General features: G+C 38.6%; 2 protein-coding genes and 1 long non-coding RNA gene across 10 annotated transcripts; 1 reads left to right on the forward strand and 2 right to left on the reverse strand.

Annotated features, from left to right (window-relative positions):
* Nucleotides 1–396: 396 nt before the first annotated feature.
* KCNT2 (potassium sodium-activated channel subfamily T member 2) lies at nucleotides 397–118,337 on the forward strand. 8 transcript variants are annotated; one of them, XM_063407704.1, is made up of 31 exons: nucleotides 402–1,459; nucleotides 29,706–29,785; nucleotides 35,237–35,336; nucleotides 38,065–38,121; nucleotides 38,793–38,841; nucleotides 40,129–40,188; nucleotides 43,418–43,492; nucleotides 43,990–44,073; nucleotides 44,650–44,744; nucleotides 64,155–64,335; nucleotides 66,437–66,601; nucleotides 68,236–68,372; nucleotides 70,176–70,239; nucleotides 75,326–75,434; nucleotides 80,683–80,791; nucleotides 83,045–83,101; nucleotides 83,817–83,966; nucleotides 85,080–85,309; nucleotides 86,536–86,746; nucleotides 87,960–88,065; nucleotides 88,289–88,461; nucleotides 90,102–90,173; nucleotides 93,346–93,480; nucleotides 97,691–97,802; nucleotides 101,544–101,645; nucleotides 104,357–104,440; nucleotides 105,760–105,888; nucleotides 108,143–108,163; nucleotides 112,078–112,378; nucleotides 114,238–114,322; nucleotides 114,658–118,337. In XM_063407704.1, exons 1-31 carry the CDS (start codon nucleotides 1,365–1,367, stop codon nucleotides 114,767–114,769), a joined length of 3,540 nt encoding a protein of 1,179 aa, XP_063263774.1. In that variant the 5' UTR covers nucleotides 402–1,364; the 3' UTR covers nucleotides 114,770–118,337. The 8 variants fall into 8 exon arrangements, 7 of the variants coding, with proteins under 7 accessions (XP_063263776.1, XP_063263774.1, XP_063263778.1 ...); XM_063407709.1 differs by having other exon boundaries at nucleotides 403–908; XR_010081485.1 differs by lacking the exon at nucleotides 114,658–118,337 and having other exon boundaries at nucleotides 397–1,459; nucleotides 108,097–108,163.
* LOC134555764 (beta-1,3-galactosyltransferase 2-like) lies at nucleotides 118,334–122,768 on the reverse strand. Its single transcript, XM_063407711.1, has one exon. It carries the CDS (start codon nucleotides 122,631–122,633, stop codon nucleotides 121,557–121,559), a length of 1,077 nt encoding a protein of 358 aa, XP_063263781.1. The 5' UTR covers nucleotides 122,634–122,768; the 3' UTR covers nucleotides 118,334–121,556.
* A 387-nt stretch (nucleotides 122,769–123,155) lies between these two features.
* LOC134555402 (uncharacterized) lies at nucleotides 123,156–143,041 on the reverse strand. The gene is made up of 7 exons (XR_010081420.1): nucleotides 142,906–143,041; nucleotides 136,614–136,706; nucleotides 131,612–131,713; nucleotides 128,628–128,797; nucleotides 126,343–126,432; nucleotides 125,945–126,226; nucleotides 123,156–123,771 (listed from the first exon to the last, which is right to left on the reverse strand). It is a non-coding gene; the product is annotated as an uncharacterized LOC134555402 (long non-coding RNA).
* Nucleotides 143,042–288,358: the final 145,317 nt, after the last annotated feature.

Genomic DNA, 288,358 nt, shown 5'->3' on the forward strand with positions numbered 1-288,358 from the left:
GGCACATGATACACTCCAGGCTGCCACACTTGAGCTGATCCTGCATGCCCAGCTTTTAACTAGCTTACTTCCCCACAGAAATCCAGCTGAATTGAAAATACAAGGTTCACTCTTCAACACACCCAATGAGTCCATGCAAGCCCCTGATTAAATATATGGTGCTTAAACCACATTTAGGAAATAAATTCTTTTTTATCACTTAGCTCCTGATCCAGCAAAATATAAATCTGAATCTAAAACCTGACCGGTGTTAAGATTAAGCATTACTTAACACTAGGAAACAACTGCTACAACTGAATAGATTGGGTGAAGCAAAGCAAGGAAAGCAAATCAGGACACGCTGCAGAAATTACAGTAATGTCAGTGTTTACTAAAACTGTTTTTAAGAAGTGTTTAGTAGAACATTAGATGATTAGTGTGACAGTCTAGATTAAAGTAACCCTTTAAGGGCAAATCTAAAACCATTATTCTCTTAGTGACAGTGCATTCAATCAAATCACCATATCGGTATTTTGTGCCTCATCAGTCAAGCATGGAATTAAAATACTTTTAGAGCACCTCACACTTTCAGGCATCACCTGCAAATCTCAACCATGGGAGTAGTTCAGTTTCTCTGTGCGGTTTTTTTGTTTGGTTGGTTGGTTTGTTTTGGTTTTGTTTGTTTGTTTTTCTTTGTTTTTCTCCCAGGGCCCGCACCAGGTGCTCCGTCCAAGAGCAATCCCGCCGTTCCGGATGAAGCGGGCGCAGGAAGGGAGCGCGGCTCAGCCCGCGCAGCTGCGGCGGCCCGGCGGGGCTGCGCTGCCCAGGTGCGCCAGGTTAAGCGGGGCAGCAGCGAGGCTGCGGCAGCCCCGGCCGCGCTCGGATGACCCCACAGACTGACACAGGGAGCTCTGCGCTCGCTACCCACGGTAAAACACGCGTTTCCCACGTTTCGGGGCCTACAGAAAAGCACCCCCGGGGTAGCCCCGGGAGGCGGGGAGGAGGCAGGGAGCCGCTCGGGGGGCGAGGCGGCCGCCCAGCCCGGCACAGCCCGCCGCGGCACGGCCCTTTGTTGTGGGCCGCGGCGGCGCGCTCGCCGTGAGGGCGAGGGTGGGCGTGGGCGGGGGGCGGTCGCGCCGAGGCCGCCGCCAGCCGGCACCTGCCTCCCCCCGGGGCGGGACTTGGCTCCCGGGGCCGAGAGGCTCCCTGCGAGCCGCCGGGGACGGCGGGGACAGCCCCGCCGCGCCTTTGTGCGGGGCCAGCCCGCTCCGCGCCGCCGCCGCCGCCGCGCCGGGCTCTGCCCGCTGCACGCCCGGGCGGGTCCGGCCGCTCCTCGGGCAGCGTCCCCTCTCTGCCGCCGGCCCCCTGCCTCCGCTCCGGGCAGCATGGTGGACCTGGACAGCGAGGTGCCGCCGCTGCCGCCGCGGTACCGCTTTCGGGACTTGCTGCTGGGCGACCAGGGCTGGCAGAGCGACGACAGGTGAGCGCGGGGCGCGGTGTCCCCGCGGGGCGCGGGGCCGGGAGCGCTCCCCGAGGGCTCCTCCGCCCGCGGAGCGCAGCCCCGGGGGAAACTTCGCCGGGAACGGGGCGCGGGGGCCGCCCAGGGGCTGCGGGGCCGCCCCGCCCGCAGCCGGGCGAGCGCGGGGCATCCCGCAGGCTCCGGAGCGCTCCCGCCGGCGGCGGAGCCCGGCCCTGCCCTGCCCTGCCCCGCCGCACGGCAGCAGCACAGCGGGACAGGTAAGAGATCGTCTCCTGTGGTAGCGTTCTTGAGGGAGCGTCCCAAACAAAACATGCATTTCCCCGTTTGTCCAAAGGCTGATTGCTGTATGCTTTCGCTGTTCTATACCCAGGCTTCTTCACATGCAGTTTCTTTCCATGCTGGGATCCTAGGCGTGGATGCAACTACCATGATTTTATTCCTTTATAAATTCTTTCAAGTCTGTCAGCATCTCTAATCGCACCCGACAGAAAAAGATTTGTTTGTTTCAAGTCAACACCTGTACTTAAAAGCCACAAACAAAGAGCCCTTTACATTAGAAGAAACAAGCAAACCAGGAATGTGTGGTCAGTTTCAAATTGTGAATGAACAGCACCAGCATCATTGCACTTGCTGGACCATACAACCTTGTGTCTCAGTAGACTATTACATGATCCCATCTTGCAAAATTATGTGTCATATCCACTTTGTACTAACACTATCTTGCAGTCAAGTGTCAGAAAAGCAAAATCGGCAACATATTGGATAGATTTGAATTCAATATATTTGCACTGTCAGAGTATGTCTTTAACTTGGCAGTCAGAAACTTTGATTTTAATGCTGTTCTACATTGTTCAGATTTTCACTACTTTCCTAAGGAAATATGGATTCTTACTGGTTGATAATCACAAGATCATGCAAATATCTAACTAAATATTACCTTTTTTTAAGAGAATAGGCTCTACATTGAAGCAGTTAAACAAATGGTGTTTATTCAGACAGTTATGAAATGGTTAATGACATCTTACTATAGTCACAAAAAATGAATGCTGGTGGTTGGAAATGACAGCATTGTCACTACTTAATGGAGAGTTAAATAAAAGAGTTTATCAAAGCATGGTTTTACTGCTCAAAAATTTTTTTAAATTAAAAATTACAAATTAATTTTAATTTTTAATTTTTTTAAAAAAATTTAAGTATATATGATTCTTTGTGATTGTAGAAAATTTCAACTTAGCATCTTATACCTGCATCTTATTTCCTGCTGGAATAGGAAAAAACTCCACAACCTTTCTTATTTTAACAACTTTATTTATTTGCTTTGGGTTGTGATGGCTAAAATTTACAAAATATGTTTTGTATATCTTTTTGCATTACTCTGCGGCTTAACACTTTTTCCACCTCTAGTTTAAACTTCTGTCAAGCACTTCCCTGATACCAATTGTTTGACTTGCACTTGATGAAGTTACCTTCTACAGAAGAAGCATGATTTAGTCTCAAATAGCAAATAGTGTGACTGCACAACCCAGAGCATCCTTTTAGCTATTGTCTTTTTCAGGTCTATGAGCACTTAACAAAATCAAAGTAAATAATCCTTAAAACAATCTTGATAGCAGAATTACAGCACAAAATTCTTCTGGAGCATTTGAAAAGTGCAGCGAAGAACTGGTGAAAAATTAATAGTTAATTTTATTATTTCATTAATATTCCAATGAGCATTACAAGAAAGATCTCTGGCAGAATTTGAAATATAAAAATGTAAATGGCTTTCTAGATCTTTATGCGCTGTCCTGTGCTGAGGCTGGGCACAGCTGCACAGTGGTAGGAAGGTGTGCAGGGGATTCCCCACAATGCACGCAGGATTGTGTTTTGCATGAGGCTGTGATAGCAGCACTCTCTCCTCCAGCTCTGCAAGTTACCATAGCAGTATTTTTGGATACCAGCTTTCCAGTAACTGAACAAGAGCCATTCTTACAAAGACCTTGAGCGTTACCTGTTGTCTGTCTGAATTCCGACTTTTCTGAACAGAGGTTATCATGTGTAATACTGAAATATTCATTCCTTCCTCTGTTGCTGGAATATTGCTGCTATCCATATAGAAAAAACATGCAGGCTCTGCATAGAAAAAGTGTCACATGGAATATATAGAATATTAGACATCCAGGAAATACTGAATGAGAAAGCCTGCAGACCTATGGGGAGCCTGAGATCAGCTTCCTATTGGTTGGCCATGATTGGTATTACACAAGTATATTTTATTTTTGTCTGCTTTATTGTCTTGTCTTTGCACTCCTAGGTAAATGGTTCTTGGTTGGTTTTGGTGAAACACATCCTTTGTATTCTAGTCTAAGCAGTGTGCAGTGTAGATATTGCTGGGGGTGTTGTTTGTAACCCCTTCAGCTGAATGGATGTTAACTATGAATGGAATATCTGAATACTGAAACACAGTTAAAGTAGCCTCACAGGATGGCTGCACACAATCAAGATAGCTCATCTCAGTTATTGGACTTTGGCTGAGATACTGCAACTGTTTTCCTGCCTATTTCCAGTTCACTGCAACTTTTTCATTCCACTTGCTCTCAGCTCTGGTAGTGTGATGTGTGCTATGGGTTTTCCATCTGTGAACTGTGAACTTCAGGTCTGTTACCAGCCAGACTCTGGGTCTTGTCTTAGTTCCAGTCTCTTTTTGATCTTCCCAGGCTGTTCATCCTTGGGGGATCTCTTTTCTCCTTCCCTTGTGCCATTTCTTGGTATGCTGGCTTTTTGCTGGTAGGGTCCATCTCCTGGTTTTATGATGCCTGTTCGTTTTTAAGAGTGGAGAGGAGATAGAATTATTTCTTTTATCTGCCACAGCCCACCCAGGACTCTGTGTTGCCAAATCAGTTTTAATAGCATAGTTTGCCCTTACATGTCATATGGTAGTATTTAACAATAAATATGATTGAAATTATGTGACCTCTCCTCTTTTTGTTGGAAGATGTATTTCTGACATAATCATTGTTCAATTTTGAAACCTTAATGGTTATGTTTCTTTATGGTGAGGTTTTGATCACCTATTTCTTTTAAATGTTCCTGTTAATTTATAAAATGCACATATGCTTAAATGCTTAGCTGATTGTAGCAGGACTCTCATTCAGGAATTTTGTTCTTAAATCTCTACCTGATTGAGGACAGATTACTAATTTTTTCTTTTCTTGGGGACTTCCCCTGTAATGGAGCCTCACTCAGACTTTTTTTTTGCTGTCTAGAGTTCATGATCCATTCCTTACCTGTATTTCTTCAATACAGTGACATCTATCTCACTGCTTCTACATTTCTGTCCCCTCCCCTCAAAAATTCTGCTTTCATAGCTGAGATTCATAGCCAGCCTTGCAGTTGGCTTCAGTAACAGATGGGTTCTGGGCTGTCATCTTCCACAAACCGCCAAATTGGATTGTAGATTATTTTTCAGAAAAGAAGTTGCTGTGTGCAGAAGAATATGCTCAGTCTTTGACAAATGATTTTGCTCAGTAAGAAAGCTACTTCAAATAATTGTTGGCATTCCTGAATTTGCTGAGCAGTTTTTTTTTGGGTTTTTTTTTCAAAAAAAGGATATTAAAACCAGTTTTGTTTTTTTGCAAAGCTAGGTTGTCAAAGGAACCTGGTTACCTCTGAAAAGTGGAGATGAAGCTTGATACTTACACTACTCTCATTTTATGTGAAGACTTCTACAAGGCAGCATGTGAAAAAAAAAAAAGACCAGCCCAGCTAGAGCATGTGTGTGTGTGTGTGTGTCAAGTGGATGAATTCTGTGGCAATAGGGCAGTGGTTCAGGGTTCCTCTGGCCATGGAAATATCCCAGGCACTGGACTAAGGGTAAAGAGAAGATTGGATCCTTGACTTTTTCACTTGTGTAAATATCACTAATATCCCTTTGTGAATCTTACATTTTGCTTTCATGATTGAAAGTATCTGAAAATTAAACAGATTGTTTTGATTTGCTGGATATTTTGAGATGTTTAACAACCACCATAATGCAATTTACCTTTCAGTTTGGCTGCTGGGAAGTGAGCAGAAATAAAGGGAGAACTCAGTGATTAGCACAATTATTCACCTGTTAATTCAGCCAGATTTTACTAAATCATGATTTTAATAGTAAACTGTGTAATGAAATGTTTCATAACCCTACATATCAGTCCTTATTCTTACCAGCTGTGTTAAAAAGCTACACAAATAAAATTAGAAAACGCCCTACCTGGTGAAGAGGTGACATGTTCAAAGTTGATAAATAATTTACTGCAGAGGAGGGGAGAAAAGAGGATGTTTATTTTAGGTTCCCATGTAAGTTTGGGAAAGCCACAATGAAGAGGTTTTTGTGTACATAAATAGTTACCACATGCCTCAAAACAGCCAAACCACAGCACACTAGAGGTGTAAAGAAAGAATTGTAAGTTAAAAATTAAAAGCATTTACATTCTGTCCATATCACTGCCTTTTTATTAAGGCCTTTAGTATCTTGCAGAGCACGGTTTACCTCACATTTCTTAAATCATTTATGTCCAGACATTTAATCCTTTCTTTAGATGCTTCTGAAGATATAAAAACTGCATTTGGTTTAGTGAATTCTAGCAAGACAGGAATGTTTCTCACCATTGAAGCATGACTGCTTATTCTGATGAATTGTTCAAGTTCTCCTCTGCCTGCTCTGACAAAAGTGTCTTGAACTGTGCAGGAATGGTTCAGCAGTTGGAGTGTCCAAGGAAACAATATGAACAGAGAACTTGTGGGTAGTCCAACCCCCACCTTCAAAGCATCCGATTTCATAACTTTTCTATATGCTGCTGCAAGATATTTTTACAATTTCAGTCATGGAACAAAAATTTACATTTTCCAATTCAGTAGGGTTTTTTTTTTCTATTCTGTACAGATATAACAAGAACATTAGCTGGTACTGGAAATTCATTTCCAAATCCTGTTTCTGTATTGAGATTAAAATTTGAGTCATTTTGCTACAGTATATACTTTAATTTTAAAACTATAGAGCTAAATTTTACCTTTGTGAAAGAACTGTTCTTACATGGAGTACTTTTAGGATTAAATTAAAATCAGCCCTCCATTCTGTGCTTTCTGCATAAACGCACGTTACCACTTATCTGGAAAGGAAGGAGAGTCACATAATACAGAACACCTCCACACATCACTTGGACAATTGTATCCTGCTGGCTGTCATGTTGACTGGTGACTTTCAAGGAACAATTCCCCACAGTAAATCTCAGAAGGCACTTTAATAGTCATTTGTCACGGTGTGAATTAGTGAGTAAAGCCCTCCCTTTGCCTTTCCTTTTGGAAATCACCTGAGATTGTTAAACTAAAAGGGGATAAAAAGCCAGAGTGTTTCTGATTCAAGTGCTTTAAAATAACTGAGTCTAGATTCAACTTGTATAAAAATTCTATTATAATTTCCTCAAAAGAAAATTCTATTACAGTTTCTTCAGTATAATCCTCCTCTTTCCTTCAAGAAATACTTTAGTCAATTTGGCCTCATTTTAGAAAACACGTTCATTTACAGGAATTCTTTCATTTAACAGAGGCTACAAATAAAAGGACTTGAGCAGATATTGTCAAATTTATCTTGATTTGCCCAAGTAACTAAATTTTTAAAACCCATAAAGAGATTTAGAAGCCTAAACTCAAATGTAAAAGCTTGATGTTGATTGAAATTGCTCAAGATCTTAACAGTCTAATTGTCTAAGAGTTGTTCATATCTCACAGTGAGACTCTGCATAGTAATAGTTAAAAAGTTTGAGTAACCCTAAACCCTGAAGAAACTTACTGTGTGTACAGGCCAAGCCCTTTCTCACTGCCTAAAAAAAATTAAAATATAGACATTTGTAAAACTGCTGCATTTACCACAGCAAGAGGCGCAAATTTACACTCTCACAGCAAGTTTAGGAGCACAGTGTCAGGAAAGTAAACTGTTAATGTATTTCCATACTCACCATCCTTCTAAATTTATCTTGACTGGGTCCCTAGCAGGCAGTGCTATTAGCCTCATTCTAATTTGTGTTTTACCATATTTCTTGCAACAACAATGGAGGCCAAAATGTGTTGCTTCTGTGTTTCTATATTCCACTTACACTAACACAGTGTGGAATTGGGAAGGGACATGGAAGGGAAAGAGTAATTTCAGTGCTGCTGTGACTGATCTGTCCAAAGAAGATGTTGGTAGCACATCCCAGCAGAAGTTTTATACTGCGTAAACCATTTAGATGTCTCATCTCGAAAGCTCTCACAGACCCTAGGGAAAACTCTAGTTTTCCTCCTCTGGGACAACATGATGCGCAGTTTGTAAATGTACTTGGTACTTCACTCATTACTTAATTATGAACTTATTGCTAAAGCTCTTATTTTTCCATCTACAACTTGACACCTACTACTTTACATCTGTCAGACTCTCTAATACTCCATGGGGAGCTAAAGCAGTTCTTTCCCTCCTAATTTTGTGATTATTATTCTATCACATCCAATGATTAAGACTATTTATTTTATAATAGTAAGCTCTGTGCTGCACTCTGCCTTTCTTTCATAATGACTCTGCTATAACAAATGGTAGCATATTTCATGTTGTCTTCCCTTTGTCCTGTAACAAAGCAATAGACCACTTGGAGCATCACAAATGTCTGCACTTTCTTTTATAGAAAGAGTAAAGTTGTAAAATCTGCTAACCATTTCTGCACTATACATTCAGTTCCTAGACTTCACAATCAAAGGTTCTCTTTATCTTATTTGAGTTCGAACACAGTATGCACAAATGCTTATACTAGTCCACTAAATACTTTTAATGTGGATTCATCACCTTTTTTTCTGAGTAAGTGAAAAAGTTTAGTCCTTCCTGGAGGCCTCCACTCCATAGTCCCATAATCTGTGTCATTGAAGAGAGAATGCCATTCAAGAGCTGTAAGTGTTTCTGCATAGAAAATTTGGTGCAGAATGCCTTAAAACAGCTGTTAAAGATTTCAGCCTCCTCCGTGCAATCCTCTGCTAATTATGTTAGCAGTCAACTTCCTGGTGGGAAGTAGCAATAAAACAGAAACAGTCATTAGGAGACAAAACCCAGTGTTTATCCTCACAGATAAAAACAGTGATATTGTTATTTACTCAGAAGTATCTTGAGGGACAAATCCTGCCTCCACTATGGGGGATACCTGGTGGGAAGTGCCATATTTTTGTGGTGGAAAGCAGCTTGCCAAATCTGTCATCTCTATGGCTGCCTTACCAAATACCAAGCTATGGAAGATGAAGAAGGAAGGCATTAGGTGAAGATCAGTCCAAGTTACCTACTGAGGTAGGTAAAAAGCAAAAAAGAGCAGACTCTGCCTGTTGCAGCAGCCCTCTTATTACAGGGTAGAAATAAGCCGAGGCACAGACTTCATGTTAAACACAGCATAAAAAGTGTCCTGGTTAATTCCTCTTCATGGCTTAGTCATCCATGACTCCAGCCATTCACTGCCTCTGGCTGCAGCCTCTGACTGCAGGCTTTTACATAGCTAGACTGTGACTGCAGACCCAGACTGACTTCACAGCAGTGATTCTCTCTCCCCAGGATCCTGCTTCATGATTCTGTCCTTCCTGCTCCTCAAGGTTCCTCTTCCATGGTGATCCTCCCCTTACCAGCTCACCCCCTCTTTTATCTCACTGGTTCTTATTGGATCTGACTGTGACTCATCGGGGGTGAGGCTGTATTGGTTAGTTACCACAGCTGTTACTTACCAGGGCTGAGGTCACCTGGATTCTCCTTTCCTTCATTGCCTACCCCTGTGCCTGGGTGTGACAAGTCTGCCACATTTAGCCATTAATTAACCACATTTTAGCCAAAAAAATAACTGCATCTCCAACAGCTGCCAGCACAAGGGTCATGTGCCTGGCAGGGACAGTGACACAGTTTGAGCAACAGTCCTCACTATGGGTTAGCTCTGCCAGGAAAGTCTGGCCCGCCCTCCTGGATTCTGTACCCTGAGTCACACCCCTTTGGCATTTTGTAAAGGGGTTTGCCCTTTAGCTTTCCATGATGTTAAAGTTAATGGCATTTGCTGTATTTGTAGCTTAAAGTTACAGAACTCCTTCACAGCATGGTGATTGTTGAAATATGTAATAAGGAGTAAACATTATGAAATAGCCTTGCTCATTCGTTGTTCCAAAACCCGAAAATGTTCTAGGGATATGTTTTTCTCACTTTGTGTTCTTTTGCCCTCGTGGCACAAGAAAACTGCAGTACAGCCAAAACCAGGGTTACCAAACCTAATCTGAATCAAATGCTGATGGGAAAAAACCCAGCAAGCTCCACTGCAAATGGAAAACTGTGGTTATGTTTGTCACTTATGAATAACACCTGTTGATAAACAGCATTCCCTGACCCTGGAATGGGATTTAGTTTCTCATCTTCACACCAAATTCAAAAGAAGCTGAGGGCAGTGGTCACTTATCACTGTTGCCCTGTAGCTCTCACCTTGGAGCAGACAGCTCTAACACAAGGACTAAAGGCTAAGCTCTATATTTAGCTGAATGTACCCTTTTGAGAAGTGAGCAAGCTATGTTTTCACTGTGTGCAGCAATCTAGAATTTCATCATTGTTCAAAGGGGTTTCAGTTCAACAAATATCTTTTGAAAAGCCATTTTTGTAGATAATATCCAGTCTTTAATTACTGTTTTGCTCTCTCAGTAGTAATTCAAAGAACATAATACAAACACAAAAAGTGGAGCAAACTACTCTGTAATGTGCAGATGTTGATTAGTCCACCTGGTTTTATAAAGACCATCAAAATCTAAGTAGATTTTTTCAGCCACCTAAAATCACCATAAAAGAGAAGCTAATCTCACAAGAGCTGTTTTAGATATTGTGTGTTTCGTTGACACTGAGGACTGCATCCAAACACAGTGACCCACATGATCATTTATTTTTGTACTGGCACTGACCGCAGATTGCATGAAAATTACAATTTAGCTGAAATGTTACAAACAGCATTCAGAATGCACTGGATTAATTTTAAAGTCTTGATTAGCTTTTCCTTCATTTTCTTCTATTTTTTGGCAGTTCACAGATCACAGTTTGAGTTCAGAAAAGAACAACAAAATGAGTTAAATTCATGCTGACATAATGAATCCATTTAAGACAATTAATTGTGGCAGTCACTGTGACCAGCTCAGCTGGTGATTCAGAATGTTGGGATTTCAGTGTGTTGTTAGCAGAGCATTTCATGTAGGAAGAACAAGGCTGGCTCCTGGGAATGTTTCAGATCATGGAGGAAGTACCTCTGAGCATGTAGGAGAGAGGAGAATTTCAGGAGCCTCTAAAAGGCAGTCTGCTGTGCTATGGCATGGGTTGTGGAAGACCTCAGATAATAACTAAGCTGCTAGAAGATCACCATTATCAAGATTATGAGGTGAATGACTTCTGGGATAGATGAGGGGGCACAGAGTCGTGTAGCACCCTGCTGCTACTTGGCTTCAGGCTAAGCTGAACTGAGCATTTAGAAATTCCTTTCTAAGAGGCCAGAGCCACTTTACAGTGACAGAAGTGGCCAGATGGAGAAAGCTGGGAATACTGGGAATATGACTGTGCTTTCTTGTATCACCCTAGACATTGGAGAATTGGCTGCCAGACCTGGCATCCACACAGCCAACACAGACCTCTTCTCATTGTATTCGTGTATCCCACCTAAATCTGATCAGCGCTAAGGTCTGTGTCAGGCTTGAAAACAAGGTGACAGAACAACTCCTGTCCTGACCCACCTCACTGATACAGCTAGCTAAAGAGATTTTAAATAACTCGACTGTCAAAAAAGCCGTCAAAATCTGAAATTTATGCATTTGTTTTGGAAGTTACATTTAAGGGAGAAAAGATAGTGTTTCCATTGACTAGGCCAGTATTCTGAAGGCTCTTGCTAAATGATTTTCTAAACACACACAAGACACATTTTGAAAGTTTGATGTCATTATTCTGAAAAATTAAATACCAGGCAAACTGTTCTGCCAGCCATAAAACTGGTGAACAGCATTTTACTTCAGAGACTACTAAGTCTTATTTAATATGAATAAAGATGACAAAATTAAACTTCTAAAATATTGTGAAACTTGATATTTTAAATTTTTCTTAAAGTAATGAAGAGGTAATTAAAACCATGCCTTATGATTAATCAGGAAGTGTAATAGCTCACTCTGAGTAAGGAGACTGAGATTTATATGAAGTCAGTAATTATATGTACCCTGTTAGCTGTGGAGAGAACAGTATCAGACAGGTGACATTTTAGAGATAATAATGACTTTTAAAGCACTTGTTCAATTATGCGTTCAGAGTTTTTGAATCATTGCCACTCCTTAATGAGACATTTATAATTTATATGAAAATTTTGTAATTTTTTTCTTTGTAAAACAATAATCATATCTGGGCATCAGGCTGCATTTGAAAGGAAGAAATCAATTCCAATCCACTGTTAGATATATGGCAATGTATGGTATGTTAAGCTGCAACTATTACTTCAGAAATCCTATATATTTTATCGCCCACCTGGATGTCAACACTGGGGCCAAAGCAGATTTAAATCCTAAAGAATGAAGATATATATGAAGGTGCAATTCTTTTGGAAGGAGTCATCAGCAGGAAGTGTTATCAGCACTCTTCTCCTGATGATTTGGTAGAGGAAATGGAGTCTCCACAACCGTTCCTCTGTGGGAAGCGTCAGCAGAGACACCTCCTGTCAGTACCGGGCTTTTGGTTTATGCCATTTCCTGAGTCCTTGCCTGAATGCTCCTTCTCTTTGTATTTATTTGTCAAATACTCACCTTTTGTAGCTGCTGAACGCGTGCTTGTGGGAGACTGCAAGTGTACACACTCCCATCATTTCAGGAAAATCGCTGTAATCTGATATTCAGCCCTGTGTCACTCCTCAGAGTTGTTGGCATTCTAATGGCATATTTTGGGGCGTTGTCTAAGTGTTTCCAGATTGCATATGTGGACTGTCTCAATATGTAACTTTAAAAAGACACTCCTTTTTATAAAGTTACCCTGGGCATGTGTAAAAAGCATATGTGGTATAATTTTTTTTTTTCTTTTTCACTTTTTAACACTTCAGCTATAAATGGAATCTCAGAAAAGTTCTTTCTAGGCTTGTTAAGGTGTCTGTGGGAAGTTCCTGACAAATTTCATTTGACTTCTTATGACTTTTTCCCTTCCAGATCAGGCATGGTTCCTATCATTTCCTGCCCTGTAATAAACAAATATTGTTAATTTAAGTAAACCTGTGGACAGGTGGGGAATCGAGCAGAGAACAGGAAAAAAAGACTTAAGCTTTTAAACTAACTTTAACCCTTTTTTAACTTCAACTTTTTTTGCTTTTGATGTCATTGTCTTGCATCCTACCTAATCCTTTCCAACTAGAATGAAAAATGTAGCTTGGTGAAGAAATAAACACAAAAGAAAAAATTAAGTGATCTGATATAATGTTATTCCATGCTCCTGTGTGTTTTGTGACAATGGTCAGTATATAATTTTGGAATATGATCCGAAAGATAATGGTGTAATATTTTTAGTTACTAAAAACTCTAAAAATAGTAAAAATATAGTATCATTATCTTTAAGAATGCTGTTATTAACGAGTGATATTTCTCCTTTGAGAAATACTGCTGGCTATAACTAGAATCAAGAAAGAGCTATATAAATTAAGCTTCGTTGTGTATTGTTTTGGATGTTTTTCCTTACAGATAAATAAAAACCCCCAAATAGCAGCCCTGTTCCTTATTTGCTGTGCTCTCCTCTTTTCCTAGTCAATCCACCTCCAGATTTATGGTTTATAGAAACTATACTGTGAAAGCCAAACACCAGTGTTTTATCTGTGAGATTGCCATGCCACCTAAAGTGATTTGTACAAATTCTCCATCACAAATATACTTCATGGTTTTGGCCAGAGTTGTATTCCCTACGTGTCATTTAAATACTGTACACCTACTAAATCTACATGAAGAAAGTGTGCCAGAAAGTGTGCTGACAGTTATGGAGGATTGGGGCACATATAAACTTCTTTTTAAGTAATTTGCAGATTTTCATCTTTTCATGTTGAGTACCACCTTCTTCTAAAGAGGAGTTCATTTCATGGGTCTCAGTCTTGTAGAAGAGATTTTTCCCATTGAAGTGCCAGCAATACAGTATCATGATTTTTAATTAACTTCATTTATTGCACCTTGATCCAGAGTAACTTATTAAAGCAGCAGATATAACTGCAGAAATTTTGCAATATATGGAAAACTCAAAGCTGGCTTCAATTGCCCTTATCACTAGAATAAATATAGGCATAATAGGTAAAACAAAAACACAATCAAAACTAAACTCCAGTAAATTCTGTGCTGAATTTTTCACTATCAAATGTGAAATGATGGTTTATTACTCTAAGTCTCAGTTTGATTAATAAGTCATGATAAATGCATGACTACGTTTTCAGCCCCTGCAGAGTTGGGATGTGTGTATAACTAGTAATTATTGGAAACCATCCTGTGCCACCCTGTATTGAGGTTCATGGAGCATTCTGCCAGTGTACCCCTCTTATTTTATATATTTTAAATGGCAATGCATAGTGTCAGTCCCTAAATAGAATATTTCAGGTGACAGCTTAGCAACCAACCAGTGTCTGACAATCTAAAAATATTCTAGGAGATTGAGAGGTTCACAGATAAGACACATGTCTTATCATCAGTCAAAATGTTGAAAAGAATATGCTAATTTGTTGTTATTCAATATTTTAAGGATGGGATGCTTTGGGTGCTTCTGTAAATAAAATTTCTCTACAAGTCTGCTAAACAACAAGCAGATACAAAAATAACTGTGTACTGTAGCCCTTGGCTTTATTGTAAACCTTAGCACCAGGTCCCATTTCAAGTATGATTTCAAGAGAATGTAAACTGTCTAATTTGGGGGATCAGGAGTCTGGGAAATTAATTCTATTAAGAACCAAAGCATGACTGGTATTTCTTTTAATTTCACTTATTTTAATTTGGAAAGTACCCCAGGCTGAAGTTTACAGTGCCAAATAATAAGCTGAAATATTCTTTTTTTTGTGTGTAAAGCTTTACTTTAAAATGTAATTTATCATCAGAGATAAGCTAGCATTAGAGTAGGTGGCATTTAAGTAGCCAAGAGGAAGTTCTGCTCTCATTAATCTTACCAGGAAGTCTCTCATAAATTACTACATAGCTCTCTAACCAGAGACAGAAGATCTAAATCCTACTCTGAAGTCTGACTGAGATTTTGATGTTACAAAGATAAGCATAAAAAAATAAAATTACATGTCAAGTTGATCTTCAGAATTTAAAAAAATGTGGTCATATGTGTTTAAACTTGAAATTCAGTGGCTTCATTGAAAATTTGGTGATTTTTAAAGGCATGATAGAGAGAAGCCAGAGTGGTATAGAAAATTTCACATTGGTATCTGATTATTTCACCCATTATATGGCAGCATAAGTGGGATTGCCAAATAAGTGCTGAAATAGTGGGATAAATAGACTCCATAAATACAGTAGGAATGCTATTTAACAGTATATTTGAATATATCTGAGATACACTTTTCCATTTCCAGAGGAAAAATAGTTCCATACAGCCAACTGGAATAAAATTATTCTGTTGATAAATTATACTAATTTCCTTTTCAACTGCGCAGAATTGAAAAATAAAAAAGAATCTGAGGAAAACAAAACCAAAACTCCAGGTAGACTATTTAATCTCTGAGTCTAGACTGAATTGGTACAGCTTTCTCATCAAATTCCCCCAAGTCAGCCATTATTGCACGGCTTCATTAGTGATAAGAATCTGGAGCGTTTTGAAGACAAGGCATTTTACACTCCGTCATTTTAACTGAGGTTGTTTCATTCCCATCTTAGTGATTATGATGTACATTTCAAAGCACTCTGAGTTATGAGAGCATGATTTCATAACTTTTATCTATTTGTAGTTTTTGTGGAAACCTTTTAGAGCTGAAGAGTAGAGTGCTGAAATAAGCAAGTGACCACAGACAATGCGAGAAGCCCAGGCTACAGCAGGGGTTTGAATCAAAGACATGCAAGAGAAGGGCATGTTTGCTCTTAGTACCTATGATAAGATGAGTGGATTAGATGTGTAAAATGTAAGTAGCAACATAATTGTTGTCTTCCTGCTCTTCCAGGGAAGCTGGTAAACTACAAGTCCTAAGCTTTGCATTGCCCTTCAGGTAATTTTTCAGACTTTCAGCTGTAAAAATGCAGTTTCAGACCCTTAGTTCAGTCACAGAGGTACCAGGAGGGAAAGATGGATAGAGCTATTAGAAAGGGAAGAAAAATTATTAAAGACCTTGGAACTGTTTGATTTTCCAAGTTGCACAATCCTGGAAATTGTTCATACTTCTTTTCCCTTCCCTTGTTAAAAATATATACCCTCCACTTGCAGTACAAGATAAAATCCAGGGAAAGGGTGCATGCAGTAGAATATCAGGAAACCTGAGCCTGAAAAGTTACTGAAGCACACTGATTTCCTTATAACAAAGGGATGAAGATTGAAAAGTGAGCACAAATCAAAGTTCTTACCTCTGCTCCTGCTTTACAAGATACGAATTCTTAGCCTGTGATGAGATAAATAACAAAAATCTCCTTTAGTGGAGCAGGATATATGTCTGTTTAGGGAGGAAATACATATGGGTCTTTTTAGCATCTCCATGACCACATGCACAGAGGTCAGAGTCTGGTTAATAAATATTGATGAACACATTTTTACATAAACAATTAATACATCCACACCATAGAAAGAGGATAAACTATATGGATTTATAATTCCTTTGAGTTCAACTAAGTAGATGCTTAGAATTTGAAAAAATATTTATTAAATGCTGTTAGTTTAGTGTTATTGTCTGGTTTCAAGGCAAATAAAGATGAATTTTGCTTTGCTTTATTTCTGCTTTATAGGTGCAACCAGCCTCTGCTTTGCTCTGTCAGTAAGGAGTTACCTGTTTTATTCTGTTAGAAGTCTCTTTGTTCTATCTGTACATTCCTTTATGAAACAAGGATTTGTGCTGTTTTTTTCAAGTTGTTACCTTCTTATTCAGTAGGTTCTTTCCTCTGTGACTTTTAAGCTGATTTATTACATTAAAATAGGAAAAAATGTAATGTTTCTACAGTTTCTACAGTATTTTTACTGAGGATAGGCACTCACTTTATGTTATATCATAACATGTTTATTTTACTTTTTTGTGTTGTTTACTTCTTTTCCTTTGTGCGAGCATGTGATTTTTTACCTTCAGTATCAATCTCTAGAGACCCTTTTGAAATGCCTTATAAAAATTTTAGTACATGTTGTTCACTTTAGACTTCCCCCTTATCTATCTCTTCCAATTATCTCATAATGGAGCAGAGTGCTACAGCTCATAGTCTATTTATATCTGTCATTTGCTTCATTCTTAGTTTGTTCCCAGGCTAATCCAACTTGTAGATCTTGGCATGGGTGCCATTTATTCCTTTTTTCATCTCTTGGTGACACGTACTAGTACTTACATTTTTGTCATTCTCTTTGCACGTTATGAGAATATTTTGGTTTGCCTTTTGTTGTGGTTTTATTTACCTGCTATTTTTAACTTTACTCTTATCTGTAATACTGTGATTACAAAATATGTCAACTCAGTGTCTGGCATTGGAGCCTAGTCACTGCAGAGAAACAAAGCAGCACAGGATTCCCCTCTCAAGAAGAGTGGGGCAGAAGTCGAGCCATGTGCAGCGAGTAGATGGGGCACAGGACCGGGATGTATAGATCAAATATGAATTGAACAATGAAAAGTTCAGGGTGCTGAACTACCCTTAATCTGGAAGATATGCGACACTTGAGAGGCAGTGTTGTAGGGGTTTGTGTTTGGCTTGCTTTTTGAAAGACATTTGCAGTCAGCAAACATGAAAATGGAAGAATGAGTGCAGGACAAATGGCCAAGATTACAGCAATAAATGGGACACAGCCTTCCTCTGGGCAGAGCAGTGGCTCGATAGCCTTCAGGTGTAGATTTGTGTTTGTGCAGTAGCGTGGGACAGGGGATTTAGCTATTGACTCCGGGTAACTGCGGCTTCTCCAGAATCAGTTTAGCACAAAAATATGACCCCTAAAAGCCTCCTTTTGGGAATACTGTGTTTGTGCAGCTTCTTACTTGTATGTCTGACTTGCACTTCTGACTATGCCTGTAAAAGGATCAATTTTGATTTTATCAACACTACGAATTGAAATAGGGAATTACAGAATGCTTTATTTTAGTAAGCTAGCAGTGTATAATGCTGTTTCGGTTGATGGTGTAAATTTACACAGCTGAAATTGAGGACTCTAAGTTTTCTAAATGCCATTGTTAAAAGGCTGAAAGCTCTTACAATATATTTTTTTTTTGGTCAGCCATATTTGTCTTTGCTCAATTAGGTTTCTTTTAAAATTGAAGAGTGTCTGCATAAAGGCAGACTTAGTCTGTTACGTAACAGAATGAACTGGTCTGTTTGGTCATTTATTTAGCAGACAGTGGTAAGTGATAAGAGGAAATAATGTAAGAGCAAAGCAAGTAACGCACTTGCTTATTTTAATATAGCCTCATTCTGGTATACTCCCTTTTGGAACATTTCCCTCCATCAACACTTATTTCCACACATTTCCATTTTATCTTAATTTTGTTCTTACCATCAGTATAGTTATTATTGAAACAAGTCATCATCATTTTCCCAGTGACACCCAAGGGGTCCAGTTGCTGTGTTCTGAAATGCTAAGATGTGCTCTGGAGCTTTTCTATTAGTTAACATTTACAGGCAGTGTCATTAAGGAAAGGTTGCAGAGAAGCATCCGTAGCATCTTAGACAGGAGTAACTTGTGTTTGTGAGAAGGGCTTTAATGGATGATTATTAGCATGGTCAAGTAACAAGGAGATGTGTTCTGCATAAACTGCCTCTGTGATCACAGTTAGGAGTGCAGTTCCATGGACATCACCCTGTACAATTGTAGAGCAGAGCTTTTGCTTGTTGTCTCCCCACCCATCCTTTCTTCTCGTTGTATTTACTTGGACATCTAAGTGTTGGTCCATTTAACTTGTGGCAGCCAATTTCTGCTGTCTTTTACACCAGTACAAAGAGACTGCAATCACTTTAAGTCAAACAATGCAGGTGCAGTAGGGCCTGCCTTTGCCACTGGTCCAGAGTGCCTTTGCATTAGGTGTAGGAATCACAATGGTGAAGATAAGGCTGATCAACAAACTGATCTGACTGAAAATCTCCAAAAGAAAGAATATAAATTACAGCAAAGTTCCAGTCAGACTAATTTAGAAATCACCCATCTTTAAGGGTGTGAGCGAGACTCTCCCTCACTTGTACAGACAGCAGCTTCTTCCACTGGTCATAAAACAGCATCCTAACTTGACAATGTGCCTACTGCTGTCTGCCAACATTCAGCACAACATGATTTGGGTGATTTGGAGTTTATATCTAATTTGTACATGAATCTGCACTGGTGGTTTATGTGGTAATGAGCAAATCAAGTGTTGGTTGGTCAGTACTGATAGATTTAATGATAGCTGTCAAGCAACTGTATTGTTGACAGCAGTGAACTACGTGTTCATAAATAAACAACTGTCTAGTTACAGATGTAAATCAAACAGCTACTGCCTCTGTAAACGAAAAACTTGCCTTGATGACTGTCCTGAAAGCCTGATAAGCATCAAACAGATGATTAAATGAAGGCATGCAGCTGACTATTCCTGAATGATTTTGCTGCTTCTGCAGAGATCTTAAATCTACAGTTATAAATGAGTCCATACTGAACACACACACATTTCCCAAGTTTTGTATACCCTTGCCTGCAAGTTTATCAGTCATACACCTCATGTTCACCCCGTGAACTCCTCTGCATTGCCAGAACTCCTCTGGCAGCGGCTCTCTAATAGCGAGCTCAAACTAAAGCCCAAGGCTTGGCCCTGTCCTCCTTTCAGGGCTGCTCTTCACTGCTCTGCAGGCTGCAAGAGAAAGGGAACTTTGTGCCCCTCTGTTCCAGCAGCCTGAGCCCAATGACACTGTGTACTTGCTATTACAGACACTGAAATCCCGGGCAGCTGCTTTTATTTGCCACATCATAAGGCTTTGCTACTGCTTCCACCAACCTGTGGTTAAGCCTTTTTGTGGTGGCTGCTCACTATGACTCCTTTGTAACAGTTTTTTTCTTGTGCTTTTATGTTTCTGTTTGTTTATCTTCTATTCTGTTTGTCTATCTTCTTTAAAGACACAACTGGTGAAATAATAAGTGCTATCATTTTGGCCTTTGTGGATTACTGCTGCAATAGTGATTTGGACCGTCAGACTTTTATTTACACGCTGTTGCACTGCAAGGCACCTGTCAAGCACAGTTTTCAGGCAATTTCTGTGGAAGTACAGTAATTTTTACTTGTCAGTCCTGCATAAATAAACATATTTAGATTGCAATGTAGATATGTACAAGGATTTACCTTCCACATAGCACATCTCAGCCAGCCTTGTTTGTGCTGTGTGAGCGGCTCTGAGCGACTCTGCTGCAGAGGGCCCTGGAGAGCAGCTTTGGCACTTATTCCACACTCATCATATCCCTCTCTGGAGGGGATGAGGAGGTGACAAAGCAAACTGTGCTGACAGCTGGGGGGTGGCAAGAGGAAGTTGTGAGGATTAGGGATGGGAGGAAAGGAGTGTGTGGCAAACGCGGTAACAGGGAGTGAAATTGAGCACTTCTCTTCCTTCGCTTCTCCTGAGCTGAAGGAAACAGGCAAGAGGTCAAATAATCGGAATCAGAGATGTGTGTGTCACAGGTGTGAAGATGTACACACAGACTGCAGATGAGAGCACTGAAAACTAAAACTTCATTCTGGTTAAGTCAGATCTAAATATGTGAAGGTTATTGTGTCTTAGGAATTTCACTGCTTCCTTTGCTGTGACTTGGCAGTAAATCCACTGGTTCCTCAAAACATAGCTCGTACCTGGATTGCCTTTGCACAATGGGCATGGGTGAGCTGTCAACCACGTACCAAACTTCCACTGGAAATGAATTTTACCTGCAAGGTTTTTTCTGCAGAGTGAATAGTTTTTGAGGGAATTACGTGAGTCATGTTTTGAGGCATCATGTTATTATCACATCACAGGAAATATAGAAGACACGTTCTGTTTTAATTGGGTCAAAAATCCTAGGTAGTATGAAATAGAAATGAAAACAAATCAATACTTTGGTTGATGAATGCATTTTCATTGGAAAAACTGAGTCTATTTTCTACTTAAGGAACAGTAAAGAAAATATAAAATATAATTACCTCATTGAAGGGAACAAATTTTAGAGGGGAAAAAAAGGACATGTTTTTGACATGGCATGTTGACATTTCTATCTTAGAACATTGCATTTCTGACACTTCTCTCCTTATGAAATGTTAATCAGTGGGTAAGACTCCATATAAAATCATGTAAATTCACATTGAATGCTGCAGTTTAAGGCCATTTTTTATATTGTTCCATTTCCTTTTGGGTAGGTGCAGCTAATATTCCCCTATAATTTACTATGTCATTGGTAAAAATGTATATTAATTTATTAAATTGCAATATTTGAGTTGAGAAAAAAATGCCAAAGCCTTTGAAATTTGTTTTTCTGACTTGATATAATTATACTGTGCATTTGTTTCAGAAAACACTGAATAAATTGTTGTCTATAATTGACAACTGCCAAGTATAACTAGCACAATACAGTAAAAAAGAACAAAAGAAGAAAAGCTAGCAAACAGAAGTAATAATAGAACAAGATGGTGACAATAAAAAGCTGTGGAATTATATTAGAGTCAATATATAGATATGCTCTATTGAATCTCACATTGATCTCCCAGTTTTATGTAAAATACATTGTATGGTTGACATAGAAAGAAATCATTTTTGGGGAGAAAAATACTAATTAAATGCCTAAAGCAATAGGAAAATACCTAGCTTGAATATTTTTACTATTTGATTATTTTACTCAGCTTTAAGTGAATAGAATATTCCATTAATCTCAGTGTGCATTGGATCAAATCCACTAGGAAGAGGGTTCTGGTTTCAGATAACATATTTTCAGGTAACATATTAACGAGTCATATATAAAATACACTTGGTCATGTGATACTTAAAAAATGACAGATTTGGATTCACCCACAAAGTTTTTTTGTTCATTTTTTTGATTTTTTCTATCCATCTGCTTTTTTACTTCTTCCTTCTGCTTCAATTTCATAAAATTAAATCTCTTAATTTCAAAGTAAAAATAAAACTGGGATTAGCCATGTAATCTGTGAGGATACCAAGGCTCTCAGCCTTGTTCTACTTGCTGTTTTTAAAAAGATGAAATCCTGAAAAGTGAGAAGTAAAAGATAACATACATAAGAGAAGTAACAGAACAGTCAGACACTTGGAGATGAGAAGTTGGGTTTAAATAAATAGTGATTTGAATTTCTGTGGTAATCAGGAGCTAACTTGAGTCCCCTGCAAGGGACCAAAGTGAGAAGAGTTTGCTCCACATTTCCTCAAGGTCAAAACATGGGCTTATCCTTTCTCTCGTTAATGGGAGACCAAAGTTCACACAGTGGCTTTTGCTGGTTTAACCTCTGGACTATTACACCTACACCAAAAAAACCCAAACCAGCCAAACCAAAAAACAAGCAAAGATGGCACATTTTATCATGGGTATTTCTTTTTATGTAAGAAAGGTGTATGGACCTGTAAACTGCCATATCTAAAGTAAGAGGTGAGTCTCCAAGATTTTTATTCATGTAATTCTTTAGACATAACAAAATCTACCAGAACAGTTTAAGGCTGTTATTTCTCTGAACACCTGTTTCTATCTTTGTGTGGATAATCTCCATGACAATGCCCCTCATCATGTTTACTGCTTGCTTTGTAAGAGAAAAGTGTTAAACAGGAGCATTGAATCAAAACTTATTAAAATAAAATCTACAGAGAAATCACATCACATGTTAAGTGTTTGGGTAGGAGTGACTCAACTGCATCACTACCATCCACTTTGGACATGGAGTGGATATTTTCACAAGTGGTCACCATTAAGTTTCTGGTGGGCTTGAGGAAGAAGGATTTTTAAGGTCATAGCACCAAAACTGAGATGCCCATGTGTCATTTAGGCAATGCTGCAGAGTTAATTTATTAAAGCCTTGATATTTGTTGGCTGCCCTAATGTGCAGTAGTGGAAGTAGACTGAAAGTTGATGGAATAATTCAAGAGGAGAGAACAGGTAAACAACTCAAAAGACAGATTTCTCAAAGTCATAAAATGATAACTTTAGGAGTGCTAAAGTCCAGAGCCTGAGTTACAATTCCAGATGGTGAGAGTATAAAGAAGAAAGATATGTTGAAGGCAAAGGTCTGTGTAGGGAATTAGAGCAGAGAAAAACTCCATGGGTAGGACAGTGTGCCATTTGCTCAGTGTTTTCAAATCAAATAGTGAAACTGTGTATTCCACAGAGAAAGAAAGAAAGAAGGGGTAAAATCTGCAAGGAACTAGAGAAAAGGAACCATTGACAACGGGACTGGAAGTTTTCTTAAAATTTGGATGGAAGAACAGGAAGAAGGAGGAGGTGGAATGAGAGGACTGTGGACAGTAAATTGTGGACACTGGGCATGGATGAAGGAGCAGGCAAAAGGTTTCCGAGGACCAAAGAGAGAAACTGAGGGCAAGGAGGCAAATAGGTGGAGTGCTACCAAACTCCTAAAACTACCCCTGACCCTGCAGACTGTCTTCAGGGTAGACACAGATGTGTCTACCTGGGAAAATAACAGGGGTTTTTTGAGAGAACAAGAGTCTTACTGAGGCAACAATTACTTGACGACATTACAACATACAGAAGTTTGGTAAGCAAAAATAAATAGCTTCAAATGAAAGGTGTGCAGTGATCAGCATTTAAATCTTGTAGTAGAAAGTACAGTTAAATCAACAACTTGAGATGTGTTGTTAGTCTAAGAACAGTAATTTCTGCGTGTGAGATGCTCCTGCAAACTGCCTGACCTTGTGTGTGCCTCACCTATGACGGAAGGGACGGGGAGATTGCTGGAGTTGCAGGGAAGGATCTTTGTTTTAGCAGATCAGCAACTGATAAGGGACCAGCAGTTGTGATGCAGAGGAATAGAGGACAAAGAAATAGCAAATTTCAATGGGTTAGTTTGTATTTTGATAGGAATGCTCTAACACAGAGTTTAACCCAGGCTGATGGAAAGGAGTTTTCACAGAACGTTTGATTTCTGTGAGTTCGTTTCAAGTCTCTTTTTGACAAGTAGTTGCCACTGCTATAAAAAGAAAAAAAAGCAACAAATTAACCTTCCTGCTCTTCAGGTCTGGTTAATTGGCACAACTCTATAAAACTGAATAGTGCCTGGAATCAAACTCATGGAGCATATCTCATTACTCAGACTTACCCAGTAAAAAGCCTTGCATAATGGATTTTCATTACAGCAGCTCAGTGCTGTATATATCCTACATGTGAAGTATTTTTGCCCAGAAGTTAAAAAGAGCTATTTTTATATGCAATAAAAAAATGTTAAAATATCCATTTCCTCACTTTGTATGGAAAAAAAAAAGTTTTTATAAAAGTCTACTAAATTTATCAAACATCTTCCTTCAGAGGTTTTCTTTCAAACTTTAGCTGCAAAGTGCACTATTTCTTAATGCGTCATTCACATTTGTTTTATTAACTTTCTCACCTTAGCTAATAGACTTGCAACAGAAAAGTATATTTGCAGTAAAAAGTCAAGTGTGTGAGGGAAACTACTTAGAGATTTCTTTTTCCCATAGTAAAGCATCATAGTATTTTCTCTTTAAGAAAATTTCTAATGGCAATTAATACAGATTGCAAATTCATTATTTTTATTACTGCACCATTTCTAGAATGGTGACTTCTTCATGGATTTTCGTGAGCACAGGAATGCGATAGTAATTTCCTTTTTGAATATGCAAATCTGTGAATAAGAGATTAAAAAAATGTATTATTAATTGATTGAAAAGCATGCATACTACCTGATGCTGAGTCTCATCTCTTGCTGTTAGTCTTCCCGTAAAAATCTTTCCCTCAAAGGAATGAAAAAAATAAGGAATTTTTTCCACCGAAATGTTTGATAATGTCATTTCCTGTCTCTGTTGCTGTAATATTAAATTGCTGCCATAGACCTGTATCGGTTTCACAAAGACAGTTTTATGTAACTGAGGCCAGCTGATTGCAAAAAGGAGCATGAAGCTGGCTACAATCAGATTTTAAGATACATTTCTATTTATATCCATAGAAATACAGACACACACACACTATTTAAATTGTAAGGAAGATAATTTTAATTACGGGCTGATTTTTTTAGCATTTTGATGTTTGAACAGTTCAGTAAGGGAAAAGTTTGCCTTGACATAGAAGGTATTTTTTTGTGGTTGCAGATACAAATTTTTACTTTGTGCAACCTGAAAAGTTTGGTGTATTGGCCAGTTTTTTTGATGCTTAGTTTTGTTTCCATCAAAGCAGCACTTATGGAAAGGAGGCACTAAAAAGAATTTGAGCACAAGATACAGTTCTAATCTCTAAGATTATTTATGCATCCTTAATCCTTTATTTTACGGCTTGTTATTAACTCAGCTTGTGCTATTTCTGTTTCATCAATGCAGAGAATTATTTACAGAGACACTGGTAACATCTGGTGTCTATAAATCTATTAGTTATGCTAACATCCAATTACATAATCAGTGGATTATAGGTATGTCTGGAAAAACATCACAAAAGACTAACTCAGATTCACTGATACGAAAGGGAGCTTCTGAGAAAAAATTCCTGTGGAACCTTGTTCTATCAGGTACTTCACCAGTGTGAGATGTCATAAAGAATCTAAAAGAGAGTATTACACAAACACAGTTCTGCAGAGTTCTTGGAAATCTTTATTGGTTTGTTCCTACTAAACTGATAAAAATCCCATCAGCAAAAGACCTCATACCTGTCAGTTTTAAGTACTCTGCCTTTGTTAGAATCATGTTTAAGAGAGTGCAGGACCATATTGCAAAAGTTAGATTGCATCAGCAGAGTGCATGGCAAACACCTTCAGTAAGTGTGCTTACTGTGCTTTTAAGACAGAGTTCTGAGTGTTTCAGAACGTGCCAAACTTCAAATAGAAGTGTTACCCATGGCAGTCATGCTTAAAACACACCAATCCTTTTAATGAAAGCTATAAGAAAAGAAATGCCTATTTCCTTTTTTATTGCAGTAAAATAAGAGCTGATAATAGCAGTTCACTTTAGCAGTTCAGAAGCTTCATTTTTAAGCACCCATCTATGCTCTACATAATAAGCTTTCAGGTCTGAAATCTAACGGGATTTCACATATATTGAATTGGCAAATCCCAATAAAAAAACCCCATACTCTTTATCTATTACAAGGCTTTCTTTGTAGGAAAAACATTCAATGTCCTTTTCTAAAATGATGCATTTAAATAAATGTAAGTATTTTTCTTCAGATTGGCTCTGTTTGTACACTTAATACCTTTTCTTGATTTCAACATCAATAAATAGTAAGCATAAACATTTACAGCTCTTGGCATGCACATAGTGAGAAATCCAGCTCATACTTTCATTTGTGAAGTGATTATTTTTGCCAAATCTGTTTTTAACATGAAAGAAAGACAATTTGTAGGTTTGAGGGTGCAAGATAATATTGTTACTACAGTAAAGTGTGGCTATGGGGTTAGGATGATATTGTAAATAGTAATGGAAAAATGCAGGAAAAATTAGTTAAGTAGCCAGAGTGCAGACAGATTGGTCCCAGTGTTTTACAGCCACCAGCAGTGCTCTGCATTAGTGTCCTTTACAGGAATTAGGATTTTCCTGCTATGCTTTGTATTACATTAAAATACACTTCTCAAATTGCATTTTAACTGAATTACTACAATGCAGTGTTCTTGGACTTGGGGTACTTCAAGATGATTCTTACAGTTTGAAAGATTTGAAGTTATTTCAGTGACATCACTGGCCTTTGGGTTTAAACTGGTGAAGACTGCTACCAATAGTATTTTTAACACACCACACTGTGTTTTCAGCACAGTAATATAACTAATATAAAGTAGTTATGCTGCTACAGGTGTATCGGGTATTTGTGCATTTCCAACACAGCTGAAGTAAGAGTCAGTAAAGCATAAGACCCATTCTTTTAACTTCCAAAAGCAGTTTTTCATGGAATATTCAATGCCAACTACATGCACTGAAAAATTCTGAAGCTCTTAACTGACTGCAAAAACAAAATCCTTACATTCATCAACCGTTTCTCTCCCTGTAACCACCGTCAAGGAATAGCATTTTAATCCTTCAGTTTGACTTCCTTCTGCTTACGGTGGACTGCCTTTTACAGGGAGATAAACATGAAGCACAAATTGTTGAAACGACACTTTCAAGTTGCACTATTAATACAGAATAAATCCAAATCTATTCTGTAGGCCAGGTGATCTGCATGTAAATGTACTATCACCCTGATCTGCGTGGGGGCCCTTTTGTCAAAAGGACATGTCAAAGCATTTGCTTGAAATCAAATTTCAAATATCCTGCAACAAAGTAATCAAGTTTTATATAAGTGTGTCACAAGAATTTCACTCCCTCACTTGAAACATCCTTAATAACTTGTACTAATTCAGCCCAGAAAAATCTTGTTGAACTGCTACTGCTACAAAATGTTCTCAATATTTCAATGGGGGATCAGAATTTATTTTTCATGGGATCCCAAAAACCTCCTTTTCTAGACTACACTTCATAGTGGGAAAAATACAGAAAAGAGCAAATACTTGAGGTAAAATATTAACCATTAAAATATTGTAAGAAACATTCAAGTAGAATAAGTGTTCTTAGAAATAAAAAGCAGTCTTGGGAAAGTGCAGCATCTAGAAGCTTCTGTCCTTGCCAGGGACTCCTTCAACCAGACTTAACTTAGTAAATAGCAACCTTCAAGAAACAAAGTGAACCATTCTGTGGTAGCCAGAGTATCAGGAGAGTGCATTGATTATAGATGTGCAATAATGTATTTTTCCAAATGTAGAAGGCCACTACAGTTTTCACTAAAGTTTAAAAAAGTCAAGGGAAGGGGAAGGAGCCACAGAAGTGGCATTAGCAGCATTCGTAAGCCATTTTGCCATGGAAACTGTTGCACTGTGGAATCCCAGTCTGCCGTGAGCCCAGGTTTCTAAGAAAAGCCAAGTAGACAGCTGTTAGAAGGCTATCACAGCAATTCATAGTGCTGGTGGTAAGAGGGGGGTTAGCTCCCACATCCTCTTCCCTCTTTATCAGTAAATCAGGGCCCACTGTTAACGTGTTGCTTTTTCACAGTAAGCGATTACTGAAGTTTTCTTACCAAAACTCTGATAGATTAATTCAGAATGTGTTAAAAAAACCTCAAAACAACAAAACACCATGCCTCTTTTCAGTAACATGCCTTACTTCAATAGCTTGTGCCACTTTGTTTACCTCCTGAAATATATCCTTGAAGATTAAGTATGTACACTTAGCATGTGGCAGCTGCCAAATCATGGGAGATGTTTCCCACTAAAATTGTCACTGCATTAAAGACAGTAAGTACCTTGGAAAATAGATTCTTAAAAATAAGGTTATGTTTGTTCTTCCTCTGAATAGGAAGTAGTATAATTACCCATCCTACAAGGAACACTACAGTAAAACACACCAAAGGCAATGACTAGTTAAAATTAACTGACTCCACTGAGTGAATCACAGAATCTTCTTTTTATGACCCTGTCCTACAAAGTGATTTATGTAAATTTATGGTAATAAGCAGGCATGAAAAGTCACATTGCCTGAGATGCCACCCATTCTAAGCCCATAGGTAAATAACCCTCCAATTCCATAAATGTATGGAAATAGCTGGTGTAGACAACTATTTGAGAGACACTACTGTTGTATATCATACAAAAATTGTTTCAGCAAAAGGCTTCACATGCAAGAAGGGAAAAACTAGTCAGGATTCTGCTAGAAAATTGTGACTAAAACCAAGTACTATACTATATTATAAAACCAAGTAGTTGAAGTACAGTTATTTGATGAAAGACTATTGAGAAGAAATGCTGATTTAAAGTTCAACCATGCTTATGAACAGAAAAAGTACATGCAGCTGTGCAAAAGGTGATGCTCTACAGAGAAAGGAGACATAGGGAGGTAGCGCACTTATGTGGTGTTACTTTATTCTTTAGCAATAATAGATCTTCTCCAGCTGAGTTCTGACTTCTCAGGAGGGCACAGATTTCCTGGGGTAGAGATTCATTGCTGGTTGAGAACTGGCTTGGGGAGGGAGATTCAGTGAGTTGGGTATAGCTGGGACTTCAGTGAGAATGAGACTAATGCTGCTCTCATTTCCACAAGCATTGGAGCTCCACAACTCTGAACAGCCTGAGTTTTTCTGCAGAACTAACACACACCTTCCCCCGGCCAGGCCCTTGCAACAGTTCTCTCTTCTAGTCTATAAGTATTGCATGAGGAGTACTCAGGCTGAACTGAGGGACAGAAAGATGGAATACATCCAGGCAGATCTGAGGGAATGGAGGAAGGACACCCCTGTTGCTTTAATATAATCAGAGGAAAGTTATTTTCTGTACAGTATTTTGTGATTGCAACATAATTTTGCTTTCAGCATTTCACGGTAACAAAAACAAGTTCAGAGAGGGTGGTTTTGTTTGGTACATGAGTGTTTCATCATAGGTGAGTACAAACAAGTGGGCTGAGACATGAACATTTAACAAAAATGTGAACAAGATAGAAAAAAGAAGGATCATCAAAATGTCACTTTTACAGGAAGGGAGTTAAACTGAGATTGGAGGCTTAAGCTGGACATCAAGGAAATCTTCCCTACTAACATGCAAATAGGAGAGTGGCCAACCAATGAAAATCCCAAGAGCACAGAGCCTTCTTATTTTGCAGCGTAGACTGTCCAAGTCATATGAAAATGATTCTGTGTGTAGAGGGGATAAATGAAAAGTCTTCTGCTTGGTGGTGGGGAGGGGTTTGTTCATTTGGTTTGGGTTTTTTTTTAACTTTCACATTAGTCATTCAAAGCCAAGTGAGCTTTTGGCTGAACACTCACTCTAAGTGCCTCCAGTTTTATATCAAGAAGAGATCATTAAAACAAAAAACAAATTACTTTGAAATATTGGTTCATTATCTTTCACAGCCAATCTTAATACTTTCTTTTTTATTTCAGAGTGCAAGTTGAATTCTATATGAATGAAAATACATTTAAAGAGAGACTAAAGCTCTTCTTCATCAAAAACCAAAGATCAAGTAAGCAGTTGGATTAATTTCTGTTAAGCATATTTGTGATACTTTAGGTAAAATCAAATTCAGTTGAAGGCAACAGTGAAGTTATTACTACTTTTCCTCTGAGTTAAAATATTTAAACTTGAAAATAATGTGCTTGCGCAGGATCAAACATTTAGTGACATCACGAACTGTTAAATAGGATCATTATTTTACTTCTGTGTCGTGATCAAGTTGACTAATTTGCATTGATCTGGCAGCAATGCTCATTGACAAGTCGTGACCTTGTGACTAGGAAAGCAACGGCACTTAAGATGGTTAAAGAAAAAAGCTGCAAAAGTACCCAGTTTTTTGAAGTGTTCTATTTTATTATTATTCCTAAAAATTCAAACTTTATCTGCACTGAAAGAAAAGAGTAATTGGAAAGGAGTCTATTGGGGATGTGGTACTTCAGAAATGTAGTCCTTATCACTAGCCTATAGTCTAACTTAATGTCTTAACCGAAATAGTTAACCTAAACCTTAACCTAGTTTAACCTAAATATATCTTCATTGACATATATGCTTAAAGTCATCATTCATCATGGAAGAGAATAATGTGAAGGAACTAAGATATTAATCGTTTCAAATACATCCATGCAGCTTGTCCAGGAGGGTGGAAACATGGAATATTATCCAATCTTGGTTAGAACAGTGGAGTTCATAGGTCTGAAGGGCAGTAACTGACCTCGTTTTTCTTCTGTGTAGCAGGCTGAAGTTACCTCTTTGCCTTTCATATGTAAAGAACTAAAATTACAACAGCTTTATGCATAAAGCTTTTAGACTACAAAGAATAATTTTGTCCTTTATACAGTTGAAATTGTTTCATGGTTTTGTGTCTGGAAAAAGACAGAAAAAAGAAAAGAAAGATTTTTTTTATGTCCTAGTCTGAAAATACCCAGACAAACAAAACTGAGGAGACTAGATCAAGCTTTTAAAAATAAGACATACCAAAAAATCTTCTATCTGTAAGAACCAGCAATAAATAAATACTAACTTTACATCACTGAACTTCATATTTTTATTGGCTAAGCTTCTTTTACTTTCCAAGTGTAGGAAGAAAAATATTTATCTGAAAGGAAAGAAAAAAGAAAAAGGCCACTGGGCTGTGAATAACTAGCATTTTCAGTATGAGCTTTGGAATTAATTGCTGTTTTTTAGCTAGAGAATCAGGTTTAACAAAGCTTCTGGAGGTTCATCCATAGGGAATGCATTACTTATTACACTTACCTTGACACACATGGGAAATTCATTTTAATTCAGGTGCCTAAATAGCATAAAAATGATGTGGATAGCCATCAGAGCACTGAATGAAACAAGAAAAATCCCCATGCCAAAGTAGTCAGTACTAATAAGTTCAAACACTGCTCCTGCTTATGCAGATCTTGATTCTTGTCCAAGTACTCAGAACCAGAATCTTCCCAAGGAAAGTCTCCCAAAAGCTGCTGCTGGCACAGTAACCTTCCTCTCAGTCCCTTGAAAGAGGGGGAGTCTCTTGCCCAGAGGTACCAGGGAGCTGATAGACAAAGATAACAGATTTTAGGCAGTGTTCAGAGAGAGCACTAAAAACCTTCCTTCACATATTAAAGATGGACTTGCCCTCATTGAGAAAAAAATTGTCAGTAGGATCAGCAAATTTTTTGCATAGTGTTAACTAAATCAAACCTGTTCACCAAAGAGTCTTTGGTAATATCACATGGTTTTGCCAACCACAGCAATCAGGTCTAGAATTTATAAGAATTTTCTATAGAATACTATCCTGATTTACATCACATTTGGGCCAGTAACTTGAAATATCAACAGTTTTATTAATTACTATCCTTTTTTAAACTGATAAACTGATAAAACAAGCCTTCATCCATATCTCATGTCAATCTAGTTTCCACTCAATCTTCTGCAAACAAATGTCTAATCAAATTTAAACAGTGTATAAAAAATACCTTACGAAGGTGTCACTCAGCACCCACTGTCCCCCCAAAAAAGGGTGAAAAGCGAGAAAGAAAAAATGACATAGTCATACAGACATGACTTGTTTGTACTTGCCAGGACCAAAGACTGCATTATCACAGCCAACAATAAGTCTCAGAGGGAAAAAATAAGTGAAGTTTCTAGTCAGTAAAGAGGGAATAAAGGACAACTATCACTAGGATATGAATTATTAAGAGTATATTTTGGTCCAGCTCCTAAAGCCAGGTGCCACTGAAATGGTTTTGCTGAAAATCAACAATATATTAGTGACTTATGGGAAAGGGATAATGGAAGGTGATTCTAAAATCCTCATCTAGTATCTGTCACTCTGTTTAGACCAACTCTCTAAATCTGACATTTAATCTACAAAAATGTGTGCAAGGAGAGCATCAAGAATTTATAATAAAAGTGAAAGCCACAGTCAGAAGTGGTAAAATATAATGTATCACTCTATACTTAAAAATGCCTGCAAAAATAGCTAATACTAGATTAAACTCAGAAGGAAATGTTAAGATTTTACATAATTATATTTAGTTCACAGAACAAACAGATTTTGAAATGTTATTATCAATTCTTCTTTTAAATAAGACAAGAGTACGTAACATCTTTTTTTGCATAGACACAGTGAAATTGCATTCCCATTAAACAATACATAACTATGCATGATGAGTGGAGCAGAATACAAGTTTCAGGCACCACTCATATTCAAAACATTGATATACTCTGTGCCAATGACCTTGCTACTTTAGCAATCTGGCTCTGAATGAAGAAAAAGAAATTAAGTCAGGCAGACCATGTTGATCCATTGACAGCATGTGAAATACAGAACAAAAATAGCCAAGAAGCAAACAAATATGAAGTGCTTCCTTTCTACCAGAATAATAATTGAAAACCTGTTTTAAATGCCTTCTGTAGTGTTTGTGCCCCTCCTTCCCACATTTGAAATCCTACATCTCTAGGATAGTGGAACACATGCATTGCTTCCAACTCACACGTGAATCCCCAGCTAGGAGGCTGCAGAATCTTTCTACCAGAAAAAAATGCATCTGTAAGGCTGCTTTAATTATCCAAACTGGGGTGGCTGCATATGGTACTAGCAGCTGAGGCATACAGAGCAAGGAGACGTGACCCAGGGTAGACTTGAAACCTGTTCTTCCATATTTATATTTTAATAACTGACCCAGTCATCTACAGTACAGAACCTGTACTTTGCCTTGCTTTAGAAACAACCTCAGCCACGAAATGCGCTCTGTAGAGATGCTGCCTGGAGCCTTTAGATGAAAGCATGGCTGGTTTGAAAACCCTGCTTCCCATTCTCTGGGAAACAGCAATTCCTGTGGAGATATCCAGAGCCTGAACTCCAGATCTATCAGAACTAAGATTTGAGAGTTAAGGATTTAGGGCAGCAGGCTGGAGCATCAATCTGCTATACTGATGTAGCTTTTAATCAGAAAAGAACCATTTTCTTTTGACATTTAAACCAACATATGATCTAATCAAAGGATGGTTAGAAACCAGGCCGTTATCAATGCAGAAAACCAGTGTTGCATACCAAGAACAACATTTACAAAGCTAAGCTAAAAAGCAGGAGGAAAACAACAGGCTTTTGTACTTGCCCAAAAAAGTTAGACAATACAAAATCGGTAAGCCTTCTTTTGTTTGTTTAGGATTAGGGTGGGTTTTTTTAAACATTATCTGCTTTTCTAGCAGTAATATCCCGGTTGTTAGGGCAACCATTCATATTCCAGCAGACTTCTACAACAGGCTTAGGACAAACAAATAATTCACGTTTTCTTCAACAGTTAAAAAAAGCTGCAAATGAGGATCCATCCTACCTTCCTTCTGCACCTTCCCCTTCACTCGTGTTGGGGGAATAAATATTCTGTGGCTAATTACCCTTGAGAGAGGAGCAGGAATCCTTAGGTTAATGTCCTCAAACCCAATTGCCAGTAGCAGCTGTGGGACTTCTCATGGACCACAGGATTTTTACCCTTAGTTCACAGAAACAAGGTGTTGTAAAAGTCCATCCAGTTCTTCTGTGATAACTGCAACTTCTCAGTTAAAAGTAATAAACCAAAAGATTTTGCTCAGAAATCACATGGTAAAATATTTAAGAACCCATTTTCTATTTTTCTCTGTTTGTAGTAGGTGGAGTTTTAATGGGAAAGGAACTAGAAGACATAAAAACTGATTCATCAGGTTTATCTATAAGGTGCTGATTTTGAACTTAGGACTGAATAAAGTTAAAAAAAAATAATATTATCATAAAATTATTGTGATTCTCTCCTTAGAAGGGAATGTATGCACACAGCTTTGGGTATGCATTATTTGGGTAGTTCTTTAACCACAGAAGTAATTACATTGAGTTCAGCAGACCTGCTGAAGTACTTGCAACACAACAATAAAGGGCAGTGTCTTTGCTGTGTCTGGGGCAAGGGAAGCCACATCTGGGTAAGACTCAGAGTATTCTGCTTTGGATAGAAGGGCTCAGCCACACAGAGCTGGACTCTCAATTTGCAAGACTAAAATTATTGCTAAAGTGACTTCCAGTAAAATTAGTCAACTAACAGTTTTAACTTAATTAGTAAATGAATGCTTACATCTAAGAGTCAGATGCAAATATTGACAATAGTAAAAAAGTTTGCTGAATTCAGTACAGGTACGGAAAATTTAAACCTTAATCCTCTAATGACTGCAAAATCACATAAAAATACAAAAAAGTTCCACTTTAGTAGATAATGTCTCCAGTTGCCAGTGAAATAAATTGCCCCTGTGGTAGAAATAAGTGTCCATGTGGATCCCTTTGAAGGAATACTGTCTTTGTGCATTAAACCTAATTTAGTGTTTATAAAAATAGTGTAATATTTTGTGATAGTATTTGTGGCATATCTATTCAGCTGGAACTAGAACATCTCAATATTTACATGGTCTGTAGAACAAGATGTTGATTCAGTTCAGTTGTGCATTCAGCAAGACTTTTAGATGTCCTGATTCTTGAATGCATAGTTGTTCAACTTCAGCATTAAATAACTCCAGTTTAATATTTTATAAGTCGGGATAGAAGTAATATATTCTGTATATGAAGCTACTGCATGAAAACTTTTTTAGATGTTAATATTTAAATGCTTGCCACTGCATTATGGTTGAAAGTGTGTCTTTTCATGTTGCTGTATCCTGTATTTCAAAAAGCATTGGAAGTTCTGGTTCCCCTCCCAAGAAAGTGAACTTTTCAACCTACCAAAGACCCAAAGAATGGCATCAGTAAGGATTAACAGCATAGAATGGTTTTCAAACAAGTGACTGCATGGTTCTTTACATTAGAACAGGCTGAGTCTTAACCCAGACTGGTTATATAGATACTTGCACTTTACTACAGGACTGTTCTAGTTCCTTTTAGTTTTACCTTGAAGGTTGGTGAAACTATAAAACCCTGAACTTATTTCAGTATTTTCTTTTCTTTTCAAACTAGGTCTGAGAATACGATTATTCAATTTCTCTCTCAAACTACTAAGCTGTTTCCTATACATAGTTCGTGTGCTCCTGGATGATCCTGCACAAGGACTTGGATGGTAACCTTTGGGGTTTTTCCCTCATTTCTGCTCTCAAAGCATTATTTAAGTTATAAGAAATAAATAAATGAATACATGAAGGGTTTGTTTTATCTCTTCCAGATATTTTGAAAGAATTACAAAGCTGGTCTTATGTTGTGAGTGGAAATAAGAACTAAAATAAGAATATTATTTTTTCCCTTTACAACTAAAATAATCCTGGTTCCCTCCTTAGATACTGTGCATCAGATGTAATTGTGCAAATATATATTTTAGATGTATTATTACATAACATTTCTATGTAAAACTGCAAACATCTGACTCCCAGTTTATGCAACAATTCTTTTTGGATTTTGCTTAAATAATGTTACTTAAAACCCTAGATCCTGGAAATAGACAGACAAATGCAAAAAGAGCTCAGAAACTGAGCTTTCATGCAGATATTAATTTTCTAGCCTTCTGCTTTCTTTAGATACTTCAGGAGAGTTAGACCAAAAGTGCATTCTATACTCACAATGATTTATGGATATAATGCATGATTTAGCATACCCTGATTACCAATATGGTATTTTTTATGACCCTTTTTTAATGTGTTACACAATTAATCACCAGATGTAGAAGAAATTATAATTTATTTAATCCTGTACTTCTGTTGTATTTGTATCCTGGGAATATTGAATCTCCTCAATTTTTAATGCTAATAAGCATCACATTTTATTAATGTACTTCCTTTCACTTGATTTGATTCTTCTGTCCTTAAATGCTGAAAGAAACAAAGCACATAAAATACTAAGCCTTGGATGATAGAACCAGCAGTCTTCACACAATATTAGGCAGGAGACAGTGTTTGATTTCTAATTTTAATATTTGGATATCAGTTAAATCTAGGAAGGTAACACCAAAAAAAGCTAGTGCACAGGAGAAATACTCTACTTTACAAGAATGAAATCCAGAGCAAAGAGAGGTAAAGAATATTTGCTTTATTCAGCAATGCAGGAGAGAAGGATACATGAATAGGAAGTACAGAAGATGCATTTGAGATTTTTTTGGTCAAAATTTATCATGAGAAATTGTAAGAACTGAAAAAGGGCCATGAAGAAATTTCCCTGAAAAATAAGACCCGTAAAAAACTACTTTTGACTCTACATGTAGTTTAGAATGTCTCTTCAATAAGAGGAAAGAAGCAGTAAAGTTTCCATAAAAAGTTGTGGAGAAGAGGAAGCCCATTCTTAGAAATTTAGGCATATTAGCAACTCAGGGACTCAACATTTTCCATTAATCGTGGTTTCTTGCATGCTGCAGTGCTTTCATTATGAGACCCCTGGTGAGCCCAAACGAGTGCATTGCACTGCATGGTTCTGTCTGGGTCTGCAGGACAGGTTAGAATATCAGACCTTGTGCCAAATATACTTTTGTGTTTATATGCAAAGATGCATATTCATATACATCTGCAGACTGCCTCACACCTTTCCTGGCATGTCCTGCAATCCAAGTGTTTTACAATTCACCAGAGAGTGTATTTATATTTTCTGTACATGTTGTGCCCTTACATGGTGGTGTGGTACATCTAGGAGAGTAGTTGGTGTGTTCTGTCTCTGAACATTTGTCTGCCTGGGAAGATTCAGGTAAGTCCTTCTGCCTGCTCACTAAGGCCCTAATCTTACAAGCTGTGCCAGACAAGCAAATGGCACCCCATTAATGCCCTAGGGATCCTGAGGGCTTGATAGCAGAACTCTTGCTTGAATGCATTCTTAAAGATATGGTGATATGAACGAAAAAATAATTTCTGGGCACTGTGTCACAGCCCAGTGAGAGAAACTACTCAGCGTGCTGTGGCTGTGACCACAGGAAACGTTTTCACCTGGTTGGTTTTAAAGTGAAAAATCTGGGGGAATCTTCTTTTCATCAGACTTATTTCCTGTTTTTCAGAAATGCCTGCACAAATTGGTGTCTTTCATTTACTCCCTCAGGCACAGTGGATGTACAGGAAAGAACTTAAGGCGTAAAGCTTCCTTATTAATGGGTACAGTTTAGCACTGTCCCACTCATGGTCGCTACAAATACAGTTGTTGCCTATCTGTGGGCTGCAGATCCCTTTATTGTCTTCTGACCTTGCCTGCCAAGGATGAGCAAGGATAATTTACAGATTATATATTCCCACATCCTTATATGACCATTAAAAAAAAAGACTTGTGCCAGCAATTAAAGGCAAGATAACATCACGTGTGCAATGGCCAATACATTTACTTGGGTATCACCAGTTTTGTCTGTGAAATATTGCTGTGTGCATCTCCAGCCCTCCTCACATCCTCAGAAGAGGTTATCAAGCAGTTTGCTGCAGTCTGTCCTGTTGAGAATGTGCTCTTTGTATCACAGCCTATCCATGGATAGGATTTCTAGGGTCTCTGACCTTCTGTATATATTTTGTACATAGCTCAGCTTTACATAATAACATTTGAGTTGTCTTGTTTTTAAATTTGAAAAGAAAACTTTAAAAAATGTAAACTGGAATGCCTCATAGTCCTTTATCTACAGATATGGAACACATACAGCAGTACTTTCTAAAAGTTACTTTACTTTTAAAAATGTCTGTATTGATTGCCTTGGGTTTCAAACTATTGCATGCATTTCATAGACCACTTAATGATGTAATTAATATCCCTTTCCTCCCGTATGTTTTTATCACTCTGTTCCCATACACATTTGCTAATGGAAATGGACTTTGCGTGGATGGTGTGGCAATTGTCAGTAAGGAATTAAACCGGAGTTGTTCCAATCAAAACTACACACCTGGAACAATTGATTGGTGAGTTCCTAAATTAAAACAGCAAACCAAAAGTCCACAGAGTGGTGGGAAGGGAACACAGAAAGACAATCCATTTCCATCTGGAATGGTGGCATTTTAACATATAGTAGGGATGTTTCTATAAACCTCTAGCCATTACTTATCTTTCTGAATGCTCGAAATGCATTTAATATTTTAATTCCTTCTCTTGATTGCAAAGTGAACTGCTGGTGTGAGGTCTGGGTTCCATCAATGCTGATACCTTGCAGAAATAAAAAGGGACGCCCTTAATTAAAAATAAAAAAAAATTCTGAATAGCAGTAAATGATTAACAGGAAATTATTGTGCCATTTACAGTGTCCCACTCCAGTGGTGCTGTATCAAGTGCCCATTAGCATTGATAGGATTTTCCCAAGGTATGACAGCCTAAGAGTTAGATACTATTTATATCATTACACAGGTAGCAAAATGGTCACACAAAAGGATTGCCAGTTTCCCACAGGAACCCAATTATTTGCTGAAATACAAGACATGTCAATACTCACTAGATAACTACTGATTTAAAGTTTTTATTTCTGAGAATCTTTTTTTCAGTAAGTCTGCTCTAATTTTCATTCACATGTACAATTTGTTGTTGTTGTTTGAAACACCAGATTATGATTAATTTCATATTTTCTTACTGTAATGAACAGGTCTCCCATTATTTGGGTGAATCGAAGCTTACCTTTGTGGGGATTACAGGTAATACAGAAATGTCCAATTCAATTATTTCCATGTAAAAACTGCAGATGATACTGATTTACAGAACTGTAGCAGTGTTAAAGGATACTTGGAAATGTTGATGTCAGCAAGGAAATCTTGAACACCAAGTACAGCAAAAGCATAAAGATCAGCTGATCTGTAGTGATTCTCTCTGTGAAATGCAGTTTTTTACTAAGAAAAAAACAACTACATAAGTTTTTGGATTGGTTATACCATTGTATTCTCTCACCATGATTGTTGCAATGCCAATGCAATGATTGTACTTCTACATAATTCACAATTTTCTAAGAGAATAAGCTCTTGAAAATACCTTTAGAATATGCACAATTTGAATAATTTTTGACCTAGCGTTCAGATTACTTTATTAAATTTAATTTAAAAATACTGAGCTATTTATTTGCCTATGGATTTATTTGCCTACTTTTCTAATATATCTATTGGGTAAGGGTAGGAATTTATTTGAAAATAAAGCCTGAGTTTATCTAGTAATAATTATGCAAGGAAGCGGATATATTTTGATTGCCTATTTTAACAATTTTGTATATTTTAATAATTTCCCAATTCATAGCATCTTTTTAACCTCTAGGTAAAGACACTGGGCACCCTTCAGAGTTTTCAGCTGTTGTATGGAGCATTAATTTAAAATTTTAAATCCTGAGGCTTAACTTCCGGCTCCAGCCTGATAGAGTCCATCTTGATGGAATAATCCTATGATACACATTAAAATACAACTTCTTTCTATGCAAAGAACTTAAGTAAATATCTATATCGATTTAAGTATTTTGTTTTACTATTTTGATATTTGACTATTTAGATATTTGAAGCTAATTAATACATACACTAACTACATATAATCTAATTGGAGGCTGGTAAATAGAGCTCAGCTGCATTTAAATCTTAAAATCAATAATGATTCAACTGTATCATTTTTTGCTGCTTTAAACTTTCTGCATTATACACAGTAAGAAAAACATTTGCTTTTCCACACATTCATAGCATCTCCACAAGGAAGTAAAGAACTGACTGACTTTACTTATTTACAGCTTCCTTCTCCCTCTGTCATGTGGGAAGATTTTGGTACTGTTTAGGAATAAATGAAACTCAGAAAAATAACAGTATCTAAGGTTCAAACAAAATGCTCTTAGCTGAGAGGGTTTCAGAGGGTTCATGGAAAAGCTGCTTCATATAATCTTTTATTTTCATTGTAATGTTAATATCTTCTGTAGAAGTTAGTATTAATACACATATGTTTTCACTTCACTTAAGGTGTCTGTGGCAGTAATAAGTCTCTTTGAAACTCTGTTGCTAAGTTATCTAAGCTACAAGGTAAGTACTCTTTGTTACTTTTAAGTGGAATTCATTAAAAAATAATGAGATAAATGTTTCAATATAGTTTATGTACCTGTGCCCATGCTGGTGTACAAGCAGGGACTTGTGAAAAACACACTTTTCGAGGATGGCATATTTTCACACAGGCAGCCCTATTTCCCATTGAAATTATTTATGAGCAAACTCTAATACCTAAAGAGTGGAAGTCAGCAATTAAATTGTCATTATTTTCCGTTGTCCACTGGCACATTGTAATTTGAAAAAACGTTCTCAAAAGTGATGTTGATTTTTTGACACTGATTTTTCAGTTGTGCAGTTTTATTTGTCTCCCCATAGTGTATTGGACACAATTATCATTGATGTCAAAGCTGTAGCTGCTCAATACATACAATTCAAGGTGTAGCCCTCTAAATTTGTGCACAGAAAAACTAGGCCAAGACAATACCTAAAAAAAAAAAAAAAAAAAGATATCTACATGTGTTATTCATCTGTGTGATGGATATTGGAATATCTTTTCAAAATGTCTTGAAATAATTTGATGTGAGTACAATGTATTTTCGTATTTGCATTCTCCTTTAAGTTATTTTTTTCTAATATAATTATTCTGTTTTCTTCATTCCATTTTGTTCTGCTCTATTCTGTTCTGTTTGCATTTTTAGTATCTTTAGGAGAAAAATACTAAAAGCATTTGAAATCATTTACCAAAGAAAATATGAAATTATTTAGTTTTTAAAGCTGAAAATATCTTGGGAGATAATCTTTTTTGTTTTGTATTATATTTGGTATTACTGACATTGAGTAGCTATCAGAGCCCCCACTGAATTTAAAGACTTGTATTTCAGTGTGCTTATCGAGTGATTATGGCATAAATGTTTTCCTTAGTGCCCAATAAAGCTAACAGGCTTGCAGTTGTCTGCTGTCTAAAAATTATTATTCTTAATCCTTGGAGCATACATTATTTAAGTGTTGGGGGTTACAAGTGCAAATCAATTATGAGCAGAAATAGTCCAAATTTTATATCCTGGTGACAAAACAGCAAAGGACAGTCACAGTTTGTGCTGCTCCTGAGTTTATTGGGCAGCACATTATCCTCATCCATTCTGCTTGTGATTTGCATCGGTTTCAGCGGGTACAAAAGATGAATTCTTGGCAAATCACCTTCCATGAGGTGATCCACTACTCATTAGTGTGGGATGGATGAAAGCTCCACTACCCTGATTTGCTGCATGCTGTGACACCTGTCACAGAGGTTGAGGCAATTTTGTATTCTACTCTCCATAAGAGAAGGAACTAAAGGACTAATCTAAGGGACAACAAAATTTGTCACTCCCATCAATCCACCTGATGCAAACACCTCCTTCCCTCTGGTCCTGTTTTCCTAGTTTTACACCATTCTCTTGAAGCTAAGAGTGTTATTTCACCCACTGTAAGGCTTTTCTGCACAGCCAAGGTGACCAAAGGTGCCTTGGTTCATGTAAATCTGTGACAGATTACTTATTTTACAGAAACATTTTCAAAACTTTCACAGTTTAGGTAACTAACTTTTACAAGTTAGAGAATTAGTGAGCGAGAAAACAAGAATAAGATGATTGTGTTTGCATTGGAGTGCACATTACTAGGATTTCACAAATAACTTGTAAAATGAATAAAGTAGTCTCTTAAGAGAATACTCCAAGAGATTGACCTTTCTGATACCTGGTTCATGATATATGAGAAATGATTCAACCTGCAGAACAGTGAAGACAGAGTAGCATATCATGCTACTATGATACAGTGAATTTGCATTTTTTATAGAGAAAATAAATGGAGAGGAATGCAAAGGATGTAGCGCTGTGTTGTGATGCTGATCACTTGGATCCTGGAATGGAAGGTTTACAATCTGCATTCTCACAGCCTCAAGTATTACATGAGGGTTTGTCCTTGGCCGGAATTCTGAAAGATGTCTACATCAAAAATCTCCGTTGTCAAAACTTGCCACAGACATCTGGCAATCCTGGTGCTCAGGCGCTCTCAGGGCTCTGAGCAGCACCATCCATTCTCACTGCAGAAGGCAGTTTTGCAGAACTCATGATGCATTTCCATGTGGAAGCCAGAATCCTACAGCTGCACACATCCCTAATTACCTGGAGCCCATCCATACCGGCATTTTGCCTTCACAAGTAAATTATGTGACATTTCTTCTCTGTAATATAGAGGAGGAAACTCCCAATGTTGAAAATGAGGAAATTTGTGAAATCAGAAAATGGTTCAGTTTGAAAAATCAGATTTGATTTTGATTTTCCTCTTGATCCAAACCCCCCTCACTTTACAGCCTCATAATTTCACTTATATGTCTGACTCACACCAATTGCAATTACATAGAAGACAATAATCCCTGTCTCTGAGGTACAGTGGCTTCCAGATGTGAAGAGTTAAAAATGCAGAAAGAATTTTATATGATATGGAGTTTGTATTTCATTTTCAGTGGCTGTGTCAGGCAGTTATTTTTTCAGGGAAGATGAACTTGTCATTGCAACTGAAAATATAATGCTCTACTGCAAATTCTTGTAATACAGCCATGTATGCTACACTATTACTGCATTATGTATGATGGAGTCCTGATACACAGCATTAGTAAAGCTGTAAGTCACTGAAGTTCAACTACCTTCCTTTTTTAATACATGGATTTTCATCTCAACATTTAATCATTCACAGCCACTGCGCAAATTTGGAAAAAAGTAGAGTTATCCCCGTCCTGTTGCTAGCAGTAAGCAAATTAAAATGATCAATACCACTTCACTGAAATATGTGGGAAGACCTCTCACTTCATGGAAGCAAGATCAAGTTCCAAAAAGCCCTGAAGTGTTCTGAAGTGTTGGTGGCAGAAATAGAGAACTTGTAAACACCTGATTTCTTCCTTAATTCCCTCTCCAAAACAGTTGGGAAAGAAAAAAATACAAAGTAAAGATAAAAGATAAATGCAAAGTATGAAAGGAAGGAGATTTAAAAGGAGTTCTCTTTTACTTGTGAAGTACAATATGATAAACTGTAAGAAAAAGGAACCATAGTGATCTATATTCTATATTCACTTTTGTCGCATGTGTTTAAATCTGAGATGAAAGATATTCCTGAATTTCAGGTATGGGAGAGACTCCCTGTGTTTCCTTGGAATATCACTTGTATTTCTTGTCAGAGCTGTGTGTAAGCTGACTGTGATATTGTGGGCTTTTTTTTCTTTTCTTTGAAGGGAAATATCTGGGAACAAATTCTGAGAATACCCTTTCTCCTGGAAATAATTAATGCCGTCCCTTTCATCATCACGGTAAACATATTTGAATTAATACATTTGCACATTGCACTTTTAGAGCTGCACAAATACTCTTACTTTTTTAAAGTAAATTTTATTCTTATGGGGATGATGAGTTTGTGCCCATGGGAACAGAAATTAGCCAACAATTAGATGATAGTTTGTTACTGGAGTGAAGTCATACAGGTAACTTTCCACTTCCTCTTCCATGGGCACAATCAAAACCAAAACCCTCTAACTCCAGCTACAGTGCAATCAATAAAATAAACCAGCTGGTTATAAAAATGTAAGAATCACTCATGTCTGCAGTGAAAACTGACTGTGTTCCTATTTTATCTAATTATCTTGCATGTGGTTAATCACAAGGGAAGACAAAAATGTTATTTAAAGCCAAATCTCACGCAAGAAACACATTAATAGTATTTTTCCCAAGTGTTTCATTGCTGCTTGAATAGTAAAGCTCTATTCCTCATCAGAAAAGCTTCTAATGAATTTGTTAATTTTTCTTTCAGATTTTCTGGCCAGTCCTAAGAAACCTGTTTATTCCTGTATTTTTAAATTGCTGGCTGGCAAAGCATGCTTTAGAAAATATGATTGTAAGTATGCAAAGGAAATAAATATTCTAGAGTTGTATTTTTTTAGTATATTGTCTTTAGTGGGATTTTGGCAGTACAGTCCAACCCTAATAGGAAGCTAACCAGATCTGTATTTAGATTATACAAATGGTCAAGCATTACTAAACTGCTTTCTGAATCAAAATTACAAAAAAGTGAGACATGAAATGAAATCTCAATTAGTATAAATTGTTACTGTGCCAATAAAGGAAATGGCAGTGGATGGTTCTTTTGCTACTCTGCCATTCATACACAATTGCAGGGAACTCAACTGTTAGGCCATAATTGGGCCTTGCAGCCTGTAATTTGTAAGCTAGACATGAGCAGACCTCAAGGCAGCTTGCAACGGGATCGGAATTGTGCTGGGATGAACAAAGAACTGCTTGAATGATCACAGAATCACAGCTGGCGCTTCTGCACCTTCTGTATTATCAGCAAACTCGTGAGTGCATTTGAGTGACTGCATTGCTGTCAGGGTACTGCATAATTCCTGTGCAGAATCAGATCCTGAATTACTGGTTCAAACCCAAAAGTAACACCAGTTTTCCATTGATACAGAATGATCTTCACCGAGCCATCCAACGCACACAGTCTGCAATGTTTAACCAAGTCCTCATTTTAATATCTACCTTGTTATGTCTCATCTTCACCTGGTAAGTGGCCAAATCCCCTCTGTTTTTATTAGACATGTTGGCTTCTCTTTCTCTTCTACGTGGTGATAAAACAGGCCTGGTGGAAAACATGCAGTGAAATAAGGAGGGTAAAACACTTCAGTGGAAGTGTTAACTAGCATCTGTAATGCTGGAGGCTGGATGCACTGGGCTTGGAAACTGAATGTGCATGCATGGGAAAAGGAATCCTTCTCACTCTAAGGAAGGAAATACAGATGATGCAAAAACACAGGATAAAAGCAGGGGGAACTTTACATGAGTACCAAGAGTGCAACCTCAGCAGAGAAGTCACTCACATGTAGAGAGTACCAACAGAAGTGTATTGACCCACACCAAGGTCACCTCCTCTGGCTGCTGGCACAGGGAAGAATGTGCATTATCTTAGCCTTAAGATTTCGACTGAGCCAGGTTCCCCTAAGGATTACAGGGAGTAGCTGTTAATAATACAGATTACAGACGGTGTAGAGTGTATTAATCTAGAGTACTGATGGTACTGGATGGTGGGTTCAAACACAAAAATGTATTACTCTGAAGAATGTTTTGCTGCAGGACCTGAAGAACTTAAATTTGCATCCCCAGGAAACACCACTCGATCGCCCCATGTTTATACTGTGCCAGAGCAATATGGCGTTAGCCAGGGCTGGAGGCAGATAAAGGAGACTACAGGATTAATCTGGCCATACAGTAGCTCTGCATCTTACATAACATACAGAGTTTTCTCATCAGTAGTGCCTGAGAATTGAGAATCATACTCGGGGGAATACAGAACACTGTACAGTGTGATACAAGCTGGTGTACAAGAGGACAGTGAAGGGAGAAGATGGCTCTGTGTGGAAAGGCTAAATCACCTGTATTTGTTTTACCAGACAAGATGTCTTTAGGTCAGCACATTGATAAAGTTTGCTCTGTCATTTTGGAGACAGTAATTGGATTTTTCTCTTACTTTAATTCTCTAGCTTGCTTTTCTGATGGTCACTAGTATGAGTGACTATAGATAGTCACTGCTATGTGCTGCCTAACCCTTTTGGTAATAAGTGTAACATAGCACACGGCTTTTTAGAAGAGGAGTTTGCTCTAGCCAGTGGCTAAATTAATGGTCCAATTTTACCCTTTGTCTTAGGGCCACACACCTACTTAATGACAAATACTGCCTGTTACAGACAGCAATGAATTTTTCTGATATTTAAACTCCTATTGAACATTATGTAATTTTATATTGATAAGGACTTGGACATTTTTAATTTTGCTTTTTTAGTTTTTTACAGTACATTTACTATTGAGTAAATATTCCTTCACCTTTTTTTTACCTACCTACTTCAATATTTTACTGAAATGCTGCACAAATTATGCATCCTGCTCACCAGCAGGCATTGTGATAACTGACAGTAAAACATGCAGGAAGTGGCAAGCTCACCTGTAATTAGAGCTGGGCTCAACAGCTTCATTATAGTTCATTGTCTACTGACCTGGGACTGACCCTGCTAGACTTGAAAATAAGCTAAATAAAATACAGACAGCCAGTAATGCAGCAACTAAGTAAACAAAGCACTTTTTGACCAAGAATACAACATCAAACATCTGCAGCTTCTCTAAGACTGGAGTTGTGTTGAAGTGATTGTTACTCTTGTCTATGTGAACACACATACTGGCATTTTTATACATTCTTTCTTTATACTACTGATTATACATTCAAAATACCCCAAAAAACCTCTATCAACAGTTCAAATCAATTAACTTCATGTCTTTGATTATGTTACAACTGTGGTGAATTCAAGAGAGCATTTAATTTTATAGACATCATTTAGAGCTTACATGAGTTCTTCCTGCTGAAGGAGGAGCCAAGTCCATTCCAAGCTGGAATGTGTCCACCTAAAGGTGCCTTTTACCAGACTGATCTTTCATGGTTTCTGCAAAGGCAAGCAGTACCCAGGACCATACCCCCAAACATGTTCGAGAGCCAGCACACAAAACTTGCACAACACACAAAACTTTTCAGGCATCACCTGTCTGTTTCCATAAGCGTGTTTTGATTCCATTTAGAAACACTGCCCTGCTCCATGTAGAACCATGGCTTCAGTAAAGCAAAATTACTAAGCCTGGATTAGTAGCTTGAGTACAGTGCCTTTGGTTGCAGAGCACTTTCCCCTAGAGGATGGAGGACATGCTCAGGGGGTGCTTTTGCACCGCTGACACCTGCCCTCATCGAGCCTCCCTGCTCACACTCAGGCCCTGTGTGGATTCAGCTGAAACCCCACAGTGCCCTTGGCTCCAGGCCTGGGCCATCTGCTGCAAGAGCAACATCAGCACTTGTGAAGGTAATATAACTTTAAAACACAGTTTTCTGTTCAAAGCCACCTTTTTTTGTCAGACACGTAGGCAAAGATGGAATGGAGCTTTTTATGGGAATTACATGATTTTGTAAGAAGTCCAAGATGGTATGCAGCCCAGAAAGATTCCTCATTGGCTTTGTTCCTGTCTGCATATAATAAGTATTTTCAAAATAGTTTTACCATAACTAGCAGGAAACCCACAGAAAATGAATTTTACCTCGTGCATGATCTGTAAAGCCATCATTTACATCTCCACATCAGAATCCTATAAGTGGTGGTTACACAGATAGACACATTCCAGCTTATGTCTTACAACTCAGGTGGAAGCTTTCCAGTGAAAAGTGAAAAAATAAATTATCTCAGGTTACAAGTGATTGGCTGATCACACAATTTCCAGATACCATTATTCGGTCTGTCCTTTGCACTCAGAGTGTAGTAGATAAAAGCTCCATCTGTGGTTTTGTATACAGCTCACAACTTTCAGTGTTACTACAGACAGAACAAACAGTAATCACAACAAAATTTATGTTCTCCTCCTCTCTTTGATCTTTGGTGATAATTGTTTATGGATCTGGGGGTGGAACTCATTTGCAGGTCAGTAAATCTATAAGACTATTTTCACTTGTCTGTAATCTATAGATTACATACATGGATTTTTTCTCTTTTTTTCTGGCTTCAAAGACAGATTAGGCTGTCCAGTGATTTTTCGTTCTTTAAACATCTCAGTGGCTGTGTAACCAGAGCAATTTTACATGTACTAAAATGTGTGCTTCAATATGACAGACTGTTCAGTAGTTACTCTTGAGAGAGTTCTAGTGAGAATTACAGACCTAGTCATAATATGTGTTGTGTCATTAAGCTAATGGATGTTTGCACTTGTTTGTCAAATGGAATACTAATTATTTCTGTAAACTGTACAAGAAGACAAATAACAGTGAGTGAGTATTTCAGGCATCTTTCTGTGACACAGTGAATCAGCTATTAAAAGTTATTTTGAATTTTAAAGCAGTGTTAGTCATATATCACCAGTGTAGAGTGACTTGGTTGTGAAGGAGGTGGCTACAAATTCTTTGAGATGGACAGTTATTTTTTTCATACACAAACCTGCACAAACTTTGCTTATGTTTTCATGGGAAGCTCACTGAGGTCAATCTTAACGTTTTTTACACTTCAGTGCTTTCAGTGTCAGAAAATAAGGATGTTTCCACACAGTAACTTTCAGAATACCTGTAGAATGCCAGTACTGTAGCCTCAATGGCAATTGCCCACTCACAGTTCTCATCCAGAGGAAGCAGTAGGAGTAAGTTCCTTGAAAGGATGAAGACAAATCCCAACAATCATCTAGTCCAAACAAGACAAGTCAAGACCTTATGATTTGGAGCAATGTGTCATAGAAAAACCCACCCAACAAAGAAAGCATTAATCACAGAGAATTTTAGAGAGAAAAAGGTATCTCAGTGCTCCAGTTCCCTTTATTATCAATAAGTAGATATAAACACCTCAGAAGGTGATCTAAAGGGAACTAAATACCCCATGGAGGTCTTGACCTTACCTTTCTGTGTTGATTTTGACAGGAGCCTACAATGTCAGTTATCCAAGAAAGATGTCTAGCCTTAAGTGGGATGAAAAGTGTTGGTGGATTATGTAATGTAAAACAAAATGTAGATTTTTGGATCTGCAGTTCTTTCTGTGATGTTACGTTGTACAGCAGTCTCAGTGTTCAGGACCAGTCTCAGTTTGATTTAGAGAGATTTTCTGCATCCTAGGACAGCACAAGATAAGACCGTGCTTCTGTCTTTTAGAATTGTAAAGTAGTAAAGCATGTGAAGCTTCAGGAGCTAACAGAAACAAAGAGTTGCAGAATTTGAATCCCAGAATATTATTCAACAATAATTGAAAGTTGTAAGTAACTGTAAATAATACAAAATAAATTATTCAGCTATTACAAGAATCCCACAAAGCAGTGAAGTAATAGCAGTGGTTCTTTGCTTTCTTTGAAACGAAGCAGATCTGTCCGGAACCTGCTTGTTTCAAACATGGGATCTCTGTTTTCTGTTTTGACCTATTCCTGTGCAGGGCTCTCCAAACATCAGCAAGTAGATCTAGGAGCAGGCCAGGAGCACACACAGCACCTTCCACATCCCTTGGCCCAACTCACACCCTCGCCTTGTCCTGCTCCTCAGTTCCTGGAACCAGGGCAGCATGGATGGGTGCTTTCTGTGCATGTGTGCAGTGAAAATTGAGGTCGAGTTCAGGCACTGCTTTAACACTTCCTTAAGTGAGGGGATGATGAAAAAGCTGTGCAGCTCCTGGGAGGGCAACAGCAAAACATTTCCTAAAATATCCACTTGTTACTGGTGAGCAAATAATCTATAAACTCAACTAGAGTTTATTGAAATACTGCCTTCTGGGAAAAACTGTGTGCATGAACTCAAGGCCAGCATTCTTATGAGCTTTGCTAGGAGAAACACATTTTGAATACAGAGTTTATATTTTTTAAAACCAGAAATTTCTAAGGTGGCTTTGCTGAAATCTGCTGTATAAGACCCACGCATAAACAGTATTGCCAAAAATAATTGTCAATTTAGATTATTTAAATGAAACAACTTCAGATGAAACTCTTAGAGTTTCTTTTGGAATACCGATTTATGGGATAGCCACACTTCTTTCACCTTTGCTAGCAATGGGATCCATTTGCTTACATGCCTATGATTAGTATTTAAATGGCCAAGGCTTTTCAAAAGGTGAGTGAGCAAATGTAATGGAAAATTACAATGAAAAAATGTAATAAACCCCACAATTGTTTCTTTGATTAATGCCTTTTCATATTTTTATGCAACTGTAGATTCGTGACAACACAGAAATATTACCATTTACAATTTTCTTTGTTGATAGCTCAGTATTTGTAATAATACACTTTAAAAATGTTTTTGCATATTTAAGTTCAAGAGTTCAGATCTGAGAAAAGCATGTGGGTGATTAGTGCTGTTGAGGAGTGCTGCTTAAAGATTGTAGGAATAGGATGTATGCTGGTTAGTTTGTGAAAGGCAGATCAGAAATCTGTATTATAGGGAGAGCAGAAGTATTGAAGCTCAATCAGAAGTCTTTTTGGCTACCCATCAAAGACAGTTTCTATGGAAACCTAGATAATTATACAGCGATTTTCATGCTATTTTAGTTATTAATTTGGTAGTGACATAATATTTCCTTTGTTAATCTTTTTAGATGATTCTACATAGTTATTTCTAAAATAATTAGGTCAGCATCTTTCCCATGGCTCATGCAGGGAATTCTCTGTGCCACTGATGTAATGGAATATTTAAAACTAGACACAGACACCAGTGAAATTAATAACAATTTCAATAGTCTATTTACTGTGGTCTGTGGAAAAAAGTAATAAAGGTTAGAAGGTTCAATCTCCATTATCTTCTTAGTGTGAGAGATACATTTGTAGTCATCTTGTTTGCTTAAAATAAAAGATAATCAGACTGATAGCTCAGAAAGCTGCCTTCACAAGGCCTCTCTAAAATAGAGTGTCAACAACACTATTTATAAGCCAGTTCTACTATTTGGAATATATACAGAAATATTAAATTAATCAATTAAACAGTGTCATTGAGAGATTTCTGTTGTTTTATTTCACCCTGGAAAATGTGTCAGCTTCATGTACTTAGATCTTTTCAAGTTACAAACTTTGCTAATTTTCTAGCACAGGTTGCAGGTCATTTATTAATCTGAAAATCAGTAGTTCCAAACTGAATGTAGATAAAGGTGGGCAAAGTTAAGTTTGTATTAATTTGAAAGACAAAAGTAACTTATGCACATTTTTTGTTCTCTCTTGTAGCACACAATATCTCAGTATTTCAGTACAGTACAGTGTGTACCTCTGCATTATAGGTCAGGTAAATCATCCTTTGACGATTAATGTAATTGCAATTCACAGTCTAGTACTATACTCTATAAATCAATATTTTAAATTGACACAGGAAGAATTTTCAGCCTGTTTTGCAAGGCCTTTACTCTTGGTGGGAGTTAGCCATTGAAGTACTTACCATTCTGAAAATTCCAGCCTCTATGCTCTGAAGCATCTTTATCTTTCTCTTCTAGTAATTTTTTAATGCCATGTGAAGGTGTTGAAACTTCAGTAATCAGAATATGCATATTTAAGGAGAGTGCAAATCATATGCTCAAAACCAAACCCCTGCCCAAGAAGGAGATAAAATGTCACTCAGATTCTTTCTCAGTATCATCCCCAATAACTTCCATGGGATGTAAAAATGTCTCTCAAACACCAAGTGCTGCTAATATTTACATCAATAATCTTAACAACTTTTTGTTCAAGATGCATTGAGAATATTAGGGAGTCACAATATTTTGGAAAACATTATGCACTCTGAATATGCCACTGGGAGAATTTCAGCTTTTATGATCATGACATCTTGCAATAGAGTAATAATATTACCAGATACCATGACAAGCAGAGCTTGTTCTGGCAGCAGAGACCAATTACCATTACAAATGGAAGAAAAAAAGCAAATGATTTTGAGTCATATAACATTTGGACTGTTACAAATACAATTCTGCATCTCCATGTGTCCTTTCTCCAGCGATCGTATTTTGAATTTTGTTAGAGATAATAAAATCAAGTTTATTGCTAATAATAACTAATTATGGCTTGCCAACACATATAAAGCAGCATATAAAATTCCTCAAAGTTGGTCTAAATGCATTTCTGTCCTTGTTCCTTTGCAGGAACAAAGCACAGAACAGAGTGACTGTGAGGAATATGTAATGTCTCAGTAAAATTAAAAAGTTAAATTAGCAAAGTGTTCTTTCTGTGTCATAAAATGGGGTTTGGAGAAAACCTAGAAGTGGTTGTCCAAAGAGCAAGGGTAAATAAGGAATAACGAAGAAAAACAGAATGCCATATTCCATAAAAAACCCCAAACAATTACAGTATTTTAGTATGTGCTATTGCACATATTAAAAATATGCATTTGTGATGTGCATGTCTCCAAAGTTATCAACACTTGACAAAGATTCATAGGAAAAATGCAGGCAGATAAAAGGATTTGACATAGGTAGCCAGGGAAATGAACTGAGCTGGCATGCAGGTTATTAGGACAGGCTTGTAAGTAGATCCTCGTGTGAAAATATAAATGTTACATATGGAAAAGATGTTTGTTATATTCAGAACAAGGGTGACAAGAATAACTTCAGGAAAATAAAATGCTGGAATGGCAGTTGATCTGGAGTGTAACCAAAGCCTGCAGGATGTGAAATACTGTATGATTATACTGGCAAAATAAATCTTAGCTTTTGGTTTGGTTTTGGGAAGACTTAAATAAAACGAAGGGGGTAAAGTTCCCCTGAAAGGGTCAATTTGATATACAAAATAAGTGTTAGACCCCTCAGTCTTCCATCTCTTTCCTTAAAGGAAGGCATTACATTTCACAAGCTTCATTTTGTCTTTGCAGTAAAAAGAAAAGATACTCACATGCTGTCTTTGAAAATATTCTATCATTTTAGACAGTAGCAAACAGAATGCCAAGTGTAACAATGTTGAGTTACTATGTTGAGAATGTTTCTTCACCATTCAGGAGCTGGCATCAAACCATCATCACTCACAATTCCTGGCTCAAAAATGAAGTTGTTATTAGCATGTAGATTAAAAAAAATAAATATATCTTTCATTGACTGATTTATTAGGCTGACAAACCATTTATTTTACTTGACAAAGATTTGGTGTTTGTGGTGGTTTATGCTAACACGTTTAACTGTATTACCCAATGCCATCAGTTATGTAGGTTCTCCAGTGAGCAGAAACTCATTATGGTGATTGGGATCAGCATAACTTTTCAGTGCTTTGTTGACTTTTGTTGCCTGTTTTGTGTTTCTACTATAATTTAAGGGTGTGAAGTTTAGCGAAGTTCATATTTCTCAAATCAGAAAGTGAAGAGTTAAAAAAGTTGTTTGGTGTAACTTTGGCCATACAAGCAGAACTTGACACCAACCTCCAGGAGCTATTCACTCACTCTGTGTCTGTATTAAACATAACTTTTTGGCATGTTGAAAGCACATCTTAGAGGCTTTGGCAGAGAACAGGTTGTGATACGAGATCATCTAAAAAGAAATACTTTAATGCACTTACAATGGTTTTTAAAAGAAAAAAAGTCATGTCTAAAATGCATTTTTAAAAAATCTATTCTGTATAGTTGGTATTCCATTAGAAATTACTATAATGTTTAGACAGGTGTTTTTCAAAGCAGTAAAGAGGCAAAGTCAGCAAGAGAGTGTCACACTTGGGTGATACACACATAAAACAGTAGTCTGTAGATAGAGACTCTTTAGGGTATAATCCAAATAAACACCACTCTGATTAGTGAGTTCTGTACTTCCACTGGCAATTAAAACCTTCTAAAAAAAGTTAAAAGTAGTAAATTAGCTGAGTTGTGTTATCTCAACCTCAATACCTTAAAATAGCTAACTGTGTACTTAAAAAGGAGCTCAAATTTATGCCTGAAGCTGAACATATGCTCCCATTCTTTGCACAAACACAGCTGTATTTTTTCACGTTTCTGGAAGTTGTGCATTTCTACCATACATAAGTGTATATTATATATACAGAGTGGAAGTGCCTGAGTCACAGCGATAAGGAACTGAAAATAATCAGTGTTCATTGGTGAAAACTTGAAGAGCAAGCCATGGGTTGACTTTGTGGACTGCAAAGGCAACAAGAGGCATGAAATGCCACTGTGAGTTCCTCTGGGCACAGAGCACTGTCGGTAGTGATGCTGCAGAGCAGGCAGGGTGTTCCCTCGTGCTCAGTGAGTAGGGGATCCTACAAGAGACAAGGCTGTTTAAAGGTGCCCAGTACCAATTATGGTCTGCTGGAACTGCATGCATTGTTCAGAACAAAAGTCTTTGTGCCATCCCATTTCAGTTACTTTTAAAATATATTTTTAGTATATTTTAGGTGATTATTACCATTGGCTTTCATACATGACAAGCCTTAGTCAACTGCTGAGAATGAGCACTTAATCTGCTTTTTGGTTTAAATACAGTCCTGTATTTTACAAGTTTCTTTTCATTAGAGATGAGCAGAGGAAAAACAAGTAAATGCAAATATCTTATGCAAAAAAGTTAAAAATAAAGTTACTGATGAGAGGGCACAGCTACATATGGGCATGTACTTGCATTTACTAAAATTGGATAAATCACTGAATATTTCAAGTTGGAAGGAACCCATCATCAAGTCTAACTTCCTGCTCCTAACATTTAGATTTACCTAAAACTAAATCATATTACTAAAAGGTTTGTCCAGATGGTTCTTGAACTCTGACAGGCTTGGTGCCAGTCCTGTGGGACTCTGTTACACAGCCCAAACACCCTCTCAGTAAAGAAATTTACTTCTGTTTTAACTTTCCCTGTGGCAAAAAGAATGATTGTGGGTCATCTTTAACTGTACTCCTTCACTTGATCTCTTTTTGTTCACTTCACTAATATTCTAAAACTATAAAAGAAAAAAAAATGCACAAAACTTTCAGCCAACTTTAAGGCAAATATGAAATGCTTCCTTTTGAATATTCAGAGTGAAAGTCTAATTTTACAAGTTGTAGGGCGTGTGTAGTAAGAATAAAATCTTACTGAATATTCTCCATGGGCTAAGCAATCAAGGGGAAAACATGCCAGACAAAACACAGCAGAGATTACAGAATATGCTGTCAGTCCTGGTAGGCGCAGTGATCTTCCTTCTTCTTCCTCTCTGCCTTCTTCTCCCTGGTGTGGTGATCATTAATCCCATTTTCCTGGCTGCTTGAGAAAGTTCCCCTTTTCACTCAAGTGTCTCCTGGTTTTTGGTCATTGTGACACCAGCTGTGCCCTTGCTTTAGATGATGTGTATTAATCATGTACATGATTTTTTTCCTAAACATGCTTGTGTTTGTTAAATAGTCAAACCTCACATTTCAAGAGTCCTGTGAGGTTCTGGATTTCAATAATTTCTTAAAAGAGTGATATGTATAGATCCAGTTGAATTCCAGCCAAAGAAATTATTAGATGTGGAAGTTTTTCTTCAAGCAAGCACGTTGTCAAAACAGGTGTCACAAAGAAAATTTCTCTGACTTTCAGAAAATTCTTTAAATATATAAGTTCAGGATTTTTCACTCAACTAAAACATTACATTGAAATCACCAGATTTCAATGGAAACCAGTGTTAACAGCAGTGAGGAGCAGGAGGAAAATGATGATGATGATGAAGTCCCAGAGCTTGCTGATCAACCTGAACAATACACAGAGAGTTCAAGGTATCCAAGCCCTCTGGCACTTAGCTAGAAGAATTGCTGGGTTTCCAAGCAGGAACTCAACCCATAAAGGAGTCTACCCTGTAATGCATGATAGAATATATTGCTTTTAGCTCCTCACAGATTATCTCCTGTAATTTTCACCCCATTACACAACCTCTATTTAACACTTCCCCCCTTTCTGGTGTTTTAGCAAACCTAAGCATTAAGTCTGGTGCTCAATTATATCTTTTTCATAGGCCAGTTGTTTCCTTGGTCACTGTCCAAAAGGTTGTCTCTAGCTAAGACTGTGGGTCAACAAGGAGGTGACTCTGAAGTAAAAATACCTTTCCAGAAGGAGCACAAACAAGGAAAATTTGTTTATGTGGCACACATTTTCATGTGTGGTCTTGTTTTTTTAATAACAATTTGTTATGAAATAAAAGAGCCCAAGCATACCATACAAGTATTTTAAAAAGCCTCAGGCTATATTTTAGGTCACATTGCAGTTTCCATTCATCCCTTTGTATCTTGTGCTCTGCAGTGAACTTTCTGCTCATCATGAATCCACAGACAGTGTTCTCAGCAGGCAGACTGGATGTGTCAGTGCGCTTTTCTTGGTCTGCCCATACAGCCACCCCTCTAGGCAGCTGTGTGGAGCTCCCCTCGTGAAGCTGCAGCACAGCAAAGGCTTCCATTCAGCTGTTGGCACTGTCTTTGCTTTAAGACTGCCATGGAATGCAGCAGCCACTTTGAGGACAAACTAAGCACACATGCAGAAAGTGTGCTTTTGTAGCCCAGATCAGCAAACCTTGCTGGCAAGCTGCAGAGCTCTCTCTGTAATTATTGGCCAGATTCTCTGTTTCTGATGTTGACAGGGAGGTTACAGATCTGGCAGTAACTGGTGGCCTTTGTTCTTACCTGTACAGGTGACCTCACTGACAGAGGTACCAACACTTAAAACACCTATGCATATGAAAGAAGCTTAAATGATGCCAAATTGTACAAATGTGCACATAACAGCCAAAATATTGAAGGGAAACACTCACCATGAGAACAAAGACCATTGATGAGTCAGTGTTTTCACAGGACAGCCCAAAATGCAAGAAATGCTGCTGTCCTCATGTGATCTGACTACAGCCTTTTATCTTAAACACTCTTTCTATATTTACATTTTTCAGAAGGGAGGACCGTAGAAAGTTTCCCATTACTCAAAGCCTATGAAAATTTAAGCTGGAAAGGAAAATCCCACACATGAGCTTTTCAAAGGGCTGCATGCCTCATGGCTGCAGTTACAGGTGATAAGACAAGAGGCATTTGATTTGAGTCACTTGCAAGTTTTAGAACACCACAGCCTGTATTTGTTACTGGTCTGATCTGAGCTTCACAGCAGACTAAGTACTGCAAGAAACTCCATTCTTCTTGAATATTACTTACCTGTTATTTTCTAAGATATTCTTTTTTGTTTATGGTGTTAGCAACCATAAAATGTTGCAGCAGGAGTAAGGTGACTCGGCTTGTCCTGAAGCAGTTGTTTCAATAGCAGCAATGAGAGCAGCTAGTTGCACTAGAGCAGAAGTTGCATTCAAAATGTAGACAGATGAAAGGCTGTCAAGGAGATATAAAAATGGATGTAAGTGTAAGGAAGATCCATGAATATCCCTAAAAATAAAATGAAAATGCAAAATCTGATAAGGAGAGAATTTTGTCTTAAGAATAAAATTAAATCCATTTGTCATTAAAATATGCCATGACTTGACTTAGGTTAAAATTAACAAAAGGTTTCTGTCAGTAGCTAATAGAATATTCTGCACGCTGGGTTAAGCTTTTTCTTATGCACATTTAACAAATATTCAGATAATGAATCTTTCAATTGTTAGTTCAATTTGATTGAGGGAGTGTGGGTGGTTTGCATAACAACTGTTACACCCTAAGCGTGTTTCAAAACTATTGCAAGAAACATTAAACATGATGTTCTAAAGTATAACATATCGGGTGTATTAAATTAGAGGTTTGCATTTGAATTTTCCAGCACAACACATATAATTTTTAAATATTATAAATAGATTACTTAATTATTCTTCCCAAGGCAGGACAGGGATATAGTGCTCATTCTGTAGGACCCTGCAGGTGAGGAGTATCTGGTGCTTAAGCAGTGACTGCATGATTCTGTTCCTGACTCCTTGTGTGAGCAGTCCAGAACCTCAGGCTCCAGCAGGCTCTTGGGTGCCCCAGTGTTGACACACCGAAGCTGGGCTGCCGAAATTCACTTTGTTTACCATCAAAGCTCTGGGGCAGACTGAAAGCACACACAAATACAGGTGTTCCTCTGGGCTTAGAGGCTGACGTGTGGGCAGAGCTGCCTGTGGAAACACACTGAGTTGAAGGCTGCCCCCAGAGGGACCCTGCTTGTGCAGTCTCAATGACCACAGCTCTTTAATTGCAGCTCCATTTTTTACCCCACTAAAGGCAGCAGCAGGACTAGAAAGGTTCTCACTCACATTCAACAAATATTTATATACACTTGGTCATTTCATAATACCCTATTCTGCTTAACAAGATGTTCTGCAGTTGCTGGAAGTCACATGAGTTCCTATGGGAAGAGTTTATTTTTATAAGTTGAGCTTTTGCAACCATATGAATGGGGTTCTTTTGTTTATATATAAAAATGTTCTTTTGCTGCATATAAACGTTCTGAGCTTTGGGGAAGGAAAGTGCTTATAAAGGACACCATGGGTAAGTAATAATCCTATCATGAAACAGCATAATTTAGGATAAAGATAAAATTGGAATACAAACAAAAATGACCTTTCCATCTGAAGAGAAAGTCCAAATTAATTTCTGACATGGTGGAATTGCTGTGTAGTGAAAGTAAATTCATCACCCTTACCTCAACTTGTGTTCAAAGTCCTACAGAACTGAAAAGTTTGATTCAAAACCCATTGAATTAGTCCATGTCTTCCCCTTCCCTATTGTGGTTCTGAAAAAAAAAATATTAGAAAAAATCTACTGATTTTAGAAAAGACCTGAGAAAAGGCACAAGGCTTGGAAAAAAATGAAGCATTTGGTTTTTAACAAATTAAAAACTCGTCTTCAGAGCTTTTGGATGGGATTAACATTTTAATATTGCTCAGAGTATTTTGTGGTTGTTGCTTACTCTTTTACTTGCTGCAGTTTCTGCTCAGCCCTTGTTCTTTTTTGTTTGCCTCTTCATTATTTACACAAGAGTCAGGGTTTCTCTCAGAAAGCATCAGGTTTTTAGGTCACAGTAGGGTGATTACCAACACCTTCACATTCTACATGTACTGTCACTCAGGAGTCAACAGACAATATTTCCATTTGCATCTGATAGAGGGAATGAAAAAGAAATGCACTTTAATGTCACTCCAGTTATATTAGTATTCAACCCAGAGTTTTTGAAAATGGCATGTTTAATGATTATATGAATACTAATTCTCCACACTGAGAATTACTGTTCCATAATGTCTAATTTTAAAATATGGGACAAAACTGCATCTGGTTCTACATGATGTTCTAGAGAAGACTGAACACCCCACAGAGACAATTTCTAGTATGAAAAACTGTTTTCCTCTATAAAAAGCAGGACATTCTCCAAATACAGCACTGGTCCCAACACCACATTCATTTCAAGGACTTAAGGCTGGCACCAGCTTAATATTAACATCTTTGGCAAGTAGTGAGCACCTTTTGCCAGTTTTAAGCAAGATCTCTATACGTTTATCAGACTTCTATGAGATATTACATATTCTAGAGTGAGACTGAAGAATGAACTGTTCTGTAGGTATATTGTATTTTGGTGCAGAGATTGAGGAAGATTCCTTAAGCAGTTACAGTCAATGTAGTGGTAAAATATGTCTCAAATGCTTGTCTGTATTTCCTGGAAAGTCAACATGGTCCTTTCCTTTAGTGTTCCACTGTATTTCTACTTTACCCCATGAATATTTGCTACAGTTAGTGGTCTGTCAACAATTTTGTTGACTGATAATTCATTCCAATTTTTCTCTTAAAGAAAAAAGAAAATATCTGTGATACTGGGCTTAGAAATTGTTAAGATAACATGAACAGCAATTGGCAATATAGGACAATCAAATAATAAGAGTTTAATTTCTAATTTGTTCTAGCATCACCATTCTCTGGTAGGATATGAGGAAATTGTGAAGAGTTACAGATGTGAGAAACTCCTGAGGACATTTGCTTAAGCAGGATTGCTGTGCCCATGAATTAGCTCAGGTGTAACTTCTGTAGTACAGAAGCACTGAGCCACAGAATGACACTGAATCTGATAAAACAAATCCATGTTGATTTCAACACATTCAGTAGCCAGTCCCTTCAGCCAGTAAATATGCTGTAAATATGGCAAAGTGATTACACAAGGTGGAGCTCAGAGTTACAGGTCCAAAGAAAACAGTGCTGTAATTGCTGCTGAGGCAGCTCTGAGTTTGGCTCAGCCTCTGGTGCAGTGTATTAGACCTCAAGAGCTCGTATGTGTAAACAGTAATTTTCTCTAGAAGTGAAAATGTAGACGTCAGATTAATTTGTCAATGCTGACAAATGAAAATATAAACTACTATCAAATAGACTCTAAACAATTGGTTATAAATAAGGATAGTTAATGTACAGAACTTGCAAAATACTATCCAAATGGTTCTTGTTACATCCATTTCTGTGACATGCTTCTGCAGCATGACAGGAAACTGACAGTCTCAGGGATTATTTTACTCTGTAGTATTTATTTCTGTAGTGCATGTTGAGACAGCCTATTTACAAAAAGGAGTTAGTTTTGGCACATAGGATACTCAAGCAAACAAAGATTCCTGGAATTAAAAAGAAAATTTCCTGTAAAACAGAGACTGAACTCTCAAGAGTTCAAATAATACCAAACTAAACATTACCAATCTTCAGAGATTACATGTTATTCTCTTTACTTTTTGTTTTTCAAGTGCAGTGGTAACAGAGTGTTTGGAATCATACTCTGCCCTCTGGATGTTTGTAATACATTTTCTCATACTACTTTTGCTTCAGCAGAAACTTAGTTTGGCTTTCTGTGGGATTTTTTAGAAATACTACATCTCTGCATTGAGGCAATTTTGTTTTGTTGTAACTGCCTCCCTTAGATCCACTGTGAAAAGACAGCCTTCCTGAATTCACAGGAGTCCTAAAATTGGCATAGAAGGTGCTGAATTGGCCTTATGTTTAACTAGGGACTCTCTGTGTACTGATTATTACAGTGCTTTATTTTCTCCACCAAAACCAGTAGGTGTTAGCATTGCCTTTACTGTACATTCCTTTCCTGCTTGAAATCATTTTGTTCATCCAAGGATGACTAAATAAATTACTTATCTTCAGGAGATGAAAGAGGAAGAGGAAGCAAACAAGGAGATAAAAATATCACCAAAAAAGAAAATCAAAACAGGAAAAATATGAAGCCCGAATTACTGCACATTTCAATATGTCAGGAAACATAAGAAGGCAGACAAGAACATGTGTAGTTTTACTTGCAGAATTTATGCTAAAAGTAATGATTAACACTTCATTTCTGAAAAAAAAAAAAAAGCTGATACTACTATTTGTCTAAGGAATTGGGATGTATTAAAAGATGTCAGGGATGGGGGGAATGGAATAACTAATCCATCTGGACTTGGCTTCTTGGGCATCCACTGGTGTTCCACTGCGCTCTCTCTGCAGTGTCATCAGGTAATTCCCAGACAGATGGGAACATGCTATCAGTGCTGAGTAACATTTCTCTAAAGGCTTTGTTGGTGGACTGAAAGTGTAATATTCTTAAGGGAGTAGTCACAGAGGTAATATTTTATTTTTTAATTAGACCCCAATAAAGCTGTCTCTTTGAAAATCAGGGTTTTTTTGCATTTTGATGCTCTCTGGCTCCAGTAAAGACAAACAGCAGGGCACCGAAACACCCAGACTTGGTAACCTTATTTTGGATTTATCATTCCCCTGTATGCAGGGTGAGGGCTTCAAGTACAGTTTGGTAGAACTGCAAATGAGGTGCAAATAATTTCGAGGAAAGAAATGAATATGATCAACAAGTTGTTAGAAGGACTGGATTTCTTCTTCAGCAAAGAAGCAGTTCCCTTGTCTTCTTGACTAACATTGTTTACTAAATGTGGGAAGCTTTGGCTCATGCCCACCAAGTTCAATGAGAAACATCTCAAATCCACAACATTTTGGATCAGGCACATTATTTTGATGGCTTCAAGGAACAGGAATACATAAAACTATAAGGGAGTAGAGCTGATGAAATGAAATCCTAATTTCAGTTCAATGGGAATTCTGCTGTTCACTTAGAAAAGGCTGAAATGGTTCATGGTATATTACCTTATTTCAATTCAACTAAAGTATGATTGGGTGGGCTGGCTATGGAAATCTCAATAACAACAACAACAGCAATACTACTACTACTACTACTACTACTACTACTACTACTACTAAATTCTTCAAGACCTGAGTTTTTGTATCATCAAGCTATTAAAAAATGTTAAGGTTTGACAAAAAGAGCAAGAAATAAACAACAGTTCTAACTCCTTGAAAATGAGGAAAAAACCAGCCCGACAGTACCAAATTTTTATATTTCAATCCATCCTGTCAGATGCAAGGAGTAAAATGGATCCTTTTGCATTTACAAACACCAAGCAATTTCACAGGCATGAGCACCAGAAAAAATACATTTCTGCCAATGGCTCATGCATTATGGTTCAATAGAACCTCATCTGCAGATATTTAATCTGCTGAGGGCAGTGGTGTCATAGGCCTGTTACAGAGGAACCACATCCCTGCCTCAGTGTAAGTGGTGCTTTCCTGGCCCTTAGGAGTTTAATTCCCCAAGTCAAGGTTATGTGTTTCTGGGATATATCCACAAAAGGTAACTAGAGAGAAGAAAATGCACACAGGTGATTAGGAATAATAAAAATAAAGAATGAAAAACCCATCTCCATTCTGCTTTTAAAACTACATGTAATTTTTGTGAATATTGATATTAAAATAGCTTCTTTTTCCATGCTTCAGTGCCTTTACAATATCATTCATTATTTCATACTAAAACTAGAGAAGGCTTTAGCTGAGAAATTTCCTTGTCTGAGACCAAAAGAAAGCTTCATTAGCATAATTACTTACAGTCCTTCTGTTAGTATTTTCAGGGACAAAAATATAATTATCTTTATACTAAAAAAAAAAAGGAAAAAAAAAAAAAAGAAAACCCAGTGAAACTGTGAACATAGTGAAATAATGGAAGATCTGGATTACAACTCCAGTGAAAAATGTGGGATGAACTGGATAGGAATATAAATATCAGTTCTGACTGAGGCATGAAACTTAGGCAAACAACAGGGAAAAAACCCCACCCTTTTTAGAACATTTTGAGATGTGTGAAAACTACAAATGCTAGAACTGTGAAAAGGAAACTGGGAATTTGATCCATATGTTCTGGAAATGCCACTGCCCACAGCTAAATTATATTTGGAGAACAGAACAGAGAACAGAACAACTGCTAACACTGTTATAAACACAGGGTCTCCCTGGTGATGCAAAGGTCTTCCCATGGCAGATATTAATGAGGGATTCTTACCATCTGAATATCATACATGAAGAAATAATATTTAGTATGTTCTAGAATAATTACCAAGGAATAAGATATGATTTATTAATTATTTATCTAGTTCTCTGAGGAGATATCTTCCTGCTAGCTCCAAGAGGGAAGAAGCACTGTTCAGGGTGGTTCACACATTGTGGGGTTTTTTATATAGGTGAATGTAATTTAAAAGCCTGAACTGATCTAAGTAATTCCACTGTATCAGAGAAGATAACATGCTTGGAAAGCTCTTTGCCGTGGTATATATTTACAAAGTAAAGTGTTTTTGGAATCTGCAATATTTGAGATAGCAGGATGACCTGTGGGGAGATTCTGTTACAGCTTCTTAAAACCAAAAGCAGATCATGCTGATTCCAAGAAAAATATTTACCAGTTAACTTGGGCTGCCATTTGCTTCTTCTCAGGAATGTGTGACTGGAAGGGCTGAACTCCACCAGCTCTGCTATTACAGACCCAGCCAAGCCCTGTATTTCTGCTGTGTACTTTTAGTGAGCAGAACCTCACCAATTGCCACCTTCCACTCCCTGCCTGAGGGCTGACCCTGGATGCTCTTTCCTCTGATAGCTCAGTAGCCTGCAGTTCTCACATTCAGTTCAGTGCAGACAGTCATACCCATTTGTACCAACAGAAACCTCCCAGTATGCATCGTGAGCTCTCCTAACTGGTTCACATCAGTAACTTTCTCCAAGAAAGGGCCAGAGGCCAACATAAAGAGACACAGATTTAAAGGAAGCTGTATGTGCAGTTTTCTTGGCCGTGGCAGCAAACCCTTCCTGAAAAAGTTGAAACAGATCTATAAAAAATGTTGAATGGTGGCAGCTCTATACCATCTGTTTTGTTCTGGTTTAGAAAGGAATTGCATCAATCCATGATGTTCTATATACCACCTCTCCTTCACAACAGCCACTAAGCAAAACCTAGCAACAGTTGTGCCTATATTAGAATAATCAAAAATGTGTTTCTTTTATTACAAATGACATTTGAAAATTGTAACAATATAGCACTTCTGGTTTGATACTCATTTTTACTTTTCTTTTAAAAAAATGTTTTTGCTAAGCAATTTATGAATTCTGAAAATAGTTCTCTGCAAGTATAATCATCAAGCTTGAACAGTTTTTATTTTTCATGTCTTTATTCATTCTTTTCTACGTAGTATTTGTGGAATTCAGCATCTGGAACGAGCAGGAAACAGGTTGACTCTCTTTGACTCCCTTTATTTCTGCATAGTGACATTTTCCACTGTGGGCTTTGGGGATGTTACACCCAAGATATGGCCTTCAAAGCTGCTTGTTGTCATTATGATCTGTGTTGCTCTTGTGGTGTTGCCCATACAGGTAAATGTGGCTTTTCTTTTCTCTTTAGAATTGTTTTTGAAACAAAGGAACAATAACTGAAATAATTTATTGTTACTATTATTATTGCACAGAAAATGTCAGAAAAAAGAACTGTCTAGCTCTCCTATTGTGGTTTTTTTCCTTTTTGCTGTATGTTCTCCTATAACTCTAGATTTATACTATAAAACAGGGCACTGATAACAGTTTTCAAGTGCTGATGAAGGTTTTCTGTGCCAGTCATGTACTGCAGAGGACTTCCTTTATCCCAAGATATGGGTTTGTTATTAATGGAGCAATTACAAAAAACCCCCACAACAGTAGCCAGCACTTTCTTTATGAATACAGCTTTTCCTCTGCAGGCTCTCCCTGTTTCTAATCCTGGTTCTCTCTACTTCCTCTCTTACTCTTGCAGCTCAGTGCTAACTTGAAAAAAATCTCATTAAATCTGCAACTCAAGCAAATTGGGTTCACAGCTGTGTATGGAACACATGCACACAGGGCGAGCAGCACAGTTAGGAACTTTTCATGCCTGCCTAAGTTTAGAACTTCTAACAGTTTCAACAGAGAAAGAGCAATTTATGAAAATCCAAGTGTTTCAGGGAGTCAGTCAGCTTTATGAAATTTGTACCAAGCGTTTTCCAGCTCATTAGGTGAGGCTGGATGACAGAAACCCCGAGGTTACGTGGGAAACCCTGCCAAGATGTTCACTATTCCACACGTAGTGATCACTCAGCCCTTGTTCCAGAAAAAGAGGATGTGGGGACACACTCTGCATTTTTATCAAAGCTTACAGTGGACCTGCTAGACCATGGAGCTCCAAAGTTTCTCACACAGCCATGGTTCCCAGGCCCTGCTTCTCTGGCAGAGAACTAAAGCTCTGTGTGTGAAGACAACACACAAGCCCTGGGAGGGTGGAAGCTCAAGCTTTTAGCATTAATTTTCTTGAAGTAATTTAACACTCTAATTAATTATTGAATGTATGTATTCATAGCCGTATGCACTAACACAATTATATTCTCACTCAGTGAAAAATTAGTAAAATACATATTCTATTGAAAACTAAAACGTGCTCTGTTTAAGAAATCTGGCATTTCCTTGGAAATAGAAATTTCATCCTTAAGATAGTCCTGATACATACTTCAAGCCTGAGAGCTCCACATGAGCAGTAAATAACCTAGAATCTACTGGAATTTCACATAGATTTACCTATTATTAGCTACCTTATTTTATACCTTTGTAGTGATAATGGGGCTTCATATAGTTTTCCATATACATAATGGCGTGGGAGGCATTCTCTCCTGAGCTTTTGCCCTGCAAAGAAATGAAATCAGTTCTTATTCACGATCCAGCCTCTCCATCAGTGCAATGTGGATGAGGAAAAGACACTATCACACAGCCATACACCTAAATTGAGCTCAGTGTTAAACATGTGTGACCTACAAGAAGCTTTGAGCTGGTGTTTGAATGTTCCTTTGCAGACTGTCACAGTATTCTCGTAGCTCTGGAGGATTCAGAGCAGTAATGTTTGCTGTTAACCTGCCTGTATTGTTCAGCTGACAAAGGCAAACTTGCTCTCTTAGCAGCTGCTGTGTATTTAAGTTGTATCTAAAATTATGTGGCAGATAAGAGAGTTTACAGAACATCACCTCCAGAACATTATAAAATCTCTGAGAGTGTTACTGCCCAAACTAAGAAAAAATGGTGCCTCTCCAAGTATATTCAGAGTTTGTGTGTGAAAACTTAACCTTTCATACAAGGGAAGCAATTATGTCACAATACTAGAAAAAGAGAGCTCAGAGGCATAACATACTTAAAGGAATAAGGTACCAGCCTTCATTCTTTCCTAAATTCCTGTGATTTAGTGTATTCTCATGGTATTTTAATGAACTCTCACTGCTGTTTGTGTATGTTAGATTCTGGCACTACTGCCATGGTTTGTGATCACCTAATTAGAGAACATTTTACAAAAGAAAAGATACTGTGGGCTAAGGGCAGCTTTTCACAGAGGCATGAGCTGAACGATGCAACACTGCCAAGTCATTATAGGGCTGTAGCGCTCACCTACTGGTCTCTGTTTCACTGACAATGGCATCTCTTGCAGTTTGAACAGCTGGCATATCTGTGGATGGAGAGGCAAAAGTCCGGAGGAAACTACAGTCGATACAGAGCTCAGACGGAAAAACACGTTGTGCTGTGTGTGAGCTCTCTGAAGATTGACTTACTCATGGATTTCTTAAATGAATTCTATGCCCACCCCAGACTGCAGGTACTGAGAATGGGAAAAAAAAACAAAACAAAACAAACCACCCTCACTGCCCCACCCCTCCCCCCAAAAAAAAAAAAAAGGAAAACCCCTGAACCAAGCAAAAAAAAACCCCACCACTCAAAACACTGGTTTGCTTTGGTTTGTTTTTTTTAAAGAAATGTTTCTGAAATGTTTTTTTAATTAATAATTTAATTAATAATGTTTATTAATTTAATAATTAATTTAATTGATTTTGGGAATAGATAAGAGAATTGGGATTCTATACCTGCAATAAGAAGCTGAGATACAGGGTTTGGAGGCATTTTACACTGAGGTATTGAGGTGAATAGACCAAATAGGTAGAATGCGTGTCTTGTTGAATTATGTTAGTCTTTTTAGAAACAGGTATTTCCATGCAAATTCCTTAGATTCTACCCTAAAAGAGAAAATAAATGAAAGCTACTCAATTTATTTTTTCCCGTTGTTTTGGGACTGGATCCCAAAATCCTCACAAGTGAAAACATCTTTTGGCTTTCACATTTTGTTTCGTTTTTTGCCAGTGTTAGGAATCACAGAATGAGGCAGGTTGGATGGGACCACCAGGGGTCATCTGGTCCAACCTCCCTGCTCAGGCAGGGTCATCCTAGAGCACATGACACAGGATTGCAAGGATTAGATCCTCTTGGAATTGTGGAAATTAAGAAATAAATACATTTACTTGAAAGGACAAAGAGCCTGACAGAACACACAGATTTTGTTAGTGTACACATATTCCCTAGGTAATGCAAACTTGTCATATAGCTTATTTGGAACATCTAGAAGCTTATTTCCATGAAATATCAATTTGGATTTATTATCATTGCCTTTGGTACAGACTCTCCCTTTTAGTAAACCTTCTCTATGTCTTTTACTACGTTACCTGTGATATCATGCTTCATTACCTACTGCAAGAATCATGCAAATACAATCCTCAAATGGCTGGGCAGTAATTTGCTAAATCCCAAATCCAAAATATTCCCCCAAACAATTAGCTAGTAAGAGGCATAAGCAATTGCACAAAGAAATCCAGTTCTTTATAGATACAAACACAAACTGAAACTCAACATTTAGTTAACTAAGCTGAAGAATGACTCAGGCTCTGTGATACACTGGAGACAAAGAAGAAAAGCCCTAATACTACACAGGTAACTTAAAAGGGCTTATATACATTCCCTTCACAGTTGAAATTGAGTTGGACTCAATGATCTCGGAGATCTTTTCCAACCTTAATGATTCTGTGCACTGAGAAGATGAAGGATACAGCTGGTGCACTGCATCCAATGCCACTTTGCTTTCTGCAAAAATCTGTGTTGCAGAAAGAAAGATTTCTGTGAATAGCCTGGCCTAAGCTCTCACTCTCCTCTCCCATATTCCATTTATCCCTCCTTTTCATTTGTGCACTTATGGATCCTTCAAATCATCCTTACTTTTCCTCTTCCAAGCAGCACAGGAAGCAGTTTGGATTGGCCCATTAATGCAAAGGAAAAAATTTTGAGGAAATGAACTCTGTCTGTCAGCATCTTATCTGAGACATTTTTGACATCCCAAGTCACCATTGACTCATTCTCCAGCAACTATAACCATGATTATTTCCTCTTTTTCTTCTATTTTGACAGGACTATTATGTGGTTATTCTGTGTCCTACGGAGATGGACGCTCAGGTCCGAAGGGTGTTACAAATCCCAATGTGGTCCCAAAGAGTTATCTACCTGCAAGGCTCAGCCCTAAAGGATCAAGACCTGTTGAGAGCTAAGTAGGCAAATATTGACCATTCTTTTTCACTTTTTTTCACTCATACTTATTTTGATAAATAGTTTAACAAGCATCAACAGCTGTGCTAGAAGGAAAGTCATGTTTATTCAGAAGGCAAAGCAAACCTCTTTGATATAATTTGTTTTTCTTAATATCTGAAATTTTGAACTCACTGTACAGTGTTTTCTTACATTCAGCCTGGTAACATTAAGCAACTATTCTGCTGTACATACCTGAACTCTTCAGGGCTCTCCACAGACTTCCACCACTTCTAGGAGATGCTCTCTGCCAATTAATAGTGAATGACATTTATCAAAACACAGTTCCTTACACACACGTCCCCCCAGTGCTCAATCTTTTGAGCTGCAAAGGAACCCACAGTGGAATTAATGTAGAAGGATCATCTCTTTAAACTCTACAAACAGAGGGGAAGGTGATTCTTAGCAAATAACTGATTTAACTCATCTGCATTACTCTGTATTGTAGATAACTAAAACTAAGCAAATACCTTGTCTGGCTATTTGTGACATTCTTTACCTGAGGGGAGTTATTTCCAAAATCTCATCTCTGAGAAGCTTCATGAGCAGTGTTATCTTCCCAGACTTCTGCCGCTGAAAAAACAACTAGTTCTATAGCTGTTGAAAATTTGACAAGACAAGAAAGCTTTTTTTGGGATTAGAAATTTTGTTTTGGAGAGATCTGTTTTTTTTTCTTTTTGTGTTCTTTCTGATTTCAAGAAGGAATTCATGTGTGGAATTAGCTGACATTTGTTCTACACATTACAAGAATTAAAACAAGGCTGTTCCCTGAATATAATCTTGAATTTCACTTATAATAACCTGGAGGTAGTCAGCTATGGAACTGTGCTTTTTCCTGCAGAAGAAGTAATTGAATGTACCTGTCACAGAATAATTTTCAACCTCTCCTGAGGGAAGAAGCATAGTGGGAATTTAATAGAACATTGATATGAAATATAACCCAGTACTCAAGATGTTTGGTGTATTTCTTTTTAATGAGAACATGATGTACTGAAGAGATAACAAGACATATGATAAAATTCTTCTAATAAATAAAGTAATGGTTACCAAAAGCAACAAAATAATCAAGAAGGGTCTCATTATCATAATTTATCCATATATTATATGTGAACCCAATGTCAAAATAATATGATAAAGATCACACCAAAAAGTAAGGAAATACCAAATTTGGGTGACTGCATCAGTAGTGAGTAGCCAATTAACAAAAGACTGCATTTTTGCAAAAAATCTCATCTAATTTAACTGAATTTTCTTTCCTGTAACTTTAGTAAAGACCCTGTGTTCCTCATACTGATTCCATGCTTAGCTGAAATTCCTCATAGAGCTCCCATGATTTCTTCCTAAACAAAGACACCATGAACTGGAAATAGTTCATTTAATGCATATATACACAGAAATGTCTGTTATTTATCCCAAGCACGTTATTCTTGTACATCTACCCAACTTTCTGCTCTCACTAGGCAAGACAAGTCTATTGTCTGCCCCCTCTTGTTCATTCTTAGCAGTAATGACTTGTGCATGTTGCACTCTTACACACCAGGCAGACTGGTGCTATTTATTCACCTTCCATACTCATGGCAGATAAATGCTTTGCAAATTAAGTTTGAGGCCTCTCTGCTTTCACTACTTCAGCACAGCTTTTACCAGGGTAGGAAACGAGAACAGACTCAACTTTGTGTTCTGTTTCCTGTGCAAGGCTCTGACTGTGAGACACGAGTCGGGGAGTACCTGCTTGGGGAGTGACAGGTTTGTCTCCTCTCTTCCAGGATGGACAATGCTGAAGCCTGCTTCATCCTGAGCAGCCGCTGTGAGGTGGACAGGACAGCAGCTGTAAGTGGGGAGGGAGAAACAAGAGGATGTACAGGTTTTACTGCCCTTCTCCCCCTCAGTTCTTTTTTATGCAACAAGGGCAGAATAGCATAAAAGTACTCTCATAGTACCTTACAGATACATTGATAATTGGTCATTAATCACTTCCAAGAATGGTATTCTGTCAATTTTCAAAGTACCTGAACTGCTCTAGATATTTAATTTAATCAATCATATTTATTAAATCAGAAAAGAGACAGGTATCAACTGACTGGTATATTCAGAACTAATGAAGTAAAGCCTGAATTCAAATTTATAAATAATTTGTGACTAATTCAAGTAACCAATATATATGAGACTATTTGACCATTTTTCATTCTGGCCAATTTTGAAAATTAAAAATGGCAAGATTCTTTAAATAAGTTTCTGTGGGTTTGCCCATGCTGGTAGTTATTTGCAGTCAGGTAAGTTACTGTCCACAAAGGAACACTGCTAATACAAACCTCTGTGCAGTGCATCTGTGATAAAATAATAAAACTGTATGAACTAGAACTCTTCCAGCTGGAGAAATTATCTACTGATCACAAATATCCAGAAAAAAAGTCCACTGAGGATGGATTTATGAACATAACTTAAAACTTTTCATTGTGTGCACTACAATAAATTATTGCAGTCTTGCTTCATTCAGTTCAATCTTGAACTCCAAAGTGGTTCAGTATTAGTCTGACTATCCCTGAAGATGCTTACAAATTGCCTAACAAGACAGAACCAGTATTTATAATTCAGTAATTCGTTTCAATACCCATGCCATCAAAAGCCTCCCTAATATAAAGAGCCACCCCTCCATCTTTTCTCCCTTTCCTGTCTCTTCTGAAGAGCTTGTAGCCATCCAGAGAAGCACTCCAATGACGTGACTCATCCCACAGTGTTTCTGTGATGGCAACTACAGCAGCTCTGCTGCTCTACCATGGCTTCCAGCCCCTCTTGTTTGTTCCCTGTGCTGCGTGCATTAGTGTCCATGCACCTCAGAACTATTTTTCTAAATGTTGAAAACAGATTTAGTAAAAACAGGAAATGAGAGCTTTGCGTTCTATCTGTAGCATTACTTAATGTGTTCTCTATCACTGACTACTTCATTGCCATCAGAACTTAGCTAAAAGATCTTAGCTAAAGATCCTGTTCTGGACCCATCCCTTTCAGAAAGTCACTGAGCTCCCTGAGAAATAAACTTCTGCTCCTACTATAACATGTAAACTTACTGAGCTAAGGACTTTGAATTTGATTCATCAGCAATAGACTCCTGAAAATACAGCAGTGAAAGGCCCTGAACTGGCAGTAAGCAACCCCAGAGTAGTCAAGCAAGGCAGACTGCTGCTTGGAAATGACAGAGGGTCTGGGGTATTTAAAGGTAAGAACAAGCAAGGGTTCTTGCAAATACCTGGAAAAATACCTGTAACTTCTAGGAGACTGAAAAATTCCAAAACAGCCCAAGTGTCTTATCTAAATCAGCCATGAATTCAGAGTGAATCAGCTACATCTCATTTCACATAATGTACTTGAGAGTTGCACAGTGGTAACAAATGAGAAATCCCATAAAATCAGCGAGTGATTTACACTGCACTGGGAAGGTTTATGCAGCATTAACTACAGCAACACCGCCAGTCAGCTGTTCATCTCTGCTGATAACTGCTTCAGAATTTATGCTAAGAAAAGATCATTTTCAGCTCTGCTGGACTGTGCTGTAGGGCAGGCAGTGGACTCTGCATGGAGCTGCCAGCCACTGTGGTGCAGGGTTGGCTCTGGAGCCGTGGCCCACTGCAGCTCTTCCTTTCTGCACTCAGGAAATGTCAAAATGGCACCTGGCACACTCCAGCTGCCACTACAGACTTGTATCAAATCTCATTTCTCTTTGTACCTGGAGCACACAAACAGGCACATCTCACCAAAGGCACTCTGCTGGTACCTTCCCCTGGGCCCAGGGATATCTCAGGGTCAGTGGGATCTGAAGCTTTTAAACAAGCTGTCACCCCTCTGCCTTGTTTTCTCTTTTGCTGTCAGATTACCTTTTCACGTGGAATCCAGTTATTTAGCTGCAGGTTGAAAAGTTTGTTTTTTTTAAAAAACTATTTAGTCTTACTGCCCCCTAGAGCTGTGAAATGCAATGTATTGAATTTCCTCCACTGCTCCAGCCTCATGTTAGTATACAGAAGGCTCGTTTGTCTCTGGGCTGGAGGAAGTTCAGCTGTCATCCCAGTATCAATCTTTATAAGTACCACTGATTTTCCACCCTGCTGTGGTTGAGAAGCTGACAAACTGCTAAAAGAGCCTTGGATGCTCTCCTATGCATGACAGCTGTCAAAATAAAAGGAGGAGATTCCCGGCGAGAGCAGCTGTTGCTACTCAAGTGATTTTTGAAGCCCATGAGTGTTTTTGTTCCCCCAGCTACAATCCTCAAGCAGAGGATTTACTCATTTGCCATGGATGCACCTGGCTGTTCATTGCTTGCTATTTTGTTAGTTAATAACTTCTAGTGACAACATTTCTGCTGTTGCTGAGAGCTTTGTTCTGAGGCTTTCTGAAAATTCAGGGATGGTCCTATTCAAGGTTGCACCATTTTTTACCCTCCTTTCATTAATCAAATTGTGTAACTCTGCTGTACTGGCAATCTAAATTACACTGCCTTAATGGCATCACAATATGGATGCAAACATAGCCGGATATAACCAATTTATCAAGTTATGTGTGGCAAGAAAGAGATTCCACTAACAGAACTACTTTAAGATACATATTAAATGCATTTCCTCGAGTTCTTATGATTTAAATACACCCACTTTAAAACTTCCAGCTTTTCATACATGAACTTAAATATCACCTCTATATTAATCACCGTTTGTATCTGTGGTAATTTTTTGATCACTGACTGCAGTTCATTGTGTGGAGATCACATGGAAGAGAATATATTTTTTCACTCACCTTCCAGAGAAACATCTATTTAATAATGGGAGCAGAAGCCTAATTTTGTTACCTCTGTTTGTGTGTATATACCATATATATACCATTTATTGGGAGAAAGGTGAACGTTTTTTGAAGTGATTGCAATATAGCACAGGAATTGCTACATTTTTAAAACAGAGAGCCACAGTACTGTATGAAGAGACTGATTCTAAAACATCACTTAAGGTGCCTACCTGTGTTTTTCTTTCTCTCCCCTGGAGTGCTTCTTCAGAGTGGAATTTGGGAGAGTAATGGAGCAAAAAACTTGGGAACCAAATAACCAGCTTCTGTACACAGACACATGGATATACCAAGTGGAGAGAGAAAAAAAGAAACAATAATGCAAGGTTATGAGATTAACAGTGCTTACCACTGAGTTGATCTTACAAAGCTATTTAGGGCATTTAAGCACACATTTTATATATATATATATATATTACATATTTGTGGACTGCTGCTTCAAAGGAGAACTAGAAAATGGAAAGCGAGGCATATTTTGCAGTGTTAAAACTGCCAGTGGGCCAAATCATCATCAAGAGATTTTAATTTTAAAGAGTCCGTTTTCTACAAAATAATATTAAAAAAATATTTCATGTTGAGATTCATACTTTTAGTTTTACAACTCTAACTTGTATGGTTTAGGTTTATTTGAGTTTTTAACAAAATAGTGTAATTTGAATCATTTTATGACGAAATCATCAGTCTTATATTTAACAATTACTGCACATTCTGATAAAACCAGGCTTTTTTTGGCAAAATCATACTTTAAAAATCCAAGAAAATATCTAACATAGAGATAACTATATTTCTAGGCATGTAACATATCTGTGTGGTGGCCATCTAGCACATTACCCAGCCATTTGCTGCTTCTAAGCTGTGTTGGCATGTCATTACCTTAGGACAAAAGAGCAAAAAACCTAACACTGCACACACACAAAATATCCTGAGGAGGGTAATTTGCCATATGTCATAGAAAAGTAAAAAAAAAAAAAAAAAAAATGTGGCTGCATACAAGGAAAACCTACAGCAGGTTATACCTAAGCTCTTAAATCTCCTGACTGGGCACAGCAATCCTACATCTATAAAAATACCAATAAGAAAAATGTGAAATAAGATACTTTGCCATCCTCTTATGACTCCATCCTAGTTTTTCTAGTAGAAAAAGTACTTGCTAACATCTCAATTGATAATGAAATATTATGGTTTGAAAATGTCAATTACACTGTGTTCCAGGCAGAGATTTTCCCCTGTGTTCATGAGTTTGAAACCTTTCCTTACTGCTGATGCTGCAAATGCAATGAATCATTCTTTATATTCTTTATGTTTTATCTTTAAATGCCACCAATTTCATGACTAGGCAAGGCATTTCAATGCAGGCATAGCTTCCTGTTCCCCTGAAATATTTCTTTTTGTTTTGAAATAAATAAAAACTGATGGATGATACACTGGGATTAGTCTTACTTCACAAAATTCAAAATATGAATGCATTATCACATAGATGACTTCTATGGATAGCAGTATTCACCCTGCAGTTAACTCATTCTTGCCATGTGGTAACAAGAACAAAAACCAACAGCCTGAAAAATCTCTTGGAATCTTTGGTTAATAGCTGGCTAAATCCTGACATCAGTTGTGCAAATGTTTAGGTCCACAGAAGTTCAGATCTGCTTTTAATTAAACTGATATTTTTAGAATTACCCACAATTTTAAACTCTTAGCTCCTGAAGTCATCATTTAATGCTATTTTAATTATTAGTCTCTTTGGAAGGACATCTATGCTACCAAATTCTTGATTAATTAGACATGACTAATCACTGCCATCTTAAGTTTCCACACAATCATTCCACATCCAAATGCTACCCGTTTCCAAGTGACACAATCATTAGCATTTGCAGAAAGATAGCAGAGGTTCAAAATACCTTATTAGTGGAAGATTTCTGGAAATTAATAAGTAATAGTAATTATGTAACTTGCACATAAACATCCATACCAGCGGGTGCCAGCTGGCCTTAAAAAGAGTTTTCTTAAACAGAGCAAGTCTGATGAGATTCTTTTTCTAATCTGACATGGGTGTTTGTATTTCATTGGCATCCCCTCGTACTCTTTCTTCCAGGATCACCAAACCATTTTAAGAGCGTGGGCAGTTAAAGACTTTGCTCCAAATTGTCCTTTGTATGTTCAGATACTGAAGCCTGAGAATAAATTCCACATCAAGTTTGCAGGTAAGTGGAAGTCTGCAGTCATTTGAAGCTCTCGTTGGTGTTTGACAGTTTGTTTTATCAACACAAGCAAAATGAGATCCCTGGGCATATTTACTACTTGAAACTGATTAAGTGTGCTGTTTGTAAAATAAAACACATCCTAGCATGGTAAAATACTTATTTACATGCACTTTTAAGAATTAATAGTCTTATGCTACATAATATAGAGAGCAGAATTATTTGATGTGTAACTACTCCTTAATTACAGATCCAGGCAGATCTCCACCTTACTGTACCCATGTCTGTAAGTCATTTCTGTCTACTAAAACATAGTTACTAAGGGGTATACAAGAACATCCATTAATATTTCATCCAACTAATTACTGAGGCAAAAATCTTCTCATTGGATTGTTTTTACCAAGTGGTATGGAAAACATTATTTTAATTACTTGCAAATATTTTGGAAGGAGACATTTAATTTATCTATATCCAGTAAAATGCGTGCCTTAAGAAACCATGGTATAAAATGCAAAATGATGTTAAGAAATGTGAGAAAAAATCCACTCCTATAAGAAGAGATTACCATCTTTTATTTGACAAACTATTTCTCTGCATCATATGTTTCTCTTTCTTTCTGTCCATACCCAAACAGTCACATATGTTCATGTGCAAACCCACAAATGCTTTTGGAGAAATAGCTCTGAAGTAGAAGAGAAGCTTACCTTTTCAGCTGCAGTTTTGAAAATTCAATTTTCTTGAGTGATATTCGAAGGAAGAAAAGACTGCTGATTCATGCAAAAATAAAAACAACTCTATGGAAAAATATTAGTCTCCTCCATCATCCCAGAATGTGATGAAAAAGTAAATTCCAGCAGAACAGCTCCAGAGCAACAGTTAAAGCTGTAATTTTAAAAGCTATGGAATTTACCACTGGGTTAGAAAGATGAAAAAAACCCATCAGTAGCAGTTCTGAAGTTATAAAAGTGTAATCTCAAGCTATGAGATGGCACAGAGGGGAATAAGGCTCATGCTGTGATGAGAATGATGGCACTTTTTCATCTCCCCCTTAAAACCATCCAGCACTAACAGAATCCCTGCTCCCTTAGCCATGGCTGCTTTTCTTTGTCTGTAACTGTGTTAATTTCTTGTTCCAAATTGTGCTTTTAAGAGAGTTTCATTATTCCTAATGGCTTGTCTCTCTGTAGGAGCTTATATATAACTAGACTTGTAAAACAGAGGCAATTTTTCATGTCTGAAGTATTGGAGAATTTAGACCATATTTTTTTAAAAAAACCCCAAAAAACAACAATCAGAAAATCCAGAAAACCTCTTTTGGTAAAATTTCCTTCACCTGAACTTCAGCATCACCACTGGATGCTCACCTGCTGTAAATGGTTAGGCACTGCTGGAGCCACAAGAACAATATTTGTTGGCATACATTTTCCTAAGAGGATCCCCCTTTGGTATTAAAACCATCCCACACTTCATCATCCTGAAACATGCACCCAGGGGGCTGCAGACTGCAGACCTGTCCAGAGTGTTTACGAGTGGGATTTGTCACAACCATCTGGAACATTTTTCCAAGTGCTTTCCCTATCATGATTCAGGGCTGCTTTATTACTGCCTTAATGTAAAAGCTTCTTTTAAATCTGATATTCCTCTTCTTCTAGAGGTTTCCCAAAACAATAATGGGCATTTTTATGAACCTGAAATATTCAGTTATAGGATTTCTTCCTCCTTTTATTTATTTTCCCTTACACACAGACTACAGCTGTCAAAAATAGAGTTTTTCAATTTGGAAGTAATACAACCAAATAGTCCTCCTAACTAAAGTTTAACTTTAACTACTTTGAAAATGTATAAAGCACTAGAAGCCCAGTTTCTCAGCAGCTTGTATGAGGTTGACCAGTCCTCCTAGATTGTACGAGGCAGTCCTGAAATTCAGACACTGACTGCATGTTCCCATGGAGGGTAAAGCCTGATTTTGTGCATCCTGGAGCTTTCTGCCTCAGGCAGAAACAGTATATGGGAAAAGTAGTTGTTACAGTGTATTCCTATCCAGTAAACATAAAGACTTGAACATCCTTCCTGTCTTTAATGAAAGAATGGGAACTTATTTATCTCCTCAAAGGAAGAGAATGGAGGCACCGTGGCCAGGCTCATATGACCCGTCAGAAAGTCAGATTTCCTGACTTTCCACCTGATGCCAACACACACATCCTTGCATTCTGTGCTTTCTGATGTGTTTTACAGTGGATTTTAACTATTTTGTCTAAAATATTAACCTACTTGCTAGAGTGGCATAAATGCTTGTCCCAGCAAAGCCCTTTGCAAGTTTAAGGCGTGAACACTTCAAATACACAACCACTCTTAAAATGACAGTGATCAGATGAGCATCTATCTTATCTCTTCAGCTGAAATGCTTTGATTTCTCCCTAGTAATCTGCAATATAAAAATGCCTTGACATGCCCAGTTTTTCTTTCAATAATGCTGGCAGTTACATTCTTAATCTTCCCACTTTTCTTTCAAACACACAAGGCTACAGAAGGCCATGTACCTACCCTTGGTGCATGCTCCTGGCCTTGCATTTCAGCACAAATGGAAATAAAGTGAAGATTTTCCACAGCAGAGCAATATATTTATGCAATTCAGAGACTATTTCCTCAGCTGAACTTAAAACTTCTATAATTTTTATGTGTGTGTATGTACATATATATATATATATATATATATATATATATATATATATATATATATATATACTTTGAATATTTAGAAATTATATATAATTACAATTCCAGGAAATGGGGATACATTTTGACATTCTCTATTCAAAATGCACACATGAATTTCACAGATCGTTGAAGTCTGACATCAAAGCTTCAGTAGTTTGTTTCAAAGAAACATAGTCCAGATTCACTGAAATGGATATTTGAATGCAGCAGATGATTAATCTGTCCAATTACACATAAAAATAGTCTAGAGGTAATGGATGAGCATTTTTTTCTATCAGATCTGGTAGTGGTCATGTTAACTTATCAAATTGACAAAAGTAAGATTTCTCAGAATCATTGTGCCAGGTCTAGGTCATTCTTACCACATGGCTGCTGCTGCAGGCATAAATCAGTATTTGGAGTCTGTTTTATCCTCAGTAGCATCACAGAAACCATAACTCACCCCACTGCATTACTACATCCATTTGAGACAGACTTAGCAACAAAACTCCTGTCAAAATATATTTTCAACAGAAACAGCAACTTACAGAAATTCTAAATGTAGTATTTCTTTAGTATAAACTCAATCAAAATACTTCTGTTTCTGGGAAGCTGATTTGACATATTTAATATTCACTTCAAGATAAAGTGCAGTTTCCTGGCTGCTTTGCTGTCACACTGGATGAGTAATTTGCTGGTTGTGGTACCTGTGTCAGGGGACATGACTGATGTCCCAGGCCTGAGTAGGGGAGAGCTGTCATCCAGCTTCCTCATGCTCACTCCAGAAAAAAAGCAGCAGATAAAATTCTGTGTAATCCTCACAGTACAAGTCCTGAGCATACAGAGAAAACACAGCAATGTTATAGGAAAGCTATAAACTGTCCAATCATTGGAAAAATGAGCGTGGCATTTTTGACCTGCTCTGTGTCTAATACAGGAACTTAACTGCAGAAGGTCAAAGTCTCCAACAGGTACAGAAATAGTCCACAAGCCCAGCTCCAGGGCTCTGATGTGAAAACACTTGACACCACCCTGTGAATCTCCTGCACAGATATGACTAACAGGGTGCTGTAGGACAGCAATCTCTGTTTGCTGCATGCTATATTCTTTGGTAACATCATATTTTACATAAACATCTGCCAAGAAAGTTCACCACATACATCAGAGAGTAGAGTGCATGTGGAGGATTTGAGTTTTCATCTGCATTGTGCCATCCGTGATTTATTAAATTCCATTTGTGTATATTTAGGCCAGCATGTACAAATGGGTTCAAGTACAAGATCTGAAATAACAGATGATGAAATCATTACCCTGTGTATTTTTTCTTTCTCGTATTTTTGAAATGTTTAGCTATAATGTGACAACATTTCAAACAAAAAATAAGGGAAGGCTATTTGGCAAAATCCTGTACAAATTAAAAAATATGGAGAATTCTCTTTCTTTCAGTGTCAGTTGGTATTCACTTCATAAATCTTTGCCATCTGACCAATGGCAATGGACTGAAGATATTCCACAAACTACGCCTCACCCTCAAAATCCCTGGTTTAAAATTCAAGTAGGTTTATTAATGGCATATGGTCAACTAAAAGAACATATTTCTGTCTGAAATATTTTCTGCAGGAAATATTTAATTGCTATAGCTGAAATATATTTACAGGAAGAAAAATCTCATTTTGTCCTACATTTGACAGTGTCTTTCTATAACTAAATTCATCCCTTCCCTATGACATTTAAATAGGCTCTGATCTTCAGAAAATGAGAGAATTAATTACTCAATTCAGTAGTAAATGATTCTGTTACTGAAAAGCCTCTAGATATTTCAAACTAAAAGGAACAGAGAAAGCACACAAAATATGCCTTCACTTCTATTTCCAGGGAGTGTCATGGTTATAGCTGTGCTATAAATTCTGTCAGAAAAGCAGCTTAGAGAGGAAAGGTGGTTCTAAGGATTTCAGTGACACCTTGGTGAAGCCAGAAGCAGATCACAGAGCTCAGGTCTGGGTGGGGAGTTTATTTTCCTACCTTTACTCAGCAATTTTCATGTGCCTATGTTTTGATCAACTGTACTACTTGTAATACTCTTTCTCATTAGAAGCAAATTCTGCTCCCATTGAAGGAACCAAACACTAAAATCAGAAAAAACTGACTTAGTATTAAATGCCTTCAGGATTTACAAAACCTCTCTGACTTTTATGTTTCTACACTGACAAGCAGTTACAAGTTTTGTGCTTGTCCCTTTTCATAGCCATTTCAATACTGCCACAGGTATATGGGAATTACATCAAAGAATAATTTCTGTTTCCTTTTCTTGCCATCAGCAAGCACTGGAGAGCATTTAACTGTGATCTGGATTTAAAACAGTAGCAATCCATGTTAGCATAGATAGGGAAGATCATACACAGCTGATTTCCAAGGTTCAAGCAGAAGATGATGGTCTTGGGCCAACTTTTGATTGATCCATCTTCAACATTTTCCTAGACAAGGAAATGATAGTTTTTGTTCAATCTAAAGTGTTTTTGTAAAACAATTTGTATCCTTCTTTTTTTCCCTACAGATCATGTTGTATGTGAAGAGGAATTCAAATATGCTATGCTAGCTCTAAATTGTATATGTCCAGCTACTTCTACATTAATCACTCTGCTGGTTCATACATCTAGGGGACAGTAAGTATATTCTACAATAAAAAAATCCCAAACAACTTGGAGAAGTCATAGCTGATATTCTTTGGAAAACAGCTTACCCTGAATTGCCACACAACTAAAGTTTTAAAAAAGAAAATGGAACTTTCTGCACAATAAAAAGCATCCAAATGCTCAAGGCAGTATAGACTGAAGAGAACACCCCCTCCCCCCGGTATTTAAGAGTTTGTTGCATGCTGTTGTGCCACTTCTACAATATAAAACATGAAAAAATCGTATTTCTAGTTTAGCAGATTGAAGTGTCTCTATCTATCACAAAGTTCTACTTACAAGCACTAAAAAGTCCTAAGAACACCTCTCCTGATAGGTTAATTTGAAGGTCTGTTTCAATGAACTAAAAAGACACGGGTTTTTTGATGACATATGGTGTTTGCTCTTCTGTGCCTGTAAGAGGCAAACAAACACACATGATTTTAACATGACCACACTGCTGGAATGGTGCAGAATTATGGTGTCTCTGCAGACTGCACAGTCACAGTAGAATTCTCTGAATTCACTAAAATAATTTTACCACATCTAGTGAATCTCTTTTAGGCTGTATTCTTGGAATAATAAGGTATTCTTGATTGAAATGTTGTGGGCACACAGGTGCAATAAAGAGTGAATCTCTAAATATATTTGTAGAAATGGAATAGCTCCATATAGACTATGTAAGCCTTGTAACATGCTAACTTCTTTTTCAAGTAACCATGAACCAAGTATATATATACATATTTATAAGCAGAGTTATTTAGCGTTCTGTATGACATATCTAGTATTGCCCTTTGCTCAGAGTGGGGAAAACAGAAATTCTTCCTGGAACTGTTACTACTGAGAACAACAAATGTCAAGATTTTAATGGCAGTGTCTGCACTAGAATCTCCGAGTAGGAAGACAGCAAAACACAGTTTTGATACCTGCTGAGCACTGTGGTGAAATACATTCTTTACACATTCTTTATACATTTTTTATCTGCCTACCTTTCATTCTGTGACATGCACAGAATCCAGAGCCTTTTCCAGTTATTTCATATTCCATGTGAAAGAGGAGCAGTGTTCCTAACAGCTGTCAGGAATTTTCCATCAGCACAGAACCAAACACACAAAAGGGAAATGTTTGCTGCTGTAATGAGGAACTTCAGCATTTCATTGTTTAACACAGTCACATTGATTATTTACAGATTCACAACTGTGATGCAAAGTAACTGTCCCAGAATTCAAAAGTGCTTAAGATTTCTCTTGCAATCAGAATAAGTAGATGTAACCAGCATGATAAAAGTAACTGTTTTCTAGTCTGGTCATTGTATTCTAGGAGCAAAAAAAAAAAAAAGCTTTTTGCACAAATAGTTATAGCATTACTTTGAATCCTGAAGGATTAAAGTAATGTGTGCTTCTGTAAGAATGTACAATGTATGTTACTTTAAGAATACTCTTCTGTATTTACACAGAAAGACTGTAAAAAGAAAAATGTCTAGTTACTATTTACTTACTGTAGACAGCACTCTTCAGAGCATTTATTCTCAGACAGACTCCAAAATAAAGGCATTTTTCATTGTACTGCAGGCATAAAACTGCTTTGGATTTGACCAATTTATAGTTCAGAGGGGTTTTTTTGCTTTTCTAGATGTTTTCTGTTTTTGAACAAGAGGTAAATTAACTGCTAGTAGTTAAAATCTGAAATTGCCTTTATTTATGAATATGAAAGATGAAGTCAGATGAGCAGTTGAGTTTGGCTAGGTAGAAAGATTAGGTGAAAGCAGATTATTTAAACTACAAATAAAAATTTATATACATATATTTATAAACCAAGCCAAAAACTGAATTAGATCTACATAATGAAAATAATTTGTTGAATAGACTTCCAATGTTTATAGTGAATTTATTTCCTTTACATTAGTTCCTGTTTAATTATCCTTTTATTATCATGGTTGCTATTAACACCTGCATTAAACCTTATGTAGGACTCAAGTTTTAAATACCTGTTAAGGAGGTGTAAATAATCCTGATGTCTTCTCAGCTGCTTATGGAATTCAAAAGTTTTGTCTGTGAGACACCAAAATTCTACCTTGAATCTTATTTATAATCTCATTATCGATCTTAATTAATAATCTTACCATTTATCTTTAACTCTTACCTGGTTATCCAAACTAGTAATACAACTTTGTTAGGGTTTGTTTGATGATACAAAATACTGGAAGAAAATAACCTTTCTGACTTGAAGCTAATGTGATCTTTACAGTACAGCCCCATGGGAAGCTTTCAGACAACTCACTGGAACCAAGCAGACATTAAACAGGTGACCATTTTATTTTAGGGGGAAAAGTGAAATAAGGAAAAATGTTCTGAAATGGCATTCGTAGCTCTGCTGTTCTATACCTAGTATACTATTTAAAGTGTTGCAAAAAAAAAGGTTTACTTCTTATCTTGAAACAAAATGTTTTCATGATGAGAGTGAATAAACATGGTAAATTGAAGAGAAAAGAAGCTGTATACTTGTAATACTCTACAAGACACAGGAACCAAAAATACCCAGAGGGTGAAGATCACTGATAAGCAAATGCAGAAAAATCTTGCAGATCAAATGTCCAAAGACAAATTACTCCTTCCTACATAAGTTGTTATTAATGATATTCAGGCAGGAACCAGAGAGTCTGCCACAAAGCATGTGCAGAAACTGTCTTTATGAATATAATGAGAACTGGTTTTACCTGTCATCTTCAAATTGCCATGGATCTGCTTATTATGTTGTGATTTAAAAGTAATTGAGCCACCTCTCTCTTGCTATTAAAGTACATACTCTTATATGTCTCTTACTTGGCAGAAAATGCTCTTTAACACATTAAAATAATCTCTGTACTTACAATATTACCAAGATTTAATCTCAAATACTTCTTTCAGATAAGCCTGTTGGACCTTTTCAGTAGACATTTTTAGTTTCTATTGACATGAAATATCATTCTGATTAATAAGAACTTTGCACTAAGTATTAAATCATTCTCTTCATGTTTTAGGGAGAGTCAGCAATCACCAGAACAATGGCAGAAAATGTATGGCAGATGCTCTGGTAACGAAGTGTATCACATTAACCTGGAAGAAAGTACTTTTTTTGCGGAGTATGAGGGGAAGAGCTTCACATATGCTTCTTTCCATGCCCATAAAAAGTATGTTTATTTTTCTCATCAACCTTCAAAAGTTCAAAGAAATAATTACTTGTTTTGCCTGCAGTGTAGCTCTGCACTGTAGGCACAGGACTGCACATTAATCTGTTCCTGGGCTTAAGTATCTGGCCACTAATAGGATATATTTCTGTGAGTTGGAGCTGGTCAGGTAAAAGCTTATGTTCATTCTGTACAGCCCATCTCAGTCTAAGAGAATAGAATATGAAAGATAGAAAGGGTAGGCTGAACAACCAGAAAAGAAAGGCACCTTTTGGAGGTTTTCCAAGAACACCAATCTTTTTTCAAGTACAAAACAATCTGGAAATGAATGGGTGGGAGGGTGTGGGGTTTTTGTATTTAGGACTCAGCTGGAAATCTGGCTTCCTTTGTGGCATGTTCATATTATGGAAAATCGTCGATTTAAAGGTGTCACATGGTACATTCTGTTCAAACATAAAACGCTTCTTTCTGAAAGATGATAGCATACCTACTTTAAGGTCCAGATGATGCATCACTTATCCAGTGCTGCTCTGTAAGATGAACATACAAAATAAACACAAATTATGTATGCTTGTTTATATTTGATAAAATAAGCATTTATCAAATCCTTAATGCTGGGTTTATTGTCATATTTAATCAAATAGAGAAAGAGGGTTTTTTGCTGTAATTCCTTATTTTCTATCACTAATCAAATACATTTTTAAGAGTGAATTGTAGAAATGAATTATGAAAATGGTTTCCATTACTTATAAATAATGGAACAATTTAACATGATTAATAGTTTCCCATAGCGTGTATCTATTTTTCTACCAATATTTTCCCAAAAAGGACTATTCATCTGATAGAAAAAACAACTAGAACAACATTAGGAGAATATTATGGGCATCACAAAAAACTCAGAACTGCCTAGGAATTCATGAGCTCATAAAATCTGCTTGATTTGATGTGGCCTATTTAGCAGGACACATTTTTCAAACATCTTTGTCATCCAGAAAGCTGCAAATGTTCATAATGTGCAAAGAATAAAAATATACCTGAGGTTCATTTTTGACAATGGAAATTCTGGTGTTTTCAGGACTATGCCAAATGAACCATGCCTTTCCTTTTCTAATTAAGGTTTGGAGTCTGTCTGATTGGTGTTAGAAAGGAAGATAACAAAAACATTTTGCTGAATCCAGGTCCTCGATATATCATGAGTTCTACTGATATATGCTTTTATATAAATATCACCAAAGAAGAGAATTCTGCTTTTAAGAAGCAAGAAAAGCATAGAAAAAACCATGAATCAAAATTATCTTATCATGGAGCTTCTAGGTTGCCAGTACACAGTATAATAGCCAGCATGGGTAAGTAAAAAAAAAAAATATCACATCACAACATATTATTTTTTAATGAGTAGTACATTTTAAAGCATCTTCCTAAACTTCTAAGAAACTATAATTATGAATAGAAAGAATATAAAAATGTCAAACATTTGCACTGATATTTAAAAAAAAAACCCACAGACAAACAAACAACAAAAACCAAACCAAAGAAAAACCCAGACAATAACAAACAAGCAGACAAACCAAAACCCCCAAACAAATAAATGGAATTTGATTCTCTTTTACTTGACAATGAGGAATTACACCACTTAAGACTGTGGTATAAAAAAGTAACAAGTGTATGCAAAGTGAAACAAGTGGGTAAATCATATGAGTTCTTCTTTGTCATTCATACCTGTTTGTTTGTAAGAAGTTTTCATGAGCTTCTTCAATTTAAAAAACACCATAAGTAAAATCTGCAGGTTGTTGATGCATATAAATATGGACTGATCATATAGGATATGATTTTAAAGAGGTGGTTAACAAGAAGACATTGACTAATTGTCAGGAAGTGTTACTTTCCTTGAGTACAGTTTAAATAAGTGTTTTATTTTGTTTGCCTTCAGCAGAGCAATCTTACCTGTCAACAAACCAAAGACCAAAGTTTGGGGATCAGTAGTGTTGTAGAATTCCTTTGTTCGGTGATAGTTTAGGGGAAACATGGGGTTCAATCAAATGTTATGCTTATGCTTTTTACTTGCTTGCTTTTAGTAATTTGCAAATTTGCCAGTTAGGCAACCTAAAACAAATGTCTGGGTGGCTCTAGCTAGTGCATCAGGTTCACATACCACATGTCTGTCTAATACAACCCCAGAAAAGACATTTTCCACCTGTTCAGTCAGCATGCCAGTAGATGCATGGGGCTGGTCGGATCCTCACCTTCCCAAGGCATCTCCTGAACCTGAAGAATTAGACATCCATGGCTCTGTAAACATGACTTTTTGGGCCAAATTTAGCCATACAGAGAAAAATCAGTCTTCAGTCAAGAGTGTTTCTCCCTACCACTCTCGGGAGTGGGTAGTCCAGAAAAGCCATTCTCAGCCTGAGAGTTGCTTGGCTGAGCCTCACACCATTGTGGAGAGAACTCTTGAAAATCAGCAAACAGCTGCTGTCAGTCCTTTGCCATGCAGCCAGGCAATCCCCACTAAACGCAGGAATCCTTTCAAACGTTCTGGGAGGCGCTGAGGAGATGTTTTCCCTGTCCCCAGGAACCGTGGCCATCGATCTGCAGGACACGGGGTGCCGCAGCGGGGCCACCCTGGCCCTTCCGGCCGAGGGGGGCAAGGAGGGCAGGAGGCCCAGCATCGCCCCCGTGCTGGAGGTGGCAGACTCCTCGTCCCTGCACACCTGTGACCTGCTCAGTGACCAGTCAGAGGATGAGACCACCCCGTCGGATGATGAGGCCTCGGCAGGCTTAGAGTACGTATGGTAAATGTAAAATGAAGGGAAAAGTTAATACCATATAAAAAGCATCCATAATCTTTTTTGAAATGCAGATCAATCTGAGGACTTCTAGGAAGCAAGTCCCATGAAGCCCAATTATGGAATTATTGCCATTGAAGAAATGCTAGCAGAGTGACATAAGCCTACTTTGAAATACAAAAACATCCAGCAGATTTACTCTTCTATTTGCTAGAGATTTTCTCTTTGCAGTTATAAAAGCTGTAGTCATGTATTGCAATGCATTCATAGCATATTCTTTTACTTTCTGTAATTACTAATTGAGCACTCAACAAATTTGTAAACAGATAAAGCTTCCTGTCATGAGAATGCAGTGATAATCAGATGATCCAACAGGCTTTTGAATGTTTGGGCTGGGTATGTGACTTCAAAATGCAGGAATGACAAAAAAGCAGTATGAGATGAATTATCATATTTAATTCAAAACGCTTGTTAGTGTGTTACTGAAAGTAAAGATGCATTACTCAGAAAAACCCAGAAGATTCAATCCTGCTGTGCATATGGGATTGCTGACAGGGGTGTTAAAACTGAAATACACAACTGAGCCAGTGCCTCAACCAGCAGAGTTTCCCATCTCCACCAGTGGCAAAGCATGAGAAGCCCCAGGGACGATTATCAAGCTCCAGAGAAAAAATTAGTAGGAAAAGTCACCTTAAATGTGCAGACTGAAACACCAGGATTTAAAAGGCCTCTTGTAAAAAACCACTAAGGCCGATTAGAGATTTCACCTCGTTGGAAAGATGATTTGCAATTTAGAATTTATTCCAGCCATTTTGAAAGTACATTATTAAAGCTAAAACTCACTCATTCTTGGTAAATGTTTGAAAAAGAATTGGAGAAGGAAGAGCAGAAGTACAGTTATTTCTGTTTTCTTTCTTTCGTTTTTCAACTTAGAAGTTTCCAGTTCAAAACCCTATGACGGCACAGTGTGATACAACAGATTGTATTCAAAAACCCAAGCAAAAGTCCTTCAGTCCCACAAGTATGGTAGCTTTCACTAAGTTCTGTTGAACTGGCTGCAAAATGCATTCTTTTGACCTCTATTAAAGAGTTCATTTTGTGGACTTGACTCTAAAACTTGGACGTATGTCTAAACATCCTATAAAACACTTGTTGAGGCAGCTGTGTTTTGGTAATTTGTTATACTGTAAAATGTTTTTTTCTGTTCCAGGTATGCCAAAGGCTATCCTCCATACTCTCCTTATATTGGAAGTTCTCCCACCTTTTGTCATCTTCTGCATGAAAAAGTACCCTTCTGTTGTCTAAGGCTAGATAAGGTAAAGGGGGGTTCTGCTGCTGGATAACCCTGCATTCTCATTTGTCTCTTGCATCTGAGCTGAGCTAAATTCTAATTTCCCCTCAGAGGTGAAGTTTGTGCAGTGTTTGCTATAATACTATATTTTCTTTTCATCACCAAGTGTTTATGTCTAACCAGGTCTCTCTTGGGTCATCTGATACAATATTCACATCCACTGAACTTGTTTCTCACTTTGATTTTAGGGATGCCAGCATAACTACTTTGAAGATGCCAAAGCCTATGGATTCAAAAACAAACTGATTATAGTTGCAGCAGAAACTGCTGGAAATGGCTTATATAACTTTATTGTCCCACTCAGAGCTTATTACCGACCAAAGAAAGAACTAAACCCCATTGTATTACTGCTGGACAACCCGTAAGGAGATTTTTTCTTCCCCCTTCTCATAAGTTTTAAACTCATTTTACCATTACTTCCATAGATGATCCCTTCTCATTTGGCCAGCTGAAAATCAAAAATATTATGGCACACTTATCTTTGAGAAAAGTTCGTGACAAAAATCATACTGGCATGTTCACTGCCATATACAAAATTGAGCTTCTACTGACTGTTAATAGCCATAGTAAACCTTAATGTTATTATTCTTCTTGGCCAATGTTTCAGCTAAGTTTTTCTTAAAATTACCCCCAAAAACGTGAATGTTACTGCTAAAATTAAATAGCTTAATAAACACTGTAAAAAGCAAGCTGTGTAACAGATTCACAGCTACATGACAGCACTAACCTACTTAACACAATGCACCTACTGGCCTGGACCAGTTAGGTATATTTTTAATAACTCTACAGTCAAAGATAAACAGTTCTTTAAGCCAAAAGGACACCCACAGACACACTTTATCTAAAATTATTTAAAGCCGTGGATGAAAATTAAAACCTGCAGTATTTTTTGTTACTTTTATATCTCTCTGGTGACTGCTGAATTTTTTCACATTTCTTGCTTTTAATATTTCAGACAAATTTGCCTATGTCAAGACTTGTTCATTTATAATCTGATAATTAATAAGTTTTTTGGGGTGTTTTTTGCAACACTTCGGTACAGCTCAGCTACTTAAAATCACACTTTTAAGAAAGACACGGAAATGGAGGTTAGCTGTACACTGAAAAGTAGAACAAGCTAAGAAAGCAAAAATGCCTTGTAGGTTGTGATTCCAGGGCTGACGCTTCCCTTTGCGTAGATCTGTTGCAGTTTAAGTGATTTTTTTTTTCTGCAAAGGCCTGCTGTGAAGTGTCCCATTTTCCCTCAGGCAGCTCCTTAGTCACCTGTGTTTGCAAAACAGCAGGTTTTTGTGTGGGTACTATGGCATACAGTGAATTACACAAATTGAGAAGCCTAAATGAGGCTAAATCATTTTCACTGGCTGTATGAGAGCAAAGCCGTGGGCACAGGGGGCCCTCTAGTGCCAGCACAGTGCCCATCTTCACACACTTCAGTGCTGCTGTGACACTTGAGCTAAACCCACTTTTGATTGATTAATGTGAAGTAAAAGCTCTGCCTGCTAATTAAACCAACACCCTTGGTGTTGTCTCTCTCCATGCAGCGTTTGCAGTGACTCCTCTGAAAGGGAGTAGGCTTGAAAGCAGTAGGTGTCACAAAACCCAAATGAAGATTTGATTTCCACTTTGCATTTTAATTGAGAATTGTTGATGCTTATTTTAAGTCCTCCTAGGACATACACTGGAGTATAACTTGGTAGTGTGTCTTTGACATCACTCATTTGTTCTTATATTTGGAACTGTCCTGTGCCGTAACAGTTCTGATTTTAGAGGTGCATTTATTAATAGTAGCGTGTTAATTCTGATCGTTCTGTATGATCACAGCAAAGAGTTGATTCACAGCTTTCTGAAACCTATTTCCTGCTTAAACTGACATTATAAGGCCAAACTTTCTTAAAGTTATTTTTTTAAACAACCCCACACTACCAGTTGATTGAAATACTTTCGAAGAAATGCTGCTGTTGTGATACTGTGTTTCATTTTGTAATTCCATCTGCTGCTTAGGCCAGATATGCATTTTCTGGATGCAATCTGTTGGTTTCCAATGGTTTACTACATGGTGGGCTCTATCGACAAGTAGGTGAAATAACTGTTAGAAAACTTCCCTTTGTAGTCTCAGTGGTTTGTTGTGTGTATTGTCATTGCATGTTTCTGTGTGTGTGTGTTGTAGTTGGAGATGAGCTTTTTGCATGCACAGTCTGTGTCTGTGTGCTGTAATTTGAGATTTCAAATTTCTGACTTTTAAAGGAGTGCGTTAGTGAAAAGCATGACAGGGAGCACAAGTTAATATCTTAAAAAACCTAAGATTAACACTTACTTAGGTGACTTCATGTTTCTACAAATAAACAGATTATAGCCCTCATTCTAGTGTCAGTCTGTACTGAGTTATAATTTGTTGGAATTCATTGACTCCGGTTTTGTAAAGATAGCTACAGAATGTAAACAGTCTTGAATGGATCCAAAAGTCTTCCTCTTCCACTACTTAAATTATCACTTACTCCTACATTTCTGTCTTCACCTCTGCTAATACATGCTTATGGATATAGGTTTAGCAACAGAACTTTAATGTGAAAATCAGGCAGAAACAAAAGAGCAAGGACTCATGAATATTTTAGTAGACTCCTCTGTGTAGATTGTAAATTTAAAGAAAACTGCTTCACTGCATAGTGAATACTGAATTGGGGCTACAAGCCCATGATATTAATTCCCCCTGTAGAAATCAAAAAACTTATTTCCTGCTTATAATAATGATAAAGTCACAGATTTACCTTGGTGATACCAAATCCTTGCAAGGTTTACAAAGAGCCCACAGAAATGTTGTTTACTTCACATTTTTTCCTATAAAGCAAGAAAGGGTCACAGGTTATTAATATCTACTACTTTCTTAACTCTTAATTACATAATAGTTATAAAAAGAACTCAAAATAGAGGCAGAATAATTAAATTGTTGCCTTTTTCCCAACCTAGAAATGAAACTCAAGATCATTTTAGTAAGAGGCAATATAAAAGGAGATCTTTATTTGAAGGCCTTCAGAGGCAGTTATGGAAAGATGTCCACAAAAGCCTGCCCCTGCAGGGGTGAATACAATCGTATAGGTTTTAAGAAAAAATTGATTAAAATTTAAATTAAAATTAAATTTAAAAAAATTAAAAATTAAAATTGATTAAAATTAAAATTAATTGATAAAAAGCACCAATTAGGAGGAAAAGTGGTGGTACGATTTCCCCCAGGCCAAGCCCCTTCTGTGGAGTTCCCCCTTGGCACTGGCTGCACTTTGTCCATGAGAATTTATCTGGAAGAGTTCTCAGCCTTGGTGCCCAGGAAGAACCAAGAGAGCTCCTGGGGCATGGAGCTCTGGAATTTGTCTTTCTGCTTAGGGAAAGGCCATGGAAAATTACTGGGAAAACTAATCACTAATACAATAGGCTACAGAGCTACAAATACATGTGTGAAGAATACAGATAAAAGGAAAAAGGCAAAACACAAACAGCATCAACATGTATACTCAAGAAGGAATACCCAAAGTATTCAAAGTAATTAATAATTCAGATGCTAACCTGTTTTACTAATGTAGAAAATTAAACTTTGTTTAAATTTACTGAGTTTATTCCAAAACAGAAATCGCCAAATCCCTCCCTAATGGTGTTTTGTTGTTCTTTCATAATTAAATGCATTTTTAAATAAATGAAGCATGTAATCTTTGGAATAAGTGATTATTCAGAATTCAGAAGGTCAAAGTAATACCAGCATGAACTTCTGCATCTTTTCTGACACTAAAATCACTTTAATTCCTGGTGCAATAAGCAACTAGAGTTTGTAGCAGGTTTTTTTTGACATCTGTTATCACCAATAAGAATACTTTTAAAAATATACCTCATACATATTCCCTGTATTTCCCTCACCATGTTTTTAAATCATGTACAACTAATAGATCTGATCATTTGTAGAGAAGAAATATATTGTGAAATATGCAAATTTTCCTTTCTTATTTAAGGGATATAAAATACATTCTCAAAGTACCACGAACTATCTATAAGTATCTAAAATATATATCATTTGTTCACCATCAATAAAGTATCATCATCTCAGAGAGAAAACCACCAAAGGATTTACTTTAATTTACCATTCATTTTTTTGTTAGAAGTAGATGGCTCACAGAAAAACATCTTTACCAAAATTCATAGTAGAGATGCACTTTATCAAAATAAGTCAAGCAGTACCTGTCCCCCAGTCCTAGGGTAGGATTTGAAATCTGTAATTGAACAGATTTCACAGTTGTGTAGAAATCTAGTCAGTCTTGAGGAATCTTTAGCTAGAGGCACCTGAGAACTAGAATTATAATACTTCCACATTAGCATTTTTCAAATTCTCCACAAGCCAAATGTAACTGCTAAAATAAGAATAGCTGTTCAGCTTATGAAACATTTAAATGCAGAAAATCTGGGTATTTCAGAATATGCTGCTATTTTCAGGGATCAACTGAAAGTCTGAAAAAGCAGAAATACAAGTTACTCAGAAAAAATGCATTTCTACTTGTGCACTGTTCAAAGCCCACATAAAATCAGTTTTTCTTTTGTTGTAGTCAACCATCAGTGATGTTACACAGTTTCATAAATAATGGTATATATTCTTCCAAAATAAGTTGTTAAAAAAACCCACCCCACTTGTCAAAAAGTGCTTAGGATCAGTGGAAATTGTTGTTGTTAAAACAGCTGAAACATGCTTCATTTTTGAGACAAAGCTACAAGGCATGATGAGAATTGTAACTTAGCTGTCTGTGAGCATTTTCTGTGGTTGGGCTTCACACAAACATCGTCCAGCTGTGCACAAAGTTCTGCTGCTCTGCAGCTGCTCCTAAAATCATGCTGAGAACACTCCAGCTCATTTATTAGCATTTTGAAACCAAAATAAAGCTGTGGAAAAGAGCAGCCTGGAGCATTTATTTGGGTTTTTCTATTGTCAGAAGTAACTGCAATAGAGCAAGTTGTTGGATAAGGCCAAAGTCTTCCCAAGTAACTGTTAAAGGCTTATTAAAAAAAATGGAAATAAATTTATCATTAACAACCAAGAGGGACTGTAACAACCTACTGAAGTAGACTCTATATTCTATCCTACCAATGAATTGAGATGTTTTCCTAGATTATATTAGTTGTTGTGTAGCTGATCTGCAGATGCCAAGCATGGCTGATCTTTCAGGTGTTCCATATTTAAGTTGCTCGTTTCTTTCTCCCTCTCTCTTCACAAAAGCCTAGATGACTTACTAAGGTGTGGGGTCACCTTTGCAGCTAACATGGTGGTGGTGGACAAAGAGAGCACCATGAGTGCTGAGGAAGACTACATGGCAGATGCCAAGACTATTGTCAATGTTCAAACCCTCTTCAGGTAAGGCATTTTTGCAATCTATCTACACATCCTCATTAACTGTGAAATACTTGATGCCTCTTGTGCCAAGAACTTATTCTTTTTTTATTTTACTTCAGTTTTCACTTGCATGAATTTGTGTCTTACATGGGCAAACTTTTTCCACCCTGCTTAGCAATTCACTTAGAATCCTGAGGTATTCCCCTGAAAGCCCAGATGAAATACCTTTGCATCCCCAAACTAGACACTTATTTTAAAAGTTAGCTGTCAGGTTTAAAGGAAGGAAAACAAAGTTACTCCAGAAGACTTAGGATAAAAGATAGTTGAGAACAGAAAATTCACAATAATGCTAGTGCCCATATGAAAAGCAGATCCTTCTACTGCAGAAAGGTAAGCAATGCATCGCTGTGAAGTTAGTAGTAAGTGTTCACATTTTGTATATCTAGTTTTGCACAAAAGTTAGGTTTTTAGGCACATATATACAACATTACATATGACAGCAACATGGTAAGAGTCATGAGAGTATAATACGATTGGTCTAGTAAAGAAGATGCTGTGATGAGAAGCAAAACACTGAGATTTGCTGTTCCTTTTGGGAACTCTCCTCATTAAAGCCTTTGTGTTCAACATCTTGGTTCAATAAGTATGAAAAAACGTATTTGCCTTGAGCTGAGAAAAATATTATTTGCTTAATAAAAATACCCAAAAAGTCTCACACAAACCAAACCACACTACACAGTCAGCTATGAAATGCCTCCCTGATTTGGGCCTTAAGCCTAGCACTTCCTGGTCATTCTAACAAGACCTGGAAGAAAATTGAGTATGATTCAAGGTTGCTTTTATTACAATTACCTGTTTTCTGTGTCAGACCTTCCATAAAAGACTAGAGGGAGATGCGTAATAAAAGTCTTTTGAATCCTTTAGTGGTTTAGAAAACTGAGCTCATTAAAATAGCTTTTTTTTTGTAAATGCAGCTCTGTGAGAATGCAGTTAAGTGCTCTTTGCAGTTCTGCATGTGCTCAAAGGAAGCAAATCTGCATTGCACAAGAAATGTTAATTCTGTCTTTTTCTAACATTTCAGTTTCTGAATTGGTACCTGACACTTTAACAGGTGTGTGTTTCATACTCACACCTATGAAATTCGGGTTGAAAATATAATTGAGCTTTATCTGTGCATCACTCAGATCTACTCCTAACCTTACAGAGTTAGGGCATCTCACCAAGGTCTGTTATGTACACCAGTTTTTCAGAAATACAGTTTACCTCCAGATAGAAAAAGAAGTTGTATCACAATAAAAACTTGCAAAGTCCCTTTTTTTTTTTTTTTTTTTTTTTTTTGGTTTTCCCCTAGTTGTGTACTGCTTTGTAGAAGAGAAACTACATATGATAGGTATGCCATTAAATGTTACTGTACACTCCTTCAGTTGTCTTGCACGTTGTTTGCAACTAGATGGCAGCTTTAACTCATGTACAAATTCTGTGTCTCATTCAGTCTTGTTTTAACACTGCTTATTTACAATCAAAGTAAATTAAAATAAATACCTTGGTTTAAGAGTTGACAACACTTTTTCATAAAACTTTGTTGACTTTCACAAGTACTGTACAAATTTGGTTTCTGTTTTTCCCCCTAGAACATATATAATAATTTCACTGCATTTTTATCTTATATAAAAGTTGTAGAAATCAATAAGCTTCGGAAAGAGGCATAAGGTAGTGGCATTTACCTGTTCTACAGAATAAACTACATTCATTGCACTAAGGGAAATAGTTATGTAAATGCCCTTTAAAATACATTGAAAGCTTTTTCACTACTTAGGAATAGCTAATAATATCAGAAGTAATGAAGAAAAGACCGGACATGGTAGAGAGCAACAGCACTTGACACCAACTGTAGTATTAAAGATGGATTTTAAACCAGTGGATTTAATATGCTGTTTTCAATGGTATCAGGCCATTGACAGAGATTCCACTTTAGTCTCACCAGGTGAAACCTTTCCGAGGATCCAGGCTGATGTGAACACCCCTGATGTGAGTTACTCAGGCCTGAAAAAGCCATGGGAGAGTGCTGCAGTGGCAGCCTAGGCTGGCAGATGTCATACACCAGTTGTGTCATTATTACCTGATTTACATAAATTAGCAGTCCTGGCTCCCCACCCTGGAAAGCAGGTGCATTGTTTATAAGGACAGGGTTATTAGCACCTTCAGGGCAAGAAGCTGTGCCATCCCAATTAAAACTGACACAGCACTGACTTACCTGACATAGAAGGAGCACAGGAGTGTGACTCAAATGGGCACACTGATGAAGAAAGAACAAGTTTTCACAGCTTAAAAATAAAAAGAGAAATTAACTGTCTTGGACTATACCTTAAAATGCTTTTCACTTTTTACAATTAAATAGGAAGCCAGCAACTGAGTCCCTCTAGACAGGTGTGAGCTCACCTCAGAAAAACAGCGAGTTTCCTCAGGCACTAGGTCTGTACTACTCTAAAGTTTTCTTAGTTAACCTCTAAAGGCTGTGTTTCACATCCTACAGGAAGCCCTTGCCAGCAGTGCTGGTAACGGCAGTGTTTTGCCTGGTATCTAGCTGTCAGCACCAATGCAGAGATAAAGCCAAAGGAGGTGCTATGATGGCATTGTATTATTTTCTGGGTTTGTCATTGTGGTTTGGGAAAGAACTACATGTCTCTCTTGCTTGTCTGATTTCCAAATGCGAGTTCAACAGCAAGCCATGCCCTCCATCAGGCTGGTGGGGCCTTCTCTTCCCCATCCGGTCCTTTCTTGCCAGAATGGGGTAGAAGAGAAGAATCTGTGCCCAGAAGGAACCTGCTCCAGTGCTAAAAGCTGGCAGGCAGTGTGCCTTACACCCAGGGCAAGATGCAATCTGCCCCTGACTGCTGGAGAGTAATTTCCCCTAATTCAGCTAAAAGGCACTAGTAAGTAAAATATTTAACCAGTGCCAATTTTGAAATTGATTTCCTAATATAAATCAGAGTTCATATCTTGGTGATAAACTAAACCATCTTTAAGAGAAACATAGCAGCCTACATTTTTTCCTTCTGTGTCTATTTTATCATGAGATCAGCTTTTAATTTCCTATTGCTCCTAATTCTGAATTCTGTAGTGTTAGTTTTCAAATACAGTGTGGGATTAAGACATATTGGCAGACAGTCTGGATTTACAGGTCCCCACATTTAGGCTCTTGCGTTGCCATTTCAGTGATGTTTCTCCCTGCAAAAGTGAGGGAAAAGGACAAGACTTGCAAAAAGATGCACTGAATCCCCTTTGACCCTAACTTACCAAATTGTGTTTCCATGAAAAGTGAGACAGAAGCCACATCAATGATGTAATTAGTACAATAATTATCTATTGTTAGTGTAGATAAGTAGCCTCAGGATCAGCAAAAGAAGCTACAAATGTATATCTCATTTTCTAACACGGATCTGTAGAGGAAAGATTTAAATAATAATACGCATTCTATTCCAACTTCTTTAGTATTTAAACAGTGTAAACTATGATTTTCTTTCTCTTCCCTGGAGCCCTTAGTGCTGAGGAGGAGCTCTTTAGTCCGCTGCTTGAAAATCTGTGTAATTCAGCCAGTTCACAGTTGAGCTTTCTTCACTGCTTTTACTTACTGGAAGCCTGAATTGGTGTTAAGTCATAGATATTTTGTATATGTAAATATTTCAAAGTGAGAACATAAGTATACATAAACATACATTTTCTCAGCAACTCCCACAAGTGTCACTTTTCATCTATATTGCTCAGACTGTAGTCACAGCATGCAAACAGACCTCAAGAAAGAACAACCAACTGGAAAGGTTGAAAAAAAACCCCTACATAAATCAGTTGTATTTTACTTGCAACCAGGTACTAAGTACAAGCTTTAAACTTTTGCATTTTTTATTGTTTCCTACAGATTTGTGATATTGTACCAATTAAATAAAACCTCTGATAATGAAATTAAGTTGTTTCTTTCTAGCATTGAAGTATTTCTTGAGCTCAGTGGGTGCTTCTTTGTGCATTCTACAGAGAATGTGTTGTAGTTTCCTCTGCTGCTGGACCAGCATTCATTCATTGGGCCCAGAGCCATCACAGATTTCAGGATTTCATTAAAAACATGGACATGAGCACAGGCTGTAGCTATACGTAGAGCCTTACATTTGTGAATTGTTATATTTATTGTCAATTGTTATAATTAGAAGTATAATCACCACATTCTTTTAAAATGCAGGTTGTTCTCCAGCCTAAGCATTATCACAGAACTAACTCACCCAGCCAACATGAGATTCATGCAGTTCAGAGCCAAAGACTGCTATTCTCTTGCTCTGTCCAAACTGGAAAAGGTAAGGACATTTGCCTCCCCCCATCTTCCATTTAAATGTTATATTTTTATTACTTTTCCCGATTTTTGTAACAATAATTTCAAAACAAGAGGAAACAGTGAAATGATTTATGGTCGTAGAGCTAACATAAAGATTTTTTTTTCAAAATCCTACCCTCATTTAAGAATAAAGTTGGATTTAATTTAATCAATTTACAATATAATATTAATCAACTCTCTGGTGGAATTTGCTCAAGGAAAATGAAATCTTTTTTGATAATTAAATATTTAGAGCTAATGTAGTTATCCGAGAAGCTGACACAGACAATTAACATGGAACATCTTTGAACTGACTAAATGCTTAAAACATACAGCTTTCATTATAATGTATTTTTTAATTTTAAAGGCACTATAATCATGTCTTCTGTACACATTTCTTTGCATCTGTGAGAGATAATGGCATTACTGGGATGGTTTGAGAACAGCAATTGTTCTCTGTCAGAATGATGAGAGGGACAGCGACAACTGAAATGTTAGATAAAACTTTCATATTCTATATGTATATTTGGCATTTTCAAACTGTGGAGCTGTGGCGGTATGGAAATAAATTTAATCTGCTTCTTCAAAATGCTGTTACTTAAAACAGGTGAAGCATAGGAAGTAATATTGTGCATGTGTTTAACTCTCTAAACTCAAGGACAATCCCCTTTCTCACAAATCTTCACTGGTGATCTGACCTACCCACCTCTGCACTCCCTGGAAATTACAGTATTAGTATTACCATGACGATCTTTCAGGCCATATTCTGAGTTTGTGAGAGACAAATAACACCACTGGGACACTCTTCAAGGGCAGAAATCCTTCACTACATTCTTTTCTTTCTCTCTATCAGTCTATCAATGAGTATGACCACCTCAGATATCTTACATATCTTGGTGAATTTGAATTCATGCTGAAATCATTACCATTATACAGACTTAATGCATTATTTCCACTTCCTAGTTGAACCGTAAATTTCCTAGATTTTGGGGATTTCAGAGTTCACTATTTACTGTATAATATTCATGTAGGTAATTTTAATATATACTTAATGGAAAAGAGCCTTTCCATAGAAACTTACCTTCCCAGTCCGATTTCTTACAGAGGAATTGTCCCAGTCCAGTTTCTTACAGAGGAACTGAATGCTGCAAAAATTCAGCCTGTATAGATGAGACAGGTTGAGGATAAGGATAAATCTTTACTATCACACTTACATGTCAAACACAAGATGCAAATATCTGGGTGGCCTTTAGTGACTTGTTACCTTTGCCTGCAGTAGCATGAAGGCTTGATCCTGTGTTTGGTGTTGTGACAGAGAGGTATCCTGGAGAGCTGTGAGGAAACCAGACCCAAGTTGTTGCACAAAGAGGGGAGCTGTTTGCAGCAGGGGGCTCAGCTTTGTTGGGATAATGCCACCACTCCCACTACCCTTTAAGGTTTGCACCCAGGCTCTTCCATTGTAGCGCTTCCTCCCTCTGTGGTGAATCCATGAAGGATAAGCTAAAACTGGCTGGAATCTGCATTGCCAGATCTGTCAGGGCAACAAGGGCCAGCTGCTGGCTGGGGCCTTCAACACTGTGTTTCAACCTAACCTAATGTCTTGGTGTACTATGACTGATAAGGTTTTGAAATTATTTGTTAACATATTCCCTTAATCCAATTCCAGTTGGATTCTGGAATTCTCTGTCGGCTGTCTACTTCCATGTAGAGAAACCAGGATTTTTATCTCAGTTCTTTCTTTATTTACATATGCTCCTTAATTTTTCAAGCAGATATTCTGGAAAGACTTAAAGATATTTTAACTTCTAGACTATCTTTATTAATGTATTGTGCAAAAGTTGTGAAGATAGGTTGGAAGCTGAACATTTAATGAACTATCCAAACTATGCTCTGCTGAAACAGAGGTAGATAAATTATCTTAAAGAAAGAACATTTTCTTCATTGCTCTTGCAGTTGCCTGCTGTTGATATTTCCCAGTCACTTCATCTTAACATTTGCAGGGGGAACTTCACAGGTGGTGCCATAGTTCATTTGATGTTTCAGAACTCCCTCATGCAAAATGAAAGGCAATTAAAAACTCCAGTAAAAATTACCTAAAGCAGTCAAACATACAGTTGCTTGTTATTTCTGCATTAAGCACCTCATTTTCAGAACGACTGAGAATGTCAGGCAAGTTGCCTTGAGGTAGCAGTGAAACACACTTGCAAAATTGGCTTTTCAGCCTAATGGGCTGCAGAAGACAGATACACAAATCAGGTGTCCATCTGCTGTTGCAGCTGCAACTTTTCTCATTTTAGAGATAAATAAATCTGACAGTTAACTCAGCACTGACACAGGAGAAAGAAGTGGCCTTTATACAACACAGAAAAGGAAGAACAAAACACACTCTAAACTTGAAATGTGTGTTCTCCATTTGTCTTGCATGAGAAAACAAATGAGCTCACCACTCCCTCTTTCTTGAAGGGGAAAGGGTTTGTAATGTTTTGGATAGGATTCAGACTTTAGTTTGCTAGGTTTTTTTCCAAGTAAATATTGCAGGTGTTGGTAAAAATTCTAAAGCTCTAAGTGATCATTTTGAAATAAGTACAAGTTCCCATATCTTTTAATCAAACCCAATCTTGTGGTTTTTTATCTTCCACAGGGATAAGCACACAGATGTTAGGTGAGCAGAAATCTATCTGGGGTGGCCCAGTATATTTGCACTGATTTAAACAGAGCCAGGCTGCTTTTTAAACCTTCAGGATGGGGCCTCCTATTTCCTGTCTCCATTTTTTTCCTTTAATATAATTCAGGTATTAAGCAGATTTAAATTAAGGTTAAGTAATAAAAACCAATAATGACATATAAGTTATAAAAAGAGATTGATGCCTCTTATTATTGGTGTCTTATTTTACATAGATCTCTAACAATTTACATAAATTCTAATTAGCACACAAATTTGGCTGTTGAACTGACAGGTTTTTAGGAAGTTGTTCCAGATCAACACCAGAAAATTAATTTGTTCTTGCCAAGAAAGTAGGATTATTATTCTTTGATGCAAGAATAAAGGAAAAGCAAGGCTGTAAAAGAGATGGAAGGAAACTAAATCAGCCTGGTCCAGTCGTATGAGGGTCAGCAAGGCCAAGGGCTGGGCCCTGCCCTTGGGTCACAGTCACCTCCTGCAGCACTGCAGGATGGGGCAGAGTGGCTGGAGAGCTGCCCAAGGATGGGGGTGCTGGTTGGCAGCCTAGGCCAGCATGTGTGTGTCCAGGTGGCCACAAGGCAAATGGCAGAGTGTGGCCAGCAGCACCAGGGCACTGATTGACCCCTGTGCCATTTCTTCCCTTCTGTACCAGATTGTGTTCATGGTTCATGTTCCCTGTTCCTGTTGCTAGGACAATTCTTGGACCAGGATGACAGTCCACTGCCAGCACCAAGGAACTGGAGCAGGTTAACAGGAACTAAGCACAATTGATATCCCTCCCTCCTTTTGATCTAGTGGAATATGCCCATGGAGTTTGAGATGTGATGACTGAAACAACAAATACACTGATCAATGTCTTTCAACCTGAAAAACTGTACCTACTGAACAAAGATGCTCCGTACTTGTAGGAAGAAGCTATGTTGAGAGGAAAAGGGTTTTACACTTTTGACTTCTTTCAAGATAATATCTATTTCATGTTTTTGTTACAGTGCTTCCAAAACCAGCATTAAAAATGTTTTCCATTGTTTAATTCCTTAACAGAAAGAGCGGGAGAAGGGATCTAATCTGGCGTTTATGTTTCGACTGCCCTTTGCTGCTGGCAGGGTTTTCAGCATCAGCATGTTGGACACACTGCTTTATCAGGTACTGTGAACAGTAATGTGACTTAACACAAACACTGCCACCCATTTCATTGTGCTTAATTGCTGGATGACCCTATTTTCTGACATGGGATCCATTAAAGTGCGTCTATACTGGGACCAATCAATGGCAAAAGACAACGGAGTGTCTCCATGTGTTAATTCAGTTATCAATCCCAACCACCCTGTGACTGCACAAAATCTGATGTTACACAATGTAATACTGTTTATGTACCTCTCCACAATCAAATACTTTTGATAAGGCCTACATAAATTGCAGATTATACAGGATAATAATGCCTGTACTTTGCAACAAAAAAGGCAGTGCCCATTTCAATGGCATTGTGTTGTGTTCCTAACAGAAAAGAAGATAATTACTTTAATATGTAATTTATTAGTCTCCTGCATTTGCTGATAAAGGCCTCAATTACTTCATAGTGTCCTCTCCCCTTACTCATGTGGACTAGACCTGCAGAGGCCCAGTCCTTACCTGGTAAAGTAAGCCATGCTTGCCCTTGCAAGGAGTGCACTCAGTGGTTACAAAGAGACAGTGAGGGAAGGAAGGGCAGCAATTCAACCTTGTGGCTCAGAATCCAGGAGGCAGTGATGACAGTGAGAATCAGGGAAGAGCACAGCTTCAGAGAGTTGAAGAAAAAATATCAGAAAACACAGTCAGGGCAAATGGAGGCAGTAGTTGTTAGTATCAGGGTGGAAAATAGGCCAATCCTGCCCACTCTTCAGCAGTGCTCACCTTTCTGCACACTCTGACACACCAGGACGCCCAAGGAGCAGCCCCCAGCACCACCCAACAGGGATCAAGGCACACAGCACAAGCAGGAACACCACCATGGCCAGATCATCCACTCACCTGAGCAGCCCCTGCTTTGCCTCTATAGCCTGTGGATGCTTTAGTACTCAGGTGGAAAACATTCTTGCTGGGAAATTAATTTACTTGGTAATTTGGTGCATGAAAGGTGTTCCTTCATTGCAATTCTACTTCCAAATAAATTTCCTGCAGGCAAATCCAACATGAATAGAAAAATTCCTGGAGCTAAACTTTTCTCAAGAAGTCATTAATATATAAACCAGTCATGTATATGGGCATAAATATCTTAAGGTTCTAGAAATAAATGTATTTGCATATAAAACATCTTCATAATCATGCCCCAGAATATCAGTGTCACATACCACAGTATTAAAAAGAAGTGAAAATAGCTAAGACACATATATAGAAACAGATCTATCAATCATCAAGAGCTCCTGCCAGCACATAGGTAACTTCAATGTTTTATATTTGCTCCTAGACATGAATAATCATGCTATGACTTGACAGAGTAACACCATTCACCAGAAAGTGTTTAAAACAAAAAGCCTCACATGCTCATTCTCATTTTAATTCCACCTGTCCTTTTGAACTGCTACTGATTGTAGGTGAACTGTCATTTTTCTAGAATTACCTTTCTTTCTCCAAGCTAGAAATTCTATAACAGCAGCTCTTTGTTCTTTTTTATGGTCCCATTTTCTGTATTTTTCTTCTGCAAAAAACAGAGCAAATGACATGGGGAACATTGGGGTTCAGCTGGTGCTTCCCATTATAGGCTGAAAGAAAAGCATTTGAATTATCTTTGAGACAGTGACTGAAAAATGAAAACTTGGTCTTACAAATCCTGCTGAATAAACCTGTTAATCTAAGAAAATTCCATGGCAGAAATGATGCAGCCAAGGTAAAAAATAGGTTTAGTTTGCAAACATTTTGTTCAAGATGCTCCTTGGCATTTAGCCCATCACAACTGGGAGACTACCAGTACAAAAATCAAAATAGTTGAATCACTAATGTATCAAATGAAATCCATCTGAGTTAGAACAAATCCAGATTCTAGAGCTCTAAAGGATTTCTGTAATACTTTTGTGAGGTATTTCTTTGTGAAAACCTCTTTGTTAGCTGTGCATTTGCATGAAGCCAGCAGAGCTACAGTGTGTGCTGCATTCCGAGGACTGCAGTGCTGCCCTGCCACACCTGAGCACAGGTGGCAAAGAACAGCTCAGCCACAGCTGGCAGGGCTTCCACATGGCCCTCTCATTCCAGCAGCCCAGGAGGAGGAATATTTGTGATTTTAGCTGATGTAATTTTAATCTGTTCCTGGCCTTAGTCTACACTTCTACACTAAACTTAATTCCTACCTTTTAACCAATAGCAACACACTGTTTAGCAGAGCAACAAGGCATATCAACCCTTAAAGCCCCTTCAGATTACCCATTTGAATAAAATAATAGTTTCACCTCAGGGGACCCACTGAGGACTGCAGACCCATCTGACATATGCCAGCGTTTCTTTTGCTCAGAAGAGTTCATTATAATTTCACACCTCGTAGGGCCAACACCTCATTTCCACTGACACTTCCATCTTTGCCTTTACCGTGCCTTAGTCCCCCAAATCTTGTATGTACATTCATGCACATGCAGAGCCAATTTAGAAAAACTTCCTTTATATAAGTAAATTCAGCAAAGAGAAAGGGATAGGTATTCCTACAATGATTAATACTTAATACTACAATGATTCCTACAATGATTAAGATACTTAAGATAAGAGATGGACTGTGACCACAGATCTGTAATTTCTTTGGAATTTACACATGGTGCTAATGGTTGCCTACTCATCTGTTCATTAAAACTTTTTTCTTTCTTTTCTGTCTCTCCTGTTAAAAAATCTTGCAGTCATTTGTGAAAGATTATATGATTTCTATCACAAGACTTCTGCTGGGACTTGACACCACACCAGGATCTGGGTTTCTTTGTTCTGTAAGTTACTAAAAAAAAAAAAAAAATCAGTACAGAGTACCAGAGAAGATTCTGTGCTGTCTGCAAAATACTTCTACTTTCTTTGTATGGCATTTCCTTTTGTGAAAGTTCAAGGAAGGCCATCTGTTTCCTTTCTCATCAGGAAGAAGATGAAGAAATTAAACAGAAAACATTTTTAGTTCTATAGCAAAAAAAACATCTCCCCAAGAAAACACAATGCATTCTATTCAGCAGAAAATTGGAAAGTCAGGAAAACACTGGAATAGTGCATTTTATATGAAATACCAATGGCAGGTCAGCAACCAGTTTTAAAATTAGGTATACAAAAACCAGGAAGTGCTACCTGTGCAACCTGGCCAGAACTATCTCCCAATCTCCATTCCTATGGGCAATAAAGAGTGTAAGTAGTTTTTATATAAAGATCAGATGTATTAAATGACTGGGAGTTGGAGTTAAAAAGTCGTTTTTTTATTATATATGTCAATATTGCCCAGTGCAATTTAACTGTATGTATACACACATAAAACCATAGACAACAGCAGTAATTTTTACTAAAATAAACCCCACCTTTTTGTTTTCTCCCACACCCATCATACCCTGGGCAGCAAACAGATCAGTACAAGTTGAGTTACTAAAAGTTGCTTTGTGAGGATCTATAAAGAACAGCGGGGAGGTGTCAGTGATGGTTTAAAGAAGTTTAAATAAAAATTACGTATTTCTTGGTCAATCATTAAGCTTCATTACAGTGAATGTAAGAACACTTGAAAGTACAATTGAATCTCTAAAAAGGAACTCATACATCTCAAAATAAAGCTACTAATGAAATAAGTGAGCTTCATGTAAGACTTCTTATACCACTTATGCTTAGTATATTACTTCCTCCTCACTCCCTTGTCCCCACATACTCAACCTGCAGTCTGGTGGACAAAATTCAAATTCAAAGTACTTATGCACTCCAGTCTGTCCATACCAGTTTCTTACTGCTGACAACATTTAGTTTACTCATTTGTATTTCAGTCAAATATAAACGCTGAGTGAAGGCTGCCATGTAAATTTTCAGTAATCTTAAATCAAGACCAGAAGTTCATAATACTAAACTGCTTCCACTACAATGTCTTCTAAACAGCGAGAAAGCAAAAGAAACAGTTTGAAAAATTCAATTTGTTGAAGTTGCAGATTTGTTGTGGAGCAAAAGTGCAACACTACAAAGGGATAATTACCAGCTAGTGTTTAGTTTTTATTTTTTTTTCATGAGTAGGATAATGAACAAGCAATAAATGCTCAGGAGTTAAAAGTCTTCCCTCCTCTTATTTGTTTAGATGAAAATCACAGAAGAGGACCTGTGGATTAGGACATATGCCAGACTGTATCAGAAGCTTTGCTCCTCCACAGGAGACATTCCAATTGGAGTCTACAGGACAGAATCCCAGAAGCTCATGACATCTGAGGTGGGTCAGGTCACCGCGCTGTCTGCGGGTTGGACTGCAGAGAGCACGAGGCCTCTGCTGACACGGGGATGGTCACACTGACCCAGGCCGAGCCCCAGGCTCCACTGGACACCTGGCCCTTGGCTCCTGTGCTGGCCTGCAGGGAACGGATGGATGGAACCAGGGCAGCACCGCTGGGGAGTGAGCTCTGCTCGGACCCGCTGTGCTCACCGAGGGCAGGGTTTGGAACAAGCCCTGTAACCAGGGCCTCTGCCACGTGTGCCACAGTGCCAGCACTGTCTCAAAACAGGCAGCATTTCCCTGCTCACGTGGCCTTCTAATTCATTCTCTTGTTGCTCGTTTCTAGTTAGTGTTATTCAAAGTGGTGTGAGATCTCTCTAAATTTAGCTGCCAAGCAGTGGTAATATTTTATATGTGTATTTCTGTGTTTACCACATAAATAAGTGTACATTTCTCCAGTCCTCTGTTTATAAAAAATTACAAAAATCCTTTTTCTTGACTATTTCACATACGGTTTTTTGTTTTGTTTGATTTCTGTCATGTGTTATCCATTTGTTTACATGACCATTAGTACTGCCATCTCATTAAACCGTGGCTTTAAAATGCAAAAGTGAGCAACAACTCTCTCCTTTCTTCTGAAATACTCAGACATAGTTTACACTAATTTCCAAGATATGTAATTTATATTTTCTTTTCCATACTTCAGAAAAATACTAGAAAACATTCAGGTATATAATGCTTAACATCAAGATTTGCTCTTGAGGAAGTACATTCAGCTGAAGTTAATTTTTAATAAAAAGGTGACAAAAATCTGTGCAAGATTCCACCCAGTTCAGGGGTATATCTCTTTGTGGACCACTGCTGTCTCTGCAGGTGGCTTTTACAGCTCAGCCAGTGGACTCTGTCACTGCAATAATGTCTTTTGAACTGTAGCAGCCTTAACATAATCCATCAAAATCATTCCTTGGAGAAGAATGTAGCCAGCCTCACTGCTAATATGAAAAAAAGGTCTGTCACAGCTTTCCATAAAAGTGAGGACATACCGGATTCTAAAAATTCATTAAATAAGGATAAGATAAAATTCATGGCAATGCTTTATTTTCACATTCAGGGCTGGCTATTTAACTTCAGGTCCAAAAAAAAGAGAATTAGGAGTTCTGCTATTACTTTCTACCAACTTTCACAGGTAATCTCACAAATTTGAGATAAATAAGGCAGAGGATTAAGGAAGGGATGTTGGAGAAACCTCCTAGTTAAATTTTAAAAATGTCAAGTGTTGGACAAATGTGGGAGAATGCCACTTCTCCTTTATTACGTGAAGAAGGAGCAGTTGTTTTTAAGCTGAAGGTTCTGAATGCAGACCCTCAGTGGTATTTTCACAGAAATACTTGTGCAATTTCTTGTTTAGTGAATCAGAGTTTGTACAACCTTTTCCCTCTAGAGAGGAGCAGGGTAATCTGCTCTCACCTACCTCTACTCCAAAATACAGAAGAGCAACATCTAGCTCTGCATCTGCAGCCTTTATGGATAGAGACCTACAAACACAGAGATGCTGAAGGCTCTAATCTTTCTGCAAATGTTTATTTTGGAGTTACATGATTTTTTTAACTTATTTCACTAATGAAATACTAGCATGGGTTATCATTTTAGCTTTTCAATACATTAAACCAGAGGAATGTCCTTAGGTAAGATCTTTAAAATGAAAATAATAGAAAAGTACTTCACTCTTTTTACTCAGGAACTATGAATTTCTAACCATAAATTTGAAGGTTTATAACTCAGAGAACCTTCAATATGATTACCCATTTGAGTTTAAACAGACACAAGAAACTAAATTTGTACTGCACATACCTGGATGCTGTCAGGTAATAACATAGGTAACTTGAGTCATGAGGACAAAATATGCCATATTAATATTTAATATGTGAACTTTATCCTTTGGCATTCCCTTTTTCACTATGCAAACGAGAAGCCCTCCCTTCACGGACAGATTCTCATAATTTCTTTAAAAATAAAGCAGGTTTTCAGTGACCCAGTAACTGACTGACAAGTGAATGTAGCCTGCCTCTCAATGACTATCACACCTATGACCCAAACTATTTCCATTACATTCAAAAAATATAAAGAAGAGATATTAAATCTGTTTTCATTCCCTGTATGGCTGCTTTTCTGTGGCTCCTGTTTAACAGTCCATCTTTGTTTCCCTAGGTTCACTTCTGTTTAAATTGTCTTTTGTTTTTTTTCCCTTTGTCAGTCACGAGAAATGGCTTCACAAGTAAGTATTTGCTCACTGTCTGCCTCTTTCTGGGTGTGCTGGTTGAAGCAAGCCCCACACGCTGCTGGCTTGCTCCCCACAAGGTGGGATGGGGAGAAAACTGAGAGGCTGAAAGGGAGAAATCTCTTGGGCTCAGGTAAAGGCAGTTGGATCACTTAAACAAAAGCTGTGTGTGAAAGCAGAGCAAAGCAAGGAGTTTGCTCATCCTTCTGATGGCCAGGGGGTGTTTGGCCATCTCCAGGAAAGCAGAGCTTTCCTCCATCAAGCACAGCTAGGAAGACAAATGCCTCAAGTCCTCTCATTCCTTCAGCTTCCTGCAGTTCCTGTGGAGCACAGCACCCTTGATAAGAGAGATCACTTTGGTCTGTTGGGATCAGGTGTCCTGGCAGTGTTCCCTCCCAAATTCTTGTGCTCTCCCGCAGCTCACTTGCTGCTGTGGTGGGTGTGAAGCAGAAAATGCCTTGGCTTGGTGTCAGCACCGCTCAGCAGTCACACAAACATCCCCATTATTAACACATTATCATCACAAATCCAAAACATAGTCCCATACAGGCTGCTGTGAGGAAATGTAACTCAATCCCAGCCAGAAGCTGTATGTTAGGTTCAATTCTGGGAGTAAGATCCTCACAGAAAAGGAAACTATGCAGTGGAAACTATGCAACTCATCCTTGAGTAAACAGATCTTAAAGCAACATTGTTCTGTACAAAACCAGCTTGCTAAAAATCTGAAAGCTGACAGACTTGGAATTTCAAAGCAGCCCAGTGGAATTCTGGTTCCTTTTAGGCCTGCTCCTGTTGAATTCTGAAGGTAAAAAATCATCTTTACAGTGAAAAGATCATCTGGTGAAAGCCTTAAGCTTAAACACATTAAATGCTAGTGGAGCAAAATCCTCAAGTTTATTGCAAAAGGAAAATGTGGCTGTACTTAGCAATGGTTTAGACAGCTTTTAGAGCAGAAAAGCATTTCTAGGACCCTGGATGCAAGTAGCATTCTTGATAGCAGAGCAGGAAAATTTAGTTAGGATAGAATTTGCAGTAGGTAAAAATAAGGCACTGCTTCGTAATGGAACAGATGAAATTACACCTTCAAACTATTTCACATTTTACACAAAGCTCCCAGGGGGCAGCAAGGCAAGGGAGCAAAAATCTAAAGTTAACAGATATTTGTTATTATCACCACAGATCTCTCAATCACCATCATCTCAAATATGCACATTGGTATGTCCATGACTACATTCCCATTCGTGCCATGCATTGACCAGCCTAATTAGATTTTAGGGCATGAAGCATTCTATTAGAGCACCATGCCTGAGTGGGTCACAACTATCTGGCAGCACAAGTGAGCAGTCACACCCCTCAGGGCACAATGGGATGTGTGACAGGGACCTGCCTTTAAAAAACAAAAAGCAAATAAAACCAGGGGGTTAAAGGCAAATATTTGTTCACTGTGTGGCACAGGAGTGACACCAGGTCATCCGTCATGCTTCTCATGTAACAGATTTACCTGCTGTGGAACTAGGAAATGAAACTCAATGAAAACAATCAAACCTCAAACTAATGATAGTTACGAAAGTCTTTTTAAATGAAGTTCAAGACTGGTTAAAACAGAGGGGGCTGCACGGAAGTACTTTGCACTGGAGTTTTATCTTCAGTGTGTTTAACAGCTGTCACTGGCAGACACTTTTGTGCTGCTTTTGAAAGAGGCTTTGGGCTTAGATTTTGCTTTGTCTTTAAAGCTGCATTTTTTCCTCTTGCATACAGCAAAAGGCCATTGTGCACAGCTTTCTCAATAGACATGATAAAAACTTCATCACTGCTGAAATAAATATTTAGCTTTATCTCCTTCCTTGATGCTTTCAGCTCACCTGTGCCAGTTTTTCAAGTTCAGGATTTACAGAGTCACAGAAACAAACAACTTGTTCTTTCACTTGGCTTCTCCCATTTAGTCTCTGGCTCCAAAAGTGACTAACCCTCCTGTAGTGATGATGATTGGTTTGTGCCTTTACGCTACTGCTGTCAGCAGGCCTGGTTATTTTTTTTTGTCAGGGGCTTAACACGGAAAGCTGCCAATGCAGGCAGGAAGAAAGGCAAAACAAGACCATCCTCTGCACCTAGTTTGTATCAGATTTGTTCATACCAAACAGCACCTTTTCCTATGGAATGTACTCTGCCTACTTTAGTCCTTGCTGTAAAATGCACACAAACCTAAACTGACAGTCTAACAAACATCGAAATCAAATTGCACTCCTGTTCAAAGGGATCCAGGTTCTCTCTCCTGCCCTAACATCAGTGGAGTCAGTAACAAAACTTTAAAAAATCAGGTTGTTAAAAAAAATCCAACAAAATCCCTTTTCTATTGCAGAGTAAGCTGAAGAGCCTCAACAAATTAGCTGATCTTTACTTGAGGCTTATTGCAAGATCTGACTCTAGAATATTAAAAATGTGATTTTACTTGAAGTGCTACAACATAAACATCTGTAGTGTTCTTTTTAATTATGGTGTTTGATTGGGTTTGTTTGTTGCTTTTTTCTTTTACACAGATAAAATCTAATTTATGCAATAGTGAAAAATACAAGTATCTTTCACACTGTATCCAGCTTACTCATATCAAATACTATTTTATGGACTCCAGAAACCTCACAGATTCTGTGGTGAGCCCCTTACAGAAAGGTACCTTACAGAAAGGTACTGATGAGGTCAACAGAATCTTGCTTTCAGATTTTACATTAGTGGGAAAAGGGCATTCTGTAGCTCCTCCATTAAATTTGCTTTATGCACTGATCAGTATCAGCACAGTCTGTCAGAGGGGATTCACACGAACTCAGCCTGTTCACTTACATCGTCTTTGGTTTACACTTCATGTATTTAAACACTCACCACAATGACATCTGTGACCAGTAACTTGGTAATGTGCTTGTACTGACACCAGCAAGGACCTTGCTATTTCAACATCAATAAAAGATATTCAAATAGCACAAGAGGAACTCAGGACTGTTAAGGAAGTGGTTTTGAAACTAGAATCTAAAACTACTTGTTAAATCTCAAATACACATTGAAACAATGTATCTTAAGAAAGTTATCTTCTGAAATGTCTCCTCTTATATTCTCTATGAACTTTTGTGTGTTAGAAATGCACCTGTAGTCCATCCACTTGTGTTATTTCAGTACTTGCACATACCATTGGTCTTATTTGGGTGGCATAAACAAAACACAGCAACAGAGCAACAGATTTTGGCTCTTAATGATGGGGGGTTGTTGTCACTATATGAGTAACATCACTATTCTTTAAGGTAGGAATCAAGTACTGCTTTCACAAGAGGTGCCCTGAACCACACTGAAGGTTACTGCATCCTCACTTCATGTGTGCAGGAAGGTCAAGAAGACCTGAGAATTTGGGATACAGTTAACAGGCATGTTCTACCTGTGGTGTTAAGAGAGTACTGACAACACTACAGCCAAAGTTAACGAATTTTAAATAAAATTAACCATACTTAATGAATCCACAACGCACATGTAAAAAGCAGCTACACAGCTTAGATTTCTGAAAATGTGCAGATTGTAAAGAAACTGGAGAGGTCATTCAGAACTGGTTCCTAGATTCAGGAAGGGCAATATCGGAAGGCTAAATTTGCTCTTCTCAGAATCCCAGTGCAGTTGGGCACAAAATAATGCTTATCTGATTTTGCACTTGATAAAAGTATTTATATTATAAAAGAGCTTTTTACATGAAAAGTCAAAGTCTAGTAAAGGGTGCCCAGCTCAGGAGCACTTGCTAAGTTCAAAGCTTAGCGATGCCCTCAGCTCCATCGCAGCCAAACCCCGTGTCCAACTGCACTGTTGGAAAGAGGAGAGAACATCTTTATCTGCTTCCTTTCAGCACAGCCCTTCATCTCTGTTGTCATTTTCCTTTCAAGTCTCAAATCTCCATCAGCGTGGAGGACTGGGAGGACACCAAGGACACCAAGGAGCAGTTCAGCTGCCGCGGGAACCACCGGAACTCCACGTCCAGCGACCAGTCCGACCACCCGCTGCTGCGCAGGAAGAGCATGCAGTGGGCACGGCGCCTGAGCAGGAGGGCCCCGAGGCACTCCGCCAAAACTGCTGAGAAGATCAGCCAGCAGAGAATGAACCTCTACAGGAGGTCAGAGAGGCAGGAGCTTGCCGAACTTGTGAAGAACAGAATGAAGCACCTGGGCCTTTCTCCAGCAGGATACGGTACCACTTTTACAGTACTTCAATAGCACGGTGTAAGGTGAATTTATTTGTAAGAAATGATGGAGCCAAAAACAAAATACTGAGTTTATCATAATGCTTCTTGGTTTTTTGGCTTAGGTTTGGGTTGTTTGGGGTTTTTTTAATTTATCAAGAGTTACTTGGAGTGTTTTTAGTGCATTCCATTATCACCCATTCCTGTGCTGAGATGGAAGGCTCATAAGACAGCATGTCAGTCACATTTCTATTTAGTAGGTGTATGCTGTGTATGTTGAATTTATAAACATTCCCTGATCATTGAACAGCTGCACCATATTTCCACAAACCCCTTGAAATAAAGATGAAAAGGGCTGTTGTGAAGTTCGCTCATATATCAGGGCAGAGAGTTGTTTATATGTGAAGGATATTGCCTTTTCCCCGCAATTTTCAAAAATACTGCCAAAGCATGAAAGTCATTTTTAGAAAGCATATTTCACTAGGCCTTTAGATGCCATTTTTATCCATCAAGTCATTCTCCAGCAAGGCTGATGTCAGCCTGCTTTTTAGTCTGTAGGATTGTTTTGGGGTTTTCAGGCTATGGACAAGAGCTCTGTAACACTTTTTAACACATGCACCACAGCTGGCTAGGTTGCCTTTCTCTGGCCTTGGCCCTGTAGCATGTTGGGTGGAAACCCCAGGACTATGGGTTCTAATTTCCTAGAAATATCAGGAATTTCTAGATATGTAAATACAGGCTCTTTATTCCACACCCTATCTGGATAATTTCTATGCCTTCTTTCTTAGATGTATCTATACAACTCTCTGCAGAAAGATTCAGGGCTAAATATTTTCCAGGGGTTTCACAGGCCACAGTAACATTTGATCAAACACAAACAAAAATGTTTTGTAAATTTAATTCATATTTATATTAGTAACAAGAAAACTTTGCTGTATTCCTGCTTTTCTTTTAAAATTCCGGTTAAAAACCAAAAGTAAATATTCATTTCATTACTCAGATTTGGGACTATAAGATACCATCTACAAAGCAGCAAAATCTTGGTAGTTAAATGCTTTACCTGGTTGCATTTATCTGATTTTGAGTTATACATTTTCCTAAAAAGCTAAAGAGGATTTAACACAGAAGCACTGCCTCTCCTTTTGTCTCTTCTCTTTAGTCAGATAAGATTAAAACCAGTCTCATTGCAGCAGCTCAAGGAATGTGCCAAAAGAAAATGATACAAAAGATATTGCAATGGCAGCTACAAAAGTGTAGCTTAAACCTTAAAAATAAAAATGATCAGCCTTCATTTCAACCCATCATTAGAACAGCTAAAAATGCAAGAGACATACCAATTTCCATTTATAAAACCTTCACATTCCAAGCCTTTGGCACAGGTGATAAAAGACAAGTGCTTCCTAGATAAATAGAAAAAGGGGAAAAAAGGGTTTATATTGACCAAGTGTGGAAATGGATGAGAATGCCATACACCTACATTTAGCCTTGGTCATCCTTTGAATTTGATGCCACCCAAGCACAGGAGTCCCTGCTCACCACAAACTTACCTAAGCTGCAGGACAGATCGGTAAATCCACTGAAATCGGGTTACATTCAAATTGCTATGACTGAAAAATACCAGAAGGTTTTTAAAACATTAGAAAATAGGATGTTTTTAGAGCTGATAACTCAAAAGTTAATAATGTCAGGTACTTTCAATATGAGTACAGTTGAAAAGAAATTGCTAAACTTACTTGAAATCACTGTGACACCAGACACTTTTTTACAGCGCTATGAACTTTCATCAAATTCATATGTCAGAAGTAATGCTTCTCACAATTAATTTAGAAATGTAATTTATTTGGTACTTTTTTCCCCTGTCCTCTAGATGAAATGAATGATCATCAGAACACCCTTTCTTACATCCTGATCAACCCTTCTCCAGATACAAGATTAGAGCTGAATGATATCGTGTAAGTTAAAGCACACAGATAAAAAAATAGTCACAAAACCTGCAACAAATAAAATATGGAGACTTCTATTTAAAGAGACATCTAATTATACTATATATGTATAGACTTAAAATACACATATAAATACATAATACATATATTTGTAATGCTATAAACCTGTCATCCTCCTCTTACTCTGTATTTTAAATTGGAAAAAAATCTAACCAATGCTACCACAAGGAACTAGACCAAGCACTTTCTAAGTCCTGCTTAGGTCTTTTCAACATTACAGCTCCGTGCACTTACCCTGGCTTGCAGCACATTGTTCTAGTAACAGCTGTGATTTCTTTTTGTAGATACTTGATCCGACCTGACCCATTGACTTACGTTCCCAATGCTGGACCCAGCCGAAAGAACAGCTTCTGCAATACAGTGGGACAAGACACCAGGGAGGAGACACAGCTTTGATATGTAACTCACCACAAAATTCAGAGACACTTTTATACACGTGTTGTTTCCACTAACCGTTTTGCGAACTGAGTGGTACGTTTTATTCAGATTTTTGGAAACAAAATGACAGTGGGTAAGTGACCAAATGCAGAAATGTGGTGCCTACAAACTCTGATTTCAGGGACTGTCAGGTTTGTGGCCTGTTCAGTACAGTAGTTGAACTTTGTCAGCCTAACAGAATGATGACACCTGTTGCTATTTAACCCATAAGAACAAATGTCAGATTCCACCACGTTTTGCTTAGATGCTCCTAAGCGTATTTATGCAGCTGGCAGCCTGTCAGTGACTGAGCTTCTGACCAGCATCAGATTATCTGATGCCCACAGCGAGACAATGCCTGATTTGTAGTGGCAAATATGTTAATACCTAAAGCTGACAACAAGGCTTTGCGTGTCAAGAATTCAGTCTTTGAAATAATTATCAATCTCAGCCTGTCGCCCATTTTTATTAGTTTCAGTCCCATTTTAGCCTGCAAGACCTGGGCTTTTGTTTCTTGGGCTTACACAGATCAGGCTCACTGCCACAACCTCGTCACACCTCAGAGGTTGAGATCGAGACACACCAATGAAAGAAGAGCCCAACTGCAAGGAGGTCCCTCTCACCTCACACAGGCAGTTCCTCCACACTGGGAAAAACTGGAAAGGTACTGTGTGAAGCTGCAGACAGTGGCAGCTCAGGTGAAACACAACCTTTTGAACCTTGGGGAGATAGATTGAAGAAGCCTGAGTAGATTATAACACAAAAGTGAGAGCACCCCTCTAGGGAATGATTCCTACAACAGGCCCTTAATATTTTCATGAATATGCCAGAACTACAGTTGCCAAAAGCATTTCATGCCTAGTCATCCAGATTACCCAAAAGTGATACATTTTCACATGAAATTATATATATCATTGAAAATTAAAGAAATTCATAACCCATTCCACAAAATGAATGTAATTCCACCTTGTGTGAAAAAGCATTATGGATCTAAAACCTCTGCTTCGGCATGATGTACACAAGAAAGCATCTGCCTGTGTAAGAACCAAACTACAATTGGTCAAGCTTTCTACAGAATGAAGCACGTCTGTCCATGACCTTCCAAGATCACTGTCACAAATGGGGAAGAACATACTCAAGGTTTTAAATGCCCTTCTGTTGCAAGTATCCACACTGAACTAGTACAAGCAATTTTGCAGGTAGTCTAATATGGAAAAATTGATTATTCTCTGAGCTCTCTTGATGTCCTACTTGTACAAAAAAAACAGTCAAAATTGTTCATATTCTCTTCTATATTAACTGGTAGAAGTACATTCTATTTCTGAGACAGAAACCACAACCAAGTTGCCCAGTAAGCAACTCAGGATGTGAACGTGTTTATCAGCATTGCAAGGATACTGAAATCAAGTCACGTTCGTATTAATGACAGCAAATCTGCTTTTACCTCCTGCCTTCCTCTTAATGATTCCAAGGTTTAACAATTCAGTGGTTCTGCTTAGAGTCCATTATTGCTCAGTGCTTTTCCACACATTAGTCATTCACATTTTTATTCACAGGTAAAGTATTTCAAATGGGCACTGTGGGAAACAAAGGAACAATTGAAACAGCTGCACAGACTGAAGTCTACATATTTTCAAGAAACAATATATGGTACAGGATCTTATCCAAGACCTGTCATAGAAGATACCCAGAAGAGTTTGCATGTGCAGTGTGAATAACTTTTCTATTTTTAATACCTTCAGGGAGAAGACTCTATTCCAGTTGAATATTTTTTTAAAAAATACAAGTTTCTTTAAAATGTTAATTCCAAAGTATTAGGAGGATCTGTTGTTTCATACTGAAGGCTTCTCTAATGCAGTCTCAAGGAGGCAGAGAGGCTTCCAGAACCATGGCTATCCTTCAGCAGGCAAGCTGGATACTCTGCTTTTAGTGTGAGTCACAGTTCACAGGAATTCCCTGTGTGTGTGTGTAGCACACACCACTGCTTCAGGGACTCTCTGGCAAAAGGATCCATAGCGAGGGCTGGAGTCCTCACATTTAACAGCCCATAAAGCAGCAGAAACAAGCAGTCAGGTGTGTCCATTTGCCCACTTAACTCAGCAGAATTGCTGCTTAGCTAGATTGGAATAATAGCATATAATGTGACCCGGTATTTCTCCAGGCTTAATGGATTTCTAATTGCTCATTAGCCCCAGAAGATTTGCCAAAACAAACACAAAGACAGCTGGAGACACTTGGAGTCCCTATAATGAATGCAAGGCAATCTTTGTGAGCAAAACACTTAGTTCTCTTCAAAATCTGCTGGAAGACAAGCAAGGTAGTAAAAACTAACAACAGCTTCCGATGAAGCAGGAAGTTCTAATAGCCCATGAATAATGTACCCCAAAGTCCAGCTATTCAGAATATTACTGTCTTTCATGTTGAAAGCAGAACAGGTTTGCTTCCTCTGGAATATCTTCACATACAGACTACCTTCTAGTGGGATTGTGATCTTCCAAGACCAGCCTAAGCACCACTGCATTAACCCTGAATGAGACATGCACAGCCCCTCAGTGGCCAGGGAGGTGATTCTTTAATGGTCATCCCACAGGCAATCTTATGTTCACACACTTTTTTCTCATGATTATCAGAAATGTAGCACAAGCCTAACTGGACTGGAGACCAGACTGAGGAACAGGAATCTCAAGGCTCAGTGCTGGAGAAGGGATGATGAAGTTCTAGAATGAGCAGGGTCAAATGACTGTTGAACAGAGGAGTTTGAGCAGGCAACAGTTCACTCAGTAGAGAGAGAAATGTGGAGCTGTGAAAAAAAGATTACTTCTATCTGTGCTTAACTGTATGTATTTTTCCTCCTGGCTCACTTCTATCAACAGCCCAAAGATCCCCCTCTTCCCCAACACTGCCTTAGCACAGCCCAAGCAGTTTGGTACCCAGAGCCACAGACCCAGAGAGGCGAGTGCTAGCTGATAATAATTGCTTCATTCTCAAGGGAACATCCAGCAAAGCCAGACCTACCTATGAAAATGTGTTGCCTAATCTGCAATAAAAAATCACAAGAGCTCTTTCATTGGCATGCAGTGTGTTTCCTTAACTGTTTCACTCCAATTCCACAACACACGTGAATTCACATACAAAGTAAAAAGCATAGAGTTCTTGAGTTTTTAAAACCCTGCAGTGGAATTAATAAGTGAAGTTGTGACATTTTGTCTCAGAAATCAAAAGAGCAGTTATTTCCCAGCTCAGATATTTTCTCTCCCACTAACAACTTCAAGTATACAAATACATATTACTGACTATTACACATCTTTGTTTACCAATGCACCAAACAAAGCTGAAGAACAAAAAAATTTTAGGCTTTAGCAGTGAAAGAAAAGTGAAATGACATCAAATGCAGCAGAGGTAAGACACAGTTCTCTAGTTTCTAGAGAATTAGGGCTGAGAGCAACCATTCTGTAATTTTGGAACACCGACATGAGATTTTGCAGCATTGAATTCTGCTTGATAGCCAATGGAAACCAGCCACTAAAATCTGGAAATGAATTAATAACATGAAGCAGCTCTACACAGGTGCATCAATTTGTACATCAAGGTTATTTGTATATCAAGGCATTTATAAATGTAGATTTTTTTAAAACAAAGCAATATGCATAAAATATGGTTGTATATTCTTGATATTCTACTAGAAGCAACCCTACCCACCTTGAAAGAGATGTACAATGAATAAATGACTGAAGAACAGCACTTCAGCATTTCAGCCACTGTTCCTTGTGCTTGATACAGGACATGCACTGCATGGATACAGGAAAAGAGTTAATAATTAATATTAAGTTATGAGATATGACCCAGACTTTGCTTCTTGAAGCTAATTGAAAATAACAATGATAATGTTGTTATATACTTAATTATTGCCTCCACTGGCAATGCAAGGATGCCAGTAATGGTAATTCAACAGAAGTATAAACCCCCAAGAAGCTTAAAAAGGCAAATATTTCTATTTCATTAAGTTAAAAATAAGCATCTGTCATTCCTGTGAACTAAATTTTCTACAATATCTAGACTTTAAACTGTTATGATTTGGAACTGGCCCATGCCAACCAGGAGAGGGACTGGGGGACAAAGTATGGAAATGAAAGAGTAAATACTACTGCATGTGCATGAGGTATCTCAGAAAACTGGGGCATCCTGAATGGGGTTCTGCACAGGGCTCTGGTACCTTTAAAGCACACAGGTACAACATTAATAATTTGACTAATCACTAAAACTCACACTACCAATTACTGATAATAGGAAAACTTCTCTAGATCACTTTATCCTTTCACCAGTATTGGCTGGCTGATGAACTGGTTCATTTTGTTTGCAAGTCTATGGCTTTTAATAGTTTTAGCTTTGGTATTTATTCCTGCTAGACTTTACAAACTCTCACTGCTTCCATAACTGTACAGTGGTGTGGCAGATTCCACAGACTCCAAACGAAAACAAGGAATTCGTATCTTCATAGCCTTTTATTTGCACAACTGGCAAGTCTCTGTTAATGCAACCAATTGTGCTGCTTGTGCACTCAGCTTCAGGCTGTAGTGAAGCCTCTATTATCCTATTTTATACAATCATGGAACCATTAGGGTTGGAAAATACTTCCAAGATCATTTAGTCCAACCTTTCACCAAGCACCTGCATGCCAACTAAACCACAGCACTGAGTGTCACGTGCCACGACCTGTCATTTCTTGGGACACCTCCAGCAATGGTGACTCCACGACTTCCCTGGAGCCTGTTCAAATACGTGACAGCTCTTTCCTTGAAGAAGTTCTTCCTGATGGCCAACCTGAACCTCCCATCCTGCAGCTTGAGGCCATTTCCTCTCATCCTGTCTCTGGTTGCCTGGGAGAAGAAACCAAGCACCTTTCTATAACCTCCTTCCAGGCAGTTGTAGAGTGTGTAAAGGTCTCCCCTGAGCCTCCTTTCCTCCAGACTCCTCATCAGACCTGTGCTCCAGGCCCTTCACCAGCTCGGCCATCCTTCTCTGGACTCACTGCAGCATCTTAAAGCCTTCCTTGGACTCGGGGCTCAGAACTGGACACAGGATTTGAGGTAAGGCCTCACCAGTGCTGGGTACAGAGGGACAATCAGCCCTGGTCCTGCTGGCCACACGATCCCTGATAAAAGCCAGGATGCCCTTGGCCTTCTTGGCCACATGGGCACACACTGGTCAGCTGCTGTCAGCCAGCACCCCCAGGTCCTTCTCTGCTGGGCTCCCATCTTCAGGAATTACTGAATAACCTGGAGAACTTTATTACCATCCAAGTAATAGGAGAACATGTGAGGGTTGAGTTTGTTTGGTTTTACTCACCTGCATGGGTTGTTACTGCACAACCATGCATGACCTGGTGTTCCCCATCCACGTGAAGGGAACAGATTTCAGAGATGAGCTCACTACATTGTTTAATGTAAAGTAAAGGTGTCAGCTCTGCAAGATGCCGTGACTACTATCAAGTAACCAACATATTATGTCCAAAAAGACTAATTTTTTAAACACAACATCCTGTAAAACTTAAAATTTCAGAAAATATTGGGAGACCCAGGAAACCCCTGAGGGTGTGTTGTTTTTGTTAGCTGTATCTTTCCTGAGGTAAATGTAAAAAGGTCTTGAAAGTCCATGTGAAAAAGTATCCCTATGAGATAGAAAACATGTCCTTTGTAGGTATTAGATGAGTAATAATATTATTTAATCAAAAAGTTTAAGACCAAATTTCCATAAGGGAGAAATGCATTGTGTCCAGTGGCTGCAGCACAGGCTCCCACTCTCTGTGAGTCCTGGGTGGAGCTGCACAGAGCACAGAAGGACTGCACTGCAGGATTCAGGGGTTTTGGGGGTGCATATAATGTATACTCACTGTCTCATTTCACCTCCAGCTCAAGTGTTTGGTGTTCATGTGACTGGTATTTTGATTCCCATGTGCATCTGATAGAGATTTATCTTTTCATCTTCTGAGGTTAATAAGCATCATCTTATTTTTTACTTAACTATGAGGATATTTTATACACAGCTGAATGCCCTAAAATGTAATTTATTATATTGCTAATGGGACGATTTATCAGCATTTCATTTTCCCCTTTTTATTACATCTCCATGATAACAAGTAAGTAATCATGGACATGTAATACAAATCGTAAGGTTTTTTGTGTGAGGTGTTCTTTGTATATATGACCACAGAGAGTAGTCGCCAGTGTGAGCACTGAGGTGTGGGAAATGCTAATGTTAGATTTTCCAAAGAAGCAGTTTCTGCCCACATTTCTGGCACCAATTCCCCACCACAGGATATCACGTATGCTTTCTTCTTCAGTCACACTGGAATGCCACACGAGTACATTTAATGGTACATAGGCAAATTACACCCGAGCAGTATCAAATTAATACATTAACTTATTAGTTGGTAATAAAAGAACAAGTTTCATTGCATTGTCTTTGCTATTTCTTCAGTAGGGTTGATATGGTCTCTTGCTGTACTTTAAAACACTTTAAAAATTAATTGATGCTTCATCCAAAACTAAATAAGGTGCCAATCAGTATTCACTCAACAGGAAAGACTTTTTTATGGAAGAAAAATCCTTTGAATTCAACCTAATACAAAACCTAGGCACCTAATTCAGAATGTCCATGGACCTTGAAAGTTTTTACACAGATGTTCTGTTCCTACTAAGAAAACATCTGCTGCTTTGCCCATTGTCAGAGAAAGTTCCTAGGATGCTCCAGGCTGGACCTTTCTCTTCTAACACGTGTGGTTCTTCTCTTGCAGTGTTTCCCAATAGAGTATTTGCTCGTGTGGCTGAATGTGATGAGATGTAATTATTTTATTGTATGTACAAGGAGAAAACGGGACCTTGTGTATGTTAAACAGTGAAGAACGAGGTGGTACTATTTCTACTCCCTTTGCATGAAGACAAAACCCTACGTAAACATCTTCCAAATGTATATACTCAATCGTTAAAGAAGCGTTGACAATTTTTGCAGCCAGGTCTCCAGAAAAGACGTAGCCAGTTCCTGAACAGAAAGGGTGGTATCTGTTACCTGGGAATTCTTCTTCGGATATGTACCATTTACTGGCTTTATGCCGAATAGGGGAGTGCCCTTTCATTAAATGGCCTGTGAAATAATTCTGTGTGGGAGGTGGGAGAGGCCTGAGGAGCTTTTCAATCAGGTACATCGTGTTGACAAAAACGTCGGTGTCTGTCTTCATAGCAAACCTGGTGCCGTTGCAGTAAGAGGCCACCCACCTCATGCCCATCAGAGTTTTAAGAGTGAGGTTGTTGTAGGTGTCCAGGAAGTCCTGCTGGATAATGTCGTGATACTGCTCGCTTTCTCTCAGCAGGACGTCCCTGTGCGCGCCCTTGGCGTCGATGCCGAGCATGAAGAGCCGGACAACGTCGGCGCCCGGAACCGCGCCTTCGCTGCCCCAGCTCCTCCGGATGGCGTCCCTGTGCTGCAGCTCAACTGCTGTTGTGGCTATCAGCAACACCAGGAAAGGTGTTCTGTCTTTGCACTTCTCTTCTTCATTAATAAGGAATGTAAATGACTGTGTGGGAGTGGGTGTGGCTTCATTCTCAGATTTCTCATTTTCAGGTGGTAGCTCTCCGTTTTCTTTCCCTGAGATTTGTTTGAAATTTGTAAGTATTTTTTCAAGTAAACTCTTTTCCTTTTCCATGTGAAGATCATCACTTTTAGCAAGGTGATGAGAAGCATAAAAATAGGAAAACAAATATATTGCAGTAACAGAAAAGATGAAAAGTAGAAAAAGGTTTCTCTTGGTGCATTCTGTAGGAGAGAAGAATCCAGTACAGTAGTTCATGTTGGCAGCTGTGAGAGGATGCACAAGAAGCACAGATATTTTGTCAAAAGAGCAGCTAATTTGTACTTCTTTTCCTCTGGGACAAAGGAAGATAAAAGCTGCCTTCAGGCTTCCAGTTCTTCAGGATTCCTTTAATTTTGCTATTGTTAAAAGAATACTGTTATTTTGCTTGATAATAAATTGCAAAATTTTTATCAAAGACAAAAAAAATTTAAAACTTCTTTTTAAATTTTCATTCTTTTCTTCTTAAGAGAAATATAGTATGATAGAGCAAGAAACAAATGAAAATAAATAAATAAACTATTAAAAGTAATAATTTCATCAGAACAGAATTATTCAGATCTATATTTAAATATTGAAATATGTATTAAATATAAAGACAGCCTAACTTCCTGTAGGCTTTACAAAAAGTTATCACATAATTGAATCATCCAAAGTTAATGAAATATTATAATTGATTATGGATTCATGGCATTGGGGGCTATTATGATAAATCAAAAATTTGATGGATGGCTGAAAGTGATTGTCTAGGCTCTGTAAAACATGAATGCAGACAGACTTTGAAATGAAGTGCCCCCTGCCAGCAACTACCTCTGTAAAGAATGCTGGAGACAGCTGTCTTAATCTACATCCATACATTTCAAATGGCTTCAGCTGAAGGATTCCATCCTCCCAGCCTGCAGGTAAAGTATAAATACTGGAACTCTGCACATACATAGGTAGCTTTGGGTAGTTCTTTGTCGTTTTCGTAACAGTTTCAAATTGTGGCTTCCTTCAGTGAAACAAAACAGAAATTTATCTAAGCCTTGGAGATGCTCCACAGTTTGCAGGAAGATAATCACATGTATCCCTCACACCATGAACTGATAACACCAAAAAATGCCACCTGGAGAAAAGGGCTAGTGCTTAAAGTGGCTTTCTGGTCTCTCTCTACATGTATTTGAAAGGGAGATGCAAAAGTATAGTAAATCAGGGTTTTTTTAGATTTTTTGAGCCAAAACACTATCTAACAGATGCAGTGTGTAGTTCACAATCAAACAGCAAAATTAAACACTTCTTACCATCATCTTTGAAACTTTAGATTCATCCCAGTCATACAACCATGGTGTTTTTTGGTAGATTCTTTAGTAGTTTCTTGCTGCTCCACAAAGAAATGACAGATTTAGGAGGACTGAAATAATCAGGAATCCTATCTCTGTTCCCATGGAAAATCTGAGGACATGCTCACAGGTCCTTGACTCTCTGTTTTTTCCAGAGGAATTGTGTATTAACACAAAGGAAAATGCAACAGGACCATTCACCTTTCTATTTGATAACATAAAAATACTCTGCCACTTGTAGCAATGAAGAGACAATCTATAAAAAGAGATTTGATTCAATAATTTTAGAATATGCAATAGAAATGCAAAGAAATTAATTTAATCTGGATAAAATAGACATTGTATAATCTAAATGCGAATGTGTGGTGGATAACCCTTGGCCAGCATCCACTCACGCACATGGCTCATCCCACTTCCCCCCCCTCAGGAGGACAAGGGGAGAAGATAGGATGAAAGAGTTCATGTGTCAAGGTAAAGGACAGGAAGATCCCTTACTGGATACCATCTAGGACAGAACAGAGCTGGCCAAGAGGAATTTAAATGTATGGCTGTTTAAAATACATTTGGATAGTGAGAAACACAAACAAAAATAAAACCTTCCCCATCTTTTCCTGGGCTCAACTCAACTTCTTTTCCTGCCCCTTCAGCAGCAGAAGGGGTTGGGGATAAAGGTCCCTCCCTGTTCCTCTTGCTGTTCAAACAAATCTGCTCCAGTGAGAGCTCTCCAAGGGCCACAGTACCTACAGAGAATTTCCATTTGCTGGAAGTTAAGAGACAAAGGGCATATGGATATGCTGTGATAAACTGGTTTATCACTGGTAAGCTGCAGTTTAATGCAGTTCACATGTACCACACCTAAAAAAGATTAAAACACTGCAAGTAATAGCTCAGCTTTAGCAATCTTCCTTCTTATGTTTTAGCTCTTTAGAAACTGTATATTTTGGCATCATAATGTATTAATCATCCAGGATCCAACAAAGTAACGTAAGAAAGAACATGGTCACTGTGACATCAGAAGTTGAGAGGCATTTCTGTACCCATTAACTGCTTTACTGTTAATTGAAATATAGGAATGTCAGCACATGAAAATAAAAGCAGAAAGCAATTTTCAGTGCTCCAAGTGTACTTCTGTACTGCAGTTTTCTTGATGAAGCTAAAAATATTTTGTCAAAGTTTTTGACTTCTGTTAGTTTTAACAGTGCAATTCCATTAGGTGGATCCTGGTTCCACTGTGGACAGAACAGAACAGACAGAACAGAAACTTCTAAGAAAGGCAGCTAGAATATTTATTGTTTCAATTTGGTTGAGTTATTACAAGATTAGTAGAAAATTCATGCTGCTAAAGAGCAAAGAGTACTTACATCTTCAAAAATAATTATAGTTTATCTTGCTTATGACTTTTTAAAATGCCAAGCTCTCAAAATACAATACTCCCATTAAATTTTTTCACAGAAAAAAGAAAGACTTTAGAAATAAATGCTTACCCACAATAATTACCCAAACAATTGTAATTATGAAAATTATTTTTTCTGAAACCAACTGTTTAGCAAAATGCAGTATAGATTAGGTTGACTTGGAATACACTGATTATTCAGATACACATGCCTTTAACTACATTCAGACTTTAAAATTACTTCTTATGTGCTAAACTCCCCCCCATAATTAGGCTTTATTAAAATAATAAAAGGAAGATGACTGCAAGGGTAGAGAAAAGCAGGAAAGGAATTAGAAAAAAAAGGTAAAATTAATATGGTACTGTTTCTCAACACTCCTGTTTATGTTATCTTTGCCTTATTTATTAGAAAAAGTCAGATTTGAGAGCTCATGAGTGAAAATCTACCTCATCATCTTCTACCCTATCCCATCACAGATTTTAGAAGGATATAAAACGTAGAAAACCAACCCCTCACATTGTAGCAATGCTTTGATATTTCCCCAAATTCTTGAAGTAATGAGTTTTGAAGTGCAGGCCATTGAGGGTGCTCCTACAAATGGCAAATTTCTAAGTAATCTTTTGAGGAAATGCTAGGTCTATTTGGAGGCTGCCAGGCAGCACGCAATGCGGTTGATTTAATCCCAAACTACCACCTGGCAAACAGATCAGTCTCTGCTACTTAGCCTTGGCTTAGTTAAGCCAGCCTTTAGGCAGATTGGCTCAATTCCATAAAAGGATGATGTGGGGAGCGAGGGAAGAGCAGGAGATGCACCCACCTAGACTAAAGGCGGTGTGTCCAGGGGGGAAGCTCCGTCAGGGCTCTGCCATGTCCTGCTGGCTCAGCACACACTCACCAGTGCCTGGGGAACAACCGTGCCAAGTTCCAGCCCCACCTCCTGCTGCCCTGCAGGCACTCCCAGGGATGGCCCTGCAGTCGGTGAGATGAACCAACACCTGCTCCACCCCTCTTCTTTGAAACCCCTATTGAATTTCAGCCCCACATGCCGCAGTGTTTGGAGGATGAACTTGGGCATCTCAGTGGCACTTGCTCTCGGTGGCTGTAAAGAGAAGCAGAGCAGTTTCTGTCTGTACTAGGTTGGTATTGGGTTACAGGTGAAACAGAACTATCTGAAAACCACACAAGGAACAGATGGCTGCTTGTACTCCCTCTTACCTGCACCACTTGGCTTCCCAGAGAACCCAGGCAACCCTTCTGTGGAAGCTCACCCAAACATGCACTGCTGAGGTGTGACATGGAGCGGTGCTGGAGGGAAGAGAGCAAGGAAATGAAATTATCTTGATACGTATGGTTGGAAAGATCTACAGTCAGTTTTTCAAAATGTGAAATAAGATTCTTTTATGAGTAAAAGACATGGTATGTGATCCTTAAAACCACTGTCTGTTACAATGATTACAGCAATTTGAACAGCTAAGGGTTTAATTAACTGTGAAGAGAATCAAGCAGTTTGCATAAAGCACTGAAGAAGCATATTAATAATAATTGCACCTATTTAAGGAGCATATGGAATTAATTTAAGAAATGTGTAAGTATTTATCTGCTAGTGTAGTGTAAAATCTTTGTATATGTCCTTTTCTGATTTACATTATGCCTAGACTGAGCTAATCTCATCAAAATGTTAATTCTACACAGGAACAGTACTTTTTTGTTTTTCTTTTCCACTGGAATATTTATATTTAAAAAAAAAAAGGTGAAAAAATTGAAGAGGAATTTTAGGTTCTTTTTTTCTTTACATAAGTGCACTTTGGATTTAAAAATAGTCTCTGAAGAGAAGTGAACAGCAACAGTTATCCTAGAATTTGCTTGTCTCTAGTCAGCTGCTATATATTTTTTTTCTTAAAGTACATACAGAATTATGGCTGCCAAATAATAAATCACATATAAACAGCACAATTCCCTCTCTGTTTTTATGGAAGTGAAGTGCAATAAAATTTGTCCTGGGACAGAAAGGAAGCACACTGTCTTCAAGGAGCCAAGAATATCTTGTTAGTCTAACAAAAGCATCCTATCAGAAAATAGCTACTAGTTTAACTTGTTATCAGCAAAAGGGGGAGTGACAAAGGGAGAACAGCTCTACACACACTCCCTGGTATCTCCCTCTCTTCTCTCGTGTCACATTCATCTTCTTTAATGCTCCTCTGTGGAGTCCTACCTGTCAGTGGCACCAGCTTTCTCAGGAAGGAGATGGACAAGGCGAGGAGTTTATGGCAAATCGCCCCACAGTCTCTACCAGAAGGAACATCCTGACTTTGGTGGCAGTGTCTTTGCTACCCAAGAACCCAGGAGTGCTAATTTCCATGTGTTTTGCAAGACAGCACTTTCCTCTTTCTTTCTGGGATCTCAGTTGCGTGCGAAGCCTGATTTTATTACACCTGCTCTGTTGATTTGGGTATTTCCTGCTTGTGTTCTTTGAATAAATGACTGACTGAATCCAGCTTTGTCCAGCTGCCAACAGTGCATTCTCACAGCAATAAGTAGTTAGTTACTGGTCACACTTTCCCTCAATTACCATCCCATATCTACATTTCTCTCTGCTTCTATTTCAGGGCCTTAAAAATGTACCCAACAAAGAATAGCTATTTACTGCAGAAAAAAAGACAAATAAGTAGCAGGTGTTGGGCCACATGGTTGTGGAAAGCCAAAGTAATCGAGTAGCTAATTCACTACACAATTTGCTGTTCCAGCTTTAAAGAGCTGGAACAAAGCTCCAGTCCCTATCCTGTTAACTGACCTGATCACACAGTATCTGTGAACAAGGAGGGTGTGCTTGGGAGCATATACAGAGAATAATCTAATAATGCTACAGCAGCGTGTGTGTGCTTGGGAGCATATACAGAGAATAATCTAATAATGCTACAGCAGCGTGTGTGTGCTTGGGAGCATATACAGAGAATAATCTAATAGTGCTACAGCAGTGTGCTATCCCATCGCTGGGTTTGTGTTTGTTTTGGTTTCTGTCTAAGGGTTCACGTGGGAATTTATGACAGGTGCCAGGTGACCAGTCTGCCTTAGAAAATGCCATTCTAGTGACACTAGAATGACACTGGTTTTTTACCAGCAAAGATGCTGTGCTTTGTGGACCAGTAATTCTGAGGGAAGATGTCCTCCACAGTTTTAGGTTCTTTGGCAGATGAATATACAGAATTTAAGTATTCATCTAGATAAGCAAAGTGTGAGGTTGAAAATGAAAGTTTGTTGAACTGTTGGACAGTCTACAGATGTCTGCAGAGAACTAAATAGAGTCCTCAGCATGGCTTTTAGGCCACAAGTCAGTATCAGTTTTAACCACATCATTTCTGACAAATGTCTGCATGTACCTTTCTAATCTGTATTTAAATAATTTAAGCTCTGTAACCTTCCAAAGCACCTATTTAATGTAATGCCTCATTGCTCTATTTCTTGAATTCAAATTGATATTCTGTGGTATTTGAACCCTTTACCTCTTGAAGCAGTTTTCTCTGTGATTGCTTTTCCCTTGTCCCTTCTCAGACTTGACACGTTTGCAGAACTTCCAACCACTCTCATTCCTCCTCCTCAGTTCTCTCCAGCGGATTCTTGTCTCTCAGACAGGACAAAGGGGACTCCTTATCTCAGGTGAAGACTTTCTCTGCTGGGGGAGGAGAATGGAAGGAGAATAGAAGGATTACTTTGTGTCTCGTCCAGGCTTTCTCCCTGTTTGTACACTTCGAAAGACTTCATCTTTTTATTATTTTTGGTAACTATTAGATGTTGATCCACATGGTCTGCAGTGTCAGTAACAGTGGAGCTCATGGCCTGCTCCATGCTGAGACACTTCCACATCACATGGCTGGTCACCTTAGCCAGCACGCTGCCTTTGTTTCTCATTGTCTGGGGCAATTTTCGTTTTCCCTGCCCATTCACAACCTCATTTCCTTAGTGCATGATTCCAAGCACCTTGGGAAGTACAGAATTCCATGTTCATAAGAAACACAGCCAGGCAATCTCTGACTCTGGCTTTCAGACATTTATTCAATCCCCTCATGGCAGTTTCATCTGCGCTGTATCTCCTTAGCCAGTGATTCTGCCCCACTGTGGCAAGCCCCCTGTCATCAGATCCTTGCCTACTTGTCCAAAAATGTCAGCATCATTATGTTGGTCCCTTATTTCTGGCAAAGCATCTTCAGGGAGCTTACACTGCTTTTACGTAGATTTTAGAACTATTGTACCTTCCATTACAATATTTCAGCCCCTTTCCTGAGCTTGGCTTAGAAAGCTGTGGGATCTGCAGCCATTATAGCTGCAAGACAGAGCTCTGACCACCCTGTTGAATTATTTCTTATCTATATACTACATCACTGAAGATATTTGACTCTTTAAAGATGTTCAGAAGTGCATTGTTTAAATAACAATGTAATAATTTAATAGCTTAATTAAATGATTTCTATGTAATAATTTAAAGGCAGAAAGAGGTGCTTGTACTCTAAGCTATAAATTCTCTTCTGCATCTCAGCAAAGGCAACATAGATAAAACCTTCCTACATAAAGAGCTGTGGGGTTTTTGATGGGAAGGGTTTTGTAATGATGCCATCTGGTGATCATGGCCAAAATGACGCTGTGTACAAATAGAGCAATGTTTCATTTTAGCTATTTCAGCTCAGGCAGTGAGGGAACACACAGTGGCAGTGTTGGGTACCAGCATTTCTCTGTTTGACCCAAACCGTTTCCCTGTGGTTAGGTTTTCATCACGTGGATCTTCAACAGATAATCCAAACAGCAGGTGCCAAACACAGCTTCCCATTGTTTGTGAGTATTAAAACCCCCACAAAGTCAGGGGTTGCTGCCTATATAGAACTGGCTCTAGAATTTTCTTTGAAAATTATACCTCATACAGAACCTTCTATCCAGATTTATGTAGGAATTTAAACATACATTTTAACAGAAAGAGTGGTCTTTGCAAAGATACCACTTCACATAGCCACTTTAAGTATCTGCAGTTTACTGTAATTTACATGTAGATAGGTGAGTGTGAAAAATTCAGTTTAAGATCTGGAATCAGCAGGGAGAATTTATATTTTAACACAAACAAAAAAAGGTAGCTTAGACAGAGGTTGGAAACATGACATTCAATATTTGTTTGCTGCAGCTGTGTCTGGATTCTTAACTAAATTTATCATGGGCACAAGAACCAGGGCTGCATCACTTTTCTTTATTAACTTTAGTACTTGGCTAGGTTTTTATAGGAATTAGAATAAATTAGAATAGCTCTTTGTATTAGAGATGTTTAGCCAATTTATGTTTTATAATTAAAAGTTCTGACAATAAGAAGTTACTTAGATCAGTTACAACAAAAATTAACATAAATTTAATTATGGGTGTTTATGTGTGGGTAGTTCATAAAGAACTGCAGGATTAGTGTCTCCTAATGCCTTATGTGGAGTCCTGTAAAAGCTGCAGGATGCTGAAGTCTTTCTTACCTCATCTCTTGGTTAATCATGAACTTGTGTGATTTAACTCAGTTAAAAATGACATTTATAAAGCTTCATTATTTGCTGGAACATGAGCTCCTAGCTTTGTCTCCAGAGGGGGATGTGCACATGGCAAGTCCTGAGCATTTCTGTTCATCTGCCAGTGGCAGTAATTCCATGGGCTCGTTCCAGGGGCCGGGAATGTTCCTGCACCAGTGGAGCCGTGCGGGTCTCGTGTTCCTCCGTGCACGGACTCACCACGGGAAGCCAAAGCACAGGAGAGGAAAACCAGAACTCTCTGCCTGGGAAAGGCACTGAACCAGCTCTCTCCTCTCCCTGTGGTTGCTGCCACGTATTTTATTGTCACTGTCATGCATCAGGCATGAGCAATGCATGCTCCTCAGATCTCCAGAAGAGGAAATCAAAGTGTCACCTCGTTTGACTCTCCTGACTCAGGGGTGGGTTTAGGGGCAGATGGGGAGAAGCTGCCAGCCTCTCCCACACAGCTGCTGCTGTGAGCAGAGCACTACACAGAGACCCTGAGAAATCCCCCAGTGAAATCTCGGGCACCAGTGGATTTTTGGGTGCTCTGGGGATAGATTGGAGTTTAGTTGAGACTTTCAGTTTTAGCTGCATACATTGGAATTCCAATCCACGTGCTGTTGTATTTGGTAAATAATTTCACTGTCTAAAGCTACACTGTATTTCAAGGAGACCCAAGGTGGTGCTGACCACTGGAGCCCCCAGGGTTGTTGAGAGCTACCTGCTCATCCAGGCACAGGTTTTACCATCTATATTTTTAGGTTTGAGGTTCTTTTCTACGCTTTCAAAGATAAGCTGCCATAAATGAGGGGGGAAATCATCTTCATTCAGAACTTGTAAAGAAAAATATTTAAAGAATTATATCTTACTGAGGATACTATGCCATGAATTCCACACAGATTAAATCCTCCTTTTTAGACATTTCCATAGAAATACCAGCATAGTGATCTACTTACCTCTCATCATCTAACTTGGCCAAAGACCTGTGCAAATCCAGACGTGAAGGTGTCTGGTCCTGTGACATGACTGTTTCAAAACCACCTCATCATGTTTCATTTCTAAAATAATGAGAAGATGCAAAGAGCAGGGTTAAATAAAATTTAAAAACACCTTTACTTTCCTGAGTGAGAATATCTAAACTGTACCCTTCCTGTCAAACCCTTCACCTTTCTGCTAGGGATTTACTCTGTCCTGACAGTCAAGAAGGATTCATTTAGGTGATATTTAGCAAGTTGTCTCATATTTGACATTGTCAGGCAGTTGCACTGTGTCACTTGGACAGCTTTCAGCAAAATGGGCTGTAAAAAAGGGCAAAATTTTGGTATGTAAAGTGTTCTTCAAAACAGGAACTTAGTATTCTTAAACCCAAAATACCTTCTGAGCTGATTTGTTTAAGAAATTCTGGGAAGGAAGATTTTCCTCATATTTTGACTTTACATTAGAAGGGGAAATAAAGTTTTGTACTGGGTCTTAAATCTTCCATTAGGCTAAAAATAAGCATGCACTGAAATGATCACACGACTGAAGGATGAGTATAAACAGGACTCAGTTTTCTGGCACTCATGAAATGTTCAGGTTACACAGCAGCAAGAAGAGTTTTCACTGGGATGAAATGCTCTACGAGCTGTACTTTGGTTATACATGACTAGTTTAAAGTATTTGTATGTATTAGTTCAAAGAGGAACTGATTATTATTCTGTGGGTATTTCCTTTATCAGCTTAGCTGGGACTGTAGATGGTGCTGTAACATCACTGATAACAGTAGTGGACTATTGAGGATATTCACTTTTGTCTCTGGCCAAAACCCAGCTCACATTACACAGTAGTCATAAAATACATGCTATCAGTCTCCATAAAACCAGCTGGTAGTACCAGTTCAGGTTTTATTGGAAAAATGTCTGGTTTACAGCATCTGAGTTTGCCTTCTCATTGTCCAGCACAGCAAATGCTTATTTCCTAGAACAGATTGCTCTGAAAATATTCCATTGTAATAAAATAAGAGATTTTTTATATTCCTGTAGAAAAAAAAAAATAAATGGTCATTTTAGTCTGGTAGCTAAACAAACATTACTTTTATGTCAGCCAATCTTTAAAAAAGTAGCGTTGTGGCTACAAATTCTTAGAATGTATCATGCAGTCTTGACAGTACATGCTTTTGTAGTACTTTGAACACTAAAAGCAGAGCAAGAAAGTAAATTTGGAGTATTTACCAATAAACTTCATCAGTTCAGAATGAATTTATGCATGAACTATGCCAAGAAAAATGCCTGTGTCTTCTATAATAAACAATGGGTTGTGATGACTGAGCTGATTGCATTCAAATGATTTAATGGGTATTTCTGATTCAAAAGAAGTTTCACTTCCTGTGGACAGAGTTCCTGAGTTAGAAAACTCAGTTTTCAAAATCACTTCTCCAAAGCTTGAAGAAAGTGTATTTTCCTGGTCATTTAGGAGAGCACAGGAATAGACTGAACTTTTATCAAGCCACTGCACTCAGTCCATTGTACTTAACATAAGGAGGTATTTTTCAGTTCTTTGATCACCTCTCAGACCAGATTCTGAAATGAAGGATATGATACCTTTTCCCTTCTTTCATGGTATTTACAATGGAGCAGGTTCCTAGCACAGTTCTGTGGGATCCTCTTGACTGGACTGGAATTCATGTCACGGGAATTGTGTGAACTTGTTTATACAAGCATAGTTAGTTCACATCATCTGTCAACAATGGAGAAGGTTTAATCTACAGTTTTCTGAAACACTGTAAAAAAAGATCAGAGGAGCCACTAAAAATATTTAACTTTCAAACATGAAGTTAAACTGTCGGTTCCTTGTTAGAGACTCAGAACCTTTTCATCAAAGATCTGGATTATACTGCAATGTTTTAAAGGCAAGATTATGATGACTACCAGGAAATGATGTGAGCAACAGAATTGGAAATGATGAAAAATTTAACAGCATATTCGATGCATGTGGCTGACCTAGGAAAGCCGTGATGTCTGCAATGTTCTAAAATTAGTATACAAAGTGGTAAAAAAAATCACTTTTTTGATGACTTGCATTCCTCTTCAGTTATGCTCTCCCTATTTCTCTTAGTGGTTTCTGCTACACCAAATAATGTAGTAGCTGAAAACAAGCGTAGTTAAAAATTGCCTCAAGGCAAGTACAGAAAGAAGCATTTCATGCATATGAATGAAATATGAAACATGCATTTGTTTTTACTGAGTTCTAATGTTCTTCCATTTTCTGCCACACCTTAGCTCCTGCATTTTGTTTACATGGTCTATGAATCAGTTCTGTACTGCAGATCACTGTCATATATGACGAGAACCATAGCATTGAAATGTAGGAGTTATTTGTCATAACATGGAAGTAGCAGAAAAAGGGAAGCTACACTCAGCAGTGCAAGGCAAAATCAGTGATGCTGCACAGAGACTCTCCCAGTTCTCAGAATAGCACTTCACTGGGTATTTCCTTCATAATCAAAGGTTTCCAAAGGAAGAAAGAGCAAGTGCTCTCTGCTGTCCTCAGAGGATCGGGTCATCTAAAAAGCAAAGGCTCCAACTCTAGAACTCCGTGACCACTTGCAAATTTCTTCCTTACTGTGGAAGCAATGAGATATGTTCAGCCTTTGCATGACTCTCTGAAATATAAAATAGCGTGGTACTCAGAAGGGGAACAGAGAATTGAGAGTGTAACAACATGTCAGGTCACAATTAGCAGGACTTTATAAACAATGGAGCAAAACCCTTGGAAAATCTGATGATATTTTAATATAAACTTGCTTATTCTTTATGATTAGGACTGAGGTAAATAAAATCTTATGGAAGTAATGAAGTATTCTATTGTTTTATTGATGCTAAAAATAACAATCAGTTGGAAGCTTCTAACTAAATTTTGATGAATAAAACATGTCCTTTTTACCAGCTGGCTGTTCACTTTTCCTGTGCATGTAGTTCCTCCATTTGCCTGTCTTGGTGCTATCTCCACGGTCTTAGAAAAGAACTTTTCCCTTCACACCAAACTGACCAGTGAAATGAACCTGGGTTTCACACATCCCAGGATATTGCTTCACTTACTGAACCAATACACACACGCTCCTACTTTTTTTTCTCCTTTATATCTCCAATTTAAGGACTGCAGAGGGGAAAACTATCAAATTTCAAATAAATTTAAAAGGTTTTGATTGTTTATTAGAGCAGTTGAAACATTCTAAGTATAGGAAAAGTTTCCAGAAAACTGTCAGCATTAGAAAAATACTTGAGGTGTGTTCATGAAATCCTGTTAAGCTAAATTTGCTTCCTCTAAGAGCATGGTGTGAAGGAATGCAGCTTTTTCCCTCCTTTCTTTCATATCTTGTTCCTGAAGTGTGGGAAATAATCAAATTCCCCCAATTTCTTATGCACAACTATGCAAATACCACAATTTAAAATAGTGCTTATGATTTCCTTTGTTACAGAAGCTGCCATAGTCACTTTATCTCCTTATAGAAACAGTTACATCGTAAGTTATTTACTCACTTTTTTGTAAATAATAGTAAATGGGTCTTCTGCTAGACAATTCAGATTATTGTTCACAAGGTCCATCAATTATGGATGCACTAAAGTGCAGCAGGAAAAATTATCTACCACCTTGGAGCTTATAGTGCATCCAAAAATCTTGGAAATTTTAGTAGGCTGTGATATATTTTACCACTGCAAGTGATTGTCACAGCTTACTGTGCAACAAATGATTTAACCATTGCCAATCTGTTCTTGGGAATCAAAGGCATTAATTAAAATGCACTTTCTTGATGTTTACAATGCCATCCTCCCATAAGTAGAAATGCACGGAAAAGAAACTCCTCTTCAGTGTGGATCTCAGCAAGCAGGGTGAGAAGTAGTTTGAGAAGCTTTTGAAATAGCCCCCAGAAAAGTCACAAACATTCCTTCAGCTTTAAGGTGGTGCCTGTGTGTGTCTGAAGATATAAGGTGGGCTGTGGGACTATGAAGCTGTTATTTAAGTCAGTGACCATTTTATTTTCCTCATGTTTCTGTTTCCAGCTTTCCTTTTCTTCATCCAGTTTTAATTTGACCTTTATGACTTGTGTAAGAATATTTATGGGAAACTGAAACCCCAGCCTCTGTTAAGAGGATACATTCTGATCCAAACCCAATGTTCTTAGCAGTTTTAAATTTGATATGGAACAAAAACAACCCCAAAGGATCTCTTCTGTGCACATACAATAAAATGTGCAAACCACTCTATAAAATAATACATAAACTTTATTTCCTACCTGTCTAACTGCACTGCAACATGATATACTTTACATTAGCTATTATTTCTGCAAATTCTCATTTTCTCTGTCAAATGATGCATGAAAGTGAGAATCACTACAGCCTAATGGAATAAGCCTCTTATCAGTGCTATATATCAAAGGCATCCCTCTCTGAGCACCTAAGGACAGAGGGATCACACGTTCTAAAACAATTTCACTTGAATTCACAATAGGTCTCTGGGTTTGAGGCTTTGGTGCCGCTGTTCATTTTCCCCTTGCTGTGGGGACAGTGGCCAGTGTTATACTGTTATTTGCAATTTACAGGCTTCAGTGTGTTGGAGGTCAGCAGGGGGTTACAGAGAAGGAAAGATATGAATAAGGACTCTGTCTTAAATAAGCGCTAGATTCGTCTCTATTGTTCAAGTTTGGAAAAGAAAAAAAGCATGTTTGAAATAATTTCTATAATAATATCAATAACTGGTGTGACAGCATCGACATAATGGGAATAATATAATAATTAATAGGAATAAAATAATAATTAATAATTGATGAAGTAGCCAAAAGGAGGCTGAAAGTAGTATTTTATATCCAAGGCTGCTGTCACAGAGGCTATGCCCAAAGAACAGCAACACAGGTTTGGGGTAAGCTACAAGGAGTGATGAGGCAGGAGAGGGGAGAGAAAGAGAATTCAAGTCCATGAGTACCTTAACCCGGGCTGATCTCCTCTGCATCTCTGCCGAGGCTGTGGTAGCAGTATTGTGTATCTGCAAGGCAGACAGCATGATTCACCTCCCATCCTGGAAGAGAGGCAAACAGGTATGTGAGGGTTGTGTCTTTCATTAATGAAAATCATAAAAAAAACTTTCCTAACTGACCTTTGTACAGGGCAGAGGGAAGTCCAGGGCTATATAAAAGATTGCAAGCAGCACAGTAAGAATTAATTCAGAAAACGTCATACATGTCCTCTTTTTGCACATTGTTGAAAGCCAAGCTTCAGCTGTCATTCTCTTTACTCATACCAAGCTTATGATGTTGTGGGAGAAAGAGAGTCTGACTCCAAGTGTTCAGCTGGCTGCCTGCTATTACTTCCCTTTTCCAAGTCCCACTTTCATTATAAAGCTGCATCTTAGCTAGATCTTCTACCTCTATGGAGACTTAGCTTATACAAACTCTGCTTCATCTTCTTAGTTGCACCCTCGTTTGGATTCAGTCAGGTGGTATTTGATTCTTTTTTCATGGGGAGATGATCGTGTTATTATATTGACTTTCATACTGTTCATACTTTACAGGATGCGTTTCCTGTCTTGAGAAAAGGGCTGTGCCCACAACACAGTCTATGCTCCAGAACTTTGGACTTCAATCTAATGTTTTTTGTAATTTCCTGGTCATTCTGTGACATTGAATTTATTTGGGATGATTTTTTCTATCTTAGCAAATTCTAGTAGCATCCAGATGAATCAGAAAAAGAATGAATTATTTCGGTAACACTTGACAAAGTTTGAAAAAAGCTGATAAATATTTGCATATTTTTAAGAAGCTGGACAAAGAGATTTCAAAAAGTTTCTGCCTTTGCAGCAGAATAGTCCTTTAACACCGTGCTCATGAGTATTCGGCTCACAGGTGAAGTAGTGTGAGCAAGAATGGGACACAGATGGAAAAGTGCTGACAGAGGCGGCTGTACAACTTCCTAGGTATGAAGGGACAGTACAGCTGGAGGCACAGAACTGATGTTAATTCATTTTTCCCTTTGTGAGGCCACAAAGGTTTTATTTTTCTAACCCTTTATTCTCAGTTCAAAGAACATTTGACAAGGGCTGACTCGGAGAACCAATCTTTTTAGTGTGATTTATAGAATCAAGTAATGAATCTTTAAACCTGGTGATGTAAATCATCTCTTCGAAGTGTCATGAATTGCTGAATAGTAAATTATTTTCCAGTTTTAAAAGTTTGAAGCAGAGAGCAAAACCAGCACTATATGATGAATTCTATCAATTATACAACACAAAATCAGCCCTTGATCCTATAGGTTACTTGTGACTTTGGACCCCAAGTAAAAGGATCTGTAAGCTGCAAATTCAAGAATAATGCAACCAGATTAATAAAAAAGGCTGAGTGTGATCATAGATATTAGTAATAAGTACTGAAATATTTCCATCATGTTTAATGACTCTACTTTGTCTATTTCAAACACTTCTGAACTTTGCTATTGTGTTGAAAATGATGAGTTATTTCCTCTCCTGTACACATCTACTTATGTAAAGAAATGGCTGATAATCAACTCTCCTTTCAAAAGCTGCATTATCTCTACAGGAGCTGCTTCCTCTGCAGGCAAAGTTGCCTCACCAATTCAATGACAGCAAGTGAGAATACTGGAATGAGTAAAAGAACTGCTGCACTTAGTGGAAACCATGGGAGACTGGTCAAAAATACCAGTCAGTCCACTGCATTAAACAAGAAAAAATAGATGTATTTGGGAAAAGGGCAAAACCACTCCATCCTCATCGGTACCTTAGCAAAGCCCATGCTTGTGGCAGTACCTCATTACAATGTCATCGTAGCAGAGAGAGCATAACTCCATAATCCACACAAGGGTTCAAAGCCAATACTGCTCACACTACAGAGTTGTGCAACTCTAACTCCAAGGATTTCACACTGATAATGAGATCAGAGTCTCATTCCCTGAAAAAAACCCCCAAAATCAACAAAGTGATGAAAGCCATAAAATGCAGTTTAGGGGGCACCAACCTGCAGCCACAAATCTGCTGCATTAGCAAAGAGTGCAGAACATGCAGCCCATGTTTCATGGAGAATGTTTAGCTGCCTTTCACTGTCAACAGATAACTGAGTCTGTTTTATTCTGGTTCATCTGTCTTTTCAGGAACCACACACCTGGATCAGCTTCTCAATGCAAGTTATCAATATTAGCTGGCAAATAGAATAATGAACACCTTTTAAAAAAGACCAAGAGCATCCTAGTTTAGATCCCAATTTCAGAAAAAAGAGTAAATCTCTGCCATGTTTCTCACCACTGACAATAAGAGGAGTCAAGAGAACAAGTCTGGATGTGAACAAATGTATCTTTGATATTTTCTGAAATAGATCTCATCCCTTCCCAGCCCTTCACTGATGATTTACTTCTGCTCCTTCCTCTCATTATGGTCAGCATTCTTTTCCATTATGATCACATAATTAACACTTATTCATACTGTAACAGAAAGCTTGCAGTTAAGCATAAACACAAATGCTCAAAAATGTTGAAATCTATTTTTCTACCTTTCATTTCATGTCAAATAACAATTTAATTCCATGTAACATAGCGATACCCAGAAATAAACAAGAATGTCCAGAGAGTTATATTATTTGCATTAATATAGCTGAAGTATAAGTTACATTGCTGTGTGTAAGGCACAGGTCTGATTTTAACTGAAAATAGATAAGTTATAGAAGAACTTTGTTTTGTTTATCAATATGATTTTTTGGGGGGGAGGGGGATACCAGAAGGAATCTGCACATATGTTTTGCATAATAAACGTATATGATCAGAAAAATTGTTTGGAATTCAAGCAACAAACCAGCCATCAAAAACCTTACAGGAGGACAAGCCTAAGGTCTGATTTTTTTCTAGTTATTATCAGTTATTACTTGAATTGTAGGTGACAAAAGAATCCTATGTATTAATTTTTTTGTTTGTTTGAAAATACATCACAAGTCCTTGGGATTTTCAGCTAGACATTCAGCTAGATTTTCAGCTAGCTAGATATCCCCCAGTCCACCGAAAGCCCCTGTGCCAATGGGGCTCCAGATGCTCCAAGCAGGCCTAATCCTGGTTGTCTGTTTGAATTCCATCTCTGCCAGCTGAATCATTATCAGACACATATGTCACATATGCCCTTTGGGATACCTGTAACCCCCTGTTTTCACTTCTCTGCTTTTCAGTTTACTTCCCCATCCCTACCATCAGCTACCTTTTTGACCCCTTTCCACCTTTTTATCCACTCTGTCTCCTAATTTCTAATCAGCCTCTGCCTCTGGTAAAGGCCACTGGAAACTCTTGATTCTCAATCAGATTAAAATCTCTTTCCAAAATTCCAATCAGATACCCCAGGATTGTGTCTGCTCCTGCCTGGCGTGGAATGCACCTGAGGGAAGGTGTGTACCTGCTCTCACAGGGGGCTGCCAGATTTCACTTGTAACTCCAACAGAAAAACATGAAAATCAATAGTTTCAAGGGGATGTAAATCTTTCTGTCAGGAGCTTCCCCTCAGCTGTGCCCAGGTCTCTGCCTGGTTCTAAACAAAGCCTTTTATCCTCCTGCCTTGCTCCAGACATGCAGACAGTGCCTCTATCCAAAATCCAGAAATGAGGAGTACGGATATAGAGCTGCTGTTCCTTTCCCTGACTCGCCGCAGTGACTAAACACTGATTATAAAAGTCTTAAAAATAAAGAGATTTTCTTTTCTCTATCCCTCTGATTGCAGCAGGTATTCATCAGGTGTTAGAGGATGTGCAATAAAGCATTAGTGTAAATTAACCAGACTGAAGTAGGAAAGCCACTCACAGGCTGTTGCCTGAGCAAGGTCCCAATCTTGCTATAAATCAAAGCAAACAAACAACAAATAACACTGAAGACAGAGGATTTGCATTGCTTTTCACTGGTGGGTTTGTTCTCAAGCACTCAGAGCCTCACAGTGTGTGATCACTCCATGCCTATGCACAGAGATGAGCAAACACAAGGGGTTTGTTTCCCCTCACAGAAGCATAAATTGGCATTTGGGATGGAGGGTTAATGTCGCAGTGAGGGATCTGTGGCAAACCTTTGGGTCCCCTGACCTCAGGGCAGAGGGTGGAGAGAAAATAACCAGGAGCAGGAGCGATGGTTGGCACCAGAAAAAGAGCACTTTATAATGGATAAAAGAAAATAGGGATGGTGCCCCCAAACTGTGCGCAGTATCCGGGAGAGCTCTGTGGGGGTAACCAAGCGAGGACCAGAACAATGGAGGGTACAGCAATATTTATAACCTTAGGAAGGAATGTTCTAGCAACACAGCCATGGAAGGAACATAAGTAGCCAACAGGGGAACAGTACTTAGGCTGATTAACATAACGACCTCAGGGTCTGCTGGGCAGAGGTTTCTGACTCAGCCTAACTAGCAGGACACCCATGGCCTTGAATTTCTTCCTGACCCATTATTAGCAGGATCTGGCTGGCTCATGGCAATCCACTGATCCACTGAGCGGCAGCAGGGTGAGAGCACCACAGCAGCTGATGGCAGCACGGGGAAGGGAAAGCAGCTGCTGCAGCCAGGGGTGCTGCTCACTCTGAGGAAGGGAAAGCAGCTGGCTGCAGTCAGGGGTGCTGCTCACTGTGAGGAAGGGAAAGCAGCTGGCTGCAGTCAGGGGTGCTGCTCACTGTGAGGAAGGGAAAGCAGCTGGCTGCAGTCAGGGGTGCTGCTCACTGTGAGGAAGGGAAAGCAGCTGCTGCAGCCAGGGGTGCTGCTCACTCTGAGGAAGGGAAAGCAGCTGGCTGCAGTCAGGGGTGCTGCTCACTGTGAGGAAGGGAAAGCAGCTGGCTGCAGTCAGGGGTGCTGCTCACTGTGAGGAAGGGAAAGCAGCTGGCTGCAGTCAGGGGTGCTGCTCACTGTGAGGAAGGGAAAGCAGCTGGCTGCAGCCAGGGGTGCTGCTCACTCTGAGGAAGGGAAAGCAGCTGCTGCAGCCAGGGGTGCTGCTCACATCGAGGAGGGGAAAGCAGCTGCTGCAGCCAGGGGTGCTGCTCACATCGAGGAGGGGAAAGCAGCTGGCTGCAGTCAGGGGTGCTGCTCACATCGAGGAAGGGAAAGCAGCTGGCTGCAGTCAGGGGTGCTGCTCACTCCAAAGAAGGGAAAGCAGCTGGCTGCAGTCAGGGGTGCTGCTCACTCGTGCCCCTCTGCTGTCCCTTTTCTGTCGTCTCACTGACTGCCTCCTGCTATCCTCATTATTTGCACCTGTCACTATCCCTATCACTCTTTTACCCCCAAGTAATCTCTGCATTATCTGAATGTGACAAAGATCTACTTTTCTGCTAATGAGTTACCTGGGTGTGGGTCACCCGGGCTGGATTAGAAAGTGGAATGTACTGTTAGTTCTGGCAGGAGAGAGCTTTCTGTGGTTACTGAAAACACCACAAGCACACCATTAAATAAAGTATGATTTGACTTAATTTTTAGTCCTAAGTGTACCAACATGAATCTCTGGCAAGCCAGGACAGTAATTAATAGTATCTGTAAACAATATTATTTGTTTTGATTACATTCACAACTTGAACCACTGCTGATGGAATTGCCAAAGTAAACAAGTTTTGTTGGTTTTTTTTTACTCTTCCTCCATGTTCATATAGCCCTGATTTCTTCAGCTGCTGACATTTTATAAATGTCATAGTTTATGAGGAAATAATAAAACCCCAGGTAACACCACACAACACCGTGACCTTTAGCTGAGGGATTGCTCTAAGTTCTTTAGTAAGCTCAGTAAAGAAATTTGGAGGTGAAAATTCAGGTTCTAGGAAGTAATTGAAGACTTCAAAGGTCACAAATTTTCTGTCTATGAGTCAGACTCAGAAATATCATTCCTTTTCTAACCTGATGCTTGGGATTTGATTTTGCTAATGACCTACTTTAGCAACAAATGATAAGCAGCTTAAACTGCAAATGTGGATTTTTTTCTCATTATTGGGAACTGAATTTGTTTATAGTGACCAGTCTAGTCCAACCTGAAGACATTCCCACTAGCAGGATTTTTGCCTAGGAAGTAGATTTTGTGAATATTTCCACAACAGTATTTCCAGTAGATCCTCTTTACAGGTACACATTGACATTTAATGAACCATTCCCAAAACACACCTAGAGAAAAATGGATTTTGCTGATATTTAAAAAGGATTATCAGAATCACTTTGAAGACATTTGAATTCTATCATAACTTCAATAGGTGTTTTGACATTTGAAGGTGTTATGATAACTTACCTGTCATGAAATTTGGGGAAGAATCCTCCTCTTGAAAGAATGCCTCTTCCTGTGTCCATGAGCCCGTGCATGTTTATCCAAGCAGAAGTACACAGATTTTTAATCCCCAGACTTCAAGAATTGAGGAGAGTGCACCAGTTTAGTTTATACTGCCTAGAAAATGGAATTGGACACAGAATGTCAAGCTCTTTAGAGTTCCTAGTAGGACAGACATTAAACCATTTCTCACCACTAAAACAGTTCCATCTAAAGCTGCATGAAAAGTGAAGCTACAATACCCAGAAGCAGTAGAACTAAAAAAAAGCTAAACAACTAATACTTAGCCACAAATCACTATGGGTAGAAAAAAGAGAAATAAAAATGAGTGTATTGTATGTAGGTACTTGATAAAGTAAGTCAAGGAAGGGCAGATTTAAAATAACCGCAGTGATGGTGCCACAAAGGCAAGAAAAGATTGTGTGCTGCATTTGAAATAAAAGCAGGAAGAACTAGCCATCCTCTGGGAAACTGAGGAATGGAAACTTTGTTATAGGTAGTACAAGAGACCTGGACAACTTCTTCCAAAATGAAGCATTACTAATCGCAGAGAAGATATCCAATGTAAATAAGACACATTTGTTGCAATAACATAAAATTTCATAAAGATTGGAGACACTGGAAAAAGTGAATGACAGGTCACTGCCACAGGACAGTTTTAATTTATTCAAATGGTCTTAAACCCACACTCCTAGGATGAGAAAACATAAACTACATCTGTGAGCTAGAATAGGAAGTCTGAAATATACCCTGAACTTGTCCTGGACAATCACTTCAGTGTGAGTTCATGTGAGAGTTGTGGTTTGAGTCACTGAGTTTCACATATAAAAAGAGACATTTTCTTGCCAGGGTGCACAGCTCCTTCCTACTCCAATCATGACTTGCAGTAGATAATCTCCTCACTTTCAGAAAAAAGTGCCAATACAGAACATAGAACAAGAAAGTAATTCACACTTGCCTCAGCCGAAGGTTTAAATGATTTCACTCATCTCCTAAAGCATCTTGATCACGATTCAAAAAATCCCAACCATTGACAAGTGGTGAAATGAGTTGTTTGATCAAAGCCTGAAGTCAGCACTTTGTTGCAGAGTCTGCCATCTGCTCATTACTGTCATGCAAGGAGCACCAGCTTCTGCTGGAACGCTGTGGATTGTGACACTGCTGTCACACTTAGGAGCACGATTATTGCACTGATAGTTTTGTAAGAGAAAAGGAATATTGGAGCAGTTTCCCATTCGTAGCTCCAATGAGCTACAAATGTTAATTGTGCTGTGAGCACTGGGGTCCCTGAACTTGCAAAGTTGTGCTGCATTTAGGAAAGAACTGTGAAGTCAGTTCTAAAATAAATATCTAAAATACTCAAAAGTATTTTAGCACATGGAGAAACCTCTCAGTAGTAGGCCACTTGATAATTCCAGAGAGAAATTTTATTGTTTAGCTGAATTAATGCATCCTGTAAATGTTGAAAAAAAAGGTAACCATTGCCTTGGTATAGCTGTCTCTGAACTGTAGTGGTACAATTTGTAACATTTATTACAAAATATCACAAAGCCATCAACCTTACCAGCCTCTTGTGTCATGTACTATAATCTCTGAATGCCTGAATTGTAAGAAAAAATTTCTATAAAATCTCTCACCATGTTAAAATTCCTCTTCTAAGTCCTTCTCCGTTCACATTCTATAAGTGTCACTTGTTTGCAGCTAACACTTTCAAATTTATTAAGTCTGGTTTAATTCCTTTTGTCCAAAGCCACAGTTTGTGCGTAGAAGGATTTTGCATGTCATTGCTGCTTGGATCTCAGGAAAATGATCTATCACTGCATCTCAGTCCACCACTACCTACATTTATAATGGATTTCAGAATAAAAGATTCATCAGAAAAAGAGTAGATGAAATCATAGATTTGCCTGTTACTAAGGGAATTCTTGTACTCACATAGAATAATTTTAGGGAAAAGCCTATTTTATACACAGATATAACTATCTCTTCCTTAAATCTTGAAAAAGAAATTTGCTATTACAGTTACCTACTTTTAGATGTAAAATCTACACAAAATTACGATTATGATTGTACAATAAACAACATTAACAGGCTTTGCCAATGTAAAAAATGCATTTTTTTAAACTCAACATGCAATGGTTATGAAAGACAGCATGAGATTTATCTCTACAGATTTTGCAGCGTGACTCATTCACAATAACCTTTAATACTCTCCAACAAAAATCTGCTGAAAATTATTCTGTCATAGAAAAGAACATTTTAAATATTCTTTGCACATCTGACACCCATTTATAAATTAATTTTTTCTAGAGTTGTATTTTGCCCTTGTATTTCACACCTTAAAAAACCTAAATTGTGGTGACCGCCAATGTTGAGACCGCGTTGTGGCTGTGACTGAATTCAGCAATTGCTGGGCAGTGGAAGGAGTAAGAGAGCAGATTTCCTATGTAGAGCAGCATCTGGGAAGTATTAATTACAACTTATTAGGAACATGATCTGAGGGTCATTTAGGAAAAGTCAGGTGAAAGCACTTCAAAGAGGAAATAGAATATGAATGCCTCTCTGCTTCCCTCTTCCATCATTAGGCACTCATTACGAGAGAAATTAAGCAAAGTGTTTGAAATCCTGCACTGAGTTCCCCCAGTCTGTGCAGCAGCTGGTTAAAGATTGTTCTGCAGTAGATTGAGCCATCTAATGAGATGGTCTGATAAAGATTTCAAGCAGAAGGAATTGTGTTCTCCAAAAAATCCTCAGAGACTGAATTTCATTTTGTGTTTGGATTTTTTTTTTTTTGTGAAGAGAGAAAATGATGAATTCCTACACAAACCCATTCATCTCTGAAGGAAAGTAGCTTTGTTAGGGGCAGGGGTCAGGAAACTGGAACTCTCTCTTCAAGATTCCCTAGTAAGAGAATCTGTTCCAGGTATTTCATCATAGCTGTGGCAAGAGCGGGGGGGAAAATATACCTTGTTCTCAGTCTTGAGGAAATCTTGCAAAGCAGAGCTCTGAAGCAGCATCAGGGAGACCTGAATTTTTCCTGTGAGCCACTGAGAGATCTCAAGGTGGGGAGATGGAGGCGTGATAACACAGTTCCTATCAGGGCTTTAGATGGAAGTGGAAATTTTGGTTTATCTCCTCACGGATCCATTAAATCCTTCACTGGTTCATTGATCACCTTTGAGGATGATTTCAGAAAATTACAGTGGTCTGTAGGAGTTAATGGTTTGATTCCCCAGTGCATTAAGGTTTGGGGATTTTATTGCAAATGAGGCAGAAGCCAGCTGCTGTGGGATCCAGGGGGGAATGTCCCCTGGAAGTCACTGCAGGGACACTTCTGGGGCTGTAAGAAACACAACCAGGGAAGAAGGGATGCACCTTGGACTCCTTCCTCAAGAAATCCTTTAAAAAAAGGATGTTCTCTGTGGCCTGCTACAGGATTATAAAATAGACTTCAGCCTACTTGGCTGAGAGGGAGCCCTGGTTCCCTTTTCCAAGCCTGTGGGAAAGGGCTCACTCCCCAAACCCCACGTTCTGGATGGCTTCAGTGACAAGTCTGACACACTCAGGGCCTCCTCAGAGCTGGTGCTGCCCTTCCTCTGCAAATCTACTCTGTCCTTACACCAAGTCACAGATTGAAATCAGCTCCTCCAATCTCATTGTGTAGATGCAATTAAGTTACTTCTCTTGGAAGTTACTAATTTCTCCACAGGATCGTAAATATTTAGAACAGAAGTCCTAAGAAGAGAAATGTGTACTACTGTCCTGTCCAGGTGCAAGGGAATGTTTATAATCAAGTTATTTTTATTTTCTTTTTTTGTTACATTAAACAAACCAAAGCAGTTCAGATTGGCTTACCCGGGGTACCACGTACTTGTTCAGATATAAAACTGAACAAAACTAAAAAACAACCACTTAAACTATCTGCTCAAAATAAAGTTTCTTTTTGTAATGTTGTAAGATTTTCAAACCACTTTGTTATAAAAATATGGGAAGTAGTTGACATTAAAATTTTATTTTAAAAAAATTAAATGTAAAGCTTCAAAAGACAAAAAAAAAGTTATTTTGCATTTCTTCCCATTTTTGTCCAACTAGAACAAAAATACTTGTGCATTCAGCTCCATAAACTCATCAATACAAACCCATGGAAAAAAAAGGTATGCAAGGAGCAGACCTTCCCCTGGCACAAAACTTCATTCTCAGCTTACTCATAATTTATGAAGAAAAAAGCTTTCACTGCCTCCCAAATGCAACAGCCACTTCAGCACACATCATTTTGTCTGAAACAGTGAAATTACTCAGTCTCAGATGCACCACTGAAACAGCCATTACTGCTAAACCTTTGCAACAATTATTTTTTGAATGATATTTAGAGATAAACCAATAAATATAAAATTCCCAAATCAATATAAAGATTTTAAAAAAGCCTCAGCCTTTGGTTAAGAGTTTTCAATTGCTGGCAGCAGCAAACTTTTTTTTTCTGAAGAAGTACTTTTGTCTTTCTCATGATTACCTTAAGAGTTGTATCCCATCTTCCTCTCCAAATGATAATTCATATTTCCAGATTTTTCCTTAGAGCTGTTTGCAGAACAAGAATTCCACTTGGCTGAGATTCTGAGAATTTAAAATACAGTTCTGCTCTGATTCTAAAAGAAAACATTATAAACTCTACAAAGGTAATACATTTAGGCAAAAACATTTTGTTTTGCTCCAAGTAGATGATTTTTTAACTTTATATTTGGTATTATAACACCAAATATATCCTATGTAATATTATACTCTCTCTATATATAATATATAAGAAAATACATAATATTGGTATCATAAGCTAAAAAATATAAAAATCAAAACTTGTTCTAAAAAATGTTATACTGTTTGCAACATGTTTTAACATAGAATAAGGAAGGTTTCCAGGCCCTTTTCCTATTTTCAGATGTTTATTTTTTCTTGAAATACATTTTTAAGCATAAACCCCTCCTTGTAATCGAGGATTTGGATTTGAGTCTCGCAGAAGGAGCTGTGATTCAGCATTTCCTCCCTGCCTCAGGGAGGAGCTCTTGCCCCTGAGGGCTTGGGGCAGTGCCCAGTTCAGGGTGTCCTGTACAGACACCAGAGCTGCAGCTGGCCCCTGCCAGGCCGGGCTGATTTCCAGATTTCCTATGGGAAACCTGGGGGCACCCTTAAAAATATCCCATTCTCTGGTGGCTCAACTCTGGCTGAATTCAGATGTCCTGCAAGAATTCCCAGGTGTGGGATCCCTGGAGAGGATTTCACTTAGAGCAAGCCACAGAACCAGCCTGACAAGCTTCATGTGGACAAAGTTACTGTTAGTTCTGTCCAGAGATCCTTAAGTATTCTGGAGGTATCACTGTGTGAATGTCAAAGCAAAGAGCAACAAGAAAAATGTTTGTTTATTCCACACAATGCTGTTATTACATTGATTTTGTTCCCCAATTTCCTCTGTTTTGGAAATCACTTCAAGTCCTTCATGTTTCAAACATCACACCCCACACTCTTCTATGGCAGGAGTCCATCTCTCTCACAAAGTTCCTTGTTTGACTTAATACAAAATCATAGCCAGCACCAACATATTGATAGTGGGAATGGCTTTGCAGTAAGATAACTTAATGCATTTAAAGCATTTTTAATGCTTTGTTATCAATATTTTTGCATAAACTAAATATTCTAAAAATATCTATACTTAACCTTTCAAAAAGCATTTGAATTCCTTGATTATTGTTCAGGGAACATCAGGCACTGATGTACACACACTTTTATTTACTGTGCTCCATCAGCACTGCATTCAGGTATGCTACACTTTTTATTTATTTGCAAACTTGTGCGCACTCAGTAGTCCAGAATAAAGGCGTGTATGAAACAGAGCTTGGTTCTGTGCAAAAGCACCAGCTCAGCCCTATCCAACAACACAGGGAAATAAAACCCATGTTCTGTGCAACCACACACGCATCTGTTTGCCTTAGGATTATACATGAGAAGGGAATGAGGAAATGTTACAAATTTGGAATAAAACAACAACAACCCCTTTTTTTTTTTTTTCCAAATGACGACTAAGCATCCTCCTTCTTCCAGGAATTGCTCACTAAGTATATGCAATCTGCCCATGGGAATATTCCAAAGATCAGAGTTCTCTCAGTGCCATACACCAAATTTCCACATTGCAGCAGTGACCCGCATGTCCTCCTTCAGCTCTGTCTAAAGCTGGCCATGCATGGAGTGCCAACAGGAAATCCAGCTGAATTATTTTATTGCTTTGGTTTTTCTTAAGTCATTGGAACTTTGCTAGTTTGCCCCTCTCAGGGCAAAATCTTTACACCAAGAGAGGATAAGGTCCATCCTTGAAATATTAAATACTTGGAGATTCTACCATAAATCAGGAAAACCTTTCCTTCCTTCACTACCCTTCACATAAAGTCAGGATTTATAATGGGGCACTAAGGAGAGTGTGAACAGAGTCCATAAAGGTACAGCTCCTCATGGCAGCTTTTAAATGTTTACTTCTTTATCCTCAACAACCTGGAAATAGAGGAGGCTGTGTTTCCATGTACAGGCTTCTGACAAAGATGAACACTGTAGTCCCACGGTCACATTCTCTATTTCCATGGTTCTTCCAAGACAAATTTTGTTTTTTCAATAAAATCCCTGTTTCTGCCTAGTGCCTTTCCATCTGCCTGCATAGTTTTCTTCCTATGCCTGTCTACCCCTTCTCCAGAAACACAAGCTGCTTTTTCATTTGGCTGCTGTCTTGCACTTTGGGAATGTTCTCCATTCTGCCTGAAATATCTTGGATTTTTGCTAAGTGTTCTGTTATGGCACGAGGACAGGTCCTGATACCGTAGTGCTGTCCCAGAGTGAATGATTAGGACCCTTTGAAAGAGGAATCTCATTTCTGTCACAAAGCAGAATCTGCTGGGCAGAAGATGCAACCCACTGTCCCAGGAATGCTTTGTTCCACAGGATCTCACAGTGTGAGGAGTCCTGTCAAAGCCAGGATCATCTGCAGTTACCAAGGTAACACCTGTAATCTAAAATAGTGATTAGGCACTCCAAAGAGAATGGCTCTTGGAGTTAGAAGCAAATTCAGAATGGTTTTAAAGAGGTCCAGTTTTCCACCACTTGGGAGGAGAATTTGCCTCTGTTTCAGAAGGACAATGAGTGCACTCCATGACCACTCATCTTAATTATGAGAGGTACTCACTGCTTCAAAACCCCAAGAATCTTATTTCTCCACAAAAGCAAGGCAAGTGTTCTATTCAGGAATTATAATCCTGTCATTAATGTTTTTATCTACAGAGTTTGGGCTGCTTTATTTTATTACACATAAACCAACACATCACAGGTTTGACAGTGGTTGTATTGAGCAGACAGACACACATCTTCTTTTAGACACATTAATGAGAGGTTTTATGAAGGAGAGGGCTCATTTAGGAATTATGTCTGAGGCTGTATTGCAAAGTCTTGTCTATACGAGTACATTAAAGGTGATAAAATATTTAGAACTACTTTAACGAGTCTATTCTTGTCTCTAAAAGAAAAAGAGAGGAGGGCAATTCATGCAGTTGGTGCCTAATGGAAGAGGTTTATGTTTTGATGTGTGCTGTTTTGTTAACCTTCCTCTAGTTAATTCATTACCTATGACTGAAAAGGCCTCTCACAAGATATGGAAAGAGATTTTCTCCTGTAAGCCAGGCCCAAAAATTAACAGAGTGAGCTGCCCTGGGTTGACACTACCAGCAGAATCAGCCACGCTTCTCTGTCATCTACTCAAGATCTTACAGGTGCAGCCATTTGTCAACCCTTTCTTTTACGGAAAAATAAAAAATAAAGTGGGAAAACTGCAGATAAAGTAGTGCAAACATTGTGCAAAACTGCACAGAAAATAAGAGAGCACACTGACTTAAGTAAAAGGGGTTTTCATTAGCTCTATTAAAAATATGAGGTTTTTTTCATTAGCTTCAATGGCAGTGCTTTTATTCTAAAGCAGATTTTACTGAAAGAACTTCTGCCAAAATTCACCTCTATTTTAACTGAGAAAGACTGGAAAAAGCAGTTCCTTTTCTTCTCATTTGGCTCATTCTCTTCTAAAAATATGTTTTCTGGTGTTTAAAAGTCATACTTTTTTAAAATTTGCTCTATATCTATTCCCTATTTTTATTGATTTTCACCAATGAAGCATGACACACCGGATTTCTATCCAAATATTGCTGTATTCTCTTCTATGAAGAGAACTGCTGGAAGAATCCAGCAGAAAGAAGCAGGAAGAATTTCTGTGTGACAGAAATGTCTGAATGACAATGAAAACCGTGGTTTTTTCACATTAGAGCAAAGCAAATCGGGGCACTGAGAGTTAAATGATCGAGGTCATTGAGCAGCTGTGGGCAAATCATTTAGAACAGCCTTCCCCAAGTCATTAAATCAGAGAGCCAATTTAGATTTCACATATACAACATCCATGAAAACCAGGTCAGTCATCTGCAGTGCCCCTATCCCAGTTTGTCATACATGCTTTGTGAGATAAATGTAATCTCTGTGACAGTATTTCTCCCTCTATAAGATTAAAAATGTTTGGGGTCTTTCACAAATGTATCTAATATGGGTTAACTAATTAATTTAATGCATAACTATTGCTAAATTATTAAACCTCTTAAAGATGCATGGATGAAAGCTGCTAATGAAACTCAGTCCTTAAGAAGCTGGTGCTAAGAGATGTGCAGTTGTGGGAAGCAGCTCTAATGAGGTTCTAATGAGGTCCCAGCATACATCCCTCACTTCTCACTGGGTATAATAATCCATTTGGACTGGGAAAAGAGTGGTAACAGGTATTTCTTCTTTCATGATTACAAGCAAAAATATATATTACATATATTATATATATTACAAGCGACAATATATACTGCTCATCCTGTAGCTGCAAACTGTGACACTGGATGGCTGACAACTGCATTTCTGTGTCAAAGAAGGCATTAAAGGTTTAGAAAGATTAGAGAAGAAGTTGATTTAGAGTGTAACATTATCCTCTGACCTACTACATATAATGAGTAATGTGTTCTAAAATTAGAGAGCATGTCCAGGCAGGATGTGGAAAGGTTATGTCTGAAGGATGCAGCATTATTAATTGCTGACCATTCGAGGCAGATTCCAGGAGAAAGACACTTCCTGTATCTTTTGAGCCCTTTGTCTCCCTCTTTTTACAAACCTGCAGTTATAGAGAAAAATATTTTCCACCACTTTGTTGAAGAATCATGGGACTTTACCTAACTAGTGACTTTTTAAAAAAATAGCTAAAACCAGCTGCTGTCATAAAAAGTCTGGGTTTTGCAAGTTTAAAATTCAAAGCTGAATCCTGTAGGTCTCCCTTTTCCATGCAGCACTCCTCATTTAGCAAGCACAGACCTTATCTGTGCCCTCCAGAGCAGTTTGGCCTCAAGCAGGCTGTGCTCACGAGTTATCAGTGTAATCATGTCTAATTATTTTGTATTAGACATGACAAGTGCCTACAAATCTGAAGAATATCCAGGTCAAATCATATCAAAGATAATGACCTTGACCAGAACTTCAGAACTGCACCTCACACTGGAAAGCCTTTGATGCACAGGCTGAAGGAGACTCCAGTTCCTTTTTTTCCCCAGCTGAACTGTCCTTGCTGAGCCAAGACAGCAGAGAAGCCATTCCTCACTTCTGCTATCAAACAAGAACTTGAAAAACATGAAGCTTGGAAAACAAATGCAAAGGTTGCAGCAGCTTATTAGAAGTATTTTTTGAACACTAACCAGTGCCTAATGTCACAACACATTAAACGAGATCTCTCCTCCCTATTTCCTCTTTTACCAGATACTTGCAAGAGCAGCACTTAGAAATTGTGTAAACTCTCTCTTTTCACTGTAAAATCCACCCCCAAAACTGTCTCTCAAACCACCTCATTAGTATAAAAAGACTCTCCACAGCTAAAAGCTGTGTGATATAGTTAGCACATCATGAGGGCACAGTGTTAATTGTTTATAGCAGTGGAGATGATTTTGCTGTTGCCTTTCCTGATCACCACTTCCACAAAAAATCCACAATGGCTGGTGCATTATGTAAAACTGTGTTCAGTAAAGCCTTTTTCTATTTTTTTTTTCCTAATGTACATTGGACATAGCTAATGTGAAATCTGCAAACTAGTGTCACATCCCTAGTTATGTTTCCACGTAATTGATTCAAATATCACATATAATCAGAAACTACAGAAGTGAAAGAAAATTATCCTTCCTGGTTGAAGTAGGTCAGCTTTGTCCCAGCTGAGCCATCTTAACTTTTCTAAGATATAAATAACATTTGAGGATCCTTCCATGAGAAGTGTTATAAGTTTTTCCCTATACTGGATCATGCAGTATTTATTTATTATTTCTGTAATTTCTGTAATTTAGAATTTGTAAAATATAATGCAGTATTGGAAACCATCAATGAGACAGTCAAGGGAAAATATGCCACTGTTCCATGATCCTTTAGCTGACATGGTGGACAGGGTTCTCTGATAATTCTCTGTGTGATCTTGTTTTAAAAGCAGCTGAATGGAAACAGTGCCCTGAAAAAAAACACCCATAGGAAAAAAAGCAGCTGAGAAAAAACACCATGAAGTAGCAACTTAGATCTACAAGTCAAAGGCTTCACTAGGACTTGAGCACCTAAACAGGCAAGAGCTTCAGAACCTGTCATCCTCTTCAAATCTCAGCTAGGAAGAGACTGAAATAGTTTCGGACATTAGAACAGAGAGAGCTTTTAAAAATTAACATAGAAATATGTAATGCAGAGAAGTGCCTACCAGCCTTAGGAAGCACAGAGGATAAATTACAGCAATATGATGACTTTGGTTTTTAGTAATATAATTTGGCACACGGCAGTGTCTGAGTTAGGCTTAGATTTTCCTTATTCCTCTAAACTGAGGGTGGGGTGGATGTGTTGCCATTTGCATCATTCTACCAGAAGCACTGGAAAACATATTAACAACTAACACATGTACTTTGTCAGATACAAACTGAACAGAAATAAAACACCATAAAACAATCCTGTCAACAGTTCATGATCTGAGCTTCCAAGCCATGAACCTCCTTTGTTTCCACACAGGGACCTTTTTTTGCATTATCAATATTCCAGAGTACAAAGCAGCAAGGATTCAGTGCTGCTTGGAATATGCAGAGCCAAGGGTTGGCACAAGATGAGTCACTGTCATTGAAACCCCCCATGCAAAATCCAGACAAAACAGAGTGAGGAGCTGAACTGGAAGCCCACGAAGGGAAAGCCACACGTGCAGCATCAGCACATCCCCTGGAGGAGATTCCCACCATCTTTTGCAGGGTAGTGTTTTTTACAGGAGTGTTTTACAGGGTGGTGCTGCCTTTGGGGACAAGCACTTGATGCAATCTGAGCAGCAAAGCAGCAGCACAGGGGTGCACCCCACTCTCCCCAGCGTGAGGAGCCTCTGCCAGTGCAGGAGTGAAAAACCGAGCACCACCATCCCAAACGGGAGGGAGTGGGAAACAGGGAATCGCTGAAAGCTGGAGAAAGGAGTGCCATGCAACAACTGTCCCTGCCTCAGACCAAGCCCCAGCACTGCCTGGTTTGATACAGGGCAATGCTGATACTCATAGCTGACTTACAAGAAATTACAATCAATACAGGACAAGGAGTGACAGCTTGCCTGTCCCCACACATTAAAGCAAAACCCCAAATCTTTGACTGCAAAAGGAACAGCCAGGCCCATTGTAAACATATTGGTATTAGTGTGGGATGTTTTCCATCAGTAATGACACTGCTGACTCTGTCCATGACTTCATGGGACAGGTTCCTAACCCCCACTAACACCTACAGAGACACAAACAGAGCTACACCAGTGTGGGAAGGGATTTACTGAGTGGAGACCGGAGTTTAGAGTGGTGGTACCACCAAAGCCTGCTCTGTGCTCCTGAGGGGCCAAGCCGAGCACTGACAGCCCCTTTCTGCAGTGAGCTGGTCACTAACTGGCTTCAAATCGTATTTAGTCAGCTTAACACCAAAACACAGTGTGACAATTCCACAAGTGCTGTGTCCCTCAGCACCCAAACACTGTTTAGTTGTCACATCTGACAACCCTGAAACTACTGCTTTCACACAATCACAACTGCGTCTTTGGATTGCTTTAAAAACAAACCAACAACAAGAAACTCACCCCAAATCACAAAAAGCCCAGAGGGTGGAAAAAAACCCCACCAAAACAAAAATCCCAACCCAACCAATCAACAACCCAGACTCACAAAACAAACAAACAAGCATCCCAAACAGCTCCAGAAAGAAATTGGGCAGATAGAAAAGAAAGACTGAGGGTAACACTAAAAATTCTGTGAAAATGGAGTGCCATAAAGTAGGAATTGATATTTTCATTCTGGAGTGCAAACAAACTTTAGATTGTATGTCACTGAATATTGAGGTTTTAGACCCATGGCCACATAACTGTCCATGGGTCTAATGCAGACTTACAAAACCTCAGGGGAAATAAAACAAATGCAGCTTCTTTGGATCCTTCACAATCCACTCAGGATTCTTTGTGCTGTGCACTAAACATAAAGTTGAAAGAACATCAGATCCAAGTAAGAGGAAACTTATTAATATTAAACAATGAGAACCTTAATTTTCATATCTTTATCTAAAGAATTTTTTAAAATGGTGATAAAAACCCCAAAACCTCATAAATCTGGATTCAGAACAATAAATCTCCTAGCAATGATCTACAGGTAATTGAAAAAAAGTTCTCATCAGTTTCAACAAACTGTAAATCAGGCTTGAGTATATTTGTGGATATATAAACTCCTTTATATGTATTTCCATAGATATGCATCTTTTTATCTCTTTTTTCCTACATTCAGAAGATGAAAGAGGTGGGAAATGCTACTTTCTGGATTTTTTTCCCGTTCATTTTCTCTCTCTTACTCATCAGGTCCCAGTGATCTAAATGTGAAAATATTACCTTATTTGTCACCAATGAGATTTTATTTCTGAATACAGCATCACAGATCTGGAGTGGGTAGGTAAAACTAACTGAATCACCAGTTCTGACTGCAAAAGAAATCTGAGACATGCCAGGACCTAATAAAGACCCCCACCCCTAACAGGAATGGAGGATTCTTTTGCCTTTCACAAATTCTTTCATTAATTAAAACACTCAACCTAATAGGTCACACAGCTCTAGAGATGATTTTTTTCAAGTCTACTGCCTGTTTTACATTCTAAAAACACAGAAAACAGTATTTTTGCCTATGAGTTTGCAAAGCTCCTGGCATAATGGGAATACAAAAGCAAAATGTGTGCTCTTTTCCTGAGCCCTGGAGTTTGCATAACATGTTTTACATATCAAGCAATACTGACAAAGTGATATTTTTAATGTCCACACAAAACATAGGCTGGTGCTCCCAGTTGCCCTATGAGCAGCCTTTCTCTGAGCAGTTCCAGTAGCATTATAGGAATTCTACATGCATAGGTGGCTATAATTCAGATCAGCTGTTCAGAGCCTCTTTTTCTAGGTGCTGGTATAAAATCCTCCCAATTAAAAAAAAAAGTCCTACATTGAAATCCTAAAAGATTAGGTCTAGCTAGACAATAAAAATCTAACTGAGCAAGAATTGAGAAAGATAAAGGATATCATGAAAAACAGTTTCCATCTTCTTTTTAATGTAGAAATTCAGCTCTACTTTGATCAGGCATTCAAACAGCTCTGATGTATGGCCTTCTGACATTTCCAAACTAACTGGAAAAACAGAAAAGATGGGAGCAATATGTTTGTGTTCTAAAGTGTGACCTCCTAACATCTACCTCATGCAGTTATTTTGTGGTTTGTTGTTTTAGCTTGGGTTCTTGTTTTGTTTTTTTCCTGTAAGAAATATTTTATGAATAGAATTGATTTATTGAGAAATATGCCACTATTGGCATTTTAATTACATTTGGAATATAGAACAAGGCTAATTAAAGAGGGCAAAAAAATTATTTTTACCAGTGTTATCTTTATATAGCAATAGATAACTGCAGCTTCACTAATACGTAATTTTAATTTACTACTGTCCATTTTATCAAGCACAGTATAATTTTGTCAGATGTGGTTTCCATTGCAGTTTCTGCTGTCTACAATAAACCTGTTCTCACTGAGAAGGTGAACTACATGCAGGCTCACAAACTGGAAGACAGTTAAATCTTTGCCACTAAATCTTTGAATTTTGCCAAATTTATTTTGTAAATTTATTAGTGGGAGGCAGCCTAATTCTGCCTGTGTCACTGCATTCAACCCAACCAAACCCATGGTCTGAACAAAGCATTTTCTCAATGCTTTCCTTTCAAATACTTGCTATGAACTCCATCTCATCTAGTTTAGAAAAAGGGAAGACTTTTCAGCAGTCCACTTGAAATTGGAGGAGCGTGGAAATTAGCTATCAGCAGGAAAATCGAGTGGTTTCTGGATTTTCTCCATGTACAATAAGAGGAAGCAGCACATCTGTTAGGTTAAAAACAAAGCAAGGCAAAGATCCAGCTCATCAGCACACCCAGCAGCATTGCTGTAACGGGGGTGAGGCTGTTATTGATGAAGCAATTTGTTTCTAAGGATGCATGGGAGTTTGCATTTCCTAGAAAGCAGGATTTAATAACAACTGTATCTCCCCACAAGTAATTGAACATAATTCTGTCGTTTTTATCAACAGGGGTGTAATGTTGCCATGTTCCAGTTCCAAGGAATATAACACGATCTTATTATTACCAAATAGTCTACATCAAGTTAATTAGACCTAATGGCTGAGTTAAGTGATAGCACTTAGTATTTATGGCATCATGCACTTATACTCGAATTCTGCAGGCTCTTAATTTGCCTGTAAATGCTTTGTTTGGGATACTCTGGGATTTTCTACTTCACTGCTAAGAGGTGAATCACAATTTCCTCAGGCCTCAACGAGTTTAGTCTGTTTTAAGGAAGCTTTTTGCCCTCCCTCACATGGCCTGCCATTGTTAAAGGACAAGGTCTGTAAAATTACAGCATTTGCCATTTCTGAGCTCTTTAACCCCTCTCCAGCACACTGTTAATCCACCACTTTCCAAGGGATCATTTGAGGCTCTCCAGCCAGGCATTCCCAGCAGTACAGCTAAAATACCCCTGCAGGAAGTCAGGCTTTCCTGCATAGTACAAAGGACACAGAATGAAAGCAGCAACTCTTCCTTTAGCATTTGTCACTTCTAGGGACTTAAGCCTGTGTAGTGGCTGGACACGGTTTAGGAAAGCTGTGCCCAGAACCCAGGCAGAATTCACAAGAAATGCAATGAAAGAAATGGAGCTAACCAAGTCTGGTACTGCCTGCTCACAAGCTGCACAGAATTATTTTTTTAAAAAGGGAAGAAAAGAAAGCTCAATACAATAAGAGGACACAGAGCTGGAGAACGGTTGAGGCTGGAAGAACTCCCTGCTCAAGCAGGGTCACCTGGAGCAGGTTTCATGTTGAATTTTAAGTGCTTTACAGATGATAAAGCATTAATCCTGCAAGCCTTTACACTTCTAAGCCTGCTGAAGACTTTAGGATCTTTGCAGGATCTTTGCACCTAAGCTCATCTCACCCAGCTGCTTCCTGAATGAGATAATTTTACAACTCAGGCAAACACTAGAAGTAATTTTGAGAACAACATGCTAAAAGGAAAGACTTCTGAGAACAACATGTTCAAAGCAAACCCATACACTGCTTTACCACGATGAACAAGAACCAGTTAATTACACACTCCCAAATGTCATCTTTCTGGTGTTTTAGCTTGCTTTGTAAGAATGTTGGTTTTTTTCTAACTGACTAGAGGTGAAGGGTCGGGCTTTGCCATGCTCCATATCCTCATCAAAGAATAAAATGTTAAAGTATAAACACATTTCTGATCATCACTGCGCACTTGGGGGCTACAGAAGATGTGTCTAAAGCATTACTGGCTGCTGTGAGGGGGGAATGAATCCCCCCTAAAATCAGCAGCTCTGACCTGAAGTTCAGCATTCCAACCTTCTGCCCTGACTGCAGCCCAGGAGTGACCCAAGGACAGGGCTGTGCAATCAGGCCTGAGAACTTGCACACTGTGTGTGTCAAAGCTCAGAGAAGCAGCAGCCAAAGGCTCAGGGGTTGTAGAAAAACTCCTCTTAACATCTCACTTCCAAAATGTGAAATGAAGTGATTTCCTGCAAACTATGGAGAGGTAAACCAGCTTTGCTGTTCTAAGGGGACAGCAACATTTTGCATTTATTATGTAGCCATAGGATTACGAAAAATAAGTGTCTTCACTTACATTTGCCTCAATGCATATTCCCACAGGCTGAGCAAGGAAAAATCTTCAGGATAATGAGACCATTCAAAAAATCCATTTCATTGCAGATATCCTCTATTTGCAAGGGCAGGTTCTTATCACATGTCTCAGAAATCCTCATCTGCATATCCATGAAATGCCCAAGTCAGAGGTATACATAAGTTAAGCAACATAAAAACAAAATTAAATATTTAAGTCTCAATAAATAACCAGATGTATTTAGAACATGCACTTACATTTTCTTGTCACGTGGTCTCCAAAAACTGCAATGATAAGAACAGAACCAGAACAAAACCTGAAATGCCAGATTGATTAAACTGGAAAAGTGAGGATTTCTGCCTTTGATGCAGTCTCGCAGTTATACCAAACTGACATCTACTTTCACAGAATAAAAAGTTATCTCAGAGTGATGTGTCTATGGAAATTTCTGACACAAAGTGCTCATTTAGGACAGCAAACATTTCTAAAACCTGTAAAGTAACAGGAAACTGAGTAACCCGCTGTTTAAAGGTTTAGATTAAAATTCAGGAAAAAAAATATACAAATGGCTAGGAATTTTGTTTTTGAAATAAGTGAAGATTTAATGTTTATAAAATACATTACGTTTATATGAAAATACTTTTGGCATGGCTCTCTGAACTTCAGCAGTGATGTACATACATCAAAACAGAAATCCACATCTCTTCTCAACAGCTTGCCACGCACCCACTTGGTGCTGCAGATGGTACCAGAATGTTTTCCTAAATATCTAAGCTTCTCTAAGACAGAAGAGATGAAACAGCCTTTCTTCACCAGGAATCAACCCAAGTTTAGCTTTCAATTGTGACCTTTTGTATTTTCAACAACTGAGAATTAGGGAAAATTTGTGTTTCATCTCTGTGCTTTTTCATCTCCATTTTCCTTTTGAAGTATAAAGACGATTTCCAGTCAGTGGAGTATGCTAATGGCTCATTACATCTCCAGGCTAGGAAATGCTGCAGCTCCAGCTGCACGGCGTTACATGGGTCTGCTGCTTCCCAAATTAATGGAAAGATTTTGATGTGGAGCCCTGTAACGCTGACTTTGCTGTTCACCAAGTGAAAGCTGTGTTGTTGTCTGTAGTGTGACACTCAGTCAGACTGTCACAGGAACACCTAGGACAGAAAAGAACTTTAGGACCCTGAGGCCCATCATTGTCCCAGCACTGCCCTGTCCACACCAAGCCATGCCCCTCAGTGCCACAGCTGCACCTCTTTGCAGCTCCTCCAGGATGGTGACTCCAGCGCTTCCCTGGGCACCTGCTCCACCTCTGGACAACCCTTGTGGTGTAGAACTCTGGGAGAAGAGAGCAGCCCGTGGGGTTGTTGTGACCCAGGTCAGGACCAGGCACGTGGACTTGCTGAGCCTGACAGAGCTGACCTTGGCCCGTGCTCCCAGCCTGTCCTGGTATGAACCAGCTCAAACACACCTGGAGAACAATTTATAACTCCAAAGTGCCTTAGAAGCATTAGCAGAATCCACTGTCTGAGACAACCGAATGTGAATGGCAAGGGGGCATTTTGCTGTGGTATCTGCCAATATCTGAGAATAAGTAAAAATCCCTTCAACCTTTCCATCTGAAGGAGTGAGAAAACTGACCAGCTTCAGAATTTTGTCAGCTGACACTCAAAAACAGGCAACAAAACACAGGATGACACTAAAACTTGTTTTGTGTAAGGAAGCTGGGACTGGCAAAGGTATTTTGAATGTAAAATGTTCAGTTCACTGCTTAAAATTCATAGGGAAAAACATTACAACCACGCAGGGGCTCTTTGATGGACTGTGTGAAATGAATAGGTGTTAGCTATTGATTTATGATGGCAAACAGACAGTTCTGCCTGCTAAATGTCACAACTGCTTGTCCTGATCTGATTTTTAATAGAATTGACACAAATTTACAGAGATTTAAACTTGAAATAAAAAAATAAATATATATGTATAACCATGTGAAATAGTTTAAATTATTACTTGAAAATGAAACAGAAATTGTAAAATAAGAACTTCTAGCTTCTATTTGCAGTAGTGGAACAAAATTTACTGCACAAGCCTTCACCAGAAAAAAAATCTGTTAACAATTGTGACTATCAACCACTAGCCTTAAGTTGCAGAAAAAGAATGATTCTGTAATGAAAGCAAAAACATTATGATCTGCTTAGCTCCCTGCCTATTCACAATGGACAATCAACAGCAGAAGTGCTATGTAATAAATGAAACTCTGATTTAAAGGCTCTTAGAGGCTGAGTCTTCCATCTCTCTAGAAGAAATGAAAAACAAATAGCATTATTACAGACATGATGTTACCCAGTACTACAGCAGGACAGCCCCTGCTCTATCAGACACTAAGGACAAACAGCAGCACAGGGAGCCAAACTTTATCCTAACTTTGGGCATAGTTTAATCACAGGGTCACTGTGATGAGAATTGCTTCAGCATGGCCACTCTTGCAGAGCAGGAGAGGAGTGGAGGAAACAACCAAGATAAAAAGCACAAATAGGATAAGCTATGCAATGAACAAAACCTGGATACTCAGTGGAGAAAATTATAAAAGTATAACAAGGTAGTCTGTGAGCCCAGAAGGCTCAGAGAGCCACACAAGAAATGTATGAAAATGTCTTCTGTTCTGGCAGAACAGTCACTCAGAGCTGAAGTTGCAGTCCTCAAAATATCTAACCACCTTCTGTTTAATACTAGAATCTAGGTGAAGGTACATAAAAATCCATCTAGTTACTTTCTCTCAGCAAGCATCAAAATTTTTCATTCTAGGCTTGAAAGATATGCACTATGTTGATACAGATGAGCAGCTTTGAGGAAAATCAGCATTCAGAAGAAAGCTTGGGCAATTTTTAAGCCATTTGGCTTTTTTAAATAGCTAAATTAGTCCCAGATATTTTCAAGATATTAGGAATCTTTCCAAATTAGAGGGGACAATAACATTTTGACACAAACAGCCCCAAGATGTATGCTTCTTCAAAATGGTTTAGAAGAAAGACAAATTGCTTATGTCTTTAATTGCATGAAGTGTGTGTGGAAATCATTAAAGTATATACAGGTAATTATCTGGAGTATGGATGAGAAGACATTTAAATGTCAGCAATTTCATTAATTTTGTAAAGGAAGATTGAGAGCTGGCAGAGCACAGGGTAACAAAGCATGAATGGCTGTCATTAGGGGCTAATAGAGTGTTAGGGTGGTTCTGGTTCTGTAAAATTCTGTAAAACTGCTTTGTGGGGAGACAAACAGTGCTAAAGGCAATCTTGCCTCTGATATATTGCAGCTGTTATTACCAAAGAGTGGGAACAGCCTTGCCCTCCCTGCTATGGGTGTGATAGAAGAGCGAGTTGGCTGGTTGGAGTCAGCTGGGGTCTGCTGGCCCTGCTGTGAGGAGGAAGGGACAGGAGGGCGTGCAGGGGACAGACAGGGTGAGACATTGTACAAGGGACAGACAGGGTGAGACATTGTACAAGGGACAGACAGGGTGAGACATTGTACAAGGGACAGACAGGGTGAGATATTGTACAAGGGACAGACAGGGTGAGACATTGTACAAGGGACAGACAGGGTGAGACATTGTACAAGGGACAGACAGGGTGAGACATTGTACAAGGGACACACAGGGTGAGGTGGCCGTGCTAGGGACAGAAAGGAGCAAGCTGGAACTGCAGAAGGAAGAGAGAAGAAGGAGAGAAAGAGGCAGAGCTGTGTGGAGCTGCCCATGGGAGGCTACACAGAAAAGGTGTGAAAGAGTTTTAGATAACAAGGAGCTGACGCTTGAAGCCTTCTGAGATTTTCCTGAAGCACTCTGAGTGTCGTGGCTGTCTCTGCAACCACACTGGTTGGTTTTAAGGTACAAGCAGAAACACAGCAATATGTGTGTACAAGTTATCAACATCCACAAATCATCCCAGTCAGGCCCACTGTAGCAATTGATTCATGATATTGTGATTATTGACTCTGCTGCCTGAACTCTGTGGTTTATGGATAGGACACAAAGATTTATCACAATGATTCAACTGCCTCATGTGCTTCTAGCAGGACTTTAATCCAAAATTTACTTTAGAAAACAAGAATGCTCAGTTTGTGCAAACCCTAAAGGGAAAGCACGGGTGCACTTCAAGGCATTAAAAGGATGAGTCAAAAATTCACTATGGTACTACAGTTAAGCAGAAATATGCATCAGCAGGGGAAAAGTCAGGGTCAATTTGGAAGACTATAAATGACAAACTAATTCAGAGATTAATAACTCAGACACAAAATTCCTCCTATCAGTAGACCAAACTCTCCATCTTTCCTGAACCCCACCTTCTCTATGTGAGGGAGTCATTCTGCCTGTACAAAGTGGTGTCAGAAAAAGAGTGACAGGCACTTGTTTGTATTTTTTTTCTTTCTTCAGATGGGTATTTGGGTCATTGTTTTCAGAGGACATTGGTTTCCAGTTGCAGATGGATTTGATGGAGATCAGTCTTAAAGGATAAGGAAGTCACAGTCATCCTTCCTACATGACAATTTTCCCTCCCTAATGAAATGGGGCAACTCAAAGTGATCAAGAGACATTTAACTGTTCCCTCTTGCAAGAGCAGAAATAACAAGACTGGCAACCATAATTCTATGGCACAAATTGCAGTACCATATTCTGTGACAGCCAAAATTTAGTTTATAAATCTCTCACAGTGGTTCTTATACACCAGTTGGTTACTATAAATGTGATTAATACGTTTTATACAGATTGGCAGTTCTAGTTGTTATAAAAGCATTTAAGTTTATTAAATCAAAGCACAAAAAGTAAAATATGGAAAGAAGGTGTTTTGTTGGATTTCTTGAAGGGAAGATGTGGCATACCCACATAGACAAGAAACTAGGAGTATTTTTGGGGAAACAATATTGCAGATGCAGTAAACACAAAACCAGTTAGATTTTGACCAGCATCCAGAACAGTTTTTCAAGAATCACTAAGACAAATCAGTAGTCTACCCACAATGACAATAACCCAAGTATTTACACCTTATCTGTAAATATAAACAATAAGAATGACAAGCAAAAAATGAAATAATAATAAAAAAATCTAGATCTAGTTCTACTGAAAATAAGAGCACAGTCCTTGAGACTGGGTTTGTCATTGAAATTAGACCCCAGACAGGTATTTTTTGGCTTTTTGCGTCTTTTTTTTCTGAAAAGATAATAAAAAGATCTAGTTCAATATTACTTATTTGTCCCTGTTATTCAGTTCCTGGATAATTAGAACAGAGTTCTCATCCCTTGTCAGGCAAAATGTTGTGTGGAAAGCTAATGATGGCACCCCCAAAAGTCACTAGGTTACTTGGTGGAGAATGTGATTTATGTCTGTTATGGGAACATTTACTCCAGGGATCTTTTTCACGTCAGCAAGAACAAAATTCTGTTCACTGACAAACAGAAATGTAATGACAGGCTATTACTTTTGGGTGGCTGATGTTTGATTTCCTGGCGTTACAAAGACAGCCTGCTTTTTTTCTAATAGCATAATATATTTCTGTGGTGGAAATAATTAATGACTGTGCAAACTTTGGTCAGCACTGCACTGGCAAAGACCGTTCTGTTGTACTCTTACACATAGATAAGTGTCAGAGTAAGTCAAACTAAACCTACATTTCAGAAAGTAGCAAAGAAAACTTATCTCCAACTCCTGCATAAGTTTTATTTTTCATATATGTTTAAACATTAGGTTCAGTTACTTCTTTAGAGTCATAAAGAAGCCCTGCCAGAGAACTGTTTAATTTCTGAGACAAGATGAAGGTAGAGAAGTACTTCCACTCCCAGCTCCTACTGCAGAAGTGTGCCATCCCCTACTGAGCTGAACAGCACCCTGTGAAGGAGATTAACTGCATGAAGCTGTTCTTAAGTACCAAAAAAAGAGAGAAAACACAATGATCAAAGGTTTGGAGGTTTTTTCCCCCTTCTTCTCTCCCCCATTCTCCCCTCCCCACCAGCAGCACCATCACTAGCTCCACTAAAACCTTAAATCTAAGGGAAGTATCAATCTAACCTTTCCAATGACTTCTCAAGCACTTCAATTGGTAATCACAGAAAAAAACCCCAAACCACTTGCAGATAAAAAACCACCTGGGACTTCCACATAAACTAAGCTTGGGACACACAAGTAAAAGGCAAGTCAGCTCTAAGGTGCAGTTTACAAATTCAGTCTATTACAAGGCAGCCTCTTCATTTTGGCTCAGGGTAGTCAAACAGTTTAAAGTTTGCTGGTTAACTGAAAACAAATGAAAATTTTAGGCCCCAAAGATGCAGAGAACATACACAGAGTCCTTATCAATTATGAGCTGGATACAGGTGAAAGACACTTGCTCCATAACTCCCTACTGTGGAGGTTCTGATATAAGGAAGAGGACATAGGCCAAGTTCTAATGTGCTATTTTCTTCTACTAGATCATGTAAACAGTGCTCGAACTGCCTGCCTCACCACATAAGCTATGAACCACCCTCCTCATTTTTATGACCCAGGAGGTTTCTCCCTTTCCCTTGTCAGGCTACCACACATTTGCCAGTCTGAGTGATGTGAGGAGTTTCTAGCACAGAAAGTGTCACTGTCAGCACTTGAGGCTACATTGGTATGACAAGCAGAGGAATATTAAACACAGTAAAGTATCCAAGATATGTAAAGCTCAGCAAAAAGGCTGAAGTGTTTAAAGCCATCTTGTAGATTCCTCCTATCCTCTTCATCTTCTGGCCATAATGTATCAAAATTCTTTGGCTTGCTTAAAATTCTCAGTGAAATATGACTTTACAGATAATAACAAGTGAATGTTTGCAGAAGGCATCTGCAAAATTTTTGAAAATGGTTTTAAAAAAAATAGAAATACTTAAACAATATGGGCACAAACATTTTCTTTACAAACCAGCACGGAATGTGTAGAACCAAATTCAGTTATATTTGCATTTGTTCATTTCACACCTTCATCAAACTCATGTTAATAGAAGTAACCTTGGGGTATGAAGGAAATGAAATTGCAGAAAGTATCCAAAAGCATTTGCTAACTTCAAGCTACTTGGGAAATAAGGTGCAGCTCTGCAGACTTCTATTGTGAAGTAATTATTATAATTTACATTCTGGGTTGTTACAGGTACACACAGCCAAATGCTTCTTATCCCTTGGGTCCAATTACCTCATGATAATCATGCCAGTTGGTGCCATATTTAGTTTTATTGAAAATACAATGCTCAGAGTTAAAACTGACACTATCTAAATCTAGAGAAACTTGCAAACATTTTTTCCTTGTGGGTTACTATGTGGGATGCAAAGTCCTTAGTAAACAGCCTGTCAGCTGTGCACTTCTTTACAGAGGTCAAAAACTCTGAGTAGTTTAAACTTCTTTTAAGAAAAAACCCCAAACTTATTCCGTCAAAGGAAAATCATTCCAAAGCTGGTAACTACGAATGGTCACAAGACAGGTGATCCCAAATTGTCAGGTAGCAGCGTTCTCACAAGTAATTGTTCTGCTCATGGGCCAAGTTTCTTTTTTTGAGTCCATGGGAACTTTGCTGCTTGGGAGAAGTCTTATCTAAAGAGTGGGGTGAGGAAAGGAAGGGAAAAAGTAATCCTTGAGCATTTGGAAGAGTTGATTGAGACAGGTACAGACTCTCCAGCCCCACTATTGACTTTGTCATGCTCTTCTGATCCCAAAGGCAGGAGGTTCACCCATGGAGTTTGGCAGCTCCTCTGGCCTTGGAAAACCTATAAATAAAATCTCATAACTTTTGTTATAGCAAGTCAGAACAGCAGGAGACTGAACTGTTGAAAATTGCTTCTGATGAATTCTGGAGAAGGATAAAAAGTAAAAGGAATAGCACATTCACTTTGTTACTTCCCCTTCCATTACCCTTATGTTACCCCCCTTCCATTCTCTTATCCAATATTTTTAGATTTTTCAAAAAATGTTCAAAGTAAACCTGAGATCTTTTACATTACCCTATGGGGAAAAGCTATTTGTTTTTAACAGAATTTGGTATTTCTTATAATTTATTTCTAATTTCATTTGGTGAGTGTAACTTTTCAAAGTAGCCATAGAGAAATCATTTCAGATAATGTTGAAACTCTGAGGATCACATCAGAGGAAGTGAGCAAAAAAACCCTTATAGTTGAGGAGGAAAAAATATAAATTTCTTGGGATGTATTTCTCATGTTTTCAGCCAATCTATTAACTGCATTAACAGTGATCCACATGCAATAACAACTGCATACATAGGTTCATAAAAATTTGTTTTACAAAATTCAAACAGAAAGAGAAGACTCATGTAGGGCAGAAAAGGACAGAAACTGTTTCTCAAACTAGTAACAGTTTCCATATACTATGACAATGGAGAAGAAGGAGAAACAATTTTTATTATAAATTTAGAGAGTTACTGAACTTTGGGGATATAATTGTTTTTAAAAAAAATTATTTAAAAATGAAACTATTATTCATAATTACAATAATGTCTTTTCAAATTTGAGTTGCACAAATTGAAACTGTATAAATCCAAAGCCTTTGAGAACAGGTAACAAACTTTCATTCAATATCAATTAACTTGATGTAGTTCCAGCAATTTAGCCTGTAGCCTACACTGAACTACAAAATGAATTTGTCTAAACATGATTTACATGTATGCTGCATATTTTTTTTCTGAATTTTAAAGGCAAAAAGAGATAGATTTAACTTTGTGCTTTCTTACATCAGGAGATAATTTCAAAGTGGAGCACAAAGATTTTTTGTAGACAATATGCTTTTTCAACCTTCAAATCCAATGATTTTCTCCTGGTTATTTTAATTATTAATGATCATCTATAATTTTAATGGGGTTAAAATTAAAAATGGTACCTGACACACATTCCAATCAGTGCGTGTAATTGGCTGTAAGTAACATTGTAGCCCAAACAGGAATTTGAGGTAGTCTGTCATACTACATGAGAACACACATTTTCATAAAACTATGGGACAGGCAACAAGATTTTTTAAGTTCCAGATAATAGTTTCATTTCTTTCTGAAAACGGTTCTGCCATAAACAGAAAAGCACAGACTACTGTCAAACACAGGTAATTATTGCAGAAATATGTGCCAAATTGAAGATCTCCTCTTGCTATCATCTTCTTTGGGATAAACAAACTCAGTTCCCCCACTTTTGGAAGCAAAGCAGAGAAAAATATTCTGAGATTCAATTCAATTATTCCCATTTAATTCCTTGTATTTTCACCAATGAATACAAAAACCAAAAAGGAAAAAATATGGGCTTCTGTGAACTTTTCATAGAATTGTATTCAAGGAATATTTAAATAGTAATCCCTCTTTTTACCATATATAGGACAAAATCTTCACTTCTGGAAATTGGGAGCCATTTCAAAGACAGTCTTTTTTTATATATGGAATATTTCTTTTGTCACTAATTTCTTCTCTTGCTCATTGACTAGAAAAGCAATATGGTTTTACTCATTGCAAAGAGGAGGAAGCAGAAGAACCCCAGCTGTGGGAAGGTTTTGTGTGGGCACCATGGGCCTGTGTTCCAAGAATGCCTCTGCAGACTGCAAAGGGCTGTGTGCTGAGGGATGCCCAGTGACTCCACACAGGAGCCAGGACACTCAAGATGTGGGGGTGCTCATGCTGCTGTCAAACAGCCTGGAAACAAACTTCACATGGAAGTTTGGGGTTACTAAGAAAGACCACAGCAGAGCTGAAAGCTGTCTGTGACTGAGTAAAGCATACAAGGAATACAAAGCTGCTGCTCCAAACCTTAATGGATCTCACTGCATACCCAAGGTCTGAAGAGAGTCACAGATTCTTTTCAAACTTGAGTATTTCTGCACAGAAGGTTTGATCCATTTGTTTCAAGTTCCTACTCATACTGCACTACTGACTGAGGCACCACAGTACTCTCTTCACTTTTCTTGAGCTGGCCAGACACAAAGGAAACATTTTCCCCTTTTGTCAAGGTCAAAAGGTGCTTATCTCACTCAGTAACCCGTCAGGCCATTGCCTGCAACTCTTTGCTCTCAAGGTCTCTTATGAGCTGCAACTGAACTTGTAAATATGGTTCTGCTCCTAAACTCCTCAGAGCTGAAGAGTTTGTACAACAACAGCTCTGCAGGAGCAGGTCAGGAGGTGCAAGGAACAGTGCCCCTCCTCACAGCAGCAGCACACACCAGCCAGACTGTCACCCTGCTCTGAGAAAGAGCAAAGCAACTCAAGACCTTTCCTTTCATGTTCTGTCCTAATCTCAAATTCCTCCCACAACTAACCACCATTTTCACATTCTTTGCCCCTTTCCTACAAACTTGGCTTACAAGTTGAGTTTCAAGCCAGTGGCACCCTGAGCTCCAGCACTGCTGCAGAAAGCACCCAGAGTGGCAGCAATTTAACTCTTCCACTGAAGTAAACCATGGCTCAGGTGACAGCAGCCAGACAGGAATGGTTGTATCACAAATCTGTTAGCAGAATCAAACTTTATTGCCTAGGCTGGGTACGGGTATAAAGTCTCTAAAGATCTTACCACATCTTGATTTCTAAATAGAGTAATTTATTTATACAAAAGCACATATCTGAAGGCAGAGAGTTCTAAGAGCGGCCTTATTCTACAACCAGTTACAAACCTAGGCAAAGAAAGTCTGAACAAGACAATAACTAAAGCATAGAAATCTTAACACATACAACTCAAATGAGACAGCGAACAAAGCACAAGATTCCTAACAAACAGAGCTCTAATAGAACTATAGACAGAGCATATAATTCACAGCCTCAGGGTAAAGCAACCTCTTATTACTGTCTGCATTTTCAATCGCTGGGATCACATTAACAGAGAGGAATCGATCACAAATTTCAGACAGGAATCAGCCACAGGGATCGTAGTAACAAAAGGGACCCCGAAATTCCAAACCCACACAGAGCCCTCGGCCACAGGGACGCGGACGCAACGGGAAATCCCGAACCGCACAGAGCTCCCGTCCGGGGGATCGCGAGGGCAGTGGGGGCCCGAGCCACGCAGGGTTCCCGAGGGCAATGGGGGCCCGAGCCAAACAGGGTTCCCGTCTAGGGGACCGCGAGGGCAGATGGAGGGTCCGAGCCGCGCAGGGTTCCCGTCCGCGGGATCGCGAGGGCAGTGGGGCCCCGGGGTCCCTCCCCACACAGAGTCCCCGACTGTCCCAACCAGCGCACCGGTAGCAAGTGCTGCAGGGGAAAAGGGGGGACCCCGGGGCCCAGGTCCCTTGGAGCGGGGACCGCGATGTATAATACCTTAAAATCCCGTCTCGGCTCCCTGTCAAGGATCGTTCCTCAGGTTGCAAAGAGTGGAGGTTGGATCGATGGATCGAATTGATCGATCAATCGATGCCTCCACCTCCAACCCTGAGGCTTTTTATCCCAAATTGCAAAATGCATATTCATATTTTTTATCTACACACTAACCAATCTAGGTACAATTCTAAAGTTCGTAAAACTACGAAAAACAGTATCAGAACCTACGCACATAACATATCTATTAACGCAAAACACTATCTTGCTAGCCTGAAGTTCTATCTTGTTGTACATAAAACTCATACTAAAAATTATAAACAGTACCCTACTCTATTTTTGTTATGTCTGTACTCTATCACTAGGCCTGAAGCTGTGTCCTTCTACACTGAACTAGGACTTAGGGCATGCAAAGCTTAAAGCTAAGGGTTAGATTTCTACTTTAATCATTTAATATATTTAAAAGCATTTAATGCTTTTATACATTCTAATTTTTCTAAAGGCTTTAATTCTATCTCTGTACTTTTCACTCTCTGTGGAGGATCCATGGAAACATGGACTCCGACACTTTATTTTATGCAATGAACTACTGTACAAATTTCTAGCGTTGGTCTAGAAATACTGTTCCTTCTCACCAGAATCTAAATTTCTAACTGTAATATTACAAAAACCAGCTGGGCTGAGTCATTTTCTGGCACCTGTTTTTGAGGTAACACGTGTGATTTAACAGCAGGTGAACAAAGAGGGATATTATTCTTAAAACATAAGTTATTGTTATGATGATGCAAACACATCATCAAAAGCTGAGCTGCTTCTCACCTGTTAGTGGTTGGTTTGAATGTGCCTCACAAGAACTGGATTTTTCCTACAAGATATCAATGCAGGTGCTCATTACAATAAGATGGGCCAGTGAGAGGAGAAGAGCACAAGAAGCTTGAAGAAAATGGGTTTATTTATACAGATTAAAGCAGTATCACCCACAAATCCTGTAAGTAGCTTGTTTGTGGATGGTATTGCTTGTGTTTTTCACTTTTTCATGGGGGCCCATAAAGCCCAAAAATCACACAATGATTTCATTGACATTTACATTCTTTAACAGGACTTTTAAAAATAGAAATCTTACTACGAAATGAACATTTCAACTCAAAAACCATAACAGTCCTTCCTTAGCCCCCTAATGGGTTTGGTTTGCTGAGACACAGAGCTTTGCCCCAGCTGTGAAACTGCACCCTGGAATGTCAGAGTCTGGCCTGAAAGGGTGGCTGAATCCAGTGCAGATCATTAAACACAAATGCACATTGCCCTCTGCTCCTTTTTTTTTTTTTTTTCCAGTAGCTCCCTAGAATATGTGAATGCTCCTCCTCTCTCTCTGTGTATATGGGCTTTTTTAAATTAATAATTTCCAGCGTCTGAAAAGACATAACAAGAGCAATCATCCCTTTAATGATGGCAGCTTTGACAGGCAGGATGTGAAACCACGGCCCTCAGTGCATCACAGAGAGAGGGGCAGGCACATCACTGCTGCCATCCTCTAAATGCAGAGACACACACCCATCAAAATCACAAGCAGCTGCACTTCTAAGAGAGATTTGTGCATTACTAAGCAACATACTGTAATAAAGAAAAATATATTGTGCTTCAGCAGGGATTATGACATACCTAAGAGAGTCATAAAACATAATTAACAGGATATTGCAGATTTAGAAAGCTGTAATGACAAATTTGCTGTTCATAATTTAAATTAAACTGAACACTTGTATGTGCTCTTCCACATGCACTGTGAAGACAGGTGAGCACTTCCAAAACCAGTGTTTTTGTGAATATGGCTTTTGCCTTCAATTAACATGAGGGTGACTCAGAAGAAATATTTTTTATTTGTGTTTTATGGAACCATTGTAGCTGTACAGAGGTGAGCGACAGAAATTCATAAATTTATCACAGAATGTTTAGCTATAGAGTCCAGTAATCTGACTTCTCTTCTCAAACTGATCAAGTTCTTGAAAGAGAAGATAAAAATTGGGACTTGTTCGCAGCAAGACAGCCCATGACAAGACGTGGATCAGGAACACACTGACTAACTTCACTCGTGCTGACAGCTGCAGCACAGGAGTGCACTCCCAGTGAAAACTCAAAAATTTCCTAGGGACCACTGAGGAGCAAGCAGTGAACACTAAATTCACAGTTCGCTCTGCACAGCTAACTGTACAGTTCATGACCAAGTCTTGGTTTGATCTAGAGTTCCAAAGTTACTCTAATTACTCAGAAAGTTTCTCTCTGAATTTGTTCATTAGAACAGAAAACAAAGACATTACCTCATGATCTGCAGCATGTCCTAGTAGGAACATGTCATAATTTTAAAAACATAAGTATATTCAAAATTAAGATGCTTTTTTCATTGCAACCAAATATATCCATCAAGCATGTATGTGTTTTCCTGCCTCTCACCAAATCACTGTGTTTCAAGTCCAGGGCTTTCCACAAATTTGGGTAAGGAGACACCTACAGTCAATTTGTGCTGACTCTAAATGGACCTGTGCCAATTCACAGAGGGGAACAATCTCCCTTGTCACCTCTGTATTTGTTACTATCATTTCTCAGCCATTTGAAGAGCATTTCAATGCTTTTGGTTTAGTAATTACCTGTTTTAAGGCAGGGTTTGTATGTGTTAAACACATTTAAGATGAACTATTCAACTGAAATTACTCATTTGATTAGATTCAGTGTGCAAGGTTTTTAATTTTGTCAGGATTTGAGAAGAACAGATTGCTCTCACTGAGAGAGCTTTCCATGCCTCTGAAACTACAGATAATTTAATTTATAAATGACACAAAGGGAAAGGAAGTCCTGAAACCTAGCTTTAAACTTTCTCATATGATGCAAAAAATTACTAAAATGTGACAAGTAAATAATTTTTCAGTATTTTTATTTTAAAAATTTTAAAAGGATAGGTATATCTTATCCAAGTAGCTTAATTTTCCAGAATCCCTTTCTTTCTTGCCAAATACTCAGGGTTGTTTACCCTTTACATTGTGAACTTCCTCCAGAAGCTGAGGAAAACCAGTGAATGTTCTTGACAGGTCCTTCATTATAATTTATAATTTTTAGTAGCTGAAGTGGTTTTGCCTCACCAAAATTGACTGTCAGATAATTCCAAATGATCAAAAAGGAAAAAAGACAGGTTGCCAAATTCTGAAGTAACAGGAGATGAAAATCAAGGATGTCCAAGATACAGCCCCAGTAATTTAGAAAATGGACATTGATTCAGTTTGAAATTATGTTTTTTTCAAAGATAGCACTAACAAAGCAAAACAGTCATGTGGAACTATGGCAATGGAATAACTTCAAGTCGAAATCAGGTTGGGTGGGAAAAGAACAATGGGCACAACACCAGCCAGATAAGAAAAATAGCTTGGGAAGGAATCAAAGAAAACTCTAAACAAAGAAACAAAACCCAACCAAATAACCAAATAACCTAACCTCCCCTAAATCCCCTAATATCAGTTTCTGAGAAAAAGAGCAAATCACCTCAAATCTCTCATTCTGGAATTACCAGGAATGCCATATGATAGGCTAGAAATAAACTTCAGCTACTCTAAATTTACGGTGAATTATTAAAATTGCCTCACTGAAATTATGCTTGTTATACACACGTTGCAGCAGCCCTCTTGTTAGAGGGTAGAAACAAGCTGAGACACAAACTTCTTGTTTATCATAGCATGAAAAGGGTCGTGGTTTATTTCTCTTTACAGCTCAGCCATCCTGACTCCAACCATTCACTGACTCTGGCTGCAGCAAGCTCCTGCTGGAGGTTTCCCTTGCAGCCTCTGACTGCAGGGATCAGTGTGGAGACTGGGACTGCAGGGATCAGTGTGCAGGGATCAGTGCCTGCAGGGATCAGTGCCCGCAGGGATCAGTGACTGCAGGGATCGGTGCCTGCAGGGATCGGTGCCTGCAGGGATCAGTGACTGCAGGGATCGGTGCCTGCAGGGATCAGTGCCCGCAGGGATCAGTGCCCGCAGGGATCAGTGCCTGCAGGGATCAGTGTGCAGGGATCAGTGCCCGCAGGGATCAGTGCCCGCAGGGATCAGTGACTGCAGGGATCAGTGACTGCAGGGATCAGTGACTGCAGGGATCAGTGTGCAGGCTGTGCCTGCAGGCTTTACCCAGCTAGACTGTGACTGCAGGTTCCAACAACAGGCTCTGACTGCAACCCCAGACTGACCTCACAGCAGCGATTCTCTCCTCAGAGTCCTTCTTCATCACGATCCTCTCATTCTCTCTCCCTCAGGGCTCCTCCTCCCTCACGCCCTCACCCACTCCCTTTATCACACTGATCTTTATTGGATACAGCTGTGGCTCATCAGGGCGAGGCTGCACTGGTAATTAACACAGCTGGGACTGATCAGGGGTGAGGGCACCTGCATTCCCTTCTCCTACAATGTTCATATTCTAAGTGTTAAGCAAGAGATCAACTAAAGTGAGAGAAATATTTTTAAAATAAATCTAGAACAGTTTTAGTCAAGTAGTCTAAATTGAGGCATTTGGCCACAGAACAAATTTGAGGGCTTATTATTACCAGTATTAAAGCAAAGAGATCCTTATTTGGGATATGTCCATTTTCAAAATGTTAATTTTTTCAGCTCATCTTCAAAAATGCTTTGGATCCTGTGATACAATCCAGAGAAACCTCTGTGGGGAATTTACAGATTTGAGTCAGATTTAAAAAAATAATTTGTGTGCAGTTTTGGAATTACAAGGTTGGTTTTGAAACATGTCTCTTATCACTACTTCTGCTGTGACCCAAATGAAAGAAAATGCCAGTTCTGGGCTCCCAGAGGATGAAAACCAAAGCACAGAAACAGTGGGATTCCTAGTCTCTGTGGCTGAACAAATGGGGATAAATCTCAGGGAAAAGGTTCATAAGTTTTATGGAAATCTGAAACAATATCTGCATGTATAATCAAGGCAAAGGATGTACAATGTTACAATCTAAAATCTTGGAAAATGCTGATAATCATCCAACTGTGAAGCAAAAATGTAACATATAAACACACAGGTTGCAGAGCAATTTAGAAATTCAAGAAGTGATGTAACTCTCATTATCATTCATGTATCACAGGCAACTAATAATGGTACCATGAGGCATGACTTTTTTATTAGCATAATTTTCTTCTTGATGCTACCATTATGGTTGTCTTATGTTGATAAATGAGTGCTGCCCATTCCTACATCTGTTCCCATCTTCCTAAGACAATTTTTTATGTTTTTATCCTACCTAAAACAAAAAACACCCCCCCAATAATCCTTTTTTATTTTGTTTGTTTAATTACTTTGATTTCTAGATTCATTTATGCCAATTTTTTTATGGTTACAGCTATTTGAATTACACTGTTATATGTTGAGAAACCAGAAAAAATTCATAAGTATAACCTTTGAGAAATATTAATTCTGCCTCTTCCTAATCATTATGGATATATATTCTACTGCAACTGTGCTTTAGCTGGGATGTACTCTGAGTGTATTCTAAATGATAATTTTTCTATGGGGAAAACCACCTGGAAACCATCTTCAGATTAAACAATTACAATAAAACATTACTGTATTGTTCAAAGTTCCATGCAGTTGTTAAATTAATGCAATTTATCTGCTCTACAGCAGCGTTACAATATCCAGAAACTGTGAAGATGGTGTTTAAAGGACAGAGCTATCATTATAGGTCAGACAGATTTTCTACGAGTCTGGACCCTACAAAATTAATTTTAATACAGCAAATCCTGTCACATCCAGAGCTAGGATTTGGAACAGTTTGCTCCAGACTTTGAAGTGCTCTCTTGGTTTTCAGTAATGCCTCCTGCTGAGGTACTCTCCATGGAAAAGAAAGGAGTACAACAGTTCCTTTCATTAGAGGCTTTTCAGCATTGTGTTAAAAATCCCTTAAGTCTGTAACACTGTGTTCATTCTGAGGAAAATCTATAATTTCTGGTAACAGATCATTAAAAATATATGATATAGCATAATGCTTGTGTATTCCCAGTATTTATGAAAAACATTTCTACTGAATTCATTAGCTGGCTTTTTAAGGATTCACTAATTTGTTACTACCTAAAGATTTTTAGCTGGTGAGTAAAAACTCCAACTCTTAATAGCAGCAGCAAAAAAAATTATGTTGAAAATTTCTTTTTCTACTTTTTACTTGCAAGAAGAAAGCAAATTCACAGAAAAAAGATGAGAAAATGAAAAATAGTTTACCCTTTGTCCTCCCAAATCAATAGTTTAATCAAAAGGATCTTAAATTACATGACATTGGAATGCCCTACAGAAAGATCTATACTATCTTTACCAAGGACAAGATAACCTTAGATTGGGCATGTCATGTACAAAATTGATTGGTTTTTAAAGAAAATGTTCTTAGGTTAAATGAATACAAAACCTACCACAAAATAGAAAGTAAACTTTGGAAAAAAAAATCACTTAAGCATTGACGTTAACGAACACAAATTTGATGCAACATTCTTAAAAGATTTGACTGTCATCATACTAAATCAAAAACCAACCAAAAAAAAAAAAAAAAAAAAAGATAAGTTTCTTAAAAATCTCAAAAAGAAGCTCTCCCTCCAAAAAAGGTATTGGAAAGCCATCAAGAGTTTTGCTATTCTGTGGTAGGAAATAAGGGATTGACGAATACTGGAAACTCCTCTGGAGCTGATATTTATGCACCTCACTGCTGCCACACAGTGTCAGGGCACAACCAAGCAGACAGATTTTCTGAAAGTGCATTTCTGTGCTGAACAACAAGAGTGTTGCATAAAGAATTTCAAACCAGTTGAGAGTCACTGGTTATTGGCTCAGATCCAGTAGGGGTGTGTGTAAATATATTATTTTCGTGGCAAAACCCATGTCATGCCAATGCATTCTGCTGTGCCATGAATTTTCCCTGCTGTTCAGATACTCAGCTGGGACACGCAGGGCTGTTTCCAGACAGGAGTCCAAAGCTGTCCTGAGCAGGCACACCCTTCTGTCAGCTGAATGCTGGCGCTGCAGGGTTCAGCTCAGCACAGGGCGCTGCCCTGGGGCTCACAGGGACCCCGGGCAGCTCACGGACAGGACACGACCCTGCCCTTGGGCAGCAGGAGCTGCGGCAGCCCAGCACTGCTGGAATGGCACTGCAGGCCCCTGCAGGGCACTGCACCGTGCCCAGAGCGCAGAAAAGGCTTTGCAGGCTGAGTGTTAAAGAGCTCCAAAGCAGTTTGGGCCTTGCTGCCAGTGCAGATGCACCCCAGAGCGGAGGAGCAGGAATGGGATTGGCTGGGATGCACTTACACATGAGACAGGGCTGAATCAGCAGCACACAGGAGCAGCAGGTTGAAGCCCAGGCAGAGTCAGACCTGGATATCCACTCAGGTCCATTTCCTGCTGTTTCAGCAGCAAAACGAGAGATTCACCATTGTACCAGCCTGAGCAGGGAACTGCCCCTCACTCCACAAGGCACCCATCAGAGAAACAGCCAAGAGAACCAACCTTGGGGTATCCAGCTTCTCACACCTATCAGCATTTGCTACCCAAGACCGAGCAACAGCCATGTTCTAAAAAAAGAGGAATTTCTGGCAGAAATCTATACAGTTCAGTACTAGAGAGCAATGCACTTAGCAGGAACTTGTAGACTATCACAGCCAGGAATTACTTCTAACACACAAGTTTTCCATAAAATGAAACATTATGGCACCACAGAAAGTACAACTGATGAAGGTATTTAAAACCAGTCAGCACAATCAGTGTTTATTCAGCTTTTTCATTTTGTCCCCTGCAGGTTTCTTCTGAAGGTATACAAGCAAACATGTTGCAATAGAAGTGGGGTAAAATAATGAGCTAACCACAAATATTCATTTAGCACTATGAAACAGCAGGACAATTACTGTCATTACTTCATGTACATTATAATATTATACTACGAATCCTAAAAAGCCATGTATAGATATCGATACTTGATTAATGATAATTTTTTTCCCTTTACTTAGTTTGAATTTATATACTTTTCATACATTTCAATACTTCAATTTACTTTCCAAGTTTTCTGGCATCAGGCATTAAGATGAGAGCACAATATTTTTCTGAAGGGACTAAAACACTGAAAATCCTTCTTTTAATTATTTGTGTGTGTATGCATTCAGGAAGACTGGCAGAGGTGGTGACTAATAGCAAAATCAGTATCTGACCATAATTATCAATATCCCCCTATCAATGGCAAAACCAAAACTGAGGTTCTAGGAGATGAGCAATGTGGAAGCAATAGTCACTCAGCTAAAATAGATTTAGGTTGAACTTTGAGGGTTTTCCGAAGTCTAAAGATGGTAACATTTTTGTTTCAGTGTCATCTACCTTCCTCAGGTTCTAAGAACTGCACAGATTGGACCTAACTTTAACTGTCTAAGAGAAAAAAAATCGACTTTCAGTTTCAAAATCTCAGAGCTAATAGACTACAGATTCTGGCACATCTGTCATTCTAACAATGATAAAACTGGCTGCTCTGAGATCAGATCTAATTTCCTAGAAACTCAGGCAGCTGTTCTCTTAAAAGAAACAAAAATTGAGATCTTAGCTGCCTTTCAGCCAAAGGACTCTTGTTACTCTAATGACTGCTCATCATTCCATCCTCCTCAATTTTTAAAACTAAATTATACATTTAACAAATTTAAAAAATCAAACAAACACAAACCTGTGTGAAGAGGCTGGGGGACCCAGTGCTTTCTTCCTTTGTCAGTGGCTTCATGAGGAGCTTAACAGACATTTCACAGGTTCCTGCAGGGAAATGGAAGGATCAAAGCATGCAGGATTTTCAGGATGAACAAAGACCCACAGCATCCCACACTGCAGAAAGTGAAAGGGTTTAAAAACATGACTGCTTGAAAATGCTTTCTCTTGTAAACACCATGTGAAGGAAAGCTCAAAGGAGAAAAATGAATAACTGAAAATATGAACAAGTAAAAAATAACTCAGTTAAAATTTGCTTCCAATGTTAGGTAAATTCATGGGATCTAAAAGTGAACAGACAAAAGTCAAAATGCACTGCTCTTCTCTACAAAACTGGATCTCACAGGCTTAGCATTTGTACAAAAGGGGAGCATTGCTCACTTTTACCTCCTATTGTTACCTTTGTCAAACTAGGAATTAAAACTAATGTACGATGTTATTCCATTTTCTGTTTAAGGCCCTGCAGACATAGAAATCACAACCAAATCACATTCTTATTCCAAAATTATCATCCCCAAAATCTTCCCAATAGCAACTAGTACCAGTATTTTAATTCACAAGCACCTGCATCTTAATAGAAGCTCTATCACCAGTCAAGACACACTCAAAAAAAGGCTGTTACTGAATGAAAAACAAAACACCAGAACCCACAAGGAAAGGAGAGAGCTTCAGGGAGACCCTCCAACCAAATTCCTTGTACAAAGTACAGAGACTCTGCACAGCTGCCCAGAGGTCCTGCTTCCTCCTCTGATGCAGGTGAATCCCCTCCTGTGGGGGCATTTCCTGGCCAGGCACACCAGGGCCTGCCTGGAACTCCTTGTCCCTGAAACAGGGAGAGCTGGAACAAACAGGACAGCTGAACACTAAACATTGCCTTCTCTTTTTTCCTATTGGACTTCTCAAACGTCTCTGGGAGCTGTGTCTCTGGATAAGGGGTTTATGACAGTGATTTTACTTTTTACTCATCAGCTTGTGTCAACCTGCAAAGTGCCGGGTGAAGAACTTGACCAACACTGTTGCTGCAATAAGGAAGAATTTAGTTAAGTGTTTACGTCTGAAGAAGTCAGCTCCTAATGATGCTCAATGTCTGCAGTTCATTTTCTGGTTTCCCAGCATCTCTTACAAACCTGAAAACAGTTTGACCACTGTTCATGTCATGTGGAAATATCCAGGCAGTTAAAATTTCTCTTGATCCCCTTATAAAGAAGATGGGAAAGTGAAAAATGCATCTTGTCAGACTTTCTGTATTGCATTCTTGTGAACAGGCCAAAATCCCACTTACTTCTTACAGATACTAAACACTTAGTTTGTTGGCAAAGATCAAAATATAAACTGAAAGAAAAGCCTTAATGTATTGCTTGGAACAGCAGGCAGCATTACAGCACATCAGAGAGAACTGACTCCATTTTCCAAAATGAGAGGGCAAGAGAGACTTGGCAAAAGTCTTCTCAAAATAAACAAGTTCTTAAACTGGGAGAATTCCCCCCAGAATTTCACAATCTTCACAGGCTCAGACACATCAAAAGAATGAAAGGCAAGAAGAAAATTTGCTTGGCAATCTGATATTGTTACAGATTTTAGAACTTACAGGTTTAGAGAATCAGGACCATGCTAGCAGGCAGCAAGGATCTGCAGTTGTAATTTCCATTTTATAGTTTTCTTTTTTAAAAGGCACGTTAAATGGGATTTTCTTTTTTATGTTTGTTTCTTTCTTCATTGCATTCACAAGGCCTGACAAGGGAGGCTGTATCTCAAGGATTTGCAAATACTGTCATGTTCTACTGGGAAGATGAGCTTCCACTGCACATCTTAAGGACAAATTCGCAGTTACTGCAGGTGGTGAGGATTTTCCAAATTCTTCATACAGAGGTGGAGAACTGGGCTCCATTCTCATATGCAAGAAATCTTTACAGGCCCTGCAGATAAAATAAGAACTTCTGATGCATAAACTGCACTGACTTGTTCTGGAACCATTCCAAACATGGGAAAGAAAATCTTCACTGTTTACAAGTTACTTACTGGGTAAATCCACAACCATGTTCAAGATGACTTTCAAAGCCTCCATTAAAACTACCATCAAATACTGTAACCTTCCAATAAAAATCAAATATTCTAGGCTATTATCTAAAGTAAAAAAAAAACATTTTACAAGTGCAATGTCAAATGAAATTGAGCATGATAATATTTTAAATTAAATGGTGATATCTAAAATTATTCTCACCATTGAGAAGATATACAAAACATTCATAGAGATCAAAGTTACATGAAAAGAAGAAAAAAATGAAAAAATTATTTCACATGTATGAAAGGTGATGTATAAGGGGAATGACTACACTTATCAAAATGACCTCAGAAGTCCAAGCAGCTTCAGAATTCCAGCACTTTCGTAACACCTTTTATTCTGCCTCCCTTCACTCCATGACAGATTAATAAGAATTTTAATACTAGCTTTTAGATGAAAATACTAACTTCAGATGAAACCCATATTGCTCCAACTTTTTTAAAACTACGATAAAAATGGAGAGTATTCAAAGACAGGCATATTAGATATACTTTCACTGTATCATGAATATTGAATATCTCATACAATATTGTTTATGAAGATAATGAACTGGAAAAGCCTCTGCAATTTCTGTGGTCAAGTGCTATGGCTGTTCATGCTTCTATGGCATTTTATGACGTGAATTAGTTAATTTTTTTCCCTAAATGAGTCTGATAGACACAGGAGGGTAAGAACTTAAAGGAAACCTTAATACAGGTAGGTTCTTTTTCCTGTTCATATTGCTGAAGACAACACTAGGAGAGCCAGTTATGCCTGCAGATTATTCCATTTTTATTCTATTTTTCTGCTTTTAAATTGATAACACGAAATTCATTAGTTTAAGCTTTTCAAGTCGAATTGGACATGACTAAATGAGCAGAAAAATTTTACTCTTCTTTCAAAAGGACACTCTTCATAAATTAGCAGCATAAGCCCTGCTGGGAATTGGTTCAGCCTAAAGAGAAGTTTTCCTGGTAGGCTGAGGTTACATGAATGCCTTTTGTTGCATTTAATGGAACCCCAGGTTATAGCTTTAATTGCAGTTCTAAGTGTAATGTGTTTGAACAATTTCTAAAACCGAATTCCAATCCTGAGGTTTGCACTAACATTTCCACCTCTTCAACAAATGCAAACAGAAAGTGTGAAAGGTCAAGGCTGTAAGCTGTGTATACAAAATGATATTGAAAATAACCTTAGGAAAAAACCACCAGAGAGATCTAGAACAGAAATTAATCATCTGCTTCTACAGCTGATGAAACAACTCTTGCTGCATTTGATCCAGTAAAGCATTAAACTTTAGCTATACTGGGACAGGGAATGCTATCCAAGAGAGCCCTCAACAGTCAATTGATGTCAATGCTTCAGGTCATCATTTATGGTAAAAACAGCTACTGAGGCCGGTGGTCTTTATAGCTGAGCATGTGCAGACTGTGTGCAATGAAAGGGAATTATTGGTTTAATATTGCCACTGATTTTAATGAGAACAAAATTGCACCTAAGGACAAAAATACAGTCATATATATTTTCAAAAGGAAGCATATCACAGTTTCTTGGTGTTTTATTGCCCACATCTTTTTCTTTTGGTGGTGGTGATAATGCACAGTTATGTACACAGTGAATCCACTCTCAAACTGAGAAAATACTTAACCAAACAGGAACTTCAAATGTCTGTTACTGCCATAAACAAAGTATTTCTAGTTCCAAAGCTAGAGAGGGGGTACAAACAACTAAATTCAGTGAGAGCTCATAATCAACATAGCTCAAGCTGGAATCTCTTGTACACCTCCAGAGAGTCATGGTACACATATTAACCAGCACAATACAGAAATGCTTGCCAAGACAAGAAACTGCCATTGGGCAGGGTAGGAAAACTACTGTTTCAAGGGGGCTTAGCTCCAGAAACCCAGTAATTATAAAGAAAAACAAAAGGGAAATGCCCTAGGTTTCAGAGAACTATTTTTCTATGTAACTGATACATGTGTGCATTTGTTCCTTGCATCCTTTACTCTCCTGTAGGTGATGTTACTAAGCCTGGCACAAGTACTCATGGGAATAGCATTCAAATCCTTGTCCCCTCTGTTTTCTGGGCTTGACTGTCATTGTAAGCCCTTTAAGCTGAAAAGCCCATAAGCTCTAAACAACTGCCTTTTCAAGCAGGTATTTTAACACCTTGGTGTTTATTTTTCCACATCTAATGTGGTTTTCTGTCAAAGTTACGCTTCCCTGGTATCTTCAATTTTACATCTTGACTCTTGGTCTCAGCTTGCTGGTAGCTGAAATTTGGGTAGAAGCTGCAGCTGTGCAGCCAGTGCTGCTTTCTGCAGCGCTGTGAGGCTCAGCTGCAGAGCCCTGGTGCGCCTGCTGTGGCTCACGGCCGTGTGTGCCTCATGGTAAAAATGGGAATAATCCACAGCGCCCACGCGAGTTCCATTTGTTCCACACTCCCGCAGTCCCACTGACTCCTGAGTTACACTGCTCTCAAGGTTATTGTTTCCCTGAGATTCTCCTTGGGGTTGGTGTTCCCCAAGGTAATAAGGTTTTTCCCCAGGGTTGCTGTTCCCAGAGGTAATAAGGTTTTCAGTCTTCTCTTTGCCCTAAGTGTTTCACACCAGAGGCAGAGACGACAAACTGAGTCCGCCGGTGCACATTTCCAAGGTTGTTTATTCTTCATTATCTCAGTCCTTTTTCAGCTCTGCCAGGCACTTCCCTGGCAGGGTACCTTATCTTAGTTCTGTCTCAGCTCTGCAAGGTGTCTCCACAGAGCAGGACACGTGGCAGACTGGGGCGGATCAGAGAGCCTCGCACCTTATGTACGGTACCCCTGACCCAACCACTGTCTGAGACGTATTTTTTATTTATAAAATTTTACCAATACTTATTACCTATACTAACATGTCAGTTCTACTCTAAACCAATCTCTAAAATTCAACTCAGCACAAGATGGGGGACGAGAACAAGAACAAGGAAGACAGGGGCCACTCCCCAATTCCTCCATCTTGTCTCTTCAGCCCCATATGCTAAGAATCCTAATTTCTATATTTATATTCTATAATAAACCATCCACTACTTATTTCAAATTCTTAGGATTTGTGATTCTTCCTGCATGTGAGTGTTCACTCCCATGGACAGGGATCAGAGGCAGTGTCCTCCTGGGACCTGTGTGGGTCTGACTGACCCCCCTGTACAGATCCCAGACCCCCCTGTCTGGTCTCCAAACCCTCCAGGGTGGCCAGAGGGATGTTCTAGACTCCGACACACTGCTGTAAATCGAGCTGCAGTCACAGCCTGGGACCACCCCAGCCAGCCAAAAACTGGCATTTACACATAATTAATGTTCCAGATAGTTAATGAACTACTTATTTTTCAGAATTCTTTACACTGTAGTTTTCATCTCCGCTGATTTAGCAGTGTAATTACTTTTCAGTGGTGGCAACAGAGAACACGCTTTCTCCTTGCTATCAAGGCAGCATCTGTTTTGTCACTGAGACTAAGAGCAACCACCAGGGGCCAAAAAAAAAAAAAAAAAAAAAAAAAAAGGGTGTAAGAAACAGGATAAATGGTGTAAATAAAATGCATTTTTTGAAATTTTTTGTCCTCCCAAAAATGGCATCATAGGAGCAAAAAACTCCTATCTCAAATATCACATATCAAGTGAAACAAATAGTAAAAATAATTAAAGGCACTGTTTCATAATCATAATGACTTAAAGAAGTTTGGGTGTGGAGAGAGCAGAAGAGAAAGTCAGGGTATTCTAACTACAAGTAATTGCCACAGCCATTTATGTGCCAGCTCCTGAAATGACACTGCTGAGCCTCAGAACTCCCAGAGATGGCCCAGAATTGAACACTGCACACTCAAGGCGTTTTGGGGGAGAGTACTTTAAAATGCATTTTCCAAGAAATTCAAGTTACTCTGTGCTAGATATCATCAGTGGGACCAAGGCAAACCACAGAGAAGCTTTAACTGAAAGCACATTCTCAATTATTTACTTCAGGCACTGACAATAAAGTGGTCAGAGCAACACGAAACTCATTATGAGCTAATTTATATTGCAGTGCTCTGTGCTGCTGCAGTTAGCCTGACACAGTCGCCCTCAGCTGAGGATTTGTACATTACACTGTATCTCCTAACAGGCAGTTTATGTTTTAGGATTACCAGTCTAATCCTATCAAATTCAATGCTGCCAATATGTAATCCTGACTAATGTTAGTGTTTTCTAAGAGTGGCACTGGATCAAAAGTAATCAGAGAAGTCAAATGAAAAACCCCCTCCCTGGATTTTAAATCATACATGCTGAATATAAATTTCTGTATTATCAAGATTTCTGCTTCCACAAATGGAACACAGTTTAGTAAAAAAAAAGGCCATAAAATGAAGCAAATTATTTTTTCCACTAGAGCAAGAAACCAATAGTTTCCAGCTCAAGGACAAATCATCCAGCCAGTAGAATGGGATGCAGTCATTACTGCTTTACTACTTTCACAGTTAATGCATAAATGTAAGAGCTAGACACTATAGAAGCCCTTATCCAGATATTCTGCTAAAAGCAATAATGGGATTTTTAGCTCTTAAAAAGGGAATCTAAAGTCTTAAATACAAAATTGCAAGTTCCTGCTTAAGCCATGGGGAGACTTGAATTAGTTGAGAAATGTGCCTTAAATATCTGCTGGCACCTGAAATTCTTCCTCTCAGTATTTTTTGGAAACCTGTAAATGTTGACATGAGCAAATAACTCAGGGCTTAAGACAGTCAAGGTTCTATCAGCCTGTCATAGTGAACTGCTCTAGAATTACTTAATTGCTCCAACATTTTCTTGTGCTCAGATCTTTCTCAGAATTGCATGGTGTGAGGATAGGAAGGAAAGACAAGGCAAAAGCTGTTTGTTTCACACATCTGCTGTATAAAATAAATAAGACTCACAGTACCTTTAATTCATGCATACACCCCCAATGTAGAAGTGGAGAAAAAGACATCTCCAAGGAGAAGACTGAGTGTATCCTAAACATTCTCCATTCTCCGTCAGCTTCACCAGCAGGAGTGACAGTGGGTGAGGATCAACACTCGTGACTCTTTTGCTTCAGTAGGTTGAGCCTTTGGAAAGCCTCAACCTTTGGAAGAGGACACTGATTTGGTTCCTCTGGTAGCAATTTTTCCAGTGTATTTCACACCAGACAATCACTAAATGAAACATCCAATAAGGTGGGGTAGGGACAGAGCCCTGCAGATTCTCAGGGGACAGTTCTAAACATGAGGCTCTAAATTTAAACGTGTGACTGTACATTCCCTTCCTTTCCATCTCCAAGAAGGGTGTTTTTCCCCTTTTCAAAGGTGTGCAGCCATAAGAGATGAAAACTGCAGTTCAATTGATCTCCAATACTTCACAGAGAAGTTTCAAACACATTGCTTAAGAGAGTAACTTTTCCACAGTCCCTTCAAAGAACAAACTTGCTTTTAGGTGTCAGCTTCAGGTGACACTGCACGTCTCTGAAAGTTTGGCTGGAAACAAATGCCATCCTGCTGGGTTTAGAGTGCACTTCAGAATGAAAGTACAAAATTATGAAGGCTTCCTCAGTGGTTTTCTGATCAGTACAAAGACTGGGTTTTATTCCAGTTTCACTCTGAGGGGACAAATTTTCAAAGCATTGCTTGAAAGCAAATACCTCACACCAAAACTCTACATGATTCTAGACAATGATTTTAGGGAAGAATTCTGCTTTTGGGGATGAAATAAAGGATTTTAAAGTTATACCTATTATTTGGAAAACTCCTACTTTTCAGCCCCTTTCTAGACAAGCTTTTTACATTGTAATATTTAATCTTCCAAACACTTAATCACACACCTGATTACTCAACACATTACAATTAAAAGCTTGATCTTCAAAGCCCCACTAATTTTAATAAGAACATTTATGTAAAGGTATGAGTAATTTCAGTTTTTGAAGCAGGAAAACTAAAGAAGGATTAAATTGAGAGTGTTAAACAATAATAGAAATAATCAAAAATATTTCACAGATGAATTTGAGATGGTCTTTAAAATCAGAAAAGTGTTTTTGTTTATAGAGGACATCTGTCACAGACTAATAGTAAGATGTACTTCTGAACACACACACACGCAGAGAATTATGCACAATGCCTTGTACACATCCAGCAACTATTTGTGGAGACTATACTGAATCACATCACTGAAATGGGGAGAAGTACACGCACAAAACCTTTAAAATTATTGTGCCTCTGTTTTTTCCCTCCATCAAGGTGTTAAAGGAATTGAACAGTGAGCATATAAACAGTTTATGGTGCATTTTACTGTTGGTGTATGTAGGGGGAGGAGTGTATCTATAATCAATTTTATTTCAAGGAAAGACATACTTTTAAGAGACACCTTCACACTTGACATGAACACAAGAATCTTAAAAGTTTTCATACACTATGTGACTTAAAGTTTTTAAGTCCTGAAAATGCAAAGCAGTTGCCAATTAAAAGGTTAAACTGAAAATTATTGCAGAAGTATGAGAAACACTCAAATGGAAAATAAAAAATCTAGTTAAAGGACAAATCAAGCATGATCATATGATTGCATCTGAGTTTCTACAAACTGATCAACGCATCATCTGTCTTCAATAGGGTCTTCTTGCTGCAGAAGGTTATTTATTGTTATGGCTTATTAAGCCCTGTCCCTGCTGTTTCCGAGCTGCACTGGGAGCAGCCTGGAGAGTCCTCACAAAGCAAATAAAGCTCCATGTGTTCACAGGGCTGCAGGAATGAACCCTGGCTAACAACTCCTCACAGCATCACCCTCAGCGTGCAGCTTCACTGCTACGGGGTCACTGCGGGGCTGAGAGAGGGGAGTGAGGTAAAATGACACTGCCCAGGGAGAGAAATGGTGCCAAAGATAAGAATGGGTAACCTGGAACTGCTCCTCTCAAGTGCAATGATCAGTCTGTTGGCTGGTCAGGAAAATACATGCATTACTTTTCTCCACAGAATTTGTTGTACATTCTAGAAAAATGAATATTAGTTCACCGTTCTGAAGAAACTTTCAGATCTGCATAGCTGCTAATACAGTTTTAAGGGTTTTTTTCTACGTTGAAAACAAAAGCTTGTAGCTTTAACTCTTTTTTTGATTTTCAATATTATTAATGGAGATAAATGGAGAATCTCCTCAGCCTAGAAGTGATTGAATTTTTTCTTCATTTATTTTAAGAGGTAAACAAGTATTACAGCATGAGCTTTTCTTATCAGCCTAAATCCCCCATCTCATGGGAACAGCCCACAGATGCTGATAAGGGCCAGCAAAGAAAGAAGGTGATCAAAATAGAATATACACTTCTTCACCATGAAAAAATGCATCACAGTTTAAAATCTCAAGGTCTTAATCAGCATGAAAAGAGCTTCTGAGGGAAAAGATAGGAAAAATTGATACAGAATTTTCCCCGCAGTGAAAAAATAAGATAAGGTTTACTGGCATAAGGAAAGAGAAAAATAATACTGCTATTTGTGAGGGTAAGAGTTTATAAGAATTCACTGGAGAGAACAGCATCTCAGTGGGCATATATAAATTTGGTATAAAAAATTAAGATGAACTAAACTACCAAGACAGACTGAGGGACCTGTGTCAAGGAGATCAGTATTGCTCTACAACAGCATTAGCAATAACTACCACAAAAAACAAACAAATAAACAAACAAACCACCAAAACAAAACCAAACCAGCCAATGAAAGACAAAGCCTGGGAGTTTGCCCTGAAGAAGAGTTGATTCTGCCCTGAGCTCTGCATTGTCTCCACAGCTGATGTGGCACCTCCTCATAAGGCTGCTCCTGTTTGGTTTAAAGTCGGTTTTAGATAATTTTGGTTTAAAGTCAGTTTTAGATTGTTTTGCTTTTGGTTTAAAGTCAGTTTCAGAACCTTTTGCTTTTGCTCTGTGCTGTTGCTCCGCAAGGATGGACAATTCATGGATGAGACCTTTCAAACTGCAGGGTTCTGACACAACCCCTGGGCAGTGGCACTAACCCAGGGTGTGATAACAAACCAAAAAGACTCCATCACACCCTGCCAACAATGGGGCTTCACCATTAGGGGCTGTAATAAAGCAGGGACCCCCAGCAGGCCAACAAGGCTGCTCCCTGCTCAGATTTCCTCACTGCTCCTCTTGCCTCTACCAAATTTCATGGGAATTTGTACATTGGACACCAGGAACAAATGTAGAAAAACTGCAATAGGAAATACCTATAACTGTAACAAACCTTAGCCCAAAGAATCCCAAATCTTAAATGATTTCCTGGATTATCATTCAAAAATCATTGCTTTCTTCCAGGGAGTACTCCTAGGTTTTTGTAGGATACATTGTGTGCTCTACAGGATAACATTCTATTATTTAGCTTATGAATAATCCTTAAACCATCTACTTTAATTATAACATTTCTTACTTTTTCAGTTTAATCTTATCACTAGGACCACTTGCTTACCTTTCCTATCTTTTTTTTTAAACAATAGAATGTAATTATTTTTGTCACAATAAGATATTACACAACTGCACATAACAGCTTAAAACATTCTCTAGTTGCCCAGCATGGTCATGCAAAGTATTAGATATGATCTTGGACGTAAAAAAGTCTGCAGGACTAAATTTAAGTGTATGAATTAATATTTTTGAGCACTGTTCAGAATAGGCTTTTGTGACATATCTAGTATTTTTGCGATTTTGCTTTTGCAAGCTGATGAAAATACTGAGGATTTGTTTTTCAAACTCTACCAATTAATTTGAATTTCCCTGTATTGTGAAGATAAGATTTTGGGAATTGTGAAACTCCACTGTACAAGGTGTAACTGTATCTATCATCTCAGACCATTTGCTTCCCCTAAAAAATACCTTTGGTTCATCCTCGAGTTCCATTTTCAGGTTAAGAAAGGTAATTGAAGGTAGGCAGGAGGCCTGACTGTGCTTTAAAAAAAATCACCCTTTTAAACAGAACAAAACCAAAAGAGCCACCTCCATCTTTTAATGCAGCAGGTTGTAAATGAATATTTAAATCCCACATTAATTGTCACTTTTAATATTAGACTGTATCCTATGTGAGACAGAAACACACAAAGATGTCCTGGGATTTCAATCTCTTAAAATGTGCTCTCAATACTTCATAGAAATATATCTTCACAAGTTAATTGAAAAAGCTAACTTTAAAGATTTCCAGTACCAATGGTATAATGAGAAATGCCAAGCAGCAACTATAAAATATATTTACTGAATCAACACCACTATTTTTTTCTGTTTCTTGAATAAAGACTTGCAGCTTTCTAATCCCACAGTCTAAAAACAAGCAATAACTGCTACATCAGGTAAGAACAGCCCTCCTTATTTCAAATTCAATTTTTTATCGCTGATCAGAACATCAATGCTAATATTTTACTTCATATTAGAAAGTGATGATTGGCCAGCATAACCCCAGCCCTGCCTCTCACAGCTCTGTGCTTTACAGTGGGGACAGGCACTGACCACCCTTCATCTGAAGGGAGGAACGGCCCCAGTAATTGCCCTTTCCCCTCTTATTCCTAAAGAAGGCACAGAGTGAAGCCACCAGAACATGACCTGGGCATCTTAGGCATCATCACAAACCAGAGCAAGAAAATCAAAGTTCCTAACTACCAAATTAGAAGGCCCAAATGCCCCAAGCAGTTTTAGGTCCTTTCCAAGCTGTGCTCTCCCATTTTCCCACCCATGTCCAGGTTAAAGAGAACGAGACCCCCAGCAGTTCATTTTTACACCTTGGTGTGTGCACAAAGACATCCACTTGTCTGTGGGAATGCACAGAAATGGAGAACTCTATCAACCCCATTTTTTTCCAAGCAGACTATTATTTCACAGACTATTAAACCTCTTCACAAAGTGATGTTGGAACATCACTGAGTGCATACTACAACAGAGCTTCTGATTAGTGTTGTGGCTTTATAGAAACAAGAAACGTGCAATGCTGCTAAAGAGATATTTTTAGTATTTTTTAATTTAAATACTACTAGGCTGAGGGCATGTAGAAGATATTTTCATGGCTGAATAAATCTCTAAAAATGGTTTTCCAATGAAAACATTAACACAAAATTTAGATATCACACTACTATGAGAACTGTTATCCTCCTTCCATTGTGACAGATGCTGTGGTGTTTTAGACTCTTCCTACTGAAAGGAGGGGTCCAAAACCCCCACAGAACTATCTAGGTGGTTCTTCCCCACCCTGTGTCTGTGAGGTTGATTAACCTCATCCAGATGTGTTGCCCTTCATTTGTCACTACTGAATAGATTTGGGATCTTGCTTGATTGTTTTTAGTGTTGTTGGTTTGGTTTAGGATCCTTCAAGTATTCATCAGAGGATAAAATATCTTCTAATAAAAGAAGGCTTATGAGGCTCATTAGGACAATACATGGTTTTAAGCCAGGTACTGTCAAATATCCATATTTATTTAGTCATAATGAATTACAGAAGCCACTCTAAGAAAGTATCACATCTGAAAGAAGAAAACTACAAAGCTGATTGAAAAGGAAAAGAATAGTATACATAAAATATTCACTGGCCCCCTAATCAGTATTCATTTCTGTTTCCTCTTAAGTGACAAAGGAACATGGCAAATGGAAAAAAGTTACAAAACCAGCAATATTTAAAATATAGAAGTCACTTACCTCACCAAACTCATTATTTGCCTTTTTTTTTCCCCCTCAGGCTATAAACAGTATGCCAAGGAAAACAGTTTCTGTGTGTGGTCATTTCTATGCATTAATATATTTTACAATTTTCTGAGGAACCATTTCAATACAGCACAAAAAAATGCTGGAGGCAACTGTGGACTATTTGATTTTTCCTTCTGAATGACTATACTGTGTGATTCCAATAACTGTCAGTTTTATCAAATAGCAGAACTTTTCCATTTACTAAATTCTGCTTATTTCATTAAGACATGCTCCAGACCACCTGTTAGTGTTTCAGTTTGTCTTTATCCCACAGATCAGTCCAAGACATCCAACAGAAAACAGCAAATCAAACTTACTCCACTATCCACTAAGCGTGCAACCAACTGAATCCATTAATTACTTCATGGAGGCATTTCCAATGGTTCACATCTCAGTTAAATCAGGCTACCAAGACTCTTGGAGTAATTTTACCAAGATTTATTCAGGAGTGGAGTCCTTTCTCCTGTTACCCTCTGTCAACAGGCCTTTGTATCCTGAGAAGCCTCTTCTCCTCAGTACTACAGCAGTTTTCTCTGGGATAAACACAACATCAAAAAAGAAGAATGCAGCTCAGAAATACGACAGAAATCACTGCTAAAATGTGCTGGCAGTTTGCACATTCTCAGAGTGCCACCATTTGAAGAAATTTGATCTGCATGTTTTGCCGTCACAGAATTTATTTAGGTTTTCAGTATGTCACTACTTCAATCATTGCAAGTGCCTGTTGCCCCAAATTCAGTTGGTGTCAGAACTGTCCAGTGAAGAATCAGGACACATTTTAGGGTAACATTTACCCCATGAATACAATCCTGCTATTTTTTTCTGCAGTCTACCTTGCCTAAGTTCTTGGCCTCAAGCCACGTTTAAATTCCCAGATGCTGGGTCATACATGGTGCTCACATCCACCTTCCATACCTAGATGAACAAGGAATTGTTAATTAGGGCGCTGCAGTTCTTTCAAGAAAAGTCATGTTTGCCGACACAAAATAAACCCATGAGGGGTTTCAGAATGTACTCATTAGTAAAAGGGGTGCAGTAGTTGGATCCTTGCTAGGACTACTTTTCAAATCTAGTGCATCTGCAACATACCAAGCTGGATTTCTTTTGCCTATATTTGCCTATTCTTTTGCCTTCTGCAAAAATGTGAACACAAAATTTAAGTCTGAAAAGAATGAGTTGTAGGTGTGTTCGGAATGCTCTGCTTCACAGGAAAGCTAGACACAAATAGTGAGGAAAAAATAAAAGGAAATAAAATCAAAGGATATACGCCCATTCATTTAAAATATTTAGCTGCTAGTTAGGATTATTGGTTATTAAGTGCAAGGTGAAGTACAGATAATGACATCATCACTGACAGAAATTTGATTTGTTAATCAAAAGTTGAGAATTAGACCCATTAATAGTGAAGCACAGATTTGGCAAAGGACTTAGATGTGTAGCTATGAATATAAATGAAAAGCCAAAGGGTAAGGCCACCCCTGAGTACAGCTGTGCAGTGGATGTGATGATCCTTGGCTGGGATGGTTTTCAGCCCTGAGCTTATGTAAGGCCACCTAGCCAGGAGGGGAGGTCCCTGAGAGGGAAAGGAGGAACAGAGGAGCACGGAAACAACAAAATTGAGATCTTGTAGTCATTCTTATCTATAATGTGTGTGTGTACACATCCACATCAAAGCACATCCCTCCTTGTCTGCCACATAAAAAACTCTTGTCCTGTTTGCTGGCAACCTCCTCCCTGCTCTGATTGCTGTTTTCAGGAATTCATAGCACCAGGCAATCTCCTCACTCACAACCTTGAGTCTGTATAACACATGCCTTTAGGTGGAGAGAAATCTTCATCAGTGATTCTGAGAGCACTCACCATTTTGAAAGACTTTGACAGGTCTTTTCACGTTAGGGGCAAAGGGGAACGAGTATAAAAATCATTCAAAGCAGGGGATGTCTCAGGCTGGCTATCAAACGGTTTGGAGCAGGCACAAAGACAACCAGGTTTAATTGCAGAGGCAAGGCTAGCCACACAGGTTTGGGCAATGCCCCTCTCTTCAGAGAGGGGGGAAAAGCTTGCCTGTAAAACTATCTATTATACAAGTCTGAGATGGCAGCAATACAAGAATATTTCCAGAGACTTCATTCAGTCTGGCTTTGATTTAGCTAATCTCCTCAGAGACCTGCAAGGCCAACTACACAATCTACAAACATGACTATGTAGTTTAAATCTCACTGACACTCTCAATCAGCATCTGTTTTGTCCAGTTAACCAACAATCTCAATTTTTGCTGTCAAAATATAGGAAATGACATCTCATAATATTTAATTCTATTTCAATCTCTCAAATGCTACAGCATTTCAGGCTTTCATAAAGTAAACTTGAATTTTCACTGTGGTATGTGGCATGCTTCAGAATATGAGTACACATACATACAGCCCTGTACATAATGAGAGGCTCTCATTCAGCAACACCCTCAATGTTTTGTAGTCTTACATATTTTTAATGACATTCACAGATATAGGAGATGAAATAAATACCAATTTCAGACATTAGTTACTGCTGAAAACTAATGACTTCTTGAAAACTATTGACTTGTTAATTATAACAGTAATTAATGCTGAAAGTACTAGGTACCCTTTGATGCTTCAGATTCAGGGTATTCACTTAGTAAAAGGAGTGGTGGTTAAAGAATGACTTTCTTAAACTGTGATCCATCATTCCATGTGTGACTCTTTCCACACAATAAAAGAGAGCTCAAATGTTTAATGAAGTTGGCTTAGTTAAGTCTAAGCAAATTACAGTGGGCAGGCAGAGGGAGTCCTTTAGTTTTTCACAGTCTTTCAGATCCAAACTGTCTGAGGGCCCAAGGAGATTGCATCTGAATTAATTAATGGTCTGAAATGACAGAGCAAGCTGCTTTCCTACCAACTAAAATTACAAAAACTGTCAGACATTTCTCTCTATTAATTTCCCTTTAATCCTCAGGTGCATAAGTCCCTGAATTTTGAGACTGATGCACTACACGAGTAGAAAAACATTGCAGATATTGAAGAAAGTTTTCATTTGCAGCACACACAAACAAGTAACCAGCAAAGACCAAGAGAATCCCACGCGTGCAAGTGATGTGCAGTAATGGTCTGCACATGAGAAATCCTTCATGTCTGCACAGCAGCCAAAAGGCCTCACAAACAGATCACAAACAGTCCTCAAAGAACAATCAGGGAAAGTTCAAAGAAACTCCCCAAATAATTCTGTCGGTCAGCTCAGAACAAAATTCTCTGTGAAAAATAAAACAAAACCTCTGCTTTCAGAAATCTGTTTTTAGGAAGGAACTGATTCGAGGACAATGCTTGAACCTAAGTCCTCACGCTAATTTCTACCTGTGGTTCCATCAACTCAATTTCTCTGGACACTCTGGTTGATTTTCTAGGGAACTTCAAACTGTGAATGTCAAAACCATGGATGCAGCATCCAGAAGCCATGGCCCTCATCTTCCAGGTCTGTTTTATGCACAGGTAAAGAGGGCACCTTTTCCTCCTCCTCCTGTGCTTGCACATTGCTCACCTGCTCAGGGGCACTCGCACTGCTTGCATTGTTTCTCATTGCTGAGAGACCAATTCTGACCTGCCACCAGCCAAGGCAAATCTGTCAGAATTCTTCGTGCTCTGCATGCTGTGCTCACTCATTTACAAGCTCTGCCTTCCCTCCTGGAGAATTAGAGAGATCACTGCAACTGAACTAAGTGAACATAACAGAGCAGATCATAAGCCAGCACCAGAATCCTCATGGTTCATTTCCATAACTTTCAACAAGACACTCATACATTGCCCAATTATTTTCTCAATTTTTCAATATGTTTTGGAATACCTTAGAAAAACCTAGACTGTCACAAACTGAAATGTTAGACGTGCATGGGAGAGACACAGCCTCACAAATTTGCTGCAACCAAGCGGCATTATCTCTAATTTTCCTCATCAAAATGAAATCCTGAATCACCACATGACTGGCCAGCTTTAACACTGACTGACAAAGGTGCATAAATGAGAAAAATGCACTCTGGGAGGCCTGTAAGAGAACTCAGATCATTAGCTATCCAGATGGTTCACTTACTGTTGCTTAGCTGTGAATCATGAATTAAGCAGTACATAAAATTCTTGACAATCTGCATTTTCAACAGGAATGAGTCTTTTCCAGATGAATCCAATACTAACCACAAAAAAAAGGACAGAGATGTATTCTTTTGAGCTTGTTTTTTTCCTAGTGAACCTCTGCTTTGTCAAACTCAGACTTTAATCTTTGTTTTCAGGTTGTCCTACCTGCAGAAATGATGGCCTGTTTATACAGCTGGTGTGCTGGTGGAGATTTGTAAGAACAGGAAAAGTTGCCGAATTTTCTGTCCAGCTCTTCAGTGCTTCAGAGCACGCAGCTCTGTGAGAGCCACAGATAGCCACAAGCAAGGCAGGTGAGCAAAACTGAACCACCTGAGGTCAGACAGGCTGCAGAGAGCTTGTACCAACACCAGGTACCAGTTTAGCCAAAACAGCAGGATTTTACATTTTTAAATAAAATATACTTTGAGAGAACTCACAGAAGGCAAGCACTGGAATGGAACAGAAAGCAACAGAAAATGGGGATAGAATCACCCTTTGAAAAAAATCAGTCTATCAGTAAAAAAAACCCACCAACCTATTTTTAAGCTGCTAAAGTACTGAATGTATCACTCAAAATCCTCTAAAGGATTCCAGAGATAACAGTCCAAGTTCAGTCCCGTATAAAATGCTCTACAGCCACATCAGGTTTTATGTCCATTTGAGTCCTTTTTTTTAGAATCATGTACAACTCAATCTCACAATTATTTTAATGTTCCATCTGTTTAGGCACACTCAGTAACTATTCTGCCTCATTATGCTGACACACAGATAGTGCAGCCAGCAAAATGTTGAGACTCATCATCAAACACTGCTATTTTTCATGAATAAAATAGCAGCAAATTGAACAACGATGGACACAGGTTTGCTTTAGACAGAAAAAGAATCCTACCCTGTGATAGAATCCAAGATATTTTGTTATTGTTTCCTGGTCAGATGTGTGTCTTTATACCACTGATTTCAATCCCAAATACATAATATTTATTCAAATTTCATGTCTAAAAAATCCCCTTTTCTTTAAAAGAAACCTTCAGGAAACCTCCCTTCCATTCCCAGCTTCATGCAAAGTACTCTGCTTTGAGTGTGCTTGTTACAATGCAAAATATTCCATTTTCAGCAAGACATCCTGCAAATCCAACTTTGCTCCTGCCTCTGGCTTGGAGACTTTAAAGTAAACTGGACTATCCACCATTACCCACTGTGGAGGGAGCAGCATCTCAGTGATTGTGAAACAGCACTCACAGACAATTACATAAAAAACTTGGCAACAGAAAGCAGTGAAAAACCTTTTAACCTTACTCAGCTGATAGCAGAGATTGGTTGTAAGATCTTTTTAAAGTTTCAATTTCATTAGTGAAAAGTAGCACAAAATTTTACCTATATCTTCAGCAGACATGTCTGCATAACATTGTGGGAGCGGAGCATTCAATAAAAAACTATTGTCTTGTTCAGTAGCTGAAAATATTTTCCTATCGTAAATAATTTCAGTTATCCAAATGAATAACAATCTGGAAAGTCTCTGCTAAATGTAACACCTGGGCTTCCTCCTAGCCCAAATAAAATGTAATCAGCCCTTTATTTAGTTTATATGAAGACTATCCCCTGATCCAGCTACCCAGTTTTGTATCACAGGTAACTGATGGCTGAGGAAAAGGATAAATGGTGTATTTTATACTGATGTTTTCCAAACTGCCTCATGAATCAATGGATATATTTATAGAAACCAGGATTAGCATAATGAATACTCACAGATTAAGAAAATTTTAGTAAAATGTTCACTGTATAATGAATAATTTAAAGAAAGGTTATCTTGGAGATTCTTTGCTATCCTCATTTCTGGGTCATGGGTGCTCTTTGTTTATTAAGATGTTGTCATTTGCTTCTCAGGAATATCCTGGAATTTTAAAATCCCAAGGAAAGCAAAGAATTTACAATACAGGAAAATCCAATAAAAATATTTCCATTACTCTACCAGATCTACATAGAAACGATTCAACTGTTAATATTTTTCACCATTAGTTATTTATTATTATTTTCAAAGGAGAAAAAAACCCCAAAGCCCTAATTCCAACTCCTTTTTTGTTCCTAGTCATTTGAAGAATATTTCTCTATCAGAGATTTAGGAAGCAAACGTAAGAACCTTCCTTCTTTCAGGATTAAATGCTCTGAAAGCTGCCTTTCTGAAATCCAGAAACATTCAATACGGTCAAAAGAACCCCAAGAATATTAAACTGGTAAATTACAAACTTGGTTTTCAGTTATTAAAAGCAAATATGCCCTTCTCATGTTTGCCCTTGCAGTTAAAGTGCCACTTCTCACATCAATATCCTTTTATTTGCCTTGCTCACTTCCTCTTGAGGCACTCAGTTGAAACCATGTGTGGAACTTCACCTGATTTCAACTTGGCCACAAAATGGGAGAACCTCTCAGGAACATATTTACTTTGAATATTCCACAATGTGAAACTACAAAAAAAAAAGAAATTTTAGCAGTTTCTTTGTGGAATGGAATGACTGAACATGTCTGAAGATGGATTAGAAAAGGGATGGCATTAAATTGTTGCCTAAGATACAAGGATTGATGACTGAGCAACACAAGAATTTTCTTCTGGTTTTCGATTTCAAAGCAAACCAACTAAAATCCCCATTAGCTTCTGATTATCCAAAGGCCCCCAAAATGTAATTTTTTTTCTGTCCTGATGCCAAAAAACATGCTAGGCTCCAAAAATACTCCTGTTTTTCTGCTTTGTCCTGACAAAGAGTCTCATCTCACTTTCCTCACAATCTTCTATGCATGTCCTGTTCCTGTTCTATTTTTTACTGTAGATGCAATTGTAAAACATTCTTTCTCTATTTAATCCTTTATTGCTCCTCACATCCTAGTTTTCTTCCATTGTTTTTTAGCCTTCAAATCAATTTTCAATTGCCCTCTTTCCTGGACCACATCCTTAGTGGGTTCCCAATGTCAACAGCCTCTCTAAAGTTTTCCTTCACACAGTGTAGCTGTAGTGACCTTGGTGCAAAGACAATCTTTATCCCTCCATGGTTCTTCTTTAAGAACTGCACTGAGAGGGCTTCAAAAATAATGATACTTTTGTGTTTTGCATTTCCCACAAAATATTTCCCACCACAGCAAACGCTGTAGATCACAAATGCATTTCAACAACTGGCTCACAAAACTAAAATGAAAGAAAAGAAAGTACTTTTTCTCCCTTCATATTTGTTCAAGTTTGCTTCTATTAAAAAAAAAAAAGAACTTATTCAAACCACAGCTACAAACAACATATAAAAGCTGATTGGGTAAGAGCTTTATGCTGTCAGAGATAAAAGTTTTCAAGCTACAATAATATCTCACATTTCCTCTAAATATATATGACGGAGGAGGCACGACTGACACCAAAGAAGGCTTCAAGCTTTAGCTCCTTGTTATCTAAAAGTCTCTCATACCTTTTCTGTGTAGCCTCCCATGGGCAGCTCCACACAGCTCTGGCTTTCTCTCTTCCTTCAGCAGTTCCAGCTCGGTCCTTCCTGTCCCCAGCAAGGCCACCTAACCCTGTCTGTCCCCTGTACAATGTCTCACCCTGTCTGTCCCTTGTACAATGTCTCACCCTGTCTGTCCCCTGTACAATGTCTCACCCTGTCTGTCCCCTGTACAATGTCTCACCCTGTCTGTCCCCTGTACAATGTCTCACCCTCTCCTGTCCCTTCCTCCTCACAGCAGGGCCAGCAGACCCCAGCTGACTCCAACTCACTCTTCTATCACACCCATGGCTGTGAGGACAAGACTGTTCCACTCTTGAGTAATTAACACAGCTGCACTAGATCAGAGGCAAGGCTGCCTTCAGCACTATCTCGGATTTCCCATATATGTATATGTATTTCTTTCCATAGCATAATACCCTCAATATAGCACAACTACTTTTGAAGTCAGTAGTAATACTAATTTTGAAAAAAATCCAAACACAAAGCAGCCAGTTCCCTTTGAAAGACATCTTCCTCAGGCTGCTGCAAGTACATCTGTAGAAATGACATTTACTGTTATCAAATCAGTATACTTATTATACCACACTATAATATATACTGATATATCAGTAAATATTTAAAAAGTATGTTTATTTCCCTTCTGCTTTCTTCATTTAAATCTCATTGTACTTGAGCGCTATTCAGGGAATATGGGTCACAAAGAAAACTTCTTTAAATTTACCCCTGCAGTGTATGAACAACCCCTGAGTTTTGGGCCTTGGATTCACTGGTCACCTTTGGAAGAAAATTAATTATTTAAAAGACCAAAAGAGACAACCCCTAAGTGAGCAGTAGAAGCAGCAACAGGAAGTTGATCTAATTAGCCACAAAAGTCAGGCAGGATTGGGAAAGGTAGGGTGAGCCAGTGCTGGTTGTATGCAAACTGATCAGAGGCATACTAATTTGAATATAAAGATGTGTTGAAAGTCCTTTTTCTGGCAATGACCACATAAAGTTCCATCTAAGCCAGCACTGCAGATAAGAGAGATAAGGTATTATGGGCTGTGCAGTATTAAGGACTTTTCTTACAGGAATGAGGCTTTTCTGATTAAAAGGAGGATTTTTGTTCTCATTACTTCAATAATCCCTTGTATTTTTCCAATATTAATAGGTCTTGCAAAACAGAAATTAATTTTCTTCGGTGAAAAAAAATGAATTATCCATCTAATGGTTCTGATAATATTCTGGAGTCCTACATTTACATGTTTCCCCACACCTTGACATTAAAGGCAGTGATTTTTTTCCAATGACTTGATGACATTGCTAACACCCTTGCCCTTACTCTAGAAATACTGCTAAGCACTTTTGTCCCTCAATCTTTCTCAGCTGATTCCCCTCACTTGTCTTTTCACCATTTTAAAACATTAATCAGTGTAAGGTACAGAAAAACCCATCTTTACCTTGGTTTCTGTATTGTTTTCTTGCACCTCACTAAGTCATAGTGAAAAACACACTGGATACTGCAAGCAGGAAAGAGAACTCTCCTGTTTATTGCTGTTCTTGTGTTTAAAATGTGATGAAAACCCCTCAGAGTTCCTGTGTGACAGACAAAGGCAGCTCAACATTTTCTGGGAAGCTGACGATGCACTGCAAGCATCCATTTTAACAGGTGGGAATTATGACATACAACATTTCCCCACACTGGTGAGGCTTTGTCATTTAAGATTTACCTATATTCATGGCATGGATTTTCCTTGATTGTGCCCAGGAGTGGGAAAATATTTACACCTAAGTGGACTCACTCCCTTCAAAGGACTTTTTTCCCAAGGGAGAAAACCCTCAGGAGCCCTCGATGCAGGGCAGCAGCCAAATGTCCTGAGGGATCAGGGCAAGCATCCCTGGCCTGCCAAAGTGAAGCTGATCTGGGATCTCTGCCATGGATTCATCCTGGGATTACCAACCAGCACCTCCCACGTGTGAAGCACCAACCTGTTCAAGGCCCAAAGCATGAGAGGGATTCCTGGGGTTTGTTTGTTTTTAACTCGTGTTCACAGAGGCATGTTCAGCTTTCTCAGTGGTTTAACAGTGGGCCAGCTCTCAGAGCTAGCAGCTTCTCTTAGGAAATCACCTCCGTGGCTGGCTCCTTCCCTCCTCACCAAAAATCAATTCATGCACAACCAGCACAAACAGCTGCCCCCTCATTCATCTTTTGTTTAATTGGGCTGGAAACTGCTATGGCAGAAGAAGGAAGAAAGCAGGCTAACCTATTTGGTGATCTAAAGGAATTGTCCCAGAGTGGTAAAGCCCAAAGGAAAGTTAAGAACCTAAGAACATTAGGAGCAGCCAACTTCAAGGTGACCTTATATTATTTTGTCATTTTCTGTGTAGAGATATTAAGAAAATTGAGGTTGAGCATTTAAACAGAAGTCAAAAAAGTGGAAATTGCCCTTTTGGTTGCAGCCATATTTTTCATTACCAGGGAAATATGTCCTGACCTTGACAAAAGCTATCACGAAAAAACTATTTTCTAACCATAAAATTATTTATATTGTCAGATTTACTCCAATGGTCTCAATATTCCATCTCCCCCACTAATTCCAGAGCTTCAGAGGGCTTATTTACCCAAACCAAACCAATTCATCTGCCTCCCTATTTTGCTGAGTTTTCTTGGGCACACCCAAAATTCCTAACAAGAACATCTTTCATAACTCCCTAGAATCAAGCTATGAGTTATGATTAGAACCGAAAGAAACAGCTATCAAATTATCTCATTTGATCAGTGTTGCTATTTCTCTTCCTATTTCTGCCTTTTTCATAGTCTTGCTTTCCAGTACCTATTGTCAATACCTGTCCTTCTTCAATCTGATGAAAACATCAGTTTGAGTAGAATTACAAAAACCAGACACCATTAGTTACTGTGGAAATATTTTCCCACTCCTGGGCACAATCAAGGAAAATCCATACACAGAATAAAGGTAAATCTTAAATGACAAAGCCTCACCAGTGTGGGGAAATGTTGTATGTCATAATTCCCACCTGTTAAAATGGATGCTTGCAGTGCATCGTCAGCTTCCCAGAAAATGTTGAGCTGACTTTGTCTGTCACACAGGAACTCTGAGGGGTGAATATATTTCATCACATTTCAAACACAAGAACAGCAATATTGTACTGAATTTTTACTTGATACGGCACTTAGATGAAGTTGCCTGAGGCAACAAGTAAATGTTTTATCTCCTCTCAATGTCAAGTACACAGCAATGCAGGGAATAAAATTACCATACAATCTGACAAAATTGGTGCTCTGTTATGGGCATACCTAACCATTGAATATCTGCTTATATTTTCTTCCTCCTTCAGGGTTCATGACATGAGTATTTGAGGAAAGCATGTGCTCTGCTTTCTCTCTGAACTCTGGGAGAGGCAGGACCCTGCCCGTCACAGCAGTCACTCCTTCAGAATGCCAGCTGAGCCCAAGGTGAGTGGGCAACGGCTTGTGCATGGTTTATTTTGTGAAATAATTTCACCCAGAATGTTCTGTATATTGCTGCAGAGCGAAAAGAAAGAACCTGAAGGGCCACAAGAAAAGCTCCTTCCATTTCTCCAGGTTTTGTTCCAAGTTTTATCGGCAGGGGACATTGGTTTTTTCTGTACCATAGTCATTCAATCATAGAGGAAATTATTATTTACCAATCTTAAAAAAAATGTTTTCTCTAATATCTCCTTTAGCTCTCATACAGCCTATCATCTAAATCTGCAACTCTCTTTAGGCATTCAATAAGTCATATCAGTGTCAGATTTAAGGAGAATTTGGGGATTTGGGGATTTTAAGGTCTGATTGGAACAATCCAGAGTAACAGTGTGTTATTATGGTCTGTTTGGTCAATTGGAGTGTAATGTGTGAGAATTTGGTGCTAAACTCAAGGAATCTCCATAAGATTTTAACTAAGCCCTGAAATATTTTAATGGCATTGTGTTATTCATTATCTTCTGTGTCTCAATACATTCACATCTAAGAGGAAAACACTCAGTGATTTATTTCAGATTACAGCAGGTGAGAGGAGAGAAGCCACTGTTCTGTCCCCTCACTGTATCCTAATTCTTAGCTGGGAAATTACAAAAATTGCTGTCCTAGAACCTGTATCTAGGGCAGAGAAGGGTAATGTAATAAAGAGGGTTATTTGGTACCTGGGATTTGCATTTATTTATGGAACAGGCGAAAAAAAAGTTACTTCACTACTCATTATACAATCATGGTATAGGACATTTCTCCTAAAAACTGCATATCTTGATGAACACTTTGTCTGATCATCTTCAACAAATCTTTTACTAGTAAGTACAAAGACTGTCTTAAAATCATATTTCATTTTACTTTCCATTGAGCTAAAGCAACCCTGCAAATGAAAAACAATTCCAAGACGGTCACCTTCTCCCTTATCCACCAAAGATATGTGCATAAATAATCTATTTATTATTGTTGTCTTTTGTTTCATGTGTTACTGGCATTCAAGCAGCCAAGCCAAGTGTAATTTTGGTTTTATCTGAAGATGCATTTCCTGACCAAATGAGCCTCCTTTCTCCCTAGATACTAATCCAGATATAAGAATACTATGATTTTCCAGCCTCAAGCAATTTAAAAGATCATGACCATCTGTTAAATATTACTTGCACATTACCCACTGGCATCTTTACTTGTTGACACCAAAAAAAAAACCCAAACCAAAACCAACAAACAAAGGCAAACCACAAAAAACCACACAAAACAAAAAAACCCCAAAAAACTGCAACAGAAAAACCAAAAAATCCCCAAACCAGAACAACCAAGGACCCAAACTATTACATATTTTCGTACTTAGGATTGCGAAAAACTCAGATTAGTCCTTACTGTTCTATTTCTCTTTTGTCTATAAGGGGTCCAGAAGCACATTCCATAGGCTCTACACAGATACCTGGAGATCCTTCCAAACTCTAAAGAACCTGCATTTTGTTTTGTAAGCAGTGCCCAATATCTTGTATTACTGAGCAAGACTGCTTTCATACCGTCAAATGTAAACTGCTGAATTTACTTAAAATATGGTTCTCCAGTAGAAACTGTTTAAACCTTTCACCAGTAACTGTTGCTCAAGATATTTCTGCCAGCCAAGTCACAAAATAATTTTTAAATTAGTAGGAAAAAAAAAAAATAGGAGTTGCAGGAAACGCAGGTTGTTCTGTTTACCAAGATGACCATTTGCACTGCACAAGTCGTGTTTCAGATGAAAGGCACTTTCAGTTGCTGTCAGGGGAAAGGAACATGGAGAGCTACGCTGTGATGTGGTACTCTGAGATGACAAGGTGACACACAAGGGAGTCAGCGTGGCCCAGCAAGACTCCTTGCCAAGTGAAGCATTACAGATGAAATTGTCACAAGCGCACAGAACGCTCCCGAGCTGACGCCAGGTGACAGAGCAGTGAACTGCCAGGAGAGCAAGGGCTGGAATTTCTCAGCGCGTTCTGTGAGCACAGGCAGCCTGCATGCACTGCACACAGAACACACAGGCAGGCATCCTTCTATAAATGAGGTGGCAAAACCCCGTCCATTGCTTTATAGTGCCGTGCAAAAACTGCTGTGCATTTCAGAACACACCAAATGGTGCCCCCAGCAGTGCCCAAACTCATGGTCATGTCAAAAACAGCAAACAAAAAGGAAGTTTTATGCCCACAACTCAACAACTGAAAAATAGGTTTCTCTGATACAGGGATTTTCTGAGGTCTCAGACTCTTTCACGCTTTGTATTTCTCAAACCATTAAACAAGATGATCATTGACTTCTTTTGTCCTGTGAGAAATCAAATGCATAAGATGATTTTTAGAGAATAACTGCCTCTCAAATGAAAGGTAGGAATGCTAGACTCCAGGAAATGTCTTCAGTGGTTTTAGCTTGTAAAACAACAGGAAGGAATGTTGGAACAAATGGCCTAATAAGGACTGAGACAGAATTCCCAAAGGAAATTTGGGGTGTCACCGTTTGTCCTGAGAGCGGTGCTGGGACAAGGACAGGCTTGCACCTTGACTCAGGGCCACACTGTCACAAAGAGCAGGATGCTATGGCCACAGACCTGGCAGAGGGCTGAGACAGAAGCCTGGTGCAAAGCAGAGACCAATGTTTAGTGAGAATGTTCAAAACAAAGCTCTGCAGCTAAAGAAAAAGGTGTTGGCTGGAATACAAGGTCAACAGCCTTGAAAGAAAGAGCCAACTGCAGAGAATGTTCAAAGAGACAGGACAGAGCCTGGGCTCTAAAACTGTATTTGAAACAGACTAATCCCACAGCACAGCTGGGAGATAAGTAATAAATAAATAAAAATACAAACAAACTGGCATAAAGGAGCCAGTGAGAAAGCTATGAGCACTAAGTCTGCTTAGTGGGCTTAACAGCAAGGGTGTATTTTTCTGTTTTCTTCTTTTCTCTCTCCTACTTACCAAACTCATCCACAGCCATGCTTCTGGACTATATTAGTCCTTATAATTTGTAAGGCTCCCTGAGATTGACTTTAACATATCAATAAAGTACACCCCAAAATCAATTTCTCTACTACGATTTTTTTTTGGTAAATTAACTTCTGCTTATTCAAGATCCAAAATATTTATGTGTTTCTGACTCAGATTTAAGCTCTATGCCACACCAATTATTCCCAGTTGCATACTTTAAACAACTCTTCATTGCCACTGAAGTCTGAAAATGTACTTACACAGTCCAAATTAAGTGCATGACTCTACTTTTGGACTGAGGTCACAGTTTAACACCCTAAGATTGATTCTGTAAATCTACACATTGAAAACCGTACCAAATAAAGCCTTTCTTCAAGGGAAGGCAGAAACAAACAACTCTGGGTAACTTTGCAAGATTAATCCAGTTATAAAATAATAATTAAATGTATGAGCAAGCTGATTGTTAATTAGGAGGATGTTTAATCACCTGAAAATATTCTTTAAACATAATGGTAGAGCAACTGGCAAGTGACAAGGACTGTTCTGGAATCTGTAATAGAGGCTGTTGGGACTACATGAAAAGAAAGTTAATTTATTTAGTATAGCAGCTGATAAAACCTTTCATATGCACTAAACAAAACTGAAATTCTTATTTATTGCATAATCGAAACCATGGGCTCCTCCTCTATTCTGCTACTCACACTAATACTATACAAGTCTCATGAGTATTCCAGGAAGGGAGTTCTGGTAGCAGGAGGGGTAAAAATGGTGATTTACAAAGGGACCTTGTTTCCAGTTAAAACTGAACAGTGAATTCTCCATCTTTTCTAACACTATGCAAACTTCACTCTAGAAGAACCAGACATTCTCCCATGAAATTATGGAAGTTGCAAAATGGAGAAGAAAAGTGTCCTTAATTCCAAGCACAACTTTTCTCCACAGACTGTACCAGCATGCTGAACACAGAACCTGCCTGGTGACAGAAAAGGAGGTGCTGACAACACTGCTGAGATCCCTGAAAGGTGATTCATTTTGGAGTAGGCAGGCACAACTGATAGCACAATAGTTGATTTTACAAGGTGATCTAGCTTAAATAGTTTGACAAGATAAAACAGTTTGAGTGGCAATACCTAGTAACTTTGCTTCTTTGGCATTAACATGAGAATAATGTAGCAGGAAATGGAGCAACTTGCTTTAAAAAAGCAATTCTTGCTTCTTTATTGTCTTGCAAACAGCTTATTCTGAATCAGTCATACCAACATTTATTTCCTTATCAGTTATCACTAGAATGTTTGACAGCAAACATTTTAATCTGTTGTGCAAATGCCTAGAATTCCTTTATATCCTAAAACTAATTTAGTCAATTTACCTTAGTACCCACACAAACCTTAAAAATAGCTGTGGACCAATTTTCCTTCTCACAGATGGAAAAAGTTATTTTGCAGCTCATTTAGTTTGTCACAGATACTGAAAAGAATGGCAGAAGTCATTGACTTGTCTGTCACATGGACAAAATTTGACTACAGTTCAGTTCCTGTTCAGGACTCTGGATTATTTTCTCCAGTTATAACTTGATAAAGAATTCTCATTTGGGCTTGATGCCAACCAAATATTCTGGAAAGACTAAACATCAATTACTGAATAAACCTACTGGACATTTTAAGTGAACTCAAATATTTTCCATGTGGACACAATCAATTTTTCAATGTTTCAGTTTGCTGATACGCAGAGCTGTGCAGAGAAAGAGCTGCCAGTGCTCCCTGTCTGCCAGACTGTCACACAGACCACTTCAAATGTGGGAGAAAGTCTCCCTGACGCAACCTTCAGCAATCCCTAGCTTTGATACATCTGTGCCTTTACTTTTTTCCTTACAGACATCAGACCCACAAAAGCTGAAAATCTAAAGGATGAGTTTCATCATGGCAGAGTAGAGGCATGAACCATGGACTAGAGAAAATAACTGGAAACAAAAGTGGGAGGGGGGAGGCTTATCCTCAACGTGTCCCAACCACGGAACAGGACCTTCCCTTTGGATTTCCTCCTTTGACACTGGAGCTGAACAGTGTCCAAGGACCTGGGACAGTCCTTGTTCAGCCTCACCTGAGCTGTGCCAGGGTTTCTCTGCTGCCCCTCACACCGAGAGCTCCCTTCTGCTCTGCCTTCACTCACCCATCCCACTGAGCCTCCCAGCAGTGATCCAGGGGCACCCAGGGAGGACAGTCCTGAGGCACCTCCTGCCTGCAGCCCAGGCACGGCAGGAAAACCCCTGGAAACAAACATCATCAAGAATTCTGGTACAATTGACATAAAAAATAATAAGCTAGAGCTGTTTTAGGAAGGTGGTGATGACAAGTGCAGAGCACACAGTCCACACTTCCATTTTATTGCTCCCATGAGCTTCTCCCATTTTTTTCAAGGGTTCCTGTCTCAGTGTCAGGAACTGCTGCCATCACCAATCCTGCCTTAGCCAAAAGCTTTTCTTGTAAAATACTCGAGTTTAACTTGTTCACAGATCTCTTCAAACTTGAGTGCACACTGGGGATTACTTGATACCTTTAGGGACAACAGCAGACAAAGAGATTTGAGACTGGGGACAGGTAAGGACCATTAGTGAAAATCAGATCAACATCAAAAGTTTAGAAAAAACTCAACCCCCAAAATACTCATTTTTACTCTGGGTATATATTCAGCACCGAGTTTTCAAAGGAGCCTTAAAACATCATGAGTTCTGCTCCCTGTTTCTGAAGGTCTTCAAAATTCTAATCTTACCTAGAGGACAGAAAGCCCCTAAGTTCTGCAGCAACTTTTACGATGATAACATGTCATTCCTCATAATGTCAAACCAAATTGACTTAACAAAACTAAGATTTAAAATCTCTTCCCTCCGTTAAGATCAAAACAAGCTGGCTATTTATTTCCTATAGATAAAGTAAATATTTTCTTCTTTCTTCTGCATTGATTTAAATATAGATAGATAAATTTAAATTTAGATACTCTGCTGATCAGTCATTACAAGTCTAATTAATAGATGTTTATCTAATCTCCAAATCCAAAGATACACACAACAACAACACCCACAAAAAACAAACAAAAAAACCCACAAAAAAACCAACCAAACAAAAAACCCACCACCAAAAAAAAAAAACCAACAAAAAACCCCCCAAAAAACTAACAAAAGCCAAAATCCCAATAAAAAACCCAAACTTACGAACACAATCTAGTAAAATGCCATAGAATTTCGAAAAAAAATATAAATAAAAATCACTTTGGAAAGCCTCCTAGTGACAGTAATTTTAGATAACACAATTTACAAAGCATATATGCTTAAAAGCAAGGAGATGAGAAATTACTGATATTTTAAATTCTTTACCACACACATGAAAAACACAAACCTTTAAATGTATAATTCCTAGAGTACCAATGCAATTTAGCAATATAATAAAGTATTGCTCTTTCAGCAGTTCATCACAGGCTACACTGACAGCACAAAGTTATCCAAAAAATATGCTCAAAAATTACATAAGCACACAGTGACATGGTGCTAAGTATTAAATGGAATTTTCAATATATTATTTCTCCCCTACTTAAAATTAGACACTGATTACTGCATGTATAATGTCTTGAAAAAACTTATGAACTCTTTTTTCCCCACAAAAACCCACGTGAATGGAATTTTCGGCTTTTCCTAACCAGTACATTTACAAAAAGCCTGCAATGTATTTGTATTAAAATGATATAAACAACTATGGTAAAATGCAAGCTGGAGTTAGGATTATTGTGCTTTGTATTCACCCAGACACCTGATAAGGAAAATGTCTCATGTGGCAGATTATCTTGCTTTTAAGTGCTTCACTTAGCAACTTTTAACTGTCTTGCAGCTTTGTTTTTATCAATAATAGGTTCTTTATGAAGGAAATAGAAGAGATATAAGAGTTTAAATTCTGTGGGAGCACTTTCAAAGCTTAATTTCAAGACTGTGATCAGACATAAAAAGGAAACAAAAAAACCACAGTTCCTTATCATATATATCTTTGATGCTCAAAAACATTTTTACTGGAACCAGGGCAGGAGGAACTTGGGCAGCTAATCCCCCTCTAACAGTAGACATAATTTCACAATAAACATTAACATTTGGTAAATTTAACAGTAAAATATACCCTTCTCAAATACAGCACAAATGCCCACAGCAATATGTGCCCGAATAAATGGAAATTGTCACTTTTGCTGAGAAACCAAAATGAAAAAGTGAAACAAAAGAAATGAAGGAAGTAATTAGAAGCCCTGTGAATATACTGGTATAACATTATCATATAGATATTTTTCCAATTAATTTTTGGGGTTGCTATACGAGAAAGACTTTGGTAAAGTCCTAATTAGCTGATCCAATGTTCTTTATTTCTCATAACAATGCTAATTCACGAGACGTACTACACACAAATGATATCTCTCAGTAGAAATGACTTGCAGAACTCTTTTGCGTTCTTATATTAAAAAGACAGACACGACTTTGTCCTTCACTATTCCCTTGGCCATAAAAAATAGATCTCCTTGGATTTTAATGAGGTTAAAAGAGGTACAAATTATAACAAGACACATAAAATATTGTTTCTGAAAAAAATCATTTGATAGCTCATAATTTACAGAGATGTAAAGAATATTAATATGAAATGTTCTCTGTCATAAGAAGTTAACCTCCTGCCTTTCTAGCTTTTCTGGCTTGTTCCTATGAGTTGAACATGAAAAAAATTTCTTCTTTTTAACCTTTTTTTCCCTCTCTCTCTGGGAAAATAAAACTCATATGTTTGGACAAAGAAGATCATGTATAACCTTCTCTGCCCAGTTGTACTGGGAAGAAGCTCACACCTCTTTGTTGAATCTTCAGTCATAAATATCATATTCACACAGATTGCAAACACAGTGCAGGACATTCTCCAGAAGACAAATTACAACAAGTAATACAAATCCTGTGCTGACTCAATGACTGTGACCCTACAGAAGGGAATCCCAGAATCATTTGGCTTGTAAAGCCTCTTAAGATCATCAAATTCAACCTCCAAAGGCTAAGCCAGCAGTGTGGCAGGACATCTGCCCCTTACTGTGGGCTTTCAACAGCCCAAGTTTTCTTTAACCCCATTCTTTAGTGACATTTTCTACAGAAGCATTTGCATAACTGTAGCAAACACTGTAGAATCATCTTAATCACCCACAAATTTACCAATTCTAGCCAAAAGTAACTGGAATTCTTTATGAAAAAACTGGGAAAAAATTATAAAAGAAAATATTCGTAATGAAATTAATTTTTTGTTCTTGTTATAATGCAGAAATTTCCCAGAGCAATTATCAGCCACAATACTCCAGGGAGCAAATTAAGAGTGTTGCCTCTTGAGGGGGTCCACTTCTGTTCTTTTTCCTGCTGTATTTCAATGCATCAAGGATCCTTTAAAAATCTCTTAATTTCCTTATTAATTAAGTGTCCTGTAATATTTGGTATGGCCTTTATTGATCCCTTTTGTCTATTTAAGAATGCTAATCAAGTACCCTGCAGTTTAAAAATTACTTCACTGGTATCCCCAGGGAGCTGATTCCTGCACTTCCATGTGCCTTTATGCCAGAACTGCAATTATTTAACCGTGAGATTTATCCCATTTTCTAGATATTTTAGTAGAGCAACCCAATTTTTCATTACTGATTTTTTTAAGAGAAAGTACACCTGATGGAATATTGCTCAAGCAGATGCAGGTTGCTGAACAGCTTTTAGCATATGTGCAGTTGATCATTATTATAATTATTCACACAGAAGAAGCAGAGGATTAATTCAGATCTGGAGAATGAATTAATTTTCAGACCTGGAGATCACTGGGAAGACAAAGTTCTCCTCAGGCAGTATGAGCTGCCTTCAGCCCAGCACACTGATCAGTAACAAAGCACTAAAGCTGAGGAGCACAGTTCCTCCTTGAGAACCAAGATCTCCCAGAGCTGCACAGCCCTGACAGACATTTGAGTTTGTTACGTGCCCGGTCTTTATTCACTCTCCTGGTTTAATATTGCTGTGAAGCATTATGGACAAGCCCTGCAAACAGTACTGGCTCAGGATTGCAACAGAAACACAACAATCTGTGTAACAAGAAATCCTTGTTGGCTCAGTGACCAGTTTTACCAATGGTTAAAGGTTTTGGGACTACAAAGAAGAGTTCCTCAGTGCCCCAAAAGCTCTGCCCTTGATCATATTCAGATCAGGGGAGGCAGGCAGCAATGCGTGCGTAAGCTGAACGTTGGTTCAGGCTCTGATTTCCTGATCTGTTGTGCTCTGAAGCTGCTTTTCTGAACATATGGCTTACCTAATTGAGGGTTTGGACAAGAACCAAAATGACAAACTGCGTATGCAGGCTGAAAATACGACGAAATACGCATTACAGGAAACTAAAAATAGAGGATGAGACTGAGCGATCATAAAAGCAAAAGAAAGAATCAATTACGAGGAAAAGAGAAGTAATTAATTAAAATCACGAGCTTACAATCAGAGCTGGAAAAACTAAAACTCAAATCCCAGCAAGTCAGCATGCTCTGACTCACATCCAAACAACTCCAAACACAGCTGTGTGAAGGAAATGCTTTCCATCTGCAGCTCTTGCAGGCACCCTCCCGTGCAGAGGAGACGCACAGCCAAGCAGTTCCCAAAGCGCCCGTGCAGCACTGGGAGGCTCAGAGCACCCACTGAAACAACCCTGGTGTGCCTGATCCTGCAAGGGCCGCACTGCAGAACTCAAATGCTGCTAAACATCTACTAAAGAACTTCACTTAACCAGAAACACGGACTGGAAACAGTTTAGAGTCAACCATTACATCATGTTTCCTTGCTGATATTGATCATAAATGCGAGAGTTGTTTACCTAAACAGCCTGTTCTGAAACATCTCTAGTGCTGACGAGAGCCCTGAGTTGATGTGAAATTTCTTGTTTTGACTACAAGGAAAGGTTCATTTTCTCTTTACGTTATTCAGCTCACTTTTAAAGCATTAAACTTTAAGTCAATTGCAAATAAGAAATATTTTCAGAACTCCAAGTCACAATGTTTTGGGTTTTTTTTTCAACCTCCTTATTCAGTTTGCTTTGAAGGATTTTCTGCTAGTGCAATTTCTTTCAGCTCACTTTTGTTTGATTTTTCTGAAACTTTCAATGCATTATTAAAAATAATTTTTACCTGGAATACATAATTACATGGGGTTTTTTTAGCCATATTGGATGAAAAACTCAGATTATGGAGTATATAATGCCAGTTTTCACATTAAGCAAATCCAAATCCTATAGGCAGGCAAACCCATGAATTTGTATTCCACACCATTTTTTTCTCATTTAGAACTAGAGCTAAGCAGAAATGAATACAGTAGCATGTTATTAAATATTACTGCTTCTCCCTGCATTTTTGAGGGCTGAGGAATGTAAAGCTGTTTCAGTCAGAGAAGGACATTAATCACACCTTTAAATACGATGACAGATGGCAGCATTGCATACATGTGTGGAAGAGGGGTGTCCAAGCACAGAGGAACACGGTATCCCAATGCAGTAATCAACTCTTCTTTATGCTTCTTTGTGTTTGTTTCTGAAAGCTCCATAATGTACTAGGTAATACTGGAGCTAGCACTGGAAAATGCTGTCAGCAGACACATGGGAATTCAGGCTATTACCTAGGAAGTTTAGCAGCCTGCCCCCTCGGGAAGAAATGGAGCAGCTTGAGAGGAGGTGATTAACTGAAACCCTAATTGACTTCACAGCACAGCACAACTGCTACAGGAATTCTCCAGGTGGGACCTTCAGCCAGGCCCAGAGATTCCCTCAGGCAGCCTGTGCTTTTACATTTTACATTCAGCATTTACCACCTGACAGGCACTCCTGAATCCTTCAATACTTTGAAAACATCGAGAGAGAGATAGAGGTGTTTTAGCAGCTTCCCCAGGGAGCTCCTGGTTTAGAAGCAAATTCTACCCTTTTTCAGTAGAGAGGACACTTTGTCAGAAGAGGCCTCCTGCAGATGAAAGAATTGTCCCATATGGCTCTCTCCTGGGGAAACCGTGTGATGTTTTGCACAGAACTTAAAATAATCGAAGGAAACATCACACAAATTGGAGTCATCAGGCAGAACCACAGGCCAGCTGGATACAAGAATTCAGCAGAACAGCAAATTGTCCAGGGAAACTTAGCTCAATCCGTCTGAAGTCACCATACCAGGATCATAAGAGTATCTCAATAAGCTTCTTATTTTAACGAGTTCCCACTCTGTGAGTTCAATAAAATCAGCCCTTGAGAAGTTTTGGGTTCTCCTGAGAATCTTCAAACTCTTTTGTATTGTTTTGGCCAAAGGTAGCTGCAAACATCACGTGATTTATTCCCCACTAAATGATTCCATCCATTGATGGAGAATGGGATAGCAGCAAATACATAATTTGTTACTGTGTACAAACATCTAGGTACGTCAATGTATATGGGAGTCTGAAAAGTGATTATCCACAGTGGAACAAAATGAGTTGAGAGCACTTACTGAACAACTGCAGAATATAGTTTTTATAGGTTTTACTAAAAAGATGGAGTTATTTAAATCTGATGCTATATAAACCTGGAGGAAGGAAGCCTGAGGCTGAGAAAAACACAGTGCACAAGAGCATTGCACCGTGCCATGGAAACAAACACTGGAGAAGCAGAAAAGGGTTGGTTTCTCCCCCAAAGGCACTGCCAGCCTCGCTAATCAAACTAAAATCCATTAAAAAGCAAGTTAAACTGTGACACTGTGATACAGACATGAGTCTACAAAAGCTGGTGACAGGGCTAGAAAAAGGAAATCAAACTAAAATAAAAGACATTTATTTCAAGGTGAACTGCAAAAGCAGAAACTCTTACAGATTAAGGTGAGAGAAGGATTTGCTATTCAGAATAATCTTCTCTGTGATGCCTGAAAGGTGCCTGAAAGTTTTACACTGCAAAAAAATTTTACACTGCAAAAGTTTCGAGATATAGTGGTTTGGAGAAAAGAAGGAGGATACCTGGAGGACAGTTCACACCGCATTTTTCATTTCACAAGTGTTTAGACTTCAAAGGTATGTTGTAATAATACCTGTTTATTGGGTGGGGAGGGTGTATTCTTTAATTGAAGTTATGATAGCACAAAATACTTAAGAGTGGGGTCCTTTATAAACATTCAACAAGTTCAACTAGTTTAGATAAAGCCTATAAGAAAAAAAATGTAAAACCTGACTACCAAAAATATGACCAACTAGAAAAATTATATTTTCTTTCACTGCTCAAAATTTGGTATCTTCTGTTTTTCACTAGTGCATCAGTCCAACTTCAAAGATCAGAATTTTAAATGGTGATTATCAGTATTTTTGAGAGCTCTCCCTTAATGACATCAATTAAAATCATTGAGTATAATTAGGGGGAGACTTAGAGAGTTCTATAGTTTTTAGATTACCTTAAATATCTCAATTATCCAATTAACCTCACACTCAAAAAAACCCCAAACTCCAAAAAGCATATTCCTACTTGCAAGACCAAACACATTTATGTTTTCAATTGCTTGCATGAAGCTTTCCAAGCTCTCGGCTCCTTTTCCACTGCTTACAGTTATTTAGTGAGCAAACTGTGCACAGCACTTGGCCAGCTGAGGATTTCACCTGCCACTTCCAAAATATGAATGGCCCAACAGCCAGTTCAGGTATTCCACTTTGGAGACAGTAAAAGCTGTGACTTTTTCTAATTTCTGTAAACAAAATACTTCACAGTCTCCCAAAAGCCAAAACACAGAGATGGAAAATAGTAATTCTCCACCTTTTCTTTGGTGTTGAACTTACTCCACATAAATAAGATTCATGATCTAACTTCATTCTCAACCAGCTCAACTCTTTGTAGTACCCATCCAACCTTTGTACTCCAGGCAGAAAAAGCTAAAAATACATAAATACTGTTTAACTCACATTATTATAAGAATCAAAGAAATGCATTTTAAGGTATTGCATTCCCTTCCAAATTGAAGTTGTAAGTACAGATGAATTTTTTTAAACATTCAAATTTAATTTTCTTCTATTCAAATGAAGTGTCTGCCTCACTGCAGAAGCACATCAGGGAGAAAAAGAGTGACTGTTGTAAAGTGAATCAGAACCTAAGCACACTTACTGAATGAGAGACTTTGTTATTCCTGTGTCTAAGAAAGAAAAGCAGCTCATTTGAGCCTCCCACTAAGATGTAAACAGGGAGTTGTACAGACATGAGCAGTTTGAATAGTAGAATGGAGAAGAAAGTAACTCCTTTACTGTGAGGGGGGTTAACCAAGCAAATTCAGGATTTTTCCTGAGAGTTAAACAAAAACATTGAACAACTTGCACTGTGTAATTTCAGTGTGTCACAAGACACACTCCAAAAGCAATAAAAGGTATTTGGTAAGAGCATTATGAGTTGGACATCAAGGGAAGAACGTCTGCCTGCCCTGCAGCGTTCTAAAAACACTGATTGTGGTTTTGAAAAGCCCCATTATTGCAATTGATAAACAAGGCTTTCATAAATTTATGCACTAGATAAGCATCACTTATCTATAGTTTTGATCTTTTGCTATTTTAAATCTGTTATTTGATACCTGGTAATTTGCTTTGTGATTTTATCAATGAAAGCCATAGTTTATAAATGACACATAGAGGAAAAAAATCCTTTTAATGGAACACAGCTAAGCTTTTTATCTTTTTTTTCCTGAAGACATATTGACAAAAGATGAGTGAAGCACACTCAGCTGACAATGATGCAAGAAGTATAGGAAACAGACTATGAAACAGGTATTTAACCGCTTTTCTCTTTAGACAACAAGGATCATCATTAAAGAGAAAGATAATAAATCATTGCTAAGAAGTCACACGCTGTAAATCTTCACATCCTATCCTATGATTTAGAAAAGGAGATTTAAAAATGAGAGGAAGTCAACAATCTGTATCAAATGGCTTGGAAAGGACTGGTTATCCTTTAGGGAGGGATAATTATCTCTGGCTGTATCCATACTGTCTTCTGCTGGCACCAGTGTGTTCCACAGTGTGAAACAGATGGTGCAGCCTCTTCAAAGCTTCATGGTCTTATTGGGATAAACAAAGCAATGCAGCACAGGAATAGATTGTGGGGACAGAGCGTTTTGTATCCTGAGAAGCAGGGCTAAAGAGCTCTCGTTATAATTCATGTGCAAGCCCCACTACTAGAACAGCATAATCTTTGTGCCCACATTAGAATGGGGCTGGCTATCTCAGCCCTTGCACTGCAGCCATCTGCTACACCAGAACACATCAGGTGACCGAGCACCCTGGAGAATCCCTGGGCTGCTCCTTTCCCCAGTGTGGTTCTGTCTGATGGGAGGTAGCCCCAGAAATTGTCCCCAGGTCTCTTTAGCTGCTCCCCTCCACTCTGGTGAGAGCCCTCCTGGGGTGCAGCTCTGGAGTCCTGGTGTGGGGCAGACATGGATCTGGTAGGGGCTGCAGAGCAGGACCATGAAGATGCTCAAGGGGCTGGAGCATCTCTCCTGTGAGGACAGGCTGAGAGAGCTGGGGGTGCTCAGCCTGGAGATGAGAAGCCTCTGGGGAGACCTTAATGCAGCACTTTCAGTGCTCAAAGGGGGCTTGTAACAGAGCTGGAGACAGACTGTTTAGTAGGGCCTGTGACAGTAGGACAGGGGGAGGTGATAGATTCACACTAGATAGAAAAAAGGACATTTTTCACATGTAGAGTGTGAAACACTGAAAGATTTCTAGAGAGGTGGTATGTGTCCCATCCCTGAAAACATTAAAGGTCAGGTCAGACAGTGGGCTCTGAGCAACCTGATCTAGTGGAAGATGTCCCTGTCAATTGCATGGGGGTTGAGCCCTACGACCTTTAAAGGTCCCTTCCAACCCAAACCATTCTAGGATTCCGTAGAAAAACACAGTTTCAGAAGACTGAGGTTGGAAGGGACCTCTAAAGGTCATCCTGTCCAAACCTCCTCCTCAAGCAGCTCACCCAGAGAGGGTTGAGCAGGACTAGATATTCCCTCTTTGTGTGGGCAGGAGCTCCTGGAAGGTGCCACCCCACAGGACTCAGCAAACTGCTTCTTTTTATGGAATATTCAGAGGAAACACAAAGAGATGAAAAGTAGACAAAACTAACACCTAGTTTCATAAGTTTCATAAGGATTCACTATAGAAACCACCAAATGCAAACAAGTCATTTCTTGAGCTTGGCTTTCCCTTGAGAAGCCGTGTAGACTAACAGACACTCCTAATAAACACTCAGTAATGGTCAGTCAGAAAATTACTATTAAAAAGGAAAGAGAAATAAGTTATTTCCTCAGAAGTCTTTGAAAGGATCTCAGAAGCTGAGCTGATGGCATAAGAAAAATCTTAAAAGATGCTGATTTTATCAGCATTTATTTCTTTGTAAGAGACAAAATTACTTTGAAAGTTTAGAAATAAAGATGATTTGTTTTCTAAAACAAACAAGCTTGAAGAGACCATTCTACCTAATTAAATAATGCTATAAATCCTTATTTATGGGTGATGGTAGAATACTGTTCTGGATAGTTAAAATGATTGAAACATTTCCTCAAACTTTGAATCATGACATCAGCATTTGGGGAATGCATAAATTAAAAATTTTTCATGCTCCTTTGTCAGAGTATTACATGAGTGTTTATGCAAATTTTAGAGAATCATGTCGATTATAGAACTACTTCATTCATTGAAAGAAATCTATTAAATTTTCTGAAGGGAAGACACTTGCACCAGAAAATAAAGAAATATAAATATTTGGTAAATTTGATAACTGGGCGATCAAGTGTAAGGCTTGCAGAGCAGCATGGAATTCAGCAGTCTGATGGATAATAAGAGAAAATTTTGAACGATACCACAGAGGATGTTGCAAGATGATCAAATGGAAACAACACTGCCTCAAAAATGTTTTTACAATCAACTTTACCCTCTGATTTTTGAATGAAGTAGAAAATGACTGCTAGTTTAACAATGTTTAATGAGTGCATAGTAGCTTATATAAGTATGTGGTAAATTTATAATGTAAAATATTTTTTAAAGTTTATTTATATTTAAATTGATTATAATAATTTGTGTTATTTATTTAAATTTATGTTATAAATTATATTTCATTCCTTAGTTTTGCTACCCCTGAGAAATTTTTATCTGGAATGCTACTGAAAATAATTATCTACCAGTTATTATTACAATATGACACTGGCATTCCCCAGAACTAAAAAAGCAGGTTCAAGAAGGGAAGGTAGGTAAACCTCGATAAAAAAAGGAAAAATTTTATATCCTAGATAATTGATCATTCTTGTTCAGGTAACACCCTCAGAGTTTTATTTCTCTGCGGTTTGCATTAACATTAATTTAGGAATGTTTTCCTGGAGGTGAAGGTTGAACTCAGCTACATTCTGTTGTGTCTGCTATCAGAGGAGTCCCTTTGCCAGCTCTGAGGGAGAGGAAGGGACAGGAACCCCACACGCTCAAGGTCCCGTGCGTGCCCTGCTGCCTTTGAGGCAGCTGCAGAGCACAGCGGTGACGGAGGGCTCTGGCGTGAGCAGCTGTCTGCCCTGCAGTAACATGTGGTTAAAAATACCTCCTTACAGGGGATTCTGGCTCTGCAGTGCAAAAACCCCGCTCAGCTGCTCTCAAGGACAAAGCTCACACTACCAGGCTGTCTAAAAGGTGATTTTCTGATTTCCTGTAGGTAGAGGCTTTCCTCCCCTTTAAGAGCCTTAAGACAATAAAAAAAGACATATGTGGATTAGAGAATACAAAGCAAGCATGAAAGTCAGCAAAAAGCTGAGTTAACACTCAATCCTTTCTCAAGGGATTCAAACCCAGAGTGCTCCACAGTGTAGGCAGGTGTTTAAGAAATCATACACCTAAAACTGCCATAATGGAGACAACTTTTAGTGCTCTGAAGGTTGGACCTGCTGACACGCTCAGCCTCCTTTGCAGAGCTGCTACGCTATAAGCAGCAGGTCAGGCCTTTGCAAGGTGCTGGTGATGCTCCTGGCACAGAGAAATGCTCAGTTTGCAGAGCAGCAGCAGAGGAGCAGCAAATGGCTCCAGCCCCAGTGCAGACCGAAGGCACTGCTGTGCCACAAACACCTCCAGCTGCGAGGGTGGCACATGCAGCTACAGCTTAGGGAGCTGCAAAACCTGCAGGTACAGCTTAGGGAGCTGCAAAACCTGCAGCTACAGCTTAGGGAGCTGCAAAACCTGCAGGTACAGCTTAGGGAGCTGCAAAACCTGCAGGTACAGCTTAGGGGAGCTGCAAAACCTGCAGGTACAGCTTAGGGAGCTGCAAAACCTGCAGGTACAGCTTAGGGAGCTGCAAAACCTGCAGGTACAGCTTAGGGGAGCTGCAAAACCTGCAGGTACCGCTTAGGGGAGCTGCAAAACCTGCAGGTACAGCTTAGGGGAGCTGCAAAACCTGCAGGTACCGCTTAGGGGAGCTGCAAAACCTGCAGGGCATCCCACGTGTCTGCAAGCAGACCTGTGGACACCAGGAAATGGGATGTGATGCTCAACATTCCTGATCTCAACATTGGGATACACTCGTTTAATACAGCACTGGTATTAAATGGTGCTGCTCATTTTTTCGGACCAAAAAGTTCATCTTGTGAAAGGTGTTTTCCCTTTAAACTTCAGAAATTACTTTACATCTTGGCAGCTTAAACACCACCTCATCTCTCCCTCCATGTAAAATAATCCCAGTCTTTCCTTGCCCTTCACTTTAATTATTCAGGAAATCAACACCTTAATTGCATTAACAGAAATTTACACTGATTTACACTAGACTTTCCATCTACAAAGCTAAGGATAAAAATATGATATGTACTTTATAATCTTTAGGAATAAAGATTTTTCCTTTTCCAGTTTTCCTGTGTATGAATACAGATAAATGATATCTTGTAGATTTTGATCCATAAAAACCTAAAAAGGTTCTGTGCAGAGAAGCCTTCCTAAATTATCCACTTGTAATTTTCCAAAATATATTTGTTTTGAAGAATCTCTCTGTTCCTGCTCACTCCTCCTGCTTCCTTAGATAAGTTGTTCTGGGGGACTCATTCCTCTAGGCCTAGGTAACCGTATTTGCATCAACTGCTGAATTTCCATCACTGATGTCAGCTGAACCCAATAAATACATTACTTGAAATGCTGATTTGAAACTGAAGCCATCAATGGAAAAACCGACTAAAGCCATTTTTTGAGAATGAATCACATAAAATGATAATAAATGTATAACTCAGGTAATAATTACAAAGAACAGAAATGAATTCATGCTTTTAGTTTAAAGGAACATGGCTCCACTACATCAGGATTAACAATAACCTTTTTTCACATAAAAAATACTAATACAGTCAAACAAACCAATCTCATAAAGAACTACACGTGTTTAAAATTCTGCTGGAAAGCCAATTTTTTTTGATGACATCTGTGTTTCCAGACCCTTTAAAGAGTTTTGGCTGTAGGATGAGTAGATTTTAGCTCTCTTCAAATGAAAGTCTCAAGAGCAGGCTAAAGGATAGGGGGCTGGCTCTGAAGCACATCATGCAATGAACTTATTCCTGTGCCTAATGAAATGCTAAACCAAGATGAGACTTTAATAATTTCTGTTAGAACTAATCAGGAAAGAGTAAATTTAAACTACAGCTTCCTATTTACTTGTGTTTATAGAAATTAGAGGCCTTGGGGCATTTTCACCTATGAATTCAGCATATTGTTTCACTGTTTCTGAAAAATTCCTTTTAAAATAGTATTTCAATACTGAAATTACATTTTCAGATGTCAAAATTACTTATTGTCAAAGTAACAATATTTTTTATTTTTTAGAACTAAAGCCCTTCCTGCTTAAGTTACAAATGAAACCATACCCTAATATCTTGATATACCAGTACAACGTGCAAGTCAAATGGAATTGTTACAGATTTGCTGTGTCACCTTCACAGCTTCATCACCCACTTGTCCCAGGTATCGCCTGATGTGTATTCACGTGGTGTACCACAACACAGTCATGCCAAGGGATGTGTGGGTTTTACAAGCACTGAGGAGCTTTTTATTATTTTAAAGGCAATAAAATATAAATATAAAGCCCAAGGGTTTTTTTTTTCTGGAAAAGAAATATAGTGTATATCATTATGATACTCTTTGTATTAATGTAATGAGTTGTAATCTTTTGAAAAGGACATCGCTTTTCTGTTGATTGAAAATCCCTGGAACAGCAGCACATTTTCATGGCTTTCAACTCAGGAACTAACTCAAAGTCACAGCTTTATAAAAAATGTATACTTGTTTTAAGAAGGCAGGGTTGCAGGTTCTGGCATTCATTTCTCTCTTTATCATTACCTATATTACAAGTAAAAAAAGCATTCATATTCTTGTTTCAAAGTGCAGAAAAAGGTTGTGCCCTGGGTAACGCAATATTTAGTAAGGCTCATGAATCTCACAAGGAGAAAAGAAAAATGGAAAATTTCTTCCAGTCAGATAACAAAAGGGAATATTAAAGGCTTGACAATAGATGATAAAATGGTTTACCTAAATCTTCCCTATTCAAAGATAGAGGGCTTTTTTTTATGGTATTCTTTTATAAAAACTATAAAAGTACATTTCATCAGATTTTCATAATTAAATCTCTCTCATTGTAAGGTGCTCAATCACACATTAGAAGCTCTTTCTACAATGTGAAGAAAATCATCCTGCAAGCCCTTTGAGTGGAGTGTTTTCAGTCACAAATAGAGAATGTAAATGACATGCCTTGATAATTAAGAAACCTAAACTCACATTTCTAATATCGTTATTAAAATTCAAATTCTGAGAAGGATATTCAATATCTTACACCTCTGTGAAGAGCTCCAAAGGATCAGCCATTAAGCTGACAAGTGCTTTAAAATCTAGACCCCCATTAAAAACACCATCTGACAAATCAGGATTAAGAATGCTAAAAAGTAAGATTTTTTAAAAAATTAAATATAATTCCAGCTTAAGCAAAGAAATAAACAACAGACAATTAACTTAGGCAAATGAGTAACACAAGTGCGTGGGGTACTTTGCATTCCACCCAGAAGAATGACAAGTTTTAAACTATAGACAAGAACCTGCATGTTTTTCAAGCATAAACTATTGTTTGTATTGTTTAAATGAACAGCATTGAACAGCAACCTCTTTTTAATCAAAATAAACCTTCATTGGGACTGATCAGATATTGCAAAGTCCTGCTGAAGGAATCTGTGCTTAACTGAGAGACGTGGGCCACCCTGGACACCCCGTGTGTGGATCAAAGAGAACAAGCTGCTGATTCCCCAGGGCACTGCTCCTGTTCTTCTGACTCTGCTGAAGGCAACACCACCCCTGCACTTCCTCTGCTGCCTGCAGGGTGTGAAACCATTCAGCCCTTCCCAAGGAATCCTTGTGCTGGTGCTGCTGCTGAGAATTCCAACGCACAGCACAGGAACACCTCTGGTATCAGAGTCTGCAATACCCAAACCCTTTTCTATTCAGCTGTATCCAACACTTCCATAGAGGGCAAACCTGATGCACATTAAGGCAGACATGCTCACTAATTTCTTCTGTTCACTCTATCTTCTTCAATTTTGCTTTTCTCTTTTTTTTTTTTCCCCTAAATATCACTGAGTATGTGCATACAAATAGAAACCATTCTCATACAATCAAATTATCTACAGCCTTTATAGGAAGTACCATTTCAAGCACTAAGGAACAGAATTTTTATTAAGGAGATTTAGTCCTTCCTCTGCCTGTAAAACTGTACTGATAAGCCAGAATTTCCAGTATATAATTTTTTTTTTGTATTCTAAGTGAAATAGATTAAGCTCTGAACAGATAATGGTTCATAGAGAAAGCACTGAACTGTTGAAAAAAGTATTATACCACAAATATTAGACAATACTGCTGTGCAAAAAAGCAAGCATCAATAAAAAGTAATATCCAGAATGATGTAAAGGGTCAGACTTACAGATATTTTCTAAAATTAAGACCCGTTGCATTCAAAGCTGTATTATTATGTAGCTAATCAGATCTGCACTGAAGGTTGATGGTAAAATACTGCATAATGACTTCACCCCCCACCACAAAAGCCTTGTTTTAATGTTGTTGTTGAATACATTGGAATAAAACCTTTTCTCTTCTGTTCACATTAGCTGGGTAGGCTTTTGGCAAGGGCACTCCTCCTCTCAGGGCAAGAGAGAAAACCTCTTTTTTGGTGACATTTCCAGTGTTCTTCATGCTATCACAGCTCCAGCAGGGACTGTGCCCCAAGGGTGCTCTGTGTCTTTCCACCAGAGCAGAGCTCAGCTGACTACCTTGGACTCTACTCCCAACGCCAACAACTTCCCTTGTCTGTGTTTGGTGGTGTTGCACTCAGAGCAGCAAAAGCTGCAGTGCATAAACTGTTCTTGCTCAGCTGACACATCCGTCAGGATCTTTCCAGACACATGCTGCTCTTCACCTTCTTGTCTGGAGAACGCCAGCTGTGACAGAGTACGCAAATTTAATTTAATGCTTTAATGGTTTGTGTCATATTCATTAGGGAGCACGCTTTTTTTTAATTAACTTTGCAAAAGATGACTTTTGACCACTTTGAAGTTGAACACGTGTTTGCAATCCATAAACATGCCAAACCCAATACCCTGCTCGTTCTGCTGACAGTTTTTAGACAGTACTGTCCTACAGCAGATGGCTGAAGAACCCAACAAAGTGATGTTGTACCAAGCAACGAAAATAAGTTTGGATCTGTAGTTATCACAAAAACCAAAACAAAACAACCCACAAAGCAAAACAAATAAAACCCCCAAAAACCAAAACAAAAAATCCACCACCACCAAACAAACAAACAAGAAACCCACCCCTACAGAGCTTCCTATCTAATACACTGATATAACTCCTGCTAAGAATTTAACAGGCTTGTAACATACTATCAAAAAATCCTTCACTGGATCAACAATCTCTTTGGCCAAGAAAAGCTGCAACAACACAACTCAGATGGCTTTTACGGAGCCTTGTCCCTTTGACCTGGGTGCTGATAAATCATCCCATCTCCTCTTGCTCTCAAGGATTTCCTTTCAGCCTCCTCCCGTTGAACACTTCCTCTGTCCTCAAGCCAGGCCATGTGCTCTCTTTCTGACTGCCTTCTTCACCCTTCTCTACACTTCAGCTAGGGACAAAAGACAAGCCTGGGAAGAGTTTACTTGAGAACATTTGTAGAGTTCTCCTTAAAAAAAGGTTAAAGATGAACTGATGGCTTCATAGAAATCTAAAGGAAACTCCAAATGAATCAGTTTTCTCAAATTTGGGTTTACTGAAAGTCTGGGGGGTTTTGTTTTAGTGGGTTTGGATTATGTTTAATCTGTTATTCATCTTTTAATTACTTCAAAATCAGAATAATAATCCTAACTTCAAACACCACTAAAAATGCAACTAAGCATGTGCTATGTTCGATTTCCTCTGTTTTACACCAAAAAACTGCATATGCATGTCTTGGCAATATGATTCTTGGGTGTTATTTTTCAATTTTACTTAATCTCACAGTGCAATCGCTGTGGCAAACTGCTGCCTTCATTTGACAAGGCAGACCAAAAAGTTGTCCTCTTTCCTGAAATTCTGAATTACAACGTAGGCAGAAATCCTGAATTGGATGTAGATTTAATTGTAGAGACGTTTGGTTTTCTGGTTTTTTAATTATTATTATTCTAAACTTCAGATCTGAGTAAATACATCAATATTCCGTTAGATGAGCCTGCAATAGGGCTGGATTCTACAAAAAAGCACAGCTAAGAAGCAAAGATAAGAATATTGAAAATCGAGAAGGGGACAGGATGCCATGGTGACACCTTCAATGCAGAACTCACTGAGGACAATATTGATGCCTGGACAAGCCCCACTTGACTCACAGAATGACATTTAGGCTTTACAGTAAATAGTCACAGATTATTTCTGAGCGCTCTGTGCGCGAATAATGAAAACTCTTTTAACCTCTGAGAAGGAGGACTATTAAAATCACTTCTGCATGGATAACACTTATTAAAAACCCGACCAAATCTTTACATTTTCCTTGTTCAGGATTTGAGTTGGTTCTGCTGTGAGCCAATCAAATTTCAGCTTTTAGTTTAAGCCAAAATCTAATCAAGTCACAGCTGACATTTCTCCTCTTGCTGCAGTTTGCCCGAGTGCATGTTTGTTTCTTGGAAGCGAGAGTGTTTAACTCACATATCAAATACCAGAAATATAACAGAAATCTACCAGAATACAACAACAACACTCACAATCCACTTTGAAACAATATATATATATTAACTAAGGAAATTTGGGAATACACAACCTAAGACAAGTGGGCAGTTACTTCATTTTTTATGTTCCCATTGATATCTGGGGTCCCAGAGAAGCCTTAAATGTTGCCTGTATGCCCAAATGGTATGAAATTAAATAGTACATGCACATGCAGTGAAGTAAGACAGCATGTAAATATTTAAGATCAGGTAAAAAACTGTTTCATAGCCCTTGTTCTCACAAAGTAATAAGTTTGTTTTACTCAGAAGTTTGTCTCCTACTTTTAAATCACTGCATTTATCTATAAGAAAAGAACACAAGCTCATTCCATTGCCCTTCCCAAACACATTTTCCTGAGGAAACACTCTGTATCCCTATTTGCTGGTGTACTTAGACAAGAACATAAACATAACTATTAATTGAAGAAGGGAGATAATAGAAAGTTACAGAATTTCTATTTAGTTTTTGTTTTGTGTGGTGTACTACCATCTTATGAATGTTCAGTTTAGGGTGGTGCAAGCAGCAGCTCCTTGTTTTGCATTGTTTTGTAAACACAAAGCATCACAGTGAAGGACTTGGGTCAAAGACACCAGATAAAGAGAAATCCTAGAATTTAGTCTTCATTAGCCTCATACCCTTACAGAGGTAAGAGCCATGGCTACAAGAAGGAAGAAATGGTACAGGCTGGGCTTCAATAGGAGCCTAAAGGATCTCCCCAAGGTGTCCCCCAGCCTCAGCAAAAGAAACCCATCATGGCAAGATTTCTTCTAACACTGCAGATCGTTCTGAGAGTGACAAATGAAGACAGCAGTCAGTTTGTGAAGCCACTGAGTGGGCTGAGCCTTGAATTTGCCTGTGCAAAATCACTTCTTTAATCTTAGATTAATGAGTAACTAACACAAAGTCAAGGCTCCTAATCAATTACAGCAGCTTCCCAGCAGTTACAAACAGATTAGGCTTAACGGCCTTATTTCTGCTGTCAGACATTCAGCTTAAGAGAGACAAGAACATTGTTAGATTTGAAAGAGAACAAAGGAAAAGGAAAAAAAATAGAGGAACCACTCAGTCGCCCTTTCTAAAAATTCCAGGTGTTTCATGCTAAATACCAAAAAGGCAATATGAATATAACATAAAACAAAAGTCACCACAAATGAAACCAATAATGCCAAAGATGCCTCAAAAAGACTGAAGTAGAAGTAATGGTGAAATAAAACACACAAATTTGCCAGCTTATTCACCCAAAACAACCAGTGTGGGTTTTGTGTCTCTCACAAGGCTTTTAGGAAGGTTGAGTCTCAGTTATTAGAATAAATACCTCCATTTTTCTACAACCCAGGAATCTACAAATTCTTGGGACTAAGAGCCCACTTCCAGCTCTGAAAACCCAGTTTCCTGAACACCGAACTTGCACACAGACAGCTACTTTGGCTAAAAGGCTCTTTCAGGAAATATTTTATTGCTGCAAGCATGCAGCAAAATAGCATTAAAATTCAGCAGAAGTTAGATGACTAATTCCTATCAGAACTCTGGAAAATTCCAATTAATGAGCTTGGGAACACTGAGGCTAATAAATGAAAATGCAGTTATTTTTAATTAAAAGGCACAGTGCTAATAAGGACCGTGGGCATGACAAAGTGCATGCAAAGCAGGCCTCAGCAAGGCAGAACTGGCCCACATAACTCCTGTGGAGGCACAGTGGCCATTTCCTTGAGTCCTTTTCATCAGTGCTTGACTGCTTGTTTGTTCCACCAAATTACATTTTGTTAGAAAATATCAGTTTCACTCTGTGGGAATGACAAAAAAATCAATAAAGTCACAAACACGGGGAATGTAAAAGAAGCTCCTTCAGAGCTGGGAATATGGACAGTGTGTATGACAGATTGTTTCAGGCTGCTGGAGAATACCGTGATGAGCTAAACAGCACAGATTTTGCACTTCCCAGCTTGCTTTAAAGGAGAAAAATCAGACCACTTCTGAAAAAGGTTTGTAAAAATGTCCGTACTGAAGTTTACAGATTAAATAGACAGGCAATTGTTCACAAAAATTCTGCTTTTTCTTTTTTTTCTGTAACGCTCCATGTGAAAACAGACCGGTTGAAACGTGTCCAACAAACTGAAAGCAAAATCAGACTGAGCTGAACAAATGAAAGAATCCTACTTGAACTGTAGGAAGTGTATTTTTGAAAACATCCAAAGTCACGCCTATATATCTTCAAATGAAATATTGTGACAAACTCCTGCAATGATTTTGGCACAATACTCAAGACACAATCTATAGATCTCTGCCCTCTCTTCAATTAATCTCTTTAGTACATTGTATATTTACATGCCTCTGAGTTGTTAGCTAAATGCAGTCTCATTTAAGAATAATTTATCCAAAGTAGAGCTTGCATTGTATTTATCTCTAATATTTATCCTTGCAGTTCCAGCCATTTCCCACACATCAAAATTCTTAGATGCTTTTGCACTCTCCAAGCTTTGAACTACATCCACATTTAGTAAGCGGAACAAATAACAGAACTTTATTTTTCTAGCCCGTGTAAAACCTATTAAAATAATATACCCAATGAGTCTGCCCGTGATTTGAGGAAAAAATTTGTGAGACTATAAATAAACTTTAGTTCTATAAAAGTGCCATATTTTAATGCTCAGATGTGGGAGCTGTCCAAGCTGAAACAACTCTAAACCTAAGGCTGTGGGAAACCCTTTAGTGTTTGTGGTGAGTAGCAAAGGTTCATGGGAGTTGGCATGTTAATGAGCTTGTTCCATATTAGGTCATGTTTTTACGGCTGGTCAGTTGTGTTGTACCAATACGGTTCTGCTCCCAGCTGGAGTGTCTGACTGGACCCTCACCCTCAGCCCTGCCCTACACATTGCCATGTTTTCCTCAGTTCGGTTGGTTGCCCCCACAGAGATCTCCTGGATACTGCACACAGTTTTGGGGCACGGTCCCTATTTTCTTTTATCCATCATTTAAGTGTTCTGGTGCCAACCATTCTTCCCGCTCCCAATTATTTTCCCAGAACCCTAAAGTTGGGAGCCCTAAAGGTTTGTTGCAGACACCCTCCCTCACTGTGACACAGAGGCGTTACCAACCTCTCCCACTGGCCCAGCCCTGCCAGCCCGTGTCCAGCTTCAGAGCCATCACACTGGCTCTGCTGGGCAAGGGGGAAGCTTCCAGAAGCTTCTCAGGGCCCACAGAGGAGGCCCCTCTTCTACTAAAAACCCCTGTGCGAAATCAATACAGCAGTTTATTACAAAATTGTGTTTATAAAGATATTTGCTCTGGCTAACAAACACTGGATTTAATCCTAAATCAGTGAGGTCAGTAGTGAAGGAGGAGGTTTTTGGTGCTGGGTCTCATCTGTTACCATCAAACTAATCTCTGGCAATAATAATTGTAGTATTATAAAACTAATATAACTGATTAAAAACAGTGTATTATGTAGATATGTAAATATATGTAATAACATATGTAAATGATGTGTAATGGTGTAAATGAAGTAATGCAAGACAGAATTTGATCTTTGTTATCAATAATGTATGCTGTTTTTAGCATCTCAGTTAAGATTTGTTACTAATAATTCCCAAATCCATTTAAACATTACAATACTTGAAAAAATAGTTGCTTTAAAATATTTTCTGTGGCAACTGCTGCACTATAGCCTTTCTTTCCAAAGCTCAGATGCAATTAACACTAAAGAAGGCATGAAGCATCTAGGGAAATTTGTTTTTCAATGGACTAATTGCAGTGACATAATTAGCACTATTTAAAATAAAGTGTTAGTATGACTCCTAAGACAGTCTAAGCAACAAGCTTTTTAAGGGCTATTTATACAGTGCTTTTCCTCTATGGAAAGTAAATAAATCCAGTTTGTTTGCCATAGATGAGTTCAGAAGAACTCAGGTTACATTTATAATATATACTACAATTACCTGAACAAACAGACATTTCCTTTTATTGGTAACTTCTTTATAGTCAACTTCAAAACACGATTTTTCACACTACAACTTGGTATTCTTAAATCAATTACTGCACTGAGCCAGAAGACTACAATCCTATTTTAATGCAAAAATACCTTACATACCACCCTAGTAAAATAGAGAAGAGCATCAGTGGACTTTTTTCCTGAGCTTTTTCTTTTTAAAAAGCCAATGACATTTATCTTTATCCAGAGATGCCTTACCCAAAAAGGCCTGTACAAATAACCTATGTAAGTCTGAATAGACTGCATATAGTAATGTTTAAGTAATAAGGCTGTTTAAGTAATTACAGTAGAGACACAGAATCTCTTTTGTAACATCAGATAGTGTGATTATTGAAAAGTACTTCAGTGTTAAGAATAAACTAGATTATTTCTTTTGGGGCTTTTTAAAGTGTATAATACTCCATGGGCAGTGGCAGCTGATAACAGCAGGTAGTCCTGGATGGTGCAGTTATGTGACTTTCCTATGCAGAATGCTTTACAAACATCCAATAACACCCTAAGTGTGAAGGACATCTCAAAAAGGACTGCAGGGAGAGCCACATTGCCTGTGTAGGAACATAAAGGTGAAAAATGACCTATTTACTGTGCTTGGAGGCAAAACTTCAATTCAAATGAACAACAGTTCCTCAGGGAGTTTAAAGAACCACTGTGGATGAAGTTTTATATAAATTAGGTTGAAGGGAAATAAGTCAGCATTTTTCAGCAATGGATACAAACTGAAATCATCTTCAGCAGCTACACTGGGTGCTCACGGTGCTCAGGGTATACCAGCTGAGTTTCCAGTATTCTGTTGCACTTGTGTCTCCAACAGGTTTCCCAGGCAAATAATTTTGTGAAAGCCTTTGTAATCATGAAAAGATAATCAGACAACAGTAAAGGGAATATCATCACTTTCACTGGCTCATAACTACACCAGACTCTCCCATGAATTATATATTTTAGGGATATTTGTTCCCTTTTTCAGTTTCTCACAAAAAATTGGAAAAAAAGTACACCAAAACCCTGGGAGTCAAAGCAAAGCCAGAGGTAACACGTAAGGTAAAGGAGAATCATGAATATTTTTAAAATGTTTTCTGAGTCTTCTATGATGTTTCTGCATACACAAAGTACTTGGCAATTCTTTTCTAGAGGCTAGTCCCACCCCTTCAGAATAGAGTCAGCACACTATAATTAAAGGGATTACTATTATTATCCTTATTATTACCTTCTTTGCATCACTACAATACACCCTGGTATTCTCTGATTAGTACACAAGCACAATAAATTGGAGTCTTTGTGCCGGGACAAAAGCATACATGTAATAATGAGGAGTGTTACAGAGTGACTTCACTACAATTCCACTGCAAAGCAGCCCTGAGCCTCCTCCAGACACCACACAGACCCCGTGGGTGCCTGGATCACCCACAGGGCTCTCCTGGAAACCGCTGCAAGAGGCAATTACTTGGTCCAGGGAGAGAGATGAGTGCCATAATCCTGCAGCTATGCATGGTGCAACTATAACAACTGTAGAAAAGGCTATTTTAATGAAAATATAGGAAAAATACATGGCAATAACTAGAGCTGATGATCGTTTTGGGAAGCTTGCATGTCCAGAAGAACAATTTGCTAAATTAAGTCCTGAGCACCTTGTAAAGGAGAAAGAAAATTGAGAGGTTTGTACTTTTTTCTTTCTTTAAGCCATAGGAATTCATACGCTGGTTATTGCTCCTAAAGGGATCAGAGCAGGCTATAGAATAGGAATTATCAAATTATGGATTTCAACTTTCCAGAGGCAGAGTCAATCTCCAAGGTGTCAACATATTTTACAACCTGCTGGGGTCTTTAGATGGCAGCACAGCACATTAACAATCTGCTTGTCTGTTTTCCTTGTAGGCAACAAATCTGCTTTCACTTTCCTCAAACAGGGTTAGGACTAAAGCAATTACAAGAGCTGCATCACTTAATTTTGATGAGCTCTTCCATCAGGCTGCACAGGCCTTCCTGTGCCTGGGAGATGTGATTCCTGAGGGTATGGGGCAGGAGCTTTGCTAACAAAACAACAGCTGCATCTCACTACTTAGGTTAAACACCTGAGCACCACAGATGCTAAAGATGATTTGGGGCAAGCCAGGGATTCTGGAGGCCCTGTAGGATCACGTTGAAGCAAATACACTGAAAGGGAATTCACTGTGGCTATCCTGGATAATTTTGAAATTCATAACACAAAGCTCTGAATGGGAAAAAAAATATTTCTAGCATTTTGAAACCCAAATGCTTCCACTCAGTCTACATAACCAACAACTGCCTTCCAAAACAAAATTTGGGTAAACTTGTAACTGTGAATGGAAAAGTACAACTGACACATGGTCTCATGCTGCTGCCCTTGTTCCCTTTCTGTTATTTTTCCACAGGTGGATGCTGATGGAGAGGAGGAAGAATAAACTGTTGGTTTTACAGCTCCTTGCAATCAATAATCAAAGAATCTGCACTGGAAACAGAACAGGCAGAACTCCCACTGCCACCTTCCCAAAGACCCCAACCATTTCCAACCACTGGGAGACATGGCAGGGAAGATGGGGCAAAGTGCATGGCAAGTTCAGTTCTTATTTGGGAGATGGCAAATTGCTCCAAAAACAGCTCTTGAAAACTAATTTGGAAGGAATTCTCCTGCAATGGTGACTCATGAAACTGTTTTTACAATTCTGATTTCTCAGACGGTCTTAGAAGCAACTATAGTCTTAGTGTCATTTGGTGCTGCAGGAACAAACATAGAAGATAACATGAAATAATTAAATGAGAGATGGAAAAAACAGTTATAAGGAAGCCATCCTTCCTTCTCCCACTAGCACTGCTGTGCGTAAGCAGGTGAGAATTTCATGTGCTGAAACTCAGGAGGCTATAATTGTTAACCTTGCACTGCTGTATTTCCTGATTGACTTAGACCTTCTGAAACAGAGACAGACTTCTTTATTGCCTTCAATTCCAAAGGAAGGCTCAGATGTGTTATTTCTGCTGGTGACTCAGTCCTGGTCGGGTCCCATCTGTGTCACTGCTGATGCTCCTCTGTCACACAACACTCCAGGTCTCTCTCCACTGCTGTCCCTGAGGCTCTTCCCGTGCGTGGGGACAGGGAGGACAGCTAGCAGTAAGACATGACACAAGGTGAGTGGATAGTCCTGTTCTTGCTCTTCTACTCACACCAGAACTAGACTTCTCCCACTGCACTTCAGCCACCGTGTGCAATCTTACAGCTCACTGAACAGCAATTTGTTAACAAAGAAGAGAAGCATTTTAGCTGGAAAAGACTTTCAAGATTACCAAGTCCATTCGTTTTTTGCTCATCTTCCAGAAATCTAAATATATACAGTTTTAGGTATGTCAAATTGCTGAGAGAAAGCATTATTGCCCTCTCAACTGAACAGGAAAGAACCTTGACCATAATTAAACAGTTTCTCCAGGCAATCATGGCTATCTTCCCCCATGTACTAACGATTTACAGCAGCCTTTACATCACAGCTCTTTTCCTACAGAAGGATTGAGATATTATTCCTTATTCTTCCCTAGGACTCCTAAATTTGTGACAGAAGAGAGAAAATAGAAAAGGGGGAAATAAAAATGGAAGTGTGCCCTCCTCACACCCTCTTTGTTTTTAATTGCCTACAAACAAGTCCCTCCCTCTCACAGCAGAGCAGCTCAGTGTACAACTCCATTCCCACCCAGCTTCCTTCTCCTTTATACAGGAGCTTATAAACTACTGCTCTACCCCACCAGGCTGATTTACTTATTCCAGCTAGGAAAAGCAGATAAAATCTAAGCTCTGTTCCTTGTGAATCACTCCAGGCATGCCGAGTTTGGGGAGGAAGGTGTGTGGGCAGCATTCCACACAGCTATCCTCAACCAACATCTGTTTGTGCACCTGAATTTTTGTATAGCTGGGGAAATTAATTTGTGTTCCTTTCTCACTACTTGCCTGAATCCAAGATCAAGTGCCCTTCATGTCACAGATAGATGGGAACATTTAATAAACAAAGTTCAACCCTGTGAAAATTAGACAAAGCATGGCATAAACAAACATGCCACAGGTTTAGCCTCTTATCTCTTAATTTTCTGCATTACCTTTTGCACACTTAGCCTGAAGACCAGTTTTGTTTTCAAATTCTGTCTCTCCAAATTTGTTTACCACCAAAATATGACGAACAAAGAGCTCCTTGCTGCTGACACCATGTCTGTGCTCACCTCTCCTACAAGCTGCCTGTTTCACCAATCTCCCTGTTTGTCCTCTCTCCAGTATAAAAACAAAACCAAGAAGGGTCAGAACCTCATTCCATAACCTTGCTATAACGCAGTCTCATGTCCCCATCTCATCCGAGCCTCTCAAATTTTGGCATCTTTCCATTTCTTTCAGTTGCCTTTTATTTTTTTCTTCTGTTTTTTTAATGAAAAACTCAATGAAACTAAAAGGCAATCTCATGAAAGTGTCATGGGATAACAGAATAAATTCTTGCCCCATTTTAATTAGAAAGTGAATCCTACTGAGTTTAATTATCCTGTCTTATTGTGAATTTGACAATAAGGACAACCTGCCAGAAAACACACGTTTTTGTTTGTTTTCCAGGAAAAGCTGTCACGGTCCATTTGCATCTCAGATTCACATGACAATGTACCCTGTGATTTAAACTTGGTTACACAAACTCATTAAGAAACTCAACAAACAAACCTGACAAACTGGGGCTCAACCCCCTTTGATCCAGACTGGGATATCCCATGAATTCCCTCATTCACCATTCCAGCCTTGAGGTCAGCCACAGCCTGGGCAGGGGTGAGGCAAGGGCTCAGGTTTTTGTGGCTATGACATTTACTGGAATAGAACAACATTTACTGGAGTAGAATATTCATATTTACTAGAGTAGGAGAATATTCACTCAAATAGTTGTATTTATCATTTTATTAGAGGGAGCCAAAATTGTCTTCTCATATTTAAATCCCACTACTTGGTAATTTCCATGTTAAAATGTATGATTTTATGGTTTAATTTTTTTCCCCACAGCACTCTATTAATAAAATTCTCCTGTTTCTAAACATAAACAAATGTCATAGATATAGCCAATTTAGAAATATTCTAGATGTAAGAACCTTTATAACACTCTGCATTATATCCTTATTGAAATTTCATTATTCATAGCAGTAATAATTTATTACCTGCTTTTTTCAAAATGTTGATTAACAGAGAGCCAAATTTGTAGCTTCATAAACAGCAGTGCAGTAATGTGTATACAAGACATGAAAAATAATTGTTGTATTAATCTTCTTACCTTGCAAATATGGCAAAACATGAGAAGCTATACTTATGCTTTCCCAATCCAACTATTAAATAAAAAAGATTGTTTTAATTTGAATTGCATTTATAAAAAAAAATCTTGCCATTCCTCCTGCAATCCCTCTCAATTAGTACCCTCACTAATGGATTTAGCAGTCCCTTAAAAGCAATTAAATGAGGAAGTGTTACAGGAACAACTGTTTTCATTTGGAAAGCATTAGAATGGATCTGAAATTTTCCTATAAACAATATTTGGCAAAAAGAATACTCTTAAGTATAACAGAACCTGAACAAGCAAGGTGTGTAATAATACAGCACTAACCATATTACTGTCTGAAATGGGAAGAAATATTAAGGAATAATAGAGATGGAAAGTAATAAGAACTTCTTTTGGAAAGAAGTTTCTAATAAAAAACTCTGAGTATTCTAATTCAACTTCTATGAGTAATTAAGTCACTTAATAATGTGCTTCCTTATTCTTGTTTAGTTGATCCAGAGAAAGAAAATATATAAAATATTTAATGTTTGGGGAGGGGGTCAGACTACTTATTTGATTTGTACAGCATGTCAATATAAATTAAACCAGTAAACCTATCAACGGATTTAGATGCAAATCTAATGAATCATAGCTAAATATTTGCTTTTAAATGCTTTATGTACATTACACACGATTTTCCTCCACCTTTTTCCTCTGCTGATAAGCTTCTTGTATAGCAGATTATGAAAAGCCAATATAGGGAAAATTATGGAAAGAAAGCATAAAAACTTACTGCTGTTTTTTTCCTTTTAAAAACAAAGATTAATGCAAATGAACAAACACAAAAGTGTAAACCAAACCATGAAACAAAGCCAAACCAGAAGTAACGTTTTCATTTCAGCAGAGGCAGGAATACCAAATGAATCTTGAGCTGAATCAGACTTGGGGCTGCCCTGGACTGAGAGCTGTGATCCACTGTGGCAGGATGCTGAGTGAGGATGTCTCTGCAGGATGCCCCCGTGCCAGACGCTGGGTCCAGCCCCAGCACCCTCTGAGCACAGAAATGCAAGGGTGCAGCCCAGCCTCCAAAGCAGCCTGACACCAACTCAGCACAAAACACTTCTGACTTAATCCTTCTGAAGTGAAATCTCAGAGCAAAAAGAAATCATTTCCATGGGTGTTCTAAACAGAGCAAGTGAAAGCCAGCGTTATGGCACAGAACACACATCTGTAGGGTTTTGACCTAGGCCAGCAAAACCTCCCCATGATTCAGGGTGTCAATGGCACAGATCCACTGAGTTCCACAGACTAGTCCAGTAAATGCTGATCCTCTGTGTGCTGTTCCAGTTACCTCACTCATAAACCCTCATATTGCACATACCCTGCACAATTATTCCTTAGTATCAGTCAAATATTCTAAAACCCACATGTCTTCATGTATCCAAACACCCAAGCCATGCCCATTTCTGCCAGGGATCCCTCTCCTGTGCCGTGGGGCAGCAGCACAGCCCCAGCCCTGTTCCATCTGCCCAGGTCACTGCAGGATCAGCCCTGCTGCTCTGTTTTCTGTGCAGTGACTCAGACTCACTGCACCCCTGAGGAAAGGCTGCACCCATTGCTCCTGATTGTCCCCACATCAGTGTGAAATTAAGATATTACAGAAGGGCTCCTAAGCTGCTCTGTATCATATATATGTATATATAGTGATTTATGGTTAATGGAGGGAGTCTGAAGACCAGAGCACATCCTCCACCTTCAGATAAAGCTGTGCTGCCCAACCACAGAGCATTTTTTAACTCTCTGTGCAGTTCGGTCTTGTTTACACACCCCGTGTGTTTAACAAACACCATGAGACATCACAATGACCAGAATTAAGGCAGCAGATATTCTAAATAACTGCGATTTTAAAGGAGAAAATTATCAGGATGCTTTAGGAAATTGTATGCTAAATTTCAAATACAACATATGGGCTTGGTGTTTAAAGCCCCTAATGAGCTTCTAGCAGCGTTCAGACTCAAGACCTTGCTAATCCCATTTTCTGGCTCTAAGAACCAGTGATGACAGAGACCACTTGGAGTGAGTTCCAAGAAAAAAAAACGATTTCCCTGGCCCATAATAATATATTTATATTTTTTGGTAGCAAAAATCCCTCTTGCAAACATAGTTCTTCATAATTCTAATAAAAAATTAAAGAAATTAATTTCAGGATGTGTACAAGTATTTCAGCAATATGAACTGTGAATTCCTCTCCAAAAAGTAATAAAGACAGATGAGCTGCTGAGGAAAACAAAGGTAAATAGAACTGAGAGTAATGAACTTAAGTGAAAAGGGAAAAAGATTCTACTTCATCCAGGGAAGCCAAGTGATGGTATTGAAATAGAGGGAACAAAACCTGTGGAACATAGGGAGAACTATGTAACAAAGTACATGAATAAAGATCAGAGCATGTCAATCAGGTAGGAGTAAATAAGGTGGAAACCAGGAAAAACATTCTAAAGTAATAAAAATCCATTTTGAAATACATGACAGCTTGTAGGAAAAAAGAACCATTTAGCTATTTTAGTTTATGAAAAGGACTATGATGTGAAGTTCGCTGATGAATGGACAGAACCCACAAAAGAACTGTGCCAGCTGTCACTGCCTGACTGGTCTTCAGCTGTGCTTCCCACCAGGGAGAGCACTGTCCTCTGCACAGATCCCCAAATATTGATTTCTGAGAGAAAGAAAAGCCATTTTCTCAGGTAAGCACCTCATAATTCAGCATAAAACAGAAAACTGCACTCTGAAAATGGCTCCACTGTTTACTCAGAACTATGAATGCTGTGCTGGTTTAAAGTGGTTTGGATTTAGGCAAACCTGTAGAACAAGGCAGGAAATAAGGAAACAGACCCCGTGAGAGCAATAAATAATCCAGATAGAGCAATTCACTTATGCTGCCTCAGTTTGGGGGTTTATAGGTTGGTATGAGGGTATTTTTTTCTAGCAGAGATGTGTCACCAATCAACACTATCTCCATCAGTGGGGTGTCAGGTCTCCAAGCCAAAGGGTTTGAGTCAGATTTGGGGAGTTTCAGAAAGAACAAGTCAGTGCTCAGTATTTTCTACCTAATCCTATAGGGGTAACTTTGGGGGAGACCCATAAGAGACCCTGGGTACCTGGGTAGAAGCAGAACGAGCCCCCCAGCCCTGGAGCATCAGTCTTTGTGCAGCACAGCTGGGAGCACTGCACAGACCCACTGGACCCAAGGCACAGCACCTCCCTTACCCAGCAGGGAAATCCTTCCATGTGCTGTGCCTGACATTAAAACCTTCTGACATCAGCTCCATTTAGTCTCCAGGCTGACAACCTGGCCTCAAGACAAGCACAGCTCAAAGCACACCTCTATGAGAAGACGCCAAGGTTTTTTGGACACTGCAGTGCTTGTTATGATTGAGGACACATGGAATCCTTCCTCCTCCATGAACTTTTTCACTTTTACAACTGGTCTCCTGGGTAACGTGAAGGAGACAGCTGGACAGGTTCCAGATTACGTTTCAACTTCAGGCTTTTGAACAAATACAGTAAATTAGTTGTAGAGAGACCTAAGAATTATTAAAACATAACTACTTCATCAATCCTTGGGAAAAAATTCTCTTGATGCTAGTTATCCTATCATTCACCGACAAAAATCTCTTCAACAAACAAAACCAAGCTGGGATTCTGGCCTGAGGTGCAGCACAGTTTCAATTTAAGAAATCATTACTCTTAATTTTGAAAAGCCTAAAGGCTCTTAGGAAATATCAGTGCATATGAATTACAATATCACAAATTTCTGTGATATGGATGTTTTGGTACATAAGACACTGAAAAATTTCAGAGCAGCTCCTTACCCAATCTATGGTCTGCACTCATCCTTCTATTCCACTTCTGTGCATGATTTGGAGTTCAGCTCAGTCACAACATAAACCTGATGGAATGTAATTACAACTCAGATTATATCTGGCAAATACCATTTGTATTCTAACCAGAAAAAAGTATTTATTCTAATTTAGGAATCTGGTAACATAAGGACAGTGGCATTCACAGTACTAAGACTTTCTGACTGCATTTATTTGTCACATAAATAGAATAGGATTCTGTATTCCTAGAAATTATTAACTAAACTACATTCTGTTTGCTTGTTGATAGGTTGGTTGAATTCACCTTTTCCTCCACCATATTGTCCATCTATAAGCTAACAACTATTTATTATTTATACTAGAACTATTAGCAATTAAGCCAAGTATTTTCATGCATATGACATCCAGCTGATAAACAAATGAGTTTTTTCTCCAGAAATTTTCAAAATAACATTTACCTTTAAAAAGGACACCCCACAAAGCAGGCCACATAATTGTTTCCCTACTTAGTTTTTAATCCAGAGCAATTCTAACACACTCATTGCCATTTTTGTGGGTTCACATCACAGTAATTGACATCAGAATCTGGATCAGTTTGTCAAATACAATGGTTGTTTGTTCAGCTGGTCACACATTTGGAAGTAATTTCTAGTGCTTTAAAATCATGTCAAATGGATCCATCTCCCTCTCCTGCCTCTCACAGAATGAAATTAAATTTTCTGTAGCTCAAAAAATGTCCAACTTCCTCTGCATTTTCAGAGAAGTTATCCATGGCAATCTTGTTGAATAGATTATTTTCCTACACTCACATTAACTAACTGATGTACTTGTAGCAGCTACCCTGCTTTGAAAGTTAGTGCAAGACAAGAGCCATAATCTTATTTAGCTTACTCATTACAAGATTATTTCCTGGCATTACCCCCCAGAGTGAAACTCATCTAAAGAAAGCAGTCAAGGAATTCCTATGCATCTATTTAACATGTTTGTAAAAAAAAAAAAAACATACAGATTTTACAGCTGGCCTGAAAATGTGGTGGTGAAGCACCCTGTGTGACTCACGCTGCTGGAAGTGCACAAGGAAGCCATCAGTGCAAACCAAGGTTTGGAAGAAGCCACCTGCTCAGGAGGAAGTTAAACTGGAATGTGTGGCACCCACCAGCAAGGGCTCACAGCCACCCCTCACCACTGCCCTCCCTGCTCCTTCCATAAGGAATTTTCTCCTGTAAGTGGGATTAACAGCTCATTTGCACCATTCTGCTGTTAAATCAGCCCCCAGAGGAGCTCAGCACCAGAGAGGGAATCAGGGCTTTTTCTCTGAAACGTGTTTGGCAGTGGTTTCATAATTACCTAAGATAAATATCTTGCATATCTTGTATGCAAATGTGGGGCCAGCATGCTGCTTTTAAAACATGTTCGGATTTCACTGGAAGTGTTCTGGAGACACCAGGAGATTCTACAACTGCCTTCAACATTAACATGAATTAACTGAAATACACCATCCAACAACCAAAACTCACAACCTATAGAGCATGCAAAGGTAAACTGAGGAACTATGAAACTCAAATGCTAAGTCACTCATCACAACTTGCGCAGATTTTGTAGAACTGCATGCCCCCAGAACCCCTCCCCAACACAAACTCAGCTCTTCCCCAGGCTCCCCAAGGGCCCCAGGTAAGCAGGAGCCTGCAGCTGCCATCACACCACTGGTGCTGGTATCCATCACCAGCCCTGCTCCTCAGGGTTGAGTCGTGATGGACTTGATGTCCCCTGGAGGCCCCCGAGGCCACCCTCCCTCCATAAATATCAATGTGATGGTCCTTCAGGAATGCTGGAATCACTGCTCCTGAGCCAGACCTCCTGGCAAGCCCCTCAGGCAGCAGCTCACATCTCTGGTTACATCTGTTCACCCCAGCATCTTGAACCCAGGGCAATATCCAGTGCCTGCCATTCAGTAGGATTCAGCAAGGTGCAGCAGGTGTTTTACACTGGTTCATGCAGAAAAAGCTGAACAGGTTCAGGATTATTTGTTCAACACTCCCATGCTGCTCACAAGATATTTAGAGAGTCTGTGTCCTCTCACAGCTGCATAAGTCTCAAAAATTTCTTTTCTTGCCCATTTCACCCACTTGTACAGCATAACCAACCATTGCACCTGAGGAAACAATGCTACATGGCTTTTTTTCTTTTTTCCAGGCTGTTTTCAACCATCCCTTTGATGTTTTCATGGGATCACTGCAATAGCACAAAAGGTCTAACTTTATACAAAGTTCTGTTCCACCTCTTATAAGAGCCAGAGAATTCCATATTTCCCACTTCGTGCATTTGGTGTAACGGAGATAAATTAAAGAAGTAAAATGATAACGGAGCAACATTATAGATAATATCTCACACAAAACAGAACAAAACCCAAAAGCCTATTGTTATTCACAACTGGTGGTCAGTTAAAACAGAGTCTCTAACAGCTCTGGCTGAAAACAGTACAAAAGCTGAAAAAACTCTGATTCAAAAGCAAGGCTTTGAAGTCAGTGAACTGCAGAGTCAGGATCTTATTCAGCAAGATGCAGGAATACATGCCCAACTTCAAACATTTAAGTAGGCCAGCTCAATTTATTTGCATTATGGCACCTTTACATAAAAATGTAAATGAGAATCAGATACATCTACTTCAAAGAATATCTCCTGAAAGTGTAGTCTGAAACTAGCTGGGTTCAGAGCTGAATTACAAACACTTTATGGCCACGTGAACCCCTAGGAAGGTACTACCCTACCCTATACCTCAGTTCCAGGCAAGGTTATTTAGTGTTATTTCTTACGAGCACTTCATTTGCACATTTCTGGAGCTCTCAAAAGATCATACGCTTCTATCTGAGTAATGACTCAGCCTGAGTTAAAGGTGGTGTAATAGGACATTACATTTCCACAAAGCTCTTGGCGTGGAAAAAAAACACCCCAAACTAGTTAAACGCAAAAAATTATATACGAGTGAATGAATTATCAGATGCTTCTGGTCTGGCAGGATGCTTATTTTAACTAAGCAGAATCTTTGCATTTTTCCAAAAAAATTAGAAAACAATAGCAACAGTTAAAATATTATGAAGCAGAGCTCCAACTAGCAAAAGCTCAATTTGTGGATCTGTGCAAGTACTATCTGCTATGAACATGTGTCTGTGTCAAACTGCAATGAATAGGAAGAGATGATTTCAGTTTACTGGGGTTTATGAATATTTGATAGAGACTGCTCTACCACCTTAATGAAATCCTTCAGGGACATAAAAATACAAAGTTAGCTCAAGGTGGTATCACGGTCAACTTAAAGGTGGTATTTGTTCCTCAACACAGAACAGAAGATGAATTGCTCAGTACAAATAGTTTTATAAGTCAATGAAATTAGCTTGTAGACTGTTTTAAAAGGTTTTGGCAGTAAGATGAGTTTACTAATGCCGGTAACTTTAGAGAGTGCAGCACTCTAAGGGTGCTGATGGCATTATATTTCCTTCCCTTGCCACTGGTGAGGTTCTAATGGGATTGTCTAATAAAGACATAAAATAACCTGATCTAGGAGTCTAGTCTGTGCTTCACAGGGTTTAGTAATTTCTCAAAAGTGTTGCAAGGACAGGCTAGATAATGGGAAAGTTAGAATAAATTAGGAGACAAAAATAAATTTGTGCAGCATGGACTGTGCATAAATGCAGACAAGTTTGAGGGGAAGTCTGATAACCAGAAAACTGCATCAGCCTGCATGAACTCTTACTCTGCATCCTGTTCTGCTATTTTTATAATGTCTTTTAGAACTTTTATCATTAAAAAAACCTGTTCAGATTGTAGAGTTTCATACTTGAGTTTGAAATAGATAATTTAAAACGACAACTGCCTTTTTCTACCTTTCTATGCATTTTCAACATATAAATGAACAGATGTTTTAATTTCTTTGCTGTATTGCTGTTTCCTACAGGTATCTGTAAAAGACACTAAACAATGCAGATTTTTAAAACCATCTTTTTCAGCTGGTCATTTCTCATACTGTACACCAGGTTTTCTTCTTACTCCTCTACTTTCTTATTCAGTCACATTTTCACTTATGTACCTCACTGGCACGATGCAAGGATGGGCCTCAGTCCCAGAGACACTGAAATTATACCTTTCAAAAGACAAGTGCTATTATTTATATTGCTTTTTTAGGGGAGTTTGAAACACAGTTCAAGCTAACATATATTTTCACTGAATGAATATATTAAGAAGGTGAGAAGAGAATCATGTATTCATTACCCTCTCCACTCAGAATGGAGAATACAAAAACATATGCAAACCCAAAGAAATATTCCCAGAAGCTTTTGAGGGGTTGGCATTTCAAATAAATTTACTGTGCCTTCCAAAGGTATAATTCTGTATTTAGCACACTACTGGCTGAAAAAGTACTTCAAGGCATTTTACTTCCATCAGCTGTTCACAACTTCAGTGGTTTCATCACCTTAGAAGCCCTCCCAAAAATGGTATTGTCTCCCAGCCTTCAGATTTTTTGAATTGTATTCTAGAGGAGATAATTCAAGCTTTTTTGGATTGTAAGGAAAATGGGCAAATAAATGTTTTGCTAATTAAAATACTGGATTTCTATTGTGCGTTTATGAAATATTATGAAATCTTCAGGAATTTATTTTGATAAAACATGAAAATTAAAATCATTGTAAATGTTACTACTTGTCTATGTACTGCTAAATTGAAACTACCCAGCTCAGCAGTATCTGCATGTAGTGATTGACCAACCCCTCTTCCTCTAATTTGAACTGTTTTCTTCATTCTGCTAGTGTACATTTTTTGTCCCCCAATCTCATTCTTTTTCATGCCTGTACTCTTATCCAGTATTTATGTTTTCTTTTCTTGCAATGATATTTAGACATCTATCAAATTCCGGGGTTTTTTGGCAACTTTGCTTTGTATGGCAAATAAACTTGTGCAGCCTACCCTGCATTCACAGACCTGAAAATCCTGTGTTGGGAATGCCTGAGCAGTCTGCACATTAGGACTTGGTTTCTCTCTCATTCCACAGCTGTAGATAACCTTATATTTCCCTATTTGTGCTTTCAAGAGAGTGGGTTCAGATGCTGAATGGACTCAGGGAAGCTCAGATGCAGACATTATACTCGGCTCTGTTGTCACAGCAATAACCCTGAGGCGTCTGAATGATCCCATTTTTAATGTTCACTGCAACCCAGGGTCTCTGTCTTAGCACTGCATGGTCCAGTTCCAAGCAGACAGTCAGCAATAGAGCTATCCAAACTATGGACCTGTCATTTTATGTCACCTGATTCAAAGTTGTTTTTAAATACCCCATGGACTGCACAAAACAGCCACAGAGCCCGAATGAAAACTGAATTTCCTCAGTTGTCAGCAAGAAGGCCTCACTGCAGTGCAGTCCCCCTGCAACAAAAGGACTGGCAATGGACTGAGAAAAATCTTCCTCTTTAACAATCTGTACTGCCTAAGTGCTGTAAACGCAGCCTTGGGACCTCAGTGGTGCTGCTGTGCACAGTCTCAGGTTCATTAAGGAGCTGCCGCAGCGCTGTGTTGTTAATTCAGGGCTGGCAATGGTACTTGTGTCACACACCTAATGGAAGGCTGCAGAGAAAAGGGACCATTCCGACGTGTGAGGAAATGAAATGGCCCTATTCAGTGGTTTCACTTGCCATTAGCTGAGGAGATGCTTCTCTCAGATTAGAGGTCAGCTAACAGAATGTTTGTTCTGCAGGCATTTATGACCTCAGCTATCCCTACGCACATAAGTGTTGGACCAAAACTTCGGGCACTACGAAAATACCAGTCCAAAGACTGTAACAATCAAAATGAACAAGAACTAGAGACAAGAGAGCTCAGAATAATGGATAAAGTGATTCTGGAAAGATTGGGTTGCAGCAGCACAAAATCAATTCAAGTCATTCAAGTCTAAAGGTTATTCTCAGGATCATTTAGTGAGTGTTTGTCAAAACACTCATTTGTACACACATCAGACTGGAACTGTTTATCAAATATTGATAACCTGTATCATCATCATTCACCTATATTCAAAACAGAACTATACTAGGGGAAAACTGATCTCACTCATATCGGATTTGTATTTCAAATATCTGAACCTTAACAAAGAAGCAAAGGCTAAGGAACACACTGGCACAGAGAGCAACAGAATATGGAAGGTCTTTGAGAACTAGATATAAATACGTGTAGAATGTAAATTTTGATTGTGCAACTGACAATTTTTTCTCTGCACATTTGATTTCAACAGGTAAGCAAAAGGTAAACCTTGCAGGGTTAACTGTGGCAATTGCCACATCCTAAACTTTTTCTCCAAGGCATAAACTAACACTGTAGCTACCTGCATTGTAAAGAAGCATTAGTGTTATTACATATGATTTACTGCTGATTCTATTTGCAAATATATTTTGAAATAAAGTCCAGCAGTGTCATGAGGACTGTTTATAAAAGAGCCTTGAAAGTTGTAGTGTTGCTCTGAATGGTCTGTGTTCACCCAAATGATTTGATAATATCACTGAAATAACACAAGACAAACACAAACATTGCCAAGAGCTGGCTGAGCCCCTCTTTGATCCCTTTGGGAATTACCTCCACAAAAAAACAGTCCCCAACTTCATTCTTGCTTTCCCTGGAAGGCACTGTCACACTGGCTCAGCAATAAGCTCACCTGGGTTAGTCTGTTGTGATCAAAAGAGACTAGTGAGTCTCTTGGTAAGACTAGTCAAGGTATAAAAGCAAAGTACATGACTAACTCATACTAGTTTATTTCATATGCAACTCTCCTACACAAACTCCATCACACTTGAGCTAAATCATTGTTTGAAGAGTTGCAATAGCTAAAAGATCAAGTGATTGGACACATCAGTGCCTCAAACAAGAAAAACAGAATCCCAGCAAAGCTTTGATTGAGCTCAGATCCTAAGTTTACCTCCTAAACCTTGTTTAATGAACAGTGTCTGAATATGATCAGTCACACTCTGCCCCAGTCACTGTCAGTGAGACTTTGTCCTGCAAAGAAGTTTACTGAGCTGTTAGGTAAATAACCTACCCACAATGGTAAAGAGATTTGCTCTGTTTAAAGACCCCTGGCCTGACTGTATTACAGACACATCAACTTTCAAATCTCATGACATTTCCCTCGGTTCTGTTTCAAACTATTACTGTTTCAGAAAAAAGTTCCAGAAATTAAAAACAAACCAACCCCCAAGAAACCAAAACAACCTAAAAAAAAAAAAAAAAAATCCCCACCTGAGCTGTTTCTGCAATTCTAACCTGTGATCCAGATAAGGATGGGCAGGATCTTTAAAACCCAATTCTCTTACATGATGAAAACCTTTGTTTATCCATTGTTTTAATATTTCAGTGCCATTTACTCTCTACAATAACAGCACATACCAACAAATGAAACACCCTTGACTCCCTCATGTCAGAGTGCAAAGCAAGCACCCACAAATGCAGATCATCCATTTTCATCTGATGTTTTCCTCCTTTTAAACATTCACAATTAAATCTTGGTAGTAGAACCACTTTTGCCCAAGCAACAAGACAACAAAAATATGTAAATAATAAAATAACTTGATCTATTGCTGGATTTTTTGCATCTATTCAGGAAGGCAAGGCAAAAGCACTGGCAAGAATCCAGAAGATTTCAGTGAACCTTAACAAGGATGGCAGTGACTGACATCAGCTGAGCATTTGTTCCACTCTTCAAGAAGAGATTAGCCAGGACAAGAGCAAACAAATCTGCCCATTTTCAATTGATTCAGCCTTAATTAAGAATGAGATAAAGACAAGTGCATCTGATGGCACCCTGTATTATCCTTTCATATGAATTTTGTTCTTAATTCAGTTTTGAATGCTGTAATAACCTATCTGAGCCTCGTGAGGACTCCTCTTGTCATTTGTCAAGTTCAGTGCTTGTCTGCCAAAACCCGCAGAAGATATTGAATAAACAATCCTGAAAACGAGCAAGCAGATAGAGATTTATGAGCATAATCTGCAGAAAAGGAGATCTTCCAGATATGCCATTCATTAGAGCTCTGCATATAAATTCCACTGAAGTTCAAGGAACAATTCTGATAGCTTTAAACTGCAGGGAAGCAAGGGGCTTCACTCTGTGGTGCATTACTGGAGGAAAAAAGCTCCTTATGCACTTACCAGGAACTAAAGGATAACTTGACCCAGCTATAATGAAACCTCACTTTGATCAGTCACAGATGACAAAAAAAGCCATATTGATGTGATTAAAAGGAAAATTCAGTACAGCCACATTTATAACTGTGTGCAGGGACACATTTTTGGAAAACAATACACTACTGACAAACTGAGAACCAGTTTCAGATTGAGGTAACAAATGGTACAATAGGAAGAAGTTGCCATAATATTTATCTATATTAGAAATACATAAACCACTAAACATGTAGAAAGGAGAAATAGAAAAGAACAGTAGAAGTGAGTTTCTGATACTCAGACTTATGAAGGTACCACAAGCAGCTCCAGTGCAGTTTGTTTCATTAGAGAATAACAATTATCCCAACTCTGTATTGTTTGATTCCTCAAGCCCAGTTGCTCAGCTCAATTTCAAGGAAGACACTACACCCACAGAGTTATTTATCTTCCAGAGTTTGATACAAAAGAGTAACATTTTTTCCTAGCACATCGGTGATATTCATGAATTTAAACAAGGATTAGTACTTGAGCTGGGATCCAGATTTACAACAGTACACAGACTGAGCTCTTGTTTTGTTTTTTAATTCTTACTCCTTGTTTTCCATACTGCAGGCATTTGTGTAACAGTAGGCAAGAGCTGTGCCAGCTGCACTGTTAACTCAGAGGGCAGAGAAGGAGCTTCCTCCACCACTCTGTCTCAGCCCCTGCCCATTTGCCTTCATTTCTCCTCCCAGAAATAGTGGCACGTCTTTCAAAATCAAGGGCCAGTGGTGTGGAAGTAGGGGTTGAGGAACAGAGAGATTCCCCAGTTTACTGTACATTTCCAAATAAACAATGCCATATTTTCAATTCAATAAAGTGTTTGTTATTCATACAAGCCCCCAGATTTACAGGATTAGACTGCACAAACATCTGTATTTCACTGAACAAATTATTCCAAGAGAGAGATACAAGAGTCAATTCCTTGCATAAAACTCCAGAGAGTCAGACATTTAACATTAACAGAGGGACAGCTTAGATAAAGCCTCACTGGAATATCCTTCACCCCATACAGAGGAACACCCAGATTATGAAGCATTCTTTAATGATCTTTGGGAAGAAATTAGGTAATATTGTGCCCTGCTACTGTCACACTGCAAGGATGTGTAGTACCTATAAAATTGGGTTGTACCCAAATGGAAATTACTTATTACCTAGCAAGGAGGTAGTCAACAAATTCCAGCATCTGGTAGCCTGACAACTTGGATACAATGTAATTTGAGCAAGAACATAGTAGTTTTTCCTCATTTTGGCTATTGTGTTCTTTTGTGTGTTTCTGGGAAAGAGACAGCTTCCTCATGCTATTTTTCCTCCTTCCCTGCTGAGGAGGTGAATCTCCTCTCCCTCTACACAGCACAAAGACATTTATTCTTCAGATAGTGCTTGTGGATTTGTTTCAGAAAACCTGGACGCTTAGGGACTAGACATTTGTAAACAGAGTAGTTACAGTTAGGAAAGAGGCCTCAGTTCAGAAAGAAAAACCTCTAACACACATAAATGTTAGGCTCAGGGCTCAGACTATTTCACACACTATAATTTGGCAGCTCAGCCCTCAGCAAACACTCAGAGCAAGTGGCCTCAATCTTCCAGCAAAACATTTCATTGTCACTGATTTGCCCACCACTGGAAGGTGCACACCTATGTCCAGCTTCTGCAATCTGTTTGCAGCCTCACAGGGCAGAGAAAGGCTGTAAACCTGCTCTGATTCAGGGTTTTTTCCTACTCTCAATCCTGGTTAAATTGCAGCTGGCATTTGTAGGTGATGCTTTTCCAACCCTTCCTCCCCTAAGCTGTATCTGCCAAAGACAGATTGCTCTGACTGCTTTAATGCCCACTCCTGTGGAAAACCTTGCCATGCCAACAAAACAGTACAAACTGAACGGAGATTGTTCTCAGGTGTAGGAGTCAATACTCCAAGGGGAAAAAATGTCTATCAATGGGAAAAAAACCTCACAGAAACCTAAGTGTCAAAACCAAAGACTGGCTGAAGTTATTTTATCCCAGTGCCTGTTTCTCTACAGCAAGAAGATGCAGCACAAAAAAAGAAAAGTTAAAGAAGAAAAAAACCTGTTGGCAATAGAAACTGCTTTAGACTGAAACTGAAGAATAGCTGCAAGATGAAAAGCCAGCACCTCAGAACAGCCACATCAGTTTGTGTAAAGGAAGAAATTAATTAAAAGTAACTTTCCAGCTTTTCCACAGTCCTTAAAAGTTGTAAGAAATAATGCCCTGTACCGCCACTAGGAAGCCTTGGTATAATATTAATTTCATAAAGATTCTTCTAACAAACTACATTTATCTAAAATTTTTTAGGAGAAATCATAGACAAAGGCAGCAGAAATTCTACAGAATTAAACAGAGACAGGATTGCCTTTTTTCCCTTAATAAAGTTGGCCCTTGAAACTTTATTTAGTTTCTTAATTGATTTGTTTTTTTGCTTCAAAGCTGTTAATTTGGAGGTTTGTTCAAAACAGAATGGATTTGCTGCTCAGAGAGGTGAACTGTTTTGGACAAGACTAATAACCAACCTAGCAGTAGATGAGAAATACAATGTAGACCACAAACAGAAGTTTCCAGAAGTCTATCCCTGTTTCCACAGTTCAGAGTTGCTCAATATGTTCCTTGCAAAGAGGTGTAACATCTGCCACTAAAGCCACAACTAAAGTCTATTGACACTACCATGATGAGTACTCTGGAAAAAGCTGGATTTTAGCCCTTCTATACACTGGCCAAACCTTTGGTCTACAGAAAAAAAAACCCAAGGAAAATTCAGTGTCTGGGCTAAATGCCAAAACACAGCGGAAGCTTTGGTTCACCCCTTAGCTCCACACGACCTAGAGAGCTCATTTGAATTATTCCATAGACTCCACGTGAGACACATCAGCAATACATCAGTCTGCTCCCTGTCTGAAATCTGGAGCTCTTTCCCACTGGACTCTGCCATACTTTTCCTCGTTAACATGCAGGAAAAGATCCAGGCCTGCCAAGGGTATTTAATGAAGTCTTCATCCTGCAGTAACTCCATCAAAGACCCTCCAGGATGCAATGTCCTGATGGTTTGCATTACCACCTAACCACACGTAGCTGTTATGCACTACTTTCCTCCCAGTAAAATGGGTACACAGAGATTTTTTATAACAAAACCTTAAAGAACAATGAATATAGCTAGAAAGGAGTTTGCAGCTGTGCATGGCTATACATTAGGGCCATATTAAACCCTATTCCCGAGAGAGAGCTGCAAGTCCTGTTTCTGCCAGCTTCCTGTCTTCTGTCATTTCTGATCACTGATGCAATATGTGTCAATGTTCAATAATGGCTGCAGAAGCCTTCATGCTCGATGGCTTAGGATGTCATAATCAAAGTACAAGCTTTATTAATCCTCTCATCAATAGAAGCCACAGGGTGTCTGTCACATTCCGTTTCTATGTGCCAAGAGTAAATAAACTGCAGCAAATGAAAAGTGTGTTTATAAATATGGACAGATGTCAAGTGGTTTGCACACTCACCCATGCTGGTATTTCCTATGATAAATTTCCAGGCTCTATAAAAAGCTGATAGAGGCATACTTGAAGATATCTCTGTTTACATGGATATTTTTATACCAATTTTGTATAAAACCAAAAGAAAGACTATTAAATTAATGGCCACGTGGGAAGAATTTAATATTTCAGTCTGTCTCACAGCTTTTATTCAGCCAGAAATCGGCTATTAGGGCAAACTACAACATTTGGGATCTGATTTGCAACGACAGGCTGATCTACAATGTGTTAACAAGCATTGTACTTTCTGGATTTTAGGCATTCAGGTGAGAGATGGAAGCCACTGCTCAGAAGTGCACCATGCAAGCTCATACAAGGATTTAACTTGGCAGGTTAGAGTTACCACTGCTTTTACAGGACTGAGGAAAGTTCATTGAGATACAGAGCAGATTATACTGAAAGCCAAATTATGACTCGCTGACTTTACACATGGGAAGCTCAAGGCAAGAGAGGTAATGTTATTTGCTCATATCCTTGTGTTTTGTTCCTGACTCAGTTTCTTGATTTGGAACACAATGGACTTGCAAAAGTTTATAGAAATCACTAGGGTCTCAAAACAAATGATTTGGTCATAAACACAGAAATCAAAATTGACTGTAATTGAATATTTTAAGGTGATGAATGCAGGAAAAAGATAGCTGCAATTTATGCCTGAACATTAACATTCAAAAATGAGACACAGGAGTTGAAATGCATAGTTCTACTGGGGAAAAACAGTGATCTCAGTAATGTCCAGAAAGCAAACCAAAAATGACTCATGACATCCAAGCTCTGCTTAGAGAAGCAGAGCCAGGAGATGACATGCAATAATGTCATCGTGCAAACCCGAGGAGCACTTGGGTTCTGCCTGCTGTGGCAGCTCTGATTCTCACAGGGAAAACAGTGAAAATGAAGCTCTAAAGGGCAAAGGGATGGAGGATCAGTGGCAGGAAATCAGTGCCATAAGCAAGGAAAAATGAAATAAATTAGGACATTTTAGCCTGAGAAAAAATGACTGACAGAACAGCATAACAGAGCTTAAAGAAATAAAATCACAAATGGCTGTGAAAAAGGTTGCAAACATTATTTGGTCCCTCCAACTCAGGTGAAAGGACAAAACCAGCAGGTTGTGAATGCTGAAAGCTTAGATGGCTTCAAAGAGTTTTCCAAACAAATATTGAAGCATAACCCATCCAGACCTAACAGAAATAGAAAAAGTCACCTATTTACTGTCTCTAGAAAGCAGAAATATAGCTGAAAAGAAAGAATGTATATATCCATACCCTTAGGTTTTTCACTGGAAAATCACTGGTAGTACTTGCCTGACAAAGATCACTGGGCTGAGGGATGTTTAGTTCAAGAAACTAAGATTAGTCTTCTATTTTTACACGCATTAAAATCACTTCTGCAGGGTTTTTTAATATAAAAAAAAGACAAAATGTCATAACCCTATCCAGACAAATATTCCCAAACATTTGGGTTCCAAAATATCCAACCAAAACCCTGGTATTCCAGTGCTCAGAAACAAAATAAAGAGATCTCTGCATTACTGACTTATTTTCACTGGTTCAGGTGAAAAAAGGGGCAGATAAAGCTGATAAAGGAAAGAGTAACAGGGAAAAACAGGAAGAGAAGTGAAATGACAAAGAAGCAAAACATGGACGATGGAAAGCAGCTTTGCAGAATGGATCTGTGTGCCCCCAAGGCTACATCAAAGTCTGAGTGCTCGGCCTAGAGTTTAGTAAAGCAACCAGGACAGGGTGAGAAGGCACCTTTCAGACCAAGGAGGGAGGCAATTCTGCTTCTGACAAACTCTTGCACCTGTGACAGGGCATAAACTACACCCCAAAGCACCCTGCAGCGAGCTCTGCCCAGGATGCCCCTCAGTGACCGTGTGCTAAAAGCTCCAGCGGGAGAAAGGCTGCAGCAGAACCATACTGGGCTGTCATGGCTGCAGCTGGTCTGTAGCTGCAAAGATAAATTTGGCCACGACAGACCCCCAGACTGAACCAGCCTAGAAGTAAACAAGTCCCTGGGTGATCAGTGATAGGATGGATCTGAACCCAAAAAGGGACCCCTGCCAATCCCATTCAACCCTGAGTGCAGACATATCAGTGCTCAGGGAGCTGGGTGGGGCTGGGAGCCTGAACAATCAGGTGTGTGAGCCCAGGAGTTTGGAACCTCCTATAAAAGGGACCCCAAACAACCACCCAGACTGTTTGTCACATGGTCCTCAATGCCTTGAGTCGTGTGTTTGTCTCCAGCCTACAACCTAAAGTAATACTTGGCAGACCAGATCAGTGGACAAGGCTGTATTTCTCCCCTGCAGACATTGCATGTATTAGCTAAAAGAGGGAGAAGCAGTCACTGACAGCAAAATCCCACTGATATACCCCCAGGGACCCTAAAACCATATGGGAAGCAAATGAAAACAACAAAAAAAACCCCAATAAAACCAACCAACCCAACCAGAAACCCAAAAAACCAAAAACCAACCAACAAAAGAACCCCTGACAAAATAACACCCAAAAACCACAAAGAACTGCCCACCCCCTTAATCCCACTGTTCATTTAAATGAATAAAACTATGGCAAAATACCTAAATTAATTCACTTTCTATTAAGCTTGTGAATGCAATATCAAATCACAGCTCAGCTCCTACTCCTGTTCATAGGCACTACAACACTGCTTGGTTGATCTGATCCTGCTCAGCATCCCCAGTGAGCCCCAGGTGCTGCCAGGTGAAGCCTGGGATGTTCTGTGAGCTCAGTCTGGAGCCTTGCAAGGCCTCCCAGCAGATGCTTCTCAGGTGTGCCCTGTCTGAGCTCCATTTGGTGCAGCTGTAACCACAGTTTTTCTAATTGAGTGTTTACCACCAATCTTGCTCACTCCTACCTTTTTATATATATCATATCATATGTAATGCATGTCTCCCTTTGCCTCTAAATGAGCTTTTCAGTGTAACATCTTACATGCAGTCAGTAGTTTAGGGAATCATAAGCAAATGGAAGCAGAGACAGGCTCTGCTCACAATTTTGATTATCTGCTCAGAGCAACAGTTGTAAACACCCCTCGCAGAATCTCATATTTCAGAACCATTTATGTCCCAATTATCCCCAGCAGCACCTAATTAACGCCTGCTGTTCTCCATTAGAAGTCAACAGTTATTTCTAAATTTATATCCCTTTTATATCCTGACACCTGAAAGTTAGGAAAATAAAAACACATTTTTACTGGAATGAACTCAAAATTACCGGTTAATTCAGGAAATTTTACACAATAAATTAACTTCTTGCATCATCATTCAGATAAATCAGACTTTGATAATATACCAAGTGATAGCTCTTTCTACGAGCATAATGAAGTAAAATATTTTCAAATATTGTATGAAGTTTTCTTCACTAAAAGGCATTTCTGTGGGCATAAATAATTAAGTCTGTCAAATACAAAGATGGCAGCTTGTTTAGAATGGAGAAAGCCACAATTAAAATATTTTTAACCAATTTTTAACCAATGACAGAGAAAAAATAGGGAAAACCAATATAAACGTATGCAGCCAAGTATTTATTTTAACAGTTTCACTGGCACGCCTTTCTCACTGTCGCACACATTCTGTGCATGTGAGAGGTTACAACCTGTATTTCTTTTGTCTTTAGGGGAAATGGAAAAAATCAACAAAACAGCAACCAAATCAAAACACTGAAATCCACCAAAGGTTGCTTTCTTTTTGAGAATTAAAAAAAAAACAAACAAAAAACCCCCCCAAAAAACCACCCCCAAACAAAAAGTTGATTTGTGATGAAGCCATCTTTTCATTGACCCCTGGTTTAACAGGAGCTGATGTTGTGCAAGTGAGAAAGTCAGTTCTTTTGTAGGTCTTTGTAGTCAATTTAAATTTAAGGTTCTTTGGGTATCCTGTTTATCCAGCACATTACACAGCAGATTTATGTTTCCCTGCCTTCCAGCCATACACTTGTGGTGAATAAAAGTTCAAATTAGACATGTCTGTAATTTCAAAGGCAATCTACATTTCAGGACACAGTCCCTGCAGATTAACTGATACAATGACAATATTTTTTGCTAATAAATTTGAAACCCATTTCCAATTTTCTGGGCTGTACCTGATCAGTTACATGACCCCACAAGAATAACAAGATTTTTTATATTTATCTTACTCCTCTGTCTGCAAGGGAAATAATATTTCCTTATCTCTTAGGATAAAGGGTTAGTAGATAATTAACAGCAGGCCTGTCTATACAATTCCACTAAACTGGAAGCAAACTAGTCATAGAAATTAATTACTACAGTATAAATTAGCTAATCCCACTAGGCCAATTCAACTACACTTGTAGAGACCTATTCTCATTTGTAATACAGACATTTCTGAATTTTGTGTTTGAGATGAACAGAGATTCTGGGATCACTATCACATGCTGCACCCCTGTGCTAGGTATGTCCATTGATTTCTGTAAGATCTTCAACGTGTATAGTACTAGGACTAATGAAAAGATAAAATTCACGGTTCCCACACTATTATATTTATTTATATATCATTTCAGGCTAAATTAATTTATATAGGATATCAGCATTAAGAGCAAGGTCTCTTATCCTCATCATATCCTGCTGGAGAAAGCAGTTTGCTCTATAGAACTAGAAAGTGTGGATCAGAAATGTTCATTTGCAGACCTAATAGAGGATATGGAGGCTGCTCTACATTTTTATTCCTACACCAACAGGCAAGAACAAGGCATCTTTTCCACCAGTTAACAGCCAGCAGATCTGAGCCAACATTCTATCAGGAAAATCCAGTGTTACATCCAGACCACTGCATTTTCCATCCCTGCCTAATAACAGCAGAACAAAGGCAGTGCAGGCCCCTGTCCCAGTGCATCCATAAAACAAGAATTTAACTCCTCAGAGAGGAGGTAAAACTCCAAAGAATAATTGTGTCAGTGGCACATACAAGCACCAAAACAATATCTGCAGTCCCACTGTGCTTTGTCCAAGCTGCCTGTGGAATTTCATGAAATGGACATATCTGTGTAAAATCTATAATTTTATCATTTTTTTCCTTGAAGGAAAACAAGGGAATTCTACAGACTTCTCCATATCAATAATCTTATGGCATTTTACATGTGTGCATTTCAAAGAACTGACTCCCCTTAACTTAAAAATCTAAAGGAGTAAATGCCTAATTTAGTTCAGAGGATACTTAAATAGTAATATTTAATTAATTCCAATGGGAATACTTTCAAAAACTTCAAAGGAGACAGAAAAGGAGCTCCAAAGCAGATAGGGGGAAGGGAAGTCACAGAATAAATAGAGCTGTTGTTCTGAAATGGAAAAGGACAAGTATATTAACATACTTTTCTTATATTTAGTATCTTTGGTTTACTTCCACTTATAAATCAGGTTACATTGTAATTCTATCTTTAGATGAATCAATATTTACTGAAATAAATCGACACATATTCTTCTGCTACCCCCATCACTTTTCCCCATAAACTGTATCTTTATGAATTATAGAAAGCAAGCTACTGAATTACTATTTCTTGGCAGGCACTACTAAAATTACACACACATACTGATACTGGGGGAGGCTCCTCTCACTTTAGTGGCTTCTGCATTTACCCAGCTCAGTGCTGTTCATTCTGATCTGACAAATGAACTCTTGAAAAATGAGGCACTCTGTTAATTTGTGTTTAACATGGTGAGGGAACTGTGTGGCACACGCTGAAGGACCTGACCACAGAGCTGGGACAGTGTCTTTTGCAGAGATGACAGCAGGGAGGTTGTGCCCAGAAATGGAGCGTTGTGTGGTGGAACCGGGGCAGGAACAGCCCCGGGGGTCTGTGTGCTGCAAGACAAAGCTGTGAGACCCCCAGCCCTGAAATCAGCCACGGGCTGCCAGGAACCTGCTTGGGGTTTGGGAAGGCAGGAGGAGCAGACACCGGACTAATGACTGCAATTACCCCGGCGCCCCGGCCCGGCCATCGCCCCGGCGCCCCGCCACTGCCATCGCCCCCGGCGCCCCGCCACTGCCATCGCCCCCGGCGCCCCGCCACTGCCATCGCCCCCGGCGCCCCGCCACTGCCATCGCCCCCGGCGCCCCGGCCCGGAATAACGCAGAGCCGGCCTTCACCCGCTCCGGCAGACAGCGCAGCCCCGCCAGGCTCTCCTCACAGGAGCAGCCGTGCAGGAACGGGACAGGGGATCGGGGACACCCGGCTCCAGCTGGGGAACAGCGGGCCGGGACTGCACAGCGAGAACTCGGGGCTGACACCTCAGCTGCCTGCACTCCGCTAATCCCCCCGGTGGATTATTCACACCTTCCCTTCCAGAGCAGGAGTGCCCTGGCACTGCTCGGGGAGTGCAGCCCTTGCTCCCAGCAGGAGCACCTGAACTCAGGTAACTGCTGTTCTAGTGATCCCTCTTAACACACCTACATCCCTGGAGGAAATATTCCTGTTTCTGCCGGCTAAATAAATTCTAAAAAGAAACATGTGAAAGAAGTAATTTTCAAGCAAGAATTTTGAACAAAGAATTAACTTCCTAACAGAAGTTCATTTGGCATTATACTTTTTTCTTTTTAAAGTTAATAAATTTAATATGCCTTATTTGTGTTGTGTTTCTGTCTTGCTGTTTCAGTCACCTGATATGGCTGCCAAAATCAGATGCTTAATATTTGATAGAATATAATAATATCTGTAGTATTATTAATTCCAGTGTGGTAGACATTAAGAGTTCTAGCTCTATATGACACTGGAGGTTTCATAAACACATTTTCTCACAGCTTTCAGAGTATGTAAAAAACCCAAAACACAGCAAACAGGATCCCTTGAGTTATAAAAAACCCGCTTAGCTTTATGTACATGAGTATATATTCATACAATATAACGAATTGAATAATTGAATATGGACATATTTCATTCTGGAGCTGACTATATTAGAAAACTGCCATTTCAAATTTGTTTCCTATCTAAGTTTTGCAACATAAAAATCTCCTGGGATTTATTTCTTTCTTTAAGGAGATCTTAAGTCAGAAAATATTCTACATCCATGTTCCTAAGAGATCTCCTGGGAGTTCCTTTCTAAATTCAGCATAACTGGTTGCCAGCAAACGCCATTCAAAGATCAAAGGGACACACTGAGCCAGCACGGCATCAAGCAGGTATTTACTCCTGGCACTATTTGCAGCACTGAACTCAGTACATACCAAACAAATCAATGTTCTTACACAATGATGCTAACTTTTTTTTTTGTCTCCATCATGAATGTAACTGCACAAGAGAACAGTATCTAACTAAATGCACTTGGGAATTTTTACACAGTTTAGGAAACACTGTGTTTTTACTGGGGACAAAGTTAATGTGAAACAATAAAAATCACTTTTTTAAAATCAGTCATTACCATATAAACGTATATGAGGTCTGACATTTATTTACAGTTAAGAACACTAGTTAAATAAACAAGGCAGAATGAAATTTAAGAAGCAATCATTGAGCATGAGTTTTTATACTTGTTGGAACATAAATTTCTATCAGATGAGCCTGCATTTATCACTACTTTCCCTAAGGTTTCTAAAACTCTCCTTACCAGCACAGAATTATATTTAGCAGAATTTTCTCAGCAAATACTCTTCTAGTCATAAACCAAAGCACACTTCTAAAACTTTGCAACCACTTTGTCTCATTGAAAGAAAGTACTGTATGTTAGAAGGAGAATAAATATTTACATAACAACTGGTTTTAGACTTAATTTTGGTTTACTGAGGTTATCCTGGTTCATCACAGTTGTGAACCTTGGGCAGCATTAATACTAGTAGCAAAGAACCAAAGCAGGTTTGGTTCTACAAAAAAATTATTCTACAAATATACTTTGTTTTGCCAAATTGCTTGCTCAGAGAGGGTAGCAAATCATTTTCATTTAACAGCTTTTTTAATGTGAAAGTTAACACTAAAAGCTCCCTAAAACTTTCATTTGTTAATGGCAAGCCATGGTTCTATCAATGCCCCCATGTTCCTCCTCCTAGAGGGGGACAGTTAATCCCTCTTGAGAGCATTAGTGGTTTCATTTGGGTTTTGTTCTTTTTTTAATCTGTAGATATGGTAACTTATTTAGCATTGCAACTATTGCAGATTAAAAGAGTATTTTAAAACCCTGCTTCTCTTTCCAGCAGTGAGTGACAGTTAACCAAGCAGAGAAGTCAAAAGGAAATCAATTAGGGCAACATGAGATCAGCAATGGAAAAAAACCAGGCTGTAACTGGAGCCCCAGACTGACCTCACAGCAGTGATGCTCTCACATCAGGATCTTTCATCTTCTTCATGTCCTCCATGACGATTCCCGACGGCAGCCAAACCTCAGGATCCTCTCGGTCCCTCTCCCTCAGGGCTCCTCCTCCCTCACGCCCTCACCCACTCCCTTTATCACACTGATCTTTATTGGATACAGCTGTGGCTCATCAGGGCGAGGCTGCAGTGGTAATTAACACAGCTGGTAATGATCAGGTTATCAGGGCTGAGGGCACCTGGATCCCCTTCTCCCCCTCTCTAAGGAGTCGATGGTGACAGTCACCGAGGCACCGGAGATTCACCTGTCCATTAGAAATGAGTCTACTGTGCATGTCCAATAGGACAAAGCAAGCTGAGTTCAAGGGTTTTGCACAAACTTTGCTTTAAATGTATCCTATCCTTTGATCCTAAGACCATTGTATAAGCTGCCATTCCCTTGGAGAGTTATTCTCGTGAGTAGAGTTCAGAATATATTTTATTGAAAAGTGATTTGTAAAGACATTTTTTCTAGAAAGAAGGGTGCCATTTTCAGTGACAACTGGACCAAGAACAGGGAGGTCAGCTGGATGCACACTTCTGATCAGAAGGGCTCATTTGCTTAAGCCAACCAAAGTGTCTCTAACCAATCCAGAAAAACTCCCTCTAGGTCAGACCACGTGAACAAACAGAACCATAAGCACCTTGTAAAATATTTGAACAGATAAAACAGCTTGAACTAAGCAACCACCTACATCTGGTTTGCTCTCAAATTCAAGTTAAATGTTCTGTAACGGACAATCAGAAGTCATACTCTAGCAGCACTTCTCTTTATCACTTGGGAATTTCAGTCCACTGATTGCTTAAAAGATTCAAAAACAATTAAACTGTTCCTATTATTTGTTGCTCCTATCATTTGTTCCAGTCCTTTCTTGGTCTTTATTCCTTCACAGAATATTTCCTATCCTGAAACCCATCTTCTAATATATAAACTTTTGATATTTCAATATTTTAATACAGTCATCTGAATTCTGAAAATTGTCATCAGTTATTCTGATTTGTTTTGAAGCTAAAGAACTCAATCAATATCTATTATACCTGATTTTGGTAAGATATTTATTTTTAAAAATATTTTATGTTCTTCCATGTAATAAAGGCATCTCAGACATCTCAGATGGTGATATATTTGCCACAGCATCCTAAGGCAGGATCCAGCTCCAGAAACAAAACAAAACAAATAATGTTTAATGTATTCCAGGCTGGCAGTCAGTTTACTGGTTTAGATTATGACTTTGTGCTCATTATAATTGCTCTGCAAGATTTGTTCAGCTTTGCTTGGGTAAAGAATAAGCCTGGTCTGAGCAAATTTAGAGCCGGTCAGAAGGAAGATGCTTTTGGTACTTAAAGCAGCAACATTTCTAAAATGAGAAAATGGCAGATTGAGAAGCATGGCATTAAAACATGCAGTAATTCTCACCCTTAACAACAGCAGTTAGTGCTTCACAACAGTACAGAGATTAAAAAGGGTCCGACAGGAGAAGTTTGTTCATCAAGAAAAGGCAACACTGTGAGATAACTGCTGTGGGTATGACTGAAAAGGTTATTCCTAACAAAAGCTCATCTAAAAATCAAATAGTGAATCCTATTTTTATCTCTGCCATGGTTAATCATTTCTTCTAGAATATGAACTGACCTTGGGATACTGAGGCTGCTGACAGGGACACTCCCTGAAAAATAAAACAGCATTTAGAAGTGTTAGTAGTTATATCAAAATCGATCCATATATTGCAAACTAAGAATAGCTAAGCTATTATGTAGACAAAGCATTTGAATAACAGCTTCAGTACATTCTAGAATTACATCTGACTTTAAAGCACTTGCTTATCTGAAAATTATTCCCTGTGCTATCAAGGGGGAACTCAAATACACTCCTAGAAAAAATTGAAACACTTCTACCACATATTTGCACTTTCTCCTGTCTTTCATGTTATAATCTATAAATTCAGCCTTTTTCTTTGACAGTAAAACACGATTGACTTGCAATCATTTTCTTATTCAGCCTGATGAAGTATAAAGCTGCAGAAAAACAAATCTAGAGGAACATATTTTAAATTAATGGCAGAGGTGTAACATTAAAATACTCTGCATTTCAAGATATCTGTAATACAATCCTCACTTGTGCTTAGCTGTTTTGATAAATGGGCACAAACTCTGTGAAAACTTTCTTTACTAAAATACATTTTTTTCACTGAAAAGGATGAGCATTTGGAAGAAGTCATAAGTTCTGTCTTTAATTTTAGTTCTACATGTTAATCATGTTTCTGCCAAGTTTCCCTGAAACTTTCAGCTGTACAAGTTTTTCTTTATCTCTAAACTAAGAAAATAATTAATTGCATACTTGTTGTACTACTTAAATAAACTTGCATAAACAAGATATTCCTCTACCTAGACTTGTTGCAGATAAAAATGAGAATAAAATATCAATTAATAAATAGGTTTCTGAGCAGCAAACATCTGATACCATTTCTTTTTAACAAATTTATTACCTGTTCTGCCAGGAAATCCAAACAGTTACCAAAATTATACTGGAAAAATGTTATTTTTAAAACTCTGCTGAGTTGTGTTATTAAAAGCAGCTTTGTCTTGGCCAAATGTCACAAAAGGACACTTGACCATCCTAACTTAATAATCCAATTTGCACATAAGCAGCAATATTCACAGGACACTTAATAATGTTTTAAGCAAATGAAACTGGAAATGTTCTTTCCTCCTCTACTCTTAGGATTTCCTCGTAAGTGGCAGAAGGTAATGTGTTAGGCATAAAATGCTTTCATTGACCAATTGCAATTTATTCAGCATTTACAATATTTAAAGAGTATTTTTCCTCACCTATACCAGTTTAAAGGTGGTTCAAAACTATCAAATTGCCCATCAATATTACAAAACAAGTCATTAAATGTAGGCTAATTCAATCAGCTTTTGCTTTATTCTTGACTTTTAATTACTATTACATCAATGTCTATAAAAGTGGAGATGAAAAAAAATAAACATTAAATGCCTATTATTCCAGCTCTTGCCTAAAATCCAACTGTAACTAAGGGTTACAATGGTTAATATAAAGTCAAAACATGTCAAAGTCTGGTGTCACTGACTGCCATGTATTCCACTTTCTATGAAATGTTAAACACTGAAGATGACTCTGTTGGTATTTCTGGTGTACCCCCCCTTCTCAAGAGAAATGTCAATTTATTACATGGGCAGTACATTACATCTGGGTGTAATTTCTGGACACAAATAAATGATACATAAAGAACAGAATTATTTTTCTTTTAAAAGGGTTTTGGTGGTTTTTTGGGGGTTTTGTTTGTTTGTTTGTTTGTTTGTTTGTTTGTTTTTTGAGGGGGGGGCAGAGTTGTTGCTTGCAAAATAACCTTGCAAATGTAGAAATTGTAAATGACTGTAGGGACAATTCATCCTGTTCATCCTCTATCTGTGCCATTGCTACTTGGCCAGTGTTAGAAATGCCTGTTACTTGTTTCATTCCTATAATCACAAAGACTCAGAGCTCTGAATACTCAAAATTCAGTTCTCCAATACAGGTCTGCTAATAAAAATAATCATCATGAACCCTTAGCTTTGGGACAATAGCACAGGTCAGGTTCAGGTTACCTCCTCACCAGTTGCACATTTATGACCTTATTGTTGCAGCACCTCTAATAAAATTCAGGGGAAAAGAAGAATATTTTTGTCCAGTTGCATAAATTAATTAGGATCTTTAAGTCTTTTTAAGTATGAATGGATCAATTTAAAAAGCACAGACTGATAGAATCTCTATAAAATCAGTTCCAAGAAATACCAGTATATCTTAAAAGTCAGTAGCCAGTGCAATAATGCATTAATGCATTAAGAGCTAAGTATTTAGAATTTTTAAGTATCTTTCATATTAATGTCTACAAATAAACACATAGGCCTGGGAACTCTTCTTACGTTAAATTTAGAGTGCTGTAGTATCCTTGATTTCTGAGACAGTCCTGATTCACCAGCATGCAAGTGAGAGGAGAGGCAAGTCCAGAAAAACATCATCCAGAAAGACAGATTAGGAAAAATAGCCAAAAGGCAGGTTTTCTTTCTCTTCAGTGTCAGATAACATAATTTTGATATACTGCTTTTTTTTTTTTTATTTTGGTTTTTTGGTTTTTTTTTCTTTTTTTTGAAAAGAAGAATTATTCCAGTGGGGTTTGTTGAGGAAAAACTGTCATTTCAAGGTAGTAAACATCAGTGTCTCAGCGTGAAGAGGGATCTCTGTAGTTGTCACATGCAATAGCAAAGGTTGGCCTTTCAGTACGCTTTGCATTCCTGACATGCAGACACACATTAATGTACCAGCTCTAGCAGAAATATCTTTTCCAATTCCTAATCCAGTGTCCCAGAAATGAGTGTCTGCCACTAAACCCCTTTAAACAGTGCAGGCTTTCAAGTGGGATTTGTGTTTTCTATGGACTTGTCATTGCAATGGGAAACCCATTGTCCTAATGGCAGGTTCTTAAAGCAAGGAGGGTCCTTTACAACAAACAGTAATTCCAGGATTTACAGAGCAATGGCAGAGAAGTTTCTCTAAAGGATGGATTTTAGTTAATCATTAAAAGCATTCTGTGTGTCCTTTTCTAATGCAAAATAAGGATGAGATTGAGAGGCCTTGGCTGGAGCTCTGAGCAACCTGGTCTAGTGGAAGTGTCCTTGCCCATGAAGGGAGGTTGGAATGAAATTACCTTTAATGATCTAACTGAAGCCTTTCTTTGAAAATTCTCTGAAATGCAACGTATTTATAAAAGCTTTGGTTGATTATGGACATAGGCATAATTATGTAATGGAGCTGTGAGGTTATCTGTGGAATTACAGTCACAAACCATTCAAATTCATAAACTCTGTGTATATCTGAAAACATCAGTGGAACTTCAGCAGAAAGCTGGTCACTGCTGCCTTCATTCTGTCCTGAACTTCAGTTCCTAAGGGTCTCTGTCATAAGGCTGATAATCCCTGCTCACTGACTAAAAGCAGTGTCACTGAACGTGTAGTTATTCTAAAATGTAAGAACGGATTGAGGAGCCATTGTCAGGTCACTCTGGCCATAAAGTCACCTGTAAAATGTATGTGATAGTTGATGGAGGCTCTTCAGTGAGGAAACCCTTTCTAGCCTTCCTCAACAGCTTGAACCAATGGGCATCTCCATAGAGCAAAAGCTTAAGGGGAAAACCCCATCTCCATGCACCCCAGGAAATGACCATATAATCTCCTAAAGGGGGAAAGAGCACTGTGAGAGGTAAGGAAGTCTCTATTCAGAATGTTCATTGAGATGTAACCTCTTCTATTCCAATCCTCAAAATCAAAGGTTTAAATGCTCCACACAATCATTTCGGGTTTTTTTCAGCCTGTTTGTATATTGGAGCTTAACTCATTAACATTAATAAGGCTTAAATAGTTAAACTGATGTAATAATCCCTGCCCTTTAAGAGAAGTGATACTTTTGTCTCATGTCCTCTCTCCTTCTCTCTCCCTCTCTTAGCACCTTTATTTTGTTCTTGGAGTTTGCTTTCTGCCATTCAAACGCTCTCGTTTGGCTCCCCAAGGAGAGGAGCAAAGGGAGGGAAGTGGAGGGAAGGAGTAGGTGGTCACGAGTGAAGAAAGACTCCAAGGGAGCTGGAACTTTCTTCAGGGACTATCCAACCCTATCCTGGTATGAACTGTATGAGCTGTACCCCAACCACAGAGGGGTTCCTCTGAGCTGACAAACCTTATCTAGAGGTCCCTAAGGTGGTTGAATGGGATGGGAGTGTCAGACAGCTCTTGTTCTGTGTGTTTGATCATTCTGCTGCAGGCAAGTGGTACAGAAGGATTCTCAGCCTCAGCAAGGCTCTGTGAGAGGTTCCAGTACACATTTATCTGGCGGTGGAAGTCTGGCAGAGCAGAGAACGAGCAATTGGACTGAAATACAGCTCTCAGAACAGGCTGCTCTGCAGACAAGCCTGTCTCTGAATCAAACCTAGATGTTTTCCCCACGTATAATGGCAGTGTGTGTACTCAGTCTAAAAGCTTAAAATATTTGTCAAACATAAATGATATCTGGAGATGTGTCAGACAGGATGCTTGACCAGCTCCAATCACAAACCAAGAGAAAACCACAAGGATCCAACCATCAGAACTAACACAGACTTCTCTGGTTTTAAACACATATTAAAAAGCCTTTAGCAGTTTTGTTGGATCGAGACCAGCAGCCATGAGTTACTGTTTCATGTAAGATTAAATGGCATCCTTCTACTAAAGAGGAAACTCAGTCTGTTTTATTGCAACCACTGAAAAGGACACAGTCCACTAACAGCAGGGAATGCTTCACTGATCGGTGCAAATCCAGGAGGATTTATGTCCTTTTTGCAGGTGCTTAAAAGGGCAAAGACAGCCCTTAGCTGTGCTCACTGCGAGCCACGGGCGCTGGCAAAGGGCTTTGGTGACGGGGCTGCACTGGGGCTGCACTGGTGTGCACTGGAGATGCCAGGAGAGCCAGGGTGGGCACGGGGGGTAAAGCTGAGTGTGAAATGGGGAAAGCCAAGAGCCACTGGTGTGTGCTCACACCACGGACCCAGGGCTGTAATGCACTGCCTGCTTTTACCTCACAGCCTGAAGCCAAATCAGTCCCGACAGTTTGTGCAGGACAGACACCAATTACTGTTCTTCTTTCTCCTCTTTCCTGCTGCTCAACAGGGCTACAAATAATGGTTTAAAAATACTCTCTGAGACCTACACACATGACTTTCAGAGCAGAAAACAAAGCAACTTAAATGATCAAAAATAGTTTCTATTTCAAGGTGAAATGTCTTTGACACACAGGAAAATCCTGGCTAAAATTAATCCAGGAATACCAATGTTTTGTGATCACTGCAAGGATCCTATCTGGATTTGCAATCATGTAAAAGAATCAATTAAGAGTCAAACTTAAAATAAATCCAAAAACAGGCAAAGGAACTTCTCAGTACACATTCAGGTGTTGCAGAACACTTACTGGCATTCTGGCACTGCCAAACAAACAACTATAAATCTATTTAACTAACCAATTAAATGGATTTTGTATCTGCTCTGTGCTGCTAGAGAATCAAAACAGCTGGAGCCCAATGACAATTCTGCTTGTGTCTTCACTGGGGCTGATTAGGTCTTTAATAGGCAGCTCTTCCTGATACTGTTATGTGAAAAACCACCCCCAAAACCCAGAAGTCTACATAAAACTAATAGTGCAGGCCTAACAAATGTATTATAAAAGAAGCATGAAGTTTGCCCTTAAGGCCTGCTTCTCACTCCAGAGTGTATTTGAGTGCTGGTCCTGCCATAGATCTGCTCTGCCCTTATGGCATACAACACTCAGTAATGCAACAAAGTTTAGTAAAGTATTTAAATATTTTCTCAATTTCAGGAGAAGGGGTTACCCATAAACCTCTTATTTAGCATGTGGAAGTGATATTTAAGCCTAGATATACACAGCACCTATAAACCTTCCAGCCTTGTCCAGTATCAGATTGAAAGGAAGGCAAATTTCCTCTGGTTGTATCAAAGACATAATACAAAAAAAAAAAAATCAACTTTTGTTTTCGGTTCTTGATTAACTTTAGGAATACAAGAAATACTGTTGAGGCCTCAAAATTACCTTTCTATGCACTCCTGTTATATGTCACTATTTTAACTTCACTCACACAACTTCATAAAACAACTTTACTATTGCCTGCTGATCAAAATCTGTGACAGAAAAAGCTGTGCTAAAAGAGAGTTTTTGCTTTGATACTACATACAGTTTAAAAAAATCTTATAAATATTCTGTGTAAATTTCATCTCTTTGAAAAACAATGATTTTTTCCTTCTTAATGCAGGTTTTTATTACTTGCCAAGTGCTTCTGGTCAGCTGCTTACTGAAATCCATCTCTAATACAATTTTAAGTATTGTGAAACAGGGACAATATTTTTTCATCTCTGCTGTTTCATTAGACTGGGAAAAAGAATCAATAGTCCCTTACTACATGAAGACATAATGCCTTGGATTGGAACAGTGGCAGAGGTTAATGAATATGAAATGAGTTCATCCAAGGATACCTGAGAACAGGCAAGAATGTGAAACACCAACAGTGGCACAGCTTTCTACTACAGCTCTGCAGAAGCTTTATGTTTGCTATTTCACGAGTTTTGAATCTGGATCTTACCAAATGCAGGTAACTGAGCCAGGCTCCTTAGATGGGAGAAACCCAGGGAGTGTCTGATACAGAGCAGCTCCAGACTCACTGATTACTTATTATCCTATCACCATGTATATAATTACACTTAGTTTATTCCAGTGTGCATAGTTACATGTGCATGCAAGCTGTTGATCAATTTGCTGTTAATGCATAGAAATGTCTTGCAGTAATACCTTTCACTTCAAGCTTCTAACTGAAGCTACGTCAGTAAATTTCTGTCAGGATCTCAGACTGGTACATCAAAGGTTTCTGAAGCCCCTTTAGCTCATACAGAATTATGGTGGATTCAATTCCAAAAGTGAAACTTGTGGAGGTTATGAGGAGCCATTTGTCAGAGAGAATTAGGCACATAAAAATTTGCATCATTCCAGAAGTTAATGAGAAACTCTAGTTCATGTATGTGCTGCAAAGCAAAGGAATTCACACAAATGTGCCCAGATCCAGCTCATCCTGCCAGCTCTGACCATGAAACTGCAGCACTGTGGGCTGTGAGGTTACACTGCCAGCACTGGCTGATCTTTGTGTTTCAGCTAGAGTCAAAGGAGTCACAGTTTCATGCTGCAAACTCTGTAAAAATAGATCAGCACTGGTTCACTTCTGCCACTGCATGGCCACAGCTCAGTGCAATCAACAGCATTTACAATAAAAACAGGTTTTAAAAGACATTTCTAGAATGCATACTGTAATTTCTTCCCTGCAATATTTTAGTATCACGCTGAGTGACAACCAGTTGGAGTTTATACTCTTGTCTTACTTCAAAATGCTGAATAGTCAGGTTTGATCACAAGTTCTCTAGAAAAACTGCAGAGCAAAATGCAAAGAGGGATACATCAAATTAAACATTTGAGAGAAGTGGGGCTCATAGAAGCAAACCCCTTCCTTTGAGAACCTGCAGACATTACAGCATAATAGGGCTAGCACAGTTAAAAATCAGTAAAGAATCCCTCATTTATTTCCACAAGAAGCCACAGACGGATTGAAAAACAGTAATAAATTTAAAGTGCCTAAGACATGGAGATGAATGAACACAGTCCTAGCTTGATTACTTGGAAAGTGAATCAGAGATTCAATACAGCTGTTTTAGACTAACAAATATCATATTTCATTGTAGTAAGTTTGGAAGCACAAGGTGAGGACAAATGTCTTTGGCAGACTTCTATTAAGCACTAGCAGCCCATATGGTAATTAGTTTTTAATAAAGGTATTGAATTTATGTCTTAAAGGCTAACGAGAACTTAAGATAAAATATGTTTTATATAAGACAAACTTTTTTTGTAAGAAGTAGGAGAGAAATCAAAAGTATGAAAGATGTCTAGAGGGGAGAAAGAGAAAAAAGCCCCAAGATCTACATGACTGTAGACAAGTGAGGTCCAAATTAGACCACATCAGGTCTGAAAGATGTGAAAATCTTGAAAATTAATGACTCATTATATGAACAATAATAGCAGAAAATGAGTTCAGAGGAGAACGGAGTGTAGGGATATGACACCACGAGGAAATAATCTTCTGCCAGAGAACATACAGAAACCCAGGAGTGACATATTAAGGGATTTTTGACCTATTCAGAAATCAGTTTTGAAAAGTTCTCATTAGAGAACAACAGCTGTTTTGATAGTCAGTCAAATAATCCAATTTATTCACCAGCTTCACTGAAATTAAAGACCTTACTCCACCATTAACCTGAACAACACAAAGAGAGAAGAATAGCCCAGACTCTGTTACTGGTGCTGTAATGCTGTAACTTCAATCAAGCATTTTCCTAAAAGTGAGGACTCCTCACTCATTAATTTTCTGTCATGTGCTGCAAGCATTGCAGCTGAAATGTCACATTCTCTGGTTTCTTCTGCCTCCCTGTTCTAAAAGAGTAGAGCTCCAACACTTTCACTGCAATCACACTTTGCTTCTCATACGTGCTTTTCGTTAAATTACTAGAAAAAATAAAAATACAAACAAAGCTGGCATGAAATTAGGTTACACAGTATGAAGTTATTTACAGCAGCCCTCCCTGTCCTACATCAGGGGAAGTCACAGTGCCTGGCACTGAATTTACTGACTGTACTACATCTGGAGGCCGACAGCTGGTTATTATGTACACCTAATTTATCCAAGCTGTAAATACCACAAGTAGGGAAATCTATTCACCTAAGGCTTATGGTTCAGTTGGTTTAGTATTTTATGTTTAAAACAAAATGTAGAATAAAATATGAGCAACTCCTTCCCACACTCCCTCAGCAGCGCATGGTGCTCTGTAGTTTAAATGCACTAAATGGAGCATCTTTGATCTAATTACAAATCTGGCAATGAACCTGACACCCAATTGTTTCTGAAAACAATTGCAATAATAATTTTAAATTCCAGCAGCTCTTAGGTAAATGACAAAAGGTATTGGAACAATTAGACTACAACTGACAGCAGAGGACTACTTACAGCCTACAACAAGTAGGAAAAAAATGCCAGCAGACTGGTTTTTTCAAGGGATACTGAAATTAATTGAATACATGCTACTCAAACCAGAAGAAGAATACTAGAAAGTATGATAATAATATTTTGCATACCCGTGCTAATTCCCTTTCAGGTATCACTCAGCATAAGCAAACAGTGACTTAACCTCTACAATGGTCTTGTGAGAAGGTGTCTAAGCATAACTGAATAAAAGTATTCATTATAACTAATCATAAATAAATAATGAAATAAATAAAAATTGACTACAGAGAAAAGCATTTGAGGAGAGAGATTTTCTAGACAATAGAGCTCAATCTCACTGAAACACAGAAGGCAAATATTCCAAAGAAACATTTTTGTTCCATTTTGATTTTCATCACAAAACCCCATGCATATTCAGAAATGCTGAGCAAGTTTCTCTTCATGTTACTTCCAGGATTAGAAGTCAATTTTTCACTTTCTCACAATTCTCAGTGCACAAATCACAGAAAGGCCTGTGTTGGAAGGGCCCTTAAGGATGATTTCATTCCACCAGACCCTTCCCCCGTGGCAGGGACACCTTCCACCAGCCCAGGCTGCTCAGAGCCCCACCCAGCCGGGCCCTGGACACTGCCAGGGATCCAGGGGCACCCACAGCTTCTCTGGGCACCCTGTGCCAGGGCTCACCACACTCTGAGTAAAAACTTCCCAACATCTAATCCAAGTTTCTCAGCTTTTCGTTTGAAACCGTTCTGCCCTGTCCTGTCACTGCCTGCCCATGTCAAAAGTCCCTTTTCCCTTGGAGTACTGGAAGAAATGAAGCAATTGAGGTGTCCCCAGAGCCTCCTCTTCCTCAGGCTGAGCAACCCCCTCCTGTCTCAGTAGGAGACTCCTCTCTCCAGCCCTCTGAGCATCTTTGTAGCCTCCTCTGGACCTGCTCTAACAGAGTCAGATTTTTTTTTTAATCAAATGGTTTAGTATTTTGGGGGCTTATCAGGTTTGTGCAAGAAAAAGGGTATAAAAATGTGCTGGTATTATACTTTCTGCAAAAGCCAAGTTGAGCTGTTATCACTGTCTCCTGTGGCCATCCATCTTCACTCTAAAGGAATATGAATCAGAAATTTTACAGATCATTCTAAAAATTAAAACTGACATCTTAAAATGAAATACTAATATTTTCAAATTCTTCAAACTTATTTTTAGTGAGCCAATTATTTTGAAAACTACTTTCTTCATAGGGAAGAATATATAACAGGTGGGGAGTTTTTAACATCTGGGAAAAAATATAGCAGTAAAAATTGAAAAAACCCCAAGGTTCTGGAACTACTTAGAGAACTCATTCTAAACTCAGCCACCAACAAAAGCAGGTCATTACTTCACCAACTCAAACTCCCTGAGATTGCTAAATCAAGCCATCATTTTTTATTCTATCAAAGAGGTGTGCAAAGAAATACAAAAAGAGCCAGACTAAAATTCTACTACCTGCCATCACTCTATTATGCCACTGCATTTCTTGTGAATATATTTCATCTTATCCAAGTGTTCACCCTTGCTCTCAGCTTGTTGCTCTTTCTCAGCCATCACTTATTCAGATTGCATGTATTTATCTTCTTAATGTTACCTCACAAATCATTCTCTGAGATAAAAATTCTTGGTTTTGTTCATTCCCATTCTCTCTTCATTCTCTCTTCTTTGGCTCATCAGTTTTCAAACAATTGCATTGGTTGTCATTGAATGCAAAATCTTACTAATACATAAAAACACCTGATTTTGGTGGGGTTGAAGAGGAACAAAACTATTCAAAAACAGCTGGCTTTTTTCAAAAATAATGACTGAAGATAGCAGCAGTTTCTGGGGAAGTTCCAAGCAATCTCTCCCACAACTGTAAATATTATCTCCCCATTATTGTACACATCTGGTCCTCTGAGTTTTATTTGCACTCCATGACATTATGCTTATAGAGCACACAGAGGATGGAAAGATGCCTGTAAAGCAAATATGGGGTGATGCATTGGAATTGAATAGGACCTTCTTAAGCTTAAGGCAGAAAATTCTATGACAAAGAACTAAAAAAATCCAGGTTATCCTCTAGAAATGGAATCTCTCAATTTCCTCATAAATAATCTGATTCTCTACTCACATAAGTAAAAAGTTATTAATATAAAAAAGTATAGATGAGATTTGAAGCTGAAAAGCTCTTGATGGGTCAGAACAGTTCAATCAAGGCTAAGCACGGGCACTGTGTGCACTTGCCAGGTATCTCTAACACTGGCATTGTCAGAGATAATTTAGAATGTATAATATAGAATTATATGCAGTGGATCTGTTAGATATATTACATATATACTTTATATAGCTGTAACATGCTATATATAGTTATACAGAGCATCTTTATACCATAATTGCAATATATTATGTATCTAACATATAACACATAATATATAATAAATTCTATCTCTCATAACACATAACATAGGTTACTCCATCACATATGTTATACATTTGACTTGTGAGTGTGTTTGTTTGTGTGCACCACAAATCTGCTGCTGTTTAGAACACTTGCTGTTATATAATGTTATGACTTTAACATCTTCCACCTCAGAACTAGTGTTCAATTAATCTGTTGGGGCTCTTTTGAACCTGCTGGACTTGTTCTTATTTTCCACAAATGATTTTCCCTCTCTTAGCTTGGCCTTAAAATTGTCCTTAAGCTGCTGGATGAATTTTGCTGGCCTGTCACCCCGCTAGCATTTTTTGCTAAATTGTGGTACACATTAACTCCAATATAATGTCAAATACATCACTCTAAAGCAGCTCTTTGACACATAGAATCATCAACCCAGTTAACCTTTTTATCTCTTTCTTCCCATTTTCCTTTAAGCAATTTCTTGTCTTCAAAATGCTTCAGGAATGAAATTTCCTCGATGCCATTCTTACACAGAGAAGTTAAATGTAGGTCCTTTATGATCTTGAGTCAGATCTAAATAATTGAGTGCTACATCTACTTTTGAAGATTTCCTGACTGATTTCTCCAAAAAGGACTGACTCAAACTCTAGATATGTCAGAAGCAAGCCTTCTGTCCTGATATGACATTAATTCAAGATTTATGAAGTTAGTTCAAGCTCCCCCTTATTACTGCACTTTGCAGCCTTCTTAATCTTTTGTCTCTCATGTTCTTTCTCCCTTACCATCATTGCATGGAGAGTACAGACCTGATGTGATTCTCTCTGGAATTGGATATTACATTTAAATGCACAGAAACTCTACTAAGTCTCCCCAACTCTGATCTGACTCTCTGCTTTGATATATCATGCCCACTGTGAACTGTAAAATCCACCATAAAGGTACAACAAAACATTTATTTTGGAACTATTTGATTGAGCATTCCTATCAAGATGGTGATTTTATCACTGAGCTTGTTTCAATGCACAATTGAATTCAGTCACTCAAGAACAGCCTGCAGGAATGGAGGAGCATTTACGCAGAAGTGCACAAGTGATGAAGTCTGTTCACATGTACCTTTCACAACTGAAATTTTTGTTCTTTCCTATTTCCTACTCCCTTGTTTGCTTATTGTCTGTGTGCTCTACTTTTTTCTTGGAATAAATAGGATTTAGAACTTAATCTTGTAATTAAAGACCCTCCTGTACATGTGCTACTTAAATCAAAAGGCTGCATCCAGAAAATGCTTAAAAAATATTAAAACAGAGCATATCTTATTTTAGAGACACTTAGGAATATTTAAGTGAAGAAATAAACCTGTTCTGGTCCCTAATTTATCCTTCCTCTTTCCTCTTCCTCCAGTTGTTTATACGGCTTTGCCTCCTCTCACCATGTGGTAGCTTATACAGCCAGCTGCTGTAATACAACAATTTATTTCTCCTTGGAAGAGAACTTATCATCTACAGATATGTATTTCACATTTACACTTTATAACAATGTAAACTTTTCTTGAAAATGTGGAGTCAGTAGATGAAATCAAGTCTGTGTTTGTACATAGTTCTCCTCCACGTGACATGAATGAGAAGCAGTAATACCAAACGTCTGAGTATTGTAAATTCGGAAGGAAATTCAGCTGGGTCACAAATTGCAGACTGATGGCAAAGCTTTAAGTATAAGGCACAGAATCTGCCACAGTGTAAAGCCAGAATTAGGGCATGTCAATAGATTTTCCAATTCACTGACAATTAATGACATCAGGATCAGAAAACTAATGGCCATATTGATTGATTAGAAGTTTTGTTTCAGTGCATTCATAGACTAAGAACAATCTATTTTTTACTTATTTCTATTAATCACAAACACTTGAGACGGTTATTTAAGCACCTTTATGACTGCCCTGCAGGCCCTCAGTGTTGTTTTCTTGACACAATGTGTTTTTCTGACTTTCCCGCTGTTTGTAAATACAGCAACAAAAAGAATAAAACCACATAAATTCCAAAGAGCAGCTGCCTGTAGTTTGTTTTCCATTACCCAAATTGATTTATAATGCCTGTAAGATGCATTTCACTGTGGAACTCTATACTGTATGAGCACTCAGCAGGCTCATTCCACACTGCTGTTCCATCCTGGTTATAAAAGCTTGAGCTTCATCTCAGGAACTCTGTATCCTTCAGCAACAGAGAGTTCACACTTCCAGCTCCCACAGCACTGACCAAAATCCTGAGAGGCTCGGAGCACTGAGATGAGGGGTGACCCTAGAGAACAGAGACTGAGCCCCACTCAGCTCTGGGTGCTCTCAGGATGGCACAGGGCTCTGCCATCAGCAGGGTTTGTGCTGCAGATAATCCCGACCCAAAAACCACCCCACTGGGCCATAAACCCAACTGGCTCCTGAGCGCCAGACACCAAACCCTGAGCCCCGGATGCTGAGCATCCTCATGGAATGCTACTCTAGTAATCTAATTCTGCCAAGGAGGAGTGTCATTTTATTCAAAGTTTCTGCTACAGAAGTTTTGTTTTGATATTACAGCTGGGAATAAATGGCAAACGTCCCCAGTTCTAAGAGTGTGTGTCTGCCAAAGCTTTTCTGAGGACAGCTTGCAGAAATCCCCCCAGTGTAGAGCATGGGAATTTGAATATAGCTTTAAAAAGGATATTACCTCTGCCATTTAGTTATACAATTATATCTCTGCTGGCACTCAGTTTTTCTGTGAAATCCATTCAAATGCACTTTGTTACCTGAGAGGATTAACCCTTTTCTTGCTCTAGCAGTATTTTCAGGAAGAAACAAGTTTTATACTAACATTTCTATAACAGATTCATAAATGTTAGGGTTTCTCTAAACAGGTACATTGAGACAACGCTACAATCATTGTATGAAATTCATCCAACTTGCTCTGCTCCTTTATAGAAAAAAGAGTTGAATTATATATTCAGAGGAAGTTATATACATTTCAGAAATTTAGCAACTCTCTGGTTGATTCTGTAGAACTGTGTTCTAATTTCTCAATAGACAGTGATAAAATATCTTTGATAAAATGTGATAAAATGTTTGCATTTAGCACAGGGAAATGAAGTGCTTTTCTTCTCTCAGTATTATTCTGGATGGAATGGCAAAGAAATAAAAAAAGGGCAGCAATGCCATGTCAGACTGAGTGATGAGCCCAGTATTCAGTGTTGTTTCATAATTCAGGCTTGAGGATGATTTGTACATCAAGCCAGAGTTTGCTCACAGATCCTGCAGACCCATATATCATACAAATCAATTTACCAAACTGAATCCATGGCAATTTAAAGGAAAACAATAAAAAATTTAAAAACAAATTTAAAAATAAAATAAAATAAAATAAAATAAAATAAAATAAAATAAAATAAAATAAAATAAAATAAAATAAAATAAAATAAAATAAAATAAAATAAAATAAAATAAAATAAAATAAAATAAAATAAAATAACCAAAAGAGTATCTTAAAGTGTTCACTTTCAGTAATTTGATGGTGGTTTGACTGTCATATGTACATCATCATTATACAACTTTTGGGTCTTGTAGTGGATTCTTTTAACCCTAAATTTATTTGGAATGACAAGTTAAACTTATCAGCTTTTTAACAGATTTATTTAATAAGTAAAATGTTTATATGTACCTTTTTTTAGTCCTATTCCACGATAAGATTTGGCAGGAATAGATAAAAACCTTAAATTAATGAGACTGCAGGCACCACAGCTTGTTCAGATACAGTGAAAGAATAAAATGAGCACAGTCAGATAAACCCATCCACTATTCTTTTTTTACTACAACAGACTCTTTGGAGAAAATACTTTTTTTCTTTGCCCAAGGCTATATCCAGCCCTGCCTAAGGCAGTTTCTGAACTACTGATAACTATTTTTTAGTCCTAACATTCAGGAATTCATAGGATTCCTAACTTAATACTAGAAATGAAACTGCATCCTTAGTTTTCAAACATTTAGTAATTATACTTAGGGTCATTAAGCAACTCAACTATAACTTATTTGTTGATATTCCACACAGTGATCTCAATTCTGACTGACAATTTGCTTCTTAAATGTTCATTCCCTAGAATTGAAAGACCCCAGATTGTCCAGTCTGTGGGTCAGATAGAAAAATCTACATACCAGAGAGAGTAATAATCTTTTCTCTGTAAAAAAAATGAAAAAAGAAAATTTCACTGCTTAATGATGGAAATTGCCATTAAATGAGTTAATAAAAATAATATCCCCTGATCTTAATAGTAAAAATTCTAGCTTTGGTTGCAGTGCTGGTCAAAAACAGTGAGAAAAAAGTGATTGAAAATTCCAAGGCATATTAGTATGCTGATGGGGGAGAACTAACAACCATAAAGGGCTAAAGAGTCAGGAGGCACAAAGTTATGAAGTCACCCATTTGATTTAGTTAAATCAAGACAGCAAAGATCGCTGTCATTTGTCTTGAATCACAGTAACTCCAAACTTCTGGAAATAAAGACTGGATGTATCATTGTGCAACTCCTCTCCTTCTGGAACACTAGATCCTAAAAGTCAGGACTGTTTCCAGAACTGGAGACTTGAAGTAGAGCTTAACACTTCTTTTTGGCAACTGTATGGTGTTTTAACAGTTGTCATCTCCATTATTTTTGGCTTCAGGGATCTTTTTAATTAGGCTCATTAGTAAATAAGGCAAACATTCCATGAACTCCAGAATCACAAAGTGTTTATAATTGGATTACACAACTTTTATGATTGGATCTTCCCTTTCTAATGCAAATTTCTTTACCATTTGGGAGCTCTCTGGTGCAGCTAATGATTAGCTCTCTGAGCAAACTTACTTATTCTTTGATATTATCCACTAAATGCTTTTGGAAAATACTTACTGAGATGGAATGAAATATTGCGTTTCAGACTCAGTGTAGTAAAGATGAGGGAAAAAATAACTGAGCAGAGAGCCAAGAAACCCCCAAAGTGGTACAGTAAGTTCAGGAATGAGTCTGAATAACCCACACAGAGGAAACAGGTAACCCTGGGAAACAGCTCCTGCTCTCTGTGATCATCAGTGTTCTCAGAGAAAGGGTGATTGTTCAGGAACCAGGACAAATCATTCTCTGACATAATCTTCATTTTCTTCACCAGTTCTTTCTCTCACCTCCCATGACAAAACTTATGCTGGTTTACACAAAAATGCAAAAGCTTTTAGTCCCAGTTTCTCATTGTTGTTGATGTTCTGCTGTCTCTTGTTTATGGTAATATTGATGTAACTCCCCTGGAGCTGGTTTGTTTGTAAAAGGCTGAAGTATGATCAGCTATGCCAGATTCCAGAAATACATTCCTGAGAGGTGCAGGTTCCACTGGAATTAACTGGACCACACAGATTTAGCACACATTCCCAGTCAACTTCCCAAAATGGTCACATGCAGTTCCTTGGTGCCACTTTGCAGAACCAGCTCTAAGAAAAGCAGCAGATAACTCAGTATTTTATTGAAGAAATAAATAGAACCCCAAAGCACGTTCTGATTCAAGTTTTGCTGCCCACTTGCCATTGTAGTACAAGACTGGAGTCAGATTTCCAGGTTTCACCTATAGGAGATCACTTTTAAAGGGTATTTAGGGACCATATTGCAGAATCACAGGATGGTTAAGGTAAGAACAAACAGCAATGCCTTATTCAAACACAAAAATAAGTTTACTAATATCTGAGAGAAGTGTATTTGAAGAATTGATAAAAAAGATTCCAAGCACAATGTCTTTCTGTTTTTTAAATCTGCAGTTTTTTCTACAGAGCATCCTGAAAACTGAGACAGCTGAAGGTGCATCTACCAAGAACAGTCAAAAAAGTGTTATTCATGAGAGTCTCAATGCCTCCCACTCTGACCCCACCAAGTTTCTTTCACATTTTTTCCTCAGTATCAATTCGAGTGTAGAAAGGAACTTGCTGTATAAAAATGCTTTGGCATTTAGATGGATATCTGCATATAAATTAATATGTTAATTACACTCATGAGCTGCATATAATGAGATTGGCAGAGAACACGTAATGCTAGCCTTGAGTAGTGGATGTATCCAAGCACATCAAGCTCTTTTTTAACCTTGTCATTTGTATAAACTTACAAATCATTAAATAGTTGAATTTATTTTTATGCTTTATTTTTTTTTTAGGAGAGTTTTGTGGAAATATTGTAGCCTAAGCAGTAGGCACTGACAGGTCTGATAAAAGAGGTTAAGAGCCAAATCAGACAAGAGGAGAATCATCAATATATCTTCATTATTAAGAGCATTCCCACATTATCTGATGTTCTAGGTTTCTGCTACTTTGTTATGGTCAGGTGCACAGCAAGGTACAAAATACCCCCATACATTTGGGTCAAGAGTTTCGAAAAAGTTAAACAAAAGTTCCTGAGAGTAAATCTTCTGCACTTCTGAAGAGTTTTGTCCTTTTAAAATCATGGAGAAAAAAAACCCCAACCCCATCCTCTGGAAAATCCTATTTATATACAGCATGTATGTTATCCAGTTGCACCCCTTCCACCAGTAAACAGGCTATCAATGTAAAGCAGTCTATACATTTCAATGCCTGTGAAGCTATAACAATTCTGAGTTTCTGTGGGTATTTTTAAACTTTTTTATGCTTAACTGAAAATCCCCAAACACAGCACCATGTTACTCATCTTTATTTATACAGCAGATGAATGTGCAAAGCCCTTGCTCCTGTTACCAGTGCAAGTTTATCCCAATGAATCCAGCACTGAACTTATTTCAATGCTGAACAGTTAACTCCTCAGTGAGAATCATTAACCCTCTTTTCATACTAATAAGGAAAGCTGAATTTCTGACCTTTGGGGAGAGGGGGGAAGTTCTCTCTCTGCATGATTCAAAGATTTCAGATAAATGTTTGAGTTGCTGATGTTTCAAACACAGCTTTGAACCAGATGTAAAGCAAGCATTAAAAAGAAACTTGTCTTCAAAAAGAATTTTTTAAAAAATGAAATAGAAATTAGTGTTTCCTTGGACATTAAGTTTCTTTGTTGTCTGTAGGGAAAATATTAAGGGAATTTATAGATTAGGGAGAAAATATACTAACAACAAGATAATATTTTTACAGTTTCACTGAGATCTTTTTCAGTGAAAATGCTTTTATTGGCTTTTTTGGTCCCACTTGCTTGGAGAAGGACAAGGTGTCAGCAGAGTGGGTTTCAGCCACTGCTCTGCCATGGAAGGCCTCTCAGTTACACCGGGGAGCCTTGATTTATGGAATAAACACCAAGAATGAAATAAATTAATAGGAAGTGTCCAATCTTTTCAGCACAGCCAAAATTCCACCCACTACCACATAATGCTGACTAACACTGATTATATTTCCTTTGCCCTGACTCACTCAGCAAGAAGCTTCCATTCATTTCCCCTACAGATGTCCTGAGAAATAATTTACTAGCAAGATAATTTAAAAACCTGGAAATACTAATTGTTCTTTTTCTCATTTTATTCCATGTACCCTGCAGTAATAATGTACTTGCAGTGTTCAAATAAATGATAAGACAAGCCCTCTGGTCTTGAAAATTTTTTAGGGGTGGCATTTTTATATTTTAGCATGATATTCCATACCTCACTCCACTACCTACAGACACACACACCAGTGGCATGCCTGGGTTTTTTAATTTCCCCCTGCTCAGTGGATCTGTCTCCTTCTTCCTCACAGGTGCTGCTTTGTGATTTTACAAGTTCTACTGTTTCTGTCAAGGACACTCTCACTTTTCTACTCACACAGCTGCCCTGATCACAAAGATGGGATATAGTTATATTTGTCTTAATAATTAAATCAGTATTCAGTATAACCTGCAGACTATTAAGGATTCACGTGGTGTTCATGTGAATGTCCCAGGTAATTCCACAGGAGTTCCACTGTAATCAGCACGTTTAAAATCCAATTGGCACCATGGCCTGACATACCCAAGAACATCTGAGAAAGCAAAGAGCTCTTCTTGCTAAAATGTCTGTTTTGAGACAATGCCATAGATTGTCACAAGATATGAAAAAAGGGTAACCACAAATCAGCACATAAATATTCTGGTCAGGAGGCATTAGAATGAAACAAGGCTACTCTGCATTTTTCATCCATCTATGTACCCAGAATCCACTCACATGATGAAGGAGGGGAGGAAAGGCCCATTTGAAACTGTTTTGATCTCTTATAATTTCTGAAAAGGGAGACTGATCTGTGCTCCTCCTTCCATATATTAATGGATGAAAAGGCTCTAACAAGAAAACAGTCAATGTGAGCTTCATTAAAATAGATTAATTAGAAATAATGAGCCTTAACACCTTCCAGACTTCATCACTACCACTTTTCTGCTGTCAGCACAGCTGTTTAGATCACTGCAGGAGATCCAGGATGTTCAATGCCCACACACACCCCCAGCAATGGATGGAACTGCTCAGGCATTATTGTGAATGTAGGGTGGGCTCTCACAGAGACTCTCCCTAACGAGAGGCTGCTCTCTTTGGGGACACCCCTCACAGAGACAGCTGCAGCAGGAACAATTTATTGCTGTTTGGTTTTGAAACTAGAGCTGTTTCTGTGTTCAGTGATTATTAACACAAGCTTGGCAGCAGGGCTGAGCCCAGCCCTGGCTCATTCTGGCTGGGGGAACATCAGCATTGCACAGGTTTCATGATCTGTGCTCATGCCCCCAAAGAGCTCCCTTTTCTCTGAACTGCTGCCATAGAATATTGTTCTAGACAGAATAACACTAACCTTAACTATTAAATTTATTTTATACAACCTTTTTCTCATTGGGCAAAAACCACCAAATATCACCTTGCAAATCTGGGGGCTTTTTCTTGTACAGTCATCACAGGTGCTTTTTAGTCATCCCCTTTGAAAAATATGAACAATAAATAAGCCATTAAGGTACCATTAAAAAAAATACCTGTCCTGTTCTTATATAGTGAATTCTTCCTTAGAAGTTTATTTCTGTTAAAATATATTTATATTAGTCATCCCACTGATGTGCATGAGTAGGATACCCAAGTCATATAATAACAAAGGGATTATTTAGTTCAATCACAGGATTTTTGTTCATTGCAGCCGATGAAATATGCACAATCCAAGGATAAGTAATTAAGTAGATTAGGATATTTGGTGATAAGTTTAGATAGCTTTAAGATACTTGTTTGCTCTTAAATTCTATTAACACCAGGTAAGACCACATTAGTATTGAGAAAAATGTCTAGACAGTAGCTGTGTTTTACAGTGAAAAGTAGGGGTTTTTTGTATTTTAAAACTGTAGAGGATGAATTGATCAGAGCATGGAAATACAGAAAATGTGCTCACTTTTGAAATGCATTATATAACTAAAACGAAATGACATTATGTAACAAAAGTGAAAATTGTTAATGAACTCTTTATCAAATCACATGTCGTGAGAATGCCACTTCAGAAAGGCTCTTTCTGTTACCTGCTGATGGGGTAACACTACAGCAGTGTCCTGGCAGTCAGGGTGTGCAGGAAATCCTCAAGTACCTGATGTAAATTCCATACACTCCCAACACAAAATTCACTGAGGAAGGAAAAACTCCTGGAGCCAGTATCATGAACCTATCAAGCTGATTCGATAACCTTAAGGCACAATTTCAATATATTTCCCTATATTTTTGCCTGACTTAGTGAATGCCTAGTTTTCCCAAGGGTTCTGAGAACCACTTGAATTACCCTTTATTCTTTTGGTGCTAATCTCTAATGCTCATGCCCAAAAACAAATCAAGGTCAAGGGTACCCCTGCAGCTGGCAGGGAGCTCAGGTGATGACATCTGAGTGAGATTCATCGGGGTTTTGTCCCCAGAGGAACCTGTAAAAGATCCTGGCAGTGTCTGTGCCAGGACACATTGCACCTCACCCTGCTGGAGACCCCAGGCTTACAGCAGCCCCTCTTCTTATACTGAGGTGTTCTCACAAACCCAGGGGATCACTGCTTCTGTTGGCAGTGCCACACTAGAGAGAGAGAAATGATCTGTGCTCTGCATAGAGTTTCACTCTTGTTCTAAAAAGGACAAATTCACAGCACCCTGACAGCTCTGTTCAAGTCCTCAAGGAAAATTTTAGTGTCCAGTACCTGCAGCTGTATCTCTGTGTCAGTGTCCCCCAGGAACATCCAAAATGGGGGTGTCCAAGGCCACAGACCCCAAATTCAAAGGACAGCATAACACATGCAAGAAAAAAAAAAAAAGAAAATACAAACAAGCACACAAAATTTCATGACAGAAAAAAACAGGAGTGTTGATAGTACAGAGGCCTAGAGTAAAATTTCAATAGAGTTCCTGTCTCTGCAGACTCGTTTTTAAAGTGTCTGAAAAAATTATCCATGCTCTAGGAACAGGCTGAAAACTGAAGGACGTGAAAAGGTCACAGTGATTCTGAAAACTCAGCCTTTGAGCCAAACTCTTTTACTTCAGTGAACACTTACACCCCATATATTCTGAGCAGTCTGCACTGACAGCAAATGGTGTTTTATTTTGAATAATTACTCGTTCTTGGCTAAGATAATTGTGGTTCAACACCAGCAGCACATAAAATCCTAATCCTTTATCACTTTGGTGCCATGATTTGCTTTTGTAATTCATCTTGATATGTAATAGGCTCCCATACCATTACATGATTTGTTTCTTCAATTGTTTATAACTCAGTAGAGCACAACACCTGTAATTTGAGATCTGGAAGAATTTCAAGAGCCTGTCTCAGAACAGCACTGAGGTAGAGGAGGGTACACCCTCAACTGTACAAAATGACTCTGCATTAAAAATATTTTTTATTAAGAATCTAGTCCCCAGTTTGCTATGTCAGAGAAAAAATTTAAAATATAATTATTTATACTTCACCTATTATTTATAAGTTCTGTCTTAAGTCATTATTATAATATCTATTCTATCTTCAGTCATTTTTATAATCCTCATACCTCTTCCTCTAGGATTAGGCTATGTAAAAGTTACAATGATGAAAATTATGGCTTTTCAGAAAAGGCAAGTCAAATAAGTGATGTCTGAGGGGGAAGAATTTCTTTAGAATTACTTTTTTTTTCCTTTCCCACAAGGCGGGAACCCCCAACATCTTTGGTATTTCTTTTCAAGGTACTTCTACATTGTTTCAAAAGTCTTTTTGTGATTCCCTGGCTGCTCTTCAGTCTCACCCTCACCTCCAGCAGCAGTGCAGTTTCTGCAGATGCTCTCAGTGTTGCCTGTTGCAGTCACACAGGGTCACTGTCACATCATTTCTTGTCACCTCCCGTTCAGCCCCTCTCCCCTGCCCCCAACAGGACAGCTCAGGGTTTAGCTCAAAGGTGGAACCACAGTGTGAGGAAAAACTTTGGGAATTAAAGTCAAGGGAGTAGATCCAACCCACAGAAGCAGATGTGAATGTAAGCTTCCCCTGCATTGAAACATTCAGTCCTAAAATCCAGAGCATCTTCTCAGAATAAAACAAATCAAACACAAATTATTTGTAATTTAATCCTGGGTTGCAGATTATAGGAACATAACATTAAATGCACTGTGTAAATAAACCAAATATGCTTTTTATAAAGAATTATGAGAGGAATTAGGAGACTGTACCAAAGCTGCATTCATTTCTTTTCTTCTTTTTACCAGCTTTGGTTTTAGTTCAGTTATTACAGTCCCTCATGCTTAATGAAAACCAAGTTCATCAGGACTGATGCTGTGTCACCTCCAGTGTTGGAAGAAAGCTTTTTCAATAACAGAAATATTCTCACAGGATACAAGTGGGCCATGTTTAAGTGTATATTATATCAAGTATAAAACCTATATAAACATAGAAGTAATTTTTATGAGGGACATTGACAGAGTTGGACTGAGAGGTCTTTTTGTTCCTTCAGTCTGTGTGTTTTGATTGGATTTTGGGAAAAAATGTAGCTGAACACAGGAAGAGCTTTGGTCAACCACCTGAGTGTGTCATACATTAATCACCAGATTAGAAAAAACAGAGAGGAAAAAAAAAGTAAGCATTTAGTAGAACAATTACCATTACTAAATAATTATTTAATAACAAAAAAAATATTGAGCCACTATTTGCATTTGTGTAATTAGAACACTCTATTCTGACTCTCCTGCACTTGTTACACAAAGCAGAAGGAAAATAAGATTTATTGTGAGTAGGTTCTCCCCAAATGTACATAATTAGATTAATCATAGTCTATGCTTCCCATTTAGATGAAAATGGGATGGGAACAATCTTAGTGACTTGTAACTCCTGCTTGATTTTGGACCACATTTTCTAAGCATTTTGAAATATGGAGCAAGCTGGAATGTAACAAAGTTTTCTGTTGCTATTGGTTATGCAGAAAAGGTCTGACATAAAGGAAAAAAAAATAGGCTTTTTAAAGCAGCATAATAACTACACAATTAAGCACCTTATTGTATTGGTGACATAATAATGACACTGTTGCCACTATAATTAACAGCCTGTGAGTCTAAAAAAACTAATTAAGTCTGCTGAAAGGCTTCTGTAGTCTTTCCAAATAGTCTGTTCCAAACTTAACCAAAGTACTTTTCTACACTGACAGAGAACACTTTCTTCATCATCATCATCATCAATTGATTTTACTTTCTTTTCTAAAATCAGATTATGATAAAAGAAGCAAAAAAACCCACAACAGGTGTATTTGCTTAAACGTACAGTATTTTTAGAATTAGCCTTTAATTATTTATGACTTATCAAGGGAAAATAAAATAATTGATAAGCAAGTATTTTTGTAATTGTCACTAAATATTGGGCACCCCTTATTCCATATGCTGACAATGCTGTCAGGGAAGACTTGCTCAGAATGTCTGTGATGTGCTTTTGTTTCAGTATTCAATCCTAATCAACAATTCCTGGAGTAGTCATAGTTCAAAATGGCCCCAAGGCCCCATAAAACAAGAACTGCTGGGTTTGTGACCTTGATCTTTAGAAAAGGCAAAACGTTTTAAGACTGGATCTGAATAAGAATGTTGTCAAGATGCTATTTCAGAGTTTTAGGATTTTCAAATACAACATGTAACTTTGATAAAAGACACTTTATTGCAGGACTTAGTCTCCATAATTAGGTGTAATTTGCTCTAGTTTTCAGTACACAGCCACTAAGAAAACAAGATAAATGCTGCAGGAAATGTGCTATGACCTTTTCATTATTGCTTTGTCAGGACATCTGTCAAGGGACTTTTGCTCCACTCCAAAGCAGACACTGCAATGGGCTGCAGGAGGGAATGGCTTGTTCTTGGTAGGGCGCCAGGCTGTGCCACCATGGAAGATTCATAATGTACTGCAGTCAAGAAGATATCAAGGTACAAGGTACTGAATAACCCCAAATTTATCTTTTGAGGCAGGAAAGATCCACAATTCATTGTGCGTTAAAAAGGGAGATGAGAAAAAACCAGAAAAAAAGATTGCATTTTCCACAGCCCCGCTCATATTATCTTTGATTATACTCTACAATTTTTATTATGCAAATCCATCTCTGAAATATCTGTAATAAGAAATTTTATAGCGTCAACAATGTGAAATGGTGGCTCAAGATATGCAGAAGAAAGAATACACATAACACAGTTTTCTCCCAAAAGAAAAAAAAATAAGTTGAATTTATCGAATTCTGATGGGTGTAATGGTTATTGAAAGTTTTCAGGAAGCTGCTCAAAGCAGGCTGTCTTCTCAGTTAAAATGAATTGTTTCAGTGACAAAAGAACAGTGCCAGCCCTGCAAAAATTAATAACCTTTTCCTAATGCCTGCTCTATAGTAAAGAATAGAGTGACAAGCAGAGCCTGTTTCAGTATGCTTCCATTTTCTGACATCCTCATCTTACCCCTAAAAGAATTGCAGAGTAATAAAAGTACAAGATACACATCACTGGTATTGACAGCCCTCTCTACTGGGAGTTTTAGAAGCTTGTTAATCAAACCCATCACAGGAATAGAGCAAGCTGAAACTTTACAGTAATTACCTGCTCCAACAATACATTTGCAGACAAATATTTGCCACTCGTGAGTAATCGTATCTTTACTCAACAAAACATACATTTGAAATATCTTGAAAGTTCTTAAACGTTTTACTGGTTTATATAAATGCTGTCTTTCTCTTTTCTCCTAGTGTTTCACTTAACCTGTTACATCTCTTGTTTAATTAAGCTACATTCTTAGGAAATTAAATTATCTCGTGCAAGTTTATGGATTTCTTTTTTCAAAAACAATTATTTTTATAAGTTCCTATTTTAGTAAATACCTTCAATTTCCAGAGCACACAGGAGTCAGGACATTTATAGCAGAAGGCTATAAGCCAGTTATTGAAACACTGTGAGTTCACTCTCACGTTATCAATGCTACCAATGCAATTTTAATCCTATTTTTGACTGCAGAGCTCCAAAAGCTATATAAATAAATATAAATCAATATTATAATGAACAGTTCCAGAAGTTTTCTCTTGTTTCTTAGTAGAAAGGGAAAGAATGCAGGAAGACTCCTTCCTAGAGTGACATTCATTGCCATTGAGGAATGACACTATGACTTGGCAAATAATTCTTATTTAATTCCAGGCAATGTTTCTGATGCTTTCTGATTCCCCAGCCAGCCCACCCCATCCTCCTCTGCCCTCTACCAAAGAACTCCCGGGCAGTCAGGCTTAGCTGCAGCTCAGCAGCCTGCCTCATTGTCATTTTCTGGGACATGTCATGCTTTGACATGTCCAGTTCCTTTATTTCCTTAAACTCCTTCCACAGTGAATAAAGCTGAACTAGACTTGAGTAGAAAAGCAGAACTGAATTCATAAAATTTGCAGAATCATGGGGGATGTTAGAGTGAGAAGAGGACACCAGAGCAGAAGGTTGCACTGGCAGAAGTCACCAACCCTGTCAGCAGAGGCGCAGCCCTGGGGGCTGTGGGTGACCCTGGTGTCTTTGTCCCCTGCAGGTTCAGTGGATTTACAGGTTTTAGATGGGGACAAGGTGCGTAAAGCTGGGACAGCACAGGTTCTAACAGGAGCAGTGTGAAGAGAGCAGAAGCTGTTCCCCAGGAGCTGACGGGGTGCCTGCAGCTGCCGTGGCCCGCGGGAGAGGGAGCGTGCTCGTGGTGCCCGTCTAGGACATTTGAGGAGTGGTTTTAAAGCATTCAGGGAATTGTAGGGCTTGGTTAACATCCTGTGCAGGCCAGGGTAGCTATCAGGAATGACTGGCTCGCTGGCAGTTCATAACAATTAATGCAATTAATAAATCATGAAGCTGCTCCAAACCTTACTCCTTCCAAGCCACAAGTTAAGCATTTTTCCCTGTGACAGCCTAGCTCTGATTTTCATTTTATACAAAGCTTTGCTCCATGTGGTGCCCAGAAAAGCCAGGTAACCAGCAGAGTGTAAATGAGAGTTACCTGTGCTGCATCTCCATACCACAGGTACTGATCCTGGCTTGAGAATTGTGCAGGTGGAGCTCTGTACCTGTCCCTAAAAACATCTGTACCTGTCTCTAGAAACATCTACAGCTGCTGTGTGAGCCAAGGAATGAGCACAGAGAGGAGCTGGCCAAGGGACCGCTGCCTGCCACCAGGGCCCTGCCAGCGTTTCAAGTGCTCCTTAGAGCACTCGGGCTCTAAGCAAAGCAGCTTCTGTAGGATTTGTACTTAGGGTA

This window comes from Prinia subflava, chromosome 10 (assembly GCF_021018805.1).
Source record: "Prinia subflava isolate CZ2003 ecotype Zambia chromosome 10, Cam_Psub_1.2, whole genome shotgun sequence".
NCBI lineage: Eukaryota > Metazoa > Chordata > Aves > Passeriformes > Cisticolidae > Prinia > Prinia subflava.

What these genes read in the sequence shown, in the direction of transcription:
- KCNT2 (XM_063407704.1), top strand. Translation starts at nt 1,365, where the DNA reads ATGGTGGACCTGGACAGCGAGGTGCCGCCGCTGCCGCCGCGGTACCGC. An exon ending in ATGGTGGGCTCTATCGACAA is followed by an intron (nt 90,174 to 93,345) that starts GTAGGTGAAATA and finishes TCTTCACAAAAG; the next exon opens with CCTAGATGACTTACTAAGGT. An exon ending in AGAAGCTCATGACATCTGAG is followed by an intron (nt 105,889 to 108,142) that starts GTGGGTCAGGTC and finishes TCCCTTTGTCAG; the next exon opens with TCACGAGAAATGGCTTCACA.
- LOC134555764 (XM_063407711.1), bottom strand. Translation starts at nt 122,633, where the DNA reads ATGAACTACTGTACTGGATTCTTCTCTCCTACAGAATGCACCAAGAGA.